Genomic DNA, 224,097 nt, shown 5'->3' on the forward strand with positions numbered 1-224,097 from the left:
TTTTACGCTATTTGAACTCTTGAAAAAAAAGGAATCGGTGAATACAGAACAAGACTGACAAGGTTTGATAATGGTTTTTTGTTGTCTAGTTTATTTATTCATATGTATTTGTTAGTGAAAGAACACTTGTCTTATATTATTTACTTTAGGAAGGATTGTGACTTGATGAATTTACATATGTACAATTTTTCTATAATTTTAGGATAAGTAATTAACAGTAAAGAGCAAAAACAAAACAGTTTTGTAAACGTCAGCGAATAATTTATTTCCCTTTAGTACAAAGTGCACATTTAAAAAGAACTTACATCCTTGGGAACAGTCCAAATCGTTATATTGTCAATCCCAATGAATAAACTTCCAATTAAATTCCAGTTATATTCGGAATATGATCCAGCACTGAATGCCTGTAGCTGGCTGGAACGTGGATGTGTTCCAGCAGCGTTTTGAGGAACTACATTAACATAATTCAAGACGTCCCTGTTTCAAACATTCTAACTTAATATTTATGTTCAATGAATAATATTTGGAATAAATATAAATCAAAACCTGAACATAAAAATAGAAATGTTTCTGGTTTTGACGGTATCACAAGAACGATCAATTTTCAAGCAGACAAGATTAGATAAAAACCTAAGACACACAATTAGAACCTGGATGAGAGCCAAATGTCATTTCTAAAATAATCTAAGATATCAAGAAGATAAAAAAGGTTACTAACTTTATAATAAACATGTGTTTAAAAAACACATAGGCCATGTTAGATATAATTTACTTGTTTGTTTGTTATCTCTAAACAAATCTGATACTGCAATGTAACATTGCATGATGGACTGGACCTTGTCCAAATTGATTTCGTTTCTGTTTAATATGATTGACTTTTTTATTTTTTATATTACATTTTATGTACACAACTGATAATAACTTCATTATTCTATATGTGTATGAGATTAATAACGGGATTCTTATTCAGGTAAATAAGTAATAGTAAATATATTTATTTGGGTTTTTGGAATTTCTCAAGTGTATTTTTCAGGATATTGTGTTGTAAGTAAACAAGGCTCATTAGATCATTCTAAAAGGTTATTTTTGATTAGGTAATTTTAAAGCAAAATGCATATTGTGACCTGAGGTCAAAAAGAGAACTATACAATCTTGTGTTTGTGAAGATTTTGTCATTCGTGCTTTCACATCTAGCACCTTCAAGTTGTATTTTGTTGTGACCAGTTTGGGCTGAATTTTATTTTCTTCAAATTGTTCAAATGAAGTGATTATTGTCTCTGGAAATACAAAAGTTCGCTAATAAAATACTTGGATTTAAACATTCACCGGAATTAACACTAATTTGGATCTATATACCGGCAACAAGGCGTCATCAAGTACTCATAAATCAAATTAACAAGGATCTTTTCATATACCTTTATATTTTTAGATAATATAATACAATCTGTATACATATTTTTAACAGTGAAGCCTTGTTTGAGATTATTTTGAAAGGAATTTTTAAACTTCAAAATTGAATATCTTCTTCTCGAAGTCGACAGCAAATGTCGTGCTCTTTCTCAAGTAAAATTGTATAGGCATATCATAAAACACAGACCTGACCAGAAACCTATCCATATTATATATTTACCTTATTGGACACTGTATTCGTCATGTTAAGTTTAATAAGATACTATTAATTTTGTTGTGGTACTATATTTTACTAAGCTGACAACCACTTGAGAATTTTGTAACGTTTAAGATTCATCCTGCTGGTTAGGTAGAATTTGTGATGATTATTTATTGAGATAATGAGCACTATGCCTAGGGAATTATTGTGGCTTCTTAAGAAAATAATCAACCAAATCCTAAATCAGGTTATCTGGAGATCATTCAAAGACGCTGCCATAGATACCCCGAGGTCCGGCTTTATAATAAGAGCATCAGATAAAACAAAATAGAACCAGTACGGGTTTTATGGAATCTTGTTGTCCGTTAACATTCCATAACATGCGTTAATCCACGACCAGACATTAATCAGCATTTTAATCTAATCTGAAAGTATATCACCACCATGAAAGATACTTTAAATCCAAGTCATTACTTCATGGTATAGAACGGTTACTAATTTCGAAAACTACATTAATAGATGCCGCTCATGTCAATATGATGATTACGTGCAACTGCCCAGTACAAATTAGCTTATAAGGTCAGCTGTTAACTACAGTTTTATAAATTAAAGTTGTGACACATTTAAAACAACGCTTTCACTGTTTCATTCGCCTTCATTGACAGTAACGTTAATGTTTTTTCACTACTTCTTCACAATAATGCATATTTAGCAAACATATTAGGCATTCATTGTTTATGATGTTTTTATGGTGATATATGATACCTATAGAACTAGTACATGCACAGGTGTAAAATATTTGTTGCGCATATTAACATTAAAACGAAAATAATGTTCCAGCATAGAAGAGTATGAATCAGATTACAGACAATTACTGACAAAATAGTATTAACTATATTTGTGAGGCAATGCTGTTTTGGTTCAGATCATGAGGTAAATTATTTAACTCAATAAAACCCACAGAGATGCCACCAACCACTCTCACAAATGGAAATATATCTGATCTAGATGTGAATCTAATGCAGAAGTTATTTGTATTTATGATATGTAAAAATTCAATTCAACGGGAAAAACTTTAATGACCTGATCCTTATAATGCCAGGTCTGTCCAGTTGTCAAAGAATTTTGCATGTTTTCCCCACTAACCTTATTGCTTGGTTTAGAACAACTAGTGTGTATAATTCGTTTTATGTGAATGTGTAGTTTGGACACATGTTTTTTGCATAATAACATTACGTTTTTTCAATCTATACATCTTGCGTATATAAAAAAGTAATTTACTGAGGTTTTGATAGAAGATATTTTAATTTTGATCGTAGCTATCGCAGAACAAACTTAAATAGTTCATTTCTTTGCTAGAAAAATTTATGACCACTTTACGTGACTAATATTCTTTTCATACTGTATTTTCAAAACTATAAATTCCGAAACACTCCATGAGATGTTATTTTAAAATCATTTTAATACTTATTCTACCAAATCGAGTAATAAACGTGTTTGCTCTCACTTTTTGCCCCTATGGATAAAAATTACTTTATTGATGACTTAAAATGAAACTCTGGTCGGGGTTACAATTTTTGGCCTTTGCTGTTCACACTTCAACCAGAGAAACCATTCATACTGAACGTATAATAAGCCCTTGCGAGCGATTAGTATGCGATTAGCAAAGTACGTACCACTATGTCTATCCGTCGTTTTAGAAAATTATGATAGTACAAATTTCATTGAGTTGTAATGAATATTGCGATAGGTTATTTCCATCGTCCAATTCCCAAATCTGTCCAAAGCTTTTTATCGTAATATAAATTCATGTTTTGATAGTATACAAGATTTTGGATGCATGACTAAATATCGTTTAGCATAAATAGTTGTCGTGTCTAATACTTGCGTAGGTGTTATAAGGGAGACGGCTATAAGTTATTTCCATCTTCCAATCCCCAAATCATAGTCGTTTTAACTTCTCTGACCTTCTAGCAGCTAAATATCTGTCATAATTTCTTTAAATATTCGGTTCTAACGCAGACATATTATAGAGCAATTGCCTCTTTAACATGCAAGCCATGACATTCCCGACCTACACGTTTGGTGAAGATTGCAATCTTCATTTTATTTAACCATTATTTGCTAGCACGATATGTGAGCATACAAAAAAGAGGAACATATCTGTCTTTACAGCCTTGCAATATCATTTGCACCAGTGATTCTTGAAATGTGATAGGCTTATTTTAATACCTCTTTTGCAGAATATAAAATCTGTGCAGTTTTATGAAATATAAAGAATGCGGATCAAACACATTTTCTTCTTCACAGAGTCCCAATAAGAATGTAGTTGCGAATGATAATTACGCGTGTCGGAAACCTAGTGACAGTATATTCATCAATGCATAACCCTCAGGGGAGTAAAAAGCATACTCAACTGTATAAAAAATGACTGATGTTCTAGCATATATATAAATATATATATATATATATATATATATATATATATATATATATATATATATATATATATATACAGAGACAGAGACAGAGAAAGATAGAGAGAGAGAAGTGGTTTATATTATTTCAGAATTATATTATGAAATTTTAAGTTTCTCTGCAAACTGTTCCCTCGAGGTCTCTAAAGTCGTGTCGGCGAATTATCGCATTATACTCCGTGGATGAATGTTGGGTAACTGTAAATAATAAGAGTAATCTGGATCAGTCCTACTTAACTGCATGGTTAATCCATACAGTAGTGACTGGGATTAACGATAACTTTATCCGTAGGGATAAACATTCAGACAAGCATAACATACTGATTAGAGTCTGGTCGTGGATACCCGCAAGATCTTGAATGTTGACGTACAACAAGATGCCATAAAAACTGTAATTGTTTGATTAAATTTTATTTGAGGCTCCTATTATTAACCAGGCATTCAGAGAACCTATACCAATGTGCTCGAATGATTTCCAGAGAAAACAATTGAGGACTGTTTTTTATTATTCTCTGTTACATTAATCCACATGGATCTATCTCCTTATCTCAAGAGGTAATCCACCCTGAATTCTTCCTCACCTTCAGGATCAAACTTAAATGTTAAAAACGTATCGAATGGTTGTCAGCTCAGTAAAAATGCTAATCTTTTGTTGATCTTCGGGGTGATGTGACCTCTGATTTCATATTGCAGTTTGTCAGAGAACTCATGCCAAATTTTAGTTATACTGACTTGTTTCAGTACCCGATAATGTCAACTGCATAAGAAAAAATATCGCTTTACTTAATCGTTCAGAACTATGTCAAAATTTATTCGTGCCCTTTTTAAATTGACTATACCAATAACGACGACCAATAGAATAAACATCAATTATGTATACATTTCTGGTAATGTCTGCATTTTATTATATACCTATACAAATGTACCTGAGAAAGAGCCCAACTTTTTCTGTCCTATTATTGCAGTAGAAGTTCGAGTTTGAAATTTACATATTCCTTACAAAGTAATCCAACAATGGATTCATAATTAAGCGTTTGTATGCGGAGATTGTTATATTATCTGAAAATGTATAGGTATATAAAAATATCCTTGCTAATTCGATTTATGATCACGCCTTGTTCCTAGTATATAGATCCGGATAATTTGCTTTTGACTTTATAAATTTAAATTTTCGAATTACAGAGACATTTCAATCACAAAACAAATTTAAATAAACAGGTAACCCATAATTGTTTATGTGAATGATTCGTCTTTGTTTATTACACAAATACCAGTGCAATCATCCACACATGTGCAAGGTCACAAACATATACACACAAATGCGTAGACAAGAATACAAAGAGACAATAATTTATTAATCATCTGCTATTGACGCCGGTAATATAGAGGGTCCATTATAGTTCTTGTATTAATAATGTAACTGCATGCTATAATTGCATGAAGGTATTCCGGAAACTGCCAGATTGCTCACGTAGTACCATACTGATTACGTTATTTTGTATAATTTGAAACGATTGGTTTCTTAGTCGCCCGAGGACTGGAGGACTGTTACCCAAACAAGTGCGTCTATGCTATTAATAGCTCATATCTTCTTTGTCTCACAGGGGTCAATGTTAGTGTAGCATATTTGTTTGGGGATGTATCCGGGGAGTGTTCAGCTTTCATTTCCAAGAATTCGTTGTATAAAAATCACTGACTCTTTTCACACCTGGTGGTTCAGTAAGAGACCAATTATTTTTACTTGCACGTTCGATGATTCTAAAGTGATCTCGAATTAACAGTGGTGCATCAGGGTAACTCCAACAGTTGAGTTCGATGTGGCTTTTAACAAGATTTTATATCACGTTAAAAGAGGTTCTGTTAGCACTGTTTTAAAGCTAAAGACCAGCGAAAAGTTGAACACAACTACCATCATCAATGTTAACATCTGATGTCAATCGTTGTAACTTCATCCAATGGTTAGAGTCCGCCTTGTATATGCAGTGATACGCATATTGTTAATAATAAATAACAAAAGCTTTTATGCACCCGTTTCTATAAGTTCAAACTAAATTTCATCTCCGGCGACCAACAACAATGATATTGTATAAATAAACAATTCACTACTGTCATATCACCCAATTAGCCACTAAAACATGCTATTTGAATCATTTCTCAAGCTCCATTATGGTGTGAGGTTTATGGGAATCAGCCATCCCCGACCTAACAGAAAATAACCAAGACATTCATCGTTACAGCTCTTTTCTTCGTTTTATTAGCTTGTTAGCATACTTATTAATACACCACATGCACTTATTATGTGTTGGGTACAACTCTGCAATCTTTGCATTCATTTGCTGCATTTACGACAGCCTTATGCATCAGAATAACTGCTGATAAACGTAAACACACCAGCGTATTTGATTCGTCCAATATCTCAAATAACGGTAAGAGTATTTGCATCGTCAACGGCGCAAGCAAATCCGTTTTTAAACGATATGTTGATTGTCAAAAAGCAAAAGCCGACCATGATCAACTTTAACAACATCCCGTCTGGTAAATTCAGTTTAATGGTCTTTGGTAGGTACCTGCCTGTTGAGCGTCCGTAAATATCGAAAGGCATATTGTATAATGTTGCACTTACTTCAACATCATATAAATCAGTGCTTTTGGGTACGGGCATGATGAATCTTTGCTTCCCGTTTGTGCACGCAACGCTTGACCTACATGTCTGCATATTGCTCTGTCTAACCAGTACCCCTGGTCAAATAATCAACCTCAAGTGGTGCAAGTAAATATATGCCAAAATCAATAGATAATTGTAGCTAACCACTATGCGACTCAATGCATTCCAGGTCATATTCACGAATCAATGTTCACGGTACCGGTTTCCTATGTGTCTGTAATGATCGCTAGAGAACCGTTTGCTCTGAGCTCATACCGAATACAAACACCATAGAAATGTTTGACTCACTTTTTCATTGCTAATAAATCCAATTTGGTAAATGTGCGCTTGAGATGTTTCCCTTCCAGGAATGACGAGGCAACAACATAATATCACTTCACCTCTGGTGCCTTTGGTCTCGACGCCAGGATAATTGAAAACATTTATCATTTAGTTTATATGCGTATGTGATCTTGGGAGGCTCTACCGAGTGAACTTCATCTACCAACAACCACCTTTTGTCCATGACGTCCCGTATGCAGTTCGGACAGCCCATTACGCGGCCGATTTAGTAACCGTTGTAACCGCTGTTGCTAATAAGGCTGGAAGCTAAGCTACAAAAGGACATATACCATCAGTCTTTTGAATTTGTTCCACCTTTGAGTTGTATAATTGCAATGTCACAGATGGATTGTAATTTCATCTTTATCAACATCAGGGGCAATATAATAAATCCCAAATCTGCATTATTAGCATGGCCTTTACAGAACAACTCGTTTGTGTGATGGCCCCAAAAATAGCCCTACTAATGTCTCTGCAAAATGAAAATATGTGTGAGACAAAAATCGTGCCTGAAAACTGCCCATTCTCGATAACCTCATTTCAGCATGTTCAAAACTGATGTTTCCTTTCATGTTTGCACCAAACATATTCAACGCATCTTCGGATTTCGTTGGCGTGGTTTTAGACATGGAAACATTTATATAACACTGTTTTTCTTGCACAGCTTCAAGGAACAAAACACTTAAAAAACTTATGTTTCAGATCGGGGCACCGAGTGGCCGAGTGGTCTAAAGCGCTTTCCGTTACGGATCACTCCATCTCACCTCTTTCTGCGGGGGTTCGAGTTTCAGATTCGGCCAATGTGGGTATGTGAGAAAGCTTGACAGTAGCTTCTTGAGGGTCAGTGGTTCTTTACGAGGTATTCCCGGGTTCTTCCTCCACATTAATACTGGCCGCCATGTATAGCCTATCGTGTGCTGCAAAATGGCGTGAAACCCCACAACAACAACAAAAACAACAACAATGTTTCAGATCCATTTCGTAAAGTCATTATCATGATGGTTTGCGTAATTGGATTCAAATATTTAATGTGCAATCATCAAATATCCGTATTGTGACGAAAGGGCACTTAATCATAAATGTTTAAAACTCAAGCAGGAAAGTAACACATATAGAGGATCTAAAACAACTGGGTAACGATTTATGAAACGATTTGATTAACGTTCAGTAATTCTGCACTTTAGTCAATCCAAAATGAAGTGAAGATATGATAAAACCTCGAAGGAAAGGAGCTTTCAGACTTATGATAGAGACCTGGCTCTCATTCCCATCCCATAAAATCCTCTTCAGGCCAGGTATTATCATCCCTGTACAGTCGACAGGAAAAAATGATTTAAATTACATCATAAATACTCCTGGGAGGCGTAAACAAAAACAACTCTGTCACATTAACATGCTACAAGAGTTGATTGAAAGAGGTAGCCAGGTTAAACATACAATTAAATTAGTTGTACCTGTCCCACTCAGTGAAGATTTATGTGAAGGAATATCATCGGATTCTACTGATATTGGAGTGACAAATCTTAGGAATTCGGACGTTATGAAAGATCTTGACCATAAACTTTAACATTTGCAAGCTCAAGAAAGAAATGAACTTAAACATTTTTTATTTTAATACGTGCACTTATTTCCAGATGTTCCTACAAGAACAAACAAAATTTGCCATGACGTTGAAATTCTAAATTCAAACCCTGTGAAACAACACCCATACAGGATGCTGGAGAATGATTTTATAGAGCCTTGTAAAAGTGAATGTAGTTCACCATGCATACTTGTTTCAAAACCAGATAAAACGTTCCGTATGTGTACTGATTATAGGAAGATGAATAGTGAGACAAAAACAGATTCATTCCAATTACCAAGAATAGTTGACTGTATTGATACGATCGGGAAAGCCAGGTATGTCACCAAATTTGACCTTCTGAAAGGAATATGGCAAATTTCACTTAAGAATGGAGCAATGTAAATTTCCGCATTCGTGACTCCAGATGGACTTCACCAATATAAAGCAATGCCGTTTGGGATGAAACGGTCGCCAAGTACATTTCAACGTCTCAAGAATAGGATTACCTCTGGTTTAGATAATTGTGATACTTATATCGATGATGTCGTCATCTACAACGACTCCTGGAAAGAACATTTAGCAACAATTTGGAAATTATTTTACAGACTCACTGATGAATGTTTCACAATTAATTTATCTAAAAATGAGTTAGGCCGTCCTAGTGTAACTTTTCTAGGAACATATTGTGGAACATTGACAAGTTAAACCTATAGATGCTAAGGTCAAGGCTATCTCTAAATTTCCCGTGCATCTTAATACAGGCAACTGATACCATTTTTGGGTATGGCCTGGTACTATCGAAATTTATTTTTTCAAACGTTTCTATAACTGCTGAACCCCTTAAAAATTCACTGAGGACGAAAAACAAATTCCTTTGGACTGAAACATGTCAGGATGCATTTGACAAGTTGAAAGCCAGATTTAAAAGCGCGCCAGTTCATACAACTCCAAATTTCATCCAATCTGTTAAATTGTCTGCTGATGCAAGTGATGTTGGTGTTGAAGCAGCTTTGATTCAAGAAGAGGAAAATGGTATTGTTCATCCAGTGTGCTATTTGTCTAAGAAATTAAATAAGCACCAAAGAAATTAGTCAACAATCGAGAAGGAATTTTTGGCTTTCATGTTGGCATTACAACATTGTGAAGTTAACTTAACTCAGCTACTTCTTGAATTATTGCGTTTAAGGACCAGAACCCCTTTACTTTCATCAGCAAGATGAAAAATCAAAATCAAAGACTGCTAAGGTAGAGTTTATTGTTACAAGAATATATTCTTGACATCATGCACATCAAGGGAAAAGATAATGTAATAGCAGAAGCACTTTCCTGTGTATATCAATGTATTATTCATGTTCACTGTGTGCAATGTATGAGTTCATTTTATCCTCATTTATAATTAGTATGAGGTTTAAAGAAAGCTTTAATCATATACATCTTTCTTTTTCTTTTAGGGGGTGAAGTGTTTTGAATATTTGATTTCATTTATATTTACTTAACTTGTGGTTGATTTGATTTGATTGTTTGGGAGTTTTGAAATCCTATTATTTTCTTCACATGTCACTGTAATAAAAAATTTTTTACTAGTAACTTTTGGATACTTTCCAGAACATTCAGTTTGACCGGAAATTTTCCTGAGATACCCAATGATAGAAACACTTGTTTCTATTTTTGACTTAGTTCCTGGCTTTGATTGAGGGTCAAGGGAATTTGATATTTTCCAGAAATTAATTTGACCGGACTGTTTTTTCGTAAACACCTAATAATAGATTTTTGTATATTTATGCTAATCTAGTTCCTGACCTTGATTCGAAATTAGCAACAGTCGGAGTAAACAACTTCTTTTTTTAAATTCATTCTTAATGTGTAATTTAAACAGATAAATCGAAGCTGTACTGGAGTAAGTGCTTTCAAGCTTCTAGAAAGTGATCACGTGACCCCAATCCGCGCATCTGTTTTACGCAGTGGTCAGGACTGATATCGATGTTTTGAGAAATAATCTCAGTAGGACTTTAAAACATTTAGACGTCACGGTGTCTGTTTTTGTTTTGACCATTTTGAGCTACATTATAATTTTCTTCAAATTATTTAGATTCTACGAGAATAAATCTTTTCCCTGGAACATATTTAAGTGCTCATACAGAATTCTTGAACAAAGACATTTATTGAAATTTTAATCGGAATTCAATCACCGGAATATTATTTTTACAACAAAGACCTGTATATACATCAGCACTAAACTGGCTATAGCATACGTCATCGCCATCCATATTGGATTTCTCGTCGGTACTCGAACTCAAATTCATTAGAACATTATATTCCAAGGACAAATAATTTTTAATTCTTTGATTATTCTTGGAATATTATTGTGGATTTGATTCTTAAAATTAAGTATTTTTTTCCATTTTTACCTTGCTTTTCTAGGGAAAGCTAAATTTTACAAAGCTTGTTTTCTTCACTCTTTTCCTGTTACTGTTAGTGAGAGCATAAACACGGAACAATAGCCAGGGTATTTTTCCATTGTTTAAAATAAAGAAAATATAACGTTATCATTTGATTCAAAATCTGATAAAAGTTTGAAATTTTTCGTAAATCAGGCCGGCAAGGTAGACTTTTAACACTCAGACAGTAATGTATATACATTTAACAATAACGTTTATTGATTTATCGGGTAAATCGTGGTTTGTTCCGATTATACTTACCCCAAAATCTTTTTTGTAGAGAATTATTGATAAATAGCAGAATAGTACAGCGTACGATACAGTTAGCTTCGAATTTATGTCCTTAGAGTTAAGTATCGAACCACTGTACCAACTTATATTTGTTTAAACCGTTGAAACATATAAAACTATTTGATTTAAAACACATACTAAATCCATTAGTCATTGATAACTGCATATATATATATATATATATATATATATATATATATATATATATATATATATATATATATATATATATATATATATATATATATATGTGTGTGTGTGTGTGTGTGTGTGTGTGTGTGTGTGTGTCTGTGTGTGTCTGTGTAGTCTAAGTCTCTTTTATCAAAGCGTATAAAGTCCCTTTATGCTAAAGTCTAAGGAATTTTATCATGCAATCTAAGTCCCTTTATGTTACAGGTTAAAGTCGGGCCCTTTTATCACTGAGTCTAAGGTTGGATCATGTAATCAAAGTTTGTTTTATCGTGGAGTCTAGGGTCGTTTTATAATGGAGTCTAAGTTTAAGTCCTTTTGTCATGGAGTCAACGGTCCTTTCATCATGGAGGCAATGGTCTTTTATTAATGGAGTCAACTGTCCCTTTATAATGGAGTCTAAGACCTTTTTGTCATAGAGTCAAAGGTCATTTTATCATGATGTCCGTGACTCTCATCGAAGCTATTTCAATTATTATTGGCTATGTTTTTGAAGAATTTTTATACATCTTTGGCGAGAGGGCAGTTCACAACTGAAGTGTTCCGAATAAATTTCAAGTCTTGAATGTGATGATATACCAATAGCCTTGAATGTGCTGAGTTGCCATCAGTCTTGACGTAACATAACGGTATTGTCCAGAATGTCTTTCAATGAATTCACAATAATCTCAAAATATTGTTTAGAATCATATGAGCACTGTGTAATTCCAATAAATAATTTAGAAAAATGGTTCATCTCAAATTAAATATAATCACAACATTAAATTCAACTGCAGATTGAAAATAAAATAAGAATAGAGCCTTTTTTTTTACTTGTTCGCTTCCCTTCTTATATACATTGCCACGCCTCTGCTGCGACTGTCTGAATTCATCTCCACATGAATGATATCGATCTACAACCTATATGAATTGTGTCGCAAAACTCTACCATCCAATTAGAAATTACCAGACACTTGTAAACGGGTTCTTTGTTATGGCTGGGTTTAAAATTAGTAAACAACCTATTTAGAGCTATATCTAGAATTAGACTCTACATTATTTGGGGAAAAAATAGACATAGGTGATCATTATAATCCACAAATATGAACGCAATGACACAAAAAAGCATTAAAGTATTTCTTTATACGTGAAAGTGCATATGAAATCAGATTAACTTTTCTCTTCATGTGCCTACTGACAATGAGGTATTACTGCAACATCAAACAGTAATCTCTGTTTTTATTTTTCATTCATTTTTTAAAACAATATTGGATAACTATCACAGAATACAGTAATCTAAGAGGGAGCCGAACTAATACACACTTCAAAGTGTTGCAAGGTCAGTATTAAAGAAAAACAGTCCTTCGTGATTGTGGAATAATTTATCTGGTGCTTGTTCTGATGTTTTAGAGAAACAGCATGTTGGATGATCCAAACCATTTTGTCTTCTTGATTTAATACTCCATCCAACCCCACAATCACTTGAATCAACATTTATAATGATTGACTGCAATCTGGATGTGAAAGAATTGGTACACTCTTAATTATGGCCTTTAATTTTATTTTACTAAAGCATCTCAAAAGTTGTCAGGTCAATGAAACTTGGTTTTCTTACTCGACAAACTGGACAGAGATTCAACAATTACGCAAATATTTTAGCAATTTTCCGATAACATCCAGCTATACCCAAACATGGCTTCATTGCTTGTTACTGATAGGCACTGTGAATTCAGAGGTAGCATTGCCCTTCATTTCTACAGGTTTAATTTGAAATAGTAACACAAGCATGGTAAAAATCACTTTTACCAAAATAACTGTTATATTTGCATTAATGAGTCGACCACAGAATTTCCTAAAGATCTCCAGAAGATCTTTCAATGTACCGCTGTATATGATGATATCGTGGATATCCGCATCACCGTTATATATGCCAAATATTACCATGTTCATTAAACGCTAGAATGTTGAGGAGAATATTTTCATACCAAATGGCATCAGTTTATGTCGATAAAGTACATCTGTAGTTGCAAATGCTGACATTTCATTTGCTCTTTACGTGAGCGGAATTTTTCAGAATCCTTTAAACATGCCGAACCTATTGACATGTTTTATATTTCGAATTTTATTAATGCATTTGTCAATTCTTGGCATTGGCAATGAATCTGTGTTCGTCACACCGTACACCTGTCTATAGTCTGCAGAAGGTGCCTCCATTATAAAAGGGCCTTAGACTCCATGAAAATAAGGCTTTAGACTCCATGATAAAGAACGTTAGATTCCATGAGAAAAGGGCATCGGACACGATGATAAAAGGGCCTTAGACTCCATGAAAATAAGGCTTTAGACTCCATGATAAAGAACGTTAGATTCCATGAGAAAAGGGCATCGGACACGATGATAAAAGGGCCTTAGACTCCATGAAAATAAGGCTTTAGACTCCATGATAAAGAACGTTAGATTCCATGAGAAAAGGGCATCAGCCACAATTATAAAAGGGCCTGAGTCCACGACAAAAGGGCTTTAGTCTCCATGATAAAGGATTTTAAACTCCATGATCAAAGGACCTTAGACTCCATCATAAAAGGGAACGTTTTATCTAGTTTCTCCAGGAAATATTGAATTTCTTCTTTTTCCAAACATTCCTGCTTGAGAGGATTCATTATGTAATGATGCTGTAACGAAGGCCTTTAATTGACAACGCCTGCGTTATGGTTTATTTTATTTGTTCTTGTTTGAACATCAGTTAATACTTGCTCATTTTCACATAAAATTGTTTTGTTTTGTCTTTATTGTAGCTATAAACGTGAACGTTTCTGATCCAGATTATTAAATATTTCTGCAATTCGAAGATTGTTGGCATCAATGTCAGTAGAGTCAGATCGCATGACATCTTTTAAATCCTCATTGAGTGGGACAGGTATAGCTAACTTAACTGAATGATAAATAGCGCTAATCTGACTCAAAATACTTCTTTGACATAATTATATGGTAATGCTGTTCCTGTTTCCTACTCTTAGGACGGTTAATGATGTAATTTTAGTGACTTACTATCTTTCAATTGTATAACTACCATACTACTTATTCTGAAGAGGTTTTTGAGGTATGGGTAAGAGAGCCAGAACTTGATCACCTTAATTTCATTCTTGATTGAGTTGAGCGAAGATTATTTCTTAGTATTTCACAGTCCTTTGACAGATTATATTTGAAACTAGAGACATGATCAATATAATTATTTTCCGAATCTTCGGCTAAAAGAAGTTTCTCCTCTATTACCTGCAATGGTATACGATCAGTTTGTACAAAACCTAGTTCAAAGGAACTAAAACCTAATGATTCTTTCATTGATTCTCTCACAGCAAACAAAAGCAAATGAGCACCTTTTCCCAGTTTTATCAAAGCAATATGACCAAATCATATTCCTTAAGGTTTGATGAAACCTTTCCAAAACTCCATACATTTCAGGATGAATTGCAGAGGATTTAAACCGTTGGATGCCTAGTTGAAGCATATCTAGTGGGAAAATTCCAGAAATACAATTTGACCGTAGATCAATCTGGACTGATTTGGGAAGATTACAAATTGTAACCTAAACTTTATGAAAGCTTTTACCATGATTTTTGTTTTAATATTTATTGAGGGAATAGTCTCTGGAAATCTCGTGGACGCGCACATTATGGTAAGGATGTATAGATTCTCTGCTTTTGTCATAAGGTAAGAGACCGACAGTTTTCAATCATTGTGCTAAATGGCTTGTTAAATACATGAATAGGTTCCATATGAGCCTTAGTTTTACCTACCATTTTACATGTGCGAGAAGATCTACTGTATTTAGTTTTGGCCAGAACAAATTATTCAAGATCTTGTAATAGGCCTTACTGACTCCTCTAAGTTAAAAAATGAAAATTTAAGGGGAAATTACAGTACTCTGAAGTAACCCAAAATAATCAAAAGAGCTCATTCACAAGTCCAAAAAGCTACTCCTGAATGAATTCCAGGTCTTGAATATTCTGGTGTACATATAGCCTTGAATGTTCTAATGTGCCAACAGTCTTGGTGTATCACAATGGCTTTGTGAATTTGAATGAGTTCAAAATGATACAGAAATAGTGCCATAGTCCAAACAGTTACATAAGCACTTTGTAATTCCAATAAAAAATTTAAATATTTATCTCAAATTAAATCTAATTACAACATTAAATACAGAAGCAGACTGGAAAGGAAATAATAACAATAACAGGAATGGGGATCAGAATAATTATTCACTTGTATCCTTATGTACATCCCGACGAATCTACATCGCAATTCATCCACACGTGATTTATATAGACAACCCACTTGATGTATATAGCAATACACAATCATCCAATCAGAAACGTACTCTAAACGTGTGAACAGACTCATTTTCAAGGCTGAGTTTTAAATTTGTAAAGAACCTATTTATTCCTCTATCTAAACCTAGAATCAACATTGTTGGATAGAATTTGCCATGTAACATTATGTTGGCAAGTGACTATTATAATCCGCAAATACAAACAAAAGTTAAAAAGACAGATATAGCTACACTGAATATGTAAAAGATTCAACTTTTCACCTCTACTTTACACAAAATATAATTAATTCCCTACATTTTGAATTTCAATCTCGACACTTTGTGAATTCAGCGATTTCCCTCAAAGCTTTTATTTTGAGGAAATTAGTTTGATACCTGTGACCAATTTCGATAGTCGCCACGAGGGAGCACATGGCTAATCTAGATATGGATGTTGGTTCGTCTCGTGCTGCATGACAAGAACACACATACACTGGACATCATCCACACTCTCAAACGAAATTATTTTGGACCAAAATGACTACATTGAATAAGGGCCTTTTCTACCTCTTCTTCAAATTTCTTAGTATGATGGATATAAGTATGAGGTGGTTAGATTTAATTTCTGACATAAGTTTGTGTTCACGTGCTGCTTGCCATGGAAACAGTGTGCTAAGAAAATATAAAAGAAATAAACACATTTTACATCTTTTCAATGTATTTCCCATAAACTATTCAGTAACTTTTAAAAATGACATTGTTTATTTTTATTATTGTGTTGATATAAAGTTGCATGAAACAGGGTTTTAATTTGTAAAAAAATTATGACCAACAATAAATCTGACTAACGTATAAAAAACAAATTTAACTTACAAATCACTTGCAATTGTGTTAAGTTTCGTTGTAAAAAAAAGCAGTCGCTGCTAACATAAAAACGTGTGCTCTTGGAACTTTGCGTATTATTGATGATTGATATGATTGATTACGAGGCCTGGATACTTTAGAGATTTCTTATTCACCGAAAATATTGATGTTCGTCCGCTTCTTCCTGGAAACGAAAGATGTTCTTTTGCAAGAGTTTTCCTTAACTTCGTGGCTACGCGCACGTAGGCGCGCACAAACACGGAACACAAAACCTAAAACCTAAGCTTTTGAACAGTTGTAAGATTGGTTGAGTCATGTCCATTTGTTTTGTCTTTCTTGTACACAACGTTATCTATACCTGTCTAGTTTTAAAGCAGGAACCATGAAAGTGTATATTTATCAATTTCTTAACTCGCTTTTCTTGTTCACGAAGCAATGTTATCTCGTATGCACCGAAAATCCTTCTTACCTTGATAAAGGTGCTTTAACAAGAAGATACGAAAAGAAAGAAACACCAACTTTACCTTAAATAGTGTCTATATATTTGATTTAAATGCGTGGGATAATAAGTGTTTATTTAGTGTGCCAGTCGAGCATTTCATACGTTAACCTATAGAACTAGAAGAGAAAGTATTATACGATATATAGCTAAGTCGTGACTTAGTTTCAGATTTAGCGTTGAAATGCATTGATTGGTTTAACGTTTACTTAAAACTGTCAATTTGGAGTGATACTAAGATCGTATCAAACGTGGTCCAGTGATTTGTATCGGAATACTATGATGCCACAGATCAAACGGTAAGTCATTTCTGTAATCTTTTGAACTAGAAATGTTGGATATTACACTTGTAAAGTGCCTTGATAAAAAATTATTTCATATATTGTATACCTAAATTCCTGGCAACGTATGCTTTAAACGTTTTAAGCAAAATTTAAAGTCAAGCTCAAAATCATAAACCTTACACGTATTATAACTTTGACTAGAATGATGTAAGAATAGTAAAACTTGCAGGATCTTCTAAATTTCGACCCCTTTTTTAGCATGCTAAATTCCATGTACGACGATTTCATCCACGTATAATATCTGATTTTTGATGTTTTGAGCCTATTATCCAGTTTCATGTTTAACAAATTAAGGAAACAATGGTACTAGTTTTCTTTACTTCGATGCAGTGCATATCTTATATTAAAAAAAAGTTATTATGATTTAAGTTAATTAGGAACATTGCAAGGATTCAATGTCTGATCGATAGAATAAAATAAAACAAATATTAGTATCCCAATGCATGTCAAAACTTATAAATTTTGCACTTGCTAACTAAATACCGCACATAAAATATCCACGTGTAATCGTTCAGGTGCAAGTAGTATTGGCGTCTAGGAAGAAGGCGCACTTCAGATCTGATCATAAAAAGCAGGTCTAAATATCCATTCAAATGCAGAGTGTATAACATTACCGATCGCCAACCCTACACCCATCTATGAAAACATTCTTAATTATGCAAACGAAATTTTAGGATTTGTGCAGGACAAAATCTATTTTTATTTTCAACAGCATAATTACACCTTTGAATTTTAAATCTTGGCAAAAAAGGTGTTAAAAAGTACATATTACCTTTAGTTTTATTACTACCTAGAGATGCAGATAAAGATAGTCTTTCAGTGGACTTAAAAATGCACTTCAGTAATTAGATGGGCATGAAATGCACTTATGATTTTGCACTGTAACAAGTGTCATATCCTGTCCCTGACTATTGGAAAGATGAAATATCAATATTTATCAAAGATACGTATTTTATTAAAACGGAGTTACATGTATTTCATCCATACACCAGCAGGTAAATATTACGGCATATACTGCCAGTTTAATTTATCTTTTGTAGAAGATATATATTCCCTATTTAGATACAGGGGCGACATGCCAGGTAAAGGATTGGTGTTGCGATAGAGTGGCACCTTTACACATTAATGGATGTGTCATGACGGGAATACGTTAGATGAATGTATTTCCCAATGACGCACAGGTTTGGGTGAGGAATACGGATTCAATATAGCCAATAAATATATAATACAATTACCTTTAAAACATAAAAAGAAAAATCATTTTTATTACTATTATATAGTATTTGTCACGTTAGAAAAGGTCACTACAGCAAAAAAGAACAAAATGCCTTCCGAAATTCGAACCTGGTTTAGGTTCATCGGATAATTTGGCTCACACTGTCTAGTTGGAATCTGACTTATATTTCTGTCCAACAGTTGCTTTTATTAAGTGAACATTGTAATGAATTCACTAAAGTTTGAATTTTGTTTTCATAGTTTTGGAGAAAACAAATTAGCGCATTCACATTTCCCATGAGACAAACATGATATATATATATATATATATATATATATATATATATATATATATATATATATATATATATCCCAAGAGGTAAACACAATGTATACATTTCCCATGAGACAAACACAAAAAATACTTTGTAGTACATTTGACAACAATCCTCTAACTCGACGGAAGCCCCTTCTTTTAGAGGTGAATATTGCTTAAACATGAAGAAAGATAGCAAGTGTTATTTTCGGATGTGTGTGTGTGTATGTGTGTCATTAAATACACTGCAGCAGAGGACATGCTATGGAAACTGGAGTACTATTTTTATATGCATAGTAAAGACGGAGGTACCAACAGTGAGACGGCAGGAAATTTCTAACGCTTCCTGTACCGCAAAACGCATTGATTGTCGTTTGTATGTATCAATACCACCTATGAAAACATATTTTGGTCATCGAAAATACAGACTGCTGAAATCTCCTTGCTCACATACAATTTTGATTATGAAATTGTCAAACGCAGCATTTATTCTGCGATTTCCAACACCATCCCCTGTTCGAGGGTAGCTTGTCTGCATAAAATAGAACTCGATAAACATATTGAAATATTGAGAAATTTATTCATATCTTGCATAAACACAATTAGAGGCAAGAAATGTAAACAAACTGGGGCAGAAAACAGTCTTTATTCAATATAGCCTTGTGATCATATATATTTTAAAAATGTATCAATTTTGATGTCACTAAGTCTCGGCAGTTTTGATTAATACTTGTGATTTGAACAACTTCCAATATTTGATGGCTTTTGAAGGAGAAAACCTTAAATTGTTAGCATCAGTTCAAGCAATATAGGTGAGTAATTCAAGATGATTTATATTGGTTTTTGTTTATACGATCTAATCCTAGCAGGGGATTTTTGAATTGCTTCCTTGACCATTGTTAAATTATATTAATTTGTTTTACGGACTATATTATTTTAAGTGTGTCCATAACAATTTATTCAATATTGTGTTCGCACTTTCTGTAGTAAAGTCCTAAATGATTATAACAAATGTGGCTGTTCGCTTTTGGCATTTAAAGCTCTACAGGTCATTACCAGATGAGCTCATAGGAGTTTTTGTTTTCCATCATCTTTTATTAGATCTCCATCCAACCGATAGCCCAAGTTTGTCCTCACTACTAACCCTCAACTACCTGATCCTAAATAAAAAGGTTGCTCAAATCTTGAATATCTTGTGGTTGCTTGGCCTCCTGAACGGATCGTCATATAATAATAATAATAATGAATAGGACTTTGTATGGCGCCTAATCTTTAGAAGCCCTAAACGCTTTACAACATTATAAGATAAACATATATAATTATATGATTACAAAAATAAACACCATCAAATTAGAAAACATAAAAATCATGCTGAAAATATTTAAGGTAGGAAACATTATTAGGTCTTTAAGTTTGTTCTTGCAGTCCAAATAAGTGGGTTTTGAGAGCACCCTTGAACGTGATTACTGTGTCTTTGTGTCTAAGTTCAGTGGGCAATTCATTCCAAGTTGCTGGGCCCTGGTATGCAAAAGAACGCTGTCCATATGATTTTGTTTTCATAGTGGGAATAATGAGTATACGATTGTCAGAAGAGGATTGTAAGTATCATGCTGGTGTGTACACATGGGTGAGGTCGGGTAGGTATGTTTGATTTGAGTCCGACAGTGAAACGTAGCACAGAGAACAAATTTTGTGTTTGATTCTGGATCGAATGGATAGCCATTGTAGGGTACAGAGCAGCGGGAAGGTGTGCTCTGATCATGGTACTCTAAGTAGTATCAGAGCATCTGTGTTTTGAACGTTTTGAAGTTTTTTGGAGCAGATATTGAGATGAACCAGACAGTGGCGAGTTACATTAGTCCAGTCTTGAAAGTACTAATGAACACACAAGTGTTTTAGTGGCACCAACTGAAAGATATTTGCGAATTGAGCTGATGCGTCTCAGCTGAAGATATGCAGCCTAACATATGTTCATGACATATTGGTGCAATGTGAGAGTACTGTCCAGAGTAACACCTAGGTTTCGTACTGATTGTGTGAATTTAATGTTGGTGTTGCTGATATTTATTGTTTGATGTAAAGGATGTGAATGAGAACGTGTTTGTGTTGCAATCAGAATGGCCTCAGTTTTATCATCATTCATCCGCAGCTTGTTATATGTCATCCATGATTTCACATCAGAAATGCACCTCTCTACACCTTAGATGGTGGCATCAACTTCAGTGTGGTGGCTAGATATGTATATTTGGGTGTCATCAGTGTACAATAAGTGAGACACTGGGTGATGATCGATGACATGTGAGAGCGGCTTGGTGTACGGAATGAGGAGAACAGGTCCAGGAAAAGACCCCTGATGAACACGAGAACTTAGATCAACTGGGCTAGAGTGTCTTCCATTTACGGACACAATTTGTGTCATGTTGACCAAGTAGGACTTGAACCACAGTAAGACTGTATCATGAATGCCAAATACATGCTGGAGACGGTGAAGTAATATATCATGGTCTATTGTTTCCAATGATGCAGACAAAATCAAGGAGGGTGAGGTCTGTAATCTTTCCGCTATCCAAAGCAGAGAGAATGTCATTAACTACTTTTAGAAGAGCAGTTTCAGTACTGTGGCAAGGGCGATATGCAGATTTTGCATTGCTAAAAAGACTTTGAATTCAGTTGAGATACAAGCTGGGATAAAACAACCTTTTCTAATATTTTTTTATATGAATGGGAGATTAGAAACTGGGCGGTAGTTCTTTAAATCGTTATGGTCTAGTGTTGTTTTCTTCAGAAGAGGCTTTACAATGGCAGTTTTGAAAAATGATGGGAATTCCCCGGATGAGAGAGAGGTATTAATGACATCAGTTAGTGAAGGCAATACTGGATCTAAGTACTCAAGCAGCAGTGATGTTGGAATTGGGCCAAGTTCACATGACTTTGGTGCACTCTTCATCAGGATTGTACGTACGAAATCCATGGAGACAGGTTCAAACGCTGCTAATGGTTGCCGCTCAAATTCTGTATCCCAACTGTATGGTAACGACGAGTCAATTGAAATTGTGGTGTCAAGCTTATCTCTAATGGTTTGTACATTATCACTGAATGGACGGCAGCTGACTATTACAACGCTATCTTGGCAATATCACAATTTTTGCCGAAAAATTATATTTCCAGTTTTGAAATGTAAACGGAACTTTTCATTTATTTGGACTTTCATATAACTTTACTTGTTGGTTTTTTGCTTGTGACCACAGAGTCGTAACAGTGCAGAGATCTGTGAGTCTGATCAAAATTATATATCCACCGTCCTACGTAAATATCTGACATAGGATCATGTTCTGATGACCCTTGAATCAGACAATGGAAATGCAGCATTCATATTTCTTAAGTTAAAGAAAATCGTTCGGCACACGTAGATGCTCTTCAGCAACACTACTCAGTCCCCCAAACGCGAAGATATAAGACTTCATCTGATAGGCTGTTGGGAATAGCAATTATGGCAATAAGATAATCCACTACAACATGACCCCTAAGCGGTTGCTGGCATGTCTTGAAGTTCCACAGCGGAATCTAATTTTAATCAGCTTCAGAGAAGGAAAATTATGTCTTGTATCATCTTCTTAAGTAAATTAAAAACAAGAATTACCAAGCTTTCACACTAGTTGATGTTCTTTTTTTTATCTGACAGCAAACATGATTGAAAATATAGATGTTAACTGGAATCTTGAGGCAGATGAACAGAGAAGTAGATGGCAGAATCCATCTCCTGAAATAAGCTTCACCGACAAGATTTATGATGATGAGCTAGAGCATAAAGGTCAGGGTGTTTGAATGTTTTTGTTTTCTTCTTCATATTAGTTGACAAATCACCAAACGCCACCCATCTCCCTCTAGCTGTTAGTCAATCGTAATTTATTTGAAATTCCAGTTTCCTGAGAGCTATTCTTGTCCTGGGCAAGATGTGATCTATAACATAGTGAGAACTGCTTTGCTAAGCTTGTTATACAACTGGACAACGTACACTATATAGCATTTAAATTCAAAATTTTTAATAAATGTATTTGTTTTTCATCCAAAGTGCGTGTAATTTACATTATCAACTGAACATAGAGTAATAATATTTACAAAAGAATAAAATAAGTTTTATACAACATGCTTTCCGGTCACCAATCGCAGATATTAAAATTTGGTAAAAACTAAAGGCAGTGTTTGAGGGCAAAGAGGAAGAACGTGAGTTGATTAGGTAGAATGACTCTTGACACAGTGAGATGGGTGTCAGTTGTGGAAATGTTATTTTCAAGATGGTTTAATTAATATATTCATTTAATAATTGCAACAGCAAAATAAACGATATATAGAATCTATGTTGGGGTTTCGGCCGAGACAAGGAAATCCCAGTCAAGGGTTTATATTATTTGTCTCCCACGAGGCTTGCCCGAGTGGGGAGACATATAATATAAACCCACGACTAGGATTTCCTTATCTACGTCCAAACCCCAACGTAGATTATTTTTCTCACCCAATATTTTCCTTTAACGTAAAAAGAATGCTGCACTAGTGTTCACGTCCAATGTTAACGAGGGTTGTGGTGTTACCGTTGCGTCCGAAGTATACAGTTTATATGCGTGAGCAAAGAAAAATAACAACATAAAACTTCGCATAATAATTAGGTATTAATATATGGTGTTATATGAAATTGACAATAAATAATTAATATTTATTACAAGAAACTGTTTTATTTTCATCAGTTCCAATTTTGAAAAGTTATATTGTAAATAATAAAACTATATTGGCTACTCAGCTCTACTGTAGTTATACTTAGTACAAGCTGTAACGAAGAGTAACATCTTTCTTTAGATTATTCATGGGTAATTAGAGATCTGTGTCACTATCATGTATAACTATTCTTTTCTTTGGAGGAGGTGAAACTGTGTGGCATATTTGTGTAGTCCTTAATATTGATTGTAGAATTACCCCAGTGTATAATAGACCCTCCAAAAACGGACTCTAGCGGATAACCATGTGCTAAACTTTCAAGTTCACGGATTCTTTGAACATTTATTTTTCTGTCCTGGAAATATGGCAAGTGCTACAGTGAAATTTGCTTATGGATTAATGTGCTGACGGATAAATGTTTCCTTCTGGCTGGTAAGTGTATATTTTTCATTACATATTGTAGGTATTTTTTTTATTCAACTGAGGCACAATGGAAATACTTAACAAAATTAGAAAAAAGCATGTTTTATATAACACTTTTCTGGCTGTTACTAAGTTCTCCGTAGTTGTTAAGAGAGTAGGAAGGCTATGAAGTGTATAGGTCTATATATATATATATATATATATATATATATATATATATATGCATGGATAAGTGTTTTCTGTTACATTGTTCATTTCACACAGCATTGAGAATTTTATCCTATCTGTAGCACAGTTATTTGCAGGTCAGCTTCATTAAATGTAGCTAACAGTATATAATTTGTTTCACACGAAGTAGTTAAAACTAGTTAGGTAGCTTTAGCTACATTTAATGACGCTGATTTAAAAATGTATTGAGCTAGGCCTGCATATAGGATAAAATTGAACATGTTGTGTGGAACGAACAAGCATAATACCAAAAAGATCGACATCAGATGCGTTTGTCTTTGTCTCTCTCGAATTGTTTTTGTATGGTGTGTTCTCAAAGATAGTTTAACTTAAGTTACTATGTTTTTGTTATATATTTGTTGCTGTTGTTGTTGTTGTTTGATTTTAGTACAACTACGTCAGGCACAGCACAAAACAAGGGTTTCTTTTTTTTAAAGTAGTACTGAGCGCGTGGACGACACCTTGACTGAGACGACTCTGTCTGAGATGACTAGACTGAGACAAGAAAAGTAAGGTTAGCAAAACAAGTAGATTTCTCTGTCGCATGGGTGTGAAACCCAGACTGGCATTCATAGAGTGCATCCATGTCTTGTTTTAGTACATACATGTGTACAATATTGCATCAAATTCTTCCAGTATAGGATAGAAAATTCAGGAATTTGGACCAATTTGGAGAGTTTATGTTTTTTATATTAAAACAAGTTAAATAATAACACTTCTCTAAGGTCTAAATTCAGAATTGTGTTTAGTTGAATGTGGGGGTAAAATTAACACAGTAACTCGTACTTGTTTAGGGTACCAGGAAATTTTACTCTGCAATTGATACATAATTTCAGATTTCAATTTGAATGTTTTATTATTGGTAAATTATTGTTTACAATGTTCAGATGAGTTGACTTGGTTCCCAAGTTTTCATAAAACTTGATATATTATCACCTGGGCAATATTCAGACTTTTCACCAAATTTGAATCTGTGTCACGGGATTGTTGTTCAGATGAGCTGAGTCAGTTTCTTAAGTTTTTAAGAAAGTTTACTATTGTGTCAGAGTGGTCAATGTTTAGGCAAATTGACTCAGTTTCAATTTTTCTTTCAGAGTTTGAAACTGTGTCACAGGGGTAAATGTTTAAATGAGTTAATTCAGTTTGTAAGTTTTCACACTGTCAAACATTTATATTATGTCACACAGGTAATATTCAAACTACCTGAAAAATACATTGTTTTTAGCGTTATCACAACCTTTTTTTCGAATTTCTGTAGAGAAATTCTGCTAAATTTCTTCAAAGTGTACGTAAATTGTATCTGTACTGTCAAAATTATATTGCCAATATGTAATCAAAATGAATCTGGTTTTAAAAACCATAATATGATAAAAATGAATTAGTACATGGCACTGCAAGTTTTTTGAACAAATTGTGTCTCTTTGCATAGATGCCACTGCAATCGGACCGACTTTTGACCAACCAGGCGCTATGTATGCAATTACAAAAGGGAATATAACAGGATTTATATAGGGCTGTGTGATAGTATCAAAGCGAGTAAAAATGAATGCAATTTGAAAGGCTTGTGAGAAAATATTGGATATTTCCAGCATGATGGAAAGTGCATTCAAGTGAGGAATGAGTTCGTCTGATGCCATATCACATTCAGTTATAGTATAACTCACATAGCTCATGTATACACTCTGTATCACTAGCAGCAGGGAGGGTGAACCCTACAAATTTTAGAAGGTTCCAATGTCGAAATAAACCCTTCCACAAGAAGGGGTTTCAACCGGAAATAACGTCGACAACGTTTCAAGAGGAACTCTCATAGAGATAAACCTCTTTGGAAGGTCCTCCTGAGTTAGTCCAAATGTGGTTTCTGGTTGAAAAACCCATTAATGGCGCTTCGATTACAAAAAAAGAACCAACTCGTTGTCCCCACCCTTCCGTGCTGCTCAATTAAATTTTTTTTATCAAGACCAACTCGATACCGTGTTCTAGGATCATGTAAATTTATTGTTTCAAATCCGTGTGGAGTAGCTTGCGCTCTTGAAAAAAGTTTCTAAACTTATTTATTTCCATGTCACCGCTGCACCAAGTCTGATGAATATTTCTCAGCGTATTTGTATCGACTCCGTTAAACACAGCAATAACATTACAGTTATCCCTGATCACTTTAGGAATTTGTGTATACCGCTGGGTTACATAAACCACATCTGTGTTTTCTGTGTCTGCCTCTAGAAAATATCCGAGCAGGGATTGATTGTTTGTCCAACATTACGTCATCATATACGACCAAATTGTTAATAGATTTGTCTAAATCATCAACATTCGGCGCATCATTGATATCAGTGATAAATTCAACAACATCATCACCGTTTTCATTTAACAATTTTGCGCTTTCATTAAAATCTTTTAACACTTCGTAGCATCGCTGATCATCAACTGATGGTGCTACCAAATACAACTTATCCCACTTCATCCACTTCATTATCAAGTTAAGTAACAACTGTGTCTTAACACTCCCAGATGGTCCTACGATAATCATATGAACATCATTTGGTAGCGCAGTATGATGCTTAACTGGTTCTCGTTTCCTAGTAGCAGAAAAGTCAGTGATTTCCATTAGAATAATATAAAATAAATATGGATTTATATTGTGTGAAATGCAGGGCGCGCAAGCCAACAAGTGATCTAACAACCATTACAACGAAAAATAACAGATCTGCGGTTACGGGTAAGTGCGAACGATGCGGTACAAAGAAATTTAAATTTATCTCCACGCAGTCAGGTAAAAAACCAAACCAAAAGCCAAAACCAAAGCCAAAACCAAAACCAAAGTCATAGCCAAAGTCAAGTAAAAAAAAAAAGCAACACGGGGTGATATTGCAGCAAAATTAACAAAGTTGCCAGGGACTCCGTGGGCTAAATACCCAGGAGAAAAACATCTTCCAGGATATAATTACTGCGGGCCTGGAACCAGACTTGATATCAGACTTGATGACCAAGATCAACCAAAACCAGGTGAGTATCCGATAAACGCTATTGATAAGGAGTGTCATGCTCATCATGTAGTTTATAAAAGTAAAAATCTGCAAGATAGGCATCTCGCAGATGTGAAATTAATTCACGCGTTAAATTCCATCACTGATAAATCTTTCAAGGAGAGGTTAGCTAGTTGGTTAATAAAATCCTCAATGAAAGGTAAATTAGCGCTAGGTGCTTTTAATTTATTATAAATGGAATCGATTTATTATTCCCAACGAGGATACTGGAAGGGTAGCTCAGCAATTAGTAAACTCGCTGCAGCAGCAAAAGTTACACGCGTTACTGCTAAAAAGTGGTTATCCCGACAGGCAATATGGCAAATTTACCAACCACCACCTAAGCAAATTCACTTTGCACATTTCAATGTTAGTGTTCCTAATGAAGCTCAGCAGGCTGATATTTTATTTCTACCACATGATACCGTTAAAATCCAAAGACGTCAAATTACATACAAATACGCGCTAACTGTAGTTGATGCTGCAAGTAGATACAAAGATGCAGAACCGTTAACGACTAAAACAGCAACCGAAGTAGCCGATGCTTTCGAACGAATTTATCAACGAGGACCTTTACGATGGCCACAGTTGTTACAAGTTGATCCTGGCAAAGAATTTCAGGGTGTAGTATCATGGCTGATGAAGCAACATAATGTCACCATCAGACGAGGACATACTGAAATTCACCGTGATCAGGAAATTGTTGAGCGATTTAATCGAACTCTTGCTGAGCGGTTATTTGGATATCAATACACGAAGGAATTCATTCAGGCCAAGAGATCTCGTGAATGGGTTGCAAGATTAAAAAGCGTGATAGCTGCGTTAAGTAATGAAATAACTGGAACAACCAACATGAAACCTATTAACGCAATTACCAAAAATCATATGCCACAACGACGTGATTTTTCAGCACAGCCAATACTGGGTGATGTCACTGTGAGATATTTATATGAATCAGGTGAACTTGAAAAGGGTATAACTAGATGTACTAGTAGACCAGCAATCTACATACTGGATTCAACTGATCCTCAACGTGGGTTTACGCGTGAACAACTGCAAGTAATTCCCGAAGACACAATTACCGCCCAGATGACTTAACTAGCACCCCTACGCCGGTTGCACTCAAGACATGTCAGCATCACATTTTGTCGTGTATGACCAAGACGATTATCCTTTCTATCTACGGTGAATTGTCTTGGGTGTTTACTCAAATACTGCCACAACATTATACAATTACAGCTCGCACAGTGATTATTCTGTTGTTGCTTCAGTGTCATGATAAATTCAGTGTCTAGATCAAAATCGCGATTCTTTTGTTTGTCACTCTGTTTGTAACCAGCTAATATTTTTCTTATTATATCACTGCTGTTTTCATTTTAATTTCATCAGCCATTGACTCATCCAAGACAATTCTCCGCAGTTGAGATATTCTTCTGACTCTGGACACAGCCAAGTAAACTAAGTTTGACCACTCGATACGATCACCAACGATCCAAACAACTGTATCAGAGATAGTCAGTCCTTGAGATGAATGAATCGTCATTGCGTATCCTAGCGTCCACGGGGATTTATCAGCGCGCAGTGCATCTTCAACAACATTGATATCAACTGCAACAACATCATTTAATACGAGATTTTGTTTTTCGGTCTGTCCTGGTATATCAGCGTCAATATTTTGCCGTCGCGTATCAGCTGGTCGATAACACAACGGCACTGGCAACGTTGGAAGCTTCTCTTTGTGTAACTGAAACAACCGCTGTTGAAGTGTGTCTCTATCTTTCTACTTGCCACTATCAAGTCGTTTGGTCTCCACGTTTGCAGAAAGTCGCTCATTGAAGTCTCTGAAATCATTTTACGCATTATTTCACATTGAATTTTATTCGGTTGTAGTCTGATTAATTTCTTAAACTCGTTTAATTCTGCATCAAGCGCTCTATAATCATCAGCCACTACTTCCTTGTGGTCAACAAAATCTTTTAACCACAAATGTGGAGATGGGCCAACAAAAGGTGGTGGCTGGCCATGATCGCCACACATTATCACAGCTGTATTTTTTGTTAATAACCAATCGAGAAGTGTTTTTAATGTTTCTAACGGTACAGTACATATTTCGTCCCAAATTATAATCTTTGGAATATATTTCTCTCCCATTCGATCAGGGTTCCATGTGTCGCCCTTGTATCTGAAAAAGCTGTGATAATTGCATGAGTTAACCCCTCGTTGTTTCATCTCTCGCGCGAGTCTGTGCGTAGGTGTTAACACGATCATATCTGAATTCCGAAATAATTCAATCGCTCGAGTCGTCTTCCCAGACCCTCCCGGCCATTGAGATAAACAGTCTTGTGTCTGGATACTGGATCGTACACAGATGGCGCACTCGACGTTTCCGATAATTCTGATTTATAATAACTATCTTTGATCTCAACATCTGCGGATTCGGTATAATCGTATACCATTTCTTCTTTTATTCTCCACGAACCCCATGATGCATCATCAGCTGTAAAACGAGTTACCGAATTCAGGTATTTCTTGTTGATGTAAAACGAATCGGTGCAACTCTAACTGCAGTGTCATGGAATCTATTTATCATCGATAGAAAATTGATGGAACATAAGCCTGCATTGAAAATCTTAAATGAGTATACTGAGGTGACTCGCCATCAGTATAACTTACAATTGTACCCAGCCGAGTTCCGTCAGATAAATAAGCGTTTTCTCCACTTACAAATATATCTCTCGCGATTGCATCAGCGATTATCATATCGTATTCAGCATCGTCCATAATTAGTCGTGCATAATGTCGTTTATGATCATATGCACCACTCTGAGTAAATTTGCCAATTATTTTTCTACCAAGATCCTTCGCGTTTCTCTTCTCTTCGAGGTTGGCGATTAATTTATCGTAATCATCACTTTCGCAATCAACCAGTTCAGGTGTCGGTAATCAAACTTCAATCTGTGCCCGATATGATATAATTGCCTCACTGACCGTCAACGATATCAGTATTTTACAGTGAAGCATATATCGTAACAACACTATTAGCGCCCAGCGCTTTACACTAAAATCCCGACCAAACCAAACATAACAAATAAAACGAAGACCCTTAGCCATTTCAAATGACACTACACGAGCGAATCCTGTCAGGTCAAAATTGGGTAATGGTCCATTAATGGCCACTCGCGTCATCGAGTTCGTGGGGTGTCCAAATCTTTTAAAGTATCCAGAGCATTCTCCCATCCAGAGAAAGCTTCCTTGATAACACGCAACCATATCAACTGATATCATTTCCTTGTAATAATACTTGGTATTCCACAATCCGCCGTGTCCGTACACACAACGACTTAATTGTACATCTTCAAGAAACTCATTTCGGGTCGGCTTCCAGGAATTTTTTTCTCTGGCAGCGTGAGCTGCAACTGATGGAACAGTGAAACAATTAGTTAGTAATCGGTCAGTATCTTTTGAATATCTCGGAGCAAGTTTTCTCATTGTTTCATGAAGAGATTCTTTACGGTATATTTCACTGTTAACGAGTACAAATTGATCATATTTTTCATTATCTGAACTTGAAAATAACCACACTGACACAGGCTCGTTTTCACCTATCTGTTTAATAAAATCAAACATGTTTCTCTCAGAGTTCCCCCCTTCGGAATTTTCCGAGGCCTGGTAAAATCTTACAGTTCGATCTCGTGGGAATATTGTGACTGCACTGGTCCAAGCGTGAGCGTTATGATCAATGATATTTATTAGAGCTCCGTTCCGATTATAATTCGATTCGTATAATACTTCCCCTGTTATCGTTATTACGGTTATGGGGAATCTTAGTGTTTTTTTTTTCTAACTCGGCAACATCATTTATTGAGGCTCTGGTATCCTTGACCCGTTTAGCACATTTGTTTATTTTTTCACGTCGTAACGCCGTTAGACCGTTTCCGCGCATCGCATTTGTAAACTGTTCTGTTACTCGTTCAGCTACACAATTCAGTGATGAAAATCTCATTGGGGCAAGATCATTAATGTTGGGTTATTTTATCGGTTAAATTCCGTAAATGACCGCGGTCACAGGATACGATAGAGCGTAATATGGTTTATCAATCCCAGTCAGCGCTCCTGGTTTGGAATCTTTACTTAACAGAGCGGTTTTTCCATTAGCAAGGACAGGGTCACGTTTGTCACGGATAATCCATGTACCGGAATCTGCTTGCACAATAAATTTTACTCTGAAAAAATATTTTTGATCACTTTGATCATCAAAGAGGTAATCGATAATTGTTTTCGCTCGTGTATTGCTTATTGTAGCGTCCTTGACAGAGTCGACGTTGACTTCGTCAACGTTACGTACAATTTTGAATGTATACCACACGTGAGATACTCCATCATCACGAAATTCTTTTCTGGCATCTCTGATAATATCAATCAGATCAGTCAGAGCTCGCCTCCGCGAGTCAGGGGTTAGTCTGTCAAGATCGAATCTAGAAGCTTTCCAAGGCTTGATTGCAGATAATCTCTCAAATTCCTCCATATTATATTTAAGACAAACATTTAAATCAGAAATATTATATATATATATATATATATATATATATATATATATATATATATATACACGTTTTAGGTGCGTTGTGGGCAGTCATCCCGAAAGTGGGTTTACGGGAAGGACATGATATAGTTTACATTTCAAATCAAAATATATATACATAGGTTGTATTTCTTACATAGTAATTATGTATATGTTGAAAATAAGTATATATACTTATGTTATAGTCCTATTCATGTTTTCGGTTCGTGGGCAGATATATAAATTTCATGGGCAGTTTTGACCTTTAGGTTGAAGATGACAAAGTAACTGCCCAAAAATACGTTCACGAAGAACAAACATATAGCATTCTGCCCGCGAATACGGTCATGGGAACAATATATAGCGTACTGCCCACGAATACGTTCACAGGTAACAAATATATAGCATGACTTTCCGGTGTGCGCGCGCAAAATGGTTGTCAAGACACGACGATAAACATTAATCTATTAAAGCATCCTTTGCAATGGCCAGCGTACATATAGCGGACGTGAGGTTCGTTTTTCACAGTTTGTTTGAAATAAATGGATGATTATATATCCAGTGTAACAACTTGTCTTGACAGCTTATGGATGCTAATGTTTGACATTTATTGTGAAGATGATTGTTCACTGTTTGTTGATGAATTCGTAGATTCTGTTAATCGATGCTATAGCTCAATTTAACTGTCATACACTGATATGTATAAGTATGCTTGCACAGTTAACTATGCAGAGTTATGGAAATACAACAAATTGGTTTTAATAACTTTCAGAGTTTGTTTTACTATTACTCAATATTTGTTTCAAGTACTATAAAGGCTGTGATAGGTTGGGTGGCTGAGATTACAAATCAGGCCCTTTCTCACTTGGGTGGGGTGGGGTGGTACTGCCCATTATGAATATTACTGGTCCTAGATGTCCAACCTGATATTTATGACATATAGGTTCAACATCTTTCTGCCAGCAGAAATGGTGTTCTGTAGTATTTTTCCCAGTCAATAGTTTATGGATATATTATGTCATGTACTATGCTTGTTTAATTCTCTCATCTCAGTTCTGACGTTACCATTGAATGCTATAATGTTCCCAGACATGCGGTATTCTTGGTTATTAAAATTATATATATACACAGATAACTGAAGGTGAGTTCTCATTATTCCCTAACAACTGTAATTAGTGGGGCTGTAGCAATTGATGCTCTGAGAATTCAAGTTAACTGGTTCAAAACTTGGGTAAACAACAAACTGTTTTCTTCCTTTGACAGGCATCATAAAGTTTTGCATCTTTGTCTCTCTGATGACTGTGGTACACAAGTTACAAACTTTGCCTTAGAATGAGCCTGATTTTTGATACTTGTTACTGAATGGGGTGGGGTGGGGAAGTAACAAAATTATTAAAGGTGGAATGTATGCAAACCATGCTGGAAATAGATATGTGCCAGCAACTGCAACATGTAAGCTTCAATAGATTTGGAAACTATAAGCTTTATCCTGTAAATATTAACAGTTCACACCCTGTATAAAAGATGATTTTGTGTTTGATTAACTGGAACTGTTAATTTATTATGTCAAGGAATTTATTGTTTTAACCCTAGTAAATGTAATATAATTAGGTCAAAAGTTCCAGTTTGTTTATTGTTTCCAGAGTTGATTACTGTAACTGGAAGAACCTGTTTCTAAGTGTTAAATGAAACGAAAAAGATATTGTTTACTCAAGTGATATAAAATAAAAGTTTAAAATGAACTGAAAGAAATATTGTTTATTCAAGTGATACAAAATAAATGCAAAAGTGTATATTCATTAAGAAGTGTATTGTCAATTGCAAATAAATGAAGATTTATCTTATTTTGTTCTTTACTTGTGTACAAAATTATACCTGGATTGGGCAATAATTACTTGGACTCCATTTGGAAAAGAAAAATCTATATGTCCTAAATACCTAATGTTCATATCATAATGCTCTTTTAATGGATGATTATGCTTTTCAGCTGACGTTACCATATTGCCAAGTGAACTAATAGTATGGCCTTCGGTGTGGCCCACTAATCATATTTGTAAATGAATTATGCATACAATAGAGAAATAGCTCTTAAAATATCTTATGAGTTGAACAACGTGTGTACACAAATAAACATGAAGCAAATCTTTGAACTTGTATGCCACACATGCAAGCGAATTGGTGGTTTTCATATGTAACTTGTGTACTCTTATGGCTTTTGTCTATATTACTTTTAGCCATTTCTATTCACACACCAGAACACAACCTTTTTTGTCTGATTCAGGTGCTAATGCAAAACTTATTTCAGCTGTAACTGAAGTATACAGAATTTTTCCTGATGCTGAGGCCTATTGTGTAAACAGTATAGCTGTAAGTCATCAAATCAAATGGAAGACAACAGTGTGCAGTTGAAGAAAATGATATATACCCAGTACCATTTAGAGTTATCTTAAAGAAAAGTCACAATGCACACTGATACAAGTAGTTTTAGAAAATGCATTTGTTCCACATACATTTTAACTTAACCCAAAAGTTCAGTCTCTTGCCTAAAATTCAATCAGATGTATGCATTTATTCCATAAAACACAAAGATATAATGAACCAAATCATTTTCATTATTGAGTTAGGTAGTAGGCTATGTTAAAGAGTGCAATCACTTTATCGATTTTTTTTTCCATTACATTTTTATTTATTATAAAATGACATTTCTTAGTGGAGTGCTAGCAACTGTAACTTGAGGAATATTTTGTACATGCTGGCCTAAGTGTCATGAATATACTGTGCTACATTTTGCTTTATTAGGTATAATACTATCATGAGACTTGCTTGATTAAATCCTGAATTTGTCAGTTACACTTACAAGTCCACTGGTAGAATTTAAAATCTGTGACAGTTTGGGAACTTTTCTTGCAGTAACTGCAAATCACTTTGCCTTCATAGTCAATGAATTCAAGCCATTGATAATTGTCAAACGATTGTGACTGAAAATGTGATTGTCTGTTAGTTGTATCCTATTTGACAATTTTGCTGCCACAGAGTCTGGATTGTGTCTCTGAAGAAATAGTTCATCTAGACTCTGTTGCAGTATTACATTTTATATGTTCAATTTAATGAATTTTCTTTCTTTGAATCATTCTTATGTCATAACTTGCGAAAATAGTTTAGTTAACAATATTTATTCAAACAGAAAAGATAACCTCACTTGACAAATCATCCTTCTAAAGTGATCATGGCATACACTTTTATCTTTGAAATTCAAATATTGCCCACTCGTTAATTAACATAACTAATACTGCACATTGAAGGTGATCATATGTATCATCAGTTTTAAAAAAATAAAGACATAATACTATCATTTAATCACTGCATACAGGAAACAGACACTTGTGTCTGTAAAATGCCTTTCATTGGATTACTTTGGTTTATTAAAACCAAACAGCGATCCACTCAGGATTTTCTAGGGTAGATACAGAGAATATATTATGGTCATTCAGAACGCTATCAATACATCAGACCAGATTGTTTTTATTATTATTTAGGCAAAATAACTTAGTAAGTCAGATCGCAAACATGAGGATGGTGATAGGTTATGTGGAATCTGCATTGAATCAATGATCCCAGAAGATTTGATACAATGTCACTGGCTGTGGTAATCATCAAGTGCAGTTGCACGGCACCATAAGACTTATCAAGATACCATAAGCTAGAAAGATGAAGAAAAAGAAAAACGATGACCCAAAGACAAATCCTGCAAACTGTGTGCAAAAACGATTCCACAGATTATAGATGAAAACTTTACTATATTTAGCTTCAAGATACTAATAAATTCGGATTACTTCCTCCAGTCTGCTACAGTAATTCATGCCCATTGCACTCATAAATTGATTATAGTCCTTGCAGTATTTTGTGTGGGCCACAATATTTTAATTGATGCAGCTGATGCTCCATTCTTCAGTTCAGTGTTGATTCAAACATAGCAATGTCCCTTTGGGATGTGTGCATAAATAAAGAATGCCTGTCCCTTCATTACCACACTTGTTGAATTTATCGTGTCTCTCTGAAAACTGTACCATGTGAGAAAGAATTTTATAAACAAACTGGACATAAGTATTGCTAGACATATACTCAGACCTAAGACTCCATAAAAGACTGCTTACTTGTGAGGCATTATTAGTGCTAGGGCTTGAGGTAATAACTTGCTATATGTTTGGTAAGGCAAAATAAGGGGCCTTATGACTTAAATTGAAACTGTGAAAAAACAAAAGGTTCAAATGCAATAAACTTTTGTTTTTCCTCATTTGTTATATTACAGTGCCATGAAAGGTCATTTCTTTTATCTTTTTAATCCCTTGCCAATTTTAAGTCATCATCACTAACCAAGTCTCTAAATCAATTCTTGGCATATTTAGCTAAAATGGTGTCTACTGTTCCATTATATCATTGATTGTTTAGCTTGCTTGTATGGAGCTTAACACCATTTTTCAGGACATCATAGACTTTACATGGCAGCCAACATATTTATTGGAAGAAATCAACACACATAACGCTACTGGCAAGCTTTCTCATATCCACACATTGGTTGGACTAGAGAGAGTTGATTAGTGATGTGTATGCCTAGACCATTCTATAATCCAGGGCCCCATGATTGAATACAGCTTAAAGAAATTAACCCTAATTCAATTTCCTTGTTGCATTTAAATCATAACACCCACCATGCAAAGTGACACATGTCTCAAGATTTTCAAATTTGTATATGTTTTGCAACTTTTAATTCTGAGTTGATGCATGTGGATGTGGAAATTCAGTTACTGAATACTTAGCTACTTATATAAGGAGCTCTCACACTGGTAAAAGCATGCAATTGGGATTGTATTTGCAAGAGGGCAATTAATTGTTCAAAATACTGTTTTAGCTAACTACATATGCGAAGGGTTGATGTATAAAAAAGAGGATCAAGAAATCCTAGCTGGTAAAGATAATTGTATCCAACTTGATAGAAAGTGAGAAGGCCTTTTAATTTTGTACAGCAGTTTCATTAAGGAACCAACTATAATACCATTAGAAGTTTATGAGCAGCAAAAACCACATTTAGGACCAACTAGACATCAAAACCATATGCATAGTTCCATTTACGGCCAACCAGACATCAAATAGGTCATCTAGTGAAAGCACAATGTCAAAATGACCAGCCATCTAGGAGAAGTAGCAAGGAAGGGGTTTTCCAGATGCCCATTAAAACAGCCATATTGGAGGTTAGATTGGCACTATTTTCATTTACGTCCAACTAGACATAAGAAGTCTTTCACTGATATGACGATTCATTCAGGAGAAGTAGTTATACCAAGATTTTCAGGATGGCCACATTGGTGGCCTTATAGGATGTCTGTACACCACCATAATTTTCATTCAGGACCTGCTAGACATCAACATAAGTATTTTGTACACATGTTGACACGCTGACACAATTATCCATTGAGAAGTAGCGATAAAAAGTTTCTTAATATGGCTACTGTGGCAACCACACTGTATGTGTGAGTGGCACCATCTTGTTTTTTCTTCCAGATATTTTCACACAAATATCATATTTAAAGATAACATGAATTCATACAAGATCTTGTCGGTTTATTTCATAACAGATTTTTCCCTCATATTAATATAATCTTTTGAAAACATTTATACATTATAGTTCTAGAAATTTTTCATGCTCTCAGAAACTATTAAAATCACAGCAGAAAGTGTTATGTTATATCTTTATTCAGCACTGAAAAATATTTATGAACTCTTAAAGTTTTTTCCCCTATATTAACTTAATTTAATGAAGATTTTCAGACTATAACCTTTCCATTGGATTTATTTTTTCAAACATGGCGTAAAAAGTATGTTATAGTAACCAATTTTTACATTGCCTTCACCATTGCAGAAATCTCTATAATCAATTTCCTAGTAAAGAAAAACCAAGAAAATAAATGGACAGTTAATATTCACTTCAGGATCACAGACCTGAGGCAAATATGTCATTGTTAAATCAAACATTTTTATTGTGTTTCCTTAGACCTAAATATATATATATATATACTTGCTGTTACTCTAAACGAAGGCTGGTGATCCAGTTGATAACCTTTTGGGGGTTTTAAGGATGTCTTTAAAATTAAGGCCTTAAAAATGTTGAGATCTTATATTAAAAATGACAATTTGAGCCTTGCAGATTCATGTCCACAGGTGCCCAAATAAAAAAAAAAGGGGGGGGGGTGCAAGGGGCAAGCTTGTTGGTGTGTTATAAAATAACTGACTTATCATCGGTGTGCTGACAGGTGATGTGTAATTAAATCACTGTTGTAATATTAATAATGAGTGAGTCTGCACAAAGGAATTTCATACAGCTAAACTAGCTCAACAACTAAAGGCAATTAAGAAATATATCCACATTCGTGATTCTGTCAAATGGCAGATACAACAGCATCAGGAAGCTCAAGTGGCATTTACAGAAGGTAAAGAGCCGCTATACTTGTTTTCTTTTTAGGGATGTGCTTGGATTTTGCCCTCAAGCTGGAGCAGTCATAGGATATATAATAAATCGCCACGGTCGGAATTTATCCCCAAGCTGGGGTAATCAATGGGTAAAGTCTTATCCACAGTCGGGGTTTTATTCAAGCTTCAGGTGCAAGTTTTTGTGCATCTCCATGCCCTTGCATAAAACACAGTTACACGTTTTTTTATATAGATATTTTTCAGTTGTAGACAGGAATAATAAGTATTTGCGAGTGTTTGAAATGAATGGGTTCATTACGAATTGAGTGGCACTACATTTCAAAACCAAAATTGGATTGAAATGCAAGAACTGTAGTACGGAATTAGTGTTGGTTCTGGATCGTAGAATGGAATTGTGTGTGTGTGATTGGATTTTTAACGTAGCTTGAATAATTTTTCAGTCATATTGCTACGATGTCTGCAGTGTGGCAGTTTATAGTGATGTATAGCACTGGGGCATCATGCTGCAAACATGTAGTATGATGTTGCACTCAGTCACACTATCCTGACACCAGGCCGATCAGTCCTAACACTAACCTCTTAATGCTGAGCGTCTAGCGAGGTAGCTGTTAATACCATTTTTGTAAGTCTTTGGTATGACTTGGCTGGGGTTTGAACCCATGACCTCCCGCTTCTGAGGCGGACGCTCTAACCACTAGGACACCGGAGTGGTCAGAATGGAATTGTAACAATTACAATGGAAGCAATTTGTATTATGCTTGTTGGGGCATTCCTCACTGATGGCTGTCAGTGACATCATCATGGGAATGTGTAACAGCCACATTTTGTAAGAACAAGGTGTAGTTGGTGAACAATACAGACACTTTTCTGCCATTTCCACTGGCATCATCTCATATGATGTTATTTAAAAAAACTTCCTACAACATACTCACAACATATAAAACCTATATGCAAATCTGATGAAAGCTGCTTGTGTTTCTGAAACACATATTCCATACTGGTGGCAAGAATGTCCAAATCTACATTACAAAAATGAAAACATTACCATCCATCTAGGAGTTGCAAATGTATGAAATACTCTTGTTGGGTAGTTTTACTAACAGGCTTTACAGCAGGGCCTTCCATTAGATTTAAATGTGGCAGGTAAGTTGACAAAGTAGGGTGGGGGGTTGGGGGGACCTACCCCAATGGGGATAATTCATTTTTTTTTTAAAGTAGCATGGTGTAAAGTAAAAGTAGATGGGCTGATAAGGAATCCACTGAATTTACAGACTAAAGGTTCAGACATTTGTTTTTAAGAGAAAAATGAAAGAAGGAAACAATACAACAGATATTTTAATATGACTTTAATGTTTATTTTCTAGATTTAATTAAGATTATGAATCAGAATCAGTCTCCAACTCCACTGTAAAGTTTATCTATTACTTCTTCTGCTCAGGCACCTGCAAATTAAAACAAAATTGTAATGCTTAAATAAAGTCATATCATCTCAGCACTAGTTACATATGCAGAAGTCATGTTAATCAGCATTATAAAAATGTATGAAATTTTCTTCACTGCACTTGTGCTTCCCTTACTATCATTAAGCCATGATACAAGATAACTTTGCACTTACTTGTCATTTCTGGCAAGTGGATGGTGCAATCAATTTGCACAAAGATGAATTTATTTCATCCAAATATTTCATGTGAATAAAAATTCCAAATGGAGGCACTTGTCCGATCAGACAAGATATATGCATATTGTAGTTAGCTGGACTCTAGCTCTGATAGTCCTGGGCAATAGGATAAGCTGATTTTGTTATCAGTTTAGAAATGCATCCGCTTTGCAAATACTATGCTTTAAAAGACGAAACTGAATCCAATATTGATGAAATAAGAGTCATTTGAATTACCTTGTTTTTTATCATTCTGCGTTGGTTGGGTGCATATTTGAGGGTCTCTGATATGGTCTCTTCCATTCCATTTGCCTTTGCTTTGCCATTAGTTTTCAAGCAGGCTTCTGCAAGAGTAATACAATGTTTTAAAATAAGTTTCACAACAAAGGATGCATTGCATTTTTCTAAATGCCAGCAATAATCAATGGAATATTTTTAAAACATGTACTTTGAAATGTGTCTCAAGTTACTTTATCAATTCATTTAAAAATCTCTGGCAAGTCACATGAAAAACACAATTTAAATCAAGCCATACTTACTTATCAAAACCTGACATATCACAAGCTCTTGAAATGCTTTTTTCCCTTTACGTCCCTTTGGACTCTTTTTGTTTTAAGCTTTTTCATCATCCTGCAGACACTATCCCCAATTGTAAACCTGCCAAGGGAGCTCAAGTAGCATATCTGAAAATAATAATAATAATAATATTACTATTTTTTGATTTTGATATTATTATTAGTAGTAGTATTTCATGATCGATGTGACAAAATATGCTTGTATATAGTTATTTTTTGCCATGGTTTTGCAAGCAAATTTAATTTCTCTAACTTGAAAAAAATTTGATAACATTAACTATGCAACACAATGTACTAATAGCAATTATAAACCAAATTAACCACCGTGAATCTATTAACTTCATAAATGACATTCACTCAAGGACTGAATTAAAGTAGCCACATAATATGTAATAGTGTATATGTAGTAAAATACCTGTTACATGTTCATCTCTAAACATGTTTTGGCCTACATCCGTAAGACAAAACAGCCGACCACTACATGTTCACCCCACCCCCAAAAATAATTATACAGGCACTGCAGAACTTGCATAATGCATATTGAGGTTCACAACAGCAAATAAAGGTTATAACAGTTTTTTAAACAGAAAATAAAGCCCCAATTTACCATCTTCTTGGAGAGTTTGGGATTCTCCTCCAACCTCTGGCAAAGGCCCTCCTCCACTGAATCACATGGCATTGCAAGAATTTCTTCTCTATATTCTGTGTCTGGGCCTTGTGTATGAACTTGGAGGGCCAGCTGCTCCAACAAATTCTCAATATTTGTGTCCAGTTTCATAAGTACATTGAACTGGAAATCTGTAACAGATTTGTGATGAAATTAGTTTTGAAAGATCAAGATCATTATTATAAACTCCTTAAAAAGATCTGTACAGTGAACATGGGTTTAACAATGAAATATATTTATGAAATGAAATACATGGTTTTTGTACAGTTTATATGAAAACTTTTCCCTATAATCCTTTATTTTTTTATTCCCTGGATATGTTGTTTCACTGCTGGTGTCTGTAAAGTCTGCATTCAATGTAGATGGTTTAGGCGTCTGACTTACACAAGACAATGGTATACATCAGAAAGAAAAATAAAAAAACCAATGGAATGATGAACAGTCGACACATCAATGAAAAACAATTCATTGTTTATTTGCACAAATAAGTCTTGAACAGTATGTTTTATGACCTATAATTTAATTAATTAACATCTCACAATGTTCTGAAATAACAGTATCTAAGCTACAAGAGCTTGTGCTTTCATGTCATAATCTTCCATTTTGCAAACAAATTTTGATGTTGAATCAATGTATATGACCTTAGCATTGAACACTAACATTCAAAATGTCTACAAGATGACAAGACTATTATCAACTGAAGTGACAACAAACCAATGAGTTTTATGTGTACTGAACATAAGCATTTTTAAATGCTACAAAATGTGTTTTTAGTGCATGGCCACAAATTACCCAACATTTTGTCAAACATAAAACAGTTCTACTACCTTAGATGAGAATTAAATTCATAAATACAGTGTATAATTGACCTACTCGTATTTAGAGAGCTGTAAATGAAATAAGAGATTAGATAAAAGTCAACATCTGTAGTATTTGTTTCATTATTCTATAGTGTACATTTTTTTCCATCCTCAGTACTTACTACTTGCAGAGGAACTGGCAGAGAGAAATCTTTATATTCTCCACTCCAGAGTGGATGGGGATGGTGATGGTGTTGTCCTTCTGGATGCAGCTAAGAGTATAAAGATTATCACTACTCCTTAATTGCAGTAAAAAAGAAACAAAGAAATCAGACTGGATTTTTTGGCATGTAAACAAAATGCATACTGGTTGCAATGACCACTGTATATAAAGCAGTGATACAATATATCACAAAATGCATTCTTTTTTAACAAAACATCTAATCTCATATATACAGCATCATGAGTAAGTAAGTACTCTTAAACACATCTTATTAAACAGACAGAAAAATGATGAAATTTATACATACTTTTGATAAAGAATTTCCAATTGTGGCATGGTATAAAAGCAATTGATAAAAAATAAAAAGAGACCAGATAAACTAAATAGAACATACCAGCAGGATAAGAGGAAATCTTGGAGTCTGCAAAATACTCTCCATTTCAGGAGGTTTTGGATGAGATGGCTGACCAGAAAGGTTTGCACTTGAGATTTTCATCTTTAAATAATCATCCTAGAGTGCACCAAAGTCATGTGAACTTGATCCAATTCCAACATTACTGCTGCTTGAGTGCTTAGATCCAGTATTGCCTTCACTAACTGATGTTATTAATACCTCTCTCTCATCAGCATAATTTCCATCATTTTTCAAAACTCCCATTGTAAAACCTCTGCTGAAGAAACTAACACTACACCATAAGGATTTAAAGAACTACTGCCCGGTTTCTAATCTCCAATTCATATAAAAAATCTTACAAAAGGTTGTTCAATCCCAGCTTGCATCTTGTCTGAATTCAAACAGTCTTTTTAGCAATGTACAATCTGCATATCGCCCTTGCCACAGGACACAAATTGTGTCTGCAAATAGATTACACTCCAGCCCAGTTGATCTATGTTGTGGTGTTGCACAGGGGTCTGTTCTTGGACCTGTTCTCTACACTCTATACACTCAGCTGCTCTTAAGTGTCATAGATCATCATCCAGTGTCTCACCAATTGTACACTGATGACACCCAAATATACAAATCTAGCCACCCAACTGAAGTTGATGCTGCCATCCAAGGTGTAGAGATGTGCATTTCTGATGTGAAATCATGGATGACTTGTAACAAGCTGCAGATGAATGATGATAAAACTGAGGCCATTCTGATTACAACACAAAGACTTTCTCATTCACATCCTTTACCTCACACAATAAATATCAGCAACACCAACATTAAATTCACACAATCAGTACAAAACCTAGGTGTTACTCTGGACAGTACTCTCACATTGCACCAACATGTCATGAACATATGCAAGGCTGCATATCTTGAGCTGAGACGCATCAGCTCCATTCTCAGATATCTTTCAGTTGATGCCACTAAAACACTTGTGTGTTCATTACTACTTTCAAGACTGGACTATGGTAACTCAATTCTGTCTGGTTCATCTTAATATCTACTGCAGAGACTTCAAAAAGTTCAAAACATAGCTGCTTGGATCATACTTAGAGTACCACAATCAGAGCACACCTCCCTGCTGCTCTGTACCCAACACTGGCTATCCATTCGATCCAGAATCAAACACAACATTAGTTCTCTGTGCTACGTTTCACTGACAGACTCTAGTCCAACATACCTATCCGACCTCACCTATTTGTACACACAAGCAAGATACTTACACTCCTCTTCCGACAATCATATACTCATTATTCTCACTATGAAAACAAAGTCACATGGACAGCATTCTTTTGCATACCAGGGCCCAGCAACATGGAATGAATTGCCCACTGAACTTAGACACAAAGACGCAGTGATTCCATTCAAGAGTGCTCTCAAAACTACTTATTCTGACTACAAAAACAAACTTAATGACTTAATAATGTTAACTACCTTAAATATTCTCAGCATGTTTTTTATGTTTTCTAATTTCATGGTGTTTGTTTTTGTAATCATATCATTGTGTATGTTTTTATGTTGTCTAATGTTGCAAAGCGCTCAGAGCTTCTAAAGATTAGGCGCTATACAAAGTCCTCATTATTATTATTATTATATTTAGCTTGGATGAATATTTTTTAAATCAGTGGCCATAACTAAAAAATGGGATTTTGTTTTATGATCATAAAAGTATGTTGGACACCATCCATGATGTACAATGCTGTCTGACATTTCTATGCACCTAAGGTTTCCATCTCAAATATTAAAGCAAAATGCATACCGAATTTGACAGATTGACGAAAATAAAAAAAAGCAATGCTTACCATTTGAAAAGAGGCAATTGTCACTAGAATATTCTATTCAAAATGATATTAATTTTGGACACAGGGGATACCACCCCCATGTTTTCCTGACTCGTGATATGTCGGCCTATTCTGTGCACAGCTTTAAAAGATGTAATGTTTATCCATCGAGCTATAGAAATGAAATACATTTACTGTAGACTGTTTCTGTCAGCAGTTAAGTTGAGTAATTAGGTCAGGTTTATAGCTAGTTTACAAAATTCAATGTAGAATGCCAATAAATGACAAGATATATTTTTGCAAACTAAAGTGATCTTGAAAAAAGATTAGTAAAGTTTAACATTTTATAAAAAATAAGCTATTATGTGGAAAAGAAACAACAATGAAATAGGATGCAATGTGTTTACGTCTAGTTTTGGAAGGTACCGTCTCTAAAGTACCGTAGTTTAATGGGTGGAAAGGCCATTGAAAGGTAAGGGCAGTGCGGAGACCATCGAGTATGTTCCAGAATAGCTGAATCTTTGTAGATACATAGATCCGTTCGTAACTTCAGTCCGCAAGCGAAACACTGTACTTCGTATCCCAATCCTGACTCAGGTCCGAAGTAGACAAATCCTGTTCTAGCTAAAACATACGAAGAAGGTAATCCTTCCCTATCCGTAGGCCATTTTTGAAACGTGTCCAATCGACGGGCACAATCACAATGGTCAGGTAAGAAGACTGGAAAATGGTAGGGTTTGAACTTGGAGTTCTCACTGGATTTCTCACTCAATTCTTGCTGTGGCGAAGTCATCCTTCTGGTGGGTGGCTATCCTCTTACAACCAATGTTTTATACCGACATGTCCATACGGCAAAGTAAAGTGGGTGGGAAGCCGCACTCGCTTCTGCTACACGATTTAACAGACTTTTTCCAAGGGTCGACTGACGATGTGGTGTGTGGGCAAACGTACAATCTTGTTGGGTTGATAGGTGGTCACTTTCTCTAGACTGCAAGGCTTCTTTCAATACGCCAAAGTTGACCACTCGACTGGTACGATAATTCAGAGTAAGTCCTTTCACTTTACACTTCGTGTGCACTTCTCCTTGTTTGTCCCAGTATTCGTAGCCGTAATTTTTGGGACCGCCACTGACGAAACTTAGAATCTTGTCATCAGGGTGCTTGTCTGTCCAGGCTCCTAAACGGTCTCCTTCGATGTCAGGGTGCTGTTGACTCGGGTGATCGATATAAATGCAACTGTCCATGTCAAAGTACAAGACACGTTCCCCTAACAGTTCTAAAGCTTCGTACAATTTTAAGCGAGCATGAGCTGTCATGTAAGCTGCAATGATGACATTTCCAAAGGGGTCATCTTCTACAAAGTTCAGATCTTCTTCGTAATTCACCAAGATCAAATCCTCACGAACGACGTCCACGTGTTTCATGAATTTGGCTTTGTCGTGAATCATCTGAAAGTAACGGGAAGGTTCGGTCAAATACTCCATCTTGGGTAAACACGGTCATTGTGCCATTTTACCCCACAAGCAATTTAACATCACTTTGGCAAACGATCGCCTGCCTTCGTTTTTCTCAATGTGATCTTAAGTAATGCCTTTTTGTGCCCAGAATTTCTCTCTGAATGTCTTTTGGTCTTCGGGTGTGATGACAAGGTTGATCTTGGTTGCACGTTTCAGCACAAGTACGGCACAAAGGAAACATAAGTTTGCCTTGGCAATGGCGAGGTAAGACGGGATGGTATAGGTTCGTGGGAGGCAAAACTTTGCACTTGATCAAGCCTTCGTATTGTCGAATGTTTTTTAGGTCGATGTGTTCGGTGAACAATTGTGGGTGCCCTGCAGGAAAGCAACAATATTTGCACACGTAGGGATACAGTGAACACACGTCCAAGTATTTGATTTCTTCTCCTTTCTCTTCGTCAGCTTGGTACAGCAAACAGGTGGCATTGGTCCTTCCTCCGTACAAACTATCACTTGGGTTCAGGGGGTCCATGAACTGGTAACTTTCCATGAGACGTTTAAACTCGGGATCGGTGTTCAAACGGTGATTGTATTTGTGTTCCCACATTTCCACCACTTGTTATCCTTCCTGTTCTAACTTTAGGCGTCACTGACAAATGGCCTGGTACAAGTCTTCCATGATTCGTTGTAAGAACTGATTTTTAGTGCCGCGGTCAGGGTAACAGACGGGACATCCGTGAAATAAGCAACCGTTAAACTCGTACATGATCTTGGGGTTTTCTAAGTCCCAGCCATCGACCGAATGCATTCCGATGATCTTTTCGCCCTGTCCGTTGCGGGCATGCTGAATCCATTTGTCTTCCTTGTCGCACAAGTAATGCAACCAGCATGGGGCTTTGACCGAGTATTGACGTTTGACATAGTTGGTCGTTTGAGGACTGATGACAGCCAGTGTTTTCAAGCATGAATCGTTGTCGGTAGACTAAGGAACACGCTTTGGCAATGGTGCAAGCCTCTTTTAAATGATCAACCCCTCCGTGTTCCATGAACAGTTCTCGAAATTTTCCACAGCATCGCCGTAAAATGTCCACGTCGGAACGACGATACTTTAGCATTTCTTCCTGAAAGTCGAAAGGGTCGGAGGTGTGAGCCTGGTACCAAGCGTAGAAAGTTTCTCGTTCGGTACGCATGTTGTCAGGGTCGTAATAGTGAGCCTGAGGCAAATGGGGTAGAACGGCGTGTTGATTGGCTTCTGTATTGAAAAAGTGTGGAAAGTACCCTTTAGCCATTTCTGTCATTCCAAACATTTTAGGCATTCGACTCAAAGGCATGGCTAAGTAGCTCATCGAATCTTTAAACTGCACTTGTCCCACTTGCATGAAAATGATTTTGGCTCTGTTCAAAGTGATTTTAGGACGCTCGATGCCACGTTCCGTATAACATCTCAAAAGAAACTGTCCATCGTATCCGGAGAAATTGTGAGCCATCACCGTGGCATGGTGATGACATTCTCCATAATAATGTTCGATGTCCTCTTGGCTCCACGTCTTGTCGATGGGGTCTAAGACCCATTGTGTGAAATCGGCTAGTGTGTTCGGTCCTTGAAAGATTTTTTCACGCCCTCCAGGAATCTTACTGCAGTGAGGGCAATAACTCAAGATAGGTTCTTGAATCACTTCTCGCACGCTCGATGAGCCACGGAGAAATTAGGAATGTGAATACCGGTCTCTTGCATGCATTCGAAATCGAAAAAGATGAAATTGCCTTTCTTCTTCTTGTGACCATCCTCTTTCTCTGGTTGGGATTGGCATTTTTGCATGTAGCATTGGTGTTCCAAGTCCACGATGCAGTGACAAATGTGACATTTTTTCTTTCCTGAACATACGTGTGCCTTGGTACTGTTGATACATAGACCTTGTCCACACATTGGGCACAATCTCAGGAGTTGACAAGCACATTTCTTCTGTGAACCTTGCATCTTCAGATGTTGTTGGTAACAGGCAGGGCCGACAAATGTGCGCAGGCAAGCAGGACAATGCACTGGTTCTTGCCCTTCGCTCAGACAGGGTTGAGAGGCCAAACATCCTGAGCATTTCGATCCACAATGTTTGTGTTGCTCTCGATTATTATAACCATCATAAGTCACATTTCTCACAGTAATATTTGTATCCCAGGAATCCAGTGATAGTGGTAATGGTATCGAAATGGTCATCATGATGATAGAGGTGAATGTATTTTCCATCCTTAAAGTCTTTCCCTCGAAACAACAGAGACCCGCGCACTTCTTGAGGGTGCACTTTCAAGGTGTATCGTGGAGCTAGGGCATCTTGCAATTTTTGCATCTCAGGAATGCCACAGGATGTGTCTTTGGACAGGCATGCTTGTTGTAACAGAAGTTCTGCTTCATTTCGTTGTTTGGCTCGGTTCGATTTTCGAATGTTCTCCCAGGCTCTTTTCCATTCTACCATGTGTTCTTGTCGGCATAAGTTCATCCCACCACGATGGCTCGGGCTAAACACATGTGGTCTTGAAAATTATTAATTTGGACAAGACTTGTTTTGGTAATGCGAAGGTTGTTGACCAATAAGGTCTTTCTGCATTGTCCGGTCCCTTGAGGAGGAGAGACGTGGGTCATGTCCAGTGTGGCTTTTCCATCGGTGATGTCAAACTGGTCATTAGATTGTTGCACGTGTTGAATCTTGTCCATGACTTTGGAAGTGGTCAATTCTGCAGGGCTGCTAAACTTGATCCAAACAGGGGATTTCAAGCCGTCATGTTGTATGGAAAGTCTCAAGCGATCATCTTCTTTGGGTTGACATTGTCGCTTGAGTGTGGTGAGCAAAGAATCCCACATGTCGGTGATGAACCCTTCTGCTTTCTCTAACAGTACTTCAGACTTGAAATCTTTAAACTTCACTGTGTATTTGTAAGCCGTAGTTCTAAATTTTCTAGAGGGACGCTTTTCCGTCTCTCGAATGTCATAGTACTTTTCAGGGTTGGCTAAGGGTGGTAAACTTTGTTTAGAGGGTTTGGATTCTGGTTCACTCATGTCCACTTCAAAATCACTGGCATGAATTTGTGCCAAGACTTCAGCCCTGGTACGAGGCGATAGATCACGTTTCTGCCTCTTACTTTCTTCTTCTTTCTTCTCAAATGAATTGGATCATTTCATCTCGATAGCAAAAAGTCAAATGACTAAAGTTTAAACACCATGGACTAATTTATAGTCATAGCAGACCAGTGTATATAAAGGGTATGTGTCTTGTCCTTTCACTATTCATTTCACTCTCAAACTGAGCACAACGATGGAAGAGACTACCAAGATCGAACGTTTCATCAGAGCTTTGCGAGGGGTCATTAGAAAATTCTCTTCAGACCAGCCGAGGGACTACTCTCCTTCCTTTCAAGATAAAAGTCAAGATACTTGCTATATCTGTCAGAAGAAAGGGCATTGGTCTTCAGAGTGTCCAGACCGTCAAAAAAGAAAAAAAAGGGGTTAGAAGAGACAAAAGTCAAGATACCTGTTATTATTGTCAAGAAAAAGGACATTGGTCACCAGACTGCCCAAAAAAGAAACAAGAGGAGTCAGAAGAAGAGAGGGATTCTTCAGAGGAAGAGGAAGAAGAAGAGGAAGAAAACAGACAGGTGAAGAAAAAGAAACAGGAGAAGAAAAGAAGGGAAGAAAGTGAGGAGGAAGAGGAGGAAAAGACTATGACGGTGAAGAAATTAAAAAAACAGAGAGTGAACAATGAGACAGAATAAGTCTATGAACTTTTTAAAGTGCTCTGTTGTGAATTGTGAATTGTAAATATTTATAAAAGAATAAATTAATTATAAAAGGTAAGTGTCTTTGGGTTTTGATTTTAAAATAAGAACCTACACTCACGCACACTCATACACAGACAGGTACTATTGGGTAAAATGATTTTTTTTAGTTATTGGCAATTGAAAGTCTATCTCTTTTCGAGAGACGTGGATGGCCCTGAAAAGGGCCTTTTTTGGTGTAAGGGGTGAGTTTAAACAATCAACTTTAACTGTCTTAAGCCTTTGCCATGGCCAAGGCCTACTTCTGGACTGCGTACTGTTGATGATGATTTCGTTGAAATCACTAAGGGTGGTGCAGTAGGCGTAGTCACAGGGTTGGAGTGTTTAGCTTGGGAAGGTCGTATTCTCTTCGGCCGTAATAAAGAAGTCTGATACATTTGTTTCAGACTTCTTAACTCCGCTAAAATGTCTAACAGTACCGTGACCGTTTGATTTTGACACCCTTGTTTCTTTGCTGCTGCTTCTTCTTCTTCTTGTTTTTTTCTTACCTCTTCTTCTTGCTGCTGTTGCTGTAGGAGAAAAGCTTGTTCCGCTTCCTTTTGCTGTTGTATAAATTTCTCCAATTCTTCTTTCTGTCTCTGTCTAAAATTTTCCATGTGCAGTAATGAAGGAGAAGGTGACGAAGGTTCAGGAACAAATTCTTGCAAGGTAAAAAACTCCACAAAATCCCAATTCACCTCTTCTGAAAGTAAGTCTGGGTTCCCTTGGGTAGTCTCCACCATCAGTGCACCCAAACTGATCGTTTTCTGAGTTTCCGTCATGTTGAAGAACTGTCGCTTAGATTGACTGCGCACAGGCGCTAGCGAATCTATATAGACTATGTGACGTCACAGACTGCTCTCTTCGGATTGGACGTGGGCTTACTGAATTTTGTAACGCGTGGTTGGATTGGTCAACAAACTCAATCCGTTTCAATCCTTCCTCCCCCTATAAATAAGTACAGTTCACTGCATTCCTTCACCTGTTACTCAGCACCCCAACATGTGGACCGACGTACAATCTTCAACGCTTGTGTCTTCGATGATGTTCCGGACGGACATATCAATGTATGTCCGATCCAACTGGACAGTTATCCACAGGACAGACACCAGCCTGTGGATGCGAAGAATCTTATATGGAGCATCAAGGATGCCTCAAAAGAGTCTTAATCTATGGTCCTGCAGTCAGGCGCAGCCTAAGGTCAAGAAGAAGATGTCACAGATGCCCTTTATGTTAAGGGTATATTAACATAAAACCAAAGGCCCTTTTCAGGGCCATTCCTATCTCACGAAAAGATCTTGACTTTCAATTGCCTACCCCTTTTTTTATTTTTTTGTTTAAAAAAATATTAAAAAAATAGAGACCCCTCCCTGTTTCAATTTTCGCCTGTTCCATTTTCATAGACCCATCAGGTCGGGACCTTATTAAAATAGGGTCCCAACCCTGTTCCATTTCCCTTAGTCCCAAGACAGTCCCACGATTTATTCCCCATGTTCAATTTCCCTTGTCCCTAGAGTGAATAGTTTTTTTTCTTTCTCCCATGTTAAATTCCCCTTGTCCCTAGAATGGATATTTTTTTTCCTCCCATGTTAAATTACATAGTCCCCAGAGTGGATATACCCTTTTTAACATGGAAGTTCCCTAGTCCCTAGACCGTCCCTATTCACTACTACCATTGTCATTACCAGCCTGAAACCCAATTTAATGCCATTTGTATAAATTCATTTCAAATAAATATTATGATATAGTTGAAGTGTAAAGTCAAGCAAGTATTCTGTTTGCAGATTTTACATTTTAGATATTATAGTAAAGTCATATTTTCTCTTGTTTAGTAAACTTTATTGCAACTGGTTCCAAAATAGTAAATCTTATTTAATGTTCATTCACCAGAATAGGTATTAATACAATCCCGAATTAACTGTATGGTACTAAAATATACCCTGATCTTGTGTGAGATTGTAATATACAGAACTATACCTCAAGACAACAATAATATATTGAATTTATATTGTATCAAGACCGTCATGGTTATGAACTCCAACTTTATTCAGGTTTTTTCATAATAAATGATCATCTTGTGCTATGGTTGAAAAGAAATCAAAGTTCAGTTTAACTCCATTCTCTCCACATTTGTCAGTTGTTAAGAGGCATACTCATCCTCAGTGTTATAGTAAAATGTAATCTTATTTGGATCAATCTTGGTGGTGTAATATATGAATGGAGAAAGAATATTATCATCCAGATTAAAATATGTTTTATTCAGACTCTACTAAAATTTTTAGTTGGATATGGGTTACGGAGCCTGATGTGTACGAACAAAGCAATGTGTACCATGACCTTTTTCATTTAACATTTTAAACTCCTGCAGAAGAAAGATTTTTTAGATCCATTAAACTGTATTAACAAAAACATTTCTTCAGTATGATTTTCATTTACTTAGTATTGACAAAACTCATATTTTAAAGTTGTTGTTTTTTTGTGTTTGGTTTGGCCTTTTATGGTAAACCAACACAAGTAAGTTATTTAGTGCCAAGGCACTTTAAGTATAGTGCCTTGCCCAAGGACACACCATGGTAGCTAACCCAGGTTGGTCTGATGGTAGAATTTGAACCTACCTTATTTCACAGGTCCAGAAAGCTAACCACTGAGCCACTACAGCTCCCCATCTTATAGTGGAATGCTGGTATACTTTATGATCAAGAAGGATGGGTTGGGGTATGCATGTTGCATCTGAAAAAAGTGATGGAATTTTTGTTTACATAATATTTTAGTCATACAATATGAATCATTTTCTATAGATTTAAGATGTATCAGATCAAGTTAAGAAAAATCATATATTCTGTTTCCTGGGAATGTACTAAAATTCACTGTTATTGTTTGATTTTTTGGTAGTAAGCTTACTTGGTATTTTTTTCTTTTTAACTTGAATACCTAATTTGTTAACATCCTATTCTAAATCTTCATAGTTCTGTCTATTAAGTGACAACTGTTGATACATGTAGGGAAGTTTTTGTTTAGGTGGCACTCACCAGATAATATGTACTTTTGAGAGAGTGACGTATGTAAGGTGAAGTAGTTCGCATTTAAAACATGCACAGTGGAGAGAATGTTTGCATACCTCTATGCTACATTAATGTAATGTGGATGATATTTCTTTTGGATATTGTACTTTTGGAAATTTTACATGATTTAAGCACACTGCTAACTAAAATGACTGCTCCCTTGTGTTAAAAAATCAGTCTGAATTAGTCTAAAGTACACTATACATAGCAGCTATTAAAATAGGGAAAATGAATTTTGCCAGACTAGACAATACCAGCTTCTGAAAGTGCAATGAATGAATTACCAAATATATAAAATGTAAAAAAAGTTATCGGCTCTTTTTTATACAAATGACCTCTGAAGTTCAGGAAGTGAAAATGACCAAGTAGAGCTAGCACTTTTTTGAAAGGTGCACATTTGAAGTAAGGCCAAGCTGTATACTCTATAACCCATAGTACACCCATCAATCATACACCAGAATAAAGGGAATTAAAGGTTCTTTGCATTATACCTAAGATATACAAGGTCTTTTTTAAATAGCCAGTATAACCAGTGAGGAAAGCCAGGTACATTCTTTTTCTTTAAATTCCTAACCCTATGCAAAATGCGAAACTGTATAGCGCCACCTTAAAGAAAATAAAAAAATGTTTGCAATTATTTTTTTTATTTTCATATAATTATGCATAATGTTCTGAATAAAATGGTACATTCATATTGCATTTAAGCATGAAAATAAGCTAATTATGATCATTTTTCTCTTGCTTACATAATTTGCCATGAGGTATGTTTGTGTGAGTAGTGACCTTAATTATGGGGAAATTAGAAGACTTAGAATATAGGAATAGAGTCAACTTAAATTTAAAACTGTTGCAATAAGTGACAGAAATATATGTTGAAAATGTTTCTTTTCATTTATTTGCAATGAAATAAAAAAATAAATGAAGAGAAAGTGAATTCGCTTCTTCCATATTAAACAATAGGCAAATATTTTACATTTTGACCTTTGACCTTTATGAAGCTGATGAGTTACCTCCCTTTTCTAATTGTAAAATTCATTGTTGATATCTCAGAAATAATTCTGGCTAGTTTCATGTTCCTGTCATTCAGCATAACATTGGTTGCTATGTTTACAAAATGTAATGTGCATTCTTAAAATAGCTCACTTTTATCATGGGGGGGGAGGCTGGACTTGTTAGAGACTCTGACACTCATAAATACTGTTCTGTGGGGAAAAAAGCAGGAGAATTATTCATAAGGATTGTTTTGATGCTTGCGACTTAAATGTTTCAGCCATATAAACATAATTAAATCATAAAAAATAATACCTACATCTTCTTTATAGAAAATAAAAAAATGTTTGCAATTATTTTTTTTATTTTCATATAATTATGCATGATGTTCTGAATAAAATGGTACATTCATATTGCATTTAAGCATGAAAATAAGCTAATTATGATCATTTTTCTCTTGCTTACGTAATTTGCCATGAGGTATGTTTGTGTGAGTAGTGACCTTAATTATGGGGAAATTAGAAGACTTAGAATATAGGAATAGAGTCAACTTAAATTTAAAACTGTTGCAATAAGTGACAGAAATATATGTTGAAAATGTTTCTTTTCATTTATTTGCAATGAAATAAAAAAATAAATGAAGAGAAAGTGAATTCGCTTCTTCCATATTAAACAATAGGCAAATATTTTACATTTTGACCTTTGACCTTTATGAAGCTGATGAGTTACCTCCCTTTTCTAATTGTAAAATTCATTGTTGATATCTCAGAAATAATTCTGGCTAGTTTCATGTTCCTGTCATTCAGCATAACATTGGTTGCTATGTTTACAAAATGTAATGTGCATTCTTAAAATAGCTCACTTTTATCATGGGGGGGGAGGCTGTACTTGTTAGAGACTGACACTCATAAATACTGTTCTGTGGGGAAAAAAGCAGGAGAATTATTCATAAGGATTGTTTTGATGCTTGCGACTTAAATGTTTCAGCCATATAAACATAATTAAATCATAAAAAATAATACCTACATCTTCTTTATGGTGGCGCTCACCAGATAATATGTACTTTTGAGAGAGTGACGTATGTAAGGTGAAGTAGTTCGCATTTAAAACATGCACAGTGGAGAGAATGTTTGCATACCTCTATGCTACATTAATGTAATGTGGATGATATTTCTTTTGGATATTGTACTTTTGGAAATTTTACATGATTTAAGCACACTGCTAACTAAAATGACTGCTCCCTTGTGTTAAAAAATCAGTCTGAATTAGTCTAAAGTACACTATACATAGCAGCTATTAAAATAGGGAAAATGAATTTTGCCAGACTAGACAATACCAGCTTCTGAAAGTGCAATGAATGAATTACCAAATATATAAAATGTAAAAAAAGTTATTGGCTCTTTTTTTATACAAATGACCTCTGAAGTTCAGGAAGTGAAAATGACCAAGTAGAGCTAGCACTTTTTTGAAAGGTGCACATTTGAAGTAAGGCCAAGCTGTATACTCTATAACCCATAGTACACCCATCAATCATACACCAAAATAAAGGGAATTAAAGGTTCTTTGCATTATACCTAAGATATACAAGGTCTTTTTTAAATAGCCAGTATAACCAGTGAGGAAAGCCGAGGACATTCTTTTTCTTTAAATTCCTAACCCTATGCAAAATGCGAAACTGTATAGCGCCACCTTATATCTTTTGATTTTTGTGATTCTGGAAGTTGCAGTATTTGTTGTTGTATTATTAAACATTTCAGTAATTTAATGAATGCAGAGTATACTGCTCTATAAATGAAATTTAAGTGAAAATAATGTAAAAGTATGTTTCACTGCAAATATAAATTGTTTAAAATAATATATCATTTATCATATGACTATTCAATTGTGGTAACTAGTATTCCATCCAATATCTATATATTAAAATATGTCTTTTCATACAGCTGGTGATCATTTAGATACAAGTCCAATTGAACATAATCAAATTATCAATGCAGGTGTTTTTATTAGTAGTAGTATTGCAAGTATAAGTGTTAGTATTGAGATTTCATATACAGGTATGATAAGTGTATCATAATGTTTAAATGATGCTCCTTGTTACAACATAAAATATGTTCATTGAAACAAATGGTTCACTGGTAAATTGGCAGCAAAGGTCTTCACTGAATTATGCTGCATAAACTATTTTACAATAAAACATATATGATGCATCTCAATTATGATGAATGTGAGGAGGAGGATTAATAATAATGCAATTTAAGTTATCTTCATAACATAAGTTCTAGCAGATGTGTAATTTTTATGTGGTTCATCATCAGTTTGAAACTGGTCTATGATTTCTGGATCTGGACATATCTGGTCCCCTGCTGTTGTGCTGCTATGGTCTTTACAGTTCATTAGGATATCAGTTACACTTGGTTTACATTTAGAACCCCATGGGATGGAATGCCCAGTTTGAAACTGAGAGAATGGTTAATTATCCATAACTCCTGCAGTTATTATTAGGTTTGATATCAAGGTCTTTCTTTAAAAGCTTTTCAACTCAGGTTCTGTTCTACCATACAGATAAATAAAGTCAAATTCAAGGCTTTCAGATTTGTCCAGTTTGTTTCATGTGTTGCGGCAGACAGACTGTATATTGCCACTGTACCATATAAATATCAGTGCTTAGTCTGCTCTCAGTTGCTGTGGTTTGATTAGTTACAAGTGTCATCACATGTGACTAATTATTGACCAATGTAATGAAACTTGTATAATTAGAAGGCTGTATTTAAAAACTCTAAAGATCTTAAATGTGTGCTAGAGGGTAGGGTTAGCAGTTATACTCCCAGTTATGTTTGTGATGAGCAAAAGCAGCTGCACAAATTTGAGCTTTTAGTTTGGTTCTGGTAGGGTCAAAGGATGCAGGTACATTTTACATTCATTTTTTACTAGAAATAGCTATTTTCAATATTTTTCTGTGACAAGGCAACTAAAAGAATCAGTATGTGCCTTATGCATGAATAAAGTTCACTAGTACCATAACAAATTAGCATACTTTTCATCACCCCTCTACCATCAAGATTTTTTTATATTTACCTCTGTAGCAGACACAAATAAAAGTCGGCAGCTCATTTGCAGACTAAGTTACGCATATGATCTCCAATGCTCATCTAACTGTGACAGGCAGTCACCAACAAGCCAACCTATTTCCATGCCAAACTCAAAGTAAATCTGAACCACATTATAGATTTAGCTTATGTGTAAATTTATAAATGCTAGGCTTGTGATAATTAGGTTCATGCCTTCTACCTTAAAAATTAGAGGGATGTCAAAATACGAAACTATCCAGTGAGACCTATGATGTTAATTTTAATCCCTATGGGATTTGTGACATAAAAAACCCAAATGCTTTATGTATTAAAAGGTAACTAATGGGGGCAGGATCTGCAGTGAATCAATGGTTAGTATGCTAGACTCCTGATAAAAATGTTTGTGTTAAAATCCTGTTATCAAGTCAACCAGGTTACCTACTGCAATGTACCCTTGCCTTACTCCAATTCCCTCAGTACTCAGTAAACAACTAGTGTTGCTGTACATAACAAAACCAGTCCATATTGATTTTACATATTTTACTAAATCCTGACAAAAATAATTCTCTACATAAAGAATGATTAATATGTGATGGTCTCGCATGTAATCAAACTCTTCCAAGCTTTTAATGATATGAACCGATTTATCAATGTTTATCAAATTTGCATGAAAAACTATTTCTTATTTGTCATCAAATATCTTCAATGTTTTGATCATATAAGCATTTCTGCTACATTAGATCAAAATAATCTTTTTGTCAGAAATAGTGCCCTTATAGTATTTGCAAGGTCAACCAATCAGATGCAGAATTTGAGTTTAATATGAATGAATATTTTTTTTACAAAATTGCTCTTTTGCTATATCTTGATGAGATAAATCTATTCACCAAGTCTGATAAAATTAATGAGAAATAGTTTTAAGAGCAGTAGCAAGAATGGCTAGTGAGATGTAGAACCACCACATTATATGCATAGATTTTGCTTATAGCCTCAGACATACAAGCAAATAATTAAACAAGTCAGATCTAAATTGGATCATAAACACTGTTGTGCAAATCATAAGAAACTCTGCCAATCAGATGCAAGGTCACTTCACTACCATACCTTTATCACACTCATAATAAGCATCATTGTGAAACTTGACTATATAAGCCCAATGGCCAAGCATGATCAAACTTGAATCAGCAGTAGTGGTTATAACCTCATGTATTTGTATGCATCTTCACTTCTTCAATCTAGATCTCATTTATATAAGCATGTATTCTAAGTTTAGTAAAAACTGCACTACATGTATAAATATTGCATGCGGTGGTAACATACTCAGATGAAAGATCACCTTATTATTATTAATGGTTAACACTCATCAAACTTCAAGGACAACTTAATGATTTTAGCCTATATTGTGGAAGTATGGCTTTTAGGCTGGTTAAAAAACTCAACTAATCTTATACATGATCACATGTATATACTTGGATTTTGCTCATTATTAGATTTATCCAAGATGTTGATTTAAGCCCAAAACCAAGTTTTATATAAACAAATTGATCAGAACTATGGACTCCAAAGTAGCTAATTTCTTACTGTTGAAAGACAGAAGGGGATGTGAAATAAATACCACACTCTGGACCATTACATAAACCCACTTAGCCTTTTGACCAGTTGAGATAAAATATCAACAATAATGTTAAATAAGATTGATAAATTATGTTTTCTCACATTACCTCTAGCCCTTTTCAACATGGATGGTATTTTTCTTCCACATATGTCAGCTCTTAATTAGTGGCCCTTTCCCATCATGAATGTTGTAGGTGAAACTCTCAGAATTAGGCTTTTTAATTTATATCTGTAGAAGAAAAAAAAACTATTGGTCTGCATATATCAATGTCACCATTTCTGTATTAGATTAAAATACCATATGTGTGTGTGTGTGTGTGTGTGTGTTAATTTTAGAATTTAAGCAAACTTGTCTCCATGTGTTTATTTTAAAACTGATGATGATAACACATAACAGGTTCAATGGATAAAATGTTATTTCTTATTCTTACAACTGCTCATTATATCTGAATTTACATTCAATGTTTGTTTTAATTAACATATTTGGGATAATGGGCAAATTATTTATTTTGTAGTTTATCATTATATCATTTACCAGTCTTTTATCATTCAAATATGTAAAATATAGTACCATTATACTGACTTCATATTCTATATGATATCCCAGCAATACATATTAAGCAGATAAGTACAAATAAAAATGTTCAGAATGTAAAATTTACTCCAAGTTCAAAGAAGATCAGCAAAAGATAATATCCAACAAATTAACAAACAAAAAGCGAAGTTAACGCAGTTACCTTTATTATGATGTCTCCAACACCAACGGTACTGTACAGCTACGTCTTCTGAGTTTTATCGTCATCTTGTCTTTCAAACCAGAATTAATTTCTTGAGCTCTTACAAAATGAAGAAACTTTTAAATACTATAATTTAAGCAGCTTCTTTACATGCCATCAGATAAATGATGGCACAGTGTTATGTCTGTCAGCAAAACGCAACTTCACATTTGGACGGCGCGCTGTGTGGGCATCGCCGACACAGCAACTGACATGAATTCTCTATTAGCAGACAATGATTCGGAATAAATCCTTCGCAAATCTAACATTCTCGATTTTTCATAGTTCCACTTTTCATTGTTGCATCTGTTTGATTGTACAATTGCTAATGATGCTCAATGAATCAACTTCAATTCATCTGCTGTCTGAAATCCCGGTTCAGTTGGTATTTTCTTCCGCGCATGATGCCGTGTAAATAAAAGATACGGTCGACATTCAAAGTGGTTTAGGTTAATTTATTATTTTTCTTTATTAAGGTCATTTGCAGAAAGTGTTTCGCTAGGGTGAGAAAAAAAAAATATAACAAAAAGAAAACTTTCTTTTCCAACGCTAATACTGTATATATTTCAATTTGTGATTGATGCTATAAATAAAAAAAATGATAATAAAGCATTTTAGCCCGTGGATTCGGCACGGCACTCGTTTTTGTGGGTTTTTTAAAATGTTGTTAGTGTTGTTTTGGGGTTGTTTTTTGTGTGTGTACCACACTAAAAAACATACCAGGTATTAGGCCTAACGTAGGAAAAGAAATTATCCTCTATTTATTACTATTCTTACTGTCAAATGACGCAAAAGTGATCAAATTGCTATTAAGATTTTGTTTTGTATAACACTTACCGCTCGTTTTCCTCGAGATAAAGCAGCCACTTCAAAATGATTATAAAATCTGTGACAGATGAAAAACGTGGTTTAAATAATTCGTAATCGCCTGCCTTAAAATACTGTAGGAATTTGCTAATGTATTTCATGGCCCTCGTTTGAATAGATACCAACGATCATGTATATCGACCAAAATTTGTATATTCCTGCCCACAATCATGTATTTTGTATTAAACCGTATATTACACGAGCGCTCTGTGGCAAACTCGGGGGGGGGGGGGGGGGGGGGGTATCTATTATACCCAGAGGCGTAGCTATGATATTTTGCGCCCGGGGACGAACTATAAAATTGGCGCCCCAGCCCCCTCCCCGTTTAATCACATTTTTGAATATTACCCTTGTTTACTTATTATAATGTAACGTTGTAAGTCTCATTTTGGCGCCCCTGTACCTTGGCGCCCGGGGACATATGTACTCCCCTTCCCCCCCCCCCCCCAGCTACGCCTCTGATTACACCTGCTGTATCAGTTGAGAAATATATTGAACAGATCAGGCCCCAATACTCTCGCTCTGAAAAACATTAAAATAATTATATGCAGAATATCGGTAGGTCTCCCTCTTGCCGAAAATGTCAGCACCATATATATTTTGCAAGTAATGTAATGGGTATAATAACACACACACACACACACACACACACTTTTTTGGGAGTGGGGTGGGGGCAACGGACTGATGCCCCCATTTCCAAAAAAAAATAAAAAGTATTTTATATTTGTGTATTTCCCCCTCAGATGTGTTCTACGTTTTATTAAAACAAAATTTTATATAAAAAATTTAGTTTTTAGAATTTTTGATGGGGTATTTATGTTTCCATAGTGTTATCTAAAGGGTTGTTCGTCCGAGTCTGGTTTCCCTCACCTTGCTCGAAGTTCCTTCCCTTGAAATGTTTTGTAACCTTTGCTATATGTCGCCTAGGTCTCAGTGTTTGCTATATGTAATGGTGTTATATTGTGTGTATGCTATATTTTCTTTATGTTTGAGACAGCAAGTATAGATCAAATATCTTTCCCAGTTGTATTTCTTCCTTTATGATGTTATATTGTATCTTTTAATTTGTTTTATGGTTTTCTAATTTTGACGATGGAATGGTGTACTATTTAGATTTTGTTTTAAAAAAATAATTTCCTATTTTATTATTCGAGTGATAATATGTGTCGTTCCTCATAATAGTCTTTAAAGATGTTGATAGGTAGGTTACGCTCGATCCAAGGTTCACGCTTCTTTATTCTCTATGTGTTTTTCCTGGGTCGCGTTAGGCCTCCTTTATTTAGTTTATCTGATTATGCTTTATTGAAAGATCCAAACGTATTTATGAGACCACATTATTCTATAGTGGTCAACCATGCAGTGCGAGAGAAGTTAGTAGGGTTTTAAACTAAGTGTTATACAGTATGTATTTGTGTCTTTATTTTGTCTGTTTATGTTCTACATTGGGTGTTTTCAAAGACTCATGATGGGCCTGTGCACTTCACTGAGCCCTATGATTTAGCCCCATGATGTCATCGCCATTTACTTCCCCCTTATATTTTCCCTGTATCCCTTCCTATGTATGTCTTTAGAATTTTCTTTCAGAGAAAGAAAAAAAAAATTAAATTACAAAATTCTTTTATTTTTTCCTTTCTTCCTTTCTTCCCTTTTCTCTTTAAAAAAAAAAAGTTATATGGGTTTCTTTGAAATATTTGAAATAGAATTTGAAATTTTGTTTGAAATATGGCTGTTGTGGGGTGCGAGGAGGGGGTATGGGTATGGCATCAGCTTGCAATTGCGCTACGCGATACTTCGGTCTGTAATACCTATTCCTCCCTCCCCCTCTCTCCCCCAATTCCAACATCAATTGCGTTATATCAACCTGACGGTAAGTATCTATTCGTCGTAAGACGTATTGAGTTCTTGTTGTGGTTAATATTCTTATTTTTACCACGTATCTTATTTAAAAATCTTTATCACCTGTCCACAGGATATCATCGTAGTTACTATATAGTCTATACATTTTAGAACGATTTTGTTTTCGTAGTCTAAATCTATGAATAAAATGTTATTTTTGTTATACTTATATTTTTTGCAAATTTTCATTATTAACTTTATCCTATTATGTTTAGTTTTATCACATTGGACAATCGTATGTAGTTTGGTGAAATTCGCTGTTTTACATAAAGGGCATTTCGGCATTATCCTCAGCATGCGATGTTTGATTGTTTCTTCGCCTGTTAGCCAGGTGTTGTGCAGGTATTTAAAAATTATACTTTGTGTTTTGACAGATCTTATTTTCCCCAATTTTTCCAATTTTTTGTCCAATTTACCCCCTCAGTTGTCCTGCTCTACTCTACATTTTATATTTTTGGTTACCTCCTCCCTAATCCAAGCGTGACTTTTACTTATTAAATTTTGCATAAATCTGTTTTGTCTCTATATTTTAAAATTAGTTCTCATATGTTTGCGTGGCACTTCGATTTTTTTATATTAATTTGTTATTTTTGTATATCTCTGGTCGGTTTCTCAAGGTGAAGCCGAACCAGTAGATGTACGGTGCTTCTCACGCTGTAGCCGGGTCTGAGTGCATTTTTTTTTAATCTATTGATTATGTTAGTTAATTATAGTAGTAGAGGGCTCGGCAACCCCAAGCCCCCTCTACTTTTGGCCCTATATAATGTCTCTTTTTTTACATGATGCATTTTATGATTCCATATATAATCTATTATTTCGTTGTCTGTTTTGTTTAAAATTGTATTATCCATATCTATGGATTTAATTATGTAGTTAATATTTGAGTATAAATAAGTCTTGGCCACTTGGGCCCGCTCCATGATAGGTAATGGCGCCATGGCCAGATTTTCACATTTTCTCTTATTTTATTGATAATATGTTCATAATTTTCTACAGCTTCTTTTTTTTATTACCAAAGTAAACCCCTAGAGCCTTTACAGTGTCTCTCAGTAAGTGTGTGTGGGGGGGGGGGCGATAATCCAGGGTGGTTGCCCCTCCAGTTAACTATTTTTAAGATTTCGTGCTTGTTGTGGTTTATTTTGGAACCCGACGCTTATAGCATTTCCCCTCTCTTATAAAGATGTTGCAATCATATGCACGTTAGAGCATTTTTTAATTCTTTTTTAGGTTTGGTATTTGTATATCTTGCATAATCAGGGGCGGATTAAGGCTCACTGGTGCCCTAAGCACTGACAAATCTTGGTGCCCCCCTCTTTTCCACGTACACCTGAGAAGATAACCCTAGGGTGTACCATGATCAAGAAACAGAACATCATGATCAATTTGCACTAGTTGTATCAGTTTTTTTACAAATCTTCATTCTTTTTTCTTTCTTTCTTTTCACCCTTTTCTCAACTTTGTGGTGCCCCCTTTGGCCCTGGTGTCCTATGCACGTGCTTAGTCTGCTTAATGGTTAATACGCCCCTGCTTGTATATCTGGGTTGTTTCTTATCGTGTGACGTAGGATTTATATTGCCATTACGTATTCTAGCATTGATAGTGGACATCCTTGTATCACTGATCGTTGTATTTCAAATTCTTTCGTGCATTTCCCGTTTAATTATCCCAGTGTGTAGGATTTTGGTCCATTTTGGAAATTGGGTCCGAAACCAAATTTTTTAAAAACATTCTTTATACAGTTTTGTTCAAATCAGTCGAAAGCTTTCTCCTGGTCGAAGAGTACCATAGCACTCATCATACCAGTTTCATTTATGTAGTTAATTATAGTTTTAATGTTTAAAATATTGTTTTGTATATCCCTCCCCCACAAGTTTGATTTACATTAATTATCTTGTTTATCCTACCCTTTACTGTATTTGTTAAAATCCTACTTAAAATCTTATAGTCCGTGTTTAAAAGTGATATAGGCCTCCAGTTTTTAATCTCGTCTCTATTCCCTTTCCCTTTGTATATAATTGTGATAACTCCCTCCCTCATAGATTTAGTCATTTTATTTTTACTTAAAACTATATTATTATACAAAGCGTTTAAGATCGGCGTCAGTTCACCGTGGAACTTTTGGTAGAATTCCACGATGAGTCCATCTTTCCCTGGTGACTTTTGTGAGTGTTGATTTTTGTGATTTCTTCATCTGAGATGACATCATCACATTGGTCTCTATGTACTGCTGATGTCATCTCACAGTCGACATTTTTTAAGTAGCTGTCGATTGTGCTGAAGTATATGTTCTGTGTGGTGTGTGGTGTATAGTTCTTTATAATATTTGGAAATATTATTTAGGATATCTTCTTTTGCAGTATGGGTTACATTGTTTATTTTGATATTGTTTAAAATTGTTATCACCCCCTTTTCTAAATTCTTCTCGCTTATATACGTTTTTTGCCTCGTTGTAGATCTCTGTAAATTTTCCCGCCCTTATTATTCTCCCCTGATTTTCGTCTTCTTCAACGATTTTAATTTTGTCTGTCAATCGTTTTTTTTTTCTTTCTCCATCGTCGTTTGTTGTTTTGCTTAGTTCTAATTTGAGTTCGTGTTTGTCTTTTTTTTCTGGGGTTTTTCCGCCCTCTATTTGAGTACTGAATATTTATTCCTTTTATTTTGTTTTTTAAAACATCCCAATCAATTATTATATTATTATTTTCTTCATTTTTGACGGTTTCAATTTCTTTTTTTAATTATTATTTCGACATATTCTTTGTCATTTAAAATCTTATTATTTAGTTTCCATAGTCCTGGCCCACATTTTTCTATTTTTTTCATTTTTAGGTCAATAGTGAGCATGAAATGGTCTGATAGCTTTTGGTTGGTTATTGCAGTATTAATATATATTAATGGATCATAAAACTTTCCGTAAAATTTATCAATCCTGCTAGACTGGTTTAATTTATAGTTACCCAGTTGAAATCTCCCCCTATGATTAGATTTTCCATCGAATATTGTTGTAGGTAGGTATATAAGTTTTCTTTAAAATTAGTTTCTTATTTCTATTAGCTGGCATGTACACATTTATAATATGCCAATTAAACATTTTAACACGTAGCAACCGTCCCTTAAAAAATTCCCCCCTCCTCAAACCTTTCCCAGCTTTTTAAAAATATTATTGTTGCAACCAACTCTAATATCATTATTTGCAAAACTGTTGCATATCTTTATTGCGTTAAGTTTGTCTTCTACTAAAATTTTGAACTCTGGTTTAATTCTATAGTGTGTTTCTTGTATCATTATTACATCAAAGTTTGTTTCTTTGGCTACTTTGTCTGCTTTCGCTTTGTCTATCCCATTGCTGTTGATAGTAGCGATCCGGAAATTTGTTTCTTCCATTTTTGCTTTACTCCCAGGTGCCGCATCACTTTTATATAGAATTTAATTGTATATATTTCAGTTAAAGTTATTATATTCCATTTGTTTTTGTACACACACACCAGCACGCTCGACAAAGAGCGCTTGAGTAATATACAGTTTGATACATCCTACATGGTAGTGGGCAGGAATACATATATAGGTCGTTATCCTTCTCGACCGAAGTAGTAACATTGTTCCAATGCTAACACTCGACGTCCTCGATTTGTGCTTCATCGTATTTGCAGTCTATACACTTAAAGTTACAATGGAAAAGTGTACATGAACATATTTATACCATAGACAGAGCCTTGAAGTACTACTTTTTTCGGTCTAAAACTGTCCAAAAAAAAAAGAAAAAAACCCAGCATGTAATAGTTCATTTCGATACAGTTGCACAGAGCATTTGACGTTCATTTTGATGTCAATATATATTGATATCAATTAAGTGCGATTTGTTTTCAAAGTTGCTTTATTGCTGGTAGTGCTTCTGTTTTCAAGTTCGATATATAATATACCCATGGAGCAGTAGTAATACAGAAATCAGAACAACAACCATCATCATCATCATCGGGAGTATTATTATCGTATATGTTGGTCACATCGATGATCATTAATAAAAAGCGGTTGAAATATGAACAATATTCTATCTCTTCAAATAGCAAATAACCAAGCAAAGTGTGTGTGTGTGTGTGTGTAATTTTTAACGTAGCTTTTAAAAAAAATGCAATCATATCGCTACCATGTCTGCATTGTGACAGTTTATAATGATGTCTAGCAATGTGGCATCATGCCACAAACATACAGCATTTTGTCCCACCCAATCACATTATCCTCACACCAATATCTTAATGATGGGCGCCAAAAGAGGCAGCTGCTAGTACCATTTTTATGTCTTTAGTATGATTCGGCAGAGGTTTGAATCCGCGACCTCTCGCATCCAAGGCGGACGCTCTGTACAGACACTGCACCACCTGAGCGATCGCTTAGCAAAGAATGTACGATACTGTTTCCTGTTGTTCATAACAACTCGACCTGGAGACCTACCTGACGGAAAATGAAAGCGCATTATAACGTTATAATATACGAATCCGGAATTTTTTTGATTATTATAATTTTCAAGAAAGTTAGTGCCTTTTAGCATTTGACAAAGTGTGCTTGCAGTTGCATACTAAGGGGAGGGGGAGTTTACAACATACTTCGATGCTGACTACTGATTTGAAGCATAAAATTAAAACTAAACAACAGCATAACATGTTTATATATCTTATTAAATACGTCTTCATTTGTCTTTCCGTGCGCCAAAATGCCTTCCTACACGAACATGTTCCTTATAGGTAAATAAGTTGTACCAATCGTAAACAACCACCGATTTCGACATATATGATATCAATTTATAGGTTTCTCATCAGTTTAAATCGATCTGTGCAACAAAAAAAAAAAAAAAAAAAATAATTAAAAAAAATGTGTGAAAATGAATAATAAAAAAGTTGCTATTTGTGACTCATTGTCGCTTGCGACTTTACCGATCTTCGTATCCTTGATGCTTCCATCCTTCCCGTTTAGGGATGGTAGCACCTACTTGGATACTAATACTATAGATTTGAAGCATATAATTAAAGCTGTACAACAGTAAATAATGTGTTTATGTATCTTCTTATTAAGTACGTCTTCATAATGTATGTTCGTGCGCCCAATGCCTTCCTCTACGAACGGTTTCGATATACACGAATAAGTCATACCAATAGTAAATAAACACCGATTTTGACAAATTTCATATTAATATATAGGTTTCTCATCTGTCTAACTCGATCTGTGCCAACAGACATGTGTGAACATGCAGAATACAAAAAAGTGTACTTTTTACTGAATATTGGGTTCGACTTTACTGATCTTCATATCCTTGCTACGTTCATATACCGTTCCCGTTCTGCGATGGTAGCACATACTTCCATGCTAATAATATAGATCTGAAGCATAGAATTAAAGCTGTACATAATTATAAAATATGTGTATGTATCTTATTAAGCACGTTTTTATCTGTCTTTCCGTGTGCCTACATCCGACCTATACGAAAGTTTTCCATATGGGCGAATAAGTCATACCAATCGCAAAGAACGATTTTGACACGTTTGATATCAGTTGATAAATTTTTATCAGTCTAAATAGATCTGTGCCAATATAAATGGGTGAAAATGCAAAATAGAAAAGTTGGTATTTTTCACTCAGTATCGCTTGCAACGTTACTGATCATCGTATCCTTGCTACGTCCATCTGCCATTCCCGTTTTGCGATCGTATCACATTTTTTCGATGCTAATTCTATAAACCTGACACATATAATAAAAGCTGTTCAACGGTAAATAATGTGTATGCGTCTTATGAAGTACGTCTTCATTTGTACGTCCTTGCGTTTAGTGCCTTCCTAACCGAATATTTTCCATATGGGCGAATAAGTCATACCAATCGCAAACAACCAACGATGTTGACAAGTTTGATATCAATTGATACGTTTCTCATGATTCTAAGTCGATCTCTGCCAATATACATGTGTGAAAATGCAAAATAAAAAAGATTGTTCTTTTTACTGAATATCGGGTGCGACATTACCGATCTTCACATCCTTGGTACGTGAAACTACCATTGCCGTTTTGCGATTGTACCACATATTTCGATGCTAATACTATAAATTTGAAGAATATAATTAAAGCTGCACAACAGTAAATAATATGTGTGTGTATCTTATTAAGTACGTCTTCATTTGTCTGTCTTTTCTTCTAATGTCTTCTATACGATCGTTTAACAAACAGGTGAATAAGTCATTACAATAGTAATAAACACCGATTTAGCAAAATTTGATATCAATTGTTAGGTTTCTCGTCAGTCTAAATCGATCTGTGCCAACAGAAATGTGTGAAAATGAAAATAAAATAGTTTGTATTTTTGACTCGATATCGGTTGCGACTTTAACGATCTTCATATCCTTGATACGTGCCTCTACCATTGCAGTTTGCCACGGTACCACATATTTCAATTTTAATATTATAGATCTCAAACATATAAGGAAAGCTATACAACAATATATAATATGTGTATGCATCTTATAAAGTACATCTTTGTGTGTCTGTATGTCCTCTCAATGTCTTCCTCAATGAGCGTTTTCCATATAGGCAAATAAGTTATAACATTAGTAATTTTTTAAAAACGCGATTTAGACGAATTTGATATCAATTGAAAGGTTTCTCATCAGTCTAAATTGATCTGTGAAATATATAAATGTGTGAAAATGCAAGTAAAAAAGTTGATATTTTTTACTTGGTGTCGCTTGCGATATTACGGATCATCAACGGATCATCATATTCTATATTCTACCTACATGCCTCTACCCTTGCCGCTTTGAGATGGTACCATATAATTCGATGATAATCATTTGAATGTTTGTGCTCCTAGATCTTTACAACACGAACGTTTATCTTAGAGTCGAATAAGTCATACCAATCGTAAGCACACACAGATTTTGACAAATCTGGTATTATTTGGTAGGTTTCTCATCAGTCTAAATTGATCGATGCCTACAGAAATGTGTGAAAATGCAACCTAGAAAAGTTTATATATTTTACCCAGTATCCTTTGCGACTTTACCATTACCAATCTTCATATCCTTGTTACGTGCCTCTAGTATTGCTGTTTTGCGATGGTATCACATACCTCGATGCTGATACTAGTGATATGAAGCATATACTTAAGCAATAAAACAGTAAAAATTATGTGTATGTATCTTATTAAGTACATCTTCATTTCTCTGTCCGTGCGCCTATATCCTTGCAACATGATCGTTTTCTATAAGGCTAAATATGTCATGTTAATCGTTAAAAAAGCTACAAAGATTTGGACCTATTTGATATCCAGTTATTGGTTTCTCATTAGTCTAAAACGACCCGTGTCAATATAAATGTATGAAAATGCTACCTTGAAAGTTGCCTTTTTTGTCTCGGTATTGCTTGCGACTTACCGATCTTCATATCTTTGCTACCCGCTTCTACCCTTGCCGTTTTTTGATGGTTTGTATATAACCAAATAAGTCATGCCAATTGTAAAGAACCACCAATGTTAACACATTTGATATCAGTTTATAGGTTTCTCATCCTCCAAATCTTTCTGTTTTTAAGAAACGTTTTTCTAATTCAACTAACGGGTCATCACGCTAAAATTACGCTACTGACAAATGTCACCTTAATATCCTACATACTAAACTTAGACAAGCAGGTAGTCTCCTGAAATCCGACCTTTACATGGTGAATTTAGTTAACTCTTTCACGTGTGCATGTGCTTATGATAATGAAGAAGTTGAACACTTTGTCTATTGCCCCTTACCTAATGCCAAAGATCCCAGCTCTTTCGCTCTACCTTTCAATACACTTCTTGGTTAAGTCTAGATTTATCATTGAAAAGTGACGTGACTACTCACCTACAATAAGATGTCTTTCTGCTTGTGTGATGACACGTTAGTTAAATTAGAGAAACGTTTCTTAAAAATAGAAAGATTTGGAGGATTTCGGATATCATCAGGCAGAGAGTTCTAAAGACGAATCGTATATGGTAAAAGGTCGTGTGAAAATATAAAGTTTGGTTGAGATTGGTGTGATACTTTGAGAGTAACGTAGACGATAATTAGATGCCTCATATCTCCTTTGTGGAAGAAGTTCGTTTAAATAGTTAGGTACTTGAGTATTTATAATCGAATACATAATGCATAATCTCTTCCTTTTCCTTCGTTGTGCAAACCAAGCAGTTTCCGCATAAAGAGACTATCTAGAAGAATTAATGGGTATAGATCTGGAACGATCCGTGCATCTTCCATCTGATTTTCCCCCTTTTATTCTGATCTTTCCGAATCTTCAATAGAACAATTATCCCAGACTCTAGAAGTATATTCTAAGGTTGGACTTATGAATAGTGTATATAATTTAGCTGAAGTCAACAATTAGTCTGCATTTAGACGGTAGTGTTTTATTTCCTTTCTTATACATCGGTATGTCATACGCTAGCTTGCACTGTGTTAGGAACACGCTGGCTGGGAGTGATTTATTTAAATGTATTTGCAATGGAACATACATTTCTTCAACTATACTTGTACAAGTTTATTACTTATTGGATTGGTTCCAGCGGTTTTGTTTAGGTCAAGACTAGTTACTACATCTATAATTTCTTGTTTATATATAATGATGGCAGAAATAAAAGTTTCATTTCTAACTTCAAAATGCGGTAACTGTTTATCATAATTTTTTAAACGTGTAACATATCAAACTCCCGAGTTCAACAGGTCGCACTTCTCCTGATCACTTGTTGCAAATTTAGATGATCATTTCGTACGTTTCAGTGGAGGTAATAGGTTCCATGTCTTTGTAGAATGTACTTGTTATCTCATTATTTTCCAATAAGGTCGAGGATTTGATCCGATGGCAGGGGTTGAACCTGCATCCTTTCGGTCGCAGGTCTGAGACGCTAACCACTGAGCCAATGTTGCTCCTCTTAAGATTAATATACCCATATGATATTTTCCAGTATCATACGTAACTATATGATACGTTTAATAACACCCAATAACTCAGCAAATGCCGGCATGACGACATATGAATTGAAGGTGTAATGACGAATGTAATTTAAAGTCAATTATGTAACCTTTTTTATGCTTTTTATTGAATATCATTTCTGTCATGTGATACACATAACATAATCTTACATTTAAGATTATTTAAAATGAAATTTATGAAATTCGTTAAATAGTTTCAATCTTTTGCGACTCTCGTGAAAAGATCCTTCATTGCTGTTCATGTAATTTTACATGTCATTATATTTCTTTATTGATTTGCACTTTGGTTACAAAAGAGACAACTTTTGCAATTTAAAACTTATTTCATCTATACTACACTAGTATAGCTCATGAAATGAAGGCAGTTTACTTGGCCTCTAATTCATCTATAGGGAATGATACCTGCGGGAGACTGCTCTATCTGACCAGTGTGTAACTATGGAAACGGTAATTTAGTGACCTCTTCTCCAGCCTCGAGCTTTAGGTTAAGACTGAAATTCGCTGTCTTATGTAATGTTCTGTATCTGTAGTTTAAAGCTGGGAGAATTATGCAAAGAGAATAGCAAGTAAACCCTTCTGTAAATGGAGCAAACTCGCACTTTTACATTGTAAAACTAATTTATCTTACAATCATTTATGAATAATTAAAAATTACTGAGTAGTAACTAAGAATATATAAATTCTTTAGATGGAGACCCAAATTTCATTTTTTAAATTATCGTATTTTTTATGTTTACTTTCCAGATACATTTTTAAAAAAATTCTCAAGAAAATATGAAATCTAACAAAAGATGAACGAAAGTCTTATTATTTTGATTTTTTGTAAAGAGCAAAGAAAGAAAACTATTAATGACATAAGCTTTCATCATGACATATACACACTAGCCTCCACAGAAGTACCTTTATGACAGTACGGTTAAAATAGAAATAAATATGCATATACAGTTGTAAACTTTCCCGATTTATGACTAAACATTTATACTGTGATAGGGTATTCTTAGTAAGTAAAATGTGTATTATACAATGAATGAATAGGAGGTATTCGATGAATGGACTGCACGCATTTCAGGTGCAGTGGCTACTCAAGATTATTTACTGATGCACAAACTAGTTATAGTTGTCATACTGGTTGTCATTCCAGGGATACTGACAGTCAGTGATTTCCACCTTGTAAAATCTTTCCTCTAGGGCGGACAATAATAATAGTTTCTGAAGCTGATTTTATTAGCAATGGTTTGCAAAATAACAACAAATATCCTTGTGTTTTATCAACTCATTATGGTTCCGCTGCTTTGGTAGAACAAAAAGGAATGTTCTTTATTGTTTTATGAATTTTATGCCCTGTGACAATGGCTAACATTTTGTAGGTCACGATCACTTTGGCATAAACTTATTTTATGCATGGCAGTTGGAAACTACGAAAATCTTCTTAGAGGCGAGCTGTATAATCGGCAGTTACATTGTTATTCTGAAAGAGTCCTGATAACTAAATAAATAAGTAAATAAATAAAAACACCATCTTTTATCATTAAAAGTTGCCAAGTGTTGTTTATACATTGTACGTGGCGTAATTCGTAAGTTTACTTGGCATATTTTCAACTCGGTAATGCCTGGTAACGGTCATACTTTTACCTAAATATGTGGGTCCTTTGAGAGCATCGTAAATGTATGGAGGAAAAGAAATAATTGTATTTTATGCTCATCTCAAAAGATTTGTTTGTATTTCTGCGAAATAGTCATGCCTAACCAGATAATAGCACAGACCCCCCCCCATTGTAACTACAAAGCCTTGAGCAAGTGCGAAGTTACCAGTTAATTTTATTGTTTGTTTCTATTTTTCAAGTTGTCTTCGTGTGTGCGCGCGTAAATTGAAAGCTTGTTATTACTAGTCAATATCGTCAATCATATTTGCTCCATTATTCCATGCAGATAAGAAAGGAACTAATTTTGTGTTCAATTTGTGCCCACCACCCCCCCCCCCCCCCATCCCACCCCGCCCCGGCACGGTACAATAAACAAACACTTGATTGAAAATAAAATAAAAGAAACTAACCTTGCATTGTTATAATGTATTTCTTCTTTTTTCATCATGCGAAATTTACAGAACAAAATATATCAACGAACTCCGTAAATGTAGCGGATGCCGGCATGCGTATGCATCCTTACTGTGTGTGTATCGCTAATGTCAGATAAAAAAATATCGCAAAAGAGACGAAAATATCACCAGATTGCTTGAAGGCGCCTGCCATTCACGCATGATAAGTTTCAAGGTGCAAACGGACCAAGATTATATTGTATCCAGGTTAACTATACGACGATATCTCGCAAATAAAAAAAAAATCATTATTTTAAAGGAGACCAGAAACCAATGGAAATATAGAATAATAATAAAAGTACTATAGCAGAAAACCTTATTCTGAAGTATCATTTGCGACCGTAATGCCAATATTTAAATATTGGCCTATCTTCTAGGAGCTGAATTTCCGTGACCTCGTATGCAAAATTTCCGCGCCTATTCGGTTACTTTCGGGATCTGACGTCATAGTAGCGACTCCAGCAGCCCAAGTGGGAGTTGCCAGAGAAAAAGACAATACCGTTTTGCGTTGCTTAAGGGTGTAATAGAACATTAAGAAAATCCTGTGGACATAATATTTTTTTCTTTTCCGAAAGATAAAGGCATCATGAAAGAATGGGTACATTATTACAAACGAGTTGATTTCAAAGCAACACCATACAGCACTATGTGCTCGTTACATTTCTCAAAGGAATGTTACGAGAGGGATCATGAAAAAATAGCAGCTCAAAGATACGCAAATGCTAGGCCTAAACTAAAAGTTGGCGCTGTTCCAGACATACCTTTGGACATTTTAAATCCTGGGAAAAGAGTTAAACGTGTGAGTTACGAAAATAGGCAGAAGGACGAGTAAGTGACCACAAAATGCAACAATCAATCCACATATCTTTTATCTAAAACAGCAGTGCTAAAAACAAATCTGATAGCCCGACACCCTGGGCCCCTTCTGGTTTTAGTTCCGGCCCATCCTGTATTCAAAGTGAGGTGCCCGTCAGGCTTGTCGAAACAAAAGTTGTTTGCCTGAGGAAACTTTGATCGCGCTGGTGAAATGAGTAAATGTATTTTCATGATGTTGACATACATGCCTTAACACGGCACAATCTAAATCAAATCACCACTGTCCTAGGTGAAATTTAGATTTGATTTTAATCAAATGGAAGCTTTGCTAAAAATAAGATTCTAAACCTGTCGTGTTTCAGAAAACACAATTTTCAGTAATCTTATAAAAATTAATTTTTTAAAAAAAAAATGCATTGTATACATGTATTATGCATAAACGGTAATCTGTATTAATTGGAACTGATATAAAACTATTCCTTGGGCAGTTTAAAAAGCAGCTATTGAAAAAAAAGGTCAAAGTTGCACATTAACTGTCTGACAATAGAACGGGGGGGGGGGCTATTGACCCCCCCCCCCCCCCCTTGCCCCAATGTGCGACCGCCCATTTGACGTGCCTTTTCTCGCTGTGATACGCCTTATTATTTCCCCATGACAAGTCCCTTTTGCATATTCTGGTCAGTTCTGGTTAAACTGCAAAATAGCTAAAGTTTTGATTTAAGTACGCAAACAATAAAGCCGGTGTGACTAATGAACAGAATCCTTATCCTTGCATTGATCTTGTGAAAAGGACTGCCCTTCGGACATACTTCAAAGAAACCATGTTCGACAGTGTGTGTATGTGTAAGCACCAGCAATTGATTACCAAATAAACGATGCCTATTTTGTTGTTACTTACGATGCCATGGACTTCATTTTAACACTTCAAATCTGCAGTCACAAGTTACCGTACATGTGGCAACTGTTTTTCTCAAGTTTTATGCCCCACCTTATTTCCTTAGGTTAAAGTCTTAATGCATGTAACACTGTTTGCTGATTAAAATATTTATTCAGAATTAGTTCTTTAGGGCCACATATATTGCATGGTATATTTTGTTTTATTCCTTGTAATTTAATCATGGTAATTAAACTTTTCATATACGGTAGAGGAATGTCAGGTGTTAACTGGCCGAATTTCTTTGGCGGAAATGGAGATGCGATTTTGTTTGCAGAGAAAATTTCAACGTGATCATTCATTTAAGCTAATTGGTGACAATTTTATTCTTTTAATTATATTTTTTTTACTATAGTACTGTTGTAGTTGTTTAAAAAATCTGAAATTTACTTGAATAATGTTTAATCTTCACGTTCTATTTACTGAAGAAGAAAAAAAGAAGAAAAAAACTGTTGTATGATATTAATTATTTCGTCCAGTGCCGGGTTTATACGTGTGTGATTTTAATTTTTAACGTAGCTTTAACAATTTTTCAGTCATATCGCTACGATGTTAGTAGTGTGGCAGTTTAGACTGTAGATTGCATACGTTATATTTAAAAATGGTTTGGGGTTGGGTTTTTTTCTTCTGACAAATGAAAATTGACAGACATAATGTAATAATCGGGACTTCGCTGCGCCAAATTGAGAGATATTACCAAACTGTGGTCTCCTGTCTGCCTCGCTCGCCAATGTTTATGTTTGTATTCGAGGACTGGCTAGTATTGCGTCACGGTACCACGTGATCTGTCGTCTCATTAAAACTCGGAAAAACTCGGCAATTTACGGAATCATGGTATCTTCCACGCAATATAATCACTGCCCGCTTACGATATTTAATTTATAAACATTGCAGTCAAATTACAATCTGTAGAGAATTACATACGTAAAAGGAAAATTTTGATTTCTAGTCTCCTTTAAAGAACATACAATGTGAGTGCAAATGATAATCTTTCGCTAGTATGAGTTACGAAAGTATCATGGGGGGGGGGGCACCAGACAGATGACCCCCCCCCCCACAAAAAATAAAGTGTTTTCATGTACTCTTGTATACCCCAAGATGTGTGTGCTTGTTTAAAGTTTAAAAAAGGAATTTTGATCAAACTTTTAGTTTATAATTAGTCCTAGTGTTTTCTAAAGGGTAGTAGTCTGAAACATGGGTCTTATTCCCATATTCAGATTTCATATCCTTGATTTTTAGTGATCTTTGTCAAGAATTTTCTATGTTCCGTGTATGCTATGTGTATCAATGCTATGGTGTGTGTATGCTATATAGTCTGTGTGTAGGGACAGCAATACTATGTCAAATTTGTCTCTGTTGTCTTAATATATATTTTTCTATGGACTTTTCAAATTTATTTGTTTGTCCTGGTATAAATTTAGTTGCTTTTGAATTAATTTGCAATTTAGAATTCCGGCGAGATGAACGGTATACTACCATTTGAAATTAAAATAAAACCTTTTGTTTTATGTGATTGACTATGGTGTGCGTTTCTCACATTAAAGTCTATTTTCAAAATGAGGTAGGCTGTATTCGAGTCAGGGTCCGCACTTTCTTTCTTTATTTATTTGTGTTTCTCCCGATTCGAGTTAGGCCTCCTCTCTAGTATTTAATTTATAATGTAAAAGAAGTAAATATCCAACCCAAAACCCCTTAGGAAGCTTTATACATTTACTGGTTTGGTTTTAGCATGAAAAACATAAGTGACATCTACAAAAATAATAAACTGGTAAAAAGACTAGAAACAACAAGGACCTTTAGAAGTATAAAGGAACTTTTATGTAAATATAGGGAAAATGAGGAACTTTGGGGAATTGAAACTAAGGAAACATATAATTGGATAAGGGAAAATTTAACCTCTAAAATTAAAAATAAAGTAGAGGAGGAAATATCTCGGTTAATTGGGACAGACCTTGGAGGTACTGGACCAACATCGGCTCTCCAAAAATACAAAGCTTGATATTCAAATATCTACACGACATATGCATACATGTAAAATATCTCATGTGCAAATGCGCGAACTTCACAAAATATCATGCGATGGCACAGTGCGAGTTTAGGAAACAAGACAGGATACAATTAATTATGGAGATATCCAAGAAATAAAAATACAGAAGAAACCAAGTTTTATATCAAGACGGCAACTTTAACAAAACTTTAATAGGAAAAATAACAGATAACATAACTAAAACCATGATGGCGTGTGACCAAGTCATAAACATAAAAAAAATGAATAGGCAAATTTTTTTGTAATCCTTTCAAATTAATTAGAAAAAAGAACTTCTAGGAAGATTTGTGAATGGGAGGGACGGGGCTGCAAAGGGTGAAAAGAAGGGGAGGGAGATGGGGCAATGGATAATCTCCCATTAAAGGGGACCATCACAAAGTGAACCCTTGCCCTCATACCCCCACCCCGGATTAGAATCTGCTGTAGCCGCCACCCTTTTAATTTCTTATAAATTTTCCTAAACAGCTTCAGTTTCTTTTTATTATCCATTACAATTAAAATTAAATAATTAAATAGACTTTAATTATATTACGTAAACTATCACAAATCCTAATTATCGGGACAGAGAAACTATATGGTATCACGGTACCAATTGTTTTTCCATATACCTCAATGCTAATGTTTTGTGAAATAAATATACTTTCTGTCCTACTTGGGCATGCATGTCACACGCTGTCATATAGAACAATGCTAGATTGTCAATTTGACAATGACATAACCAGGTACTCCATTGCATTTAAGAGAGATAACTCTACTGGAACTAGACAGGGGTAAGAGTTATCTAGTCACAACAAGCACATTTTCAGTCATGTGTACCATATTTAAAAAAAATCATAAAAAATACAAAATGTGATCTAGATAGAAATTAACACAAACTCACATGTTGCCAAGAGGCTCAACTTTTTTTTAAGCCAAACAGAAAGTACAAGTCTTACATAATGCACCAATCACAGCTAGTTTTGTTCTTTAATTCTGAATACAATGTTCCATACACCTTAAGCTCCGCCCACCTGGACTTGCGCAATTGGTACCGTTATACCATATGGGAAAAGTACGAGATAATGACGTCATGGGGCTATGAAAGAGTCGGGATAAACACCTCATATAGGAAACTTTACATACATACACGAAAACAAAGGATCTAATAAGTCTCTCTTCTAATTCTATTTGCTCAAAATGTGCAGCTCTCGCACTGCACGGTAAATCCCTACTGTGTGTGTGTATGTGTGTGTGTGTGTGTGTGTGTGTGGGAAGAACAACCATTTTTAGAGATTTTGGCAGAAATCCAATAAATAATTTGAGACGGCCTAACTCTAGGTGGGAGAAATACAAGCAAATAAAAAAGTGTATGGACTCCAACTCGAGTACAGCGGATTTCAATTTACAAATCCAATATGTGAATAATGACACAATATATTTGCACACAGAACACATTAAGTTTTTTTTTTTCTTAATTAAATTATAATACACCGTTACTTAGCCAAAATTCAAAAATATATTAAATAAATAAAAATAAACCTTTTCTTGATCCGATTATAAGGTCCTAAGATTACTAGGGAGATTTGGGAAAAAATAAAGGCTATCCCAACATGGAAGCAAAATATAGCATACACAAACTATAGCATATATATATATATATATATATATAGCACACACGGGATATAGGCGACCTCTAGCCAAGGTCAACCAAGAGTATAGGGAAGGGATTTCAAGTCAGGTGATGGAAAGATGGAAACCTATTCGGAAAAACAACCCTATAGATAAAACTAGGTTTTAAAAGAAATACCCCGTTAAAAAGGAGAATTAAATTTTTTTGACCTAAATTCTTTTGCATAATATAAAACATACAACACATGGGGGGGGGATAAATACACATAAAACACTATAATTTTTTGGAAAAGTGGGGTGGGGGGTCTGTCTGGTGCCGGCCCCACCCCCCGTACTTCGTCTTGTGGGGATAAATGTACGTCATTTCCTGCTGGCGTCCTCTATAGGTGGAAAATCGTATCTAAGTAACAGTGATGTATACTTTTATTTCGAGAAATTAAATTATTTTTTCTGTACACTTTATAGGTTTTTTTTGGTTCTTTTTGTTCAAGTATAACTACTTTTAATCATGTTATGCAAATCTGATGTATAAAGAAAAATGTTGGTGCATGGCCGGTAACTTTTATACGTCATGGCAACGGAAAATAAATTCCGCGCATGCGCATTTTGTGTGGGAGCACAAAAAAAAACCCACACAAAAACAAGCAATCTACTAAAACAAGCCATTACGTGAGAACTTGGCCTGAAAAGAGCAAATATAGGTACTATAAAATATTGCTAGTCTCGGATTTGACAATCCTTAGTTTTTTATGCTGATGAAACATTTTTCAGTAGAATTTTTTTTCCTACAGTTTAAATGCATAATTTTACTGTTTATAATCATACATGTTCAAATGTACTGGTCACATATAACAATATCGTCGAAATATTAACTGATACCATGCTGGATTTATATAGAATGTCTAAATAATCATAAAACTAAAGGTGTAATTGATTATAACCAATATATATTTTTTGCAATAACAAGATAATGAGATCCGAACATTGACCAAACAGTACTTAGAGAAATTCAATATCGATTAGTTCATCCTCAACCTCCAACTGATATACTTTATTGCAAGGGGTAAATGGTACCGTATTGAAAGACGTGTTAGGATAAAAGATACCGTTGTTAAAGAATATCCTGACCGACTGAGATCTTAACATCGTACATCATAGCTGAAAACAGTGCAAGCCAGTATACATATTTGCATTATGCTCACGCAAGAAATATTGTATCAACCAAATGGGTTTCTTGACCGAGCGATGTCAAGCCCTTGCGCGAATCCCGCTACGAGTCATAGGTTTCCCCGATTCAAAGGAATCCTGTACAACTACTTCTGCAAACTGGAAAGTCCAACGCGTCCAATCTATCAGTAATGTTACTCTAATTAATACATGACCACAAATCCCAACTTCCCAATTGTATGTCAATGTCACAACTGCAAAGCTTCTCTTCGTTAACTTTCCGTAACTTACCGCCAGTATTTCACGCCGTGAAACTATACAACTCAACAACCTAATACAGGGAACCGTTTTTACTACGCCACCTTAGGCTTTTTAAATCATGATTTTTAGCTTCATTTCGCCTGTAACTTTGTAACATATTTACCACCACAGCAACAACAAATGGCGCCCGCCGACGGCGGAACAGTCCTTTTCTGTTGATTCCATTGTATAATTTACCAATCTCCAGTCATAAATACTGCACCTGGAGTCACACGATCAATTCACGCAATTAGATTTGAATAGGGACTACTGAGTGACAGGGATACTCATGCGGCTCTTACCTGAATTCACCAAAAGTAAACCATGTCATCTTGAAACTCACTTACACTTCACTCCGTAACGTTTGCCCCTAGTAATTGGCTAATTATTTTGGTCTAAAAGACTATAATCCCAGCACCGACTTCCCATATTCAAGCAAGTATATAAGGAATCCTTAAAATGGAGAGCGGTAAACAAATGCGCGTACTCCAAAATATATTACAATATTATACATACCTTGGAATTTTATTAACTATTTTTGTTTACATATTTTCATTGTACTCGTGGATGGGTAATGTGATTTTGCGTTCTGCCTTGCTTATAAAATGTATTGTCTTTGGTCAAGAAAAGTTGATTTAGAGAGGATAAGAAAAGAAGTTTTGTTAAACGATGATGGAATTAAATAAACACTGGGGACAATATCGTACGTTGCACATAAATCGCAGAGATTAATTGAGATTTTGCTTAACGGTCAATCAGTCCGCACTCGAAGTAGGGAAATAAGCGAATAGTGCAAAAGCCGACCATTGTCTGATAATCGACGTACATCTGCCACAGCCATATATTGTAAAAATCCCATTACTACAGGTAAAAAAGAATTAACTACAACTGCTTCTTTGGGGCGTCATGTGTGACCATTGTATATTAGTACTGTGTTAGAAAAATATTGCGACAAACCAAAGTAAAGAAAACAGTCACTTTTATCAATCAGTCCATATCGTTTTACAAATTATATTGAATAACTGACTTCAGTAGAACTCAGAAGAATGTATTCCTGTAAGCACATCACGATTGCGGTGTTTGTACATTTATATAAAGTGGGATCATTTTACAAGCAAAGTATACATTTAAAAATTAACACTACAAATGAGACAACGCTTAAGTACATACGGATTATAATCGTGAGATGGCAAAGAATGGTTCATATGTTGAGAGGTAACCAATACACCAACAAAATAAGAGTTTGTAAGAACATCTTATTTCCTTCTTAGATATACTTAGCCATAATGCAAATTATTTCCTAATATGAAACATGTAAACATATTCCGACCATGCTGGAAACAAAAATAGTAAATTTAATTTAGTTCAGCGTAAACTGTAAGTTAGTTCTTTCCTTTTGGCATGGTGTCTGAATAAAAAAGTATATTTCTCAAATTTGCTAACCACTACACTGTCATTATGTAATTAGATACCTAATTGATGTACCATGGTTGTATACATATATCTATAAATATATATAGTTTTGTGGACATGTACGGTTGAATAATACCATCCCGTGTTTGTGTAGGGAAATGCGTACATCACAATCGCACTCGTAAATTTGAATCAATACCATCTCATGAATGGTTAGGGGCCGTCCATTTAGTATGTACGCATAGAGGGGTGGGGGGGGGGTAACCCAAATGCATAGGCTTGAGCATGGAGGTATACTGATAATATATGTACGCATTTAAGCGGGGGGGGGGGGGGCGCTGAAACCTCGAAAATAAGTTGTATAATACGTAACCTGTTCGACTTGGTTCAGTAGGCTTTTGCATTTTAGCGGACATAAGACAAACTTGTCCCACCCAGTCACACTATCCTGACACCAGGCCGACTAATCCGAACACTAACCTCTTAATGATTGGCACCAAAAGAGGCAGCTGCTAGTACCATTTTTATGTCTTTAGTATGATTCGGCCGGGGTTTGAATACGCGACCCCTCGCATCCGAGGCGGACGCTCTATAGACACATTGCACCATCGGAGAAGTCGCTTAGTAAAGAATGTACGATACTGGTTCCTGTTTTTCATGACAACTCGACCTGGAGACCTACCTGATGGAAAATGAAGGCGCATTATAAGGTTATAATATACGAGTCCATAAATACATAAATATTTTTTAAATTATAATTTTCGAGCAATTAGTGTCTCTTAGCATTTGACAAAGTCTGCTTTCAGTAGCGTACTAAGGGGAGGAGGGTTACAACATACTTCGATGCTAATGCTACTGATTTCAAGCATAAAATTAAAGCTAAACAACAGCATATAACATGTTTACATATATTATTAAGTACGTCTTCATTTGTCTTTCCGTGCGCCAAATACCTTCCAACACAAAGATTTTCCATATAGGTAAATTAGTTGTACCAATCTTAAACAACCATATATTTCGACATATATAATATCAATGTATAGGTTTCTCATCAGTTTAAATCGATCTGTGCCAAAAAAAGTCGAGAAAATTAATAATAAAAAAGTTGGTATTTATGACTCATTATTGCTTGCGACTTTACCGATCTTCATATCCTTGATATGTGCATCTACCCTTCCCGTTTTGCGATAGTAGCACATACTTGGATGCTAATACTATAGATTTGAAGCATATAATTTAAGATGTACAACATTAAATAATATGTGTATGTATCTTATTAAGTACGGTTTCATATGTCTGTTTGTGCACCCGATGCCTTCCTATCCGAACGGTTTCCATATAGGTGAATAATTTATACCAATAGTAAACAAACACAGCTTTTGACAAATTTCATATTAATATATAGGTTCTCATCTGCCTAAATCGATTTGTGCCAATAGACGTGTGTGAAAATACAAAATAAAAAAGTTCCACTTTTTAAGGAATATCGGGTGCGACTTTACCGATCTTCATATGCTTGCTACTTTAATACACCCTTCCCGTTTTGTGATTGTAGCACATACTTCGATGCTAATATTAGAGATCTGAAGTATAGAATTAAAACTATACAATATTATAAAATGTGTGTATATATCTTAATAAGCACGTCTTTATTTGTCTGTCCGTGCGCCTAGATCCGACCTATACGAAAGTTTTTCATATGGGCGAATAAGTCATAACAATCGCAAAAACAACGGTTTTGACACATTTGATATCAGATGACAAATTTGATTTTAATTGATATGTTTTCTAATCATACTAAATCGATCTGTGCCAATAGACATGTGTGAAAATGCAAAATAGAAGGTTTTGTTCTTTTTACTGAATATCGGGTGCGACTTTACCGATCTGCATATCCTTGCTACGTGAATCTACCATTGCCGTTTTGCGATCGTACTACATATTTCGATGCTATTGCTATATATCTAAAGCATATAATTAAAGCCGTACAACTGTAAATAGTATGTGTATGTATCTTATTAAGTATATCTTCCTTTGTCTGTCATTTCGCCTAATGTCTTCCTATACGATCGTTTTCCATACAGGTGAATAACTCATAACAATAGTAAATAAACCCCGATTTTGACAAATTTGATATAAATTGATAGGTTTCGCATCAGTCTAAATCGATCTGTGATAGTAGAAATGTAAGAAAATGCAATATGAAAGTTTTGGTATATTTGACTCTGTATCGCTTGTGAATTTAACAATCTTCATAACCTTGATACGTGCATCTTCCATTGCCGTTTGTCTCGGTATCACAAACTTCAATGTTTATAGTATAAATCTGAAGCATACAAGGAGAGCTATACAACAGTATATAATATGTGTATGAATCTTATTAAATACATCTTGATGTGTCTGTATGTCCGCCCAATGTCTTCCACAGCGAGCGTTGTCCATATTGTGTATTGTTCCACTTCCTATTTTTACACTACCTAATTTTGACCTAGTTTAATAAACACCCATTTCTACAGAAGACACATCTGTCGCAGCCTCGACATTTTTTTACACTTATCAGCATTGAGTCACTCGGACAAAAAGATTTGTCAAAAGTCATATCATTATTATTAATGAAGTGAAACAAGGACACATACGATGAAAAAAATAATACATTTCTCCAATTCACTTTTTTCCAACCAGGAAGTCCTCTTAAAATCTTTACCAACTATTCTGACAAGGCAAATACAATTCGTTCCATACCAATCATCCAGTCTGCTACTCAACATGTGTTAGCTATGTGACTCACAGCTGATAACTGCATCTTCATCACTTTTTTAGAATTGTGTTTTGTGTTTTACGTGAATATGTCATTACTGATTTTCTGAGGTGGTTCTTGGGTATTTTACTTTGGAGTAATGAACATGAAACACACGTTTATGGTATATTTCATAAATAAATCTGCATCCTCTACATTACTGCTAATTTAAATAAAATTACGTGTATTACTATTAGGATTTTTCTCTCAAAAATAGGCAATTTTACTTTAATAGTAAATTTTCAAACGTCCATTAAACTAATCTTGATATTTAACTTATTTTGACAAATTAATTCTTTCTAAATGTCTTCTGTCTCCTATTATTTGCACTATTAGAGAAATAAGTTATGAAGTATGCAAAACAGTTTTGTACCTTAAACAGTACATGTACATTAAAGAATTGGGGTTCTGCATATTCACAATGCCATTTAATTATTGCAAGGATGTTGTACACTAAATCCAGTATTCTTTTATTATAAGTAAACACTTGTATTATTATACCATCATGATTTTCCCCCAATTTTATTCTTTCGGCTTTTCCAACAAAATATCTGTTCCAAAACAAATTTTTTGATAAATATAGGAACAAATTCTGAGTAAACACCATTTTTCTTTTGTTGTCGTTGTTAATGGTAGACTGAGAGAAGAAAATGCAGCAGCATATAATATGAACTTAAGTGAAGTTATGAACTTACTAAGCCTGGATTTAAATAAATGGTATCACTTGTATTTCTAATGACAGCCACAATCCTCTTAGTTTGGGCTCAAGACCAGCAATAGTGAATAGAGGTATTTCGAAAGACATATAACAGCTCACTCATTATAATGTTACTAATTAGCATTATTGAAAACTTCTTAGATATCAAAATAAATAGTATATATGTATGGTGCTTGTTGGCGACATTGGCAGATTATTCACTCCACATCCTGGTTCCCGGGCAGTTTTGATCTCTCACAATAATAATCATGGGCACAGTGGCTCGTTACAAAGAAAATCAACAGATTTGGGTTCTAACCTGTAACACTATTAACATATTATATTGTTACAGGTTAGAACCCTATCCCTTGATTTTCTTTGTAACGACCCCTGTCATCATGGGCAGTAAATTTGAAACATACTACTTCCGGGTCAATCTATTTTTAAGGTGCAATATATACTAGTACATAATGGGAGGTAACTCAAGTTGTGCTATTCAATTCAATTCATTAATGAAAAAATGGAAATAAATAGGTAAAAAGGCAATTATTTATTTTGCAGATGAATATTTATCGAATATTTAACATTCAGCAGCGTAAATATGCATTTATTTTATTGATATTTGTGGCAAGAGTGCAGAAAAGGACGACGTGCTTCGTGGGCAGATGGAAATCTGCCCACGAACTTTTATCTGCCCACGAAACCGTCTGAGGATGACAAAACTGCCCACGACCCACCTTAAATAATAGTATATATATATATATATATATATATATATATATATATATATATATATTTAATGCCTCAAACCAATCAGTGCAAGTGGTTTAAAGTGGGATCTGTAACTTCTTGTAATAAATCCTGGAGAAAAGAATTCTGCGGGAAACATTACAAAGTGTTCGAAAAGGGAGTTTAGGACCAATACCGTGTCTGCGATGTAGTATTGGAGCCAGGGGCAAAACACAGTTATGTGCAAGTTGCGGCGCAAAAAGATATCGTGAACTTAAGCGATATTATGATAAAAAAAAAATAATAATGATGCGCTGAAATATGAGGGCGATTTATACAATAAGGTTCTCAGGCAAATTATAAATTAGACAAACGACATTATTATTGTATAAATGAATCAAGAATTTGCCCCACATCCTACTATTAAAAATTATGAAGCGTCACATGATGGCACAATAAGACATTATAGGCTGAAAAAAACAGTTGGTGTTGTTACTAATTCTGGTTATCTTAGATTTACTGCTGGGGGTAAAAGTTATCTCTGTCATCGTTTCGTGTTCGAGGTTATTCGTGGGGTGATCACGGATGGCTTTGTGATCGATCACATCAACAACGACAAACTTAATAATAAATTATCTACTCTACAAGCTATCACGCCGAGCGAGAATTCTGCACGTGGGAATGCTGGAGGGAGCAGAAGGCCTAAAATGGTTCAATCTTTAAATATAGCGACCGGCGAAGAGAGAATATCTCAGTCAATGGGCGCGGCTGGCAAGTATTTCGGTATTTACCAGCGTTCGGTCAAACGTGTTGCAGATAAAGTGTCCACATCATCGTTTTCATACAAGTTTGGAAGCTGGATTTTATTTTCTTATGTAGATGCAGATAACAGAGATATCTCTACAGCGACTGTGTAAAAGTCAAAGATGCAATTATCTTCCCCTTGATTTCATCAAGGAGATTGCACAACACAATGTTATTACCTTTACAGGTAATATCCAGCGCGGCAGAACTCTATACATTTTTTTACAGCCAATACAGTTCGTAGCGTAACCGTCCTATTGTATACACACTGCACCGCAGTCTATTTCCGCATGAACACTTCCGCGTTTGATAAAATCAAAAATTGTCAGTACAGGTAGGTGTTATTTTCATGGGTAATGTTTAGAATTAAAATCCAATTCAGAATTTAAATTCAGCTGCAAACTGTTAACTGTCTGTCAATAGTTATCTATATGATAATTTTTAAATCCTATATTATTAGATTAGACTATGGTGCAGTGGTATTTCGGCTAACTCTCGGCCCCGACTCTGTTAATGCCAGTGGTTCGAGTCTCGTAACTGGCATACTGTCGACGGTACCAATTAATATAATTTTATAATTGGCAGCGGCAGCCGAGGCCGTTCGTGTACATCTCTCTCCCACGTCAAATCGTGGGGGGGGGGGTGTTTTTCAACAATGGGATTTGATCTTGGGGGGTATGTACATGAATGCAATGCACAGACAGCCTTCTGATTACTCTAACATTTCGTTTCACTTTCGCTTAGGGAATTCGCTGGAGGTATGTTTGTGGCGCGCCCCCAAAATAAACAGTAGCCGTGGATGCATAAATCTCTAAGTCACATGGGCCCACAAAAACAAAACATTCAGAAAGAATGTGGCCCTTGACAACGTCAAGGAAAGAAACGATCACGAGGATGCCGAGAATCCATAAGAAAGGTCTCTGTAAGATAAAGTCTCAAGACAAATTCTGAAAGGACCTCTTGACACATAGGCCAGTGCAAGGGCCCATGACTGATAACCGCTCATCATGGCTACTGTTTATTTTTGGTTTAAAATATTTTTCTTTTAAATATATAATTATAATAATATGAATTACAAAAATATCAATGATGTTATTGTTGCTATTAAAAAATTAGACGAAAACGGAATTAATATATCTGATGAATTAAATCCTGAAAAAATTCATGGCTGATTTTGAAACACTGCATGAGGCTAAATGCGAAGGGCGGTATATCATGCCGGCTCAGGACAGATTTATAACAAAAATCCAGACGGAGTTATATAAATCACTGGCTGCAGTAGAAGAAGCACAAATAAATGAATTTGTTTCGTTGTCTCATGCAATTGAAAAAATTAGATCATCATTGTCACAAGAATACGAATCAAAAAAATAATTAATACTTGCGTAAGGCAACTAAAAAATAATATGTCAGATTGTGAAACGATCGAGAGTTAGTTCCCTTGATTTCTTGGAAAAGTCAAGTACGTGGAAATGAAATCGAAAGTTAAAAAAATCTTTTTTACCTGCATCAATCTGATGAGTTAGATAAAAAAAATTTTACTTGTATCAATCTGATGAGTTAATGTTTTTTTACTTGTATCAATCTGATGAGTTAAATAATATTTCCTTATGCCGATCAAATTTAATGCAGGAATGTACATAATTTAAAATCTGATCTCTGTCACATGCGATCATAGAAATACGTTTTTGCCGCAGTTCATCTAACTGTCCCAGCGTTAATAAAAAATCTTGATTACCGAATACATCAATAACCAAATCAACTGTGTTGACCGGGGACTGCATAAACACCCCTTTGATGTAGTTTTCAAGTGCTTGTTTGTTGTGTATAAAACCCTTCACGTGCTGGTACATTATATAATTACTCGTAAGGTCTAATCGGAAATCTTTAGGATTTCACAAGTAAATTAATATGTATTGTTTCAATCCTTAAATCCAGAAGGTGGCATGATTGGTCTGTTAGTTTGAAATTTAATCTTGATAACAGTGGACTATAACACCTTAAATAAACCTGATTGATCAGCTCTTGCACAATCAGATATCCAGGTGGTATATCTTTTGACGTGAATGAATAAACACATCGTTGCTGGGCTTGATTTGATAATGTCGTGTCTGTGATGTGGCTGCCATCGATTACATCACACACAAGACTGACCGCGACCACAGAAGTTATATTTACGATTTCCGGGGACACATGTCGGCCTGTCCCTTCGGGATCATTGTTGTGCCGGAGAATAGTTGCCGGTGGCAGTGTTTTGTTTTTTTTGTACTGTGCGAGTATGTCAGGAAAGAACTCATCAATGAAGTCATTAACAGATTGTTTTAGTTCATCTGCGTTATACCCGGGAAATTTAAAATTCGGCAATTCAGCTACTGTTAGCGAATATGCAATTAACAAATTCTCTTTATCGTTGTTGTAGGCGAAGATGGGGTTAATTGTTGGTCGAATTGCCTCGATCGCTCGCCGGTGAAAATATTCCATGTCGGATACAAGCTGATTTAATATTTGTACGCGTTCAATCATTTCGCCGTGTGAACTTGTTATATCAAAAAGATGCTCTTGGAAACTTTGCCGTAGTCGCTCTAGTTGTGTTTTATGTTCTTGATTAATAATTTTAAAATATTCAATAAGTATATTTAAATCAAACCTAGCACCTTTTCCTACTGTGGGAGAATTCTCAGAAGTAAAAAGCCATTCCATATTATCCTTGCTGTAAAATCTAAATATATCAGCCAACTTTGGTATGTTTATGTCAAATAGACGTTGTTTGTATGATGGTTCAATTCCGTGGTATGATTGTCTGTCCGTGACATAATCAGCATTTTTCGGTTCTGGTGGTATTGGTGGTGCTTCAGGTGAAGTTTCAGGCCACCCTAATACTGGTCTGATCGAACACTGATATATATCCACAGCGTAGTCAGGAGAGTTTATCTCAATTGCAGAAGACAGCGTTGGTTCATGAACAGTTATTGCTACCTTGGATTCTTTTCCTGTGATATTTTTTATTCGACGTTGTAATTCCTCATCGATTACTTCGATTCGATAAGACCCGGTTGGTAATCCAATGACGTTCCAGTCGGGTGTGCCATCGGGTCGGTTTTTATTGCAAACACAAACGAATTATTCGCTGGTAATCCACCAAATGATTTTGATCTGATATTGGGCCAACTGTAGTATACTCGTAATTGTGCTAGTGCGATTTCTTTCACCGGAATCGCAGTTGGAAAATTAATACTAAATTCTGGTTCAGTCGAGCTTACTGTTATCATTGAAGTTCTCTTGGGGCCTGTATTTTCGACCATGTCGAGCAGAGCTCGATGTTGAAGTAATTCCGTCATTAATGTTTTTCGTTGTTTTAAATGGTGAGACCCTGACTGCTTGCAGTCTGCGTATGTGTTTGCCATGTTCGTGAATTCGGAATCTAATATTGTTTTGTCGTTGAGGCTTGATGATATCAGCGACGATAATTTTAAGTATGCTGCTGTTGCTGTGTCTAGTTGTATGACATAATCGTGCAATTTTGTGCTCGTGCATGAGGATATTTTTTTCGCGATTATATTAAAAACACCTGCAATTGCCGCTAATGAAGAGACGCATATAGTTACTGCGATTGCAGTTGTTACTGGCGTTAGCGCTGATAATACTACTCCGGTCGATGCAACTAACGCGGATACTGAGTATACTAACGCATCCAACACGATCACTCGTCGTTTGTATTTTTTTACTTTTAGGTTGTATTCGTCAATGATGGTTTTTAACTCTGATTGCCATTCGCGTACTTGATCGTATCTATAATGTTGTGTAACATCATGCTGGACATTTATCTCTGTCGTTGACATTATTTTTTACGCAGTAAACAATTGAGGTGTTTCAGCTACAAATTCCAAACACCACCAGTAAGATATTGCGTTTAATGTCTCATCGGCTGCTTTCAGCATAAATTCTTCTTCGGTTCCTTTATTTGATACAACAGACACAACCCCGGAAAACCTATCAGCTGAATGTTGCCAGGGATACTTTGTAAATACCTCAAATTTTGCAGCACTGAACACAGAAAACCTATACATTCCAGTGACTGTTGCGGTGTATTTGATAGTTTTATTTTGTTTAGACCATGTTGCAAATCCAGATGATACCGTGTATATTATGTTGATAATATGCCCGGCAGTTACTTCGGGTGGGATTTTAATCAAACTGGTTTTATTAGCGATTTCAGGAATCCCACTTACGATATCTTGCTGTGTTTGTTTGATCGTGTCAATGTTGGTTTTGATATCAGAAAGTTTTGCGTCAACAGTGAGCGGAGTGCCGAAGAATTTATCTATGACTTCATCGGTTTTTTGATAATTTCTGCAAAATCTTGCAAAAGCGCCCACGTGAACGTCATACTCGGCCCGCAGCGTGGATAATTTACTGTCTACGTTGTCAACGTATAGTTTGTTTGCGACGTCGTTGTCGAATTTTGGACTTGTTACAGCTACTATTTTGTTCCCGTTCATGTTGAGTTCACCTGTCATTGTGTCACCGGTATTTTTTAAGCGATTAGTCACACTTGCTGATATTTGATCTCTGATTTTTGTAAACGATATACTTGAGACTCTGATTTTTCCGCTGTCAGTAAACACAGGGATGTTATCCGCGGTAGCTCCAAGAACCCTGCGAACTATGTCATTCCATTTGATATTGCTGGTTTTTAGTTTTCCGTATCGGTCCTGAAAAATAACAGCCTCATCTGGGTCTATCGCGGATAACCTTAAAAGATTGTCGATTTCATCTTTGGTCGCGTACGTTGATAAATCTATATCACCGCGTTTTTTTTTTTGTCTTTGTTTCGATGAGAGATCTTCCGTAAATATCAATCATTATTCTTTAGGGATTATTTAAAATGTCAAATCGGCCCGCGGTATACTCGTGCACGACTTTGTGAGGCGGTTTGGTTGATTTTGATAACGCGTCAAGCACATTAATTACTTCACGGCCACATATTGGCGGATCAGTTAATGTTTGTGTTGGTAGTGTTGAATACCAAACTGGAATGGGAGTGCTTTGCACGTATTTTAGAAATTCAACTGGCGGTGCTAACCCATACGAATCGAAATAGCTAATTCCACGTGGGTCGATCGCGTAAGCAACCCAATGAGTTCCAGGGCGTTCGCTGTTATCGAGATTAATAATTCCAGTTTCTGGATTATTCGGTTGTTGGGGTAATTGATCTCGCATAAAGACGCCTCTGAAATTTTTTTTTTTAAAGTTTTTTAGCAGCCTCGAGTAAATCAAAATTTGACATCGGTACCATTTTGGGTACCATGAAGGCGGAGTTCCTGGAAGTCTTAGACCCGCTCCGTACTGTTCCACTGGTAATTTTAGACGACCCGGCTGAGGCATATTGGACTTTTTTGGACGCCTTGTTGGTTTTTGTGTCCGTGATGATCTTTTTTTTAAGTTCTCCTTGTATAAAATTCCCTGTCCAGTTGCTTTCTTTAATGCCATTCCAGCAGCTGTTTCAACAGCTCCTAACGCGGCTGCTTTTGCAACAGCTGGAGCAGCAGCAGCTATTACCCCTGGCAACGCGGCAAGGAGTGGAAATATACCACCGGTTTTAACCATGTTGCTGATGGCTTTTGGAGCGAAATTAAGTTGAACTCCGGTTTTTGCTTGCTTTGCTTTATTGAAATGTTTTACTTGGGTTTTAGTCAGCGATAAATTGTTTGGGCTGCCATTAGCAATTTGATCTTGTTTTAGTGTTATCGTTGTCCCACATGCCTTTGCGTTTTTCGATTGTAATTATTTCGCCTGACCGGGAGTCAGAGTAACATTAACGTGACTAAATGACATTGTTCTAATAAACGCGATTGATCTAATTATCTACATGTTTTCTACTGGTGCATCAATAACTCTCATTCGGCCACCAACACCTTCAAGTATCATCGATTTGTCACTGAGTATAACAGCAATTGCTCTGTAATTATCGGCTGAATTTACCATAGCTCTGAAGTGCATATCAACGACAGATTGCTTAACTAAATCAAGATGTTCCAACGAAAAGTAATAAATCGGGTACAGCGTTGTAAAATCCAGTTGTGATATTTGTAAACCAGTATCTATGTTTTGATCACGTCCCATGAATGTCATCAAGCGATGATATACGGGTGCTACTTGATTATTATTAAAATTCAACGTTATATCCTCAGATGATTCTTGATGCCCGCTTATTCTTAAAGATACTTCAGAGACGTTAAGATTGTCAAATACCATTGGATTTGCTTCTTGACAGGATTTTGATTACTGTCGGTAGTTACCGTTAACCACAACAATATTGATTTACCGCCTTGATCCATAAAACAAAGTAGACGCTGTTCTTCAGCGATTGATGGTGACATTACCGGCATCCATAACGCGAGTTTAAATAATATTACTTTACCATCAGGAGAGCGGGCTTCTCGCCAGATAGCATCATTATCTTCCTTTCGATGAAGAACAACTGTGTGTTTGGCTCCAAAAATAACCTTTCTGACATTTCTGCAAAATCCAAAGACGTGGAATAGTGGAATTGCGCACGAAAATCTTCTACGATTATCTTTTGACATTAATTTACATGTTCTAAATCCTAAATTGTAATTTGGATTAACATTGATAATCATGTTTTCTATACTAGCAACATCACCAGGAGGAGTAGCACGGTCTTTTGGTTATCTTACAATATACGGTGTTCCATCAGGACTGTTAGAATTATCTTTAGCGAACATCATAGTCGGACCAGCTGATTTAGTATAATCATCTGAATATCTTGCTAGGCCTATAATCGTTGTAGCAACGTCAACATTATCCTGAATTGTCTCAATTTCCTTTCCATCAATCATATAGGCGGCACTTTTAAATAACGCCATGATCCCATTATTAACAAATCCAACTCTGGCATTTTCTCCGTATGGTGTATTAGCGACGAAGTTTGTTACAAGTTTACCTGTGACTTCAATAAATGCTTCAGCGGGAAAGAAATACCTACTTGTATCCTGAACTCGTAATTCAATTCGTCCACGTTGATTTGGAGATATTGCTTCATAAGAATAATACTGATAATCACGCACAGAATCGTCCTTGAGCACCGGTGCATCCATGTCAAATGATGGGTCAGATACACGTTTAAACAATTTATTATAATTTGTTATCTTCTAAAACGAAGACCGCTTCCTGATATAAAACTTGTATTTATTTGTTCAGCCCCCTGATTTATCAGCGCTGCTAGTTTTTGATTTGCAGCTTGATTTATTACCTTACTGACATCTGCAGGCATCACCTCAGTGCTTGGTGATTTGACCGGTTGTGGCTGGACCGCTTTCGGTCTGCGTATTAATCGTGCTAGTCTATCCTTGATTACCAGGAACGCTTTACTGGCAACGTTACGAATAGCGCCAGGAGCTTTATCACGAACAACGTCAATAGCTTTCATTGATAATTGTTTTGCGATCGGTATTGCTTTAGGAGCTATCCTTCTGAATAAACCCTGAACAACATCACCGAGTCCGTCTCCGTAAGTTGCTTTATAGGTTGGTAATCGCGAGTTTACCACGTAGACCGGTACGGGCCCACGATGAGAATTGTGTACGATCATTTTATATAATTATTTATTTATCTAACAACTAGTCACTGTGGTAGTCATCAACGAGCTCGTTAATAAACTCTCGGTAGATATCGATATCCATGATACCGCCTTGAAATAATCGCCGACAGATATCAGCTGCTTCAATAATTATTTCTGGTGAGTTTTTCCCAGCTCGCTTTCCTCCTATGAGAACTTCTAGCCGTTGCGCATCACTGAAGATACTGTTAGGACAGGGAATAAAACCACTTCCCAAACCACTGCCAGTAGCACCGAAGACACCAAGATCTTCTAAAACATCTTTTGAAGGGCCAGGTTCATCTTCTGTTTGTGTTTCCTGTCTCCGCGTTTGTTGTCGTTCTATTTGCTGCAGAGGTAGTGGCTGTTGAGATTGTGATCTGAGTTGTCTATCAAGTCTTTGCATTTTATCTATAAAATTCATAAATCCTGGATCAGTATCTCTAGCTTGTTTTTTTTGTTGTAGTATACACGATATATCCACTTGATGAAATTGGTATCGTTTACGGTAGCATATTTTGGTTTTAAAATTTCGTTTTCTCGATCCAGACCGAATAGTGTTGCAGCAGGAAAATTTTTCTTTTATTTCTTTGAGTTGCTTAATAGCACCTTCGTTAAATTTTGCAATCAGCTCAACATTTTCTTTCACCGGTTTGGGTTCAGGCGCGAGTTTTTCTTTTATGCCAGCGACTTCAGTACGAATTTCGCTGATGCCTTTAAGTATTTCTTCGCCGACGGGTGGAGGTTGAGCTGCAGCTATCGCTGCTATTTTTTCAGCTTGCTCAGCGGTCTGTTTTAATAATGGAAAAATACCCTTTCTTCTCTCCTCTTCCTCCTTAATATCACCCTTAGGATTTCCCAATAAAGCTCGTTCAGTGACCAACGCAGCTTTTTCAATAGCTGTTGCAATGGGTTTAAATAATTGTTCTGTACCTGTAGCATATTCAAATTGTGCTTGTTGCCGAGCTTGTAATTTTTGTCTTACAGGATCTCTCACAGGAAGAAATGTTTTGATTGCTTCTAGTCGCTCTCGAGCTAGTCTAGCGGAATGTGCTTCTCCAATGTTGGCCATTATTGATAACATAAACTTTTAATTCATAGCAGCATCGAGGGTGACGACAACGAGTTGGTTCATTTTTTGTAATCGAAGCGCCATTAATAGGTTTTCAACCAGAAACCACATTCGGACTAACTCAGGAGGACCTTCCAAAGAGGCTTATCTCTATGAGAGTACCACTTGAAACGTAGTCGACGTTATTTCCGGTTCAAACCCCTTATTGTGGAGGGGTTTATTTCGACATTGGAACCTTCTAAAATTTGTAGGGTTCACCCTCCCTGCTGCTTCACTTGTTTCAGCGATAGGTATCATTCTGGAGAATTTGATTACACATAACTTTAAATGGCGTTTATTCGCTTTACTTAGTGCTTGGCACATCAAAAATCAATTAAGATTATTGTATACATTCCTCGAAAATGTTTAACGGCAAAGTCAATGATTATGTACTTCGATATTTTTAGGCACAGTCAAGCAAGCAGGCTGATCCCGTTTAAACCGGTTTTTGTCTCGCTCTGTGATGTAAGAGGGAACGCGCACACGTTTGGGAACAATATGTATTACATACAAACGAAAACAGAGACCCGACAATATCGTGATTTATAAACAAAGCCTGGGAAAATACCGGCAAGGGGGGGGAAGGAGGGATTAGAGGCAATTATGTAACTTCATGCACATCTTCTGAATGGTATGTCATGGCTTTTGTTTCAGTTCGTACATAATACCTATTTTTCCCATTCAAATGAGTTTCTTTTCTCGTAAAAGACAAAAGAAACACGGCTGTAAATTCAGATTTATTTTAGTTAAATTTTACATTATGCTAAAATCATAAATTTGAAGAAATGTCATATATACAAGTTAAGAATAAAACTTCTTGTATGTTACTCCTCTATCCCATTCATAGTTGACCATCCATACAGGTGATAATGAAAATGCGATCGACTTCTTTTTCACGCGATCTTACCTTGAATCCCCCTGCAGTAGTAAGAGTTTAATCCAACACCAACTTTCTTGACCTAGTCTAACGCCGAACTGCGATGGTGAAAGACACTAGCGATAGCTGGCACTTGATTCAGGGGAAAACCAGTTGGAGCAGCAGGGGGGGCGAATCCGACATTTTGTCCAATCGTCATTTGGCTTAATTAATACTTTCTGCACTCAGCGGATCCGGTGTAGTCAGCGCTGGTAAAAAAAAAACGACGTCGTCGTTGGGGGATCGTCCAATCGTCATTTGGTTTAATTAACACCTTCTGCGCGTCGATCCCCAGCGTCGTCAGCGTCCGGTAAGCACATCGACGACCGCGTCGATGTCATCACCCCCCCTGCTGCTAAGTGGTTATTTACAACTAACCGAATATTTGGTCAAGTCCGATACGATATCGTGTCCGAGGATCATGTAAATTTATCGTTACAAATCCATGTGGGGTCGACTGAGCATGACTAAAAAAGTTTCGAAAAACATTAAAGTCCATGTCACCGCCGCACCATGTCTGCCAAATATTTCGTAGCGTGTGTGTATCAACGCCGTTGAACACAGCAAGAATATTACAGTTGTCTCTAATTACTTTTGGAATCTGAGTGTATCGTTGAGTGACATATATCACGTCAGTGTTTTTATGCCTGCCTCTGGAAAATATCCTAGCTGGGTTTTTTTGATTGTCTAACATAACATCATCGTACACGACTAGATTGTTAACGACGCCATCAATATCATCAATACCCGGTGCATCATTGATATCCGTAATAAACTCAATAACATTTTTTTTAGCGATCGCTGATGCATTCTCGTTGAAATCTTTTAACACCTCGTAGCATCGTTGATCATCTACGCTAGGAGCCACCAAATACAACTTATCCCACTTCATCCATCTCATTATTAAATTGAGTAACAATTGCGTCTTGCCGGATCCAGATGGTCCGATGATAATCATCCGGATCGAGTTTGGTAACGCTGCAACATGCTTAACTGGTTCTCTTGTTTTAGTCGCCGAAAAATCAATTATATTCATATCTCTATACATAAATTATGGATCTATATTGTGTGAAGTGCAGAGTGCGTACTGGCACAAATGATATGACAACCGTTACAACAAGAAATAATAGATCGGCGCTTACTGGCAAGTGTGTACAATGCGGTACAAAGAAATTTAGATTTATTTCTATTAGACCCGGAGATGTTTTTAAAAAAAGCGAGGAGGTGACATCGCAGCCAAATTGGCAAAACTCCCCGGAACACCGTGGGCAAAGTATCCAGGAGAAAAACACCTCCCAGGATATAACTACTGTGGCCCAGGAACACGATTAGATATTAGACTCGATGATCAAAATCAGCCCAAACCCGGTGAGTATCCAATAAACGCTATCGATAAGGCGTGTCATGCTCATGATGTTGCTTATAAAAGTAGCGATCTGCAACAGCGTCATATCGCGGATGTAAAATTAATTCACGCATTAAATGCTATTCCTGATAAATCCGTCAAAGAAAAATTGGCCTCATGGTTGGTAAAATCGGCTATGAAAGGTAAATTAATGGTGGGCGCTGGTAATTAATAACAACATGGAATCCATCTATTATTCTCCGAGAGGATACTGGAAGGGGAAGGCCGCAATTGGTAAGCTTGCAAGCGCTGCAAAGGTAACAAAGACCACTGCGGCTAATTGGTTATCCAAACAGGCTATATGGCAAATCTATCTACCACCGCCTAAACAAATCAACTTCTCGCGCTTTGATGTCAGCGTACCTAATGAAGTTCATCAGGCTGATATACTATTTTTGCCGCATGACAACGGTTACAAATACGCGCTAACCGTAGTTGATGTTGCGAGTCGATACAAACAAGCGGAGCCGTTAAAAACAAAGTCGGCAACTGAAGTAGCCGATGCGTTTGAAAGAATTTATCGAAGAGGCCCTCTGCGCTGGCCAAATCTATTACAAGTTGATCCTGGTAGTGAATTTCGCGGCGCTGTTTTATCAACGCTGAAACATCATAGCGTCGCGATACGACGAGGTCATACTGCGCTACATCGTGATCAGGCAATTGTTGAACGATTCAATCGGACTCTCGCTGAACGGTTATTTGGATATCAATACGCGAAGGAATTCATCCAAGAAAAACGATCTCGTGAATGGGTTAAAAGGTTGCCAGGTGTAATTGCAGCGTTAAATAACGAGATTACCCGAGCAATTAACATGAAGCCCAGCGACGCGATTAAATACGAGTATATACCCGGAAAATCAAAAATAAATAGCGTTTTCAAGCCGATTCTCGGCAATGTCACCGTGAGATATCTATATGAACCAGGAGAGCTTGAAGGCGGTAAAAAAAGAGCTACTGATCCTATTTGGAGTGTTACCACACATAACATATCAACGATAACACGATCAACTGGTAGACCACCGATCTATAGACTGGATTCAACTGCTCCTCAGCGCGGATTTACACGCGAGCAACTACAAGTGATACCTGACGATACTCAATTACCCCCGCGTGGTCTTAACTAGCGCCGTTGCGTCTATTACACTCAAGACAGGTCAACCTCACATTGTTTTTGACATGACCGAGACTGTTATCGATCCTATCCACGGTAAATTGGCGAGTGTCTTTATCCGAATAACGCCAACTCATTATACAATTGCAACTCGCGCAGTGATTATTCTGTTGTTGTCGTAGCGAGATTATTAATTCGGCATCAATATCAAAACGCCGCTGTTTTTTTTTATCCTGTTGGCGGTAACCCGAGAGTTTTCTATCAATGACGCTTGCATCGATGGTGACTTTGTCGCCGGCTTCGTCACTGGCTTCGTCAATAACAATTCTTCGAAGCTGATTTATCCTTCGTACTCTGGACACTGCAAGATAGACTAGATTCGACCATTCGATGCGATTATCAACTATCCAAACAATTGTGTCCGTGATAGTTAGTCCCTGCGAGGAATGTATTGTTGTTGCGTATCCTAGCGTCCACGGGGATTTATCAGCACGTAGCGCGTCCTCAACGACACCGATATCAACGAGCACGATATCATTCAGCACGAGAATTTGTTTTTCTGTCCGGCCTGGAATTTCAACTTCAATGTTCTGCCGCCGTGTGTCCGCGGGTCTATAACATAACGGCACTGGACGCGTTGGAAACTTTTCCTTATGCAACGTAAACAACTTCCGCTGAAGTGTGTCTCTGACTATCTTTCTACTCGCTACAATCAAATCGTTTGGTCTCCATGTTTCCCAGAATTCATTTAACGGCGTTTCCGGAATCACCTCGCGAATTATTTCACATTGAATTCTATCCGGCTGTAATCTGATTAATTTCTTAACCTCGCGCAGTTGTTCATCAAGTGCTCGGTAATCAGTATCGGTTTCTTCATAATAGTCCACAAAACCCCTTAACCAATCATGTGGACCCTCGCCGACAAATGGTGGCGGTTGACCATGGTCGCCACACATGATCACCGCTGTATTCGCGCGCAGCAACCAATCAAGAAACATTTGTAAAACATCTAACGAAACAGTACATATTTCGTCCCAGATGATAACCTCAGGAATAAATTTTTCACCCATTCGATCAGGAGTCCACTCACCGCCGCTGTATCGAAAAAAGCTGTGATAAGTAACGGCGTCAACATTTCGTTGTTTTATCTCTCGCGCTAGTCTATGGGTCGGTGTAAGCACGATTATACTTGCCCGCGTTCGAAATAATTCAATTGCCCGAGTCGTCTTTCCCGACCCGCCACAGCCGCTTAAATAAACTGTTTTGTGTCTACAAATTGGATCAGAACACGGTGGTGCATTAGACCATTCTGACAATTTATCACCGCGTAAGTAGTCGTTCTCAACGGTGACATCCGCTGACGGGGAATAATCGCGTCGTATTTCATTTTTAATTCTCCATGTACCCCAACTCTCGTCCGGACTAGTAAACCCGGCTACGTTTTCCTTGTACTTTACGTCAACATAAAACGAATCAACGGCTACTCTAACCGCGGTATCGGGAAATTTATTTATCATCGAGAATAAATTTATGCAAGCATAACCCAGCATAGACGCCCTCAAATGCGGGTATGCTGGGCTGTCTCCATCGCTGTAGGTAACAACTGTACCCAACCTTGTTCCATTGGACAAGAAAGCTGTTTTGCAGTTCACGTATCTATTTTTTGCCACTGCGTCCTTGATTACGAAATCATATTCTGCGTCATCTATAATCAGCCGTGAGCAATATCGTTTGTAGTCGTGGTTTTTTCCACCTTGTGTGAACTTACCAATTATTCTTCTACCGAGATCTTTTGCCTCTCTGTTTCGTTGGTTGAATATCTTTTTGGACCATTCGATGATATATTCCTCGTTGGCATCAATGTGTTTTTTGGACTCGTCAATTATGCTATCTAGACTCTCCGGTTCTGGTAACCAGACTTCAGTCTGCGCTCGATATGATATAATCGCGTCACTGACAATCAACGAAACTAGCATTTTACAATCAATCATATACCGTAGCAGCGCTATTGGCAGCCACCTCTTTTCAGCCATGTGTCTACCGATCCAAATATAGCAACAGCGATGGAGTCCTGCCGCGAATTCAAATGATACTATGCGAGCGAATCCGGTTAAATCAAAATCAGGCAGTGGTCCGTTAATAGCAACACGAGTCATTTCATGACTGGGGTGTCCAAATCGTTTGAAATACTCAGCGGCGGATCCATACCCGAGAAAACTCGCTGGATAACAGGCAACCATATCAACCGAGATCATAGCGTCGCGGTTGTATTCAGTGTTCCATAGTCCACCGTGATAGTATTCCAAACAACTGGATTGTACATCCGGCAGAAATTCCTTGCGCGTTGGTCTCCACGCATTTTTCCTTGCTGCAACATGAGCCGCAACCGATGGAATCGTAAAACAATTTGTTAGAAGTTGTTCATCATGCTCTTCAAATTCCATGGCGGTTTTTTTCATCCTGTTGTGAAATGCTTCAGTGCGATATAATTCGCCGTTTGGTCTTACAAACTGATCAAAGGTATCCGCATCGTTTTCAGCGCTGCGAAGTAACCACACTGATACAGGGTCGTTTTTACACAAGTAGGCAATAGCATCAAATAGTTTCCTCTCCGCGAGAAAACCATCCTTGGAGAATTGTTCTCCCAGGAATTCTTCGGGTATATACTTTACTGTTCTATCCCGTGGAAATATTGTGATCGCGGGCGTCCATGCGTGTTCGTTATGATCAATAATTTTGATTGGGGCTCCATTTGATTTGTACTTTGATTCGTATAATACTTCACCGGTTATCGTTGTAACGGTTATTGGAAATCTCAACGACGTTTCTAATCTCGCTATGTCGCTGATGGTTGCTCCACGCTCTTTTACGGTTAGTTCCCACTGGTTGATTTTGCTACGTCGTAAATCAGTCAATTTGTTTCCTCGACATGCATTTGTAAAATGCTCTATTACTCGTTCTGCTACACAATTTATCCCCGTTGACTGTTTCATCGGTTTCAGTTTTCCGATATCAGGTTTCTTATTTAACGGGTATATTCCATAAACAACTGCTGTTTCAGGATACGCTCGTTCATAGTATGGTCTGTCAATTCCGGTTAACAACCCCGGCTTGGAGTCGCGGCTGACAGTGACTGTTTTCTTGTCGCTGAGAACTGGTTCAAATTTATCACGTATGATCCAATCGCCTGATTCCACCCGGACAATGAATTTTACTCTGAAGAAATACCTTTTACCGTCAAGTTGTGATATTATCGTTGCTGCGCGGTTGTCGTTCATGGTAGCATCAACAACACCATCAATTCGAAATGTTGACCAACTATGAGATGCACCATCACGCTTGAATTCATTGATACAATCGCGTATTTTACTCAACAGGGTTCTATCGTTTATTAACGCTTTTGGTGTGTCCTTGAGGACTCTATCGAGATTGAACTTAATATTTTTCCAGGGCTTAATTACTGCTAATCTCTCAAACTCATCCATATAATTAAAACAAGTATTTAAATAAAAGAATATAGTATAATGAATAAATGCAAATGGTTAATGATTGGGTCGACAACCCCGTGCAATAAATCATGTAGAGGTGAATTCTGCGGGTATCATTTACAAAGCGTTCGCAATGGTTCTCTTGGCCCCCTCCCGTGCTTGGTTTGTCACGTCGGTGTAAGAGGAAAATCGCAGTTGTGTATCAGTTGTGGCGGAAAGCGATACAGGGAACTAAAACGCTATTACGATAAACGAATAAAAAACGCCGTCATTGACCCCACCGCTGACTTCGTCATCAAAACCCCCCAAGACTACGTTGAAAGATTCATAATTAAACCAAATAATAAATTAGACAAGTAGTATTATTATACAAATGGACCAAGAATTTCAGCCGCATCCCCTGCTCGTCAATTACGAGGCATCTCGCGACGGCATTGTTAGAAATCGTAGACTGAAGAAGCCGGTTGGATGGAAAAACAATCACGGATATTTGATGTTTACTGCTGGAGGGAAAAAATATCTCTGTCACAGAATCATCTATGAATGTTTCCACGGATTGATCAAAGATCGTCTCGTTATTGATCATATTGATGGATGCCCTCAAAATAACAGACTGTGTAATTTGCAAGCCATCTCTCAGAGTGAAAACAGTAAAAAAGGCCAAACTGGTAAGTACTCAAAAGCAACAAGGGGCGTCAAATCATTTGATACAACAACTCACGAGGAAAAAATATTTCAGTCGATGAATGAGGCAGGAAAATATTTTGACATTTGTATCACCTCAGTACGATTTGCTGCAGAACGAGTATATCAAACAGCGATCTCAAAAAGGACCGGACACAGAATTCGATTTTCATATATAACATCAAAGGGAGATAACTCGTTTTGTGATAGCGTCGCATGACAAGAGTTACGTCCCTTGAAGTCCAATTAATGTTGCGATTAATTAATCATTTTACGATGAAAACTAATGAAATACACGCTGTTATCTAACAGCTGTATTCTTTTTTTTAATGTTTTATTTGAGTATTTGGTTTCATTTAAATGCCGTGAAACACCATTAATAAGTATTTAATGATTCAACGATTCAAGGGAATTCAAATTAACACACACCTTGTGACTGACGCCGCTGTATTAGTCACTTTATATATAAGATGACTCGTTATAAGCCTGGGGCTTTCGAAAGCCAATTCAACTAATCAAAACTAACCCACGCTCTTGACCCGGGCGTGTGGTTGTCTTTTGTTCACAATCATGCAACCGGGTTAATTTAATTGGGTTGCTTTTGATTGGTTGAATTGGCCGTAGAGTTCCGCCCCGCCGTTTTATGTTTGTGCTGTCTTGTGCCGTCCCATCATCCATCAATCATTTCATTGTAAATATATTCATCCTTAATTAAGTACATGTAGTGATGTCCCCCAAGCATATCTTCTGGGTGGTCTACGATGACGTTTGTCACCCTAGGCCTCCCTCCCGGAGATGTATGCTTTGGGGTTCCAAGATGTGAATGTCCTTAATTAAGTATATGTATATGCCTGTAATCTGCCACAACACTCGAGTGGAGATTTACGGCATTGTACTGTCCATGTATGCCTGTAATCTGCCACAACACTCGAGTGGAGATCTACGGCATTGTACTGTCCATACAAAAAACGGGGTCAAAAATGGCCCCCAATAATTTTATTAAAATTTTTGATATTAGAAATAAGATGTTTTATAAGAATAATGAATATCGAAGACATCAATAATATATTAACCGAGATTTCAAAATTAAAAAATCAAGGAATTGAATTATCTGATGGTCTCGACAGTGAAAAAATATTATCCGATTATGAGATTATTAACGAACAGTCGAAACGGGGGCGTTTTACCCTGGCCCGCGAGTACTTTTTTATAAAACGATTACAACATACGATTAATGAGAACCTGTACCACAATGACGCAAATGCATTCATTGGACTATTTACTGCCGTTGAAATAATACGAAAAAAACTCGGACGTGTTTATGAACGACGCCGGGAGATTTCTAGTAAGATCAAAAACATTAGAAGGATTATAGACGAAAACTCCGTGGAGCCCCCGATGGTACACTCGGCGGAAAATTAGAAAATTGCGGATCAATTTACAATAATGGTAGGTGAATCACTTACTACTCGGCTAGCCAGAGAGCGGCTAGCAGCGCTTAGAAAGTTTATACCGTTACGAGACAGAGTGAGAGAGAAACTTCAAACGCGACAACAAATGCAAACTGATTTTGCTGTTGGAAGTGAACAGTTATTTGCCCCGGTAACTAAAGCGACTAAGGATGTTACGGCGGTAACTGTACCCGTTCTTGGTGCGCTTGAAAAGATAGCAACTCAGACCGAACAAACAAAAAGGTCTTTAGAAACACTCCCTGCAAAAATAGCGGCTGCTACAACACGGAGGCCACCACCACTCGCTATAACCGAACCACAAGAACCTTATGTTACAATGGCCGACGAGGAAGAACTAGGCGCTACTGCGAAAGAACCAGAAGAAGAAATACCCGAAGAAACACCAGAAGAAGAAATACCGGAAGAAAAAGAGGGGAATATACCCCGTATTGTACTCAAGAAGAGCACAATAGATGAAATTAGAGGCTTCAGCAACAGGGAAGAATTAATTAATTTTGCTGCCAACAATTTTGCTAAGAGCATACGAGATAAGAAGCATATCAATAGCGGTTACGAGAAAAATATAAAGTCGTTAAAGGACTGGGCAAGAATAGTGTATTTAGCGAGTAAACATAAAGATGCATTACCACATCGTAGTAAATCCGATTACGACGCATTCCACAAGGAAGTTAAGAGTATAACACCAAAAAAAGGAAAAGGATACTCTGTTGGTAAAGAATCCTACGGCGTTACCTGTCCTAATAGTGTTCTCAGTGATATATCACGGCTGGAAGTACTAATCGGAGGAAAACGAGCCGGAAATAACTCTACGGAAATAATCAATGAGGCCGCTGATATTTGCAAGCGGTTATTTACAGGCGGTATTATGGACATTAATGCATATCGAACGCTCATAGACGAGCTCGTGGATGATTAATTGGAAAACTGGTGTTTTTAATAAGGATGATCATACACTACAACCATGATAAACCAGTACTCGTCTACGTGGTAAACTCGCGATTGCCTGTTTACCGCGCGTACTATGGAGATGGTCTCGGTAGCACCATTGCGGGGTTATTTACAAGAATGGCTCCAAAAGTAGCGCCGTTAGCCAAACAATTAGGAATGAAGGCTATTGATGTTATTCGTGATAAGGGAATTAGTGCTATTGGAGATGTTGCCGGAAGGGCGTTTTCTGCCGCGCGAGACAAACTAATGTCGTTGGTGAAATCCAGGAGAAAAAAACAGAAACCACCGGTAATGCCATCAACGACAGTGATGCCTGCAAATGTCAGTAAAGTAATAAATAACGCCGTGGAAGAAAAACTAGAGTCGTTGGCGACGACTCTGTCGTTGGCGACTTCGCCATCCGCCGATGCGGCAACCAACGCGCTCATGAACGCGATAGCGGGAAGTGGTTTAAATTCAAAGAATTTACGACGAAAAAATCGCAATTGAAAACATCAACATGATAAATAATAAAATGTTTGCGCGTACCGCTGATCCCGCGTTTGATATGGACGCCCCAGTGCGCAGGGATGATTCTGTCCGTGATTATCAATTTTATTCTTATTATGCAGCGCAACCCGACCTACGATCGCGAATTGAACTTCAGGTCCAAGATACCAGTAAATACTTTCTGCCGTGTGAAGCGTTTATCGAAATTGAGGGAGAACTCGTGACAAATGCCGCCGATAATGCACCATACGCAGATGACCATCGTGTTCGAGTTGGCTTCGTCAACAACGGTATCATGGCGTTATTTGAGAGCGCCAGATATCTTATTGACGGGCGAGAAATTGAATCAATAGAACGCGAGGTTGATGTTGCAACGACGATAATTGGGTTAGCGAGATACTCGGATGATTATACAAGATCGGCGGGCCCATCTATAATGTTCGCAAAGGACACCACTAATAACGCTGATCATCTTCAGTACATCAACGTGCTGGTGGAAAGAGATACCGCAACTAACCCACAGGCTGAAGCAGCCAATCCAGACCGCAGAGCAAGACCAAACGCTGAGTTCAATATTATAAAAAGTCTTAACGATAATTACAATATGGGATTCGCAGCACGAGTAGGAATGTTGCAAGGACCACGCCGAAAGTTTTCATGCGCGATTCCACTCCATCACATATTTGGATTCTGCAGAAATGTCAGGAAGGTTATCTATGGGGCTAAGCATACAATCGCGCTGACGCGAAGGGGCGATGATAACAATGCAATATGGCGTGCTGCTGGCGTCGCTGCCGGTAAAGTCATTTTAACTAAAATGGCATTGTGGATGCCGGTGCTGACTCCATCAGTTACCACGGAAGCACGATTGTTAGCATTTATGGAACAGGGAGGGAAATCGTTGTTGAGTTGGCTAGCGGTAACAACTGATGCTAAAGAGGATAACGTCGCCGATACGTTTACATGGCACTTGGCGTCAAAACAGGGTGTTTCAGCCCCGCGTCATATATTCATAGCGCTACAGAATAGGGAACGATTGGGCAGTCAAGAACGCAGCCATATGATATTTGATCAATTAGGAGTCAGGGATGTTTCGCTGAGAATAAACGGACAACAGGAACCATCCGAGGATATACAGCTTAATTACGGCGACAACCATATCGCACGTGTGTACCATCGATTGCTGTCGTATATGGGTCGTGATCAAAACGTCGACACTGGTTTGCAAATATCACAACTTGATTTTAAAAACCTGTATCCGATTTATTATTTTTCGCTGGAACATCTTGATTTAACGAGACAATCCGTCGTTGATATACACTTCCGAGCTCGTATAGACCCGGCTGGTGCCAATTATAGAGCGGTTGCTGTCATTCTCAGCGATAAATCAATGCTGCTAGAAGGCGTTGGTGGACGAATGAGAATCGTTGATGCGCCAGTGGAAAACATGTAATTGAAAGCACAAAACGCGTTTACAATAAAATGTCGTATAGTGTCGTCAGTGTAGAGTTGACTGATGGTCAAGTCAAGAAATTACGATCAAAGTCGGCTAAACAATGCGGAACCACAATAACGCTGAAGCCGTCGCAGATGGCGGGTGGTAATCATAAGATATCGTTGACGGCGCGTCAAATAAAACATTTCAATAATGCGATGAAGAATAAAAAGGGTATTCAAATAGATTTTTCAACCGCAGCAATTAAAAACATGGAAAAGACCGGTGGGATATTTCCGCTGTTAGCTGCAATTCCAGCGTTAATTGCCGCGGCGGCCCCAGCAGTGGCTAAGGCGGCGGCGTTAGGAGCCGTTGGTACCGCGGCGGGAATGGCATTAAAGAAGGCAACCGGGAAAGGCTACAAAAAAAAACGACCCGTGGCCGGAAAGGGTCTAAGACTACCGGGAACCCCGTATTCATGGTACTCGGGAAAGGGTCTAAGACTACCGGGAACCGTTTATTAACGCAGGAGTCAATGACTCCTGAGTCAATGACTCCTGAGTCTATGACTCCAATGTCTAATTTTGATTTAATAGACGCCGCAAACGCGCTAGCGATAAAAAACTTCAGAGGTGTTTTTATGAGGGATCAATTACCGGCGGCACCAAGGAATATTGAAACCGGCATAATTAACCTCGATGGGTCCTCCGGAGCGGGAACTCATTGGGTTGCATACGCGATTGATCCGCGTGCAATCGTCTATTTTGATTCATACGGGTTAGCTCCGCCGAAAGAGTTCATGCGGTATATCCGGGCGTGTTCAGCCCGGGCGTGTTCAGCCCGGGTTTTTTATTCCACGCTGCCAACGCAGCGATTAAGTGACCCACCGATATGTGGCCGTGAGGTATTGAACGTACTCGCGGCGATTTCATCATCGCGGAAACCACCTCATGTGGTTGTAAACGAATACACTAGTGGGGTCGTAGAGACCCGGCGGGTTAATTAGAAACGTCGTTTTTTTCTACAATAACGATGATTGATATTTGGGGACGACCGGTTTCGGCGCTGAAAGAATCCACGGAAACAGCCGCCGCCGACATAAAAAAACTAATTGAGGATGAAATCGCTGATATGTTGAATTTAACAAGTGTTGACCCAGGCGAAATAGTTGTATTTCAAGACCGCCAGGGTAAATTGAAATCCAGTAATATGTCACTGAATGACGTTTTAACACGACAGCGTGATGCCGACGATGGCACTATCGCGTTGTATACCGCCGACGGACGATTCAGACCGGGTAAACATATATTGGAGATAGAGGATAGGGTAACATTAGTCCAGAACGGTTTTACAAGGTTAGATAGATCGGTGACCGAACTTGACGCGCAGGTGAAAAAATCTGTCGCCGAGGTGAAAAAATCTGTCACCGATATACAACTCACTACCGCTAGTTTTTTTGGAACCCCGACGGTAACCGAACCAAATCTTGCAACAATAAAAAATACTATTTCGGAGTTTACGACGCTGTCGGGCCAATTTTACACGTTACGAAAAAATTTTAACAGGGTTGATAGCGCCGTTGATAAATTCCTTGGTAAAAAAAATACCAAACCGGATGAAATCACAATAACTATAAATGATATCACTGCGTATAGACAGGAAATAGAAACAATCAAAACTGATGTTGCAACGAACAAAAAGAGTGTAGACGCGCATGAACGGGAAATAGAAATAATCGGCGCTAATGTTGCAACGATCATAAATAATGTAGACTCGCATGGACGGAAAATAGAAACAATCAGAACTGATGTTACAACGATCATAAATAATATGGACGCGCATACACAGGAAATAGGAACAATCAAAACTGATATTGAAGCGAACAAAAAGAGTGTAGACGCGCATACACAGGAAATAGGAACAATCAAAACTGATGTTGAAGCGAACAAAAAAAATGTAGACGCGTATTGGCGGGGAATAGGAATAATCAAAACTGATGTTGCAGCGAACAAAAAAAGCATAGACGTGCATACATATGAAATAGGAACAATCAAACTTGATGTTGCGGCGAACAAAAAAAGTATGACCGAGAATACACGGGAAATAGAAACAATCAAAACTAATGTTGTAACGATCATAAATAATGTAGACGCGCATGGACAGAGAATAGAAACAATTAACACTAATGCTATAGCGAGCAAAAAAAGTATAGACGTGCATGAAGGGGAAATAGAAGTACTCAAAATTAATGTTATAGCGAACAAAAAAAGTATAGACACGCATATACAGGAAATAAATACACTCATTACTAGGGTTGCAGCGAACAAAAAAGATGTGGACACGCATATACAGGAAATAGGAACGATTAAAACTGATGTTGAAGCGATTAAAGACGGACTACCGAGAGTAGCAGAGCAATTCGAAAAAATAAAAATCCCTCATGAGAACATCATCAACACAGTATACACAATTCGGCATGGATCATTCGATTGGACTCCTACACAGAATACAGTAAATATTACCGCAACTGTTAAGGGCATTTATCGACTGACACTGGTTTCAATGATGCAGTTTAATATATTATCGTCGAGTTCATCCGGGTTTAACAATACAATATCAACAATTATAGACAGGAACGCAACTGAACAGTTTACAATTTATGCCGTTGATAGAAATCTAACCCGGGCAAACATTACATGGTATGTGGAATTTGCAGCGAATCTAAGTAATTAAAAACACTAGCTCTTTTAAAATAAAAATGACCACCAAGGAAATTGAATCAGAGGTATCACCGACGTCACATCAATATCGATTCGATACCGCAAAAGAATTTTCCGCGAACTTGAAAACGCTTTCCGAACAATACCGTGCAAAAATAAAAAAATACCGCCGAAAAATAACCGCCATCGACGCGGTCGTGTACTCGGTGTCGGGTATAGTAGCTGGCGCCGGTGTTATTTTATCCACGGTAACCACGATAGCCCCGATCGCTGTTCCAATCGCTGTTTCCGCGATGACAACAATTGCTGGAGTCGCCAACGCAATCACTAGGAAGATATCATCGTGTTTTCAGAAAAAACTCAACGAGTACACAGTAAAACATCAAATAGTATCCGACGCGTACTCGAAATTATCCGGGTTAATCTCGTTATCGATTGATAATTTGTTCGTATCCGATGTTGAATTCTCCACGATGGTCCAGTTGTATAGCTCCGCGATGTCAAAAATCGAGGATTTTCAACTGGAAGCCGGAACCACCTGGTTGTTGAAATTAGACACTAAAGACAACGAATAATAATAATGTCGCTGAACCCCGAAGGGTTTCAATTACTTCAGCGGATCGCGGAGAACACCACTCCGGTACAAACAAATATGATATCAATAACGTCAACGAAACCCGAATTCAGTGTGAACTTCCCATCGCCGGTTCCAGTAAAGGAAATAGCGCTGGCAAAATTGCGAGTATATCACAGTTGGCCTAATATCCGAGCGGACGCATTTAACGGACAACAACCTAATAACTCGCTGGTTTTTGCACGGACAAATAAACCCGATGGGACCCCAGACTGGGAGGAGGTTACAATACCAACTGGGTCATACCAAATAGAACAAATCAATAAAGAATTTCAACGCAGGATAAAATCGATCACAGGAAAGGAATCAAAAATCGCTATTACGGTTCATGAACCGACGTTATCGTCGACGATTGAAATAAGCACACCGGGGTATATGGTTGATATCTATAACAGTTCAATAAGAACCATACTAGGTTGGCCTAAGAATCCACCTTATGAAAACCCCGAGGGCAAACAATCGTATCATGAGATTAATCCCAGTTATCGAGATGTTTTGTTTGTTATGAAAAACGCGTCACCCCCCGACTGGTTTACATTTCAAGACAGGAATACCATGTATTGGTATTTTAGGTACGAGAAAACTCCTGGATCGCACGTCAATGCCGAACTTAATTTAAATGATATCGATAGGTTTTTTATCGAGATTAATCGTATTTACCAATCACAACTAGAACAGCTACGGGAAACAAAAGCACAAAAACACGTTGAGGTGTTAAATCAACTTATATCAGACATGGAATATATCAATGAACGAATCGTCGGGGTAATATCCGCTAGCAGAACTGATAATAAACAAAAATTCCTAACCGAGTATAATATCGCAGAAGCCGATTTACCCGATTTTAAGTTTCCAAGATACAACGCGCCAGAACTAAGAAAGTCTCTTAATGATTTTATCAGTCCATCAACTTATATCCTCAGACACGATAACGGGGATGATGGTAGGCATATTGCTCCATACAACGTAAATATCGCATCGGTGATAGCGATCAATCTAGTGTGTGATGTTATCGAAGGGAGTTACCAGGTGGATACCAAGCAATCAAATCAAGCTCAACAGGGGTATATCCTTTATTCATTTTCACCAACAGCCCCTCCGGGATTCTTAATCGTTGAGAGTCCAATTAATCCGGTCTATATGCGATGCCATGATCGGTTTTTAACGAGAATTAATTTTAAACTCACCGATCAGTCAAATAACCTAATTGATCTACAGGAGGAGGAGTTAGTGATCACTCTGTTTGTAAGATCATTGTAAATAACCACTTAGCAGCAGGGGGGGGGGGGCGATGACATCGACGCGGTCGTCGATGTGCTTACCGGACGCTGACGACGCTGGGGATCGACGCGCAGAAGGTGTTAATTAAACCAAATGACGACGCGACGATCCCCCAACGACGTCGTCGTTTTTTTTTTACCAGGCGCTGACGACACTAGATCGTTGAGTGCAGAAAGTATTAATTAAGCCAAATGACGATTGGACAAAATGTCGGATTCGCCCCCCCTGCTGCTGTTGGTGTGTGTACACATTAGTTTCCCCCTGAATAAGGTGACTCTGTTAGGGATCGATACTCTTCGTCTGCAAATTTTATTATGACAATTAATATGCAGATGACTAAAACAAATCACGATTAAACAAACTTTTTATAACTATATTACAAATAAACTAAAATTAGTTTTTAAAGGACTATATTGAATAAGGGTCATTTTCTGCCCTCGTTTTATGGGGGAAAGAAATTCTTGTAAATATCATAACTCTGTGCCTTATTGTATTATTCGAAGTATAAATCACCCTATTCTGCATTAGATGTCAGAAATAAATGTTAACCACCTCATATGTACATTATGCATAATATAAGGACAATTGGAGAAGGGGCAGAAAATGACCCTTATTCAATATAGTCTTTATATCAGTAAATGCGCGTACATGACTTATGTGATGTTTACTGGGACTGTGATGAAGCCCATTACTTCTGAAACTTTACCACATTGCCTTAGGTGCAACATTAACAGTGCCACCGCCACCACTGTCATCGGCGACTACTCTGTTTTTAGGTGTTAGTAATAATTGTTCAACGAAATATAATGTTTGAAAAAATGAAGTGGTATACCAGGGTCGGATTTAGACATGAAGAGGCCGTAAGCTATGAGAAGCTGTATAGGCCCTATTTGGTATAAGATAAGACTGTACAATTTGAGAGGTTCCTTTAGACTGTGAGTTCAGGCCGTTAGGCCCTAGGCTGTAGCTTGCTTATGGACAAATCCGGCCCAGGGCATACCTCAGAATTACTGTATTTTATCTGAGATAAATACTCACTGAAAAAAGTAAAGCTTTGACAATTCATTGGAAATAATCTCTACATGGCTGTACGCACCCTGTTTTCACAAGTTTGATATTATAACACAGGTGCTAATATTTATAATCCTACCTTTTTCCACAAAGCTTGATACTGTGTAACTGTGCTTGAACAATTGTTATTGGTTCTGTGAAATAAATTCTCAAACTGTTTGGCTTAGAAATAATTTTCTCCATATTAAGATTTTCAGTTTCACTCACAGCCAAAAAGTCGGTTTTAGATGATGCAAACTGAAAGAATTTTGTTACCGGGTAAATAATTTATTGTAGCGGAATACTCTTTCGGGTACTCGACTCCGAGTACTATATTGCTTGTCGCTATCTCGTGCAATCTCTCCTGATGTTTCTTTAAATCTGTACTGTAGTCGCATTTCTCACAATACTTCATTGAATGTCTAAGTCAAATGTGCTCTAAAAGAGCCACATCACCATCGTTTCTTTCCTCACAAAACGGAAAAGTCTACATTTTTCTAGGAGTAATTTTGGTCCTTGTCTTGCACAAACTTGGAAAGGTAAGGGAATAATTAGAACGATGAGTCACTTTATAGTGTCTGTAATTTCAAACATGGTAATGATTGGCACAAAATTGTAACTCCGCATCTACTCGAATGATGCGTGAAACACTTCTAATCAAGCGCAGTGTGCTATTCCAATTACACATATGCATGTTCTAAACGCATTTACCTCACTGTTCCTGATTAGCAAAGTTCGCATAGAATTCTTCCAATTTCTTGGGTAGTTTCCTCTGTCTCTTAGGTCGCTCATCACCAGCTGTTTTTGACTCTCCATTTTCGCTGTTGTTCACTGTGAGAACTTCTGTCATGGTGTCGATGGGGTAAGGCGCAACAAGACTGTCATCATGATAGTCCAATTAACTAGTTCTTTTAGCGACTTCATTACGTCCTTGATACTTCTAAAAGTAATCCACGTGTACTACGAGGGGCTTTCTATATATACCGCATTTAACTCTGTAATTGACGTAACTCAACTCGTCAATGACTTCGTAGGGCCCAAACCACCATCTCTGTAATTTCTGCGAAATTGCCGTTTTTCTTTTCGGCGAAAACAACCAGACAAGATAGCCTACCTGAAATCTCTACAGTCTGGTCCTGCTATCATAATAACGCTTATGTCGCCGCATATTGCACTGCAAGTTGTTTCTGGAAAAACGATGTGAAATTTCTAATCTTCTTTCTAATGATTGAATCCATTCATGCGAACTACTGTAACGTTGACCAGGTGGTTTTCCAAACACACCGTCTAACGGTACGTCTGCCTCCGTTCCCATCATCATGAAATTTGGAGTAAAACGTGAGGTTTCTTTCACTGCAGAGCGGTCTGCCATCCCTATGTATGGGAGGTGCTCATCCCAGTCTCTTTGTCGTCCTTCGACGAAAGCAGATAGCATGCTCTCTAGCGTTCGGTTTATCCCTTCCACCATGTCGTCGCCTTGCGCATAGTACGGACTGGTCCTAGTATTCTCGATTCCAAGGAGTCAATACATTTCACGAAAGAGCTCACTCTCGAACTGTCGGCCTTGATCCGTGTGAATCTGTCGTGGCACACCACAACGTATGACGACTTCCTCTACTATATGTTTTGCGACAGCTGTAGCTTCCTTACAAGGCATTGGGAATATCTCATTCTAGTTTATAAAGTAGTTGGCAAACACGAGAATATAAACATTTCCATTTTCGGTCTTCAGAAGTGGCCCTAAGATGTTAACAACTGCGCGTTCCATCGGAACCCATGACGCAGTCATCTGAATTGGAATCCACCATTTCTGTCATGGTGGCTTTCGCTTCGCACAGGCCTCACATATATGGCACCATAGTCAAACATCTTTCTGTAGTCCGACCCAATAATACACTTTTCTGATTTTCTCTAGAATTTTTCAGATTCAAAGGTGTCCTCCACTTCGCGAATCGTGCGCCATGCGTAGAATATTATTTCTCGTCTCTCGTGGAGCAATAGCTTGACTGAATTTCTCCACTATCGTGCGAATCCCATTTGCGACAGAGTATGACGTTATTTATCTCTAGCTGGTCCACTGACTCCAGAGGCTTTTCACCAGCACGCCATATCTGACAACCTCTTCCCACTGTGGTCGTTTCTTGCTTCACACTCAGCTCATCACAATTGCGACATCCTGGTCGGCTTTCTGTGCCCCAGGGAATTCGTCACTACCACATACGTCTGTATCGCAGCTAATGGAATATCAGTCGTAACACCACATTCCTTGTCTGCCGCTGAATCATCGCTGCTTACTTTAGTTCCTTTCTTTTCAGACTGTGTCTCTACTTGAAAACCGCATTGTCATCATGGGTCTCTGGACAGGGCGTCAGAGTTACGATGCAGTCTTCCTGAACGATGTTGAATCTCAAACTAATACTGCTCTATCAATCCATGAAGACGACAGCTTGTCAAATTTTCATGGAACGATCATTTCGTGCATCGCTGGGACGTTCACTGTCTCAGCGACAATTATTCTGGCGCATCTATTCTGGAGCATCTTACTTGTCTTTTAAACCTACAAGGCAAATCATCCTTGCCGATGGAAATACGACTTTTATTGACATCGAGTACACATTAATTAAATCTGAGAAAATCTAATCCCAGTATTCCCTCTGCTGAGATGTCAGCAACCAGCATTTTATGCCGTCGATGAACACCATGCAGGCTTATTTCGAAAAGTCCCTTCCCGTCAACCGACATAGGTCTACCGTCTGCGAGACTGACTTTCCCTCTCACAGGAATCAGGTTTGGTCTTTTCTCAGGTTTAAGCATCCTATAGACGTCTCTAGATAGGATAGTTACTGTAGCACCTGTATCAATCACATCAACAGCAGTCCCTTCAATGGTACCAGCTACATACAATCAGACGTCTGCATCCAACGATTGGTATCCAAGTCGATAAGTAACTTTGTTCCTCTTGAGCCTTTGCCTTTCGTTCCTGTCGCATCTCATGCGACCAGGCAACTGTGGGGTCCGTTGCGAACCATTGTAACATGACCTCTTCACAGGGCAGTCTTTCTTGAAATGTTCGAGCTGACCGCACCTGTAACAAACAAGTTCGTCATAGTTTCTGTTTCTGCCTCGCTCTGGGGGTTGTCTCGATTGCTTGGTACTCGGTACTTCAATCCTAAGTCAGCGACCAATCTCGTCAGCTCCATCATTTGCTCTCTCAGTTCTCCGATCGCTGTCCCTTGCTCTTATCCCTCTGCTGACAAGTCATGGACATGCCTTTTCCCCCCATGTCATTGTAGCTCATCTCTAGAAAACGCTTCTAACTCGACAGCTATCTGTACCGCATCGTTAATCGTAGCGGGTCTCTCATGTTGTACCTTTAAGCGCATGTCGGAATCGCCCATGGCATAAATGAATTGTTCTTCAGCTAGTGTATCAACCAAACAAAAACTCGCCTCTGTGTAAGCTAAAGTCGCAAGCCGCCGTATATTCAGCGTAAGCTCTGGTATGGATTCTACATTCCTGCGAATCCTACTCCTTAGCTGAACTCTGTACAACTCGGTCTGTTTCGGGGCTGAGAATCTCTGTTTCAGAGCAACAACTAATGCAGCGTACGACGCCTTCTCAGGCACTGCCAACAATCGTTGTGCTCGAGTTCTCAGTGTGACACCTAAATACAGTTTCCTTTCTTCCTATGTCCAAGAATTTAGGGTTGAGCACACATCGAATCGAATATCCAACAAGGGTGTCATCCCGTCGTACGACATCAGTGTAACGACCGGCCTCTTCAAGGTTCTCCGCGGAAGATCAGTCGCCTCATCGCTTCCTTCTGCAACCGTTCCCTTTCTCTCAGATTTCTATGTCTTTGAGAGCTGCATCTCTAGTCGCTGTGGTATCGGCTATCTTCTTGATCTTCGGCGACTCTGAGGGTGTCGACATCGCCTGTCAACTAAAGTGAATATGTCGTCTGGATGCGAGTCTTTCTCTCGACCTGCCTACCTGGTCATGTCCGCACTCACAGCCATAGTCCACTTCCTTGCAGTTAGTCATTTCTCCAAATCATCGCATTCCTTCGGTAAGCGCCAAAACTCGTCTTCGAAAGGAATTGCTGTCGTTACCTCTATTTCGGGGGTAAGCATCCAGTCGCCTAATTGTGACCCTCCGTAAGCCATCTTGATTTTGTCTTCTACTCCTCGACATAACCCACTGTTGCTACCATTTTGTAGCGGAATACTTCCTTGGCTACGCTAACCCGAGTCTCGCTATCTCGGGTTGTTTAGGATAGATCTTGTATTTGAGTGATACCTCGCTGAATCTGTCTGATGACTGGCACTCCAGAGTGTGACAGATTTCTAACTCAACGTGATACCGTCTTATTCTTGGTTTTTTGTCGCCGACTTGGTCTCCGTCGCCGACTTGGGTCGCAGAGTTGCCGACTGTTCTTCCTCTGGTTGCACACTTGGTCGCAGAGTCGCGTCGTAATCCGATTGAAATCGAAAGAGAGAAATGACACTGCAAAATGATGAAAGAAGTGTATCACCACAAGACTGCTGAGTTTCTTGGACGAGCCTTGTAGCACCGGGCTTTTGGTCGGATAAAGACCTTGTCCATACTCTTTTTCGATTCCCTGGCCTGGCTCTATACTGTCCATCAAAATACGACCAAGTATGCTTGCTCTTGCGGGGTGGTTATACTGCTACGCACACTTCAGGAGATGCCTTCACACTATACCGCGTCCTAACACACCACCATAGCAGGCACAGTTTGCCCGTGTATATATATCCAGGCATAATCACGTGACGCAACACTAAGACTTTAGATGTCACTACAAAGCCCGCCAAACATTTAAAATCAGAACATAAATTTTAACGAAATGAAATATTAAATAACGAAACGAAAATTGAAGTATATAGGGTTTCCTCCTACAATGTACAGAATGAGAGCTGAAGAACAGTTTCCCTTCTTCTAAAACTTCAACAAGTACATCAATAGTCTTTCTGAAAAAGAAAAAGAAAATATATGAACAATATTGCATAATAGATGGGGGAAAAACGACAGTTGTATGGTTTCCAGTATGTCACCTGTATACTTCCCATGATTATATTGCACACACACGCGCGCGCGCACGCACACACACACACAGAGACAGATATATAGATAGATAGATATATAGATAGATAGATAGTGGTTATATACAGAGGTTGTATATTATCAACAACTGGCAAATATTCAAGTTTCTTTGGAAGCCAGGACATGAAGTGACAGGGACTTATACAAAACAGGAATACACCAAGTCTGAAATTTTCTGTATTACATACCTCTTAGCTTTCTTTTCTATCTCTCTCATTGTTCTTGTCTCTTAGTCGATAAACGTATTTACAGGTATTGTGCACTTTACGTATGTATGTATTGTACGTCAATGAATTCAGGGTTCCTCAACTGTTTAGCTATCCATTTTTCTGTTAAATTGAGGAAATAAATGTTTAAATAAAATGCATTCAAAACAATTTGTACGGTGAATTTAGTGTTTTTCGATGGTTTATAGTTTGCACGGATTTTGTGGATACTATTACGGCACGAATTTAAGGTCCTGAAATGACCCCCAATAATTCTCTGGAAGGTAAAGGAATCTTTATTAAATATAGCGTTAAACCCTACAACAACAGCAACTGAAATATGGTTAGTTGTCTAAGTGACTAATGATTGTACGTTTAATTTGGTCTTATCCGCAGTCTGTCAGATCTTATTTGTATTAACAGGTGGGTGGAGTATTGGTAAGGTCATTTTCCATGGAGTGACTTTCATGGTCATGAAAAATATGGGAATATTTGAAACCTCTGATGATTTCTAACTGCTTGCAAACTCAAGCTATCAATAATTGCGTGATTATGCTCATCGATATTTATGCCTTTCTGCATTTACAGGCATAACAAAGAAACACTGGAAGGAAAGTCACTCCCGACACAACTGCTTGACTGATACCTGCCAACAGAAATTCTCATTAATTAAAAGGCATCACCATTGTAGAAGGTAATTGCTTAAAACAGGTTTTGAATATTAAAGGAAAATTAAGATGTGTCATTTTGTTCGAGATTGTTGCAGCAAATATACCAGGAAGAGGTACATAATTGGTTAATTAATCATCTATCCGATTGTATTTATAGATGACTGATACCTAAACAAGCTGCAGTAGTCAGTTTAAAATCCTCTCTTTAAGTCTGTATACGTTAATCTTTGGACCGTATGAGTCTGTATCCTTTTGTTTTGTATATCTGTACTTTTGGTAACTCATGGTAAATGATTTCATTTAGTTTTGTTTTATTCATACCTGAAAGTTGTACAGAATATCTTTAGCTAGATTTTGTTTACATGAGTAATTTTATTTTTATTGTAATTACATTCTTGAGTTGAGAGCAAAATGAGAGAGAAAATATACGTTTACTTTGTACGTTTTGTACCGTTAGGTTGTCGAGTAGCGTGTATTTCGTAGAACTTGTTCAGGTACGATCCCTTTATTTTTCGTACACTGTCAGTACCGCCAAATGATAATTATTTATTTACATATAATTTTTTAGTACACTGAAACTAGTAATTATTATTGTGTATATAGATAGTAACATGGAATACGGTATCTAAGCTGTCATACACAGTCTGATTCTTCATTCGAGTTTTTTGTTTAATTGCATTTCAATGTTATGTTTTGAGATGCTGGTGTCCAGTCAGCATTATTGTGTACTAATGCACAGACAGGATGTCATAAGGGTCAATAAGTTTACCTCAGTTCTAATTCGTTGCTATTGAGAACGACATTTAGAACAACCGTTGTTCACATGACACCAAATGGCACAATATGGCAGTGGAAGGAGATAAAGTCAGAATTGGAACATTAATTACTGTTTGTATAGGCCGATAAATCAGCCCTTCACCCGTGATGATATTAATTTTCGGGTGAGGTCCATCAGTATCAACACAGATTTGTGGGGTTGATTTATTGGATTACTGTTTGTAGAACTTTCTGCTGGAGATGAATCAACAAGCACATCAACATTTAAATTATTCCAGTAGCTACAAAGCACATTTAGTTTTCAACTTTACGCTAATGGTTGAGGGATGTTCCAGTTTGAAAGTTCAGTTAACCCGAGAGTCAAAACAGGTAATGATATATTCTAAAAGGGTGCAACATGTGAGGAACATACATATCATGGTCTTGTATGACATTTATATCTTGTTCTTTTTTTGGAATAATTCCTTCATTCAGAGAATTATCAAAATCTGTGTTGAGGTAGACCTTCCATTGTAGATGGACCACTCTGCAATATGAAACTGTTAGCTTTTTCTTTCAGATGTGGTGAAGTTTTCTGCAGCACATGTCTGAAGTATCAGAGGAAATTAAATGTCTTTGCTCATCCTGATCCAGAAGGAAAGCCTTATAAGGTAAAGATAATATACAGAGTGGTAATGGCCAGGATTCAAGTCATTGTATTACATTCATTATGTATATTGGCCAGGATTCAAGTTGTTGTATTACATTCATTATGTACATTGGCCAGGATTCAAGTTGTTGTATTACATTCATTATGTATATTGGCGAGGATTCAAGTTGTTGTATTACATTCATTATGTACATTGACCACGATACAAGTTGTTGTATTACATTCATTATGTACATTGGCCAGGATTCAAGTTGTTGTATTACATTCATTATGTATATTGGCCAGGATTCAAGTTGTTGTATTACATTCATTATGACTATATTGACCAGGATTCAAGTCATTATATTACATTCATTATGTGTTTTGGCCAGGATTCAAGCCATTGTGTTACATTCATTGATGTATACTGGCCAGGATTCAAGTTGTTGTATTACATTAAATTTATGTATTTTCACCCGAATTAAAGTCATTGTATTACATTCATTGATGTGTATTGGCCAGGATTCAAGTGGTTGTATTATATTCATTGATGTATATTGGCCAGGATTCAAGTAGTTGTATTACATTGATTGATGTATATTGGCCAGGATTCAAGTTGTTGTATTACATTCACTGAAGTTTGTAAAGAAACTAGGAGTAATTCAGATGTTTATATCTGCCCATGCTTTTAATGCAAAGCATCTGCATGATCACGCTTTTATGCTTATACTATAGCATTACATTTCTCCCTCGATAACTCGCACACAACGGGGTTCACAAACATAGACCTCACTATAAACGAGGCGCAAGTTACAGAGGGACCTCTAAAAATTGAAGAAGAAAACAATCGCTTTCACGGGGGCGTTGGGGAACTGGGCTGTTTAATGATTCAATCCTCATGTTACAATGACGTCGATAATAATTTTCAATAACGCACTTTTTCTAATGAAGTTGTTCGCTATTCTATTAAAATAACATTTATTTTCGAAATGCCCATAATATGAAAGACTGTTACAGCTGGTTTCAACAACCATCACGTGTACACGAAAAATCTGTGTAAACGTCACTGCTTTTTGTGTTTCTTGTTGAGTCTGGTTCCCGTGGTGGTGTGTAATATTATCCTGCCAAATCGGGAGTCCATAGAGCAGAGAACTAGACTAACTGTTGATACACCGCCAAACAAGATTCTTTTTCTTACAAAAACATGCGACATTTATTTCGTGAGACAATCGTCTACGTCGAAACTCAATTTTTGTATTGTTCAGTTAGTACAATATTGATGTCGTGATTTCATTGGAAGTAATAATGAAACTTCTTATCATCATTGAATATATCTCTAAGTGCCAGTTTAAGAAGTCTCTGAAACTCGCTTGCCCACAATGTTCCGCATCTGTGAAATCAATTTTTATTTATTTATTTTTCTTAAGAGTATTTGAAAGAGTTGGTTAATTTAAGGTAGTTTATGTTACATAAACAATAACATTTATAAGTATTCGATTGATCAAATGAATTCACCCGACATACGACCGGGCCGCTATATTTTAAGTATGTAGGATTTTTGTGCCCTTTAACTTTTCATTTATTCCACCTCCTTTATTTGATTCAAAAGACATAATCAACGTGATAATAAAAAGGATGTCAGCTTGTAATTCAGTGCAACACTACAACAAATACTTCTGCAAGTCAGTTATAAAAACACGGTAGGCACTTAATTAGGCTCTCAGAGAAACGCTCGCGGACATAGCTATTACGGTAGATTGGCGCATTTTACGTTTAATTACGAGAGGACACATTGCAATTATGACGATTGCACTTAAAATGAACTAAAAGATAGAACTTGAACTCAAATTTCAATTGATTAAAAAATTATTTAATTTGTATTTATTTATTAAAGTACTGCCTCCACTCGGCGTAAGAGACATTTTCATTGATCGAAATTTTCTTACATATCGTTAATTGCAGTGTACTAGGAATGTCGTTTGGAAAAAAATGTAAACCAATTGTACGACCTACTTTTAAATTTTATATTTCATAGTGTTGATTGAAATGTCCAGCTTCGACGATAAAACGAGTGATACATCAGAGTTTCCATTTCCAATTTTGATCGCGCTTTTCTTCAAGTTCAACAAATAGGGATCAATTTTTGGGGTATTTTCTGATTTAAAATATTTGATCTAAGCCTAACCCAACGTTATAAGCGGGTTCGCGAGTTATCAGGGAGCGAGTTATCGAGGGAAAGGTGTATCTATATTCAGTAACCTTCAACAATTGAAAACAAGTTGAAGCTGAAGGGAGAATCGGCATATTAAAATTTTTAAAATACTTAGCACAATAGTGTAAAACCGACTATGCAGATTCTTGGTAATGTTTGAAATAAACAAACAAAAAGCCAACCCCAACCCCAACCCCCCCCCCCCCCCCCCCCCGGAAATAATACAGTTACATTTATTGTATATTAGGCATCGATTTAAATATTGCTCATGGCAGGAAAAATAATTTCCACTGCAGTTTGAAATTAAGAAAACATAACTAGATTACCAGAAGCTGAGAACTTTAGCAAGGAACCATTAATAACATCCTAAAGCATTATACATGCAGTTTCTGAAACTAAATAGAAGGTCTAAATGTCATTTTACAAACCTTTTGGTTGAACATGATGTTACTTTTTCTGCAGAAGTTAAGGCTAATTAACGTTTCAAAAAGGCATGCATTTTGAGTCCATAATTGTGGTACATGATATTTCATTACATCTAAATGAAAATAGGAGCAACTTGTGAAAATATATTGACTGCCTTACTGAGGCCTTGTTAGGGTTGATAAAGTGAATGAAAACTCCATGCATTCATAGCCTTTATGAAGTGAGTGAAGACTCCATGCATTTATAGCCTTGATAAAATGAGTGAAGAGTCCATACATTTATAGCCTTGATAAAGTGAGTGAAGAGTCCATGCATTTATAGCCTTGATAAAGTGAGTGAAGACTGCATGCATTTATAGCCTTGATAAAATGAGTGAAGAGTCCATGCATTTATAGCCTTGATAAAATGAGTGAAGAGTCCATGCATTTATAGCCTTGATAAAGTGAGTGAAGAGTCCATGCATTTATAGCCTTGATAAAGTGAGTGAAGACTGCATGCATTTATAGCCTTGATAAAATGAGTGAAGAGTCCATGCATTTATAGCCTTGATAAAATGAGTGAAGAGTCCATGCATTTATAGCCTTGATAAAGTGAGTGAAGAGTCCATGCATATATAGCCTTGATAAAGTGAGTGAAGACTGCATGCATTTATAGCCTTGATAAAATGAGTGAAGAGTCCATACATTTATAGCCTTGATAAAATGAAGAGTCCATGCATTTATAGCCTTGATAAAGTGAGTGAAGACTGCATGCATTTATAGCCTTGATAAAATGAGTGAAGAGTCCATGCATTTATAGCCTTGATAAAATGAGTGAAGAGTCCATGCATTTATAGCCTTGATAAAGTGAGTGAAGAGTCCATGCATTTATAGCCTTGATAAAGTGAGTGAAGAGTCCATGCATTTATAGCCTTGATAAAGTGAGTGAAGATTCCATGCATGTATAACCTTAATAAAGTGAGTGAAGAGTCCATGCATTTATAGCTGTGATAAAGTGAGTGAAGTGTCTATGCATTCATACTGTATTTTTTTTTTACTTTAATATTTAAATTGTGAGTATTATGCACTTAATTCTAGCAATTTCCCCACCAAGTAACTCTAATCTGGTAGTAGAAAAAAGTCACTTTGCCCAAACACTTGAGTCCAGCATAGATTCTGTAGGTTACTTGATTTCTCATTTTGCACTAACTTCTACAGAAATTATCCACATGTGTACAAAAAGTTCGCTGTTCTTTCATTCTACTGCATAAGTAGTGTCATTTATCTCCACTTTCACAGTTCAAGATAAAGACTTAAAAATTAGGGGTATAGTTTGAGTTCTTGTTAACACACATTTCTGGTCTTGATTGTTTATTTTGAGTATATTTTGCTGTTATTTGTAATTTTGTTCCACGATAGTGTGACTTTTAAAGTAAAGATGCATCTATTTGTGACTTAAGCATTGTTATATTTATTTACTATTAAGATTCCCATGTGGTTAGTGTTTATAATGGAATAATAAATCAAATTGTTATATTTATTTACTATTAAGATTTCCATGTGGTTAGTGTTTATAATGGAATAATAAATTAAATTGTTATATTTATTTACTATTAAGATTCCCATGTGGTTAGTGTTTATAATGGAAATCAAATTGTTATATTTATTTACTATTAAGATTCCCATGTGGTTAGTGTTTATAATGGAATAATAAATCAAATTGTTATATTTATTTACTATTAAGATTCCCATGTGGTTAGTGTTTATAATGGAATAATAAATCAAATTGTTATATTTATTTACTATTAAGATTCCCATGTGGTTAGTGTTTATAATGGAATAATAAATTAAATTGTTATATTTATTTACTATTAGGATTCCCATTTGGTTAGTGTTTATAATGGAATAACAAATCAAATTGTTATATTTATTTACTATTAAGATTCCCATGTGGTTAGTGTTTATAATGGAATAATAAATTAAATTGTTATATTTATTTACTATTAGGATTCCCATTTGGTTAGTGTTTATAATGGAATAACAAATCAAATTGTTATATTTATTTACTATTAGGGTTCCCATGTGGTTAGTGTTTATAATGGAATAATAAATTAAATTGTTATATTTATTTACTATTAAGATTCCCATGTGGTTAGTGTTTATAATGGAAATCAAATTGTTATATTTATTTACTATTAGGATTCCCATGTGGTTAGTGTTTATAATGAAATAATAAATTAAATTGTTATATTTATTTACTATTAAGATTCCCATGTGGTTAGTGTTTATAATGGAATAATAAATCAGATTGTTTCATATTGTGGCTTAGGATGTTAAATATTTATTCTTATTATTATTTTTGTACACACTAGTATCACAAGTTTTGCTAATTTTGGCTTGAGCTTCAAAGAACAACACAAGAACCACAGTAATGAAACAAAAGAAATACATACATTTTAGAAAAGAAGAAAGAATTAAATTTGCTGTACATAAATGTGTCCAAGAGTTTAAACCAACAGGGCTTCATCAAATTATTGATGTTTTGTTCCTTGAAGTCCATACCAAATCATTTAAATGAAAGATAAGAAAGAGAAAGTTACACAAAATCATGTAAAACTCATACCTTTTTTATAATATAAAATTTTTGTTAACAAATACTCAAATATTTAAATACTTTAAATTTGAATAAAACATAATCTTCAAAAAATTTATATTTTGATGGGGTAGGATGGATGTTGGCAATTAATGTAAACACTGTTCTCTGTGGCAAAGTAGAAAGGCACCCAGGTGTCTCAAAAGCTCATGCCACCATTGCTCTTGTGATAGGTCTGGATCTGTTATACAGTGGAGTGTTTGCAGTTCTCAAACAGTTCTACATCTGGCCTCTTTTGGTAGGTCTGGATTTGTAATATCACACAATGTTGTATCTTCTGAGCTTGTTTTCTGCTTAGCTACTGTACAAATGTTTTTCACTCACCAGGTCATGCTTCTAATATAGTTTCCAATGCATGGCTAGAATTGTTCATTATTTGTTGTCCATTGTGCATCCATTACCAATTGCTATTTTTAACTTTCATAAACCATTGGACCTATTTCAACCACAATTGGCAGAGATCATACTGGCAGACATGAAACATATTTGTATATCCTGCGATCATCAGCACTGGAAGAAATGTTAACATGATGTATCCTATTGACTCCAATTTCTTGGCCAACTTGTATCTTGCTAATAAAGCATAGTCAGATGTCTGTCAGATGAGGGCTCTCATGCCCACTTTAGTCTCTTTTTGTGCTTGCACTGGATTAGCTTCTTGCACTCCTTCACTGTGTTATCAACTATCACATCATTAATTGAGCACTTTCTGGTTATTATTATTATTATTTTTTTCTTCATATTTAGGTAAATAAGTTTACTGTACTATTGTTCTTCTTCTTATTATTTTTTAGGTTTGTCGGGCTTGTTTTGAAGAAGGCAAAGACAGCCAGGGATGTGTTCGGAGTTTAACTGAAGAATTTAACATTCTGAGAAGAGTTAAAGTACAACAATTCTGTTATGAAGATGTCAACACCACTTCATCATGCAGAGACAAGTAAGTTTTGTATATTAGGGAAAACTTATGTGTGACTTATTTCTTATTTCACTTCAGTGAAGATTGCCATTTTCCTTAGTAATTACATCTTTTGAGGTACAAATGTCATTCTGGACCATAAGGATGCCAACTAGGAATTCAGCTGTTGATTGCACTGTAATTAGAAATATTTTAGTGTATTACCTACTCACACATTAAGTACACAGCCTGCTTCTAGTCAAAATTAAGATATTTTTTAAACCAGAAATCATTATGGGAGGGAAGCAGGAGCATCACTATGTCGTCAAAAGTTTGTTCAAGTGTTGGTTATAGTTTTTCATAAAGACCTTGATAAATTTACATCATACTTGTCATGAATCATTATGAACTTTACACCTTTCATTCTATGACATGTTAACTCACCCCATATCTACCTCGGGGTCATGGTCACAGTTATAGAATATTTGCATTAAGGTATTGATTTCAGTTTTTAATTTGCTTGTTTTTCCCATAATAGATTTCCTTTATACTTTAGATAAATTGTTATAAATCAAAGACAATTCAATATACGACATGTTGGGTTATCCAAATGAACTTGTGATTGATATTACCAATACTCATAAAAAATTAACTCTACGTCACTCTTGTAAACCTCTTTGACTTTAGGATCAAGTCAGCCATTGAAAATGTAAGGTTAGATTTTGGCTTATGTTTTTTCTTTTGTTTATATTTCCTAAAACACTTGATGGGTTTTTATTCTTACTTGGGTTGAATCATTATAAAACGAAGGCAATTCATTCTGCGAGAAACTCGCTTGCGCTTTTGACGTTAAGGTCAAAGTTATAGTCATATAAACAATGTCTGTAACTTTTAATTAAAGTTTTTTCATCTGCTTAAATCCTCCAACCCCATAGATAGAATATTGTATTTTACCTGCAATGATTCAAAATGAAACTGATCATTCATTTTGCAGCATACTTATTTATGCCTTTGACCTTGGGATAAATATCTTGATGAATAGAAGATCGTTCATGTTAGGATAAATATCACTGTCACAAAAAAAGTGTCCATTAAGGTTTTGATTAAAGGATTTTCATTTGTTTTAATACTTGATGGGTTTACTTTATAGTACGGGTGAGTCGTTAGGATGCTAAGACAATTCAGTCTGCAATACGTACATTCAACCTTTTAACTTTATAGTAGCAATGTAGGTTACTTGCTTTGCAATAATGCTTTGATTGTCAGCTTCACATGGAGAACTGGGCTTTATGTCTTGGATTTTACCACCACGCATGTCCGATCAATCATAAAATTTTCCTTTTTCATACAAATTAGTCCCAAAAATGGATCTTACATTTGCTTAATGTAGCACTAAACAGCCATGCATACTTTTCTATGATGTTATGGTTTAATTGAAGAGACATTCATACTTTGCATGTTTTCATGTTGTGTGTACAAGGTGACAATTCTAGTAGAGAAACATTTCATATCAACTGAATTCCCAATTAAGATGCGACCAGCATGCATGGACAGCTGTTGATTTTCTCCATCTATGTTTAAATGATTAATGCAAATTGCCATAGCTAGTCATTCTGTGGAACATTATTATGGTCATAATTCTGTTTCCTCTTTGTCAAAATAATATCATCAGTGTAGGTATGTGAAATGTCTCTGAACGCATTCAGGATAAGTTCTTTCCAGGGTGAAAATCATTGTATTTAGGGATTGTTACAGATAGTACTGTAATTTCTAACTATTGAAAATATGCTCAAAGCTGATTTGAAAAATGAAATAACGTTTGTATTACTGACAATGAACTGGTATGCCAATGTGAATAGATGAAAAATGTATAGTTCAAAAGTAAAATACCTGTAGGTTTTTATAAATATCTACTTAGCATATTAGCTAAAATGAGTACTGAAGAACATAATGTTCTTTTTGTGCCAAATCAATGTAGCAAATGATATGCAGTATATGGGTTCTGCCTGCTAACATGTATCAATTATTGACTGAGTTTCTGCCTGCTAACATGTATCAGTTATTGACTGAGAGATGGCTAACCGGTGATAGATTTACAATTAAAAAATAATGAAAAGACTTGAAATGTGTTCATCAAACCTTAATGCCCACCATCCCCACATTGACGGTCCTGCAACCAACAGCACAAGAGACAGATCTAATAACAAATTTAGCAGCACATACATATACATTGGATGGATGGATTCAAGTGCACATTATAGGGCTCAGCATATACAATAGGAAGTTGACAATTTGCTTCCTGTTTTATAGTTTATCTATTGGTGAAAAAAAATTGTTTTGAAAATGTTTGCTACCAAGATTTGCAATACACAAAATCTGAAATAGATTGAATTTTGCTGGTCAAAAAGGGCATTTCAAGCCCCTTTCTTCTGATGAGCATAGAAGTCAAAATTGCAAATGTTTACATGAAAATGAAAGTCAGGAGCAGTTACTGTTTTCAGTAAGTCTGAACAATTTTCTAGCAAGTGCTTTCACATTTTATGATGAATATGAGCATGTATTCATGAAATAGTATTTTTTGAACAGCATATATAAAGTATGGATCAGTGGACTTCACGTACATTTCCATGCCATTTCCACACCGTATTATTGCAGACCCTTTTCTCCACATGAATGAGCAAAGGCGATATAATAGGTTACCTTGGGTAAAGTAAGAACTCCTGCTGCTTGATAAGTCATTTTGTTACAGGATAAATAATTAGATAACAAAGTACTGCCTACTACTTCATGTTTAATTGCAATCCTGGTATAGTTAGGAGTCACATGGACAAGGTTAACACTATTTTCACCTTCCATGTTCAAAACATAACCAACACAGTGAGTTTGAGAGTAAACCTAAAGATTTAAGGTATTCAGATCTGACAGCAGACAGAACTGTGATCAATTTTAAAGCTTCAGTACTGTGGAAGAAATGTAATGGGTCTTGCAGGTTTCAGTATCACCTCCATCCCTATGCTACTATGGTCTGTAAATTTCAATGCATGGGTAGACTTCAAAGAGGAGGAGAGTCCATCCTTCAGTCTTCTTCTGCAGTCTTCTAAGGTTAAATATATTGCAGATCATCTGTCAAGATATGCAATCAAAAAATTCTCCGGCTTTTGTCTCAGAAAGAAGGTTATTAGGGATCTTTTCACTGACCTGGCAAAAACTCATTCGGATGCCTTTCATCCTGAGCTTATGGCCTTAGTCAAGAATTTCGTAGCTGTAAATATAAATTTCAAAAAAGCATTCATCATTTGTATATGATACAATCACATCATTGATGTTTGACTGAGCATTGTTAGTGATTTTCTGTCTTACTGAAATATCAGGTAAAAACCATAAATGGGAGTTTATGGCCAGGATTGTGAAATTAGTCATCAGGAGAGCAGACCATTCCATGGTGTATGCACTGACTGCCTCTGCACATTTGGAATTGGTACAATGATATGTACATCTACATTCCACATCACTTAAGCTGCATAATGCCTTGAAATTGAGAAGGAGGCAAAATAGAGGAGGTGAAGCAGGCAGAATCTGAACTGGCCCTTCTATTGGATGTTCAGCAACACATATGTATAAGCCCAATCAATCTCAACCTCAAAGGAGAGATGATAGGGGTAGAAAGGATGTTTGACTGCCCAGTCACAGAACCAGTCTCGATCCAAATCAAATGTCAGAAGGCAACAATTCACTCAGATAAGGTAGCGGCTTTTCAGAAGAGTCATGAAACGCGATTATGTTCCACAGCGATGACTCACCACCCAGCCTGCCCATAGAAAGTCTTCTGGTGGACACAAGTCTTCTGCATTTAATTTATCCATGTGTTGCTGTATTGTTACTGAATGAGTGGGCAATTAAAATTGCTTCAGAGGAGCTTCACATTTCATTGATCCATCCCCACACCTCCTCTTTCATCATCCCCTTCCATGACAGCTGCATATTGGATGACATTCTCCATATGGGGCAGGAATGATCTCCTATCTCTTTTGAGTCATCTTGATTTTCAAGTGAAATGGGAAAAGTCTGACCTCCATACATTTCAACAATCTATCAATTTGGGTATGGAGTTTTTATCTCATGTGACTCCTCCATGATTGTTTGGTATGGGCCGTCAAACTGATAGGGTTAATTTCCAACAGGTAATGGATTACAGGGAAAAAGATGTTTGGAACTCCTTGGAATATTAAATGTGGCAATGCATCTAATTCAGCTAGGTAGTCTTTTCATGCATTCCCCCTTAAAGATGACTTTGCTAGCTCAATTGTGCCCCTTTTCCCGTTGACTCAATCAAAAAGTCAGGATCACAAATGAGCTACTATTATTCCTGTGTCAGCAGCACAAGTGCTGTTGGCTTATGACAGGATTTCCAATGGAAGGACCAAATCTGTGGAAAAGTTGCCCTAAGTATGTCATTCAAGTTGCTAATGCTGACCTACCTCAGACTGGAGGGGTACAAATCACTTGATCTGTGCATTCTGGTTTCACAGTTTCAGCATGGATTATTCCAACACAATATCAATGTACAAAGCAGACACATTCTTGGCTAACTGAGTTGCCTGTTTAACTCCCTGTCAAGAAAAGGGTCATATTACTCATGCCAAATAGTCCAACAGTCAATCACTATTTTGTTGGATTTGCACATTGTGTGTGCATTAGATGATCAATCTTTTTGCCACATTAGATGGGATTATATACTGAACACTTTCATCTCTTTGGCAGTTGGGAAAGCATGTGGGCCTTTGCCTCCCCAGCCATGGCCTTGGTACTGAAGCTAATACTGAAGTTCAGGCATAAGAACTACGAACTGGGTCGAATAATCCCTCTCAGATTGAACAGGTCCTGGATCAATGATCTAATCAGTTCTGTGATTAATTTGAACAGGAAATTCCATCCAAGCCAAATCTTATTAAACAACCATGATGGCATGTTCCATTCTTATCTGGACTGACATATCCTTCATGTTCAATGGCTCTTGTCAAATGAGCCTTGCAAGAAATGAAGAATATAAATGTTTAATTGTGGAGAGATGTTTGTTAGTAAACAAGCCATCAACATTCAAAGTATATGAGGGAAGGTGGAGTCTTGTCAGCTGTAAAACCATCAACATTCAAAGTATATGAAGGTAGGTGGAGTCTTGTCAGCTGTAAAGCCATCAACATTCAAAGTATATGAGGGAAGGTGGAGTCTTGTCAGCTGTAAAGCCATCAACATTCAAAGTATATGAGGGAAGGTGGAGTCTTGTCAGCTGTAAAGCCATCAACATTCAAAGTATATGAGGGAAGGTGGAGTCTTGTCAGCTGTAAAGCCATCAACATTTAAAATTTGGGAAGGTGGAGTCTTGTCAGCTGTAAAGCCATCAACATTCAAAGTATATGAGGGAATGTAGAGTCTTGTTAGCTGTAAAACCATCAACATTCAAAATATATGAGGGAAGGTGGAGTCTTGTCAGTTGTAAAGCCGTCAACATTTAAAATGTGGGAAGGTGGAGTCTTGTCAGCTGTAAAGGCATCAACATTCAAAGTATATGTGATGTGATGTGATTTTGATTTTTAACGTAGCTTTATCAATTTTTCAGTCATATCGCTACGATGTCTGCAATGTGGCAGTTTGTAGTGATGTCTAGCACTGGGGCATCATGCCACAGACATGTAGCATGATGTCCCACCCAGTCACATTATCCTGACACCAGGCCGACCAGTCCTAACACTAACCTCTTAATGCTGAACGCTGAGGGAAGGTGGAGTCTTGTTAGCTGTAAAACCATCAACATTCAAAATATATGAGGGAAGGTGGAGTCTTGTCAGCTGTAAAGCCATCAACATTCAAAGTATATGAAGGAAGGTGGAGTCTTGTCAGCTGTAAAGCCATCAACATTCAAAGTATATGAGGGAAGGCGAAGTCTTGTCAGCTGTAAAGCCATCAACATTCAAAGTATATGAGGGAAGGTGGAGTCTTGTCAGCTGTAAAGCCATCAACATTCAAAGTGTATGAGGGAAGGTGGAATCTAGTCAGCTGCAAAGGCAACATCTTCTCATTGAGTTCCACAACTGTCTGTCTTTTCCTCATGATGTACAAGAATTCAAATTTGACCTCTATTCCATCAAAGGCTACCATGTTAGTGTGATCCCGCTATAACACGGTAGGTGGGAGCCATAAAACCCGACTGCGTTATATACTGAACCGTGTTATATGCAACCAAGTCAGTTAGCTGAAGAAAATGTACCCCCCAAAAAATTGTGTGTGGGGAGGGTGTGGGTAATAAATACGAGCGGTAAAATACATGCTTCTTCAGCACAGTTACCATCTTAAATTGATGCATATTAAATGAGAAATACACCTGTAGTGAAAACAGAGAAGACATAATAGAATAGTCTATTTTATTTAGAGAGCCATGAATTGGTATATAAATGTAAATCCTGTTTATATATAAATGTCTAATGTATAGCATGAATAGAGTATCAACACCGTGTACTCACCTGCGAACCTCATCATATACATTGAATCCACAATACAAGTGATTCCATTAAAAGTATGCACACACACACACATCTTTAAAATATTCATTAATTTTGTAACAGGTCATATTGGTCTGAACTCAGTGGAAAAGCATTACACAATCATGTAACTAATGACTAAACACATTTACTTTAAAGTATGTTCCAAGTCAGTAAAGGTTAGTTTGCGTTTTAAGCTGCCATTGGTAGCGTTCATAAGCATACATTTTTTCCCCATAAAAAGGAAACTTTCACAGCACAGTTAAGGTGTTCCAGTCACATTAAAAAATGCAAAAATCCATCAGATTCCATCAGTTTTATTTAAGTTTGGTACTGACTTCCTTTGAAGAAAAGTTCTTTGCTGTTATTGAAAGATTGTAGTCAGCTTTCTTTGATGAAGGGTGCATGCGCTATTTAAGTCACCACTAAAGGACAGCTTTGGAGAACCAAATGAATGCCCATTTCTTATTGTGGCAGCAACATCAAATAATTGTACTGCAAGATTGAGACTGGTATTTTTTTCATTTGCCGAGTACGTTTTCATAAAAGTCGGCGCTTCAAAGGTAATCTGTTTTCTTTCTGCAGGTAAGCTCTTTTCTAAATGTCAATGTAATTGGTTAGTATTGTCAGAGAACAGTAGTTTGTTAATAAATATGCTTTCCATATTTAAGTTTTCATTTGGAGTATGCAGGGGTAAATGTCACTCATTCAAAGTCAGCAATTCCATGGGGTTTTCTTGCTCTTGCTGTTTCAAAACTCATCGCAAACCAACAGCTGATTCACAACAAGTACATAATCAGATTGTCTGGTTCAGTCTAAAATAGATTAAATTTAAACTTCAAAATGAAAACTTGTAGAAATTTAAACTAATGAAACTGTGTCAAATTTAAAGTAAAGATACCAACTGTGATACCAATCCCCCATTACCATCTGCTTTTCTGATCATTAGTTGTTGATATGAAACTCAATTTTTTATTTACCAACATTGCATATTTTACCATAAAACATGTTGTCCATTACAGAGTAGACATACAGCAGGAGTGTCAGAGGTTACTGATGGGTTTCCAGGAGAGTATTGGTACACCAGAAGTCAAGAGAACAATACATGAGATGACGAAAGTGATTAAAAATCCAGAGTGGCAGAAGTCATCCATGTGGATGGTGAGGTCTTCATTCTGCTTGTACTACAGTTTAATCTAATTTCTGGATGAAACAATGAAAAAGTGATTTAGTTCCCCCTGGCCACTCTAAATTATCATGTCTAACCTACCCAATTACATCTTTATTAAATTTGATTCTTCTCAGTATCAGTCAGTCATCAGTAGCAGCATTAATTTTGGTCTTAGTCATAGTAGGTTTTTCTAAAGTAACACCGTACAACACAGAGTAATCTCTCTTTTTGTCCAATTAACATTGAGATCTACGTATTGTATATTAATCTGATAAGCAGTTATGTGAGGTCAAACTCTATTGACCAGTTTATTCATCAATCTTGCAGTTTCTGAAAATAAAAAAGCCTTTGAAACATTATTACAGCTTTTCCCCTTTATTATGTTGAAGTTGGGAATTTGCAGTCGTGTTATATACCCATCAACGGTATAGCGAAGATGACCGAACATTATATGAATTGGTGTATGAGCGAGTTTGGGCTACGATATAAACAAAATGTGAGCAAAACATTTAGTAATAATATTTATGTAAATTAAGTAAATTTTTTCACTGCATAGTATTTATATATATAATCTTGTTCAATATTAATGTTTTAAAAAGGAAATAAAAATATAACACCAAGCTTCATGCTGTTTTATTTCAACCCATATTGTCATACATGTGATAGATAAGATCATGTGAGTTACATAATTTTAACAATGTGATTTGGATTTTTAATGTGGCTTTAACACTTTTTCAGTCATATCGCTACGATGTCTGCAATGTGGCAGTTTATAGTGATGTCTAGCACTGTGGCATCATGCCACAGACATGTAGCATGATGTCCCACCTTGAGTCACTTTATCCTGACACCAGGCCAACCAGTCCTAACACTAACGTCTTTATGCCGAGCGTCAAGCAAGGCAGCTGTTAGTACCATTTTTGTAAGTCTTTGGTATGACTTGGCATGGGATCAAAACCCATGACCTTCCACATCTGAGGCAGATGCTCTAACCATTAGGCCACTGGAGCGGTCATTTTAACAATAATTTAATTCCTATTTTAATTAGTATAATTGATAACAAAGTGAAAATTTAAAAGGAACTTACAATATTGTGAATAAAATCCAAATAAATTTATATGTTGTATCACAAGTCCAAAGTACAGAATATTTTGAATGATTCCACATCTTAAATGAGCTGATGTACCAACAGTCTAAATATATCAAATGATATAATCCATAGTGTTTTAGTCACCAAAAATCAATGAGCAGTTTATAATTTTATGACAAATTTAAATAAATAGTTCCTCTCAAATGAAACCTAAACACAACCTTAAGTAATTTCACAAGCTGATGTTAACATAAGAATGACTAATTTTGTTTACCTCACCCTTATAAAAAAGCAAAGACAAAATAAAATGATCAAGATGAGGGCCACAAGTCCAAATCTAGAAAATATCGAACTGGTAAACAAGGTCAGGCCTTGAACTCAAATATCAGTAAATAATGTAAAAGCAACATAGCACTTAGGTAGGCGTAATTCAGATTCCATATATATGACAATACTTTCCTACATGGATGTAATCAGTTTTAATTCCAATGATGTTAAAAAAATGCATTTGCTCAGAAAAGGTACTAATCCAAATCAGATAAATAATGTTGATCCACACAATTTGCATTCCCTACTAGCAGCATTTTCTGATTTAATTTTATCTGAGACAAGAGTTCATGTTTTTTTTGCAAATCTGTATTTCTCATTTGCATAAATTTCAAATTCTCATTGTCTGGGCTTTTGTTAGTCTTTCATTCTATGCAAATACAGTTATAGAAATAGCAGGGGATGCATCAGGTGAGTCCTTGTTTTCACTGGCAATTCTTTAGCCAACTTCCTGCTGATCTGGATTTATCTTTTCTGTTTTGGAGCCTTGGACTGGTATATTTCAATATCAGCCATTCACTGGACAGTCCTCTTCAATGTTGATTCAATGCTGGTCATCAAGTAATTTCGAATGTACTCATTGCGCAGCTTCAGCCTCTTCAACATCCTTCAAGAATCCCTCAAAATCACAAATCTCTTCCTGCATCTTGGAATGCCCCCTTCAGTTTCTTTTCTGACAGCTCTCTATGCATATAGGAGTCACACTGTCCCATGCTTGCACACACCCAACTATGCCCTCCCACCAAGAAACATCACCTCCTTCAAGTTTTATTTCTTCAGTGCACATGCTCATGAATTTTCATCGTTTGCCACAGATTTTATTTGTTTTATTTGTAGTTCATTTTAACATTAAAATAATCTCTTCATCAAGAGGCTGCATCTTGGAGGTCGCATTTTTGGGGAAAAGAACATCTTATTACCTTGCTAATTACAAGTATTTTGGTGGATGGGTCAGCAGGGTGTTTACAAAGTAACATAATAGCCTTTTCTATTAGTCCTTTACTTCTTAAATATTGCCTCACTCGCAATATGAATTCCATGACAAACAAGTTTTCAGGTATTGTTGCTGTCATCCGCATGCTTTTGATACGGTCCTAAAAAAGTAGTGTGTTATCATGTTGACATGATGAACACAGGACAGATATTTTAATCTAAACAATACCAAAGGGTTGCAGTGCTTTCCCATCTTTTGTTTGCACTCAAGGATTGTTTTTCGTTTTTAACTCCATGGTTCTTCTGTTTATTAGATCTTATGGCTGGGATTTCATTGAGAAAGAGTTTATAACACAGCCCGATTTCGTGTCAATTATAGAGCTGCGCTTCACATATTCTCCATCTTGGATAATCGGTCTCACTTGTCATGGATAAAGCTCTGCAGCAGCACTGTAAGCTGATTATATTTCTCCACATATTATGCAAGAGCTTAAATGTGACAAGATTGGAGCCAATGTAGCCAACTGATACTGACTTTGCATTTCCTATTTCGCCAGCCTAACTCACTATCAAACTCACATTGCCTGTACCTTTATTATTGTACCTAAAATGGTTACTTGTCAGGACCTTCCTAAAGAAACCAAATGTACAGAGCACTATCCAGGTATGTGTCACTTACTTACTGCACATATTATACATTTTCATACAGCATCTGCAACTAAACCAGTCAGCATATCCTTGTGGCATTCATTCGCATTTTCCAGCTGTACAAATCTGACTCGGGAACAACTACCATATATACTTGATTATTGGTGGACTTGACTTGAATTCAAACCCATATGTGTTGTTAGGATTGCAGATAGCTATAAATTTCTCTTTGACAATCCTATAAGCTGATGTGTACTTTGCATATGAAATTCATGTGACTTTTTAACTTACTGTTAGTGAGATGGAGTTATACTCTGGAAAATTAAACAAGCCAAACTATATATATATAAATATATAAATATATATATATATATATATATATATATATATATATATATATATATATATATATATATATATAGAGAGAGAGAGAGAGAGAGAGAGAGAGAGAGAGAGAGAGACTGATGGATGGATGGGGAAATAATAAAAAGCCAGTGTGAAATACAGCTATATTACTGAGTGGAATAAGATACAAATAAATTGACAGCTTACATTTAGTCCAACTTCGTGTTATAAAATCAATAATGCTTAACATTGTAGATAATTAGTATATGTTAAATCCATAAATTTGGCATAGGTCACTTACTAATTAAAAAAATAGTACCGGTATGATAATTCCAAGGGTCTTACAAAGAGATAATGAAATTTATTAAATGTCCACACTTTTGTGATTCACGGTGTTCTATAACTATCACAGCCTAATGTCATCTGGTACAAAGCCCAAGAATTCATTGTGATAGTCATAAACATCATCTGAATTTCTGCCATTTCGTTCATCTGTAGGTGTTTGTGTGGAGACCAAGCTTGGCAAGTGACACTTTGAGCATTCATTCTGTAGACCTATCACATGATATGCCACAGATGAACATCTGAAAAGTGTGCTCATAGGGAGTTGAAAAAATGCTGTTAACTGAATCCATGACTCCTTCTGGCAGTGAGCAAGTATCAAATTTTTAACTCAAGGGGTTGTTAAATGGGAAAACAGACTGCTGTCTTTACACACACTGTCAGATGACTTAGGAAATGTTACAAGGGAATTAGACCTTGTTGATAAAAAAGACAATAAAAAACCAAATTAAAACTGTTATTTCATGAAACACAAACCACATTATATAGCAAAAGTCAAAATATTATAGAAATACATGTAGCTTGAATTTACACAAAAATGGAAGCAGTATGCTTACTGGTGAACACAGAAGGTAAATAACATTGATGGACACTTTATGCAGGGTAATATTTAATTTTATATTTCCAAATTATTAGCATTTCAAAATAAGCAGATGCAAGTATTGTCTAATGAATACAGTAATGAAATGGATAATCACAAAGGATACCATATATGCAATTATAGATGGGAATAGTGGCATGAAAACGTAACATTGTTTGAAGGTACTGTATTTTGTACATATGTTCTTGTTTGAAACTTATTCTGAGACTCTTGTAACACATATTGTAGGTAATTCAAAATAAAACCAGTCTTCTCTCCACTTGTTCACTGAAGAGTGAGAGTGAAGCACTTGTACGAGCTTTTTCAAAACAAACTTCTTGTAGAATGTAGGAACTTTCAATTGACAAATTGGCATCGTTCTTGTCAAAACATTCAGTTCATTAAAGAGAAACACTTGTGAGTGCTGAATCAACTGTAACCCATTTGGGGGGAGCCTCACCATTTTGAGTTTGCCAAAGAATTTTCAGACCTGGAGATAAATACACAGCAGCTATGGTAGGACTAAGTTCAGAATGAATGTATGTCATTTCTTTTTCTATAATAGTTGGACCAGTAAGAAACACCTTGGTATAAACAAGAAGTCACTATCTGCAGGTGGTCATTTGATCTTACTTTGACTGTAGTAACCTTGGAAACATTATCATCACAAGTTCTAAGTTTTTGTCAAAAATTTCAGGATATCTATATCACATTACACAAACACATAATAATAATAAGGACTTTGTATAGCACTTAATATTTAGAAGCTTTAAGTGCTTTACAACATTAGACAACACATATAAGATAAAAAAAACATATAATGATATGATTACAAAAACAAACACCATGAAATTAGAAAACATAAAAAACCATGCTGAGAATATTTAAGGTAGGAAACATTATTAGGTCTTTAAGTTTGTTCTTGCAGTCGAAATAAGTGAGTTTTGAGAGCACTTTCAAATGGGATCACTGTTCTTTGTGTCTAAGTTCAGTGGGCAATTCATTCCACATTGCTTGGCCCTGGTATGCAAAAGAACTCTGTCCATATGACTTTGTTTTCATAGTGGGAATAATGAGCATACAATTGGCAGAAGAGGAGCATAAGTATCTTGCTGGTGTGTACACATGGGTGAGGTCGGATAGGTATGTTGGACTACAGTCCAACATTCAAACGTAGCACAGAGAACAAATTTTGTGTTTGATTCTGGATTGAATGGATAGCCAGTATAGGGTACAGAGCAGCATGGAGGTGTGTTCTGATTGTGGTACTCTAAGTATGATCCGAGCAGTACTGTGTTTTGAAAATTTTGAAGTTTCTGGAGCAGATATTGAGATGAACAAGATAGAATTGAGTTATAGTAGTCCAGTCTTGAAAGTACTAATGAACACACAAGTGTTTTAGTGGCATCATCTGAAAGATATTTGTGAATGGAGCTGATGTGTCTCAGCTCAAGATATGCAGCCTTGCATATGTTCATGACATGTTGGTGCTATGTGAGAGTACTGTCCAGAGTAACACCTAGGTTTTGTACTGACTGTGTTCATTTAATGTTGATGTTGCTGATAGTTATTGTTTGAGGTAAAGGATATGACTGAGAAAGTCTTTGTGTTGTGATCAGAATGGCCTCAGTTTTATCCTCATTCATCTGCAGCTTGTTACATGTCATCCATGATTTCACATCAGAAATGCACCTCTCTACACCTTGGATGGTAGCATCAACTTCAGTTGGGTGGCTAGATTTATTTATTTTGTTGTCATCATCATACAATTGGTGAGACACTGGATGATGATCTATGATACATGAGAGCACATGAGTGTATAGAATGAAGAGAACAGGTCCAAGAACAGACCCCTTTGGAACACCACAACGTAGATCAACTGGGCTGGAGTGTATTCCATTTGCAGACACAATCTGTGTCCTGTTGACCAAGTAGGACTTGAACCACAGTAAGGCGGTATCATGAATGCCAAATACATGCTGGAGACGGTGAAGTAATATATCATGGTCTATTGTGTCAAATGCTGCAGACAAATCAAGGAGGGTGAGGACTGTAATCTTTCTGCTATCCAATGCAGAGAGAATGTCATTAACTACTTTTAGAAGAGCAGTTTCAGTACTGTGGCAAGGGCGATATGCAGATTGTACATTGCTAATAAGACTGTTTGAATTTAGATGAGATACAAGCTAGGATAGAACAACCTTTTCTAAGATTTTTGATATGAATGGGAGATTAGAAACTGGTGAGTAGTTCTTTAAATCGCTATGGTCTAGTGTTGGTTTCTTCAGCAAAGGCTTTACAATGGCAGTTTTTAAAAATGATGGGAATTCCCTGGATGAGAGAGAGGTATTAATAATATCAGTTAGTGAAGGCAATACTGGATCTAAGCACTCAAGCAGCACTTATGGATTCAGTGAGTATCTCACCAGAGTTCGTGAAACCCATTATCTCACCAGAGTCCATGGAACTCATAGTCTGACCAGAGTCCATGGAATGTTAATTCAAAGCAATTTTAAGCAGATTTCTCAAAATCAAAAAAAATGCAAGATTGCTATGTTAAAAATAATCTATTACATTTTGTCACTTACCCAACATTTAGCTGCAGGTGCTTTTTTTTACATATGATTGCTCTTCCTCACTTTCTGTAACTTATTGTCCCTCAGTATGTGTTCTACAGTCTGTATGTACCAGCTGTAATTGTAAAGACTATATTTGTATTGTCAACCCTCAATAATGAATTTTTTTTCTACTAAATAAAATCATCTTTGTTTGGAGCACATGATTGCACAAAAGGTTTTGACAAGTAAACAAGTTCTACTCTCTAGAGCAGAATACTCTAAGTGTATTTGTGTATTTTGATAATTAAAGCTATGATAATAAGTCACATGAATTACTACAACAAACTTATTAATTCTGTTTGGTATATTTTGAAGAAATCATATTATTACAAACGCTGAGATTTGAATGTGTTGAGGGTTGTTACTGTTGTACTCAAAATATTTTGAAAAAACACCAGTGAAAATATGTCATAAATGAGATACTGGCCAATTATTTTTGCCACCAACATAATGAAAAATATTAACATAAGTTTCCTTGTTATCTTCTCCATGGTGAGATTAAAGGGTTAATGTGTGTTGGAAATTCAGAAAAAGCTCCATACTTTTAATGAATCTCTCTCTTCAGTCATTTAAGAGTTTAATGGGTTTTTTCCCCCAATTTTATCATGATATAAACTGTAAGTTACTGAATCACAAAGAAAATAATGCCTTATGAGTGTTATGTGAGCTACTTAATGGCTTGGCAAGTGACAGTTAATAGCATGAATAATTTGGACACAAAAAACATTAAACTTGTATTATTTCAATTTATTATAATTTTATTTATTTTATGTTTTTTTTTAAAAGATATTTCCTATCAGTTTTAGAGCCTTATTTAAGCATATGAATTTTTGTTGAGGGTATCTGCAATGTAGCTACTTTAAAAAAATGAGATTTTCCATCTACGTCTGCATCAACTGAATCATTCTACCAATGGTAGATGATCAGAGGCTTTGAACATTCTTTTATATAAATTGGCATATGTGAACTGAGTAGAAGTTCAGTCTTGAAAGCAAAAGATATGTTGTTTTGTTTGACATATGAATGACTCTTGGGTTTGCCATGAGTTCATTATTGCTTGGATGAATCATTATTGTTGAGGCATGTGAGTAACCATTTTTTAAATCTATTTTTGTCATCTGTATTAATGGTTATAGTGTTGGGGGTCCAATAGTAAAACAGTGCAAAACCTCAACCATGACAGTTGCCTTTGCACTATAAGAAGAATGGTTGTTCTAGTACATATCAGCAAGAGAACACATCACAGTTCTGCCTTGACACATAAGTAAGAATGATTGTTCTGTTGCATTTCAGCAAGAGAACATGCCACAGTTCTTCTTTTACACTATAAATAAGAATGATTGTTCTATTACATTTCAGCAAGAGAACATGTCAGAGGTCTGCCAATCATGTAGAAAAAAATTTTCATTGCTGAAAAAGAAGAGACACTGTAAAGTGTGTGGTATGGTTCTTTGTAAATCCTGTTCATATAAAGAGCTGCTTATCTACCTCCCTGATGAGAGGGACCCAGGGGACACTACTCCACAGCTAGGAGTCATACATTTGATTGGGGTAAAGAGATCCTGTGTCTTTTTTATGGTTACACTACATCACCTTCTAATGCATAATTGGACCAATGATATTTCCATCACAGTCCACAGATACATATTTTTAAATTTTTACTTTTTTCATTTCATTGCTTAATGGTGTCAATCACTTTTTCAGTTTGTTTTCCTTGTGGCAAAGGTCATGGTCATGAACATTGAAGAAAAAGAGGATCTCTGACAAGCATTTTTATTATGTAGACAATTTATTAAACAATCTGAGCAATATAATTTGCTTTCAGCTTGTGACAAATTATATTATTCCAGGAACTTCTTAAATTGGATGCTAACTAAACATGAATTTGAAATTCTGTTCAAAGTACAGTAACTGCATGGACTACAAATTATTAAGGACTATTCCCATTCAATATACCTAGTCAGAGAGAGAGTGCAATTTTTTGGATGAACTGGGTTCTTTACCTGAATTTGTTTCCTAATTTTAATTCTATTTTAGTGGTGGTACCTGCAAAACAATGTGGCATTGTATCCTATCCATTATCCATAAATGCTATTGCTACACTGTATAATGCATTCTAAGCTGTTAGGTTGCATTTTAAGCATGATAATTTTTGTAAAATCAGTCCATGTTGTTGCAAGATCAAGCAGCATTTTGATGCTATCTATATTTCATCACATTGTTACCTAAGTATATTTAGGTCCATAAGCTTCAAGTATTTGGTCATAATATAATAATGCTAAATAATGACAAATTAAAAAAACTAAATGGTTTTAATATGACAACAAATTAAAATAAATAAATGGTTTAAATACGCATGACAACATTCCTGTGAAAGAACATTTTGCTTTGTGAATTTTATAAGTGGGATCTCAGATTTTCAACCAGTCAAATTTAACAAATTGCTAAACACCATTCTTGTTCAGCTATTATTTTCCTCATAGTCAGTGACAGGGTACTTGTAAATAGTGATGTGGTACTTGTAAATAGTGATGTGATACTTGTAAATAGTGACAGGGTACTTGTAAATAGTGACAGGGTACTTGTAAATAATGACATGGTACTTGCAAATAATGACAGGGTACTTGTAAATAGTGACAGGTTGATGTAAATAGTGACAGGGTAATTATAAATAGTGATGTGGTACTTGTAAATAGTGATGTGGTACTTGTAAACATTGAAGTGGTTCTTGTAAATAGTGATGTGGTACTTGTAAACATTGATGTGGTACTTGTAAACAGTGATGTGATACTTGTAAATAGTGACAGGGTAGTTGTCAATATTTGTAAATAGTGATGTGGTACTTGTAAATAATGATAGGATACTTGTAAATAGTGATGTGGTACTTGTAAATAGTGACAGGGTAGTTGTAAATAGTGATGTGGTACTTGTAAATAGTGACAGGGTATTGTAAATAGTGATGTGGTATTTGAAAATAGTTACAGGGTAGTTGTAAATATTGACAGGGTACTTGTAAATAGTGATAGGCTACTCATAAATAGTGACAGGTCAGTTGTAAATAGTCATGTGGTACTTGTAAATAGTCATGTGGTACTTGTAAATAGTCATGTGGTACTTGTAAATAGTGATGTGGTACTTTTTCCCATATTTTTCTATGCAGTGACACATACATGAAATATATATTCAAATTAAAGTTGTCCAAGAAAATTCAGACAAAAACTGTTTTATATTTGAAACTTTGATAATGTTTGGAGCATTAGTTAAATAAAAATATAATTTGTCATGAATTTAAATATTCCACCTTTCACATGTAATAACAGTTATCAAAAAATGTATTCATGTAATGTGATTATACTGTAAGGGGCACAGCCCTTAAATTATGATAGCCCTGTAGAATTCACAGTTGCATAATGCTCATAACCAGAACTGAAGAAAACCCAATTTCTGTTTTCTTCTCAAAGTATGACACCCTTATACAGTAAATTAATATTAAATTCTGTTCATTATGTGTATACAACCGTCAAGAGAGGAACATGTTGAAATCATTTATTGTACCCAACAAACAAGGACCAATACAACAATATGATTAAATATTAACATAGTAAGAAGTGCCCGATACTGTTAGTGCACTGGACATATCCAAGCTGTTATTACTAGACTGACATGTAATGTACTGTTTCAACATACTGAGTTTATTAGATATGTGTACATACTCTACCAGCATAGGTAACAATAGGACAGCTTTACACAATCCACACCATCCGTGGACACAATAAGACACATTTTCTCAATCCAGTCACCTTGAGGAGTTCAATACTTTTACCCAGTCTATATCACCTGTGGAAAAAAGAGCTCTTTACCCAATCCATGCAAGGTATGGAGACAGTTTGACAACCTTACCCAGCTCTTACCAGCCTAGAATAAAATAGGAAACCTTTGTACAATTCTACATTACCTATAGAGGCACTAGGACACTGTTACAAAATTCATTAGTTTAAGTACTTTCATTGGTTATGAAATCTTGACAATTTTACTGTTGGATTAAAAATGATTTTGTACGGTTTAAGACTGTAGTACTGTTGCACATTAACATCAGTGTTTTGTGGCTTTTTTGACCCAATTTATCTTTTCTTCAGTGCCCAGAGGTTGAACCAAAGATATCTTTGCTTCTTCGTACCTGCAGCCCGTGTAGAGATAAGCTAGTGGACATTCAGCTGGCTGCAGTAGAACTTAGCAACAAGTCTAAGGGTGCCTCGGAGTTCCTCAGCAAACTTATAGCTGTTGACGGGGCAATATCAGATCTTCAGAACAAGATTAGTGACCAACTCAAAAAGGTAATAAATCATTTAGGTCAAGTCAAATGAATTATTTTTATTTCAAGTCAGTACATGTTAATACAAATTGCAAACACAAATGATTATGCGGTATTTCTTCCTTTATAAAACACAATTAATCAAGAACATTAAAACTTATTAAATTCTTCAACACCATGAATTACATAGTAGCGTTACACTGGTCTCCAGAACAGTTCAGCTATATGCATGGTAATCTATGATAGATTTTATTAACATAGAGACAATATTTTATTCTTAGCCATGACATCGCTCTTGAAGGGGCAGACATACACACCAGTTACCATTACTATGATGACATCATCACCTGTGGTTATACCAAGACAGTCTTTTATTGGAAAGAAATGAGATAAAATTTGCTGATAAATATGCTTCGAGTATGTTTTGACACTTATTACAGTTGTGCCATCTGATTGTATCATCAATTCAGTGTTGTTGTTTACATTTTATTTTTTTCTTTGCTATTTCATTAACACATTAACCCCTAGCGACGACTTTACGGGGCAGGAGGTAGTAGCCTACTGCCAAGCTCTGTAGCATCGTGGTCATGCATGATGCACTACAGTGGGTGGTATTATAGAAAGGTAGACAGATGTAGCTCTACAATAATATCAAATAATCTGGAATATCTAGTTGCACTACAAAATACAGATAGAAAAACCTCATTTTTTTGGACATGACTTTTTTTAACGCAAAATTCGCCCATGGTCGGAATCCCATTTTGTGTCCAGATTTTAGACTTTTTGGTCTCAGATCTAAAGCAAACCATTATGAACTGCAAATAGACAGATGAGCCTTTGCAAAAAGTAGGATAAGATGGGCATTTGGAATAAAGAGTGGTCTCCATACAAAAATAATGGCTCCGTTTAGCAAAAAAAGCAAAATAAAAAATAATAAAAAAAGTATAACTTTTACCCTTCTGCTCATGCGCGAGTCAAATAGCCAATGAAAAATTATGTTTCTAACACAACTAGGCAGTATGTTATTGAAAGATGACTGGGGATTTGGTGTTTTTGAGTCTATTCAGAAATAGCTTTCAAAATGTGTTTCCTACTCGATTTTCAGGCAAAAATGGCAAAAAGCTCCAGGGGTTAATGTGTTAACAGTTTAAAGAAAATAAGCTCTTTTCCAATTAGCTGCAAAAGTGGGAATTTTCCTTATCTCCCCTTCTGGAAATGTTTTCCTTGACTACTGTCAATATTTCTGCAGCCATTATTTGAACTGGCTGCACAAGGGGCATTGCAAATAAAGTTATATTGGTAAAAATATTGCCAATTTACCCCACAGGGGTTCTTTACGAAAGCAAGAGTATCGTTCAGTGGATAGAGAGCTAGGTCTAACAGATACCCCACCCTGTGACAACTGTGGTTTAATATTAACCTATAGGAGTAAATACACTCAATACTGTTTAGAGAACTGTTGCTCTTTAAATATATTAATGTTTGTAGAACTGCATATTATTAACCCAGCCAGTGTCTGGGACTATTTGGTATGTGAAACGATTGAAAGGTCTCAGCCAGAATAAGTAAAACTATTTTTTTCTTTTTTCTCTTCTATTGCCATTAAAATAAAAACAATACACATAATCTCTAATGGGTAATGGTTTAATAATAAATTCATTACATTTCTTGAATAATTTTAAGCTCTTGTTTGCCAGTCATTGCAAAAGCTTGAAACTATTCAACTCATTACATAAATAAAATATTAAATCATTACTCATTTGAGATCATTTATAAATGCAATAACATTGGTATGTATGCATACATACATGCAAATAATTTTGTTGTATGTAATAATGTTCTTTACTTTCAGAAACATGAAAGCTGTAATTTAATTAGTGAAAAAAATATCAATAGAACTTGAGTTCATATTTATACCCATCAAAACTTCTTATACATGTCAGTAAATTTTGGATTTTAATCAGGCTGTCATTGTTTTCTACATTATTTTCTCTACATTTTCTCTGTCCTCCATTTATGTACCATTCATAGTTCCTATTAGAATTTTCTACATTAGTATACAATGTTCACCATCATTAAGGTCAACATTTCTGTGACACCAGAGTATGGCATAAAAATCTTAATTCTGAAATGTTATTGGAATGAAACATTTAAATTTGGCCTAAATCTGACAGCAAGATAAGTACACTATCCATTACACAAGAGACATGGAAACAATAACTGAATGAAAAAGAGAAAATCTGATAACTTGGATGGAATCATAAAATGATTCATCAAAAAGTAATGGCAGATAAAGGGAAATAACTCAAGCTACAAAGTGTTAATCAAGAATTGTATCAACAATCACAGTTTCTATGATTTTTCCTTGAATGAAAAATGCATCAAATGCAATCTGGGGAGATAACTTTTGTTCAACTTGTTTACATTTGCCATTTGTATTGCCATTTACTCACATAATCACATTTGTAATATCTCTCATCTTTCCTAACAACCCACATGAGGCACAGGGCATCATGTAGAATTCAACCATACTGTATTGTGTCTGGAAAATTCAGGCGACTATTTTTAGATAATTGTATAACTTCCTTTGTGTTTCTCCATTGGTAGAAATGCCCAGGGTGTTTCAGGTTGAACTATGTGTATATGTCGGGAATACATGTAGATGCATACAGTGATGTTGTAATCATGAGATACCCCTCTGAAATCGATGATAGATATAGACTGAAAAGCAGAGATTAGAAATATTAGCTGAGAACACTGGAGGCGATACTTTTATGCTGCAGATTTCTATTTTTAAACTGCACTTTTTTATGTTCTTTATTTTGTTCTCTTTCTAGTATAATCAGGAGATAAAACAATTACTGGATGAGAACACAACCAAGACATCAAAAGCAGTTGTTTTTGAGAAATTGAAGGTTAGTCTTAATTGGTTTGCAATATGACAACTATCTACTGCAGTTGACTAAAAGTAAATTGGTTTGGAACTTATTTTATGCAAAAATGCCATGGATAATTATCTTTTGCAGTAATTGTTACCGGTCCAGAAAAATTGTTTACGTCACCTATCAACTATATGTGATTGATGTGAATTGTACACTGTCATAAATTAAATGAAAATGGGCCATGGAAACAGAAAGTGTTCATGTTTGATATGTTGAATGCAAACAGACCTTGACAACACAGAATGTTAATGTTTCATATATTGCATGCAAAAAAGGCCAAATAAAAATGTCTACTCTATTAAACTGTTTTTCTACTGTTTCTGTCAGCTTTGAACCGCATGCTCAGAAAACTACAGCCTGAATGAGAGATTTAGAAAGGTTTGAAAAATAAATCAAAATTAAAAGCCTAAACATGGTAGGTTTCTAATTATGTTGCAGTCTTAAGTAGAAATATGTGTTTGAACACAGAAGCATTCTAAATCGATTAAATTAATGCAGAAAAATATTGCAACCAGTATAAAGTGTCTGAATCAATTGGATTTGCCAACTCTGCTGAAATGGATTGTATGTTTGACCTTAGCTTATTGGCCCAATGTTGTGTAGCAAAGAAAGTAACCTATCAAAAACAAGATAACAGTACCACCTGAGTTAGATTAATGACAGGGTTTAGAAGGGACATAAATCAATCTTCTAGAAATCATTGAATGATTGATAGGTTGATTGTCTGATTTTGATGTACTATGGACAAATGGCCTTAAACACGAATGACAGGATGAACAAGGGAAGTACTTCAGAAAGTTTATGACAAAAATATATATATATTGTATTTTCTGCAAAGAACATAGGCCCTGTTGACAAGATTCTTTTACAATAAGCTGGTGTGAAAATTATTTATTAAAATATAGGGTCTTCAAAATATATTAATTGTGATTTTATAAATTTGCAATATTCGCATGTCATGCATCTTTCTTGAATGCTCAGGTCGTATTCATTTCTAAATCTACATATTGAGATGTTTAATTCATTAACTGTTCCATTTTAAAATTTTAGACCTTTCCAAAATTCGTCCTTGTTCTCCAACTCTTTGCATCTCAGATCATCTTTCAACTTAATTTATGCAACACCAGAGTTTTCTTAATTGGTTTCACAAGATGCGCAATGGATACAATGCACTTGGTGATTTTATTCATAGTGTGAAATAATAGTGGAACATTCTAACAAAGTTGCTGATTGAGTTTGAAAAAATCATGACTTCGATATTTTACAATATTAAGGAAGTCATGAAGCTTGAAAATCAATTATACATTGTATGAACAGCCATTTTGAAACTTCATGACTTCATGAATCCCATAAATTATAAATTTCGGATCTTAAAATTAAAAATATTTTTAGAAAAATAATAAATCTCATCAAAGAAAAACCCAACTATATTTGTAACATCACATGCAGGTACATGAATACATATTAGATATTAGATCCTTTCCAATGGTATACACTGTTAACTTCTAGGTTTTTACATTAAGTGTTTGGTTTTTACTGATTTAAATGCTTGTTACAAAGACTTGGTACAAACATGTACTAATTGATGAATAACCTGGACAAATTCCTACAAGGTATCCTATGATTGAGGCAGTTTGTAGAATGGATACTGTATGCATACTGTCACATTCAAATATCCTTTCTTTCCATTTTTTTAAAAAATTAGTCATTTTACTTATACCTACTCTGTCAGTCAAGTCAATCTGAGCAAGTCAAATAATTTGTATCAATTTTGTTTTTGCAAATAGATCACAATACCAGATGTTTGACTGTGAGTTATTTCTTTTCAGAAAATTAGCAGATTTAAGAATATTCTTGTCTTCATTCTTCTGTATTTTTGTTTCTGTGTGCGTTGAAATCTTGTATGTGATTTTGATTTCAGGATGATCTGTCTGATTGTCTAGCGCAATATGCATCAAAATTACAGTTTGCCAAAGGACTGCAGCCTGATGCCATTAGTAATAAACAGAAAATGCTAATGAAGAACTATATTATGGTAAATATTTCTGAAACCAACTTTTCAAGACTTTGAGTAGATTTTTTGTTTGCTGTTTACTTTTTTCAAACACAAATTGTGACCCATTTTCAAGTTGGTTAGTTTAAAATTTTCACAAGACAAACATTATTTTAAAAAATTGACATTAAGCTCACCTTCCTACATGATGAGCATGTGCACAACCTGACCGTTTTAGCAGTGTCTTTATGTGTTGGCCAGTTGTAACTCCTGGTCAAAATGTTGGATGAAATAACTACTCAGAGAAGAAAAGAATCTGAGATAAATGGCTAATACCCCTGTGCCTTTTATAAATTTTACAAGAAATATTATAGGCTTAAATCTACTTTGGATTGGACTGACTTGAAAAACACAATCAATTCAATGTATATTTTACTTCTGATTTTGCAGAAAGCTATGTTTTGTGAAAATGATACAGTGCGCAAAAGACAGAGAAGCAGTAGATGCTGGTTTTCAGATCTTAGCAGATCTGATTTGTTTCAACATTTCAACCGTTTGTTTCAATTGGTTGAGAATTAAAGCTATTCCATAAATATCCGAAGTGTCCCAAATACATGTGATACAGGATAGTGAGATTGTACCTTGATGATAAGAATCCACTTTAAGAACACTTAACCTTCAGATGTCCCCTCTTAATAGTAGCAATATGAAACATGTCTGCTGACTTTAATATCATTTTTGCCAGCACATATGCCAATGCAATTATTTTATCACCATTGTATGTTTTCTTTATAGTATATAATTTTACAGTTAAATATAAATGCATCTTGATTATTTTAAAATTAGATAGATCTAGAAGAAAGAAAATGAGCAATGATTGCACGTCATGAAATAAATTTGTATTATATAATCATGTGTTGTAATAATTCATAAAAGGAATGAATATATATATTAAATTTTTCTTTCATCAGATATATTTTTGCTTTATACACAACAAAAACTTAAATTGATTTTGCATAATAAATTGTAGTTGTGTGTACAGCAAAATAAATAAAATAATATATTGTGTGCACTTCTTAAATCTCTGTACACTGATATTTCTTATAAAATTTAATGCATCCGATTTTCATGCAAATATTGTAATACAAAAGGATATGTATTATGTTCAGACTAAATTATCTCCTTTCCGCAGCTGCTTGGGAAGCTGTTTGCTTCATTCACTGAAATTTATATCAAATATTTCATTGGTCATTGGTTGGTAGAACAATATTTGAAGACCTTTGGTTTTTCTCAGCAACTGTTACAAGTTATCTCCCATCACTGGTTGGTGGAACAATAGTTGAAAAGTTTAAGTTATTTGCCATTGGTTGCTAGAACAGTATTTGAAGAGTTTAGTAAAAGTTATATCAGGTTAAAAAAACTTAGTGTCTGAATTCACAACAGTTGTAATCGTACATTTGCTTTCAAATTTCTAAGGATTCTAATGACATAGTCATTTTTGAAAAGATTGCAAAGATTTGCTCATACTGTTTTCAATAATTGATGAACATACTGTCTTCTCCATCAAATACATTCCCTGAGCCCATTAACATTGGAATTATTCTCTGATACCTCCAAATCCAGTCTTCTCTCCCTCAAGTAAAGATGAAAAAACATCTTTCTGTCAATATATAATATAGAGAAAGGGAAGCAACTGTTACAAGTTATCTCCCATTTCTAAACACTGTGACTGCTGCTATACTCTTATGTAACTAGTTTTCACCTTTAGCCTAATGCTGGGGGCCTTGAGTGGCCAAGTGGTCTAGAGTGCTCACCATTACAAATCACTGCCATCTCACCTCTGTCTGGGGGCCTTGAGTGGCCAAGTGGTCTAGAGTGCTCACCATTACAAATCAATGCCATCTCACCTCTGTCTGGGGGCCTTGAGTGGCCAAGTGGTCTAGAGTGCTCACCATTAGAAATCACTGCCATCTCACCTCTCTGTCTGCGTGGGTTCAAGTCTCTTCCACCATTTAAACTAGCTGCCATGTATAGCCAGTCTATCTTGTGCTATAAAATGAAGTTAAACTTTATAACAGCAACATTTACCTAATACTGTAGCATGGATATCCAAGAATCTAAATCATTGCATATTTTTTATTTTATCTATACATTTATTTTGTCATTGGTACAGTATGTCAAAATGTTGTTTTAATTAGTGCATGCAACCTTTATTTATTTTTTTTAGTTTTTTCATTTTTTGTACCATTCTATATTGTCAAATGTGATTTGGATTGGTAACATACAATGTTTACCAGTGAAATTTTAATTGTACTATTTTTTAAATAATTGCGCTTCTAGGTCATTTTGATATTTGTGGGCTACAATTTATTTAAACAATTGATACATATTTTTTGTATAATTCTGCTTGTGTTTTTTTCTACTCCATTACAGAAATGACTGAAAAAACCAAGTAAGAAGTGTAAGTGATTCAAAGTTGTGGAGGAAGTATATGAGATAAAATAGTTCAAGAAATTAAAAAAATGAACACTTTCTATTTCATTGCAGCTGTACATTCTTAGTCTATGCTCCATCTCCAAATCTCCTGTTAGCCTCATTAGGGATGTTGAGATGCCCCCCCCCCCCATCTACCCATAGAGGATGCAGAAAAGACTTTAATACAATAGAAAACAAAGGCAATTCCATTGAAACATACAACTTGTGTATGATCTCCTTGTTTTTATCATCGAATTTATGGAAAGGTGAAGACGATGAGTTGTGTTGGAATCCCACTGGGGATAAGCCAAGAGCACCACCCATGAAGAGTAAAGGATTACAATGAATTATTATGCAGCTTGTGTGGCATGAGGTTCTACTGGTAAACTTGTCTCAACCAGTGTAACATAGCATTAACATAGCATTTACCCCATCTGTGCATGAAAATATTGAAGACAGATGTGAAGGTTTATACATTTACTTATATATAAGGATGGATGGATGGATCTGACTGACCTGCAATTGGTCTTGACCAGATGAACCTCACATCATGTAGACTGGAACAACTTTCAAATTGACTGACCAAAGTAGCTGACCAGCAACTGATGTTTCATCTTTTGTATCTTCTATCTGCTAACCAACTGGTCCAGCTGCATGAATGAGCTCTGCACAAATACAGTGGTCAAGAATTTGTTGTTGGATGGACAGCCACTTATTCCAACTATAAGTGTCTTATGCCGATCACACCACATACCATTCAAATGAAAATGCATGATAAACCTGCATTACCTATATATCCACCCGACCCAGCCAAACTAGATTCACCCTATCAGTATTCCTTTATGTGACCACTACTAATGACATAAGTAATGGGAAAACCGATGATGCAGCCTTACAATACTTTATCATCATTACCATTTGGAATGCTGTATTCTTGGACTATTGCTATACAGAAATAAAGAATAACCACAAGTTGATGAAGAGGAGGAAACAATAGTGCCTACCAATTCCAATCCCACAATCATGAGGATGGAATTCAACTTTGAAGCTTCAAGAATTTTGCCTCTGTCTAACTGTCCCCCTCCGCTTACAATCATCCTTACCTTCGATGCCTAGGTCTCTGTGTAATTAATTTATTATGACTACAGTTTGTCATTGAACACTCTATCACAATCATCAAAACTTGCTGACATTACCGAGCATCTCTTAGAGAAAATTTGCAAACCTTGTAAGACAAAGGTCATCTTTCTTAGTGAATTTTTTGCAAGTTTCTTCACTGCTGGTAAGGAATGCTGTGTCAACTTCCTACCTGATTTTAGCAATTTTACCTTGCTGAAAAGGCCAGAAACAATCATGGCTGGGATTTGGTGTGCCATATTGCCAAGGAAGTGAATAGGGTACCCCAATACATGAATGGCTAATGCCCTTACAGCCTTTTGCAGTATGGATTCACTTAGAAAAGATACATTCCTACACTCTTCTACTTTAAAGCCACATCATGTGGCAGCTATCTGTACCCATCCTTTCAGCTCTTATCTTCTGTTTGAGGTCATATTGAGCCAATGCTAAAGCTGGGTGCAAAATGGTTATCCCTTCAACATTTTGTATAAGATGCCATATCTGCATGACCCTTTCAAGGATGGGCTGCTGAGTGACCATCAGAAACATACCAGAGGCAATTATCAACAACAAAATATTAATGTATCCAAGAAAACTATATGAGTGACAGTATATCTCTAACATTCTCACCCAGGTGAAGCAAGGTGGGAAAAAAGGAAATTTTCTCTTCCTTGAGGCCTATTGTCAACTGCCAGTGACTTACCATTCCTCTCAGATGTTGGTCACCCACTTCTAAATGACAGATTCCTTCATTTTTGCAAGACAGGCTAAGTGGATTAGCCTATTTCTAGAAAAGAAATGAGTGATCCAAGACATTAGTGAGGGTCTCTGGATCTCATTCATTGTGAACTTCATTGTGATACAATTCATATTGGGTAATTATAATGTCTTTAGTTTGCATACTGGTGGACAATTCATGCTCTTCCTCTTTGTTTTGTTTCCAAAACACAAGCATCATTTATGCCCTTATTCACAGTACAGAGTGGACAATCATTGAAGAAAAATCCAACCTTATCTACTCTCAACATTTTATAACATGTTAGTTAGGTGACATCTTATTACCAAATGCAGTGAAATTGTCATTCATGCCTCAGAGATGATGTAAAACAACACATTTATTTCAGTATGGGAGTTCCTTCATCTCCTCTGCCTACTCTGTCTGGTTTGAGTTTGTTACACCTTGGTCACCTTTGCATGCATCCATTGTAGATGACCTCTGGCAAAATGGTGAACAATCACATACTGGCTGGATTGCCACATGATCTCAATGAGCATTAAACACATCCTTGTATATTGGCAAGACAGTAAGTGGCTAATGGCTAAAATACCTAGGGGTGAAACAATACACACATGCCACCTGCTTATACAATTCATCATACACAGCCTATGATATAATACATCATCGACACGCGTGTGAAATTGATGATCTTTCCATCTTTGGAAGGTCTCTCAGTGATAGTTTGTGTCCATTTATGTGATATACTGGTTTTATTTCCAGTATGCAGATTAGAGACAGAAATATGCTTAGCATCTATTTATATGCCATTCTCATTCATACTCATCCATGAGAAGATAACACAAGTACTTTCAAACCGACTACTTGTTGTTCAAGCTTTATATTCAACATTTTAGGCCATTTAAGGCTGCTCCATTTAATTAGATGCAGGACTTTATCCACCAGACATAGGTATTTTAATCACATAAATATATTTACTTGTTATTTTGTTTTCATTCTTACGTACTCTGTTTATTTGAATTCTGATAGGGATATCTAGTTCTGTAGTACATGTTCCCATGAGACAAACATCTTTGTGAAAAGAAATGACAACTGCATTCTACTTTTAAATTGTCTGTACTTTAATTTGGCTAGGTATTCTGCTTTTCTACATTTGCAGAAAGGTTATTGACTTAGCATATCATCCATTTTATATTTTGGTCCATCTAACATTTACGTAGGATTAGTATTTAACACCAGTTTCAGGCTCAAAATCACTCACTGGTGTATCCGTTAACACTTTTCCTGCTCCAGTAATCTGATATACTTCATAACTTAAAAAATATTGTCATCATGACTATCATTAGCCGGTACATGAACTGTGCTGGCAATCAGCCAATTAGGGTTTTCTAGGAAGCCCATAGTATGAACATGGGTTTTGTAAACTTCCTTAATGCAAGGTTCAATCTACAATATAATGTTGGTTTAAGTAAAGTTTTCAGACCAGTATACTCTGAACTCTTGTAAGACTATGTACGACTAATGACAATTTTGGTTTATGATATATTAATCATTTCCACTAGTTTGGTATTTGAATGTAATGTCTCATTTCGAAACATAGCAGAGTCAGTCAGCATGCTCAGACTGCATTCGCCAGCCTCTATCTCTATTACATGACCTCACAAAGGAGATAACTATACATGGCTGGCCCATTTTAGCTGCCCCAACAGTGACCATTCACCATTTATGAAAATACAACTATGGACCCAGGCAGTTATTCCCAATTTAAGCTAAATTTACAAGAAAATGTTGATGGAAGGACAATAATGAGTACAGAACCACATAGGAATCCTTCTAGCATGTATATTAATGATTTTCTTTGTGATAAACTAAAACATGTTCCTACACGAGGACACACACAGAGATAGGATCATGAGAATGTCCTCTTCCTCTTTCCTATTCTCCTAATAGTAAAATGAGCAGATACTTTTTGAATGACTAACCAATTTTTGTTTTAGTAAATTATGTTTCTCTGATAAAACTCTTCTGATTACATTATTAAAATTACCCCCTCCCCTCCATATGAGCATTCTACAATAAGTTTTGTTTTTGTGAACGGTAGGCATCAAATGGGTAGAAAGGGTAGTTTCCCTTTCTCATGTTTCCCTTTCTTTCTCTCTCTCTCTCTCTCTCTCTCTATATATATATATATATGGAAAAATGGTATCGTTTGGTATTCTAAAAATATACCTGATGATTGTTAGTTAAGCAAGCAACTCATTAATAAACTACCCTGGTGAAACAATTGTCATCTGCCACTCAACATGGACAGCTGATGCAACATGCATCATGGCGTTTTCACTCATTGAAAGAAGAATATGGTAAATGACAAAAAGTATAATTAAAATTAAATCCAGCAGACAGACTATTTCCCTCCCATTTCAAGAAGCATGCAGTACATATATAATTCACTTGGTGTGTCTGAGAGTCCAGCAGATAAAGTGCTGTCATTAGAGAGTAATTAGTGGAAGACAATACAGGCAGTAATTAATAGAAGACAACACAGAGAGTAATAAGTAGAAGACAAAACAGGCAGTAATTAATAGGAGACGATGCAGAGAGTAATAAGTAGAAGACAAAACAGGCAGTAATTAATAGGAGACAATGCAGAGAGTAATAAGTAGAAGACAAAACAGGCAGTAATTAATAGGAGACAACACAGAGAGTAATAAGTAGAAGACAAAACAGACGGTAATTAATAGGAGACAATGCCGAGAGTAATAAGTAGAAGACAAAACAGGCAGTAATTAATAGGAGACAATGCAGAGAGTAATAAGTAGAAGACAAAACAGGCAGTAATTAATAGGAGACAACACAGAGAGTACTAGAAGACAAAACAGGCGGTAATTAATAGGAGACAATGCAGAGAGTAATAAGTAGAAGACAAAACAGGTGGTAATTAATAGGAGACAATGCAGAGAGTAATAAGTAGAAGACAAAACAGGCAGTAATTAATAGGAGACAATGCAGAGAGTAAATAGTAGAAGACAAAACAGGCAGTAACTAATAGAAGACAACACAGAGTAATTAGTAGAGGACAAAACATGCAGTAATTAATATAAGACAAAATGGTAATTATTAGAAGACAAAACATGTAATTAATGTGAAGACAACTAAGAGTAATTAGTGGAAGACAATACAGGCAGTAATTAATAGAAGACAACACAGAGAGTAATAAGTAGAAGACAAAACAGGCAGTAATTAACAGGAGACAATGCAGAGAGTTATGAGTAGAAGACAAAACAGGCAGTAATTAATAGGAGACAATGCAGAGAGTAATAAGTAGAAGACAAAACAGGCAGTAATTAATAGGAGACAACGCAGAGAGTAATAAGTAGAAGACAAAACAGGCAGTAATTAATAGGAGACAATGCAGAGAGTTATGAGTAGAAGACAAAACAGGCAGTAATTAATAGGAGACAATGCAGAGAGTAAATAGTAGAAGACAAAACAGGCAGTAACTAATAGAAGACAACACAGAGTAATTAGTAGAGGACAAAATAGGCAGTAATTAATAGAAGACAACACAGAGAGTAATTAATAGTAGACAATACAGGCACTAATTAATAGAAGACAACACAGAGAGCAATTAGTAGAAGACAAAACATGCAGTAATTAATTAGAAGACAACACAGAGTAATTCGAAGAAAACAAAACAAGCAGTATATAATTAGAAGACAACACAGAATAATTAGTAGAGGACAAAACAGGCAGTAATTAATAGAAGACAACACAGAGAGTAGTTGGTAGAAGAAAAACAAGCAGTAATTAATTAGAAGACAATATAAAGTAATTAATAAAACACAAAATGGGCAATAATTAATTAGATGACAACACAGAGTAATTATTAGAAGACAATACAGGCAGTAATTAATAGATGCCAACACAGAGAGTAATTAGTAGAAGACAAAACAGACAGTAATTAATTAGAAGACGACACAGAGTAATTAATAGAAGACAAAACAGACAGTAATTAATTAGAAGACAACACAGCAATTAGTAGAAGACAATACAGGCAGTAATTAAAAGAAGACCACACAAAGAGTAATTAGTAGAAGACAATACACACTGTTATTAATAGAAAACAACAGAGTAATAGAAGACAATACAGGCAGTAATTAGTAGAAGACAGCATAGAGTAATTAGTAGAAGACAATACAGGAAATAATTAATAGAAGACAGCATAGAGTAATTAGTAGAAGACAATACAGGCAGTAATTAATAGAAAATACAGGCAGTAATTAATAGAAGACAGCATAGAGTAATTAGTAGAAGACAATACAGGAAGTAATTAATAGAAGACAGCAGAGAGTAATTAGTAGAAGACAATACAGGCAGTAATTAACAGAAAATACAGGCAGTAATTAATAGAAGACAATACAGGCAGTAATTAATAGAAGACAACACACAGAGTAATTAGTAGAAGACAATACAGGCAGTAATTAACAGAAAATACAGGCAGTAATTAATAGAAGACAATACAGGCAGTAATTAATAGAAGACAACACACAGTAATTAGTAGAAGACAATACAGGCAGTAATTAATAGAAGACAACACACAGAGTAATTAGTAGAAGACAATACAGGCAGTAATTAATAGAATACATAATAGGTTACAGTGACAGCAGAAAAAGTAATTATTTTAGATAATGAAGGACATCAAAAGAGGTCAGCATCAAAAGGGATTCATTAATTTTTGTAAGAATCTTTTTCGTAATTTATATTTGATACTGTATATCAAAAAGAAGCCAACAGTTATACATTCCTCATAATGTTATACAAATGTTTTATTTTTTTAAAACTTTTTATTTTATTTTTGACAATTCTTTTATCTGTTTTATTTTTTAATTGACAATTAATGATTTGGATTGGAATTGTTGATGTTTAAAAAAATAAGACAAGATTTTCAATAAAAACAGCAACACCACAAATGACATCATAAATGCTAAGAACATATTTTATTTAAATATTTGCTTCAGGCCAAGTCAGAGTTTTATTTGGACAACATGGACACATTTCGCAAGATGAAGGCCAAGGTAAGTGACTCACCTGGAGACAGTGGATAGTCATGTGAGAACTCATTCATCTACCATTCGTTTCATTCAAGATTTATATTAGAATGTTCATGAGTACTTTTTTAATGCACTATAATTTTCTAGATGTTTGCCTTATAAGGAGGGTGGTTGGTCTTCACAGGAAGCAAATGGTAAATATATATTATTTTCAAATCAGGGAAGGCAACCTTTTCTAGGGTAGTGGGTTCGAGAGGCACCTTGCATGTAATCTGTTTTTCAAATCAATTCCTCTTTATTTTGTTTTAAAGATATTTCTCATTGTCTAATTTTTACTATTCACTCTCTCTCTCTCTCTCTCTCTCTCTCTCTCTCCATACAATGATGACTAAATAATGAATGCACCGATTTTTGGTAAATTATTGGGTATGGATTACTGCATGTGAACTCCTAAATGAACAATACAAAAATGTAATCATGGTGGATCTAAGGCCTTTGGTGTAATGGTTTAATTTTGAAATAAGAGTGGTTCATTTTAGCATTCAGATAGCCATCTTTCTGCTTTCCTTAATGAAAAAAATGTACTATTTGAATTGAAAAAGGAATTTAGCTGAAATACCTGAATCCCTTTCAAGATCACCTCAAATGTCATACAAGTACATATAAACTCAATGATGGATCCAGGACATTTTAAGGATTTGGTTTTGAGATGGAAGTGGTTCGTTCTGCATTAAGATAGCCTTCTTTCTTTTTCTTCCTCTAGGTCAAAATTTACTATTTTGATCCAAAATGGATTTTAACTTAAATACAAGATCATTCTCAAAAAATGTCATAGTAATCTGGACATTTGGAACTAAGGACTCAATTATGGTCATTTACTCAAACTCTGCTAACAAAATCAACCTCAGACACAATGTGAGTCAGTCTAAGTAAGTTCTATTCCAACAGTTTGATATTGTAATAATATAAATACAAATTAGGAATATATATGCCATGTCATATATGTCATGTGATGTCATGTGATATTTTAAGTCGTGTAATGTCTTAACTATTTATGACCTGATGACAGGCTATGACACCTCTCTAGTTTCCCTGCTTTAAACAATGGGTCCTTTATCTGAAACACTGTCTGTGGTGATTTTTGATGAGTACTGCAGAAATTGACAAGATTAGAAAGAGATATAAACTTAGGAGTAGATCCTAAACATCATTTTGAAAGCTATGAATTTTTCATTACAAACTTGGAAATGAACACACACACCTTGGTGACATAAAATGATGGACTATGTCTCTTAATGGAGATGGTGACATGATTTTGGGTAATTATAAATGAAAGTTCTGAGTCTGAGTTTTCCGGCTTTAGTGCCAAGAATTTACTTCATGATTTGAGCATATCTGAGTTTCAGGCTTAATGCTGTGGATTACCTTATGATTTAGACATATTTGATCCTGAATCAAGAATCAGATTTTACCCAAGTAAGCACAGAAAGTAATGATGCAGAAAATGGTGATCATCACAAAGTTTCCAGATGTAACCTTACCAGCAGTATTAAATTGCCAGCTGATTTTGTTCTTTCCACAACCAAACATGTGGACTACTCTTTGTAGAAGACACCATGTTCAGTCACCATAGCCAATGAAATCAATTTATATGCACAGCAAAAACAATAGCAAGCTAATACAAACAGTGAACTCCTTTGGCAACTGACACAATTAAATTAAAGCTTTTGCAAAACATAATGTATCAGGATTACTGGTGTACATATGATTTTTGAACACATTTAGAAACAAAAATGATATGAATAAAAGGTGCAAAGGTATGACCCTGATTATTAATTATCCTATTAACAAGATACAACCTCTTCCTGACAGTGTATTGGAGATTACAGTTGGTGAGGTGATGGAGGGATACAAGATGACTTCAGAAATGGACAATACATGCCTGCCAAACCAAACAGATTTGGAAGAACGTTTTTGGCCAGGTGTGATGGAGTGATGGAGTTACCTCCTGCACAATTCTGTTCTCATAATAGATTGATGTGAACTCCAAAGTATGGCTTGGGGTATTATGTTGTCTGTGTTCTACAAGAGATCTTGTAAGGAGAAAAAATTATCATATATACTGTGATGCCTACTTTTCTGGCATTACTTTTGATGAACATCTGGAGAAAAACATTTACACATATATGGCACTATATGCAGTAATCATAAATGTTTTCCACCATTTCTAGGGGAAAATGTTGGTGATGAGGAGTCCACAACCCATATGAAGCAATCTATTACAGGCATTGTATGTAATTACAACTACATTATGATAATTGTTTACAACAATATTGATGATGATGTAATCTGAGAGTGACAGATGGGCAGAGAATAGACCAATGTTACCAAGCCTAATGCCATCCATTTGCATAATAAGCACATGAATTCATGACCAGTTGAGAAATCAATATGCTGCTAGATGACCAAGTCAAATATGCACTAGGTACATTAGTTGACCCATCTGTGATTGTTGTTGGGTCAATGCTTACCAGATCTGCAAAGAGGCATCAACCACCCAGGTTAAGTAGTACCCAATACACATGTGCCAACTTTATCCTGGAGCTGTTGAGAGATCTAATTGGCATTGTGGAATAAAGCATCAGAAAAAATGGTTTCCAAGGAGATTCTTGTATTATCTAATTGGCAACATCTGCGCATATGCATGCTTTCCTGATCTAAAGATAAGGTGTAAACCATGTGTTTATAGAAAACATCATCATCATCTGTGGTTGATGTGTATGCAATACCCATATGTTTTATGTCTGCTTCCTTGCAGTGAATCATCTGGAATGAAGCAGTTATGTTCGGAAGCATTATAAAATGTAGGTTCCTCTTTTCTCCCCAAAGCTGATTATGATTGTTTTGTAAGGAAAGGGTGTCCAGTACCTATAGTTTCCCCAGATAGATAATGTTTGTTTGGGTCCTTAAAGCTGTTGTTTTTTAAATCAGTGAAAACTGGTATCTGTTGGATAAAAATGAATTCATAGTAACACACAAAATCTGACATTGTATTTATCTAATATGATATATATATGAATCTTGTTGAATAATTCCCATATATGCTATTCAGTGAGATGTATAATGCTTATAATATTAAATTATTGTTGTTATGAATATTATTTTTCAATTACCCATGTGGATTTTGGGGGTGTATAACAGGCCTTATACATCACAGCATATGTCATGAGACAAACTATTAGAGGCAGCCATTTTTACCAAGGATGGATGTGATGTTGCTCTAGCTGAAATCGTTTCAGAAGTGCATTGTTTATATAAAACCATTCCATACTATGGTAAAGATCCAAATCTTTATCTTTGTATTATGTGCATTCTTGTATACTTAAATATGGCACCATATAACTTGCATTGTGCTGACCTGCTGCTAAAACTTGTACATAAATGTGTCATTATTATTAAGCTAACTTGACAAATTTCACATCAATGGACAGACACTCCATTAAGCACAGTATCCATCTTGGCAGACAATATCACCCTATTTTGTATTGATCAATTGTAGTACAGTAATGATTTCAAGAGACAGTTAGACCTGCAACACAGTCAGTATCATCCTATTTTGTATTGATCAATTGTAGTACAGTAATGATTTCAAGAGACAGTTAGACCTGCAACACAGTAGCCAACATTAGGACTAATCTGATGATGAGATTTTATCTGCACTGTTCTAGGCATGAGTCCTTGAGCCACCACAGCTTCCACATCCATTTAGACTCTAAGGCAGTGACAGATTACCCATTAAGCACACTGAACACATGTTTAAGGTACCAGCACAAGAGGGGCATCAGAATTTGTAAAAAATTAAGTGTTGATGATAAAACAGAATGAATTATATGCGACCATTTTGGTCTGCATGTATGAGCATTATGATTTGGAATGATAGCTGCTGCAACACTGGTATTTTCCAATCTTCTTAATAGGTTTTACTATTGTTTTTTTAGTTTCACATTTTGTAAGCAGGTGGGGCACCACAATATTTTCAGTGCTTAGGCCTCAGGAAGTCCTTAATCTGGCAGTACATTAAGGACATTATGTTATTTTAGTTCCAACAAAAATTCTATATACAGGTTTTGAAGAGTATTGGTCACTACCATATAGTGTAACAGGTTTTGAAGTGTACTGGTCACTACCATATAGTGCAACTGTTGAGGAAACATTGGATGCCTGCACCACTTTTCATAAAAAATATAGTATAAGACTTGATGCCACTTATTTATAAGGAGAAACATGAAGCTGATATTTATTTTTGGTTAACTTTGAGGACTGGATATAGCACAACATAAATAAACAGGAGCCTGACATTAATTGCTGCAGTATAATTTTGAGGCCCAGATAATGGATAGCACTGCATAAATAAACAGAGGCCTGACATTTTCCTTGGATGAATTTTGGGGCCCAGACATCTGATTGCACATCATAAATTAACACAAATCTGGCATTTGCCAAATTGATGAACTTTGAGGCCTAGATACTGGATAGCACAGAAAAAATTAAATCAAGCCTGACATTTACCTTTGATGAACTTTGAGGCCCATACACTGAATGGCACAGAATATATGCACACAAACTTGTAATTTGCCTTTGATGAACCTTGAAGCCAAGATACTGGATAGCACAGCATAAATAAATGCATGTGTGACATTTGCCTTTGGTGAATTTTAGTTCCAGATACTGGATATCACAGCATAAATAACTACAGGTCTGACATTTGCCTTTTGATGAACTTTGAGGCCCAGACACTGGATAGCACAGCATAAATAACTACAGGTCTGACATTTGCCTTTTGATGAACTTTGAGGCGCAGACACTGGATAGCACAGCATAAATAACTACAGGTCTGACATTTGCCTTTTGATGAACTTTGAGGCGCAGACACTGGATAGCACAGCATAAATAACTACAGGTCTGACATTTGCCTTTTGATGAACTTTGAGGCCCAGACACTGGGTAGCACAGCATACATAGACACAAACATTTGACTTTGGGTCCAAGTACTGTAATATACTTGTTGGGGCCAACTGAAAATAGAATAAACCCTGATATGCTATTTCATACTGCACAGGGAGATTAGGGTCAGTGTTGTTTGTGATACTGATTGGTAGTTACAGTCTGCATAGACCCAGATCAACCAGTGCTTTACATGATGGTAGATCTGGGTCTATGCAGTTGAATCTGACTTATAAACAGGTAAATAAGGTATCTTATCAAGTACCCTTTGTGACTGATAGATATCTTCATATGTTGATATAATTAATACTACTGCTTCATTTGACCTAAGAGGTTAGAGCATCCACCTCACGTGTAGGATGTCATGGGTTCAAACCCTGGCCAATTCATACCAAAGACATATAAAAATGGTACTAGCAGCTTCCTTGCTTGGTTCTTGACATTAAGAGGTTAGTGTTGGGACTGGTCGGCCTGGTGTCAGAATAATGTGATTGGTTGGGATATGATGATACATGTCTGTGGCATAATGCCCCAGTACTAGATATCTTTATAAATTGCCACACTGCAGACATCATAGTAATATGACTGAAATTTTTTAAAACTATATTAAAAATCAAAAACACACACACATATAATAAATACTCAGCATAGTCATTTTAGACCCTCAAGATGTCACACTCTCCTTATTAAAGATGCTTCAGTTAATATTAATCAATATTTTGTCTCCATTTTACATGCTTACCTTTTCTTATAAATGTCTATATTTTTATACTCATTTCTTTCAGGCAATGGCAGTCAGTTGCATTTGAGAACATACATATGTGTGACAAGTACAAGCTTGACGAATCAATTGCTGACACCAGCTGATGAGGTGTGAGACCTAAATGACAGTTACATACTGTCTTCGTGCATATTTATTTAATGTAAAACTGTCACTACTTCCTCATTTTGAATATTTTGCTTGTAGATAATATTGTAATTTTCTAGTAAGTCTAGAGAATAGTGTTGTTGTTGTTAAAATCATAAAACTAATGGTATTTGCTTTAAGCTATACACCAAACATATATCAGAACTTATAGCCCTGTCTGATTGGTCAAATTGTAAAACTATTGTGGAAATCTTAATATTGCTTAGTTAACCCATATGATCTGATGACATATATCAGTGCAAGTTAATCCATATAACATAACATCTATGCAAGTTAATCGATATGACATACCAGTGCAAGTTAACCCATATGAAATACCAGCAGAAGTTAAGCCATATGACATAACAGGTCAGGTTAATCCATATGACAGATCAGTGCAAGTTAATCCTTGTGACATAACAGTGCAAGTTAATCCATATGACAGCCCAGTATAAGGTAATCCATGTGACATAACAGTGCAAGTTAATCCATATTACATAATAGTGCAAGTTAATCCATATGACATAACAGTGCAGGTTAATCCATATGGCAGATCAGTGCAAGTTAATCCATGTGACATAACAATGCAAGTTAATCCACATGACAACAGTTCAAGAACCTGAGTGAAATTTCCATGTTTGTTAGATAAATTGACTCTAAGGCCAAGGGAGCTTATTTTTATGGCCCTGGTTTCAGCATGTATCATGTGTCATGCTTTGTCCATTAGCATTTAAACCACTAGACCAGTTTCAGCCAAACCACTAAACCAATTTCAACCCAACCACTATTCCAGTTTCAACCATAACCACTAGACTATTTCAACCAAACCACTAGACCAATTTCAACCAAACCACTAGACTAATTTATCATGTGTCATGCTTTGTCCATTAACATTTAAACCACTAGACCAGTTTCAGCCAAACCACTAAACCAATTTCAACCCAACCACTATTCCAGTTTCAACCATAACCACCTGACTATTTCAACCAAACCACTAGACCAATTTCAACTGAACCACTAGACTAATTTAACCAAACCACTAGACCAAATTTAACCAGACCACTAGACTAATTTAACCAAACCACTAGATCAGTTTTGACCAAACCACTAGACCAATTTCAACCAAACCACCAGACCAGTTTCAACCAAGCCACTAGACCAATATCAACCAAACCATTAGATTGATTTCAATCAGACCACTAGACCAATATCAACCAAACCATTAGATTGATTTCAATCAGACCACTAGACCAGTTTCAACCAATTTTGACAGAGAGCATTCAGATCATATTGGCTTTCAAATTTATACAAAATGATGACAGTCTACCATTAGGGATGTCTGCAGTAGAAAATAATAGAAAAGATGTATAGGACTTTTTCTCAGAAACAAAATGTGACCAGAAAGAATCTTGATCTGAAGGGGTTTCAACTTTTTAAACATACACCATCCAATATATCAATCATTACCAATAGCAAGACACCTTGATATGACTTCTCAAAACGACTTATCATATTTCTTGTATTTTTTGTACATGAAAAAAAGATGTTGTGAAAGTACAAAGAAAATTTTGAAAACATTTAAAATACTATCTTTACTATATATATTGGGACATGATAAATTAAATAATTTTTTTCCTGTCCCATTACTCTTGGTAAAACTTTTTTCACCTATGCCATATGTCCCAAGACTTAGGAAACAAAATAAATTTGTACTGAATTTGTGTCCCACCCATACGTTCCAATAAAATAGATATACAAAACACTTATTTGATAATAAAATGAAAGAAACTAAGCTTGTATTGTTATCATTTATTCATCTTTTTGTCATCATGAGCATTAAACATGAGCTCTGTATATATAGCATAGGTATCCATTCTGTAGCATGTATCACTTATGTCAGAAAACACATCCATACTGTGTGTGTATCACTTATGTCAGATACACATCCATTCTGTAGTGTGTATCACTTATGTCAGATAACACATCCATACTGTAGCGTGTATCACTTATGTCAGATAACACATCCATACTTTAGAGTCTATCACTTATGTCAGATACACATCCATTCTGTAGTGTGTATCACTTATGTCAGAAAACACATCCATACTGTAGTGTGTATCACTTATGTCAGATACACATCCATTTTGTAGTGTGTATCACTTATGTCAGATAACACATCCATTCTGTAGCGTGTATCACTTATGTCAGATAACACATCCATACTGTAGCATGTATCACTTATGTCAGATAACACATCCATACTTTAGAGTCTATCACTTATGTCAGATAACACATCCATACTGTAGTGTGTATCATTTATGTTAGATAACACATGACACATTGTTTACTGACATGAACATAGGGAAACAATTTGTGTTTGGTTGTACTCATAGTTTTGAATATGTTTTTCGACTGAAAACTGGATTAAACAGAATCGCAAACAAGAGGGAAATAATGACACAGTATTAGGTGCAAAATAACAATATTGTATTATATCCAGATCAACTCTTACAGCATCTTCCAAAACAATCATTATGTTCACTTGAGTGGAAATGATGATCTTTCTGCAAGCATGGATTAAAAAAATTATTATTTAAACAAGTTAGTGGTCTATACTATTTGCCTGCAGACATCAATGTCCATTTGTTTTAATTATGACTACAGATGCCAAGCAAATAGAAGCTTGAGGGTGAATAAACACAACAAGCAGCGAGCAATAAACTCATTGTTTGAACTTACGAACAGGATATCAAATACAAAAGTTATTTTTATTCGCAGAGCAAGCCGATCTCAGAAGCAAACTTAAGATACTTTTAAGCCAATTTATTTTTTCTTAAAGGATATCAATATAAAGGTTATTTTATTGCCAAGCAGCCTGACCTCAGAAGCCAACTTTTAACAGTGCCAATTTTTTTTTCTAATATACAAAGTTGGCCAACATAGGAAAACTAACTTTGGTTATTTTTCACTGGTCTGCGTGAAATTTTGAAAATACATTGAAACAATAGAAACAAAATTTAAAACAACACTATATATAGCTTTGTGCACAGACATGGATGACCCAGCATATCCCAGAAGATTTAGAGAGAATAAAATCATTTGAAAATTTATGAAGGTCAAAAGAGAAGAAGATAATTTTGCCAACAATACGATCATTAGCATGGATGAAATTACTATGTAATTACAATGTACTTTGATCTCATTCCTGGATGAACTGTCAATAAGATGGGGGTTAAAAGTGTGAGAATTAGCACGACTGGTGCAGAATTTAAAACTCTGACTGAAGTCCTTGCAGTTTCTGCTTCAGGATAATTATTGCCTCCCATGATAAGTTCTCATAGCATAAGAAAGCTAAAAAAAATATTCATGCACTGAAAGAAGGTGTGTTGGAGAAGGGTTGGATTGAGAGATGATGATGCCTCGTGTACACCGTATTACATTTTTCTTTTTAAAATTTCAGTAGGAGTGAATTTTCCAACATGTAATTCTGGAATGACTTAAAATGTCTCCACAACTTACAACTAAAAACAACGATGTGTCCCAGACCATAAATTGCACACAAAATTTACTTTTATATTAATCTATGGTGTCCCAATTAATACGGTATCCCTACATATATGTAGATACAGTAATTTAGGCAAAGTTATCAAGTACAAAACTATAAAGGACCCAACTTTGAGGAGTCCAAAATGTTTACATGATTTTCAATATTCAAGTGTATAGGACATAATTGCACCAATGCAAAATATATTATGTTGGTTGAATTTGTTTTCATACAATGTATTGTGTATTGTAATAGATAAGTTAAAAAACAGATGCAAATAAAATGTTATAGAAAGCTCCATTATCACATTTTTATTCTTACACCTCTTTCCAAATATGCCTCAAACCGTGTGAGAGATTTCACGTTAATATGTTCACGAGTTAATTGGTTGATTGCAATAATCGACTGTCCTAGTAAACTATGACTTGAAGGGTGCAGAATAAGATTATCTTTCTACCCTTTCAGTATATTAATCAACTAAAAAATGTGTGTGTCCCCTTACATTGGTGTCCCCAAACTTAGAGGATGAAGGACATTGTGTTCCCTACTCTTGGGATCCAATATACCACACTATGTTTTGATAATTGTCATTTAAAGTATAATGAGACTTGATTTCATTTTCATATACAAGTAATATTTATTCTTCTTTATTGCTAGTAATACTAGTGTGTGAATACCTGAAACTTTTCCTTATTTCTCTCTATCCTCAGTTATCTCAGAACATATCCATTCTTTTACAGGTTAAAATAAAACAAATATACATAAAAGCTAATATTTTACAAACATATTAAAGAAATGATAATGAGTTTAACAAGTAGCTTATTGGTTTTCAAAGAAAATAGGAGGGGGTCTTTAAATTTAAGAATGAAAACAATAAACAAAAGTCCACAAAAATATTAACCATATGAAAAGTAGTGAAATGACAGTAATATGCCTCAATTTATGATTGAGATATAAATCTGAATATGTCCAAGTACCTTATTGTTTTAAATATCTTGTGCACAAGATTCAAACAATTTAAAGCAATGCATTAATCTTTTGTTGACATACAACTGGTGTTTTATTCATCCAATATGGACAATTTAGTTGAAAGTTATAATATATAAATGTTTGGGACAAGGCCGTATTTGACAACAATCGACTCAATTACAGTAATGTAAATCTTTAAAAATGAAAAACATTGTTGGTTAAAGCTTTGTTAATATAATTTAAGTGTTCCAAGTTCCTCCAAAGCAATCATATGTAAGAGATACACCTGATATCCATGGCGACAAGGATAAATACAAGATTTACACAAGCAAATCTCAAGCATTTATTTCATATCCAGTTGAATCCTTCCAAATTTGCAATTTAGTAAAAGAGATTTCTTGTATAAAGGAGATGTGCTAAGTTTTTAAACAGCTTAAAAATTTGTCATTTTCATTTTTTGATAAAATGTTTCGTATGATTCATATTACCATTTTTATTGCAATAAAAACTACATTTTTACATTTTACTGAAAGGTCAATGTCTTACAACAATAGTTTTTCAGCCATTTATTTTAACATTTCACATTAAATGCGAGAATCTGTATGCATGATGCCTCATTAACATTGGTATTAATTAAACATTTTGCATGGAGATATTGCCCTTTATTTAAACATCATATTAGCATAATCCATTGTACTACTGCAGTTTGATAAATGGATTTGAAAGTGTAATAGAATGGCATTATCAAAGTTTAAATGCTTAGAGAAGGTGGGTACAGGACTATGGGCATAACTAAACATAGGCATTTGACTTAATGATAGCTGATTGGATATTATTATTATATTTAGCTGTTACAGAAAGCAGTTCAAGCAGTCTTTTGAAAGTTTAAGATAATTAAATGTATCTACTGATTGTATATGAATGTCTCATTATGTATCTACTGATTGTATATGAATGTCTCATTTTCACATAAGGTACTGATAGGTCTTCTCATACAAAGGTTCATTAATTCAACATGTATAGTTTGGAACCATGCTTATGTGCATGTCCTTGCCCTCCAATGTGCCTGTCCTTACCAGCCTTAGGTCTCATTTCTGAAACTTTTATGTAACCAGCATGGGCCTTTTGGGTCTCATCCAAACACAAGAGGACTGTCCTTAGGTCACCACTTAGAAATTAAAGAGGAATATTTTTTCCAACACTCAGCTATAATTGATTTTTTGCCCATGTCAGAGATCAATGCAAAACATTGAGATGATAGGTTATGGTGGGAACTCAATGTTTCAAGTTTTGTGCATGCCATTGTCAACCCCTTTGTGCAAGTTCATGGGTCTGAAGTACGTGAGAAAGTATTCCACAGAACCCTCGTATATGAAAAATAGAAATGAAAGGAAATAATATGTGCATAAATTAATGATGAAAAATAACAGCTTTTTGAAGAACTATCACTGACAATATTATATAAATAACCAGCAAACTGACGATTGGATTTACAGCATAATCGTAGTTATGAGTATGATGCTTATGAGATGTTTTTCTACAATACCATGAGGGTAAATTATTTGTACAAAAGAGTTTCAATTATTAAAATTTGCTTTTGAGAAGAAGTTTTCAAGAGACATAGTAAATAGATCTATAATATTCCATGATAATTAAACAATTATTTAGTGGATTGTTGTTGTTGTACTAGGGATTAACGCCATTTTTCAGCACAAGATAGGCTATACATGGTGGCCAGTATAACTGGTGGAGGAAGAACCCTGGAAAACCCAGGGAAGAAGCTACTGGCAGGCTTTCCCATGTACCCATGCTAGCCGAGCCTTGGACTCGAACCCACGCAGACAGAGGTGAGATGGCAGTGATCTGGAACAGTGAGCGCTTTAGACCACTTATATAGTGGAAGCAGTCCCCATAAATTAAGCATTTTCTGGACAGTTATATGGGCAGGATCATATATGGATGGATAGAGTGGAGCTTACGATGTCTTAAATGATCAAGGTATGAGGTGCTTGCATTTCAAGTCTCCAAATTATGATTTATGTTTTCATAATTGCAAATTTTGCAAAACATGAGTAATTTATTAGATTTCAAAATACGCATAAAATCAAGAAAGCTTAATGTCAACACAATTACGATGAAGTTTCATATGCAAGTATAATCTAATATATATATATATATATATATATATATATATATATATATATATATATATATATATATATATATATATATATTTAAATATAAGTAGAATTTGTTTATTCATAATAGTGATTTTATTTCAACAATTTAAGAGATAATTTCAGGAAAACAATAAATTGCCACATATTATGAAACAATTCCATATATAAATAAAATCATGAAATCTCAATGTCAACACAGTTATGACAGAGTTCTGTATATAAACAAAATCAAAAATTAATATAAGTGAAATTTGTTTATTCATAATGGTGATTTTATTTCAACAATTAAAGAGATAATTTCAGGAAAACAATAAATTGCAACATATGTAACAATTCCATATATAAATAAAATCATGAAATCTCGGTGTCATCACAATTATGACAAAGTTCTGTATAAAAGCAAAATCTAAAAAGTAATATTAGTGAAATTTGTTTATTCATAATAGTGATTTGGTTACAACAATTAAAGATAATTAGAGGAAAACAATAAATTGCAACATATTATTTAAGTTGCATGTATGCAGAAAATATTGCAAATCCCACTTGCATAAAATCATGAAAATGTCACGTGTACATTCAGTATTGAGATTTCTTGGAATGGTGAGTTTCTGAAACAATGTATATTTATCAGTTTTCCAATGCTAACAAATGTCAGCAAACCAAAACATGCCATGTACACTTTAGTTGGGTACCATAAACAATGTTGTACCAATATATTTCTGACCATATTATGACTGCATACCACAATATAATGCAGTTATATTCAGGACCCAATAATTGTACTATCTGGGACAGGGGCTTAGGATTTTTTATAAACTTTCCAGCTCTTGAATAGCTGGAAAGGTATCTTGCAAAATAAAACCCACCATCCATTGTATTGCCTGAAGATGAAGAATTATGCTGAGATGAAAGAAAACAAAATATATCCTTGACTTGAAAGAAAATTGCAGCCACCTCCACCCTATAAAACCACATGGTCAGTTCCTTACAATAGACGAATTTGTTATGTTTATATTAATTGTACGTACAAGCTGTCATCTAACATCTGTAACTAAAGTGGATAATTAATATTGCACTGTTATTGCTGACATTTGTGTGATTGATTAAAACAGGAAGTATTGCGACTCACTCATACAATTTACTGGCAACACTAATTATATAGTAGTCATAATAACTGAGTGGGATGCTAACACCTGGGCCGGATATTTATCCAAGAGGGCTCTGAAACATAGAACACACTCGACAAATGAGAAAATATTTAGTGACCTAAACAAATACATAAAATTCAAAAAGAAAAGAACTAATCTGAAAATCTTTGGAGTGAAACGAGTCCTAGAAAGAAATATATTTACTATTTAACACATTAGTTTTTGCTTGCCAATAATTAAAATGGATATTTTCTCCTCTTTTTAAATCCAAATTTTAGAAAACGTTTTATTTGGCCCAAATATGATCATGAACATCACATTTAACTCCAATGTTGGTATATTTGAATGTGCCAAACATGTGATATAGGTTCATGCATATAATCATGTCTCTAATTTTTACAATCAGCTTGTGACTTACATAAGTAATTTGTAAACAATAAGTTTGGTAGTACTTTTTCAAGGAAAATGAAAATATGCACCTAATAAATTTATAAGGTTTCTCGGGAATTTCTGTACTAATGTACTAGTGCAGAGAAATAATACCATGTCCATACCACTGGACAAAGAACTACGGTAAACCAGTATACCAGTAATACTGGACAGCTCTAATGTTTACACAAAATCATGAAAAAGATCCTTATCCCATACACAAAATCACAAATGCCGGATACAGAGTTAGAACTATTTTAGTGAATAATAAAGGACCGACAGCTTAGAAATTGGTAATTAAAATACAATACCCGAACAAAAGAATGTTATTTTGCAATCTGTATTAAATACACATCTACATGAATGGTATTTGGAAATCAATTTAACATTCGCTTTGCAATTATAAGACATCAGAAGGATTTAAGATACCAGTAAGAGACAGTCAGCCATATTTTTTGTCAAGTTGCTCTGGAAACTTCAAACTATTTACAATATTAATAACATCCCATAACAGGTTTACCTTGCTTCAGAATATCAAGAACTATACCAATGCATCTAAATGTTTGCTCTATACTCATGAAGGAGGCCTGCCTAGTTTGCCTTTGTCTGCAATCTTTCAACAATTTTAAGCACTGTCTTTTCACATTGGCTTAGTGTTTTTTAAGAATCTTTTGACTCTGATTTGAATGATGACCTGGCGGTTGGGAACCACATTAGTACTGAAGCAACTTCATGTATTCTAAAGAAACTCCAAAATAAATTAACATACATACGGTACAAATGTCTTTGTCACAGTGACCTTGAACCTGAAATCATGGCTAGAAGTTTCCAGAACATATCTCAGATAGTGTCAAGACATACCCAAGCGCTAAATTTGGTTAAACTCGTAATTCATATAAGACCAGAAGTTAGGAGCATTTTACCTACATCATTCAAGGTCTTCATCAGATATATTTGTAAACTTAGTTTTGTACAATTCATAAGCACCCTTGTTTGTGTCATCATACTCACAAAAACCCGAGTTCATATTACGTTTCCATAGCTTGCTATAAATTTCTTATTTTGAATCATGGGTCAACGATAAGTATTTGTTAATACCTAATTTGGTTTGTGATATGATGTTTGTTGGAGGTCAGATTAACACCATTTTCATTTACAAGCACCCAGATGTTATAAATCTTTGAATGTGAAACATGCGTCAACAATGCCATCTGTACTGAAGTAGAAGCAATAACAAAAATTTCCAGATAACTGATATGGCATCCTGTCACATCAAATTTCACTATTTTAAGTTAAAAGCAACTAAGACTTCAAGATGAAAGTACATGCCGACTTATACAACTTTCTTCACAGAAGTTTTAGACAAGTTATAATAAAGAAATGGTGATGCACAAAAAATAAAGAATCACTGCATCAATGACCATCAGGTTGCCTATTTTGTAACATTTCTTCCCAATTTATCCTCTAGAAAAGATCTCATCAAAATTATGTAGATGTGGATGCTAAAATTAATAAATGTTCCAATAAATTGTAAGCTTTGTAATTAAATAACCTATGTATCGATACCCTTTAAACAAATTTGCTTCAAAGTATCTAAAATCTGACTTTAGTGGCAGATTCCTCAGTAGGAGAGTGTTGACACCAACGATAATTTTTCATAGCATGAGATAGCTTAACAAATATTCATGCACCAAAAGAATGCATCGTACTTGTGCAGGAGAGGAGTTGGGCTGATGAGATGATGTCGCAGTGGATTAAAGAGTTTTATCTCAAGTACAGTGTTTTGTTTTTTAATAAAATTTCAGCTAGAGTACACTTTTCGACATGTAATTTTCGAATGATTTAAAATGCATCCCACAAGTTACAACTCGAAAAAAATGATTTGTCCCAGAACACACATTGCAAAATAAATTACTTTAAACATTAATGTATGTTGTCCCAACAGCTACGGTGTCCTGACATGAATGGTGAATTCAGTAAAGTAGTATACTATTGCGCTTAATACCACGCATTATGTCAAATTATCTACATAAAATGATTGGGAATTATTCTGTATAAACAAGTCAGGTTAATACCTGCAACTTGTACCATTTAAAAAGCCATGAATTGATTCAAAACTAATTTAGAGTAACTCATCACTGTTACAGTGAAGTCATGGGTGTTATGAGTGTTTCATTAATACATCATTTAGTTTTAAAGGAGCTAACTTAGATCTATATTTAAATAAATTAAATTACATAATCATTACTTTCTTCAAGTACGCATGTTGTGTTAATCGATTTGAGAGTGTGGACACAGATGTCAATACATTTAAATGCCTTCTCCAGGTTTCTACATGTCACTTTGTAGCCACTTTGCAGTTAGCATTTAAACAAAATGATAAGACACTGTGACTGTATTGGGATAGTCTTTTCAGGATACATGTCATGGTGAGTCCCAGCTCAAGGTAAAGAAAGATGAACATGTGCCCAATTTTCATTGAAATACACTGTATGGCCCAAATATATCTCAGATTGAGTTTTGTTTTCCTGTGTTGGCACCAGAGAGGAATCTGGAGTACATAACAGAAAAAGAATGAGGAGAATGTACTTTGCTTCCTATTATAAACTGTCGTAGTCTCTTTTTTTGTCTCAGATTCAATAAGTGAAACTATAAAGGTGGTTCTAATAGGAAAATGCATTTAGAAACAGATCTGAAATCATCTCGTGCAGTGAAATTATTATCATCATTATTTTGTCAAGGTGTGGCAAGTTCACTCCCTAACACAGTCGAATGCGACCTCATCCAGGTGTATAAACATACAGTAGCAGTATTTACTGTTCTTTACTTGGAACAGAACTTCTTGAAGACAAGCCACCCAACATCTTAACTGCGTATGCAGTTTAACCAAAACTTGTGTGGTAGCGATGGAGAAAAAAAAAACCATCAAAAACAATTACAATTTTAATTTTGATAAATATTTTTTTTCTTTTCACTGTGTACTATTCGATGATTTATACAAACTTAAAGAGTGGATTGTACAAAGTGAAATCATCATGTGAGCCTGTTTTATAAATGTATGAACTGCATCTATCTACTTTTTAAGTGATCCCTACTATAAATACAGCAGTCCATTCGCTATCTTATTTTCCTGCCCCAAACAATAGTTGTTAATAAGGGTCAAAATTTGTTGTTCTGACAAGTAGATTAAACCTACCTGACAACGTTTCGAAAGCCAACTACAGAGACTGAATACAAAAATAGGGAGACAGTGACCTAATATCGAGAGGTTTATCGCGAAATTTTTTAAGTCTCGTTTTCACTAAATATTAACTGATCGTCCGGGTTTGGTAAACGTGAAATTCTTCAAGAACGGGCCGTGTCATCTGTGACGTGCCTTATTTTAACCCAGGACGTGCGCTCTTTTCAGTTTCTGGTCAACTGTGGCCAAACTGAACAATAGTTAAAGGTTAGTCTTAAGTAAACAAGCAAAAAAGTCAGTGTGACTAATAAACAGTTAATCCTTATCATTGCAATTATATTGTGATACGGACGGCCCTGTTGTGATTTATTGTCTGATGTGGTTTATTATTTTATTTTAGTATTGTTGTAGGGTTAAAACATTTATAAATTGACGTGAATAATGTTTAAACTTAAGATTCTCTTAAATGAAGAAAACATAAAACACGGCTTCTGTGGATTGCATAAGATATATATATTTATGTAGGATTTAGTTTTGGAAAATTGAAAATCAACAGACGCAATGTAATAATTGGGAGTTCTTTTCAAAAATTGTGAGATTTTTTTTTAATCGGAAGTAGGCGTGTTCATTGGATATAATCACACAATTATACCATTGTTTGTGAAAGATGCTGACAATACCATGCAGTATCATAACACAAAGTAAGCTAAACATATTAATAATGTTGCTGAAAAGAAACAATGCAAACACTGCTATGAAAGGTGTCTACAATTGTTCATACGACTCTTATCGTTGATTTTATCTTATAATGTCGACAGTACAGTTACAGCGATTGTTTGTCCTTTCAGTTTCTACATATTTTTATCCAGTTGTTTTTCTGCAGTACTCCCTCAGGAATTATTTTACACACAAAAAGATCATTGGAAGATACAAATCAGATTTGTATTCCTCTGTTTTTAAGATGACTGTTTAGAAAAAGTATTAAACAATGTCGAGACATAATACTTCCACTCTTATTTCATGACGAAAATCATGAAAAAAGCATTTATAAAAACAATATTTTTTAAGTAAAATAAGTTTATTACATAATTCTTACTCAGTCATAATGCCCTAGGAGATCAACGACCACTACCTCGCAAATCCACCCCTCCCTAATCAAAACATTTACACTGAAGAGTTAAACGTTAGTAGTGAAGGGGGACACTTTACGGACAATGGGAATTAGCATTAAAAACACCCTTGGGACACTTTACGGACAATGGAAATTTAACATGGCGAAAAATCGTGGGACACTTTACGGACAAGGGAAATTAACATGGGAATAAATCGTGGGACACTTTACGGACAAAGGGAATTTAACATGGGAATAAATCGTGGGATACTCTACGGACAAGGGGAATTTAACATGGGATTTTTTTTTTTAAAAAAAGTTTTTTTAAAATTTAAATTTAAATTTAAATTTAAAAAAGGGGTAGGCAATTCAAAAGACTATCTCTTTTCGAGAAATATGGCTGGCCCTGAAAAGGGCCTTTGGGTTTTCTTCTTCTTCTGCTTCTAATTTCTTCTTTTCCTCCACCAACTTCTTATTTTATCTCCAACACTCTTTCTCTTCTTTTTTTTCTCCTTCTCTTCTTTCTTCTCTTCCTCCTCTTCTTCTTCTTTCTTCCTCTTCTCATTTTCCTCTTCTTTTTCAATTTTTTCGGTCCATGTTCTTATTCTTATCTTTTCCTCTTCATCCTCCTTCTCCTCCTTGATCTCTTTCATGACACCACTAATCTTGTCCTTTGCTTTCCTTAAATTGTTAATTTCCATCTTTACACGATGGGGACTATAGGAATAATGGTCTTCAACCAGTCTTAATAGCATCTGTTCCATTATTCCTAAGTTGTCTAAAACGTCTTGCAAGGTTTGTAATTTGTCCATTTGGTTTGACGCCATCTTCTTTGTATTCTTTGCAGAATGGTTTGAACGACGAATACTGTGGGTTCTTATACGAAAAGCGCGAACGTGAAGGAAAACATCCCCTAAAACATAAAATGGATCTTACCTAGATGATGACCGAACATCGCGCGTACGTGAAGGAAAACATCCCACTTTTCTCATTTCATATAATATAACCCTAACTTTACTCTCCACATTTGCTAAGAAACCCATAATCTACTATTCACACCAACATACCTGAGCTCTTACAAACACATACACTTCCACTATTAATAAAGAGTTAGTGTTTATTTTCACACTACTCTACCTACATACATTGGCAAATTAATAGTTATTTCTTTTCTAGAGTATTGGGTAGCCCTGAAAAGGGCTGTTTTGTTTGGAACTTCATGGGCACCTGGTTAATGGTGGCACCTTCCAGGCCTGGCGCCACATACACATCTTATCCCCCAGTTACTTTTTACCTTTTGGGGGGAGAGAGCAGAGGCAGGATATGTCGCTTCAGAATCCCAATTTTCACTCTCTGGGATTCTGAAATTTTTTCTTCTCTCCTTTTCCTCCTCCTCTTCTTTATATCTTCTCTCCTCCTCTTCTTTTTTTCTTCTTTCCTCCTCTCTTATCCTTCCCTCCTCGACAATGGCTTCAGCGGCCAGTTCATTTAATATGCGCCTGGCATATTCCAGATGCACATGAAGTTCCAACAGTTTCTCCAGTCTCGTGTTCATTTTTGGTGTTGATCAATCAACAAGGGTAGCTGGACTGCCGAACGAGTTTCAATTTATACTGAAAGCGCGGACGTGAAGGAAAACATCCCCCTAATAACATAAAATTCATCTTACCTAGATCATGACCAAAACAAAAAAAACAACGCGCGGACCTAAAAGAAACACTCGCTCACTTTTTTATGCTACCCATCACTTCAATAGACTATCCACATACGCAAAGCAATCCAATCTAACCCCAAATATACACCTCAAACAGCCCAAAAAAACAAACATCATTTTAATCTACTATCCACACCAACCTACTTTATCACTTACAAACACAATCACACAAACAAATACCCTAAAATATTTGTTTAAAAAAGAGTTAGTGTTTATTTTCACACTACTCTACCTTCACACATTGGCAAATCGATCGTTATTTCTTTTCTAGAGTATTGGGTAGCCCTGAAAAGGGCTGGTTTTTTTTGTTTTTTTGTTATGGCATTCTTTTTAGTTTCTAAGAATGCGATGTCCTCTGAGGATAGACTTTCTGGCGATAGGTCTGCTTCTTCGGAAAGAGAAGAAGAATTCTTTGGTGTCGATACGACAATCGACAAAGCCTCTGTCAGCTTCAGGTTGCTGCTGTTGCTGTTGTTGCTGCTGTTGCTGCTGTTGCTGCTGTCTCTGAAGTCTGTACTTCTCTGTCCATTCTTCTTTCTCCCTGTTCATTTCTTCTCTGAAGAGCTCTTCTATCAGGTCTTCAGTGATTTTTAACATTCTCACATTCTCTATTTCTTCTGGCTTCGGTATCAGACTGTGTCTGACCCTATGCAGATTCACGTAGGCTTCGTTGAGCTTAGCTAGTTTGGAGCACATCTTCTTAGGAGGATGAGTCGACAATGGATGGCTAGACTGGGAACAACCCGGTTCTTAAACTTAAAGCGCGGACGTGAAGGAAAACATCCCCCACACGGTTTTTTCGAGCCGCAACGTTCATGAGAGGGATAGTAAGAAATGAAAGAGCATCAATCCAACATTCTTATAGCTAAACAAACCACAAAGGCATTTTTTTCTAAACACAACATTTTTTATTCAAAAATCACTTAACACTAAACAACAACATTTTTAACAATAATCCAACACTATAACATCAAACAATTTTTTTTCAAATCACTAACATTTTTTCTTCAAATACAATCTACTTTAAACAAGGCTGACAACGTTGTGAATGAAATTGTGATTTCCACTGTTGGAAATCATTAGGCCATTGATGGACACTACGTTTCCTAGCTTGAGACAAAAGATAAGCATAATGGTCACAAAACCATCGATCTACTTTCACATCGTTTCTAGCAGAAGAACGAGGATCGAAATGAGTCACTAAATGTTCTAAGGAATAGCCCAGGCTGCGATGATGCAGAAAATACACACAATATTGTCCACACACCAAGGAATCTGTGCCTTGTAATTTCACGTTATTGAATCGGGTGGTTTGAGCATTTCTTCTCATAAAGTCGATGATATCGTCTTCCAAAGGGGGCAATCCGTACGAATCGAAATATTCCACACATCCTTCTTGAGGAAAGTAGACGGCTACCCAGTGGGTTCCTGGGAGATGACTGTCGTCCGTGTTGATCACGTAAGCTTGATGGTCTTTAGGTTTGCGATGAGGGAGTTCATCTTTAGCACAGACGACGGGATTCCAAGAAGACGTATACGAACTGTGGTTCAAAAGGTAATAAAGTTCCCAGGTATCCATTTTTTTGTGTTTGTTTTCTTCTTCACAGGTAATAATACGTCGTCAATTCGATCCTGACTTTTTGCTTGAAAATGTCTGACGAATAAACGGTTATTCGTTCTGTTTCCTCACTCTGATTCAGGAGAGCTTCGATACGATGGATCTCTTGAGTGGTTAATGGTGGACAAGAATGTTCACGCAAGTCTTTATACCACTGGTGCAACACGTCTTCTTTCGAGATGAGACTCCAAGCTTCGTCCAGATACTCGTCCAATTTTTCTTCTTGACTCAACATCAGGCATTTATCGTGTTGAATTTGACTGGGATGATCGTTTTGACATCCATAGCAATTTTTCTTGATCAATTCCGTCATTTTATCGACCAAGTGTTTGGCAAAACAGGAGACTAAATGGGCTTCTTGTTCTGGCCATCTCGACTTCATCATGATCACTTCTTCTTCCACAGTTTCCTCACATTCCATCTCCAAACTTTCTCCACTAGGTAAAGAGGGATAACAGTCTTCCATGGCTTTCTAATAATCTAGAATGACTTCTCTCAAACTGTTGATTTCTATGGTATTATCGAATTCTGCATATAGGATGACGTTCACTGTCTGGATCAGTGGCTTTGCAAACTGAAGTTCCACACGAATCTGGCCAGATTTTATAGGGTGGAAATGTCCCTCGTCGCTGCCTTGGTCTGGAGTGAAATCGAAAGCCCACAAAGCATAGCCTCCTGCATAATCGTCATACTCAATGCCGTGACTGGTGTTGGTTCCTAACTGACCGGTGGCTTCGTACAGGGACAAGTACGATCTCAAGTAATTTTTGTTCTTGTCACTAAAGTCAGGTTCGAAAGGTCGGGTACACAAGGTCTTGCCATCACGACTGACTTCGACTTTCTTCACTAAAAAGTGTTGAAAGTTGAAAGGATTTTCTTTGAAGGCTCCGTTGAAGGCTGAATTCGTGACCATACCAAGGATCAAACGTTTGGGTAACTGTCCTTGGAACAGATGATCTTCGGTTATGGATTGTAGTCCAGCAGAAATGGTGAACGTTTTCACTTCCACACGTCGGATGGGATACTTGGCATTCGTTCTGCTCAACGTTTGACTGATGTCGTTACCCACTTTGGGTAACACTTCTACGCGTCGTACGTAGAGTTTGGCCTCTAAAATTTTGCTTTTAGGAATGCCACTCTTATCAGGATCAGCCAACAAATGGAAAGCGGTACTGTTGCGATTCAGTCTCAAGCGAACATTCACCCCGTTCAGCAAATATTTCTCTTGCAACCACATGTCCAAATGCAAACGATCCATCAGTTCTAAACTCCTCTTGTCTAAGATTTTCTCTTCTCTTGACTGAAAGCCGGAATTGCTTCCATCTAATGCGTCTAACTTGTTCGCTTCGTCAGGTTCCCACAGCACACAGGCATTGAGATGAGTATCCTTGGCATCTATTCCGTACGTCAAGAGATTTTCCAGGTAGGCGCGGTAAGGGTATGTATCCATGCTGCTGCTGACTAGTTTGTTATTCAAGTACAAGTCCACTGAGCTGAACAAGGAATGCATGAAATTGTTGACGGGAGCTATATTCTCAGTGTCTTCTACTCCAGCACCATCCTTATCTAGAACTTGGACTTTCAAGTACAAGTAACTGCTATTCAAATCTATGTAATCTTCGGGCTGTCCTTTGATTTCAAACTCGATGGGAGCGGAATCGATTAGTGAGGAGACGGGATTAAATTCCACCCACTGAGATTCTTGCATGGTCATCATGGTGGGGGGCATGGCAAACAGATCCAGTTCCGTCTTGGAACAAGCGCAAGACTCTCGGTGCATCATTTTTTGTTGTTGCTGTGTTTCAATAATCGAAAACGTCTAAGTCTCGAACGGTTCTTCTTTTCTTGGCCTTTCTCGCTTGAAGTCTGGTGAAAGGGTGTTTTCTTCTTCGTCGTCTCTTTCTGCCTTGTCCTTGCTGAATGCCTGACTCGGTAGCGTGCAGGGCATTTATAGGTGTGTCTCGTTGGCCTAAAATGTCTTTACCCGTTTGCAGCAAGACATTTTTGCCAGCCCTCATGAAGGCTTCTTTAGGGTTCTGTTTGTCGATGATGACATTTTGGAGAAATTCTTTGCCTTGCGTCAGTGCCGCATCTTTCAAGGCGTGCAATCCGCGTGTCACCATCGGTTTCAAGACTGGAGCCACCGAACGAAAGGCCGATTTTAACATGTCTCCTAAACCGTGTCCTCGCTGTCGAGCCACCCCTCGGTACACTGGATACATGACTTACTTACTTACGAGTTGTGAGAGAACCGTTTTCGAAAATGGAGTTTCACCGTGACTTTTCCTTTGGTGAATGGAATATCTTGTCCCAAATCTCCTTTTATAGTAATGTTGACCGTGTCCAAATACGACTTGCTGACAGGCAAATAGTGAGGATGTACAAATTCGCGGTGGACGTGATAAGTGTTTCCACCTTCCTCGTCAGCGTTCGTGGCAGAATCCACTTTGAAAGGAATGACACGCAGTAACGGCACGGAGGTGTGTCCCACCACGTTATACTCCACCACATCGGAATACACGAACATCAAATTCAGTCCTTGATTCAGTTCTACCGGGGTACGAAATAACTTGGTAAAAGACTCGTTGTCGTAAACGCTGGGTAATTCGTTGTTATTGAGTATGACCGTTCTCATGTTCATGTCTCCGCCCAACATGTCAAACAATTCAGGACAAAATAAAATGGACAGGACTTTACTTCGCTCAAATTTTATTAAGAAGCGACGAGCTACTTTGTGGTACTCCATGGTGACACTTTTGTTCTTGACATTGACATTGGTACTCTTAAAAGCTTCCCCAAACACACCATTAAACTTGATAGCTATGGTGTTGACCAAATGTTGACCACTGAAATAATAGCCTGGGGGAATCACAAAGTTGTAGGTCCACGTTTTAGTTGTTTCATTATAGGTTTTATTGGTATGTGTGCTACTAGTCTTATCCAACTCTTGCTGCAAATGTGAGTCATGAACTTCCACCTTAAACCAATTTTGCTGGTTAATGACATTGAGGACTTGGGTTGGGTGAATCATTTCTACCAAAGCCACTTCCCAATGGGCTTCGTGATCTAAGGGGATGGCTTGAGGTAATTTGGCCGTGTAACAGCACAACGTGTTGTTGGGAAACACCTCCATGGAACTGTCACTGGGTAAGGTTAAGTAAAATTGGTTTTGGTGACTCATAATTCCAGAGTTCTGTGGCTGTCCGAGGGGATATTACTGGATGTCAGAGGCGTGTCTCCGCCCAAAATGGGGTTCTGGTTGTGGTTGTTGGAGTGGTGACTGGCACTGACACTGGCACTGGACACAACGTTCCCGTTCGAGGAGAATTTCAGGGAGGGATTGGGAAGCAGGTAACCGATGCAACTGCTCAATAAAATGGTCCACAATTGTTTGTCTCCTTGTTGCAAACTCAAATTGGCAATGGCTGCCCCGATGACACAATACACCACGAAGATTTGGCAGAAAAAGACGATTTGCGTTTTAGGCACACGTTCTCCACACCACACCCACAAGGGTTGTTTTTGTAAATCTTGCACAGAAGAACTAGGGGAAGAAGGACTGGTCGACGTAGCTGCGTCTGCTGCTGTGTGAAAGGGCATGATGGTCACTTCTTCTTTTTATAGTCGATGACTTGCGAAGCGTCGATCCAAGAATCGAAACTGGGTGGATATCCTTTCCAACGTACTTTGACTTCTTTGACACGTCGTTTGCCCACTTTACGGGTTCTGCGTTCGAGAATGCTTTCGATGTCGTACACGTCGTCTTCTTTTTTGGTGACACGTTGTAACTCGGGCAAATAAAACGTTCCTTTGAGTACTTCTCCGTTCATGTCTTCCAATTTATAGACGGCAGGATGACGGCCATGCACTCGTCCAGTGACGCGAAACAATTCGGTCGTCCAGTTAGGTAAGTAACCTTTGTCGAAAGTGCGTTTGGTTTTGCCAATGCGCACCCAATCTCCTACGGTCAACTCTCCACTTTTCTTGGGGACAGCCCTCGTCGGGGACGTACCGAACAGGCGCTCGAACACCAGCACTTCGTTGTCGGGAGTCACGTCTTGCGGGGCACGTCCGATGCTTCGATGGTAAGATTGGTTGTACGCTTGCACCAGGTGCGGTAAGATGTCGATGTACTTCAGAGTGTGGTGATGCGTAAAATATTTCCACATGCGTTCTTTCAAAGTGCGTTGAAAACGTTCCACGATGCTGGCTTTGGTTTCGGGATTCTCGGTGGTAAAAAAATGAATGTCACGTTTCTTTAATTCTTTTTGGAAAGCTTGGTTCAGAAATTCGGTGCCTTTGTCCGTTTGCCATCGAAGAGGGCGACGACCGCTTTGTTTCAACACCCGTTGCAGGGCTCGCACTAACTCGCTGCTGGATTTGGAAGTCAAGGGTACGACCCAGGCAAATTTGGAAAAGACGTCGATGACACAAAACAAATATTTGTAACCACGATTGTAGCTGGCCAAATGAGAGACATCGGCTAAATCGGCTTGCCATTGGTGATCGATGCCTTCCACTCGGGTGCGACTTCTGGCAAACTTGCGTCGAATGGGTTTGTGTAAAGTGTAGGTAGCTTGTTCTTGTAACCATCGTTGCACTTGAGGTAAACGGAGACTTTTTAGTCGCGTTTTGGCAGCACGATACAATTTTTGAACTCCTGCGTAACCTGCAGGATGCGAGGGATCGTAGTAAATGCTAGCTAAGACTTTTTCCATTTTTTGTGTTGATTGATGTCTTAATAAGGCACCCACTCTTGGAAGAGGCTACTCTTTTTCTCTTGGGGTATTTTCTTGGATTGCAAGGCTTTGCGTGTGCGGCCAGCAATAGGTGTCGAAGAGGAGGAGGATGTCTGAGCAGGGGATATCGGTTCTTGTTTCACTTCTGTCTTCACTTCTGTCTTCACTTTCTTTTTCTCTTGTGAGGAAGAAGGGGTGGCCATCATCTTTTTAATCCATCCAATTCTGGAGGTAGGTGGTGTTGTTAACTTGCGTACTTTTTCTGGTGGAGTTTGAAACCCTTCTTCTTCTTCTTTTCCTTTTTCTGTCTTGACCACTGGTACCGGTACTGGTACTGGTACTGGTGATGGTGCTGGACTTTTCATCAAGGTCTTAAAATCTTTCAAAGTGGGTAGAGCTGTTTCGTCTAAAGCTTTCTGGTGAAAGAGTTGCAGTCGTTGCAAGAGTTGACCGTACTTTTGCGATTTTTCTGTTTCGGACAAATCTTGGCGATCCATCAAGGATTGCAATTCGTGTTGTAACTGGGACATCTCGCTCAAATTGGGATTGGGAGGTAAATGCGGGGTGCGTTGTTCTTGCCACCGATGGTATTCCATCCATCGTTTGTAAGGCACTAAAGCTAGTTTTCGTCCTTCCATGGGGTTGTCAGGGGTGAATTCTGAGATCTTGGGACTTCCGAAGGCCTTTTTATCTTGCTCCCATCAGTCCTCCCAACATGGTTCCCAAGACTCCTTTCAGTATGGGGCCTAACAAGAGAGGTAAAATGCCTCCACGTTGGACCAACATCTTCTTTTTTTGACGAATGGGAATTTTCTTTTGAACCATTTTCCGAAGAACGTGACGATGTTTGCCTAAGCATTGTTTCTGGTGTTTGGACAAAGGGATCGTGCCTTTCAAAACGTTCAAACAACATTCGCACACGGTATCGATGACCTCTTTGGAGGCCGTTTGAATGAGTTTTTTTCGTAGGGGTGGAGAAGCTTTGGACAGGACAGATAACAGGTCCCCGTGTTTGGCTAAACGTGGTGGTAGTCCTTTTCTTTTCTTTCCTTGGGGTTTTCTGGAGGGTGACATCTTTGAGTCTTTAGGAGCACCTAAAAACACTGATACCCTACTTGGTCACAGGCCTTTTTTATACTGGAACGCGTCGCCACTGATTGTCTTTACGTTTTATCAGTTTGAGGACAGGCATGACACGTCGTGCAAGGGTACGTAACGGACTAAATCGAGCCAGTTCTTGCTTGGACAAATCCAGTAAACTTTGTAACATGCCCGATCTTTCTTGAACTTTGATTTTGGGAGAAGGTACTTTGTGAGCAGCAGCCACTGCCGCTAAATTGGAAGGTCCTGCCACTGGGGAAGTTCTTTTGGGGGTCATCAACGGAGAAGTTCTTGGTGTAATCAACGTCTCCAAGTACTCTTCAGTTCCTGGTGACATCAACGGAGAAGTGGACAAACGTGAGGCTGCCGGAGACGTTGTGGCAGGTCGTGGCTTGCGAGTGTAAGGTTGCGTCCTGGCCGAAGTGCCTCTCTTGCGACTAGTTTTCTTCTGTGGACTTTTCTTTTTCTGAGGACTTTTTCTCTGTTTCTTTTTTTGGGGGCTTCTTTTCTTTTTCCGGGGTGATGGTGGTGGTGGTGTCTGGTAAGAGGAGGGTCCTGCCACTGGAGAAGTTATTCTTCTTGGGGACTTGGTCTTTTTCTTTTTCTTCTTGGGGCTTCGTTGAACTTTTGTCTTGGGGATAACTTTGGGGGCATTAGGATCCCATCTTAAGAGTGAGCGAATGATGACCCCTCCTAGAGTACCGCTCCCTCCAGGTTTCAAAATGATTTGTTTTTTGGTTTGAGTGTCGATGCGGGGATCGGCCAGTTGGACCAAAGCGACTTTGTTTCGATCGAAAAAGCGTTGGGTTTGATGAGGAATCTGAATGATTCCTTGGAGTAATTGACGTGCCGTCACCGTGAACCATCGTAAGACTTCTTTGAGACTAGCTTCTAAGACACGGGCTCGTGTTTGTGGATCTTTTTCTCGACTGATGCCATACAAGGCACGAATCAATTTGACGGGAAGATGCGACTGAAGGGACGTCATGTTCACACTGTGTGAGACAGACGAAAAAGGGTTTGAGGTTTTTATAGATTTTTTTCATGGGGAGTGAAATGAAGTCGAGGACGGAGACGTGTACAGGACAGGCCCTCCGTCTTGGCACCAGTGGTGAAACAAGTGGGTACGAAATCGCAAATCCTCGGGGGTCGTAGGTTTCAAATCGACGAGTAAATAGGCGTGTGGCGTTTGAGTGGCATCGTCGTACGCCTGAGTCAGCCAAGGCGTTCCTAACTGTTTGGCTAAGACTTGCACTTGCGATTTATCTCGAGGGCTTTTAAACAAGACCACGTAATGCGCATTGAGACTGATGGTGCGATGGGCTTTACTTTGTTGAAACAAATTTTGGGTGATGTAAACGACACTGGCATTACGGTGATGCCCTTTGCGCGTGAACCACAGTTTAATTTCTTCTTCGTCTTCTCCTAACATGTCGTCGAAAATGACCAAATGGGTTAGACGGGAGTCAGAGACGATGCCATCGTCTTCTTTAGGAATGCCTTCCACAAACACGATGGAATCGCCTTGACTTTCTCGCAAGAGGCTGTACGCCGATTGCCACTCTTTGTAACACCACACGATCCGTTGAGGGGGCCGATCGATCAAATGATGTTTATGTTCGATCAAACGTTTGACGAATTCGGTTTTGCCCGAACCGCTAGGTCCAGCAATGAGCATGTTAAAGGGATGGCGAAGATACAAAGCCTCCCAACTGGCACGATCTAAGTGTTCGTCGATGACTTTGACAGTAGAGGAAGAGGGAGCAGAGACAGCAGAGGTAGCCATGGTATGAGAAATGTCACTTGTGACACGAAAAACAAACAAGACAAGAGTTTATATACTTTTTTCAGAACACGTTTATTGAATGTTTTTTTTTTTCAAATATGAACACGAAAGACAAAAATACATACAACCCAAATAGTGATGTACAGGAATATAAAACACAGCAAAGCGATCAAAGTGAAATATAAACAAGTGTCTGTACAACATGTTTCGGGTAACCAAGATGTCCTAGGGACAGTGTGTAATGTTCTTACAGTCTCTACATGAGGTATTGTCACACAAGTGTCCTCCCGGAATGACCTTTCAGGAATGTCCATGACAGTCCTGTCCTGAAGCGAGTGGTTGTTCTCGGTGACGGGTTCTTCTGGCACCGTCACTAACACGGGTTGAAAAGTAACTTTTTTCCTTGAACAACTCTTGTGCATACTGGGCCACTTCTTGGGTCCAAGCCTCAAAACCCCCCTTTTTCCAATCACGAACATCTGTCCAATGAGGGTGTAAGTCACAAGCTACACACACATCGTCATACACGTCTTGGGTCGCTAAAAGTTGACGAATCTTTTTTTCCTGTTGAGGTCGAGAAGTATCCAGATGAAATCGCAAGGCTTTGAGCAAAAGGAGTTTTTCGTGACCATTTAAGGCCATGGAGGTGGTAAGTACTGATCGTAAAGAGTCCACAAAGAATCGGCTGGTAAACGAAATCCCAGAAAACAAGTCACTAAGACACACACCACTTGTCGTCCAAAATTGAATGGATACAGTTCTTGTAATAATTGATGGTAATGATCCACGGTTTGAATATGGTCATTGAGTTCCTTCCACGGAATCTGTTGGATGACATGTGACATAAACCGTGGCATGGCAGCCTCTTTTTATATTCTCTTTTTTTCGGATGCAATAGACGTACTTTCTAGCCAGAGATCTTCGTTCTCCAGTAGGGAATCTAAATCTTGCATACTGTAACCGAAACGTCAGAGTTCGTTTAGGTGTTTCCTCTTCCTCTAAGTAGATTCCACGTAAAATATGTTGGTAATCCTTTAACTTGTCTTCCTCAATGTATTGCTGTAGGTGAATCTCGAAGTAACCATAATCATGAACATGTCGATCATTAGCGACCTCAAAGTGTTGAACAATGTCTGACCATTGAAAGAATTTCTGACGAATCAGTTCTTTTATACCATTCAAGTACCAGTGGTTAAAGATCTGGTGACGTATCGGATGCAATTGTTCTTTACGTTTCACTTGTATTTTCACCAGCTCTCGGTAAATGCGTTCTCTCAACTCCACAGGCAAAGCACGAATGTTCTCTTGTAAAGTATCCATGAATAGGTCATACTAAATCCTCTTTGGTCTGACACAAGAAATGTACTCTTTGCACAAACATGGTTTCACTTCAGTGTCGAATTTAAATCGTTGAGTCACTAATCTACACATGACAATTCGTTCAGAAGTTTCCTCTTTCACCAAGTTGACATTGTGTGAAAGATGTTGGTAATTCGTTAACTCTTCCTCTGGAATTCGATGCAATACGTTTACAATGTAGTAAATAGAATCGTCAATACCAAACCATTCCTTTTTATAACCAGGAGGTCGTTGATCAATGTCTGTCCAATGGAACACTTTCAATTGAATCAGTCCTTGTATAGCCTTCAGGTACCAGTGGTTCAAACACCGGTGACGTATCGGATGCAATTGTTCTTTACGTTTCACTTGTATTTTGACCAGCTCTCGGTAAATGCGTTCTCTCAACTCCACAGGCAAAGCACGAATGTTCTCTTGTAAAGTATCCATGAACAGATGATTATGGTAAGAAGTTACTTCAATGTCTCGGTCCCACTAAAGGTAAGTAATGACAATTCGGTGACCATCGAGCATGTTCTACGTAGGCCGAATCTTGCGGTTCCCAGTGGTGAAGTGACACACCGCAACTGAAGCACTTGACTTTATCTCCTTCGCCCAAGTAGAAAAATCCGGCTCTGGCTAATTCTTCGGGGGTCGGTCCTCCCAGATACTTTGGCCATTTTCCTTTGAACGATTGAAGACGATTTTCAAAGTCGCAGTATTCCGACGAACGCACAGGAAACGAATATTCGTTTTTCACAGGTTCGTTTCGATGAGGGTTGAGTGAAATGGGTAGGAGTTTGCTCAGGGCTGGATGACATCCGTAGGGAGGTAAACGTGAAGGTCGACATTCCCCTTTAAAACGAAACCCAGTAAAATGTCCAAGAGGACGAGCAGCATCGCTTTCGCATCCCACAGGTTTGACACGCACAGCATCACTTTCCATGACAGGGGTAGGGGTACTAAAGTTCCCATGATGCTTTACGGCATCGCTCAGGTCACAAGGTACAGCATCGGTCCCATCGCAAGGCTCACAATCGCACTCGTCTGCAAACTCCGTTACGCAATTACAATGGTAACCACATGGACAATCGCAGTTTCCTTCCGGACATTTTCCGTCGCAATGCATGGGTCTTATCCATCCAGTATTAGTCACACTAGAGGAAGATACAACTTTTTTACAATCCCCAAACTGAAACGATGTCTTTTTCAAAGTATTCATCTTGTTCGCTCGGTCTTGGTAGTCACAATGAACTATCGATCTTGACCATAGCCCCTTTTTTATACTAGTCTCAATGCAGTCTCCAACTTGTACATCTTTCCTTTTTTACGTTTTTTATGTCCTGTTCTGGAAGGTACCGTCTCTAAGGTACCGTCAACATTGTACCGTAGTGTGATGGGTGGAAAGGCCATAGAAAGGTAAGGGCAGTGCGGAGACCATCGAGTATGCTCCAGAATAGCTGAATCTTTATAGATACATAGATCCATTCGTAACTTCAGTCCGCAAGCGAAACACTGTACCTCGTATCCCAATCCTGACTCAGGTCCCAAGTAGACAAATCCTGTTCTAGCTAAAACATGCGAAGAAGGTAATCCTTCCCTATTCGTAGGCCATTTCTGAAACGTGTCCAATCGACGGGCACAATCACAATAGTCAGGTAAGAAGACTGGAAAATGGTAGGGTTTGAACTTGGAGTTCTCATCGGGTTTCTCACTCGATTCTTGCTGTGGCGAAGTCATCTTTCTGGTGGGGTAACTATCCTCTTACAACCAATGTTTTATACCAACGTGTCCATACGGTAAGGTGAAATGATTGGGAAGTCGAACTCGCTTCTGGTACACGATTTGATAGACTTTTTCCAAGGGCCGACTGACGATGTGGTGAGTGGGTAAACGTACAATCTTGTTCGGTTGGTAGGTGGTCACTTTAAAGTTTCCATCCTCTCCCGATTGCAAGGCTTCTTTCAATACCCCAAAGTTGACCACTCGACTGGTACGATAATTCAGAGTCAGTCCTTTCACTTTGCACGTCGTGTGCACTTCTCCTTGTTTGTCACGGTATTCGTAGCCGTAATTTTTGGGACCGCCACTGACAAAACTTAGAATCTTGTCGTCGGGATGCTCGTCTGTCCAGGCTCCTAAACGGTCTCCTTCGATGTTAGGATGATGTTGAATCGGGTGATGGATGTAAATGCAACTGTCCGTGTCAAAGTACAGGACGCGTTCTTCTAACAGTTCTAAAGCTTCGTACAATTTTAAGCGAGCATGGGCTGTCACGTAAGCCGCAATGATGACATTTCCAAAAGGGTCGTCTTGCACAAAGTCCAGATCTTCTTCGTAATTGACCAAGATCAAATTCTCTCGAACGACGTCCACGTGTTTCATGTATTTGGTTTTGTCGTGAATCATCTGGAAGTAGCGGGAAGGTTCTGTCAAATATTCCGTCTTGGGTAAACACGGTCGTTGTGCCATTTTGCCCCACAAGCAATTTAACATCACTTTGGCAAACGATCGCCTGCCTTCGTTTTTCTCGATGTGGTCTAAAGTGATGCCTTCTTGTTCGTAGTATTTCTCTTTGAATTGTATTTGGTCTTCGGGAGTGTGACACCAGGAAGGATAGCCGCTGACTTCTTGCTTCAGTTTCAAAAAGGCATCCACGTAGTCGGCGAAAATGCCTTTCTGCGTGGGGTCACCCTTGCGGTATTGTTGTGTCTTGGGAAAGTGGCAAATTTCGTACACTTCTAACAGTTGGTATCCCATGTCCATAGCTTTGAACAATTCTACGCTGACCCAGGTTCCCGTCAAGGCACGTTCTTCCTGGCTGTGCTGACAAGCTTGGTCTTGGTTGCACGTTTCGGCACAAGTACGGCACAAGGGAAACATCAATTTGCCTTGACAATGGTGAGGTAAGACGGGATGGTAGAGGTTCGTGGGAGGCAAAACTTTGCACTTGATCAAGCCTTCGTATTGTCGAATGTTTTTCAGGTCGATGTGTTCCGTCAGCAATTGTGGGTGCCCTACGGGAAAACGACAATATTTGCACACGTAGGGATACAGCGAACACACGTCCAAGTATTTGATTTCTTCTCCTTTCTCTTCGTCGGCTTGGTACAGCAAACAGGTGGCATTGGTCCTTCCTCCGTACAAACTATCCCTCGGGTTCAGCGGGTCCACGAACTGGTAACTTTCCACGAGGCGTTTAAACTCGGGATCGGTTTTCATACGGTGATCGTACTCGTGTTCCCACATTTCCACCACTTGGTATCCTTGCTGTTCCAACTTTAGGCGCCGCTGACAAGTGTCCTGGTACAAGTCTTCCATGGTTCGTTGCAAAAACTGATTTTTAGTGCCACGGTCAGGGTAACAGACGGGACATCCGTGAAATAAGCAACCGTTAAACTCGTACACGATCTTGGGGTTTTCTAAGTCCCAGCCATCGACCGAATACGTTCCGATGGTCTTTTCGCCCCCTCCGTTGCGGGCATGCTGAATCCACTTGTCTTCCTTGTCGCACAAGTAATGTAACCAACGTAGGGCTTTGACCGAGTATTGACGTTTGACAAAGTGGGTCGTTTGAGGACTGATGACAGCCACGGTCTTTTCAGGCATGAATCGTTGTCGATACACTAAGGAACACGCTTTGGCAATGGTGCAAGCTTCTTTCAAAGGATCGACCCCTCCGTGTTCCATGAACAGTTCTCGAAATTTTCCACAGCAACGCCGTAAAATGTCCACGTCGGAACGACAATACTTTAGCATTTCTTCCTGAAAGTCGAAGGGGTCCGAGGCGTGAATCTGGTACCAAGCGTAGAAAGCTTCTCGTTGTTCGGTACGCATGTTGTCGGGGTCGTAATAGTGAGCCTCGGGTAAATGGGGTAGAACGGCGTGTTGATTGGCTTCCGTATTGAAAAAGTGTGGAAAGTACCCTTTAGCCATTTCTGTCATTCCAAACGTTTTAGGCATTCGACTCAAAGGCATGGCCAAATAGCTCATCGAATCTTTAAACTGCACTTGTCCCACTTGCATGAAAATGATTTTGGCTCCGTTCAAAGTCACTTTAGGACGCTCGGTGCCTTGTTCCGTATAATATCTGAGAAGAAACTGTCCATCGTATCCGGAGAAATTGTGAGCCATCACCGTGGCATGACGATGACAATCTCCGTAACGTTCGATGTCCTCTTGGCTCCACGTCTTGTCGACGGGGTCTAAGGCCCATTGGGCAAAATCGGCTAACGTGTTCGGTCCCCGAAAGATTTTTTCACGCCCTCCGGGTATCTTGCTGCAGTGAGGGCAATGACTGAAGATAGGTTCTTGAATGCACTTCTCGCACGCTCGATGAGCCACGCAGAAATTAGGAATGTGAATGCCAGTTTCTTGCATGCATTCGAAATCGAAAAAGATGAAATTGCCTTTCTTCTTGTGACCGTCCTCTTTCTCTGGTGGGGGTTGGTATTTTTGCACGTAACATTGGTGTTCCAAGTCCACGATGTGGTGACAAATGTGACATCTTTTCTTTCCTCGACATACGTGTGCCTTGGTATTATTGGTACGTATGACTTGTTCACACGTAGAGCACAATCTCAGCAGTTGACAAGCGCATTTCTTCTGTGAACCTTGCGTTTTCAGATGTTGTTGGTAACAGGTAGGGCTGACAAACGTGCGCAGACAAGTGGAACAAGGCACTGGTTCTTCGCTCAGACAGGGTGAAGAGGCCAAACATCCTGTGCATTTCGATCCACAATGCTTGTGTTGCTCTCGATTATTATAACCATGGTCACATTTCTCACAGTAATAACCGTATTTCAGGAATCCGGTGATACTGGTAATGGTATCGAAATGTTCATCGTGATGATAAAGATGAATGTATTTTCCGTCCTTAAAGTCTTGGCCTCGAAACAACAGAGGTCCGCGCACTTCTTGAGGGTGCACTTTCAAGGTGTAGCGTGGAGCTAGGGCATCTTGCAATTTTTGCATCTCAGGAATGCCACAGGGTGTGTCTTTGGACAGGCCAGCTTGTTGCAACAGGAGTTCTGCTTCGTTTCCTTGTTTGGCTCGATGGGAACGTTGAATAGTGTCCCAGGTTCTTTTCCATTCTACCGTGTCGTTCTTGTTGGCATAGGTTCGTCCCACCACGATGGCACGGGCTAAGCACATCTGGTCATGAGGGTTGTCAATTCGGACGAGACTCTTTTTGGTGTTGCGAAGGTCGTCCACCAATAACATCTTTTTGCGTCCAGTCCCTTGAGGAGGAGAGACGTGGGTCATGTCCAGTGTGGCTTTACCATCGGTGATGTCAAACTGATCATTAGATTGTTGTACGTGTTGAATCTTGTCCATGACTTTGGAAGCAGTTAATTCTGCAGGGGTGCTAAACTCGATCCAAACAGGGGATTTCAAACCGTCGTGTTGTATGGAAAGTCTCAAACGATCGTCTTCTTTGGGTTGACATTGTCGCTTGAGTGCAGTGAGCAAAGAATCCCACACCTCAGTGATGAACACTTCTGCTTTCTCTAACGGTACTTCGGACTTGAAATCTTTAAACTTCACCGTGTATTTGTAAGCCGTGGTTCTAAATTTTCTAGAGGAGCGCTTTTCCGTCTCTCGAATGGAATAGTACTTTTGAGGGTTGACAAAGGGTGGTGAACTTGGTTTAGAGGGTTTGGATTCTGGTTCACTCATGTCCTCTTCAAAATCACTGGCATGAATTTGTGCCAAGATTTCAGCCCTGGTACGAGGCGATAGATCACGTTTCTGCCTCTTACTTTCTTCTTCTTTCTTCTCGAATGAATGGGATCGTTTCATCTTGAAAGCAAAAAGTCAAATGACTCAAGTTCAAACACCATAAACTACTTTATAGTCCTGGCAGACCAGCGTATATAAAAGGGTGTGTGTCTTGTCCTTTCACTATTCATTTCACTCTCAAGCCGAGCACAACGATGGAAGAGACTGACCAGATGGAACGTTTCGTCAGAGCTTTGCGAGGGGTCATTAGAAAATTCTCTTCAGACCAGCCTACGGACTACTCTCCTTCCTTTAGAGATAAAAGTCAAGATACTTGCTATATCTGTCAGAAGAAAGGGCATTGGTCTTCAGAGTGTCCAGACCGTCAAAAAAGAAAAAAAAACAGGGACTAAAAGAGACAAAAGTGAAGATACCTGTTATTATTGTCAAGAAAAAGGACATTGGTCTCCAGATTGCCCAAAAAAGAAACAAGAGGAGTCAGAAGAAAAGAGGAATTCTTCAGAAGAAGAGAGGGATTCTTCAGAGGAAGAGAGGGATTCTTCTGAGGAAGAAAGAAGACAGGTGAAGAAAAAGAAACAGGAGAAAAAAAGAAGAAGGGAAGAAAGCGAGGAGGAAGAAGAGGAAAAGAGTGTGACGGTGAAGAAATTCAAAAAAAAGAGAGACTAAACAAGGAGAAAAGAAGAAATTAATGAACTTATTATTAAAGTGTTGTGTTATAAATTGTGAATTGGATTGTAAAAAAATGGAGAAAAGAATAAATGAATGATATAAGGTAAGTGTCTTTGAGTTGTGATTTTAAAATAAGAAGCTACACTCACGCACTCATACACAGACACGTACTATAAGGGTAAAATGGGTGAGTTTTTTTTTGAGTTATTGGCAAATTGAAATTGTATTTCTTTTCGAGAAATGTGGGTGGCCCTGAAAAGGGCCTTTTTTTCTTCATGGTGTAGGGGTGAGTTTAAGCAATCAATTTTAACTGCCTTAAGCCTTTGCCACGGCCAAGGCCTACTTCTGGACTGCGTAATGTTGATGATGATGATGATTGGGTTGAAATCACTAAGGGTGGTACGGTAGGCTTAGTCACAGGGTTGACATGTTTGGCTCGGGAAGGTCGTATTCTCTTCGGTCGTGATAAAGAAGTCTGATACATTTGTTTCAGACTTCTTAACTCCGCTAAAATGTCCAACAGTACCGTGACCGTTTGATTTTCACCCTCTTGTTTCTTTGCTGCTACTTCTTCTTGCTGTTGTTTTTTTCTTACCTCTTCTTCTTCTTGTTGCTGTTGCTGTAGGAGAAAAGCCTGTTCCGCTTCCTTTTGTCGTTGTATAAATTTCTCCAATTCTTCTTTCTGTCTCTGTCTAAAATTCTCCACTTGCGGTAATGAAGAAAGTAACGAAGGTTCCGGAACAAATTCTTGCGAGGAGAGAAAATCCACAAAATCCCAATTCACCTCTTCTGAAAGTAAGTCCGAGTTCCCTTGGGCAGTCTCCCCTGCTGGTGCACCCCAATGGACCGTTTTCTGAGTTTCCGTCATGTTGAATCACTGTCGCATAGACTGACTGCACACAAGCGCTAGCGAATCTATATTGACTACGTGACGTCACAGACTGCTCTCTTCGGATTGGATGCGAGCTGACTGAATTCTGTAACGCGTGTTCGGATTGGTAAATGAACTCAATCCGTTTCAATCCTTCCTCCGCCTATAAATAAGCGCCGTTCAGTGCATTGATTCACCTGTTCTCGTCGCTTCAAGATGTGGACTACAGTTGAGTCATCCACCCTTGTGTCTTCCATGATGTTTCGGACAGACTTGCTCATGTATGTCCGATCGAAGTGGACCGTTGTCCACAGGACCAACACCAGCCTGTGGATACGTAGGATCTACGTCGAAAGACAAGGATGCCTGAAAAGAGTGCTGATGTACGGACCAACAGTAAGACGCAGCCTAAGGACAAGAAGAAGACCAATGCGGTGCCATTTATGTTAATGAATACATTAACATAAAACCCAAAGGCCCTTTTCAGGGCCAGCCATATTTCTCGAAAAGAGATAGTCTTTTGAATTGCCTACCCCTTTTTTAAATTTAAATTTAAATTTAAATTTTAAAAAAACTTTTTTTTAAAAAAAAAATCCCATGTTAAATTCCCCTTGTCCGTAGAGTATCCCACGATTTATTCCCATGTTAAATTCCCTTTGTCCGTAAAGTGTCCCACGATTTATTCCCATGTTAATTTCCCTTGTCCGTAAAGTGTCCCACGATTTTTCGCCATGTTAAATTTCCATTGTCCGTAAAGTGTCCCAAGGGTGTTTTTAATGCTAATTCCCATTGTCCGTAAAGTGTCCCCCTTCACTACTAACGTTACATGCCCATCCAGGCGGCAGTTAGGTAGAACGATTTGCCCTCAATTGGGCTTGCCGTCACTTCCAGGGAAATCATCATTTACTATTTCCGCTAGTGCCAAGTAGCACGCTCTCTAAGACAGAGAGGCATCGCAAAATCCATACGAGCAGTTTGGAGTTTTTCTACTTTGAAAAAAGTTTGAGTTTCATTTTCAGACGAAGTATACTCCAACGATAAATTTCTATTTTTTCTGTCATCAACGACAAAGTTTTTAGCTTTTCAGTGTTATTACCTTTCAGTGTGACACACTAAGGCGCCCTTGTTACATAATCACACAGGTCGTGAAGGCGTACCCTCAGATAGCTATATCAGTATTACTAAGTGCAGGGCAAGTAGGTGATACAGAAAACTCATATAATACTGTTGTATAATTTCCGCTATATCTGGATACATATAGGTACGTTTTCTATAATATCTAGTCTTGGAGTCCATTTCATAGCTACCTCAAAAGATAACTGAATTTTAAACTAAACGTTTTAAATTGGAAGGGCTGGATTTGTGACGCGTTAGTAGTTCCCCATAAGTATTATCAATGGGTAACGTACTTGTAGAAGAGATAAATAATATAATACACACTATTGATATTTGTACTGAGAGGAAGATGATGGTTAAATGTCTTGCAATGGAGAACGCATATCAACTTTGCTATAATAATGCAACAAAATTCCTTTCTAATAATCAACATGATTAGTATCGCTATATTTATTGCATTATACATATAACAAATGAATTGTTATATTGTATTTTACAAATTCTTTGTATATTGATCAGTAGCAGTCAATTTTGGAAGCTATGCATTTTGTTATGAATTCCTGGCTACAAGTCATTTTCAACTCTTTCATGATTTCGTTGGCATTGGACTCTTAACAAGGACTTTAGTGTATCATATCTAATTTAAATTAGTGTATCATATCTAATTTAAATTAGTTTGATAACTGTTCCTTAACAGGTTACAGTGTACTCTCTAGTATCTCCTCGGGCATTACGTTACACACAAAACACACTCATTAGAAGAAAACGATGAGATTTGTTTTTTTTTATCTCTATCATACTTGACTGTTAACAAAAAGTATTTGAAAAATGTAAATATATAATACGTACCCTCTGTTGTTTTAAAGATATCAGGAAAATGAAGAAATATAAAATATCAATAATACGATCAACCTTAGTAAACACAGGAGGAGGATAGAACAAAGGGTTGTACTGGAGAACGTATACTACTTTAACTGAATTCCTTTAAACAACCATACAATTAATAGGGCTGTATTTATTGAACTGTATTTGTCTGCCTGTATTGTAACAATAGGTTTTTCATGTAGACTAGGATGTTCCGCTGTTTCTATGCATATACGTAATGATGTATGTCTGTTATATCTCTATGTGTGCATGCCTGTATCCATGAAAAATGTATTCTGTATGAATTCTTGGTTGTAAGACATTCTCAACCTGTTTATGATGAAAATACATACTTTGTTGTGCAAAGGAATTGATATATTTCCACAAATTCTTTACATAATGATCGATAGTAGTCAATTTGGAATTCGATAAATCATATCAGGAATTGAATTCCACAATGAAGGTTTCACATTCTGGATACAGCGTAACTTTGGAAATATATTCAAACACATGGTCAAAAATTAAAATATCAATTATTCAATGCCTTATTAGAACCATGTTTATTGGATATAATAACAAAACAACATCATATTCAGAGAACGATATTGATATCATGATGTTGTACTTTAATACAAAAAACTAAACATATTAATATTATTACAGATATGAATTCAAATTTTAATAACATTGTTATGAAAGGCATCTGTACTTTGTTTCCCAGCTGATTCTTATCGATGGTTTTGCCCAAACCTATCTCAGTATAGACACATCTGTTATTTGTTCATTCATATTTTCCACGTTTCCTTCTAGTTTTCATCAGTGATTATATTACATACAATATAAGTTCACGAGAAGAAAGAAAATCAAATTTTCAAATCATTTGGTCTCTCTTAAATGACTATTTAGAGCAATTATTAGATTTGCATTACTTACTGTCTTGATACGGATTTAAAAATCAATCATGTGACACTACTGATTAATTTTAGCATAGAGGGGAAGATCTTGTTGCAACACATGACTTATATCAATGTTCCTTGTGAGGGGTGCATCCTCTATAATAATGTAACTAATTTTCATTTTAACAATCAGCAAGCTTATTATGGTTATATTTAGTTCACCGTATTTGTCTCTCTGTATTTTAACAAAGTTGTTCATATATAATATTGAAAGCTATTTCAAACGCAATCAGAACAAATAAATAAGCATATGAACTTTACAATGAAGGTTTCACATTGTGCTGGATGCGACAATACCATGGTAATATGTTCAATCAGTATCTGAAGAATTTAATTAAAAAAACATAAATCACATCAAGTTCATTGAAAGACACTGATGTTACGTTGATGTATTCTAATGAAAAGTAAAAAAACAATATCGTTACAGAAACTAAACTATTTTGTATGGAAGGCGACTAAAATCTTACTCTTATCAATGATTCCACCTATCTATGAATTTCACGTGCCTCTGCAATTTGCTTGTCAGATGACCTATGTGTTTGGGGTTTCAGTTTCAACATATATTTTCATCCAGTTTTTCCTCCGGGATTATTTTACAAACAAAAGACGGTAATTGGATGAAATTTAAGCAATTTTCAACACTTTTATTTTGTTTCCTTGAAGAATGGTTAGCGAAAGTAATGGAAAATGTCCAAATATAATACTAGCTTTGTGTGAAGAATATCATGAAAAAGAAAGCAATATAAAAAATCAATAATATGGTTAATATATGCATAGACATTAACATGATATGACATTTTGTAATGGAGAACTTGTATCAACTATAATTGTAAGGGTGTGTCCCATATAATAACATAACTAAATTCCCTAATAACAATCAGCAAGGTTTAAATGGCCTTACTCCTTTCACTATATTTGCCTGCATGGATTACAACACACTTCCTCCCATACAATACGATGTTCCAATATGTGTATGCAATCATGTAAGATGTATGTCATATTTCTATGTGTGTATACAAGTGCCCATGAAGATATGTATTTTGGTATGGATTCCTGGTTATATGTCATTTTCTATGTGTGTATACAAGTGCCCATGAAGATATGTTGTTTGGCATGGATTCCTGATTATAAGTCATTATTAATTTGTATATAACTAAAATGCACATTATGTTGTGCAAATAAATCATGCATTTCCACAAAATCTTTATGTACTGCTAGGGAGTACAATAATAAAAACATAATCAGTTGAATTATATAATGAAGGTTTCACACTCAGCTACATATGACATAACTTTAGACATATATTCAAACAAATGTGTGAACAATTACAAAATCAACTATTCGGTGCTGCTGAGATTCCAGTGTCTTATAATGATCATGCTTTATGGACATAATAACAAAATAACATCAAACTCATTGGCAAATATTTCGTGTTGCTGTTTCGTCACATTATAAGCCATACATGGTGGCCATTATAACTGGTGCAAGAAGAATCTGGCAAAACCCTAGGAACAAACAACGACCATGAGGAAGTTACTGGCACGCTTTCCCACATACCAACACTGGTAAGGTCCGAGAATCAAACCCATGCTGACAGAGGTAAGATGGCAGTGATTGACAATTTTGAGCGTTTTAAACAACCTGGCCACCCAGTGAATGATACCAAAACTACCTTGCTGTATCATAACAATAAATAAACTAAACATACTGACATCATTACAGAAAGGAAATAATCTGAACACTACAAAAATGCTATCAAAGGCGTATACAATTTCTTAGTTATCAGACTCATATCTGTGATTTTAGTTTACGCCATTTCCAGTGCAATCAGATCTGTTTCTTCTTTCACACATACAAGGTTTTAATCTTCAGTATATTTTTTTTCTCACGGATTCGTTTAGACTACAATGAGTTCGTCGGAACAAAATAATACAAGTTTTCTAGTTTTTGTTCTGTCTCTTAGATGACTGTTTACAGAAAACATTAGAAAATATAGAGGTAAAATACTTACCAACTGTTTTCTCAATGATATCAGAAGAAGAAAAAGAAATATGTACAACAGATGAAGCTCAGTATAAATATAATCATGATTATGTAATGTGATGTAAAGGTGAAAAGCATACCCTTAACTGTTTAGTGTGTCCTCTCTAATAATAAGACTAAATGCCTTCTAACAGTCTAAACAATCAACAAGCTTTGCACAGCAAGATTTATTAAACTACATTTTTACGGCACGTATAACAGCAAACATGTTATCATACAATATAATTTTTCGATATATGTATGCATATATATATATATATATATATATATATATATATATATATATATATATATATATATATATATATATATATATATATAAAGAGATACGCATATCATATTTATATGTGCAGAATCATGTATTCATGAATATACGGATTTGTACAAGAATTCCGAGTTATAAACCACACTCAACTTGTTTAAGATCAAAAGGTATGTTTTGTTGTGCATATTAATCAATATATTTTGATAAAATATTTATTTGCTGCTATTTGCCATCAATTCTGGAAATTATTTCAAACAAAAACAATGAAATAAAATAAGTAATTAAATTATATAAAAACAATCCAAGGGAAATAAAATAATTGAATGATACATTGACGGCTTCACATTCTGCTGGATCTGGTAAGTTTGGAAATATATTCCAACAAAATCTGAATAAATTAAAACAAATATATGATTTAATGTTTATAGGAGATTCGAATGCCTTATTAATATCATGTTTACAATACATGCCGGTAATCACAAACTGACTTGAAATTCCGTTAAAGAACCGATATTACCTTACTGTGTTATAATGAAAAATGAACTAAATGTTAATATTGTTACATTCAAAAGTAAACATAATATTACTGCTACGAAAGACGTCTATATTATATGACAAAATGACTATTTTGAATGTCTTCACGTTATGCTGTCTACAGAATTGTTAGAGCTGCTATTTGCTATTTCAGTTCCCACGAATTGTTTTCTTCAGCTTTTCCTCGCAGATTATTTAACACACAAAAGGTTATTGAAACAAACAAATCATATGTGTTACTCTTTTGTTCTGTCTCTTAGATGACTGTGAAAGTATTAGAAAATCTCAAGATATAATACTTACACCCTGTTTGGTAAAGGATAACATGAGAAAGAAATTTAAAAATCAATAATATGATGCTAGTGATTAACCTCAGCAAAGATAGGAAAATAATAGGTATGTCTTTGTTATAGAGAAGTTCCATCAACTTAAATTGTTACGTGTATTCTCCATAATAAATACAAATTTTATTGTGCTAATTAATCGATATATTTCAATAAAGTCAGTTTTAGAAACTATTTTAAATCGATTAGAAAAGTAAAATAAATAATTGAATTATGCAATGAAAGCTTCGCGTTCTAGATGGATACAAAACAAAATGGAAAATATATTTAAACAGCAAAAGTACAATTAAACAATCTGTTGTTCAATGTGGATGAGACTCAAGTGCCTTATTATGATGATGTTTACTGGTCATACTCACAAAATGACATCAAATTCAGTGCAAGTTACCAACTTTATATTGCTGCATTATAACTGAAAATAAAATTAATATGTTGATATAATTACAGAAGAAACACTTTAAAATTGTTCTTAAAAACGTCTACAATTCCTGTTTTATTTAAATAGTCGATGAATTTACCGTAAGTCATCTACAGTACAATTACATCGATTGTTTCCTCTTTCTTCTTAATTTTTTTTCATGGATAACTTTATACCCAAAACAAGGTCATTGGAAGAAGAGAATCAAACTTTTCAACTGTTTTGTTCTGTTTCTTAGATGACTGTTTACAGAAAGCATTAGAAAATGTCAAGATACACTGTTTTGTGAAAAGTAACAAGAAAATAATAATATGAAGTGACCAATGCTATGATAACACTGACTTATATCAGTATATATAATAACAGGACATATTACGACAAAACTTTGGAAACTTTTTCAAACATAACCTGAACATAAGAATATTGCTTTGAAGGGCACCTGTACTTTGCCATCTCTTAGCGATGATTTGTACCTATGATATAGACAGATCTGTTGTTTGTTCTTTCAGTTTCCATACTTGTGCTTGTAGTTTTCGTCAGGGATTATATTACATACTAAGTAAGGTTAATGTGAGCACAAAATTAGATTTTCTACTCCTTCGTTCTCTACCTTAAATGACTGTTTAGAGAGAGTATTAAAACATGTCAATATAATTATTGATCGACATGATGAAAAGGAAGAAATGAAAAGAAAATCATTAAAATGACACTACTATTTAATCTTAGAATAGATAGGAAGATGATGGTATAATGTGTCATAATTGAGAACTTATGTGTAAGGTGCATCCTAAATAAGAGTGTAAATAAATTCCTTTTAATAACCAGCAAGCTTTGTACGGTTATATTTGTTCATTATATTATATTCATTATCTGCCTGTATTGTGAGACAGTTGTTACCATTAGGATGTTCTGATATTTCTACATATGTATGTAAGGATGTATGCATGTATCGTCGAAGATATTATTATGGTATGCATTTCTGGTTATACGTCATTTCAACTTGTTTATAAAGAAAATACACAGTATATTCTGCAATAATATATTTCTACAAAGTATGTGCATACTTCTGGTTAGTATTTAATTTTGAAAATAATTTCAAAACAAAATTAAAACAGAAAATAAGCAACTGAATTATACGAAATCTGAACATGATGATGAGATTGCAGTGCCATATTAGATCATCGTTACTGGACACAATGACATGAAATCCAGCCAGGAAACTGTTATTGCGATGATGAATTATAATGAAAATAAAATAAATTACTGTTGTTGCAGAAAAGAAATCGAACATAAGAATATTACTATCAACTTTGCCCATAAGATTTTATATCTAAATATTATCTTTGACTTTGAGATATACTAGTTGTATCTGTAGTAGAGGTGGAAGAGTCCATTCAGATGGGGGAGGGCTGGTATATATATTGACCTATTCTATACTCATAGGGATTATTACTTTTACCTTGAACATCAAAGGCGAGTGCTACAAGGCAATGACAAAATATAATCGTACCGCTAATATAATATAATCGCATGGCAAAAGTCGCTGGCATACAAATAAACCCTTTAAATAACTTCATGTCTGTGGCAACAACGGCGACATCATCAAAACGATGGAAATAGTGGGGTCGCCAAGTACGTTTTGTGTATGTATTGCATTTTTTCCGTTTATGTTTGAAAAGAGAATGGTCTTTGCAAATATACATTATATTCTTCACAGACATTCACGATACTAGTGTACAACTGGTGAACTGGAATAGGATTTCTGATCACCAATATACCGATAATAGATTCACTTTTTGTCTTTCTAGAGCTCGATTTTTATTTTCTCTAATTAGCTATATTTCTCTGTGCGACTATATTGACTACGGCAAAGACTGTATGGGATTATTATATGAATCAAAACCCTAATATATATATATATATATATATATATATATATATATATATATATATATATATATATATATATATATATATATATATATATATATATATGTGTGTGTGTGTGTGTGTGTGTGTGTGTGTGTGAGTGTGTGTGTGTGTGCATATTACACCGATTAATTTCATCATTTATTTGTGATATGTGCTTGGTTGTGAGGGAATATGGGCTCGTGTGCGCAGGCAAGGCTATGTGTGCCGTTTACCCGCGGACCTGGGTTCAAATCCCCGTAGAGTACGAATTAAAATTATCTAACCTGTATGATAGCAATATAGATGGATGGATTGATGGATGGATGGATATAGATATATAGATTGGGGTGGAGAAGTGGGGGTGGGGATGCATGTGGGAGTATCAAAAGTCACAAAGATGTGTACCATATTTTGAAAGGATTTACGAGTATATCCAATTCTGGAATCACGTATCCTCTAAATGCATCATGCAGGTTTGTTAATGAAGCTTCAAGGATGTATGATATTTCAAATATGTATTTGGAACTTTTTGATAAATTTATCGGCTTGTGAAAGATTATGAGAAGAAAAACGTGAAAGGTCAGTCATTATGTGACATTTTGCAAGAAAAAGTGAAGTCCTTGGCGAAAAGTAGACTACAGTGGACGATGAATAGAATGAATACGCTATGATGATGACAATGATGATGATGTAAGTGGCAAATATAGTTACAATAATGTAGATCATCAAGGATAAATTCATAAAAAAGGGCCTTGATATATAGGAACAAATTCGGGAAGGAAGTTCGATATTATTGGATAAAACTTATAAGTAGTCTTTTACGAGTTGATACATGGTTTGGTATAAAATTAGGCGTGCATAACTGGTTCCAGCTCTAAGGAAACTTTATCTAAGTTGCGCTCTTATAACTTAATTAGTCAGGTTCTGAAAGTTGATCCAGTTAATTAGCTGAGCCTGATTTAAGAATAAAAATCACTTTGATGGGAAAAAGTATCATACAATTTATGGCCGACAATTATTTACTATCGACTAGAACCTGAAGTGTTTTACTTTTGTAAGCACTGTATATAAAGAAGATAATAGAAAAACGACGAGACAACTGAAAATGTAATAAAATACAATAGTTTAGTTTAGGCATTAGCACGCAATCAATGCAAATGTGTGTTCCTTGGAAACGTTAACTCTGCATCAGAAAATGGCATTACAAATACTGCAAATTAAATTTACTTGTAATGCGTGTTGGTATTGACGCCCGACCGTGCTTTAATGCGGTATGGAAATAAAGTCACGTAATCAGTTTTGCCGACCATGCGGAACTGTAAACGAGTATTATCGCGGCGACACGCTGATATTGTTCAACCTATGAATTTGAAACTAATGACTAAAGAAACAACCGATGATACGATAGTAGCAATACCCAACATCAATAACATCGACCAAAAAGGTATGGAAATCAATGAAACAAAAGACATAATTGAAGCAATTGCAGTTTTTGATCCTGGTAAAATAAAATTGTTCTAAAATGTTATTCATGGAATTTGCAATTAGACAATGAGTTCCCTTTATATACCAATCATTTGAGGCAATATGCGTGAGAACGTGAGACACGAATACTCGTTTGAGCGTGAGACACGGATACCAAGCCATTGCCAAAAGCATGAGTTATTAAGATTCGCAAATGAACCACGATTACCTCCTCCTGATAAGCCAAATCCGGTTACAACGAGCATTTTGAAATTTAATTTGGTACAGCAAAAAATGAAAGCACCGTGTATCATCTAAGCGGACTTCCTGTGTATGAACATTTCTGTGGAGATACGTTCATGTCCAACTATGATTTACTACCCGAAAGTCGTAGCGACCTAAGGTCGCAAATTACAATATAAGATGTTGAACATGTTCCGTGTGGGGTGTGCTTCAATGTCGACAGATGTGACAGAGTGAATGAATAACTAATTGTGTATCGTTGTCAGGACGCTGTTAAGGTGTTTTTTTAATTGCTGCATGTTACCATAAAATGGATCCTACAACAGCTGTTGGTCCCTGCTGACACCAATATAACCAATTATTACATTCGTGAGTTTTCCGGGGTCAGTCATTGCTCTATCAGTAATGGTGCTTTCAGCGACTGAACTGAAATTTCCAAAGTAAGTGACCACTGCCACATAACTGATGAGTGCAGAGTAGCTGCAAACAGCACATGTAATCTGTGTCTGAAGATTAGCCTATAAAAACATAGATTCCGGTTGTGCTTTATAATCTGAGCGTGTAATATGGCCACCTGATAAAGCAAGCAGTAGTAACAACATAGAATACACCAGTAAATGTCATCTCCAACAACGTGGAAAATTGCATGACATTTAGGCTCGGTCAACTACAGTTTATCGACCCGTTTCAGAATTCTAGCCTGGAAATACTAGCGAGCAATCTTGTAACAGGTAGCGAAGCTTCCAGAGACAACTGTTTCATAATCTTTTGCTAATAAATTGAATGTGACCCTGAAACGTTCAAGTTAATAACCCGCGATTGAATTTATCCCTGCGAGTACAAGTTGTCTTGGGACATGTTTGCTGAAACCCAGTTGCCGCCAATCAGCGTCTTCAACTCATCACTGTCCGTCCCAAGAAGAAACTTCAAAAACAAATTAATATAATGCAACAATTCACATTTGGTTGTCAAAACCTTGGTGACTGTCACGACCTGTATATGATGCTGAAAATGTGTCTGAGGCATTTCTGTGATACAGCCAAGCGAGTGTACAACTTCAGCCCGCGCACTGACGGTCTTCCATGGGTATGGCCGGGGATTCTTTTCTATCGAAAACGAGAGTAGAACTGGACATTGATAAACATTCGTTCATGGAACGTGGAATCAGTCGTGGGATGTCCAAAGCGTATCATCGATAGCGCAAACAACTAAGCCATAGACAGGTATGATCTGGCGTCCCCTAACAGTTACATCATGTACCTGGACTCCCATAATCTCTAGAGTATGACAATAATGCAGCCCATATCTATTTGTGAGTTTTCGTGGACTGATCGCGTTGACGTGGACATACACGTATACATATACAAGTACCGTCATAACAGCGACAATGGATACTTACTTTTCTGAAGTCAGCATGGAGTATCCAGACAAGCTTAGTATTACCCACAATAACTATCCGTTGGCCGAGAAAGAACTCTCGGGGCTGCATAATTCGTTGTTGCCGTATCAGTGAGCGATTACAAAAGATATTGGATGCAGCTGTACATAATCCACAAAAAGTTTCCCCGAATGTTTGACTAAAACCAACTGTGTGGAAGACTAGTTGATCACGGACCTGAAGACAAAGGCCTGAAACAAGTTTGAGAGATTTCTTCATACTCATGGCAAGACTATGGAGGATCTTCGGAAACGTGTTCACGTCAAGGAAAGAAGTCACACCGCGAACAGAGCATTTTCAGTCACCGATTCACTTCTTAAGCATATCAACACCAATGACGTGTACACGGACATGGTATCTGACATAATTGTTAGCGAATTCGATACCCAGCTAGTATCCGAAAGAGCATCCGCTGATCATCAACAGAAATACTGGGAAAATTCAAAGAAGAATGTGCAAGCAAACCCATCAAATAACACGTGGGACTGCGACCTCAAATGTACTACTCAATTGTGGTCGGTTCAGGTACAAATACTAAGAAAGCGAACCGAATTCCAGGCATGAGTGTGCAAAAGAACCTCAAGCATGACTTATATGTGGAATATTTGTGTGAGCGAAGCAAATATGCCCATAGCAAATATGAAGCCGTTAAAGAAACATGGCATGAGTCGGTATCTTTGCACCAAGCTGAGTTTGTCACCACTTGACACCAAGCAATGTAATCACCATTTAGGTGTATGGGCATCGTGCGATTGTGAATTAACTTACAACTGATACTCATTGATGTACTAGCGCATTGATACACTAGTATATTGATACATTAATGCATTAAAATTGATCTTGGCTGTTGTTCTGTGTCTGCGGGAACGATTTGTAATTCATATCGCACAAATGCACTGCTAGGATACTTTGCTTCCCGTGGTTGGTGCGCAGAGCGTTCTGCGGGTGCTGAACGATAACGTATTGGCTGCATCGAAAATCAATTATGTTAATACATCGATGGACCTGACCGGTGTTCGACTTCTAACTCCGCAGATGCATAAAGATACCGTACAAAGTTGTTTCTGAGTAAGCCTACTACAGACCGTTGTACAACTGACCGATACATAACTGTGAAGTCTTTTGCCGAATCTCATCAGATTGTTTTAATCCAATAAGGAGTGTGATTTCATTGCTTAGTGCTTGATTGACAGATGCAAGTCATGTTAACCACTCACGCGATTCTTCTACGATCTTAGATACATTTATTTCCACATGATCTTTACTCAAGTGTACGGGTACATCGTTCCACAGTGGCCTGCTCGCAATGTATAGTAACCTAACACCAACTAACATCTTATGCTTCATCAATAATGCATCAACGGATTCAAGAAATTCTTTGCTTGGTTGACGCAATAACCATGACCATGTTCAAGGACTGCATGCGATAATACGTTTAAGCACATTTGCTACACTCGCCAAATCTTTGGACATCAGTGGCTCAATTTCCTTGTATCTGTTAGCAACATCTAAGACAGCTAACAAATACTTGTACGTGTGTTGACCACTTAGTCGTTCATGTACCTGATTTTATGGGGGAAACAAGAAATCAGACTGATGAACTAGCTTTGGGAATCCTCAAATCAAACTATCTACTGGAAGTCTGCTCTTGGCGCGGGTAGATAAGTTCGCCACAACGTTTGATAAGCCAACCACGCAAAGAAGATGAACCATTTTCACATGGGCTGCCGGAGGAAACGGATGAGGATAATATGGTTTTGGACACCAAGGTTCTCACAGAAGCAAGCATTCTAGGCATCCATACCATATGTATGAAATCGCAGTTGAGATAAGCAGGTCACTTGACCAGGATGCCAGAAGAACATCTACACAAGATCTTCTACCGCGAACTGAACGAGGGAAAACATTCAAATGGTGGTAAGAAGAAACACTTTAAAGATATTCTCAAGTCGTCCTCGAAACACTTCAGAATTGATCATGAATCTTGGGAAGATCTCACATGACATCACTCAACTTGGTAAAGTCTCGACCATGCTGGAACTAAAGCTTTTGAAAGCAGAAGAAACTCAAAGGTGGCGCAGAGGCCTGAGCAAGGTAAATAAAAAAAACCCCAGCATATCCACAACTGATCAAACACAAGCTGTATCTGTCCAATGTGCCAAAGTCGATTATTCACAGACAAGAAACCAGTCAGTAATGTCATTGTCATCTTTGAACTCGAAGGACAAACAACAAAAGAACAACAACAGCACCACAACATTTATGAAAGAGGTCTACTCTTAAGAAACTCCTCACAACGCGTTGGAATATTATAATAAAATACCTAAAACAAATTAACCTGGAGACTTAAAGAAAGACCAAGAATTTTGTGTAGCATTTATGAGACAAATGGAGGGAAAACCTGCGAAACGTAAAACCAGGCAGCAAGTCCTAGAAAACCCGAAACCAAACTCTAATCCGAATACGTACACACACCTGAATCTGGACCATCGTACAAACCGCAACAACTTAAACAAAGGAGAAGGCTTTGGTGTGTTATGTGACATTTACGAACTTGCAGATGGGCTGTAAACACTCTTGGGATCGGTTACCGCGGGTAACTAAACACTTCACGTCATCAATAAGACGACATCGATTTGACAGCCGTTGAAAACATACGACATCATGAACCAAAAAAACGTTTTGTGCGCTAATGCATGATTTTATTGAACACATCGATGACGTATACCATAACGTGCTTTGTGCAAAATAATGCAGCAATATTTTGCTAACACAGATCATCACCTACATGGCCAGGATCTCATCAAACAAACCAAATTTCATGTAACATTTAGCTAGATCAATCACCGTAGGAGAATGTCGCACACTTTAAATTGCATGTGTATTATAGATGACCTAATATCCGTTCACGACCGTTAGGTGCTCTTCCACCAAATAGCACGTTCGTGTTTTGGATGGATGATGGATCAACCTGGAAAACGTAAGACATGGAATAAATCATTGAACATATTCGACGGAGGATATTATTGCACACAACCACAGACTCTTTAGTTTTTAAAAGTGAACATGAGCATATAATCAGACCTGCTATACCGACTAAATCCGTATCATACAAGCTTGAAAATTCACGCTCATCAATAAAAACAATTTTCGGTTAAAATGAAAATGTAATGATTTTCCATGGTCTAATGAATCATACACGCAGTGCAAAACGAATCTGGATACTATTTTGCACCAGTCATTGTTGGCAGGATTAGATCATTGATTCAGACCAATTTGACTTGTGACACTGTCAACGGCAGTTATGAAAGCAGAGTCTAGTCCCTGTATAAATCATAGGGTTGCATTCTGCTATGAATTTTGCCACTGTAAAATTGGGGGGTCTATTGTCGATTACTTGCGCGGTTCTTTTATTTCAGAATGCCCAGTTGACAGTTTATTTTTTTTCTTGTGGGCGTATAATCGAGATCATAGTAACAGTCGAACGTGGACGTGTGACATTCGTGCGTGTTGTCAACACAAGAAAGCTTATTTACGCGACATATTAAGGAACCGACCTTGGTGATGGTGTCCAATGAATATTACAGGGGCACCAAAGGTACTCTCGGGATTGGCTTTGGGTGCTGCACCAATCGCTATACTAGTTGCAGTGCTAGTTGTTGATAGTACCAAAAACACCAAAACGTTGCTGCAGATCGATTTAATAAATACAGGATTGCGAGTGGATCAATTGATTCGAGATCGAATATGACATTAAGTGTCTCAACAATAGTTGATCCAAAGACGGTTGTATTATCATCAACAGCAACAATGACCGCGTTGGTAAGAAGTCGCTTAAGAACTTCTAGCTGATTCAATGCCTGCAAAATGGACTGGTCCTGGACACAAGCGGTAAGATTGGACATTTGTGGGAAAGCCACTAAAGCTGTCTTACAAACCGGTAGTAGAGGAAACAGTTAATATATAAATAATTTCAAACTTTCAACAAGTATCTGATAATGTTTAACATGGAAGTGTCTTTGAATATAGATCGAATCAAAAATTATTTCCAGCATTATTCACACTAGGCAAAGAAACGTAAAGTCACATAGGCTAATAGAATTACAAATACATATGTCTCAGTATTTTCCCCCGTAGAAATGGATGGGAAAAGTTGCACAAAATGTTTATGGTAATCAATATCTCGATCACGGTTGTTATGCATATTTGATTTAATTTATATCTGATTTAACCGTTTGTAAGTTTTAAAATCTTTTTATTTTTTAATTTCATTATATTTCAAAATAACGTAGTTCTGTTTACTAGGAACTCGATACTTTTTTCAGTTTGACCTTGAATGTTTTTTTACTGGTGAAAGTGAAAATATTGACAAAGTCACTGAAGACGAAAGTTATGGTAACTGGGGTCCCTGTCGCTGAACACGTGTAATCTTTGATCTTAAAATATTTATTCAGATTTTTTTTCTTCTTCTGATTATAATATTTTTTGGTTAATTTACTTAGCGAATATATTTCAATCGTGGATGATAAAGCTCGTTCATGAACTGAAATAGCTATAAAAAAATTCATCATTGATTTGTTCGATTTGATAACTGCCAATAGGGACAGAGATAACTTGCCAATCGGGGGTTCCATCTGGTTTATTTTTATTTGCAAATACAACCGAATTATTTGCATGTAATCCACCGAATGACTTTGATCTGATGTTTGACCAACTGTAATATACTCGTAATTTTAACAAAAACAACCATGTTCCTGTTCAATGTGCTTGTTTGTGTGAATGTGGAGTAGTGTGACTAAATCACTAACTCTTTTGCTGAGGTGATTGTAGGTAATGTTGTGTTTTGTAGATAAAAATTCCCTTCTCCTCAATGTCTTGATAGTAAAAAAATAACGTGGATTTTGTTAGCATGAGTGTGTTATTTTGTATAAAAAATTAAGTAGATTAGCACTCTCATCACGATGATTGTTTGGTAGGTGATTCTATGTCTATAAAGTTATATGTCCCGCTCCGCCAGGCATTGTAGATCTTTTTTCTGCTGTCACTGTTTTGCCCAACTGAGGTCAGCTCCTTACAACATTGTTGCCAATGTCCAGTACCCTGACGCCAATCCACCTGTTCCATTCCTATTATCCCTATAAAGACCCATATTAAATTCCCATTGTCTGTAGACAGCCCCAGGCCCTTTTTGACTGGGATTTCTATTGTCGCTATACATCCCTATGTTTAATTCCCCTTGACGCTAAACAGACCCAATATTATTTGTCGCTAAACAGGCCCTAAATTTTTGTCGCTAGACAGGCCCATAACTTTTTGTCGCTAGTCAGGCCCAATATATCTTTATATTAAATTTCCCTTGTCTCCAGAGTTGCCCATGGGTGTTTTGTATGGACATTCCCATGGTCGCTAGAGTGCCCCACTTTATTACTTCCACACCAATAAATGTAGACGATTCCACGTTAGTCCATATCATGTCATGAGAATAGGTGAACGAAATGAGGCGAGCTACGGGTATTTATTGTCTATGGGAGAAGGTGGATCAAAACTGATTGATATTTTTCACCAATCCAAACGCGCGTTACAAAATACAGGCAGAGGTCAGAAGAGAGCGACATGTGGTGTCATATACTTATGTAGGTGCGCTAGCGTCGATGCACAGAGAATCAACGCGATATAGTTGAAGCATGGCCGAAACTAAGAAGACGATGTATGGGCGTACGCCTGCATTGGAGAGAAGGAGTGACGGCAAGGCGACTACCAAAGCAATCACGGTCATAGTTCCAGAAGAGAATGATTTTAATTGTGATTTAGTCGATTTTCTCTTCTCTTCGCAAGCATTTGTATCAGCACTAGTACCTTCACCACCTTCTCCTTCCTTACCTCAAGTAGAAGAATTTAGACAGAGACAGAAATAAGAATTAGAGAAATTTTTACATCAGCAAAAAGAAGTAGAACAAGCATTTGTCATTCAACACCAACAGCAACAAGAAAAGGAAAGAAAAAACAAGAGGAAGAAGAATAAAAAAGAGAAAGTGCCAAGGAGACAAAAAGGACGGTGAAAGGCAAACGATAACCGTGCTACTAGACATTTTGACAGAGTTAAGGTATCTGAGACAAATGTATCAGACATCTTTAACTCTACCAATGAGAAAAGGACCTTCCCGAGTCAAACATTCCACTCAGTCATCACTCCCTCCATGTTGACTACTCCTGCGATATCAGCAGCAGTAGTGATCACTACCAAATCATCGACAGTAGCAAGTGAAGAGGAAGGACGACTTGGCCGTGGCAAGGGTATAAGGCAGTTTAAGATCATTGCCTCCAGTTCATGAGGTTGTTAAAAAAGCACCCAACGGTCCTTTTCAGGGCCACTCACCGCTCTAGAAAAGAGTGAGTACTCAAAGATTGCCTAATCAAGTAAAACTTAAATCCTTTTTTTCCCCCATGATAATTGAATGGTGATGTACGTGCGTGAGAGTAGGTCCTTATTATAAAAATCAAGACCAAGAGACACTTACGTGTTCTTTCTGGTATTTTCTTTCATTTTAGAAGAAGTTACAAAAACATTTTACAACACATCACAACATGTCCATATGTTTCTTCTTTGCTTACTCTCTATTTTTCCATTTTTAATTTCTTCACGGCCACAGGTTTTTCCTCTTCTTCAGTTTTTTTTCGTCTTCTTTTTTATCATTCTGGACGGGAATGTGTTCTTTTTCGAAGAGTTCTTCTTCATTTTCGGAAACACTCTCCTCCTCCTCTTGCTTCGTTGATCGGTTCTCTTTCATATTAGGGCACTCTTAAGACAATATCCTTTCTCTTGACAACGATAACATGTATCTTGACTTCTGTCTCTCTTTACTCTTGTCTTGCTTACTGTATTGAGTGACGGTAGAACGGGTGGTACTTTCAGCTGGAGACTAGTGTTTTGGGAGACGGGCAGAAATAAAATTACCGTTACATTGCACAGAGAGAAAGAAATAATGGTAAAAGACAGAAACGTAGGACACCATTTTTGGTTCTGTTACTTTTTGCGTTATTATAGGACAAAGATAATTAAGACAACCAATAATTATATGTGAGAAATGTTCATTGTTTTCATTCATTCATCAATTTCATAAAAATGTAGTGTTATATTTATTGTCGACTGACTGCAAGTAACATTTGCTTTATATTCCAAATTTAAGAGCTGTTATTTTGGGCAGCACACACTACAAACAATGTTACTAAGTTTCCACAAAACTACGGACAAAACCAAAACATGCCGTTTTCTTTCGACAGTCTAAACTAAGAGAATATGTGTCGAACTTTGTTACATTAATTTCTGATCGCATGTTTTGGTTTTAGAAGGAGAATTTACAATTGGTAGAGTCATACAGCGCAGTGTCACTCGCGTCATTGTTGAAAAAGTTGTGGTTGTTTCCTTTCTGACGAACGGTAGATCTAATGTTAGAAATTTTTTCCGTGACTCATGGCAGTGCCAAATGGGATACCTCAAATACACAAGCACACGTCAGCCTCAAGATTTTATTTCAGCCAACGATTTACCTATGGAAGAAAATCGTTCTACAATTTTAGAGTGTAAGATTTTAGAAAATTACAAAGCAAACGGAACAGTTCACGTAACCACTGTGACTACCTACCAAACCTTTTGAAGAAGTATCTTAAAAAGGGGAGCAAATACAATTAGGATTTCAATCGAAATCATTTTATAAGAAAGTTAGTGTGTGCTTGTGTGTTTGTGAAACAGAATTGTCAATGCGACGGAGAGCGGTGGGGGGTGGGCAAGGCGCGTTTACACCATAGGAACAAAGAGAGAAAGAAAGAATGGAAAAAGACGGAAACGTAGCACGCCATTTCTGTTTGTGATATTGTTTTGCTGTATTAAAAGAGAAGGGAAATTTACATGAGTTTACCTTGAGTTTCTAAAGACAACGATACATTTAATGTAAGAAATGTTCACAGGCAATTGTTTCCATTTTATCGAAACATTTGATGCATGTCCAAAAATTAAAAGATGTCATGTTGTACGGCACAAACCTTGATGTTTCAAGGTAGCAAAGTTTTCATAAGCCATGGACGGGGAAAAAAATCACCAAAACAAAGTCTTGTTCTACAAAGCTCATAAAGAAACGGAGAGAAAAATAGGTCAAACATTGTTACATTTTTTTTCTCCCCTCAACGAATGTATTGTCTTTACAACAAGAGTTTACCATACGGCGGGTCATACAGTGCAGTTACTTTTTTTATGGTACATTATCATTACAAAATTTCAAAAACACACATCTCATTTAAATAATCACTCTTATAGGAAAAAACACCATTGTAAAATATCACAAGAGAGAACTGGAGACATAGGCTACTAAATTATTCTTTCAAAAACGTCGATAAAAAGTGCTCACAGAATAGTACATTCAAACATGCCGTGATGTATTTTGCAATAAGATTGACACAATTTCCATGGGATCGCCCATCGGACGTTTTGTACCTGCGTTAGTTGTATTGTTTGTTGTTGTTGTTGTTGTTCTGGGGCTTAACGCCATTTTTCAGCACACGATAGGCTATACATGGCGGCCAGTATTAATGGTGGAGGAAGAACCCGGGAAAACCCCGGAAAGAACCACCGACCCACGAGAAGCTACTGGCAAGCTTTCTCACATACCCACATTGGCTGAATCCTAGACTCGAACCGCCGCAGACAGAGGTGAGATGGCAGTGATCCGTAACGGAGAGCGCTTTAGACCACTCGGCCACTCGGGGCCCCAGTTGTATTGTTTGTAAAGTGGACAGGTACAGAAAAACACGTCTGATCTTCTCGATGTGCGAGTGACGACTGAAACCGATTTGAAGCTAAGGTGGTGGAAAATACCGGTTACCCAATGAAGTCACTGAGATCGATTGACGCATTTTTCGGTTCTAAATTCGAGACTGGTAGTGGAGTTGTCAAGCGCAGAAAACCACATCTAATCTTGTCACTGTGCGAAGAATGACTCAAACAGATACGAAGCTACGGCTGTAGAAAATAGATGTAGCCAATGAAATCGCTTATATTGAGTCACGCATTGTTTTGTTCTAAGGCAGTGTATCAAAATAATACCTACGCTCAAGATTGCATTTTTACCATTGCAGTGCAGACAGACTGAAGTAGGAACTTACAATCCTTTGTTGTGTACCGCAAGAACGTATGCCGACAAGAACGACACGGTCGAATGGAAAAGAACATCGGCAATCGGACGGAGCAAACAACAACAAGAATCATAACTTCTGTTACAGCAAGCTGACCTATCCAAAGACACAAACTGCGGTATTCCTGAAATGCAAAAACTGCAAGACATCTTAGCTCCACGCTACACGTTCAAAGTTCACCCTCGAGCACAGGGGCTTGTTGCAAAGAAAATCAAGGGATGGGGGTTAAGGGATGGGGGTTCTAACCTGTAATAATATTATTACAGGCTAGAACCCCCATCCCTTGATTTTCTTTGTAACGAGCCCCTGTGCCCTCGAGTGGTGCGCGGACCTCTTTTGTTACCAGGAAACAGTTTTCCAGATGGAAAATATATTCATATCTATCATCGCGAAGAGATTTTCGATGCCATTACCAGTAGCACCGGATTCCTAGGATTCGATTATTATTGTGAGAAATGTGACCAAAATGTCAGTATGGTTTGGCCTCTAAACCCTGTCTTCACGAAGAACAAAAACGAATGCACCACTTAGCTTGTTGGCGAACATTTATCAGCCCTACGTGATACCAACAACTTCGGACGCAAGGTTCATAGCGGAAAAGTGCTTGCCAACTCCTGAGATTGTGCTTCACTTGTGGACAAGTCATACTCACCAATGGTGCTAAGATGCACATTTGTCGAGGAAAGAAACGATGTCATATTTTGTCATAAAATCTTAGACTCGGAACATGAATGCTGCATTCAAAATACCAATAAAACAGGATGAGGATGACAGGAAGAAATGGAATTTCATCTTTTTCGATTTCGAATGCATGCAAGAGACCGACATTCACATTCTTAATTTCTGCGTGGCAGGAAATGCATCCAAGAACCGCTCTTTTTTCATTGCCTTCACTGTAGCAAGGTTCCTGGAAGACGTGCAAAACTTAGTTGAGGACCTAACACGCTTGCCGATTTTGCCCGATGGATCTATCGGCGATACGTGTAGTCAAGATGACAGCGACCGTTACGGAGACTGCTCACAATTTCTCGGGATACGATGGACAATTTCCTCTGAAATACTACACAGTACAAGGCAATGAATTCCCAAAAGTCATCTTGAACGGAGTCAAAACCATCTTAATGCAAGTGGGACAAGTACAGTTCAAAGATTCCATGAGTTATTTGGCCATGCCATAGAGTCGAATGACTAAAACGTTTGGAATGACAGAACTAGTCAAAGGATATTTCCGCACTTTTTCAATACCGAAATCAATCAGCACGCCGTCCTGCTACATTTGGCTGACACTCACTACTACGACCCCGACAACATGCGCACCGAACAACGCGAAACTTTATATGCTTGATACCGCTCGGACGCTTCGGACTCCGTCGACTTTCAGGAAGAAACGTTAAAGTAGTGTCGCTCCGACGTGGACAATTTATGGCGTTGCTGTGGAAACTTTCGAGAACTGTTCATGGAGCACAGAGGGATCGACCCCTTGACGGAAGCCTGTACCATCGCAAAAGCGTGTTCCTTAGTGCACCGCAAGCTATTCATGTTCGCTGTATCCTTACGTGTGCAAATATTGTCACTTTTCAGCAGGGCACACATATTGCTGACGGAACTCATCGACGTGAAAAAAACATTTCGACAAAACGAAGGACTAACTAAATGCAAAATCTTCCCTAGAGGGTGAACAGACCAAATTATCCGAGCAAAAACCATCTTTTATCAAAAAAATAATCCGTGCTCGTTCATATAAGTCATACCACGTCTACAACTATTGTTTGTCCCAAACAAGATTGTAGACGAACCCCCTCTGCTGCTATTCATGTTGTAAAAGAAATTTTTACCACCATACCAAGTTTGATGAATATTTCTCAACATGTTCTTTTTGTTGTTTCTCCTCATCTGTTTCATCTTTATTTGTTTCATCTTTATTTGTATTATTCTTCAGGTAATATTCAAGTTCTGTTGGTGGTTTTTCTACTTTTTGGGTTTATTCTTTTTCTTTTTCTGTAATACGCCATCAGACTTCTGTATCCATCTCCACCGCAATTTTTGCAAATCTGATATAATCCTCTAACACCCTTGTTACATCCAACACAATGTCGTGAACCAGCATGAGAATTTTTTGATAAAATATAATTATGTCTCCTGCAATATTCTCAATGGCACCTTTTGTTGCATTTATCTGTTGTTCCTTGAATCAACCACGTACAATTGTGCATATATTAATGATATCTGTTTAATTAAATTTACGCCCTCTCTGCTCCTATTAATTAAAAAATTGTTATATTAAAAATAATGGTACATCCAAAATCTCATACTGCAAGAATAGCACGAGAGAGACTAGAAGCAATTAAAAAATTTCTTCCCGTGCGAGATTCATTCAGAAAAAAATCTACAAGCGCAGCAAGAAGCACAAGCTGAGTACGAAGAAGACACTAAAAAACTGTTTAAACCCGTCACTGCAGCTACTGAAAAAGTTACAACTATCATCAAAGAAGATCTTCTTCCGGTATCAAAACAAACAGCAGAACAAACTGAAAAAATAGCAAGAAGAACTAAACAGACAAAGAAGATTTTACGAGATCTTCCAGCTGATATAGCTGCGGCTCAACCTCCACCTGTTGGTGAGGAAATACTTGAAAGTATTGGTAAACTTCGTGCTGAGGTCACCGGCGTAAAAAAAAGAACTTGCACCTAAACCCAAGCCAGTAAAAGAAAATATAAAATTAACTGCAAGATTTAAGGAAGGGGTTGCTGAAGATATTAGAAATGTTGAAAGAGAAAAATTACCCGAAAAAATATTAGATTATATATCTGACAAATCTGGTTTTTTTAACCCTCCTCATGAAAGGACAAATAATGAAAATCTTATTAAATGGATATATCGCATATATGCAAACAAAAGACAGGTTAAAAGTAATGATTTGGAATACAGAGCTCTTTATGAAGAAGTAGAAACACTATATGGAGAGAAAATGAGCAACTAGAACAAGAAAAATCCTCCCAGTATCAGCTTCCTCCATCTCTGTAACGAACAGAACAAAAAAAACATCTTTCACCGCAGTTGAAAATTAAAGAGATGTTTGGAACAACATCATCTAAGAAATCAGAAGAAGGAGCGACGGGGAGTGGTCTGGGAAATAATTTTGTTTGTCCTGATAATATAATTAATGATGTGTCACGGTTAGAAGTTCTCATGGGAGGAAAACGTGCCAGGAATAATTCACGAGAAATAATTAATGAAGCAGCTGATATTTGCCGGCAATTATTTCAAGGTGGTATCATGGATATCGGCATTTACCGAGAACTTATTGATGAACTTGTTGATGATTATAGTGACTAGTTGTTAGATAAATAGCAAATAAAATAAGATGATAGTACACAATAATCATCGTAAATCCGTACAGGTCAGAGCGGTAAACTCACGATTACCAATCTACAGAGCTATTTACGGAGATGGATTTGGTGATGTTGTACAGGGATTACTCACAAGGATGGCTCCAAAAGTAACACCTGTTACAAAACAATTATCGATGAAAGCTATTGATATTGTTCGTGAAAAAGTTCCTGGAGCAATTGCCAATTTTGCTGGTAAGGCGTTCTCGGCGATCAAAGACTAGCACGATTAATGCGACGAAAACAACAACCATTGAAACTGGCAAGTACTGAAATTATGCCCGCAGACGTAAATCAGGCTGCAAATCAAAAATTAGCGGAATTATCTGAAGAAGCAGAAAGAAATATAACATCAAATTTAATAGCAGGAACCGGTCTTCGTCGACGATGATTTAGATCACCATTTGGAAAAATGGTAATTATAATAAAATGTTTAAACCTATGTCCGACTCGGCATTTGATATGGATGAACCGGTCATCAAAAATGAATCGGTACGTGATTATCAATTTTCTTCCTATGACGCAAGACAATCATATCAGCGGGGGAGAATCGAATTACAGGTTCATGATACAAGTAGATATTTCTTGCCCGCTGAGGCGTTTATTGAAGTAGAAAGTAGACTTGTAACGAATGTTGTAGCTAATACGCCATATGGTGCCAATTTGCGTGTTGGTTTTGTCAACAACGGGATTATGGCGTTGTTTGATAGCGCCACATACATGATTGATGGAAAAAATATTGAATCAATTCAGAAGGATGTTGATGTTGCTACAACAATAATTGATCTAGCGAGATATTCTGATGATTACACAAGATCAGCCGGTCCAACAATGATGTTTGCCAAGGATATTACTGACAACGCTGATCATGTTCAATATACTAAAATACGGACACCAGCAGGTACTGCTGATGTGCAACCGGTTGATTTTGAACACGCAGCCAGACCAGGTGCTGCTTTTGATATTATAGGAAGTGTTAATGTGACTTATAACTTAGGGTTTGCAACACGCCGAGCAGCGTTGTCAGGAAATGATAGAAATTTCTCATGTGCAATTCCATTATCTCACATCTTTGGATTTTGCAGAAATGTTAGAAAGATCATCTTTGGAGCTAAACACACAGTTGAGCTCGTAAGAAAAGGTGATGATAATGATACAATCTGGCGAGGTGATGGTGTTGCTGATGTTAAAGTAAATATATCAAAACTTTCATTGTGGATGCCAGTAATGATTCCATCTATTACTGAAGGACAAAAATTACTCTCTTTTACGGATCAAGGCGGTAAATCATTGCTATCATGGTTAACAGTAACCACAGATGCTGTTCAAAGTTCTGTTAATGGTTGATTTACATGGAATATAGCATCACAGCAAGGTGTTTCTGCGCCGCGACATATTTTTATTGCGCTGCAAGATAATGCTCGGACAAATAATAAAGAACGTTCACATATGATATTTGACAACCTTGGAGCTAATGAAGTTTCCTTGCGGATAAATGGACATCAAGAACCAGCTGAAGATATAATGTTAAATTTTGATCAAAATCACGTAGTGCGTGCATATCATCGTTTGATGTCATTCATGGGACGTGATCAAAATGTGGATACCGGTTTGCAAATATCACAGTTAGATTTTACAAATCTATATCCGATTTATTAATTTTCACTGGAACATCTTGATTTGTCCAAACAATCTGTCGTTGATATACACTTTCGAGCTCGTGTTACTAACCCTTCTCCTGATATAGCTGGTCCACCTCTTATTCGCGGAACCTACATAGCAATCGCGGTCATATTCAGCGATAAAGCCGTTACTTGAAGGTGGTAGTGGTCGAATGAGAGTCGTTGATGCACCAGTGGAAAACCTTTAATCATGTTATTTAAAAAAAATATATTTATATAAAAAATGTCGTATAGTTATGTTAATGTTAATCTGACTCCCGGTCAGGTCAAAAAGCTTCAGTCAAAAACCGCCAACAAATGCGGAACTAAAATATCACTAAAACGAGATCAGATTGGTGGTGGTCCAAACAAATTATCGTTGACAAATAATCAGATTAAACATTTCAATTGAGCCCTAGAATCAAAAACCGGAGTTCAATTCCATCTTTCTCCGTGCGCCATCAAGGACATGGTTAAAA

At 36.6% G+C, this 224,097-nt stretch overlaps 1 protein-coding gene and 1 long non-coding RNA gene across 8 annotated transcripts; one reads left to right on the top strand and one right to left on the bottom strand.

Moving 5' to 3' along the window:
• Positions 1–17,365: 17,365 nt before the first annotated feature.
• LOC149799294 (uncharacterized) lies at positions 17,366–169,487 on the top strand. 2 transcript variants are annotated; one of them, XM_089958599.1, is made up of 12 exons: positions 17,366–17,504; positions 22,763–22,891; positions 118,865–118,970; positions 120,284–120,374; positions 126,416–126,558; positions 134,075–134,213; positions 142,466–142,657; positions 145,243–145,440; positions 148,256–148,333; positions 150,282–150,395; positions 159,702–159,758; positions 165,524–169,487. In XM_089958599.1, exons 2-12 carry the CDS (start codon positions 22,768–22,770, stop codon positions 165,545–165,547), a joined length of 1,266 nt encoding a protein of 421 aa, XP_089814725.1. In that variant the 5' UTR covers positions 17,366–17,504; positions 22,763–22,767; the 3' UTR covers positions 165,548–169,487. The 2 variants fall into 2 exon arrangements, with proteins under 2 accessions (XP_089814725.1, XP_089814726.1); XM_089958600.1 differs by lacking the exons at positions 17,366–17,504; positions 22,763–22,891; positions 118,865–118,970; positions 120,284–120,374 and adding an exon at positions 121,547–121,616.
• On the bottom strand, positions 39,846–60,507 carry LOC149799295 (uncharacterized). Of its 6 annotated transcripts, none has more exons than XR_016421138.1 (8): positions 59,385–60,507; positions 58,755–58,876; positions 52,529–52,643; positions 42,396–42,512; positions 41,354–41,544; positions 40,711–40,854; positions 40,409–40,515; positions 39,846–39,956 (listed from the first exon to the last, which is right to left on the bottom strand). It is a non-coding gene; the product is annotated as an uncharacterized LOC149799295 (long non-coding RNA). The 6 variants fall into 6 exon arrangements; XR_016421136.1 differs by having other exon boundaries at positions 59,385–60,050; XR_016421139.1 differs by lacking the exon at positions 59,385–60,507 and having other exon boundaries at positions 42,396–42,485; positions 58,755–58,958.
• Positions 169,488–224,097: the final 54,610 nt, after the last annotated feature.

The sequence above is a fragment of the Sinohyriopsis cumingii genome, chromosome 5, assembly GCF_028554795.1.
Source record: "Sinohyriopsis cumingii isolate HCF-2022 chromosome 5, ASM2855479v2, whole genome shotgun sequence".
In the NCBI taxonomy this organism is placed as follows: domain Eukaryota; kingdom Metazoa; phylum Mollusca; class Bivalvia; order Unionida; family Unionidae; genus Sinohyriopsis; species Sinohyriopsis cumingii.

Coding starts and splice junctions, on each gene's coding strand:
- LOC149799294 (XM_089958599.1), top strand. CDS start 22,768: ATGATTGAAAATATAGATGTTAACTGGAATCTTGAGGCAGATGAACAG. Junction 22,892..118,864: donor TGATGAGCTAGAGCATAAAG/GTCAGGGTGTTT, acceptor CTGCATTTACAG/GCATAACAAAGAAACACTGG. Junction 148,334..150,281: donor TTGTTTTTGAGAAATTGAAG/GTTAGTCTTAAT, acceptor TTTTGATTTCAG/GATGATCTGTCTGATTGTCT.